Raw genomic sequence first — 288358 nt, forward strand, 5'->3', positions numbered from 1 at the left:
ATTCAAGTGTCTCTAGGACAGAAAGAGGGTGTCAAATTTCTCACTACAGCAGACCAAGAAGTGCTACATGTTTTATGTATGTACAACCCTGTAGAGTTTCTGGTTAGTTACCATTTAGAGAAACTAACCTCAAAACATCATGGCTGTCCATTGGCTCAAGGTTCCCAGTAAGACTCAAACCTTTTTTTAATTTGTGTGCAAGTTTATAACAAAAAATCAATGATGCTAACAATATTCATACTGAGAATGTTATTAAATTTACTTAACATTTTTCTTCTTTGTATTTTTTCAAGTATGACCTTCAGTGGGTGAAATTTTTTTTTTTAAGAAAAAAAAATGCTTGATTTTGCTCTCTGAAACTTCATTTCAACAAACCAAGTTGGGAAACAAGAGCCACAAAAATACTACTACTTTAAGAATGGAAGTTTTTATTGAAAAGATACGTAGAAGGAACTCATAATGAATCTTTTGAATCATGGCTTTACTTACCCTAATATCAGTTGCAGAACCACTTACGTGCACAGTTACACCCTCTTTCCTGTCTATACAGTCTGTGCCTCACTGAACAGGACTGAAGACTTCAGAACCACCATTCAGACTTTACCCCACTTTCTATCACAGAAGCAGCATCCCTCTGTTAGAGACAAACTGCACTCCTGGTTGATATGGTGTCTGTGCCCCTGATGGTGTGGGTGCTGTTCCTCCAGGACATTCTACACCCTCAGCGATCCCTCACCCAGAGCACATTTCCCTGCATTAACAATAAATAAACAGTGGTATGCTAGCAGTAACAGCGAAACATGAGCACTGTTTAAAAAAAAATTTGCTATTTACTACTTCAAAAAAAGTCAAAATTTTCTTCTTAAGAAACATTCAATCTGGGTGGATATATTTGTAAGTGGTTTCTGGCTCAGCCCTAAACTCTTCAGCATCTCCAGCGTTTATCTGGCCCTGCTGCTGCCCCAGATACGGAGAGCACACCTCGGGCTTCAGCCGCCGAGTGTGGTCCCATCCTGAGTGTGTGCTCCATGGACTCCTGCGTTCTTCCGGCCTCCCCTATTGCCCTCTTTTGGTTTGCACTGAATTACAGCAAGTTAAAGAAAAGATTTATGTGTATTAAACGCTAAATTATTCGTATTATACAAACATTGCTTGAGTAACACTTCACACTTGGACAGTTTGTAACATTTCTCATGCATTTTAAACAACCGTCTAAGGATCAGGTTTTAGCTTCTGCACATCCTTTTCTTCAAGGTGACAGGCACATGCGCACTTGCCGGCTTGCATTGGCCAGGAGAGTTTAAGCCCTTGTGCCTCGGCAGTCCAGCAGCGTAACTCCTTGCCCGCCAGGCCGGATGGACCAGAGCCATGCCACCGCCCCACTTGCTCCCAGCCTCAGCAAGGGAGCTTTGAGGCGGTTCTCCTGGAGCAGCTTCATTGCAGGTGAAAACTTCCTTTGTTGCCTCCACAGCCTCCACTCTAAGCTATGTTTAGGCATAAAAACTTGCTTGATTTCTCCCGAGTTTTCGTGTCTGATCACAGGACATACTGAGAACTCTCAGTGTATCTGTCACTTACCCAAATTAAAAAAAAAATGTTTTTGACTGTAGATACATTTTAAAACCACCTACAATGAGGAACAGGCAGTAAAGCCTGCTGGCAGAGAGTGCAGACTCTGGGATGGACAAGATTGGATCGGGGCGCACCCATCACAGCTAGCTGACTAAGGCTAGCGTCCAGCCCCTGTAAACCTCCATTTTCTTATCTAGAAAAGGGGATGGTTTTAGTACCCACCAAATGGTGCTGTGATGTAGATTAGATGAGATTTAGTGTAGTGTCTAAATGGTAGCTATTATTCCTACAATTCTTATTATTGAAATCATTTGGGTTATCTTCATAATGAGGATGAGGGCTATTATTAAGTGTGATCTGTTTTAAACTGGCTAAAAGTGAGCAACACTCTCATCTGATGTGGTGATATTTTAGCCTCCAGGGTCTCTGAAATATTTATAGTGACTAAGGGAGCTTGTATCCAGCATTTACAGAAGGTGGGAGCACAGCTCAGCGTCTCCCTGATGGACACTAGACACTGGGTGCCTTTTTTTTTAAGTTTGAAAAAGGCTATGTCCTGTCTTAGAATAAAAATATCTGAGTTTTTATTTTACAAGGTGAAATGTTTTTTTCCCTTAGCAAAAAAGTATAAGGGATAGTACAACTAAATACAGGACCTTAGCAGGTATGCTATTTTGAATTAGAACCAGAGATACTACATGTCCTTGGGGGAAAGGTCTTAGGCAACCAATTGAACAGTGTTCCTGTGGCAACAGAGACAAACACATAAGTAAACTTGCATCTAGAAAAGTTATCAAGGGTGTTGCATTTAGGTGATGCATTTTTCTGCTAGAATGGCACATAAGAACATGGCTCACAAGAGACTGATACAGTCTTGTGCATAAAACTTTTGAAATTGAAATTGACACCATATACCAGCAGGCAAAAGTATTAAAATACATATGGAGCCTTCTGGGATACACCATTTTATTGACCCCTTTTCTCCAGGAATGATCAGATGGAACGCACAGCTCCGGAAATTGCTTTCTCTTGAAGGCAAAGGCCTGACACTGTCCTTTCTGAGTTATTCCCTCCTTGTGCACAAAAGCGCTTCTCTCTCTGGAGTGTCAAATCTGAGGTTTGGGAATATCAAACATACCATATCACTTGATTATAAGATGGTAAAAAATGATGTGTTCTATTTTAAGAACATGCATTAGGACAAAAAGAGGAGGGCCTGACTATAAGTTCATCTTAGATTTCAGTATATAAGCTCTTCAGAAACATAACAAGAATTTATTTATTCAGAAATCCCAAGCAACAGAATTTTCTAGAAAATATATTTCTTTTCCCCTTGTTTTCTTACCTGTCACCAGAGTTCTGAGATGTAAGTACAATTAAGAAAAGAGGCATATTAAAATTGTATTCAAAGTTGGGAACTATTAGGACCTCCAAGGTCTGTCTCCTAGTATGAATTTCATTCAATATCTCTTTGGGAAATCTCAGATCCCATATGTATATATGTAATCACATAATCTAAATAGCACATCAATATATAAACTAGTAACTCAGGGATGGCCATTTATGAAAAGTGATGAAGACTATAAACCTAAAATGAGACACCAGGTTTTATTTAAAAAAGGGAAGGTCAATACATTCAACCTGAAAGGAAATGTCTTACACTTTAAAAAAAGGGAAAGAACCTATTATTGATCAAAAAAACATACTCCGCATGAATTACTGCCCCTATTACTTAACAGTGTTCCCAATAAAAAAGATATTTGAACAATGTATTTTTTTCTTAAGTAACAAGACATACAGGTACTTGTCAAATCAGAATGTAAAATAACAATTAATTCATACCACTAACCTAGGTCAGACTGATAACCTTTAATAAAACAATAACAAATCAAGACCGTGGGTTTAAAGAAGTGACATTTAACATTTGAGAAAACTTGACATTTTGCCATAGATAGTAAGATAAAAAATACTTTTAAATTAATTGCTTTTCTTTGCAACAGCATCAGGAAATTGTACTCAGTGGTGTTACCTCCATCTGGGCTTTGGTCCACCAGTCACATTTGTAAAATACCAGAGTTTTCCAGTTGCAATACTGATCAGTCCTCAACAATATTAGAGAAGGCCCAATTTTGCAAAAAAAAATATTTTTTTGTGAGTAGAGGTGGGAAGAATGGACATACAGGCACATAAGATTTTTCAAGAGTCAAATTCTGTGCCCTGTTTCATGAGCCCTGTCTCAGGCCTGACCTGGGCCATGTCCTTACCATGGGCCATGTCCACAAGATCAGCTCAGCATTTCCAAGACACTAGGGCCAAAGATACTCTAGAATTTTATCTTCTGGCTAAGATCATTTGTGGATTTTGATTCCTGAGAGAAAAAAGAAATGAATTCAATATGCCTTGCAAAATGTTGTTTTAAAGGGATGTACATTCATTTGGATCATGTTTTGTTATTAGGTCTTCCTGGGGCAAAATGAAACTATTGATCTCAGAGCAAAAATATCCTCTTGAAAACTTTACAGGAGCATTGAGATGTCAATGAAAATCACCGAAGAGTAACTGGCTGTCCTCTCTGTGCCAGATATCAGCTCTTCCTGACAAGACTTCTTTTTGCGACACACACACACACACACACACACACACACACACACACACACACACTCACACAAGCATATACTCACATGGACACACATACCAGAGTACACATTCACATGAGCACATACACGAGTGTACACACTCACATAAACACACACAAGCCTGAGCACACACACACACACACGAGAGCACACACTTTCCAATCTGTGGAGATAATTAGCCACGTGGCTCTGATTGTCTGCTCTGTGTGCTGTAGATCACATAAAAAGTCTGCCTTCCTGTATGGAAAGGAAAGTTTGATTTGTCATTACCCTTATGGTGCCCGTGAGTTATATAGGCCAGACAGGAATGCAGAATGAGAGAGAGGTATCATGACCTTTTCCAGCCATCCACCAAGTTCAGGGTGACAAAAGAGCCTGGAACCTGAAGTGTGGACTCATCACCATCAGTATTTATAGCATGTTTACCAAAAATTACTCTTCTCTAGGCTGTGGTTTCTAAAGATGAACTTGGAAGGTTCCATGAACAAATACAAAAATTAAAAAATATGTATTCACTAAAAAATTCCTAATTAGTGATGACTCTTTTGAGAAAACATTTTGTCAGAAAATTTTGAATTAATTTAGAATTGAAAACCCTTGTAATTTTTCAAAAAACCCAATTCTTAAAGTCAATTTATAAATCAATTTTCTTAGATACAAATATTAAGCAAAGTTTTGAAAATGTGTTTCTATTATACCAACATTGTCTCTCTCGCTCTCTCCACACACACACACACACACACACACACACACACACACACTTACAATGAGTCAGTTATTGTATTTAATGAGGTGAGAAACCGTTGACTTCAAATTCATCAGTTTTGGAGCAATTAGTATCATTAGTTCTTTCAAAAACAAAATGGTAAGTTTTCATTACCAGAAAATGATGTAGTTCTACCATAACTAAAGCATTTTATCAATGGTGAATATGAATTGAAATTTGTAATAAGTATTCACAGTAATTAGGAACTTTTTCCTCAGTGAGAATCAGTCATAAATGTGGAAGCTGAGCACAGTAATTTGAAAGGTCTGCATTTTCAAAATGAACTAGATGAAATATAAAAATAGAAAACAGTAATACATTGTTGAAATTCTTTTGTTCTTTTTCTTACAAAGAAGATTTTCTAGGTCTATTAAATTAAAACAAGATTGTTTTCCTTATATCAGTCTATTAAGTTACAAGAAGTTCTGAGAATTTGCTTTTTCACTGTATGAATATACATAAAAGTAGCATATTGACACACATATTAATATAAGGTACACATATAGTTAATATAACAAATGCTGATATTCACAGAAATACAGCCAAGCTTATATGATCAGAAAAATTCCTACTTATTTGAAATAACAGAAGGAACTTTTTAATCTCTTCTTACCAGCCTATTAAGAGCAAGATAGTACTCATTTTATTTGCAGCAGAGCTATTTGATGCCAATATGTATTTGGAATATATGCAACAATGATTGTTCAATTATCTAGAAAAATTAGGTTTAATGCACCTTTCTTGCTTTTCTGGAAATAACACTACCATCTCAACTTCCGAGTCCATAGTTTCAACCTCCCCTGAGCTGAGGGGTGACATGTCCCCAAGGCTCTGGTTAACCAGGAGCTTTGGAGTCTCTGAGGGGTCCAGGAAGGCTAAATGACTCCAGGCTTTCTTCCTGTGGCCTGTGAGAGCCTGTGGCCCACTGCTGAGGAGGATCTAGGGAGTCTAGGATGAGGGCCAGCACTGGCTGCCCCAGGGGTGCAGGACGTCTGGCTCCCAAGGAGACTGTACAGAGCAGCAAGGGAAGGCCAAGTGTATATGCATCCTTAAATATTTTAAAATAACAATAATCATATTAATGAAGTTATAAGATAATCTAATAGTTGCCACTCAGTAGTCTCTTCACCTTATCACAAGCCTGTCTGTGCTTTCTGTGCCTTATCCCATCTGGACACTGGGCCAGACTGGAATCTATCTGCTCTATAATATGAACGTTCATTTTCATCTGCAGTTTAGGGTCTACATGTTTTGTCAAGTTGATCTCATGTTAGGCATTCTTGTCACAATAAAATCACAATAAAACAAATCGAACCACAACAAGGGTACATGCTTCAGAACTGAAGAGGTTTCAAAATGTTGCTATGTGTACAATCATTAGGGCAGTAAACAAACAAAACATGCAGTAAAAAGAATCTTTTATCAGAGGAAAGAACAGTGTGAGTGGCAAGGGTCTCTGAAAAGGCTACCCTGGCAGGATGCCGGTTCATTTGTCCGATGCCATCACTTCCGGGCCACACAGTGAAGCTGATGTCAGGCCATGCAGAGTCACATTCTGTTTGTTTGTTCTACCCGCCTTGTTTACCCTCGGTGGCTCAGGAGCTCCAGTCCCGCGGGACTAGATCCTCATTTTGTCTCCAATTTTCATTTGCTCATTTGATCTCTAAAGTCTGACTTGATTACATTCGTTACGACTTGACAAAGAGCTAATGTTTTGTTTATAATACAGCAATAATTGCAAGGAATTTAACTTTTTGTGTTTCCACTTGGACCCTGGGAAGTCAGGCAGCCTGTGGTTGAGCCTTTTGTGTTGGAGCAACGTGGTGCCATGCACATGGAAGGCTTCATTTCATGAATTTTCTGAAACAATTTAAAGCATTAGACATGGACTTTTTTCTTATCTGAGGATATACAATACCAGGAATATTACTGTACATAACTGCCATTTTTAACTGGATTAATCTCTGTCATTAACCATGTACCTTCCAGTTCAGAAGGGAGTTCTTTCCCCCATCTTAAATCATTTCTTGTCCAGTGAGCTGCAGTGGTGCTGACCTTGGCAACAGCCAGTGCAGTGAGATGAATGCGGTGGTAAGCTGTTTCTCCTTTCTGCCTGTTTTCCCACATGCACACAGCCACAAAGTATACACACACACCACATACCATGCACACACACTTGGAAACTCAGCGTACCTGTAGCAATCCAGGGAAATTCAGGGCAGGTAGTCTTGGGGCCGCCTATAGGAAAATGAATATTTTGGCCATGACCTTTTGTGTTAGGACTACTGGGACTGCTAGGATGTGCACACAAGGAGAAAAAAATGCCTCTTTGCCAGGGCTCAGTTAGCAAATTAGCATTAAAATTATTAACAGCAGTCTTATAATATCCAGCAGAAATAGAAATAAAACTTTTCTCTCCTATAGTGCCTGTGAAACAGTGTATAATTGCATACGGCTCTGTGAATTATTCCTATCAGCTCTGATCATCTCTAAACCACAAGTTAAATAATTCAAGATTATATGCTTCTGTAACATGATATGTACAAATTAATATATTGCTAATTTAAAAATATTTGTGACACAGACATTGATGTAAATGAGCTATTTTTTACTGTTCTTTCTGCCGATTATACTGTCTGAAGACTCCGGCCAATGTCTGAAAGCTCTTTCAACTCAGAACTCCCTCAGATGTTCTTTTATGACATGGAAAAAAGGAGAAAGTAGAATAGCTTTGTGCTCTGTGGTAATGAAAGAAAGGCGGAAGCCATACCATATAGATTTTTGGAAAAGACTCAGAACCTTTTAAAGAGAAAATATGAAGATTATTAACAACATTGACCTTGAGAGATCCAGTGTAACCATTCTTGAGGCTGAAATGAAGCCTTTGTGGAGAAGACAATTGCTGGACCCCCCAAATAGCCTCATGGTGACACGGACAAGAGTGCAGCCGTGAAGCAGAGGTAAAAAGGGGTTTCCTTTTAAATTGTAGCGGCCACCTCAGACTCATGTTGTGAACTCTTAGTAGAATTCCCCCTTTTTTTGTCTTTTTTGTATGGTAGGGGGATTGTAGACACTGTATTTTTCTTGTTTGCACTATCGCTGTAGTAATCATATTAATTATCATCTAAACTGAGACATTTTTTAGAGTAACAGGTATATGATTATTAATCTGTACCAAAGGAATAAGCAGGACTGACTGGGAAACAAGGACGCGTGGTCACCCTAGAATAGACTTACGGTGGAGAAAAGATTTTATTGTCACAGAATATGTCCTTGTATGCTCCCCACAGAAGCTCAATGGTAGCTTCTAATTATTTGCAACACAATCTGAAAGGAAACCAGTTGAACTTCCAAAACGTGGCCAACATTGAGGCTTGCTACCAGGAGGAAAAAATGATTGCATTTTGCCCAAGGTTTAATCACGATGCTTTAAATGTGTGTTCAAGACACAATGATGAGATGGTCTAGTAAATATCAGAAGTGAAGCTTCTTTTATGAATGGCAAGTATGATATAAAATGTTGGTCTAAATATAGGTCTCTCAGGGGAGCATTCCTGGGATGTGGTTCTTGTTTTAAGTACATGCAAAACATCGTGGCAATTCCAATACAAATAAATGTATGGATCATCACACAGAAATTCCATTGTTTCTCCTTTGTGGAATGATGTTCATAATTAACATCTATTCTAGAGACGGAAGAAACCACAGCTAATAATACTGAGAAATTCTTTAGAAAAAGAAGTAACTTGTGCTGAAAATAGTGTTAGAATACATGTAAGCACAGAGGATTAGGCTAAATTTAGTTATTTCCCCAATTGCCCACCTTAAACACTGCTTTTATGTGAAAATGTTATATTTCATGAAAATATGAAAATTTTCAAAGTTAGCTTATTTGGTCATGGACAACTAGTAAATACATATGTTTACTTTCAGTTTTAATTGGATAAACTTGATTAAATGCTGAACCAGGTTTATGTAGTGGCGCAATCTACTTAGACAATGAGTCCAAAACTGATCACTGGTTTCATAGATGAATGAGAACACGGAAACCACAGCAAAGAGACCTGGCTTGGTGAACACGGTCCTGGGCAACTGCGGGTAACCGGTTACGGCTACCTGGACTTCGTTTTCTCGCCTATGAAAGGAAAGAACTGGGTCAGGTTGTCCCATAGGCCCTTACCACCTGCAGCAGCCTGTGCTTCTGTGTCAGTGATTCCAATCACCAAAACCATTTTGCTGTCATTTGGCCATTAATCTTTAGACGGATATCCTCTTGGCCGTGTAGATATTTATGCCTCAGAGAATGCCTTTCATTGAAATGTACCAAAGATGAACTGTATTTAAGTGAATCGTAGCAGGAAGTTTTTGGTTTGGGTTTTTGACCTGTAAGGAGTCTTTCCTTCTAACAATTCTAATCATCTTCACATGGGCGATCAGCTGCAGAGTGGCGTTCTCTACGTAGTGTGTTTCAGCTGCATTTTCGTTGCCCTCTTACCTGAGAAAATAATCAAAGTTGGTTCATAAGGTGTTGCTTTCTGGAGAGAGATAGAAAAAGCTGCTGATTAATTTTTCTTTTCAAGGGTATCTCTGCCAGCTCAAAGTAAAATTTCTTATGTTGGGCAGTCTTTAAAGAGAAACTGCTCTTGATTTTTTCATACCTGAACTACCCTATTTCAGATGTTCCAAAGAATGTTTACCTTCAAAAGGAGACGCAAAATAGATTGGAAAATTATTTTAGCATCATTTACTGAAGAGAGAATGGATAGTATTTACTAACATATCATCACAACGTCACATGTAAGAGAAGGAAGCTGGTAACATTGCCAGTTACTAGGGAACCACTTAAGGTGACAGAGTGGACAGAAGGCTCATTGTATCTTTTTGTCTTGCTTGAAATGACTTCCATGCTGGACACTTGCACCTGGCTGTATGCTTTCTAAGACCCTGGTTTTTCTCATGGGTACTTACAATGTACACAGAGAGTAGTTTACAATTGTGAACACATGTAGTCTTGATCTTGTCTTGACAAGCTTGGACATAATTCATGCTATTCGTTCCTGTAAGCAGATTATCCCCATAGTGATCACACCATGCTACTGTTACCCACAGCTTGTGGGAAATGAGCCAGGTGGGTGCTGAGGGGCCCAGGTGAGCGCTGGGGGGGTGAGGTGGGCACCCAACCAGTGCCCATGGGAGAGGCCGCCCAGCGCAGACTGTCGTGGGTACAAGTGAAGACACATACGCAGCTATTGAATCAGAAGCCACAGCCTCAGAACCTTACTAACTGCTGAATCTCCAGAACCTTGAATATGTTAAGTACAGAACGTAGTTATCAATAAAATCTCCATTGGAGCATAGAGAACAAGAAATTGTGCCAAGAGTAGATACGCTTCAGGTGTGAACGAATTTTATATCTACCTCTCCTTTTAAATAAGTGCTCTCTAGACTGAATTCTAACAGCTATAAACAGTAAACAATCTAAACATAATTAATTCAAACCATTTTCTGCTAAGCAACATTTATGCATCATTTTTCAGTTGTGGCTGTTTTTGCAATACTAATGGATAGGGCTTTGCTGTGGCATAGTATCTAGCACATCATAACCTAGGCCTTTCTTCCTGGGTCCTGGAGAACTATCGGATGTATGTGGTGACGCAGGGGCATCCGCAATTCCCATCAAACCATTGAATTCTATGCTGACTGTTCTCTCAACAGAAACTCATGGAATATTGCTCCTATGGATACCAAATAGGATATGGTTCTAAGAAAATCATAGCATATATTTTCAAAACATCTTGTCTTTAAGTTCAGAAAATGCCATGCGAAACCTTGAAAGTACTTACTGGTGATTAAAACAGAAACATGTTTTTAACCAACTGGGATTTAATCATTCAGTCAAGACTTGTCATGTTAAGAAATAAAGAACAGTCTAGGAGATATCTTAAAGTCTTAGATAGACTTTTTTGATTTCTAAGTAACATAAAAGTTATGTCCTCTGACATATAAGAGTACAGTTCTGTATGTAACACTGTTACAAACCAATGCTGACACCTACAGAGAAGGCATGCAAATATTCAAGTTCAATCGGTATCTTTATTTATTACTTGAAATTCTTGAAATTCCATCTATCTTGGTATGCAAAAAAACAAGGTAACTCAAGTTTGATTTGCTGCATTTAGAAAGGATACTTAATTTATAATAAAACGGTTAAAATTCCTTTCAGTAAGCTTCATGGTTACTTCATTATTATTTGAGTATCAAATCAAAATGATCTTATTATTTTGAAAGCCTCATTGCCGTTGACTCACTGGCTGATATCAGTGCATGACACGTGTGAGAGATGCTCCCCACGAATAACAAATATGCCTATTCTTCTTCCTCCCATAGTCACGCAGTGTTTCTGGTGAGAAGGAGATCTATCTTCCTCTTCCTGTGAGAGCTAGGATGGAGTGTTCCAAAACATGGGACTGGAGGCCAGTTAGATGCACACCCTGCTCATTTCGGGGCCTTTCTCCGCTGGCTTGTCATCTCCACATCGTGGAAGCACTGGTCTCCAAGGCAAAGCACCATGTGAACTTGTTCCAAAGAGTATCTGATGACCATTAGCCAAAACAAGACAAAAGTCACATATTTTGTTTAACAAATATTTGATGGCCTAGTTGTCATGGGGAAAAAGTCAGGCTCCTACAATGATGGACCATCAGAGCCCACTGATCATGACTTAAAGCTCAATATCTTACTGGCTTAGCGTGATGGAAAACATCCCATTTGTTTGCAAGAAAAAAAATATTCCCAAGAATAACTTTAATACTGAAAGTTCAGTATCTTCATGAAGAAAAAGACAAAACTTTACTGCAAGGCAATAAAGACAATTTAAATGAATATTAGAAACATATTCTTGAATTTAACAAAATAGATTAGCTTAGAGATGTCAATTATCTCCTAGTTGATTTGTAGATTTTATATAATTCTCATTGGAAGATTATCTGCTTAAACTTGTTAGAAGTTGTATAAGTTAGGGTTTTCCAGAAAAACAGAACCATATATATATTTAGGCCATATATAGAACCATATATGTATCTCCTGGCTCTCACCTGATATATTTAATCCACCAATTCAAATGTTCACCTCATCCAGAAACACCCCACAGACATGCCCAGAATAATGTTTAATCAAATATCTGGGCACCCCATAGCCCAGTCAATAAAATTAACCATCACAGAAACTCAAGGGCAAGGTTAGCTGAGAGCATTTTGAACAAGATTAATAAGGGAACAATGCTAGCAAAAAATTATATGCCCAATAAAATGTATATTCTGTAATATATACTATATGCCATATTAAGTGTATATAATATAAAACCAAAATAATCAGAACAGTATAGATCTGGCATTAGATAGATAGACACTTCACAAGAACAGAATCTCTAGTTTGTACATAGCTTCTGGAGTCACAGGCTATTGTGAAAGGAAGAATTAGTCCAAAAAATGATGCTAGGAAAAGTGATTTACTGGTTTATTAAATTAGGAAAAATACGGATAAATATATAGAAAGTAAATTGACTATATTATATGATCTTTAAATATGAAGCAAGACCATAAAAGTAGAAAGCTCTGTGGGTCACAAATAATATCACATAAATTAAAAAGAAAACAACAAACTTGGGGAAAATATTTACAGTTATTCTGAAAAAAAATACATAAGGAGAATCCAAAAAAAATCCTTCTGAAAACTAGTAAGGATTATAAAAGGTCATTCCCAGAAAAACAAATGTTTAGTATATATTAGAAAAAAATTGTAAGCATCACTAGTGTTTAATCAAATTCTGGTTAATGTGATAATACTTTTTCTGCACATTAAAACTGTCAAAGATTGTAGATTATGTTCATTATTGGGTAGTTATATGGTAAGAATGCACACTTACGTATACTGCTGATAGAATATCAACACAGTAAAACCTTCTGTAAAGAGAATGTATAATGTGGGTTTAAATAACAATCATGGTTTTTGACATTAATTTCATATATGTGCTTTTATTCTTATTGAATTATGCTGAGGAATATTCTAAGGAAATAATAGCAAAGCAACTGAAGATGTAAGTACAAGTAAGATGTTTGTGGAAGCACCACAAATTTGAGACTAAGTATAAAAGCCCAGCAATTGGGAAATGATGAAGAGGATTTTGCTTCTCCCGTAAGGTGGAGTATTATGTAGCGAATAAAAAAGTACTTTCAAAGAAACTTTGATGTGTAAAAGAGAAATTCACTGAGATGAGACATGTGGCTATAATGTAGGTACCTGTCTGGGTACGAGAACATCATCTGAACATTTTAACGCTGAGATGGGTAAGTGCCCAGAGAGAGACAGGCAATTGAACCTGTGAGCCTTGAGCACAGCGGAGATGTGAATTGGGGAGTAACACATCTTCCCATCTTTCTAACCCTGTTTCTAGCATCTCAGGTGATTCTCTTGGAACTCTTTGTGTGGGGGTTGACCCTTCTTGGTCCTTTGTTGTCCCTTTCCACTAGGGAAAAAAGTGAATCTAGTTTAACAAATTGTATGAATGATTCCATCATAATTCCTTTGTTTACTGGAGAACTGAAAGCTCAGTCAGTGGACTGACATTTTCCCTCGTGGCTGTGACATGAGTTGTGGTCCTCTGTGCCTCCTCCTTGGAGTAATTCCTGTGAGTTATACCAGATTAATCTTCCAAAATCATCACCTCTATTATGTTTCTCTTTATGCAAATCTTGAATAGTCTGTTCAGTGAACAATAGCACAGCCTGGCCCACTTTCCAGCTCCTTACCTCTTCTTCTTGGTAGGTAACTCACATTCCGGGCAATCTGTGTCATTAGCTTTAGCAAACATTCACTGTGTTGTTAGAATGCCAGTCGTGGATTATTTGTTCCCATGGGCTGTAACCTCTTCCCCCTCCTATAACCCCAAGTCCTATCCTAGAGGGTGTCTTCTTCTAATCCCCACACTGAACTTCCCATGGTTCTTATTTTTGCCCTTTAGATTACATTTATCCCATACCAGCCTATAGTTTGCTCATTCATTAATTTTAAGTTATTTTTAGCAAATTAGAGACTTTTAAACATTCCTATCTTTAACAGATCTGTCAGGCCCCAAACAAAACAAAATGCAAAAGCAATGCCAAAACAGAAAAGAAAGCGAATGTAGGACAGTTTGACTGCTATAAATAAAAATGTTAACACATACAATCAAGGTTCTTATGTTACACCAGAGAAAACGGGCTCATTCCCCATGTCTATAGGGTGCTGCAAAGCTGGTTATATTTTGGCAACATGCAAAAATCTTAATATATTCCAAATAGCAAAAAATGCACAAGACCACCTTCTTTGATCACAGTACAAAAAATAAGATGAAGTAAAAATTAATCATAAACTGGTAAGAAAAGGAAACTTAAAAACTCAAATATTTTGAAATTAAGAAAATTAAGTCTTCTAAGTGATTTTTGGGTGAAATACAGTAAAATTAGAGTAAGACTACAAACTATTAAAAATCATTACAATGAGAAAAATAAAGTTTAAACCTTATGAGATACTACCTGAGCTTTTTTACTAAGAACTACTTCACATAGAAGATTCAGTGCTTTAGTTTGCTCAGTATCCATTTCACCTTCCAGGGCTGAACGAGAACTAGAAAGCAAAAGCTTTTACATGATTTACCTGCAACTACGTTTTTGGGTGTGAAATGGGTTCTTCTGAAAAATGCACTCTCAGAGTTCTAGAACAGCACTCTTCAGTAGAAATTTGGTGTGAGCTTCATACGCAATTTTAAATCTTTTAGTAGCTACATTACTAAAGTAAAAACAGTGAAATAAATTTTTAATAATGCATTTTATTTTACTCTTTGCAAAATATAATCATTACAACATGTAACTGATATTTAAAAACTGGGATATTTTGCATTCTTGTTTTCTTGTTAGTCTTGGAAATCTGTTATGTACTTCAAACTTAGAGGATGTCTCCATTTGGACTCACCACTTCACATGCTCAGTAGCCGCGTGCAGTTCATGTCACCATGTTGGGTAGCAGTTTTAGAAGATGACAAGGGGAGGAGCATTTTCCTGCTACTGAGGCAGTTTCTCCTGGCTGACACCGTGACGCAGAATTTGGGTTTTCTGTTGCATCAGGAATAGGTGTGGTGGTGGTAATGACTTCTGAATTTCTGGACTGAAACTAAGGGGGTGTGTTCTTGAAGTTGACATTTTCAGCAATGCTCCAGATTCTTCCCTTTGCGACTGTACCACACACGGCGCCTCCCTTGGCTGGCCAGTTTTGTGGTCTGTTCCAGAGTCATTTGTGGTGGATAAGCTTGGAGCCTGCTTCTCCAGGCCTTCCAATAGCTCTTGAGGCAAACAGCCCCACCAAACATCTTCCTGCTTGAAACAGAATGGTTTCTGCTCCTACAACTGAACTCCAAATGGTATACTGCATGGTCATAAATCTTTTCATGCTTAAGAAAATAAATACATGTACTGAGGATTAAAAAAAATTTTTTAAAGAAAGTCAATAAAATGAGCATAAAATGAGAGAGGGATTAATAATGAGAAAATAAATTAACTAAAAAAGAAGGTATTTTTGGCTAGTCTAATAAGTGAATGAAAACTAAATTGGAAATACATAAAATTGGAAGTGAAGAGAGCATAGGTCACACAATGAGAACTAAAAATGATAATACAACACTGTTTATATCAATGTTTATAAATTTGAAAGTCTTGATCAAATGAAATGGAGACAATAACTTTCGATGAAAACTGAAATGATCAGATTTGATTCAAAGTACAGTAAAAACCTGAATATCAGGAAAGAATCAAGCATCTCAGAAGACAGATTATCATCTTTCTACAAAGGGGCTTCTACCGCTGTCACTGTTCTCTAATCCTTGTACAAGGACTGCCAGATGGAAAAATGTGATGAAATTAAAAAGCTGAGCTGAGACTAGAGTCTTTAAGTTGTTTAGGTTGCATGCTACTTGTCTCCAAAGTTTAGAGCATTCAGCACTAGGAAATATTCATAAAAGTTAGCATTGAAAAACCATAATTTTCAGTGATGGAAAATATGATGTAAGCACCCCAAAAGGCCTGAGCATACAGCTTTTCTTATGGCAAACTGGGTATGAAACAGGAAAACAGCTCATGCTAAAGAAGCAAAATCTTCCTCCAACTCCCTGGCATTGCCAAGTTGAGGAAACCCTTCGGTTCAGCTGACCAACCAAGAAGACGAAAAGAAATTCAGAAAGAGAGGTGAGCTTTCATGTTTACTCACTATGCTTTAGTTGCTAAAGAAGTCATGCAGAGCCTACTCTATCCAGCACTGTGTTCATGACACAATGAATAAAACAGAAGTAGAAAATACTGCATGACTTTCAAAAGCAATGTTTGGTAATCATTTCCATAGTCATCATTTTATAGTGATGTTCCCATTGCGAATTTCCGTGGCAGCCAAATAATCAGCTTGCAGGTGACTATTTGCACATTATAAAAGCATACTCTGCTTCAGGTGAGAAATCATGTCTTTTCCTTTTTATTACCTAGATTGCATAACAGAAGTCTCACTGACTTGAGTTGGAAATAAAATAACATTGAATTTGCTTTCCAGCACTGCTTTACTTCGTGGGTTGGGCATGTCAGAGAGAAGTTATACAACACTGACGCCACCTACAAATCCTACCATATACTCTGAGTAGCATTAAAACCGTTACTAATTCTCTGAGTCACTGGAGAGCTAAGTGACGAAGCCTTTTGACAGTGAGAGATGACGGCCAGGTGAACAGCAGGAGAGGGATCTGCATGCTGTCGGTCCCCCTCCTCCACCGTTATGTGAAAGAAAATGCTTTTCTCCACATGCCTTATATGTAGCTAAGCAATGGTGCTCCAGTGGCCTGCTGCACGCACCCGAGCCCTTCCTAAAGTGCTAACGCTCACGTACAGTGTAGAGGACTTGCGCAGTAGAGACCAGTGTCTTGTTCAGATACCGGATGTGAAACTTACAAAGATTGAGACTAAATCTAAAGAAAATGACTACAGTTCAGGTTCTCACTGGTTGCTGCTTGCCACTCAGGCGGACCTCCAGGTGCTGGCAGGTTCATGGGAAGTGAGGAAGTTATCCGAGATCATCTCAATTGCTGTGACTCTGATGATTGTCCTAACAAAGTGTCATGCAATGATTCAAACAGCTGATTTAAAATCTCACGTATAATATCTGACTTATATGTCACCTCATTGCATACGTTTGTTCAGTTGAATTATATCAGATGATTAATTGAAATTACGTTTTCAAAATTACTAATTACAAAGTTTGAAACTAGCCCAGGATCACCGGATATGATGGAGGAGAAAAATATTCTGTAAACCCCTATTTTCTCTTATAATATTCTTTAATTTAAAGCCAATTTATAAGAATTTTAGAAAGCTGGAAACATATGCATAGTTTTAGGACTATTTAGGCCAAATTCCCCACCAAGAAAGAAAGAGAGAAAAGATAATCAGAGCAAACAAGTCACAACTGGCCAAACTTATTAATTAATTTTGTGCTTTATATATTGACTACATTAAAAATATATTTTGCCCTTATATGGGTAGTTATTAAATGGAATCTTTAGCCCATAGTGAGAATCATCCTCTCACTCAAATCTCAGAAGAATTCTATTATAGTGGTAACTATATACTTATACAGATCTAATTTAGAATTATATAATCATAGTTCACCATTGTAGATATTACATTATATTTGTATGTATGAATATAAGATATTGCCATCTATAAATACTTATAGGCATTTTTCTTAAAAAAATGACTCTGGATAAGAAGTTTTAAGAAATCATTGAGAAAAAGTGTGAGATTCAATTCAATTAAATATATTTATTAGTCAAGGGCATATATGCTTCAGTCCAGGTAAGGTATATATACATACTTTATAAAATAAAGAAATATAAAACAAGCAAGCATTTACTTAATCCAAGAATATTACCTTTATTTAGAAAGAATTTTTGATTGAACTTACCTTTCTTGGAACATTCTTAAGTATTATAACACTAAGGAATTATGGAGTGTCACAGTTTTTCTAAGTGAGGAGGAATTAGAGAATTTTATGATTTCCATAGCAACTAAAGTTCTGAAACATTGAAAAACTGTATGTAATGTTTAAATGTAAAATCCATAAAATGTGTATTACTCATACCAAATGTCCTGAACTAAATAATCATTAATATGTTCACTGCTATTAGCAATAGAAAGATTAAAATACACTATTTTAAATATATTTTAATGTTTATATAAAATATATATGTAAAATACATACACAAATTTATATATTGACATTTATATAAATTTAAATGTTTAAAAAAATATATTAAGTGAAACTTAGGAAGAAAGATTATCACCCAAGGTAAGATTTAAAGAAAGAACTATTTCCATCTTTGTGTAAAAGATTAAGTAAAGGGCAAAATAGGGCTGAGAAAAAATGAGGGGATTTAGAAAGCAGAAGGGCACCTGCTTCTTCCTCTTTAAAACCTCCCTGACATTCTCTATTAAGGTCCAACACCCCCAAAAAATTCTTCCCTCATTTTGTAAAGTGAAGGTGATCATTTTTCACAGAACCCCTGTAATTTTTTGTTTGCTTCTCCTGTAAGGTATTTATCACATTCTATCAGGTAACACCTGTTGTCCATGCAATTACATGGTATGTTCAGAGTGGTGACCTGGGTCATTCACCTTTTTGTGCCTGTATTATGCTGTTAGTAAATATATATAACTATATGTTGACCTAAAACTACTAGGCATCAATATAAAAGCCATAGTTTTTAGAATTGAACTTTTCAGAACAAGTAACAGGCCAGGTGCTATGCTATGTACTTTGAGTTAAGGCCATGATGCCCCCCTTCATTCCTTCTGTACTTGCTTATGCATTTATGCTGCACATTAAATGCACTTATTTAATATCAACTTCAGGGAATGATACTGTGCTTTATATGATTAATTAAAATATGGTACAATTGTGGCATTCTAAAACTTGAGCATATGGTTTGCAAAAGATATTTGCTGGAAAACACATGTCAAATAGCTATCTGCCCTTGATTATTTGTAATAGGTAGAGGAAGCATATTATTTTCTTTCCTCTTACGATGGTTGGTTTATATTGTCATTGGACTTTGCACCATTTTCCTTACATTTACATGCACCTTAATTTTTTTAGTGTTCTGTTGAAGGCATCCTAATGATCACAATGAAATATTTAGGAAATTAGAGGAAAAATTTCTAAAGTGTGATTTTTTAATACCTTCATCCTCTTAACCCTGAATTAAAGCTGTGATCTATAAAAAGAAAAGCTATATCTATGAGCTGGCCAAGGTTCTTTTCTGTTTTTCCCTGCAGTCCCTATAGGGCAGGAAAACTTAGTTCAGCTGAGGACCTTTGATCCTCACTAGCAGTCACAGGATGTCCAACCGCAGCCAGCCAACAAGGACACGGTTGCCAAAGGTGGTCTGCAGAAAGTGTACTCTCTGCACAGGTCGGTGACGGCGCCAACTGGAGCATTCCACTCTAAAATGGGGCCAGCCAGTGCCTGACTCGGACTCTGGCCTGTGTCTGTCTTTGACATGAAGAGCATCAAAGTTATGTGGCCTTTAGAGACCCAGAGAAAAATAGGACCTGAAGGATAGGCACAACATCCTCCAGAGCAAATGCTTCAGTCCAGGTAAGGTTGTCCAATATCTAGTATGCAAGTGTCTAGTATCTAGTATCTAAGTACCTAGTATCTAACACCAATGTCTAGTACCTAGGATCTAGTATTTAGTGTCTAAGTATCTAGTAGCTAGTATCTAATTATCTAGCATATAAGTACTTAGTATTTAGCATCTAAGTACCTAGTATCTAGTATCTAATGTCTAAGTATCTAGTACCTTGTACCTAGTATCTATATATACCTAGTGTCCTACACTTTCTTTTTCCAAGTGTTGGGCATTTAATAGTATCACAATCAATGTTACAAATCCAACTCTTATGGAATCAGTGCTTCTTTAAAAGTTTTAATCACACTGGTAGAAAAGGAAGATATACTGTTCTGCCCTTACTGGACTAACTCTAGTAAGTTCCATGTGCAGATATTGCTCTGGCAATCTCAGCTTTTTAAGTCTCATCATATTCAGTTCCTTCAGTATTCAGCCTCTGGTTTGTCTATCATATAAAATAAAATATTAATAAAACAGAATAATGCTTAAAATACACAGATCTCTCACAGTTGTGGCACAAAAGTACCATTATAAATCCTCAGGAGAACTTACACATGGAGAAGTCATTCTGAAAAATTATCTTGAAATGAGTGACATGGTTAAAGGATTAATCTTATGGAAAAGAATGACAACTGAACTAAAACAGATTTCGTATTCGATAGAAATTCAAAAGTCACAGGAAATCTTAACAGATCAAAAAAATAGTCATCATTTCAGCCTATAGTATACAGTGTATAGCCTATAGACATGTGAAAGAAGAAAATTTTTTGGTGATAAATTCTATTGAGCTAAACAAAAATTAATCAGTGCTTAATTCCCTTTGATGTTTATTACTTTGGAAAATCATTAAAAACAACTCAGGTATGAGGTCAAAGTGAATATCTGTCTAGTTAGAAACAAGTTAATTTTGGGGGAGGTAAGAACACAAGTTAGTCACTAGTCTACTCTGATATTATGTTTTCTCTATAGTTAAAATCATTAACTGGCATGTATTCTATTTTACAAAGAGCTTGTTTCATGGTAATTTTATTTCTCTTTTGAGAACATGTCTTGTGAACCGAGACATTTATATACTGGGTTATTAGAATAAAAATACCTAATAAAAGGTCCCACTACATATTGAATTAATTGCTCAAATTGCTTTCCTGCTTTACTAGTAATTAAGAGCAAACAGCTTTAGGTTCTCTGCATGTGGGCTGGTGATTTCAAAAGAGCAAGCCATAAACTTTGCACTGGTTTTAAAGCCAAACACATGGCAATTTGCATTTTTCATAGCAATGTTATTATGGGACAAGAAAACAGAGGGCCAACTCATTTTTATAGGTTATCTAGAAATGTTTGAATCTTTTGTTATTCCTTTTTGAAATTATCAAAGTGTTTTGTTTTTAAAGGGATCTTACTTAGAAATTGGTCTAGCAATAGCATTTAATAAGTTTTTATGTTGATGTTGGAACCCAGGTGAATGAGCAGACTTTGAAAAAATCTTTCTGCAGAATAGCGAGAGACAGAGAGACAGAGAGACAGAGACAAAGGTGGCAACCCTCTCCATCTCTGTTACAACCAGAATGCTTAATAGTGAGGAGTATGATGTGAGAAGACACGGCAACTCACAGATGGTGGTGTTTTTCAAGGAGTGGTAATAAGTTGGTAAGCACTGGTTTAAGCTATCAAATACATGCTAACGGAGGTAAAAAATGGAGGAAATTATCCAGAAATGTCAACACTTTCCTGCTAGCAAAAAATTAAAGCACCACACCCATTTGACTTGAAATAACTAGATAATGGAGGATGACGGGAGTTTCCCAAACCTAGCCTGCGTGCTCGGCATCGGGTAACCCAGCTCTCCTGCGTTGGCAGAGCCGAGTGCATTTCCAGTGCCCAGCTGACCTGCACGGCAACCAGAGGTCACTGCTCTGACAGGTGACGGCTCTGGCCCCACGGTCTCTGTTCTGGTCGTGAGATTTTTTTTCCCTTTTTCCTTTTGGTTTCAGACAGAGGGAGGTTCTGAATGAAAGCTTTCCCAGCAAGCAAGGAAGACGAAAACCATGAAGGAAACTGTCCCTTCTGAGCAGTAGCCACTCCAGCACCTCAGGTTTTCAGAGCTGGTGCTGCCTGCCTCTGAGAAACCATGTCTACCTATTTTTGGGACCATTAGTTAATGTTGGAGTGCTTTGGAGATGAAATGCAAGAAATATATAAATAAACATACCTCGGATGCGTCCTATTGATTGGATGTTGTTTTGATAGTGCAAAACTGTTGCTTTAGTGGTTGGAAAAGTGCCCAAAGTGAGTTATCATGCCCAAAAATGAAGGTCAAGGTCATTAGTCATTGCCACCTGAAAGCCCGGGCTACTTACATGATAAATTTGGCCCAGCCCCAGAACATAATGGACAGTTTAGAAATACCCACAGAAAAGTGGGTGTTCACGTGCAGCTGCATATTAGGAATAGAGCTAAATAAGTCATGAAATAGGGTGGTGATTTTACAGTGCGGGGCAACAATGGAAGCCACACAGGTTTTAAATATATACCAGCCAATACCCAACAACTTACTCTAGAGGTTGGTAGATGTCAGGTTTCCCAATTTAACTCGTGTCTGTACATTGAGTTTTTATCCATTAATCACTGGAATATGCTGGCTTTGTAAATCCAGGCCACCAGAAATTTACTTTGGGAAGGTGAATTAAAGTTAGCTCTGGGGTATCACTGCTCTTTGGACATTAAGTGATTCCCATGGAGGGGATAGAAAGGAGAGACCAAACCCTGAAGAAAATGAGTCCTCCTATGACTATCTAAGTTCCCCTTTTTCTGTCTCTTTACAGATTTTCTTTTTACCTAAAGGCAAGTCTTGTTTTCCCCAGGCACTTTGTAAATACTTATTACATGTTTCCTTTTAGAGCCCCTGGTTTGACGGTGGGCACTTTCATGGATATCTAACGTGGTGGGTGGGAGGAGAGGCCAAGCCGTCCCAGCCACGGAGCCCCCATCAAATGCCAGGGAGGCCCCATGCTGAGAGTTATGCACCTGATGAATGAAGCCAGTGCTTTGTCTTAAAGGTAAGGAAAATGGAGTTAAGGAAGATTAAGTGTCCAAAGACATCTAAAAAGTAATGCAAAGATTCAGACATTTTCTGATCCCAAATAATGTTAATATGGAATGTATAGATTTTTAAAATTAATTTTCTCTCTTCTTCTAAAGTTAAATGTTTCCAGTGATGGAATATTAGAATATTATTTAGGCTGCTGAAATAGACTCATCTATTTTTGTCACTTAAAAAATATTTGGTACTTGTATGCACAAAATATGTATTTTGTGGGATTCATGTGTGGAAAAGATATGCATGGAGAAGCCATGGCTGGAGTGAGAACAATGACTTGGATGCAAAAGCAGAGCAGAGACATCTCTGTTGGAACACACCCCTAGCAGTTGGGAAGGGACATGCAAGTGAGGCTTTACAGAGGAAGAGGGGGTATCAGCTGGGTCTGGAGGCTCCCTGTCTAATGCTGTCAGCAGTCAGCAGGATGGCAGGCCCCCAAAGAGCAGCTGCTGCAGGAGCCAGTGGAGGGCCAGAGGTTATGAGGGGACAGCAGTAAGTCCAAGAGTGAGACACACACTCTAAGTCTTCACAACTTGCATAAGGTCAGAAAAATGTTGACTGGTGACTGGCCAATGGGCCACATGGAGTCTGGGCATTTCTTTCTCATGGCCCATATCATCATTTGGTTTTTTAATTTATTGCACTGGAAGTAGAAAGTGTGTTTAATGGATGGCTTCAGTGTCTATTTTTAAATTTCCTGAGTAAAGTAGAGTGAAATGAAGTCTGTAGTTCATTTGGTAGGGAAATTGCACAGGAAAAATTGCTTAAAATAATGAAAATGTGAGCACAACATCTACTAGTTAAATTAAAAGGACAGGTAATGGCCAGATGAGAGGCATTCTAGACTGCAGCCACCAAAGTATATGACAAAGGAACTTAAAACAACACCAGCAATGTCACCTAAATTTTTATTTCTATTTGACAGGTTTTGTATTAGTGGAATTTTTCAAATAAAACTGCCCTAGCTTTCTTTAACCTGTAACCAGGTTTGTGTGTGGGCATAAGCCGAAATACTTGTCTGACACTGCAAAGCTCACAATGTCCAGGTTTTCCCCATAGATCACTAGGAGAATGCCAATTAATAACCACAACCACCTTTGCTAATGTGCTTACACCTACCAAGAAGAACATTACATGCATCATCTTAATCCTTAGTTCAACCTTTTTAGGAGTTTCATTCTTCTTGCAAAAATTAGGAGAGTGAAGCTACGGTGTAACCTGTGCATGGCAAGTCAGCTTTCCAATCCCAGAGTCGGACTTAAAACTGAGTTTTCGGCCGGTGTAGCCTATGTCCTTAACCACTTTGTCTGCTGCCTCTCTGCACGTAGCGTGAGACATTGTACCATGTAGATCAAGGTGAAGGGGGAGAAGGCTTTTCTCAAATAGTGTATTTAGAGGGGCTGGAAACAGTCTGGCTTTCTAGAACTCACTGAAGATGACAACAGCAAATAGATGCCAAAAGTGCATCATGTGCTAGGGCCTGTAAAGCAAGCAAGTCTTATGTATTAACTAACTTAGTATTTCCAACAGCTCCATAAAATATTACTGCCCCAAGATTATCCCTGTTTTATGGGTGAAGAAAGTGGGGACCTGAAACATGAGGTTGAGGAAGTGGGGTCAGCTCCAGGGTGCAGAAACAGCCCTCTGCATGGGGCTGCATGGGAATGGGTAAGTTGCTGGTAGGAGCAGGGACAGAGGGGGCACAGGTGTGGTGCCAGGTAACAGGTTGCTATCCACAGGCAACCCGGGGATGGGGACCTAAGACTGCATGAGGCCAGTGTTCAGTAAATGTCAGGTAACATTCATGGGCATCCTTTATTACTGACAAGTTCATAAACCAACTAACTTGTTAATGGAAGCATCATTATAAAAGGTATATATGCAATTGCAAGTTTATTAATTTTTTTTAATACACATATTGTAACTACTAAAATTTTTTTTAAAATTAATCACTATGTTACCTAGAATGATCTCAGGTGGCATCCTGGGCTAGAATATGATGCTCTGGGACACTGGACTGCCATTAGGAGTTGCTGTGTAGGATTGCTCAAGGCTGAGAGAGGGGAGGAGAAAAGCAGATAAAATAGAGTATGTGCATGCTGTAGGGGACACAGGAGAATGGGTGGGAGGGAAGTAAAGGGTCTGGAGTAGCTAAAGTCTTGAAAACAAAGGGTGTCTGTTTCTCGATGGCGAGGCCATGCTGCAGACAGGGCTGTGCAGCAAGCTGGCCAGTACCAAGGGGCAAGTGTAGCCTCAGTCAGCAGCTCCTGCTCAGTCCAGAACGCACAGCAGAAAGAAGGCTCTTTTCTTTGTTTCCATGGCCTGGGAAGGTGTGTACCTTTTTCTTAACAACAATAACAAACAAAAAATAAAACCAGCTTCTGGAACATTTTTGTAGTAAAGCAAATATTCCCTTCTGTTCACTTTTTCATTCTGTCTCAGACACTGTATTTGTTACTTGAAATACATCAATACGGACAGATTTTCATTGGAAGTAGTGTCACTCTAATTATCCAGAGTTGGGAACATCCTGCAGCGGTGATACATGAATTGGTGTGCTCTAGAAAATTATAGAATGCAAGAAAATATGGAAGTCAAAGGCCATTAGGTCCAGAGAAGCATCTTCTCATTGAAAGGTGTTTAAGATGAATGTAGCTTAATTCAAAACAACAGTATTAACACAAAGCAGGGTCTTTTTAAAACCTTGAAGTAATAGGTTGAACCACATGAAATTGCCAATAGTTGCTACAGATAAGACAATCTCATAGAAGTCAGTTTATATACACCCTCTTTTGTTAACAAGTTTACAGTGTTTAGCTCAGAGAGCTGGGACACATTTAATCCACACTGGTCTGAATTACTATCTGTTTTTAAAACAAGGGATATGTGGATATATATTTATGTATCATTTGTTTTCATAACAAAAAACAATCACTGCTAGCTTTTCATGAATTAACTAAATAAGAAAGCAGACATTTCTGACTGACTTGACTACAAGGCAAGTGTAATTCCTGATAGCAAAAAAAGACATACCCCCTGGTGCAGGGCAGGCTGTGCACCTCAGCTCTCCCGGCTGGCTGGCTTTATTCTCTGGGATGCTGGCGCCCATGTGGTACTGTTGCAGGTGGCCATAGTGGCTGGGCAGTGGCCAGCTGGAGGTCAAGGTTACTTCAGCAAATGTCTTTCTAAAGGAATCAATACCCTCTTTTTATTTTCCTGAGGAGATTGGGTTCACATACTGCCTATGTGGTATGAGACTCCCTTCTCACATGCATAGTTTTGTTTATGTTTTCTTTCAAATTCCAGCAAATTTATGTTTTTTCATGGACAGGGCAAAATCTATTTTTAGTTTGCAATCATAGTAACTATAGAAATAAAATTCAAAGGTAGGTATTTTATTATTATAAAAAGATCTAATAAATATCTTAAGATAATATTAAAAATAAGTCAGGGGTATTGGCCTGGGATATTGTGGTATAAATAAGCATTCTCTGCACATATTTTAGCTATAAAGAAACATTTTTGCATTTTGATTTGAGGTTCTACTGCATCAATCATTCTAACTCTGGATTACAAATTGATAAAATTGTAGAACTAAACAGTGATAAATTCTGTAAGGAAAGCATGGTAGGCATCATTACATAATGAGCAGATACACACACACACACACACACACACACACACACACACACACACACACACACACACTCTGTATGGTACCCCTTTTTTTAGGACAAATGAATGAAACACTCCTGCAAAGTGATGCTCAGGCATATTCCAGGTACAAACTCTTATAAATTTACATATGATAAACAGTCTAAGGAGATGTTTGCAGCCATTTAGATTAGCAAGGAACATTTTGAAAGTCTGGTTGCAGGGAGTGGGGACACTGTCAGTTGCTCAGGAACAAGTATCCTCTAAAGGAAAGTCACATTTTCTGGCTTTCAGTTGGGCTCAGCAGAATATATTATTGTTTAGCCTTGCACTAGAGCAACACCATTATTAATTATGCAAACAATTTTTTTTGGATGGCTAAAAGAATTTGAGAATGACTCAGCAAGAGATTTCAAAACCAAATACCCTTACCTGCTTATTGAACAACTCTCTTCAAATCTGCTTTCTGTTCTGTGACCTGGGGTTAAAAGTTTGAGGTCTACAGATGGGAGGCTCCATCACTGCAGTGGCCTCTGAAAAAGCCCCCGTTTGCCAGAAACATGTCATCAGTCAGTTCTACCTTGTCCTCCAATCCTCTTACTCTTAGTTTAAATTGGAAATAGCTGATACTTGTTCAAGATTAGCCTCTAATTTTTCTTTACCACGGACAAAATCTAGTCAAACTCTTTAACTCTAAACTGGGCCTTCCTGTCAAGTGTGTTGTGTGTGGTTACCTTCCTATTTCTCTCCAGATGACACTGCAGGTTGATGGTAACTTGGAAAAGCGTGTGTGTGGCCAGTGGGGGAAGGTGTATTTAAATGTTAATTTAAGATGTAAAGGCAGCAGATGATTTTTTACAAGTCCCTGCATCAGTGACAGTTCAAGATTTAGTTGGTAAAGGAAAGAAGGCCCCCAGTCACCAGTCCCTTGGAAATTTGGGGAGGAGAAGTCCTCACACCTATTTTGGAAACCACTTGCAGATGTGGGGAAACCTCTGAATTGCTCACAACAGGGGTTTTGCAGAGATTTCCTCTGTTTTTGTTTTTTTTTTTTCTTCCCAATTCTCCACAACCTGTGTTTGTCTTGCGTCTGTGAGGCTGACATGTGGTGGCCTCGCTGCCGCTGCCAGGTTTTACACGCTCTCCTCCAGAGCACAGCGGCAGGACCCCAAGGAGACTACCCAAGGCTCCTATTGCCCAAGTTCGCCCCCAGCGCCCCCATCTCCTCCTGTGCCACCGGAGCCGCAGAGAGTCCTGCGTTTCCTGCGGCTGAAATCTAGTTTGAGTTTGGAATTCTTAAAAATTGCCATTCTGAGGATATTAGTGTTGAGCAAAACTTTGCTGGTTGAGGACTTTTAAAGTAGCCTATTTCCTTGCTTAAGGTTGCAGGGACTCACTTTCCCTCCTCTTGCCGGCTACACCAAGAAGAGACGCACTAGCTGTGTATCTGCGGGCGGGGAGTAGGGATCTGCAGCTTATGTTTTAGGGGGAGGTAGGAGTCTGTTACTTATTTGGAGGTGGGGTGTAGGGATCTGCAGCTTATTTGTGGAGTGGAGGGTCTACAGTTTATTTAGGGGGTAGGACGTAGAGGTCTGCCTCTTATTTGGGTAGGGAAGGAGTCTGCTCCTTATTTGGGTGGTGGGGGTGCGCGTTTATTTAAGGGGTAAGGGTAGGGGTCTGCCCCTTAATTGGGGGGTAAGGAGTAGGGATCTGCCCCGTATTTGTGGAGGGGGTAAGAGTCTGCCCCTTATTTGGAGAGTCGGTAGGGGGTCTACGGCTCAGCCACGGTCCCGCGCCCCGCCCGGGTCTGGCACTCCGGCCCGACACGTGCGCCGCCGGTGAATCGCGGCTAGCGGACGCTGAGACAGCGTCGGTCACTTTCGTCCCTGGTGGGATCAGCGGGGCTGCCGCCGCTCGGTGTATGTTTGTGTAAGGCTATCAAAGGAGTCGGAGGGGGGCTGCGCCCGGATCTCGACCCTGATTGTATGAATAAGTAAGCAGGATGCGAGTGATTGGGTCAGATGCTGGAAGATTTTTTTTTTTTTCAAGTTAGGAAGAGGGTAAAAGACAGGCTGGGGAAGGCGCTCGGCGCATCCTGCGGCCCCGCCGGTGCTCTCCTCGCGGGCGGCGCTTGGGGCCCGCCGCTTCTGGGCTCGCGGACATGCCCGCCCCCCGCGCCCTCCCCCGGGGCCCGCTCTCGGCGCCGCGGTGCTGATGCACAGGCCGGACCCTCTTCCCGGAGCGGCGGGCGGCTGGCGCTGCACCGCAGGGTCCCGGTAGCGAGGGCGCGGGGGCCGCTGAGCCGGGGGCCAGGCTTCGGGACCGAGCTCCGGGCGCCGCCGAGCCGCGGGAGCCGGGCCGCCGGAGGACGGCCTGGCCGGGAGCGCCCGCCCCGCTCCGGGACCGAGCGCGCCCGCCGCCGCCTGGCGGGCCCGGCTCCTTACCTGCCCGCGCCGCGCCCTGCCGACGACCCCGCTCCGGTGACAGGCAGCTCCCGCCCTTCAGCCCCGGCGGCGCGCGTATGTCGGCGGGCACCTGAGCGCGGTCCGCCTCGGAGTGGAGTGCGGAGCCCCGCACGCCGGCGGAGCCCTCGGGGGGCGGAGGATGGGGCTGGGGGCGCTGTCCCCGGGGATGCTCCTGTGGCTGCTGGCCTCGGGGGCTGTGCTCTCCGGGGAGCTCTGGCTGTGCGCCGGCCGCGACTGCGACTACCCTTCGGAGGGCAGCCCGGAGGACAGCGCTGAGACCATCGACTACAAGGACCCGTGCAAGGCCGGTGAGTGCGGCCACGGGCGGGCGGCGGGGCTCCGGGTGGCGAGCCCACCTGTTCCCTCCCCTCCGCCTCCCTCAGGCGGCGCCGGTACTGCCTGAGCTCGGACCGGCTCGGCGTAGCGGTGTGGCCGGCCCAGGCGGCCCCGTCCCCGCGTCGGGAGCCCTCCACGGTCCGGTCGGCCCCGCAAAGCGGACCCTCCGGGGCGGCTGTCCTGACGCCACGCGCGGCGGCCGCCCTGCCTCGGGGGCACAGCGCCGCCTCCTCCAGGGCCCGAGTCCCCGAAGCTGGACGGAGCGGCCCCGCGGGCGCGCTCGCTCCCGGGGCCTGTGACCTGAAGGCGAGGCTGTGGCCACGCGGGAGCGCTCACCGAGGTGCGCGCCGACGCGTCCCCCTTCTAACAGCCCTGGCCGGCTCCGGGGGCCGCCCGCTCGCGCTCGCGTCCCCTTGCGCGCTCCCGCGCCGCCAGGGCGCCGGAGCCCTCCCCTCTGCTCCTGCTCGGCGTATCCTCCGCGGCCCGCGCTTCTTGCCAGCAGCCTTGGGTCCGGGCACGTGCGCCACCACGTGACAGCGCCGCCGCCTTAGTTCGAAGCCCCGGGGCTCTTGGTCCCAGCCTCCACAGAGTGGAGGTCGAGGTGGCCCGCAGTCCGTGGACCAAATCGGTAAGGAGGGTTAAAGGGAGGAGGGCCGACGTAGATGGGTCATCCCCCCGGACTGGCCTCTCCAGACCCTCAGCTGGGGCAGCCTGTCGGTCCCTCGGGGGCCCACCGGCCGTCGGAGGGGAGCGTGGGCTGTGGCGCTCCGACGGGCCGCCGTCGAGGGCATCATGGCCATTCCGTGCGCGCGCGTGCTCACTGGGAGAACACGGGCCGCCCTGGTGCTCGAGGCATAGCGCCTGGTCCCTGTCCACATCCCCGTGGGTCCTTGGTCCTCTCCCCTCCCCCTGCCCGCGTCTCAGTCTCTGGGCCCCGTGAGCACTTGGGCCTTCCCTTGCCGCATTCCCCTGTGGAGGGCAGGACATGGTCTGCTCTGGTGATCCACGGCTGCGGGGTCCTGGCTGCACGCTCGCGGTGCGACCCGTGTTCGGGGTGGTTTGTTTTCCCCAAGCAAGGAGAGGAATGGAGTAGTATTTCTGAGATTTCCGAGGAGGAGCATTCCCAGCCCACCGTGAGGAAGGGCTCACGCGCTGCTGGACTGGACCAGGGTGCGTGTGTTTGCGTCCCAGAGTAGGGCCAGTAGGCCCAATGCAGGATCCCCTCAGATTTGAGTGAGAGTTTAGGATCCTCAGTCATTATCCTCAAATGAATGTAGGAATATAGCATGAGGAGGGTCAGAAACTAGGTAATGCATTCTCAGAATAAGTGTTATTTCAGGCTTATCTTATGTTAGAAATTGTCAGAAGTTTCTGTGAACTTGTCTTTTTCTATTTAAGAATGTTTTCAATTTTAAAATCTAAGTGGTTGTACCATGTATACTGAAACACACCTCAAACATAAATGCTTGTTTTCCTCAGCAAATAAACATGTAGGTCAAGAACAACAAAAAAACCTGTTAAGAGTAGTTACTTTTGTTTTTCTTTTAATAGTAATTTATGTTTTAACACAGCTGTTGAAGATAAACAAAAAAAACTTTGTATTATTACTCGAATTGTATCTCTTTCCTATCTTTGAGTACAAGGGCTCACCTGTGTGTGTGTGTGTGTGTGTGTGTGTGTGTGTGTGTGTGTGTGTGTAGTTAGGGTGAAATGAGGTGACCAAGTGGGAGGCTGAGAAGTATGCCCCAAGTCACCTTTTAGATGATTAAGCCCTGCACTTTTGGGAATATGAAAGGCTTTACTTTACCATCTTGGCTGAAGATTGGCAAAATCTTTTGTTTTGCCTCCCTTCTGGCACCATATAAGACAAACACAAATTGTAATAACAGGAAAAAAATTAAATAGGACATTGAAATTCCAAACAAGAGTCGAAAAAGGTCATCTAAAATAAGAATGACGAGGACAGATACGTGAATGGTAGCCATGCAAAAGCAAGTGAGGGTGCCATGCAGGCCAGGGGCTGCCTTTGATGTGCCCGCCTTCCCAAAGAGTACCCTTTCTGACCTTCCCTTACGGTGGCCCTCATGTTCCTCAAAGTGTTTGGTGGCTTGATGTCATAATGAACAACACGGCTTTATGGTTTCAGAGCACGTTGGAGTTCATGCCTTCGGCCCAACACAGGTGGAAAGACAGCTGTTCTGTGAGGTCCAGCACTTCAGATTCCTGAGAATTTGAATCCAGGCCTCCTGTCTGCAAAATGTGCACTCCATTTTTAGCTGGCCTTTCCCAGGCCTTCCTTGAAATGCAAACAATAGCAATTTACCCCTGTTTACCTGGGGTCTAGACAAATGGAAATATAGTTGTTTTATGTCTGACGCAAGTGAAATGGCTATGAACCTAGTTTCTCCTTTTCCAACCCGATTAGAATAAAGGGTCTTTGAGGACTGACATCATAGCTGATTTTTAATGTTTACCTTAGGGGCAGATTACTATTGTCAGGTAGCTAGTAAGTTCTTCTCATTACAGTAGACCATTAATATGACCTTCATGCCTCATCTATAAACTTCTAACCAAGATCAAATGTTAACTGAGGAGAAATATTCTTCATTATAACCTGTTGAAACTGTGCCATCCTTAATATATTTGTGAAGCAGAATATAATTATATATTGATTTCACATGAGAATGCTGATTGCAAGTTCACGAAACTATAAGACAGAAAAGAAGTCTCCTGTTAATTCAATTGAACTTTGGTTTAGAAAGACATTTTTCATATGAGTGAAAGTAGGCAGTAAGTCAGGGCAGTATAACTTCAGGTATAGTTATACAGTTAAATCCACTAGGACAGAGTAGCGGTCGTTAATCACTCCATATAAACAGACACAAAGATGCAGATAATTCAAAGGAATGTCTGCCTGTCTTCAGCACAGCACCCTGTGTCTGCAATCAGATTTCTCTTAGTCTGTGTAGTGCAGAGGGTTCTGGAGTCCTGGGGAGGCTGATACTGCAGAAGGCCGTCCAGGGCAGCCAGGGGCCCAGTTTCACCACTGCTTTGCACCAGCACCTCATCTGCACATTACTATCCGTGAAGGGCCTGGGCAGAGTCAGGGCAAATCAGCCTCAGATTTGTCTAAAGACTGTCCGGAAAAGCAGACCTGATAAGCCTGCGCTATCCCCTCCCCACCTCCATTTGTATTTAAGGGGATGTCGGGAAAGCTCAGGCAATTGAAAATACAACATCCAGTAAGGGAGATGGAAGCAATCAGTGTTTGAGTGATGGATAGAGGCTGGTAAGATGCATGAGGCATCCTTATCCTCTTAGCGTGAGTACCAAGACAAAGACTTTCTGCACGGACTCTTCTGAGTATGTGACTTCTTTTGTTGGGAAAAATCCAAGAAGGATTAGAGGTGGGTAATTTAGAAGGTTAAATTTGCCTTTAGATTAGCATATGCACTCCTGTTTACACGGAAACAGGCTTGTGACCTCATCCTAAAGGGCTCTTCACTCTATAGCCTGTGTCCCAGTGTCCTGGGATGTGAGTTCTGGGGATAATTTTCCTCGGTTTGTAATCTCTCAGGCCTCAGTGTTGTACTTCTGGCTTCATTGGCACCTCCTGGTTTGGCATTTTAGAATTTGATGTTCAAGCCCCTGTTTATTTTTTTCCATCAGAATATTAAATATCCAAACATATTTTTTTGGTTGGTGCCTCTCTAGATCGCCAAACTCTCACATAAAAATGCAATTCATAGAGCTGCTCCTCTTAAACAGTCTCTTCTGTTTTAGTTCTCAGCCCTTAGATCTTGATACATTTTTCTCCTTCTGCTTCTGGTGTGAGCTCCAAAGTGGCCAAAATACAGTTTTTGCAAAAGGGATGGATAAGGCATGGTATTCTGTATACTTGAATTCTGTTCTTCATTTGCCTGTAGTAATTCTTTAGCACTTGTCCAGAGGGCCACATGCATTTTCAGCCCACAAATGGCAAGTTAGGATTATTGGGTATGAGTAAGATATCTTTTCCTTAAATATATCCCTTGAGACTAAGCCAGCTTTAACTCTCCTTTTTGTTTGTCTGTTTACGCATAGTCTCCTGAGACCTTCCTAGTTTTGTCTGTAAGGGGAATACTGCAAATTCAAAATCTAACTGGAATACCTTCTCCCAGGTAGTCCATGTAGAATTAATGGACTCCTTGTGGTTTCTGGTGACCTCTCCCTGCTCTGTGAGTCCTCCCGTAGCCCACGATGAAGCAGTTAAACGTGTGTAAGAACCTAGCAAAGCTTTTTAAGAAAGTTACTGATCATTTCGGAGCTTCCCCTCTTGCCCTCACGATGGCTCACTTTTCTACAAAAGTCTGATATATGCTCGGTATAGTTTCTTCTTCCAGAAACCGTATTGTCTTGCCCCGCTGTGTATGTATGAATCCTTTTTTTGTACATCTTAGCAGCTTTCCCTGATTTAAAATGTAGACTCTGTTGCTTGTATTCACTGCCACATTCTTTGGACACTGAGAACACTAGTCACATTAGTAATCCCTTGGGCTTCTTGAACAATGAGTGTACTGGACAGCAGTTAGCCTTTGAAGTTTCCTAGAACTCAGGTGGATAGTAGCAAGGGCTAGTGATGTACCACTATTAATATCTTTTCTTTTTAGAATGTTATTTCTGATAATACCTTAGGACCTATCTGCTTAAAATATTTACAACTAGGACACTCTCTGAACTTTTCTAAGAATGCTTGGAAAAGATAGAGGCTAATAATCCCTTTCAAACAAGGCCTTGCATATCCTGCTGGGACCATCTGGTGTCTGGGGAGGTGGGGAGGGATGTGCTGCTGCCCTGAGCTGTGGAAGAGCCTCCTGCAGCATTCTAAGCCCACGGGTAGGCTCAGGCTAGGCCAGGGCTCAGGTGTCTGGCAAGATTCCAGCGATGCATGATTTCCTTTTACTGGGGGAATTTTGAGGCCTTTTACAGTATTTTCAGATTCCAAGATCTGTAATTAATAGTGGCCTTATCCTTGCTAAATTAAGGAGAGGAGACTCTTGTCCCCAGCCCTGGATACAGTAGAATGATTTAGCAATATGACTTTAGTGGTTTATTTCCTTCAGTTACCTATTGAATAATGATGCTTGGGGTGGAGCACTTAAAAAACTATTTATAGCCTCAAAGCTATGGAATAAATCACATAGAATGCATTCTTTCAGAAAGTGGAGGGAGTCCCTTGCTTATTGACTTAGTTCTTGCTCTTGTGATCCCTGCAAGTGGGACATTGGCTATTAGGGTTTGAGATGTGGGCTGGCTAAGGGAATGTTGTGTTTGTCAGCTCCTTACAAATGTGTGCTAATCCTGTCACACTATCCTGCAGAGCTTGCTATATATTTGTATTAAGAAGTATTGAAAAATTATGTGTTAATTGAAATCCAGAAAGTGAACCAAGGATGTGTTTGTCTTACTCAGCTCTTCTGCAACTTACATCTACAGTTTAAGCTAAAAGTTCTGCTACTGACTATATTAAAAAAAAATTCCTTGAATGCTAATAGTTCTAAAAAGTTGAAACTGTACATTAAAGTAGGTCAGACGGGCTTCCAAATATATTATTTTTTCCAAGTAAATTATTATTTTCTGTATGAGTATGCTCCTCAAAGCATTCACTTCAATGTTTAGAAAAGACATTTCAAGAGTGGCTAACACACTGCACCATTTCACAAATCAGGGGGGTCATTAGGGAGGTGGAGACACAAAGCACATATGTGCCAACAGCATTTGATGTCTTCGGTGGTGTTGACGTTCCCTTGATGGCATTTGGTTTGTGTGATGGGGGCAGGGAGCAGTGCCTTCACTCCTCACATTTGTCATCTTGAGGCTCTCAGTACATGGGTCGTGCACCATGGGTACCTGAGGACCCTGCCTCTCCTGGGAGCCGGCAGCTGCATCTCCTGAGCTCTCCTCTGTGACCACCAGTGGCCATGTGCAGCAGACTGGCTACCCCAAAATGATGGCTCTACATCCCTCAGCCCTGATCTTTCTGATCACAAGCGCCTAGCGGTGGAGGGCTTATGAATTTTGTGTTTTGCACTTATATTATCATGTTACGTGCACCTCATGCATGGAAGCTAACCCTCTAAAATAGCCCAGGGAAGAGCATCAGGCAGAAGTAGAAAAACAGCCAAACAGAGAACTTTCTAGAGGAGGAATTTGTGGACCCCATATGCCTTCTATTTCTAGGAGTTACCTTCATGACTCACGTCAAAATAATATAACGCGTATGTTTACATTAGTCATTTTAAATGGTCTCCTGTCTTTACCATGCCTCCAGGTAACATTATTATTGCCCCTTTTGGCTCAGAGCAAACTGAGACTCAGGAAAGTTCAGGGCTGAGCTGAAAGCTCGGCGGCAAGTGGGGAGAACCTCTCCAGCCACCGCAGTGGCCATTAGACTGGCAACTGAATGATGGTGTTTGTGCCCCAGGCATCCATCTGTTGTGATTTTCCTGAGTGAGAATACATCTGGCCTTCCACATTCCTGCATTTTATAAGCCACACACTGTATTGTCAGAGTAAGGATTGTAAGATGAACCCTGCTCCCTTTCCAGAGAGGATTTTCTAAGAGTGGAGAGCTGCAAATGAAATGTCCCAATTATGTGTAGGACAAGTGCAAATGCATATGAGTAATTGTGATATTTAGAAGAATATTGAGTGATAACAGTATAGGTGAGCACTGGGCATGTTGCCCCAATTATATAAATTGGAACAGTAGGTGACCGTATTCATCAGGCAGGGTTTGAACTGGATTTGGGTAGAAGTCAGCTGTGGTGTCCCATTCTTGACACAGGCTCTGACGTTTTGTGTGGTACTTGTTAAATCGTTTTCACACTTTGCATTTGCTCTCTGAGTATTCATTGAGTTCTGATGGTGAGCCCATACAGAGTGTGAAGAATATCCTTTCAAATGCAGGTGAGTCAGGAAAGTGGCTTACTGTGTAGGTTATGTATGTAGATGATGAGTGAATGCCTTTGAGAAAACAAATACACTGTGAGGAGGTACTTCAGTGACTTCATCTTTTCAATCCTAGCTTGTCTGAAAGCCCTAAGGTCAAAAATTTGGGCTCTGAAGGATGATAGAGTCAAATAAACTTCTTGGAACTCCTGTCTGCTTTCCTAAGAATGCAGAGTGTGGCACATTCCAAATATGTAGTATAGGTAATATTTACTATATTACAGTTCCTTTGAAGAAAACATATTACTTTTAGCAAATTGCCATGTTTTCTGGATGGAGGAAGAGTTCTTGCTTGTACTTTTTCTCTAACAAATGGGTTAAGAACAAAATCTGGTAAAACAGGCTTCCTTTTTCTGACTCATTCTTTTCTAAACCTCAGAACAAGGAGAAGTTTTTCTTTTTCTTATAATTTTTAGTCCCAGGAGAAGAAACAGTATATCCGGGCCTGGGTGGAGTGTAGCCTGCAGGCAGACACCAGGGAAGGAATCATTGCGATTGACTTGCCATCTGGAATGGGTGACGGAAGCAGTGACCTACATCAGGGCTGATATTGCCTGATGTTTCTGTGGGGAAGAGACTTGTGAGCGGTCTGCTGGGTGAGTTGGTGACCAGAGTTAAATACACAAATGAGACACTGATTATGTCAGGCAGTAAGTATAGGACACACTTACAGGTCCCAGGATTAAAATGTCCCAGGAAGAATGGTGGGCTGGTATTTCATCCACAGAACAGTATGCATCATAAACAAGTGTCCCAGAATACACCTTATTTCCATATTGGGTGGTACACAGCTTAGTGTTTTAAGATAACTCGCCATATGTCACCCCTCGACAGAATCAGAATTTGAATCCAGAACACTGGATTCCATGTGCTGCCATTAACTTTCTTTCTTCTTATTCTTCTATTTTCCCCTGGCCCTCCTCCTTTTCTTTCTCCTCCTTTTTCTTCTTTTTTGTTTGGGTACATTTTTGAAGATTGGGATTGGATTTAAAAATTATTTTTTAAGATTTCAGAGTGGCAAAATAGTGCATCTATTAAAAACTTGGGCTTTGGACTGAGCTGGACAAGGGTTCTAACACTGAACACCCCATGGAGTAACTGTGCAGCTGTTGGCAAATTACTTCACCCCTTTCTGCTTCAATTCTCTGATCTGTAGAATGGAGACAATGTTCTGATCCTCATAGTGTTACTATAAAAATTAAATGGATATAAAGTAAAAAAATCACTGTCTCGAACATAGCTAACTGTATAATTTTGATTCATAGTAGTACAGAGAATATTTTTAAAAATGCAACTACTTATTTATGGGAAGATGATCTTTGTAAAAACATTTGTGCAATAAATGTATTTTTTCCTGCCATATATAAATATGTATTCATCTCTCAAGTCCTCTAAACCTTGCAGTTGAGAGGTTAAACCCCCAAATAGACCTTTTCTGGGGAAAGATATCAGAGATAACCAGCATAAACATTTTCTGTGTATTGTTCAGTTGGCTATTTGCTCAAATGCTTAATTCAGTAAAAATATATTGACAATTTTCAATTCATACTTAATGTGTGAATAGAATATTGGCTATATAGTCTTTCAGTAATTTCTGGTTCAGATTTTATTTGCCATCTGGATTAACTTGAAGAGTTTACATACTCACAATCCCATGTTTACACAGACTAAGTTTAAGCACATGTCTCTAAGCTACAAATATCCATAAATTCATCAAACCTTTGTTGAACACTTAGTGTGAGTGAAATATGGAGTTATCCTTGCGGGTACAACAGTCTGACATAAGATCCAATGCCTGACCTGATCTAGTCTTACCTTTACTACTTTTAGGAAGATGATAGTTTATGTACGAATAGTTGTTTATATACCAGTCACATACTTGCACGCTAAAGTTATTTTAACAGCATTTGAAAATGGGTAATACTATAAATGATGATACTCAGAATATGTGTTCTTGTACATTTCTCCTGGAATTTTCTTTACTCCTGATACATGAAGAAACCGTGTGGAGGGCATCCTTTGCAGGCTGTGGTATTTGGCAGTAGTCTGTAGGGGATGTAACCAATAACTAGTTATGCAGTTATATCGAAGTAGTCCATATTGGCAAGCATGATTTCCATTTATTTTTTTCCCAAATAGCTTGATTAAAACTTTTCAACTTCTTTTGCCCTATTTTCCCACATGATCTACTAGTGTACATTTTTGACCTGCATACGATATCCTTACCCTGAAATTCATTTAAAGGTACGTGGTTGATTTCTTTGTTTACAGGTCAGAAGCAAAAATAACGGATACAATAAATGAACTGAGTGTTTAGTCTTTTTACTTGTGGTTTTGGGAAGCAAGTATAAGTAAGTATAAGCAAGTAACTCTCCGTGGGTAGGGGTATGGCGATCAGAAACCAAATGGGCCTGGGGGTCAAGACACGGAATTTCCTATGCTGGCTATGCTGCTGTGTTTGTGCGTATCTGGGGGGACATCCCTCCGTTCTCCCGGACTTGGCCCTCGAGGCTGTGAGGCTGCTGAAGCTGTTCAACCCCACAGCTTGCTGAATGCTGGTGTCACTGTGTGGGCAGCAAGGTCTCCTCTGAAGAGGTGCCAGGAAATGACTGTGTGGCCCACTGTGGAGGCAGGAGCTCACACCGCTCCCATGGGTGTCCAGGAACACTAATAGTTCAGAACAAGTTTAAACTAAATTCTTGGTTTGAGTTTATTGGGCTACTGTGGTAATATGTATTCAGAAGGCATACCTACTTTGGGGATGGTTTTTGCTTGTGAGATTTCAGAGAATAATTGCTTTTCTTCCTTCTACTTAATTTCAACCTTCCAGGAAATCAGTTTTTGTGCAGTTACCTGGGGTGGCATGAGTTTAATTTTCATTATTCATTATACTTAGGAGGCCCAGACTTGGGTGTCTGAGACTTTTGGGGGTTATCTTATTATACCTCAAGCTTCAGTGGGCCTTGAGACCTACTTGAACAAAATCCAGTCATGTCACCCAAGCTTGGCAAATGCCCTCCACTGAGATGGCTTTAGTCTTCTGCTTATCTCTCTGGATTCCCTCCTTCATTCAGCCATGAAAAGGATTTTGCTCATCCTGTAATACACTGAGGGAGATTTCTTTTTATATTATATCTAGCATTTTTATTTATGCAGTTCCTAGGCTGCCATGCTGGCAGAAACAGCTGTCTTTAAAAAGGACTTTAAATCTGAAACATCATCAGGGCATTTCCTTTTAGAACATACAAATTATTTTATATAAGTGGCTTTACTAAATTCATTTATCATTGTATATTAGCAATAACCACAAGGCTTTCCATGAGAATAATTTGTGAACATGGGAATTTCATAATGATCAAGTCACCGTTTGTTTTAGTTGGGCTTTGAGGGTATTTATTTACTCAGCCCTTGGGAGTGCACAAGAACTCCAGAGGTTTTGTGTATTTTGCTGATGATTCCATTGTGAATGTGAACATCTTTATGCCCTTCACATTAATTTTCACAGGGGAGAACACCAACATGTACCTCAAGTGGCTACTGATTTGCAAGGGAAGAACTCTCTGGAGTGAAGGAGTGGCCAGGGGCACAGATTTGGTTACTATTTAAACCCTATAGGGTTATGCTTTTCTTAAACTTCCTTGTGAGGTATATAGGGAATGTCCTTCTGCATCCTTTGGTATTTAATGCATCTGTTATATTGATTTTGAAAAGAGACCCACTATCATTCAGTTCCTTCGACTTTTAAAAAAAATTAACAAGGTTTATCTTCTTCTATTTAAAATGAACCTCAACTCTTAATAGTACGACTTTAACCTAATTAACATTTATACTCACTGGAAATGTCCTGCGTTACCTTTTAGTTAAAGAGCCTCGAAGGGAATCCTATTCTTTAATTTGTAGGCAGTAGCTTTGCAGGTGCTCTCAGAGATTATAACCCCAAACAGCTCGTATTAGAGGCACTGTCATGTTGTTTGACCAGTTATCATGCTCAGCCCTCCAGGGAGCAGATTAGCAAAGGGGTGGAGTTGGTGGTGATGACTTTTGTCTGAATGGAGGCCAATTAGGCTACCTGGTGCCCTATAGCTGGTCATCACTGACTCATAGGGTTTCCTGAAAACAGGCCATTCATGGTTTCTTTGAATTCAGCATTGCCCTCTTATGCCTCTTTTGAAACATGGGTACGTTTTGCTGGGTAAAATTAAGTCATTAACATGAAAAACATTAACATGAAGATCGGGTCAGTTTCAATAATGTACTAGGAGCGCAGAAAACGAGAAGATGGGGAAAGCTCTGAGGCGACCCCAGCCCACCTCACCACTTGGCTTTTGGGCAGCTCCTGGCCCGGTGACTCTGACTCTCAGTCTCCATGACCGTCAGGCCCTTAAGCTTTTGCTTCTCTTCCGTTGGTACCTCTGCATTATGTTCACTCTGTGCCCAGCTTTGAACTGCGTGGTGGTTGTAGAGATATTTTTTTTCTCTAAAGAAATTCTTCTTACCTTACTTGAGATGCAGTGGAATAAAATCTTAATCAAGTAAAGTTATGTGAACCTCTGCTCCTGGCCAGAATTCAGTAACTGGTGTGTCGTGTTCTTTCCCTACATGTGTATACAAAAATAATAGTACTTACACAGCAGTAATAGTAGTGTAACTCTATTTGAGTTCCCAGACCTGATTCCAATGTGTGTAAGTATGTGGGAGGGGGTCTTCCCACATATAACACCAAGCAATTCTCGAATACCAACAGGGTGTCAGGGAACTCAGTTCTGATGCTCTCTGCCTGGAGATGGCACCAGATTCCCCAGGTTAAGGGCTCCATCCTACAAGACTGCCCTCCCTCCTCCACTCCCTGTGCCAGTCACAAGCCCCAGGCAGTTCCCTGTGCTTCTGATCTACCGGCTACAGATTGGAGGTGCCCATGACCTTCCCTTAGGTTCGATTAATTTGCTAGAGTGGCTGACAGAACTTAGGAAAGCACTTAAGTTTTACTAGTTTAATAAAGGATGTGATAAAGGTACAAGTTAACAGCCAGATGAAGAGAGACACAGGACAAGGTCCCAAATAAAGGAGCTTCTATCCTCGTGGAGCTTGGGGCCTGGCTCTGTGGCCCGCGGAGGCATTCTGGTTCCCCAGGCATAGAAGTTCTCTCCAACAGAGAATCAGGACCCAAGAGAACAGGGGGCAATAAGCTCTTCTAAGGGGTTTTTGTGAGGGCTTCATTGCCCCTGCCCTTGGGTTGGGATCCAAAAGTCTCTCATTAATGTAACAGAACACCCATTTCACCTTTAAGACTGCAGTGTTTCAGGAACTGTGGATGCATGACCAAATATATATTTCTCAAGACTCATTATATCACAAGGGACCAGATTTATCATTGTGCCTGAAGCAGTTAAACACTGGACAAAATATAAGGAACAATACTTCCCAAGACAATGGGAATCTGGCAGCAAAGGACAGTGGTATGTGGGAGACAGGAAATCAAGGAGGTGAGCCCCATGACTGCCCAGCTTACTATGTACAGAGCAGGGCTGGGGGATGCAGGCAAAGACCAGGGGTCTCCCTGTGCTGAGGAGCTGGAGCTGGAGTCCAGAGTCTAAGGTGGCTAGAATTTGTAGGGCAAAGTACCCGTTGGGAGAGGACTGCAGAGCGCTCTGGAGACCTACAGGGAGCCTCAGGTTGTATCCAGCAGCATTCAGCCTGAATAACCAGTTGGGTACTGACCAGTGCAGCATGTAAGAAGGCCATCCAGTGCTCAGGAAAGGGCTACCCAAAGGAGAAGAGGGGAAATCTTTGGAGCTTGCATGGAACTGGTAATAGCGTTCTGTTCTCACCTGGGGGAGTGGAAAAACCTCCTAATGTGCTGGAATCAGGTGGAATCTGAGAAGAGTTTTCCCAAGTATCAGGAGAACCTTAGCTCAGGTCCTACCCAACAAAGCTTGGAAGAAAGACCAGAAAGGATTGAAACAATGTAACTGTTTCTCAGAACAAAAGAGGCAAAAAATCTGGAAGCAATGGAAATGCCTGCCATTAGGTTGACTGAACTATGTCAAGGCCTTGGTAGAGGATTAGATGAAGATTTTGAAAGAAATAATAAGGCACATATCTGGTGATCTAGAGAGATAGTTACAGTATAATAAATTTTAAAAAAGCTTGTTTCCCAAAAGTTATAATTTATCTATCTACTCTTTACAGATGAAAGATTGAGAGAAACAAAAGATGTGGAAGGACACATGTCAGTCTGCTAGTACTTTTTATCCAGCAAGTGGTATTGGAAACAGTGTGGAGACTATAGAATTTTCTTCTTTCATATAATTGAATTGTTTTACTTGTAGAATAAGCATAAATTTGTTTATATTTTTTCAAGCCTTAAGATATTTAAGAAAAAAACATGAAGACTATATGGAGATATTAAATATTTTTATGATGCAAACTGACAGCATAGAAATTTTACCTACCTACTTGATTATAGCTGTAAACATGGGGTGTGCATATGTGTAAAGACTACTGGAACTTAAGAGCTTCTAAGAAGATATATGCATATCCCCCTCTTTATAAAAGGGTGCTAGATGTATGCATACCTACCTCTTTATATCTCAGTATTTGTGGGACATATGAGAGTTATTATATGTAAAGTATGTAAAACGTAGATGGGTATGGACGGAGTGTATATAGGAAGGTGTCAAATGAAAAGTGTTAGTATGTCAGGCTTCTGAATCATGTTGTTTCTCCACTTCCTCCAAACTTTACGTAATGTTGTATTTTCTTTATAACAAAAAGTAATTCAAAAAGCAATGGGGCTTGGAAAGAACCAGAAATATATGATTCACAATGAGGGGAAAAATCAATCAAATAAAAGTGTCTCACAAGTAATACAGATGATGGAACTAGTAGACAAAGACATTAAAATTACTATTATAATGGTATTTCATATTTCACAGAAGCTGGAAGAAGAATCTAAGATGTTTTGTAGAGACATGAAGGGTATAAAAAAACCCAAATCCAGTTTCTAGAGATGAAATATCAGATGTCTGAGATTAAAAATACACTGGACGGTGTTACCAACAGATTATACATTACAGAAAAAAAGATTAGTAAACTCGAACTTAGTAGAAGAAATTATGGGACACAAAGAGGAAAAAATGCTTTAAAAGTTTGAACAGGACATCATGAGGTGGCTTAATATGTGAGGAATCCAAGTTCCTAAAAGGAGAAATGAGGGCAGGGAAAGCTCTTTGAAGCAGCTGAAAACTTTGAAATCTGATGAAAATAATAAATCTGTAGTTGTAGTAATCTTCACAAGCCCCAAGTAAAAGAAGCATGACAACTGCCTGTGTCATATCATAATTGTATCTCTTAAATCTGGTGACAAAGAGAAGGTATTAAGGAAGCCAGAGGAAGGCACATATCATAGGGGCATGTGGTGGAGGACTTGCATGTGAAGAGAAGGTCAGGTAACAGGAGGCAAGGCAAACTGGTATTGCAGACGGAGGGGCAGTGTCAAAAACAGTGCCAGCTCAGAATCCCTTACCCAGCAAAACTATCTTTCAGAAATGAAGGCGAAACACTTTTTCAGACATACAAAGCCGGAAAGAATTCAACACTATCCAACTGTTCTATGAGAAATGGTAAAAAACAGTCCTTCGTGGAGGGCAAATGACAGCAGCAAAATCCTGAGTCACCCAAAGGGATGAAAAGCATGGGAAGGCGTATGGATGTACAGAGATCTTTTTTCATTGTTTAAAACTTTCCTTCTGCCCTGTTTCATTCATGAAGGATTTGGTGTACTACGTTCTTCCTGTTTGTCATTTCTTCCCAGGCTCCCATTAGAGCTGAACTCCTGGGCCATATTTACCTTGTCAGCCCCCTTCTCTGTTGTCTTTCCGTTTACAGTCCTGCCTGCTTATACTCTGACCAGAACTGAAATGTCATAGTAGTATGACATTAGGAGTATGTCATAGCAACGCTTATACACACAGCCACTTGTATAGGGGAGAAATTGGTTGAGTTAGCACAAATACAACTTTGAAAGGGCCATAACTAGGAATGATAAATATTGTGAATGGTTAGGGTTAGGGATTGAAGCAGAGATGTTCTGAGTGTGTTAGAACCAGTGTTAGGGTTCCTGACCTATTTTCTCAAAGCATCCTGTGCAGCTTTGCTGACTCATCCCCCAGCCGCTCACTGGTGAGAGACCCCTTGTGTTCTAGACATGACTCTGCTTGTCTTTTTAGAAAAGTAATGCCACATCTCATTTCCAGGATAGGAGCAGTTTTCTAAACTAGGAGTTTAAGAGTCAGCAAAACTGCTAACTTGTTTTTGTAAATTAAACTTTTATTTTAAAAAAAGCTTTACGGAAACACAGCTATGCCCACTCCTTTGCATATTGTCTACGGCTGGTTTTATGCTACTACAGTGACTGCTAGGGTTAGTGTGGCGCTCTTGTAAGCCTACATTAATCCCTTTCTGGCCCTTTAAGAAATGTTTGCTGACCTTTATAGTTATTTAAGATTAATAATAGCAAACACAGCACTTACCAAGTGCCAGATTGTTTTAATATATTAAGTACAAATATTATTATACTCATAAAAACCATATGAAGTAGATAGTGTTACAGTACCTATTTAGCTGAGGAAACTGAGGCACAGAGCAATTTGTCCCAAGTCACAAAGCTATAAATGGTAGGGCCAGAATCTGAACAAAAGTGGCTTGACTCCAAAGCCTGGGCTCTGAGCAGCTGTCTCACAGTGCTCCAACTGTAGAAATAAAGGAAATACAGAATTAAAAAAAACCAGCACATAGAATAAAGGCTAAATTTACGGTGGACACCTAACCGATTGAGGTGAAAGGCAGAGAATTATTTAAATTACAAGAAGGAAGAGAAGATATATTTAATTAGTTTTAGATTAATTATTGCAGTTTCTTCAGGCTCATCCGTGAAAGAATAATTGTGTGCCTAGCCAATTTCTTTTAAAATTTGGTTTTACTCACCCTTAGTAAATTACCTATTTGAATTAGACCAATATCTCAGTATAGTAATTTTACAGAGAGTAGTCTAAGTCCCCTTTTGTCAGCTTCTCCAATTTCCTATTTCGTCTTTTTAATTTTTTTAGTTTTGTTTCAGTGTCATATCCATGGAACTGTGCCACTGAGAAATCAAAATCATTTCCAAATCTTGGTCTCATAACTGAGTTTTCCTTAAACCTGTTTTTTATTTTCTGCATTATTGTAGTAGGGAAATCAGTAAGCATTTTGGTAAGTGTTTGCAACTAAAACTTGTGAAACAAAACAGGCTCAAGAGATTCTGACAGCTTGCTTATTTTTCTTGAAACTATTTGAGTTTGGATTTTTGACACAATGGTCTCACAAAAGTTTAAAAATTATAAACATACAATTTGGTAACTGTTTCTGCTTATGGAGATTATACTTGTGACCAGAGTTCAGCATGAACTAATATTTAGGAGTATGTCATAGTAACGCTTTTACTCAAGGACCATCATGCACAGCTTTTGCAGGTTTTGGACTCAAGCCTTGGTGTCCTTTCCCTTTTAGGGCTGTGATAGATGGTTCCTTCGCTCTGGGAAGTGTGCGTTTTGTTCATCCTGAGATGTTAAGGCCAACTGTGCTCATGACGTCCAAAAGGCCACACCAGCTTTACAGCTCTAAAAATATGTGTTTTCTCTCACTAGACACCTGTGGGATATGTGAGGTGTTTAGATTATCTTATAAACAGTGTCTTGCTCTGTAAAGAGATTATGGTCTGGTCAAGAGTGATGGAGTAAATAAACAGGTGATCCCAATAAAAAACAGCCAGGTGAGTTTCACATAAGACACTTGATAAACTTGTGACAAGTAGAACAGCTTTAGTATTGAAATACCTTTTCAGGACAATAAGCTGACATGAAATCAGTCTATACTGAATGGTGCCCTGGTCCTTGAAAAGGAAGAGAGACTGGTAACAGTTTTTCTTGGAAATGTCTTACAGAAAGGTGTGCGTGAGGTTTTAAGTAGATAGGAAGAAATTAGATCATAAATACACGGTATTTCTATAACAGTTGATTTTTTCAGGTGCTTTCATATGTCTCTTCTGGTTTTCCAACAAGCTAATAGAACAAGCTGGGTTGTGATTCCCGCTTAAAAGTGGTTTGTGCCAAGAGGCCGAGAGGCTCTGGGGAGCACAGCTGTGAGCAGGTGCGGTGCTGTCTGGGCCCCGCCGCTTGGTCTGCATTGCACGGCCCCTCAGGGCTGCGTAACATCAGCCACAACCAGTCTGCATGGAGCTTGGGAAATGGAGGCTGGAAAAGAGCCTGGGGGGCTGGCAGGGGCTAGGTTCCTGAGATGGGCAGGAGTTGGCAACAAGGCAGGGAATACCAGTGGCACACTGGGTGGTCCAGCCAGATGCCAGCGGCACAGAGCAGACCCGGGAAGCGTTTGAAGACATCTGACTGCATGTGCTGATGAACAGCATGTGTGGCTTTGAGACGAAGAGTGCGGAGAGTGGCTCCAAAGTATAACACCTGACTAAGTGGAAGACTAAAATCATGGGGGACAGGGAGGGCTGAGCAGGTGGCAGCTGAGCTTGGGACCTGTGGGGCTGAGAGGCAATGAGGTGCTGAGCACACAAGGATCCCTAGGCTGGGGACATGGGTCTAGAGTCACCAGTCCTAGATGGCGTTCGTGTGGATGGGTGACCTCACTGGGGGACAATCGCAGCTGAGGGGCAGGGAGCCCTGGGGTCTCCACTGCCAGGCCTGGAGCTGACAGGAGGCAGGGAGGAGCTGCTGGAGCAGGGGTTTTGGAGGAGCCCACATGGGGCCGGAGGCTGTGAGTGCGATAGGAACACGGCTCAGAAGCAGGGTGCAGAGCCTTTTTCTAGACTGTGCTCTGGGCTTAATGGTATGTCAGGTATTGGGTAGTTCCCATTGAAGTCCATCATAAAGCAATGTAGTGATTAATCATTTATACTTATTGGATGAAACAATGTTTATTTAGTTGTCCTAGCGACAGCCTGGGACATAAGTCACAGGGAGTCACCATCCTCATTGCTACTCTGATCTCTGACATGAGGAAACTGGGACCAAGGGAGTGAGATGCCCGTGCTTCTACAGTTCATGCTGGCACAACATTGTTCTTCTTAATGTCAAGTTAATTTCCAGCTCCTCTCTCCTGCTGTGGGTCATCTTGCTAAATTCCTAGTTTTCTAAGTAATTTCAATTAGAGATCAGAGCAAAGGGAAACAGCAGAGGAACCTGGGAAGTGCAAGCAGGGACATGCTTTGCAAGGATGTGCCTGCCAGGTGCTGGTGCAGGGAGGGGCTGCACTGGGAGCCCGGATGTGGGGGCAGCTTAACTTTCTGAAAGCCTTGAAGCCCATTTCTCAGGGCTGAGAGCTTGACTTTCTTCTAGAAAAGGATTTCTAAGTACCGAAAGAGGCCTGGGGAACACAAATATCAAGAGTGACTTCTGGGAGCACCTGGCTGTGGCGGGGAGCACAGAGGAGGACTTTATCCTTCCTTTTCAGGATTGTTTGATTTGGTTATGATGAGCATATGTCACTTCCTTTGGTTTCATAAAAAACTAAAAAGGAGAAAAAACTGTAAGACCAATTCAGGTATGCAATTTCTAGACGTCAGAGGAAACACGTAGATCTCCAGCACTGCTTTTCTCCTGGAACATTATGAGGTGGACCAGAGTCCCCAAAAGCAATTCCAACTCTTGTGCCTTGTGACCCTGCAAACAGCCACCGATCTCAAGATGGGACCTTCTCCTCACTGCTCTATAAAAGGGAGGCTTTGAACTAATGTATTAAGAAAATCAGGCAGTGGCAATGCCCTGGTAACTGTAATGCTGAGCTTGTAATGCAGGCCAGTACCAGCATTACAAATAACTCATATCTCGCACAACCATAGCAGTCACCTGAAACGGTACTGTTATTGTGGCCCGTCATCTGATTTTGCACACAAGGACACTGGGGCTTGGCAGGGTTCATGCACAGGCCCCCGATCACACAGCTGCAAGGAATGAAACCAAGCCTGCAAGTGTAACACCAAACATGTCCCTCTCAGGCTTTATGGGGGCATTTGCTTTCCTTGGTTTGGGGAAATGTGATGTAGTTGAGTTTTCCAAGTGGTAAAGCCAGAGTTTGGTTTGTTAGAGGCCACATCTGTGGACGCCCTTCCTTTGCAGTCAAGGTTCTGGTTCACCAAGTCACCCACTCATGTCTCTCTCTCTCTGCACTATACCCTTGTATTCTATTTTAATATTTCTGAAGCACAAATGCCTTAAAATTTATGGGTCTGCTTAATGGGATGGGATTTCTTTTTTCTACAGAAAAATTAAGGTTGTTCTTAAAGATAATGGTGTCTCTGAGTCCAGAAGATAGGGCAGTGGACTGTGTTGGCAGCACTGGGTCCTTCTTTGAAGCCCAGAGCTCTCTGCCCAGTCACAGGCTGCCTTCCTGACCTGCAAGCACTGTCTAGTTCGAATCTCTGACAAGAGCCTTCCAGGTCTGACCAGCTCTTTTGCTGCCTCTTAATTCTCATTCCAAAACTTGATTTGCCTTGTCTACGATTCTGATTTCCTACTTAGTTTCTGTGATCCTCGTGAATAGATCTCAAACCCTCGTGAATAGTCAGAGTATTAGAATCCCCTGGAGAGATTTTTGGAATTACAGAGTCTGAAGTGCAGAAGTGCCAATCAGTTGCTGGAACTGGGACCTGGGAATGTGAGTTGAAAAGGGGTGCTTTCGTGCACAGCCGGACTGGGAAGTCTTGCCCATGTGGTCTCCTTACCTGAGCAGGTGCCAGGTAGACTTGCTCTTGCTCCAATGGTCTGGTTCAGTGGAAGCTAGAGAATGAGCCAGCATCTGTCATGGCATCTTGATTAGAAATTTGGTACTGAGAACTATTACAGAAGATGTCCTAATCTCCAGAAAAATGTGTCTGTTTATACTTAGAGCCATGTGAGCATATCACAGTAAATTATATTTAAAATTATATTCCCCACAGAGGTGCTCATTTTGCCACATAATGAAAAAAACAAACGTTTGGGTTGAGTTCTTTTTCCTTTTTCCTTCTTAACCAAATATAAAACATTTCCTGCATTGCCGTTTACAAGCAAATGTTAAAAAAAATCATTATACCACGTGAACTATGAAGTAATTACATGTTTATTTCTAACAGGTTTTGAAATAAGAGATTTCAGCTAATTTCCCATTGAATACTTATCTTAATTTGAATAGCAAGTCTAGATCATAGATGTTATCTCCTTAGTGCACTTATGTTTCTTATGATTAAAATATTCAGTAAAAATACAGTTATTTGTGTTAATGTGCTAAGTGAATATTTAATAAATGTCCACTAAATGCTATGAATCTTATTGGGTGCTAGAGGCACACCAAGTTCAAGCCCTTGCACTGTTGTCTGTTGTCTACTCTGTTTGTGAAAGGAGACTTTTCAGAGCCAAATGTTATTTTTCTCTCTGTGACAGCACATGCAGATTACTTCTTGAATTATGGCTTAATTACAAAGAACTGCTTAGAGCAAATCAAATGACACATAATTTATTCACTTGAGAAATTCAGGGCAAAGCCAATCCTGCTTAGTGTGAAAATCTAGTTGAAAATCTGTTAATACCATGCCCTAAACAGAATCCCATGTTATTGAATCTTCCCTCCTGTATCTTACCCTTAATTTACAAAATAAATCACAGCTGTCTCATAGTAGCCATTTAAGCTGAGGTGTATGTGAAACACTTAAGCTTTAGTTCATAATTATTTACAGTGAACACTGCAGGCCAGCCCCCAGGAAGTCCCTAATCCTCCCCTGCCTCACCTTCTGTAGCTATGTACAGCACCACCAAGAAGTGATATTTCATCTCTTTCCAGAAATGCTTATTTGTATTTACAAACTTCATTCCATAGTATTTTGGGTTCGGCCTTCATTTTTCACCATGTAGAAATTGTAAGGGCTTCTTTTTCCTTTGCTTCCCTGGAGAACAAAAGGCACTACTAAAAATGTTATGTTTATGCAGATTTGGAGAAGTCTTGAGCTTATGCATTTTATTTTCCCAGATTTTCTCTTCCAAATAAACATTTATAATTTCCTGATACCACAAAATGCAATTTGTACTAGTATTCAAACTCACGTAGTACGCTGACTTTGAGAAAGTTGTCTGAGGGTCTGGTGCTCAAGCCAGCTCGGTGTTCCCTGTGAAAGCGAAGGCCTGTTCTCAGTAGCTGGGAGCCCACTGGCATAGCTGTGGGGGGAGTGACAGGGTCCTTGGGAAGGACTTGTTGGGCTGTTTTTCCTGTACCCGGGTCCCTTGGGGTTGCTGTGCTGTAAGCTGGTGGATGGTGCTCACACAGAATCACTTCACACTGGGGACCCCAAGTTTGGGGAACTCTTTTTTAATGGACTGCAAGCAAACCTGGCCATGCTTTGCCCTGGAGGCAGATGTTACACTGCTCAGTGGGCAAGTCCACCCTGTCTCCTAGGCTGTCCTCTGTACAGAAGTCCTGGGAAAGATGCCCTAGAGCAAGGGTTGGCAGCACTCTGCTCACAGCATGTGCTCATGAGGGGTCCTGGAGAACTGTTACCCAAAAGGACTGAGCAATGAAGGTGCTCATGGTTTAAACTCTTCCTACCAGACTTTTTTTTTTTACCTATTCCACTCATTCTGGTTTACTTGAGTTTACCTTTTTGTATCTTCTTTATCATAGGCAATATTGGTGATTAATAGTCCAGCTAAAGCATAAATAAATAACAAGGCATCTAGGGGTGAGGAGGAGCTGTTCAGCCTGGATCAGGCCCTCTTTATGCAAATGTTGCATATGGCAAGTCAGAAGGTCGCTGTGAGGTTATAGGAAGCATATTAAATAACAATAGCCCAGACTGGAATTTCTTTTAACAGAGATGGTCTGAGGGAGAAAAAAAAAAGTAAAAAGAAGTGTCAGATAAATAAGGACCTATTGCTCAGCCAGGATGGTAACTACAGAGAACAGGATGAAGTCTCCGGCTGCAGCTGGAGTGGGACCTGGTGGGTAGGGATGAGATTTAGATGACTGGGAGGCTTGGTGAACTGAGGTGATGTCTTTCTTTGCCAGGTTCTTAACTGCCTGTGGGAAGATGGCTCTTTCAAAGTGAATTTTGTACTAACTGCTCATGTGGCTGAGGTTATTACTGCTGAGCTTATCTGGTCACCCCTCCCAAAACATTACCCACAGCAGACTGGGGTGTGAATGCCTGGATGGCCAGCCCACAGTGAACTGGAGGGGAGCAAGGCATTTGTTTACTCAGAAGATGCACGTTCTGTTAAAGTCAAAACGGGAGGGAGACTGATCCTAGCAGGAACTGTAATCTCTGTGTAGAGAGAACTCCGCCTACCACTGCACATACTCCCCAAATCAGTATTGTATTTGGGCGCAGGCCAGAGTGTGTGAAGGTGCATTTCAGTTTATGACCAGAGCTTGGCCCCGGTGTGGAAAGATATTAATGCCTTTCAAAATCACCTTAAAAAGATGAGTATCTGATATGCAAGTACAGAATTGCCTTAAGCACAATAAACAGGCAATTAAACCAATTATAATTTACCAGTGAAACTTTCAGACTTTGAGAAGTTGGCCTTGTTTCGCGTTTGGTGAATGTCAGAGTGGTTTAACTGCTTTCATATGGGGCAGAGACTCTGGGCACATGGAGTGGAAGGGACCTCAGGGGCATCTGTGGGGCGGGGTCTCCTCCCCTTGGAGGAGCCCCGAGGCAGGGCAGAGGGACCCTCCAACTCCAGCACGATGAACCCCATTCTAATAGAGCCACTCTACTCTTACCATGTCTTGGCTTCTGTTATTTAGCAAACAGACTAAAAAACTAACCAATATAATATTTTATGTCTTGATAGAGTTTGGGTGCATGTGTTTATTAAAACTAAGTGAATACACATTTGGGATTTGTTTGTTCTTTTATGCTTTTATTTTACGTTAAAACTGAACAGTTACTGAACTCAGGTACAGCATGCTGAAGTATGCAGAGGGTGGCTGCTGATGTCCTCATGTCTGTAATTGACCTGGAAATGCACCCAAAGTCAGGCGGACTGCAGGAGGGATACGGGGTGCCTGCACAGAGAGGGAGGGGCAGTGACGTATGGATGCAGGGCATGCGGGGCTTAGCCTGCGATTCTTTCAGCTTTGCTGCATTATGAAAACTTTCTTAATAAATTATTTGGGGAAAAACTCCCCAGTGTAGTTCAAACCTCTCGTTTTTGTAAATGATGACAGTGGGGTTTGGGGAGAATAGGATTAAGTCATCAGCAGAGCAGGAACTAGAACTAAAAAATCCTCAAAGAACTGGTTCTGCTGCTTGTCTTTATATTCAAATTTGAACATCTGCCCCAAGAAGTCTTTACTAAGTGTGAGAAAAATTGTATTATCGAAGATAAAAACCGGCATTCTACAGGATTATTGATTTCCCACTTTCTGGAGGGTATCTCTTTTCCCTCTATTTTTTTGGTTTATATTTTATGCTGGTAGAATTGAGGCAATTCTTGTGCTTCTTGTACTTTGTACACTAGAATTGATTGTGAACTTACATACTCTATGGTATTTCTGGGCCAAGGTTACATTCTTTGTTCAGTCACAGGTACTAAATAAATAAGGTATTTCTTGATCAGAATATTCCTTTGAAAGTACAGAAGTGAAGATAACTTCTTTAGAAAAGCAGTCCATGAATTTTATATAAATTCTTCTGGTGTCTTTTATGGGAAAAATAATTGTCTTTGCTTCTGGCGCTTGAGTGGTGCAGGTCATATTGCAGGACTCCTTAGAAATGACTCATCCCTTACTTTTACACGCTTCTAGAACATCCAGAGGGGAAGTGTCTCAGACTGCCCTAGGTTTAAATTCTGCCTGTGATGTTTTGAAGTGTGAGAACTTGGGGGAATTACTCAAATTCTCTGAGCCTTTTTCCTTGGTTATAAAATGGGGATAATCATAATACCCGACAGATCATGGTAGTTAACAAAATCAGTTATTACAACTGTCAGTGGTAATCTTAGAACTTGCCAGTGAATGACATATTTATAACGTTTCATACTTATATTTTGTTTCATTTATTTTACTTTTTATTTATAGCTGACACCCACTTTCACCAGGGCTTTGCTTCTGAATATTTATAGGCTCTACATCTTCCTTTGTCCAATCAATAAAGCATGTACACTGGGCTTCTTACAGTTTGCACAAAAGCATGAGTCATCTATGAAGCACATTTTAGTTAAGCCTGGGTTTATTTATTTCTTAACTCTGTTGTCCTTTAAAAGACTCTTCTGCTTTCTCAGATTTTAGTGTTGATGACTGCTTTTCAGTTTCCTCCCTAGAATTACAAAATCTTAGAGTTGGAGGTTTGTGCAATTCAAAATAAATGTAGAATTGTGAAAGAGTGGGAAATTACAATTTCAGTTGTTAGAGTAACTTAAATAATGCAGTATAGAGCTATTAAGTGGATAAAGAGTTGTAAAATGTTAGCTGGGAAGTTACTGGATGAATATATTTTATTTATCCAGTATACATATACAGACAAGATAGCAGTATGTCATTTGAAGGAAAAAAATGCAAAGGTTATATTTACTAGAGTTCAGTAGTTACATAATGCTCTGTTTGTCATTTGAAATCCTTTCTTTTAATAATGTGACATTTCATAGTTTCCACAGGTGATGAAATGGGCTTGTGGTCAGAATGGTTAAATTTGGCGGAATCATAACATTTTGCAAATTAGGAGATGTCTGGAATTCTAAATTTGTGGTTCTTAATCTTTATTTTGGGGAGTTTTTAAAAAATATTAAAATTTAGTCATACTCCAGATGCATCGAATTAGAGTTTCTATGAGCAGGGCCTGAATAGTCTTAGTTTTCAAAGGCTACGTTGGTAACCCTACCATGAGGTCAATGTCAGAATCACCATCTGGGTTTTTGTTTTGTGCAACATTGAGGAAAGAAACAGAGAACTGCTCCGGATCTTGGTGGAGCCACAGGGCTATTTACCTTCAGAACTGGAGCAGAACCGTGGTCTCCTCTGAGCCAGTGGTTTTTCCACTCCCACACTGCTTTCCTTTGTTGACTCCAGCCTGTGTCTTAATGAGTTTGTGTGGTTCTCAAAACCCTTGGGGTTGACCTGATATGTCAGGCCTTACTTTGGAGGATGAGCCTCAGGGATGTCATGATTATGTCCTCAGACACTGGGGTGTGAGTGGAGATGTTGGCACAGCACAGCAGTGCCCGTGAGCTGGACCAGTCCAACTGCTTCCTCAGTAGACTTCTCTGTGGCCAGCAGAAAGTACATTGGCACTTTTGGTTAGTTCCTGTAAGTTTTATGCACTGTTCATTAATTAAATTATAGTCTACTATATTCAGTAATATAAGAATATGTGTATTAGACTAATTTTCATTATTGGACGTATATTAAGTTCATTTTAAAGATAGTAGTAGAGACACATAAATATTCTATAATTCGAGCCCATTTAAAATAATTGTACCTATTTTATGATACTAATTCTTATGATCTGCTCTTATTTATAGGCAGTATAATTCATCTATCTATAATTAATTGGCTTTCTGTGTGTTCTAGAAATTTTTAAAATATGGAGTTATAATATAACCATGTCATAGAAGCTAATTTTTAAATGAATGGAACTATGGAAAAAATGTGTATTTAATCCTTTTGTGGACTCTGGATAAATACCATGTGTCCTAGGTTTTCATCACCATATTTTTGCTGTGGTGAGATAATGCTTTAGTCTCAAATGGCTCATGACCACATGTGGCTGCAGTGTGGAGCCTCTTGAAGGCCTTGTCTCGGTGCCCACCCGGGACTTCACTGAGCTCCTCTGCTTCCAGGGTGACCACAGCTTGAAGCAGTGTGGGGCAGTGCTGGCTGCCCACACCCTCCAAGTCCATGAAGAAGCACCTGGACATCTCATTATGGGAGGTCAGTGTCAGTGACTTCCTACTTTGGGGTGATTTAGGACTGTGTGACATTGGCCACAGAAATGGTTATCACAGTGTGTTTTATGTCATCTTCATACCCCAAAATATTGCCACTGACCTAAACTAAAACCTTAGGTGGTCCTCACATGATAAATTCTCATGCATCTCTGGCAAAAGCAGGGTACAAAGGTATGATTTGGTCCCTTTGTTGTTTGTTTGTTTCTCTAGGATTACCCATCAATTCTTTCAATTTTGTGAAAATACTACTTTGAAGAAATTGGAGTTTGAAAACTTGTGTCGATTATAGCTTAGAGAAAACTTAGAAAGTCTAATTGAAGTTTTTGTTGGACTTAGAGCTGAGCCTAAATGGACTCATAAATATGTAAGTGGGCAAAGCTGCGAAGTTTGTATCTTTGAGAATAGTTTTAATTTTGCCATATTTTGAGCATTGTTGCTGTACATACAGGTTTATTTCTTTTCAATGATGTTCCTTCATGGATTCCCAAAGGTAACAACTCAGTAAATTGTAGGAGAAAATACTTGCTTTCTGTACAAATGGATACTAGAAATAGTAGAAATCATATTTAGTTATGATAAATTCTAGGAGATTGGGAGTGAATTTTTCCTGTAGGGCAAAATAATAAAGTTATAATATGACACTTGAGTTAAAATGGAATGTTCATTATGAACAAAGATAAGAAGACAAAATGAGAGAATAGAAAATATTATAATACCATGAACTTTTTTATTTTCAAGGCATGAGGATATAAATATTTTTTCAAGTAGACTTTCTGCTTGTAATTTATAAGGTAATAGTATTTGAAGATTCATGAAATAATTTCTCTTGTACAGTTGAACTCTTATCTAAAATTATAATATTTTACTATATAGAAGGGAAAACAAAGATCCACAGTAAGTAAAAATTCAAATTAGTTTCTGTTTTTCTATGTAACGGCTTGGATTTCACTCTGACAACAAGTTTGACTGTAACATACAAGTTCATGTGTTACGTATGGCTGCGTTTCCTCATTGAATGCAGTGATTCCCTGAGCACCAGGTCCCATCCTGGGCCTGCCTACCTCCTGGGCTGCTGTGGGGACCAAATGAGATTACATAGGTACCAGGACCATGTTACAAAGACAGGAAAATATGCTATTATTTTGGGTTCAAGATTTCGAACAACACATTTGAAACAATCTGGGTATTGCTTCCAGCAACTTAAGAGAAGGGTATCTTCTTAATATAACTTTTTTTTTAAACAAGAGCAAGAAACAAAGAAATTAATAGGTAGTGGGTTGAAACACATGGAGTAACAACACCAGATATTTACAGATGGCATTGGTGGCTGAGGCTGGCCCTTTTGACTATGTTTAAATCCCACAACAGATGAAATTAGGATAAATGTGATGGCCATTTGCTCTTATCCTCTGGCCAAAGTTCTTATGGAGATAGGCAGACCACAAGAGAGGTCGCCACCGGGTTGGAAATGGGAGGCCTCTCTTTCTGAGGAAGCAAGAGAGAGCTGCGTCTTGGGTGTCTGCGTCCAATCTGCACAATCTAGTGGTGGAGTCACCTGGGTCTCAGGGACCCCTGCTGCTGTTCTGGGCATTGTGACTGGCATTACTGCCATGCATTGTCTTTATATTCAAGTGGACAGCTGCCGCCCTGTGCCAAAGGCAGGAGTTGGGAGGCTGACCCTGGGAGCCCCAGGCAGCCAGCTCTACTGACCACCTCTGCCATTTCATTAACTTTGCAATAACAGAGCTTCGTGCTTTGTACAAGTGAACAATTGCAGTCTGGACTCTACTTAGGTCACGGCAAGGTTTTATTGCGACAGAGGAATGGATATACTATTTATGTTATTCCTTTTTCTTTTCTTTTTCATCAATCCCAACTTCTTTATCAAAAATAAAATGTGATGGCTGTGGCCATTGACTCTTCATATTTGATACTAGAGTTTTGAAATGTGAATCTGATGTTAAGCTACTTATTTAGAAACTATAGCAGAAGTCATATACTGGAGCTAATTTTAAGAATTAGAACATAAATGCAAGTGTATAAAAATCTCAGCTAGAAATGTTCGATACGGTGAAGGAATGCGTGGTTTTGGGTAGTTCTATCAAGTGAAGGATACTCACTCTTACTAATTTGTATTTTTTTAGACAGTGTTTTGTAGGATTACTGAATTTGTGGTTCTTATGTTTGGCACTGAGGAAAGACTATTAACCAAATTTAAAGTAAAACTAAAAAATTGTTAAGATGATGTCTAGAACATGTTAAGCGTGTTTGATCCCCTTCAGAACTGGAAGTTTTAACTAGCTTTTCTTTTTTCCTGCTCTGGCTGTGTTAGCAGCCAGAGACCAAGTGACTATTGCTTTTAATAAAATGGATTAATAAAAATGAAAGAGGATTAAGCATTTTGAGTTCTGACTTCTATGCTTAATATGCAAGTATTGGCTTGAGGCCAGGATACTGTGTGTACAGATGTATTGTCCTTTGCTTGGAGCAGCGCCGCAGGTAGCCTCTGTGAGAGACTGCTCATGGGTGGTCATTTTCAAGCAGGAGCAGTTTTGCCCCCGAGGGAGCATTTGGCAAAGTCTGGAAATACTTCTGCTATTGCAATTGGGGAGGTGGGTGCTACTGCCTCTAGTGAGTAGAGGTTGGGGACCTGCTCACCACCCCCCGTGCACAGATTCCCCCACAGCAGGAAATTATTCAGTCCCAGACCAGGCCCAGAAGACCATGGAGCATCTTCTTTTCTCGCCGTTTTCCTTTGCCTCCTCTCTCTCTCCATTCATCTTACTTAAATGTGTGTGTGTCTAGCCGGTGTGGACAAGGCCAGGCAGTTCTATATTTTGTGCTAAATGCAGTCCTGTCAAAGTAACTGCCCAAGAGCGACAGGACCTCAGGAGATGGTCCTGAAGGAGTGGCAATGAAGAGTCAAGTAGAATCTCATGGAGAAAAGGGAGCCCAGCTGGTCACAGCAGGAGTGAGGGTTTGCCGGTGGGGAGGATGGGCATTCCAGGCGTGAGGCGTGGAGTTATAAGCCTTGGGATGCTCTGTAATGTTCAAAGTTTCCGTATGGCTGGGACATCACCAAATAAAAATGTTTTTCTTGTATTGTCTTACAATAGCAAAAACTTCCAGAAGAATCTTAAGGCAATGAAACGTGGACATTACCAGGCGGCCCTTGCCCTGGCGTGCTAGCCTTGATTCAGTTCCAAAGGACGCCTCAGCACAGCCAGCCTCTGCACAGACTCTGGCTGCAGGCTGCCTCTCCTGATGCACTTGTCCTAACGTGTGCCCGATGTGTGGTCACATGGCGAATGCTGTGGCTTGTGTTGCAGAAAAGTCAGCCATGGCAAATCCTGCTAACAAAAAAGATGTCTGATATTTTACCTCCATCAAGTGCCCTTGAAGTAATTTTGATTTTTAATAACCCTCTTGGGATGATGGATTTAGGTAATTAATTGCTGATTTAATTCCCAATGCAGGCCAACCAAGGGTAGTGCCACGCCAGTCAGCCCTTCTAAACAAGCAGAGAAGTTGACGGCAGGATGGTGCCAAGCCGCTGGCACAGAGACAGGCTGCACGGAGCTCTGGGTGAGGGCAATATGAGCAGGCGGCATTGCAGAGCAGGCAGTTCTTGGCATGGCTAAGCCAGCCTCACCCTCACCCTCCCTTGCAGCTCTACAGTCAGAGCCTCTCCTTGCAGGGAAAGCAAGAGGCACAGGGGAAATCCACCTTTCTATCCTCTGTAAGGAAGTAGTCAGATTTCGCCTTTCCCTCAGCAATCTGACCTTCTCAGGAGAAGGAAGTTGTGTTGCTGTGGAAATATCCAGATATTAAAAGCAGTTTTGAAGCAGATAATCACAGTGACTTATGGAGAGCACAGGAAATCTGTCTTCTGTTCCTAGCCAAGCAGCCTAGTCTCAGTGACACTTTATATTTCTTGATGTCTGAACTTCTCCTTCTGCGAATAAATCTAGTAATACCTGCTGATTGTTGCTTGAGACTTATGAAGTAATGTCTGTAGAGTTTTGAGAAGTAAAAGGGTAGATAACACAAATAAGTATTTTTCCACCCTTCCTAGACGTTTGTTCTCTGATTATATGATTAAATCCTAAGCAGTCTGACGTTTGGCAACATCTTTTCTCCCCCACCAGAAAGTAAAATTCATGATTCAATGGTCATTACGAATTTGTCACAACCTCACTTAACCTAATAAATATCCCAGAAAAGAGCTGGCTTGGCTGAAGTTGAATCAGTACAGCTCTGCTAATTTGGCCACTAAATCGAGACATCACTTTTAAATCTGGATTGAGCTCAGGGTGAATGTTCAGAAATCAGGGCCTGGATGCATTCTCCCCGAAATCACTGTTGTTCAGCATGGTAAGGGGAGGAGGACCATATAAAAAGGGAGAGTAGAGCTCAAGGCCCACATGTCCCCCTGGGCGCAGACCGGCTCTGGCAGTAGAAGAGGGAGTATAATGAAGAATTAATGGATTAGTAATAGTAGGCATGATATGACAATTTAAAATATTTTGAGTTCTTAACTATTCATTGTGCAATAGGTGATGTTCTTGTATCATCCATTAGATCTAGTTTTATTTTCTTGTGCATAATCATTTGCTGCACACTTTTGAACTGGAGTGGATAAAGTTTTAGAGAAACAGCCACACTGATTTACATGTAGTCTGTGGCTGATTGTGCATCACAGTGGCAGAGTCAAGAAGCTGCGTCAGGGAATTTATGACCCACACAGACTCACATAAAATATTTGCTGTCTTAAAGTTTGTTGGCCCTTGCTTCAGATACATACCTTTTGTAAACATAAACTAATTTCTGCAATTTAGATAAATTCTCTCAGGGTCATTCACCTAGAAAAATGAAATTCTTTTCTTTGGTAACCCCAAATACTTTCTTCTCATCATATTTGCTTTACAACACCTGAGAAATTCTTTAAAAATGCAAATACTGAAATAACATGTAGAAGGAAATCTGTTTCTTATGATGTATAAGCATTCCAGAAAAAACATACACAGATAGTAGAGTAGTGACTGTAAAGTGATTTTGAGTAATATGTCACTATTTATTAGGGAAATGCAGGAGTAACAATGACAATAGCATTATTCATGCAATGGTATGAATACTTTACCTTGTAACAATAGTTTATAAAGTGCTTATTTTGTGTTAGACACTGTTCTGAGTACTTTTAATTTCTTTTTTTTGGCAACACTTTGAAGTAGTTTGATTTTATCCTTACTCTGTAGGTGACATTTTTGAGTTGTGGATACAGTCAAAGAATTTAATTGTAAGAAAAACAACTAGTAAACTAGAATCCATAATGTATTTCCTGGGCTTATTGATACAAAGTTATGTTTCCTCAGACTGTAAAGCCAAGTGGCTGTGTTCCATGACTATAGTATAAGAATGCCACAATGGTTGTAATAACTTAGGTTATCTTGAATCGTAAGTTGGTAGTGTTCATTTAATTTTCTGTACAGTTGGACTTTATTAGGTTTACTGTCCTCTCCTCTGGTGTGAGTACACCAGTGTGCATACTGGGGACAACGGCGGGTGGTGGCTGGCTGGGGTGTGCATGGGGGATGGCCCAAACAGGCTCTCCGTGGTAAGCATAGGCTCTTCACAGGTGGGGACACGCTCTGTGCAGGTGGCTGTGGAGGAAGCATGGCCTCAGTGGTTGGGCAGGGACTGTGCTCCCTTGAGAGGAAATGGCAGGAAGAGCAGGTGGGGCCTTCCCTTTGTGTGGCCGGCCCTGGATGGGTGGCATGGTGTTGCAGTCCAGTTCCCCAACCAGTGGCTCCTCTGGAGATTTTGGGTACGTGCAAAGGACCAGTGAATGAGTGTGCGCATGCAGAGGGCCACTGGAAGGGTGCCTAGGCCACCACAGGGGGAGCAGGGGAGGTAGGCATGACCATGGGCAGAGTGTGGCCATGACTGGAGGGCGTGGCCACACTGGATGGGCAGGGTGCTGGGCTGGAGTAGGGCCCTGGGTGGGGCCATGGCAGGACAAGCTGGGAGGGCTACACTGGCTCCTTTACCCTTGGGTCTAGGAGGTGAAGGGGCTTTAGACAGGTGAACTTCCTTGATACATCTATAAAATTACACTGTGTGTGTCCCCAAATCCAAAGAACCAAAGCTAAAACAAAACCACAGAAATCGTCTTTTTCTGTTTCATTTTCCAGCCTTTCACTGTGTGCTGGGGTGGAGGGGAGAGGTTGGTGCTGGTGGTTGGGGTGGAAGTGCTGGGGGAAATGGGGTGGAAATAGTGGTCAGGGGTTTGGGGGGAGGGAGTTTGGGGGAGGTTGATGCTGGTGGGGAGCGGACTGGGGTGGTGGGGGTGGGGGTTTGGGGATGGGGTTGGGGTTGCTGTATAGGCTACTTAAGGCACCCTGTAAATGTATCTCAGTCCCTCTTGGCAGCATTGTCTGATTGGTGTGCTACCCATCTGATCAGTTTCCCATATACTCTTCAAGATATTGTTGGGTGCATGAGCTGCATGGGGTGGACAGAGGCATTGCTCTGGACATCAGGGTCTTGGGGAGGAGGTCTCGGGCCTGAGATTGACTGCAAGTCTCGTCTTGTGCCCACTGCTTTCTTGGCCAGGGTTCGCTGTGAAAATTGAGGCTACCGAACCTAGGTCGCTGCTAAGGCAAACGCCATGGACCGTCACCATTGTGGAAAATCCTGAGGCCACAGTCCCTCTCTCCTGGCAGAGTCCTCCAGCTTCTAATTCCAGTAACACTTGGGCTTTGTTGCCATTGCTCCCTTGGGAGTCCCATCATCGTGCATCATGAGGACCTTTGCGTCCCTCCTACAGCACAGTGGGCATCCCAGTAGGGCTGACTTTGCTCTGCCGGTTGCCCGTGCTGCCTAGGCTTTGGGAGCACCCCCACTTGCTTCCCATCCACTGCACCCTGGGCCCTCCCTGCTCCTGCCCCCCGCTGCCCCTCTACCATGCCCTCTCCTTCCCCTTCCCTGCAACTTCAGCTTCGCTTTAGGGCAGAGGGCCTCTGGGAAGGGGGCCTTTGGACCAGCCACTTTGGGAAGGAGCAGAACAGGGTGCCCAGGCTCAGACCAGGCCCAGTGCGTGTCAGGACTGCCGAGAGCTGGAGGAGCTGGGAGGGAAGGCCAGAGACTGAGGAGCAGGCTCTCTGCTGGACGTTGGTCTCCTGCCCCTCTGGTCACACCTGCAGACCCCAGGATCGCTGCTTGTGCTGGTTGCCTCCACTAGTGCTGCCAGAATCCTGGCTGTTTCAGAGCATTTGTCAGAATGGCCACAGGGTCTTGGCAAAAGATAACCAGTGTTTCTCACTGGTTCAAAACATGTGGAAGCTGGTAATGGGAAATGGAATAAAAATGTTATGATTAATTAACTTTGGCCAAAATTTCTGGTTTCTTGTGGAACAGTTGGTATTCTGGGGCTTGTTGATTTGTTAAAGGGATATTAGAATTATAGGAGGGACTTGTGTGATCAGAATAGTAGATGCTATTTCTTAAGTGCCTGAGCTGTTTCTGGCACTTTATATAAAACATTTCCAACTATAAAAACAACAGTATCGGTAGTCGTTTGCATTTTTCAGATGAGGAAACTGAAAATCAGAAAGGCTAAGCCACAAAGCTGGGAAGAAATGGGACTGGGATTAAAATTTAGGCCCATCTGAACTCAGGCCTTTTCAAGTTACTGAGTTTGGGCAGATGGGTCATGGTAGAGGTACCTCAGTGACAAAGTCTGGTGACAAATAAATCATGTTTAATTCTTGGTTAACTTAGCACTCACTGAGGAATTTAGGCTGAAGGAGTCAGTCTCTCTGCTCCAGCAATGTGCAAATTTAATGTAGTGCTAACTTGATGCCCATGATCTAAGGTCAACCTTTTAGACATTAGTGTTATGAAATAAAACTTAGATGTAGGGAACCAGACAAAGCAAACACATCTCTTAGGGAATGATAGGGTGCATACCCTGTAGCCACCACCCAAGTCAAGAAGGACAATTCCTCTGCCCTGGTTGCGGTGGGCCCGGGTTCCCCAGAGTAACCACTATCCTGATTTTATAACAACTTCTGTTTCTGTGGTTTTATCAGCCAAGAGTGCTTTCCTAGACACTATAGTTTAGTCTGGCCCATTTAAAATGTGATATATCTTTTGCTCTATAGGTTCCCCTTCAACCTATCTTTTCCTTATGATCCTACCCAAGGAAGAACTGTGCCCTTTAACTGGTAGTTTACCTTAGTCTAGATTTTGCTGATTCGGAACTCATGAAGCATTCAGACTGTTGTCTACTTCTGTGTTCCTGCGCTTGGCAGCTGGCTCCAGACCTGTAATCAGACTCCAGTTAGATCCCCCTGGGCTGATGTGTTCTTTTATCAGGATGCACATCCTGTCTAATTTTAACTTTTTTGAATATTTGCAGCTGTTGAAACCTAATGCTTAAAATGATGATTAATTCCTTGAAAGTGGCAAAATGATGATATTCTATCATTCTTTTTCATTTAAATACATACATTTATTAAAAAATACTTCCCCTCTTCTTCTTTTTGTTTCCCAGTGGTATAGTTCCAATAGGAAAGGAAGAATAAATTTTGATTCTTTCACCTTATTTATATAACCTTAAGGGAAACTATTTCATTCTTTGTTATCCTCTAAAAGTAACCAATTAATATTTTAAAAAAGCTAATTTAAACATATTTGATGTGTTTTAGTTCAGTGCAATTAAATGCAATTAGGAATCTTACTCTATTTAATAGTCTTTTTGGTTGTGATTTTTGCATAGTTTTCTTAGTGGTTGCTCTGGATATTACCATATGTATGTGTGACTCGTCAGAGTTTGCTGGTATCACCATTTTGCTACTAATGAGGTGTGGAGGCTTCCCCTTCCATTTAGGCCAAGTTACTTTCCCACATCTGAATATCTTTGTCTTAAATGCTGTATAGTATCACTTACGTGTGGAAGCTAAAAAAGCCAAACTCATGGAAACAGAGAAGAGAGGTGGTTATGAGGGGCTGGGGGTGGGGGAAATGGGGAAACTTCGGTCATAGCGTACAAACGTCTGGTTTTAAGATGAATAAGTTGCAGGGTCTAATGTACACCATGGTGACTATAGGTAATAATATGGTAGTATATACTTGAACGTTGTTAAGAGTGTAGATCATGAATGTTCTGTCAGCAAAAAGGTATGGTAGTTACGTGACATGTGGGAGGTGTTAGCAGACACTGTGGGGGTGGTCAGTTTGCCGTATGTAAGTGTACTGGCATGTGGTACACCTTAAAGTTTGACAATATTAATGGCAATGATATTTCAGTAAAGCTGCGAAATAAGCATCATTATCTTGAGTATCAGATGATATCATCATTTTTGTTTCAGTCATCAGTAGGAGGAGAGTTTTTGGTAAACACTGGATTTCTCCTTCTGCTCCTTCCTTCTGCATGCTCCAAGATCCTTCATCTACCATTTATCATTGTTTCCGGGCCTATTTGCTGGAAAAAGTAAGAAATAGTATACTGTTTTTAAGGTCAAATACCTGATGAGGTTATTCAGATACAGCCAATTCAAATTTGGATCTCTGGGTTTTTATTGAATCTCTTTATTTCCCTTTGGTTCCATGACACAGAGGATGTGATAAGAACATTCCTTAATTATTCTATCCCACATGTTACACACAACATTCTCAGCATAACAATGCTAGGACTGGTGTTACCAATCCTGATTACTGTCAAAAATAGAACTAAATATCTTTGCATATGATATCTCTACTAAGCTCTATTTTTTGTCAGCTTACAGACATTTTTTTTCCCCTTCTAACCTTCATTTCTCTTTGCTCTGCAAGTAATAGCTTACTTAGCACCCCACACATTCTCCTGGGATGTCTGCCTAGCTGTGTTGGGTCTACATTGTTCTCTAGTGTATTTCTCAGAAGGGCCACTAGCAACTACGTTCTCTGTGTCCTTTCATGTTGACAGTTTGTACCCTTTATACTGAAAGTCAGCTTTGTTGAGTAAAGAGCATTGGCTCACATTATTGTTTTTTGAGTATCTTATTTATACTCTCCATTTATTTCTGAAGTGAAACACTGCTCTCAAAGAAAATTATTTTTCTCCTCTTATTTATCATATACTCTTTTTATCTGGATGCCTACAGGACTTTTTTTTCTTTCAAGTCTTATTTTCCTAGACTATGTACTGGTTTTGGTAGTTATGGGTTGATGCTTTCAGATATGCTACGTGCTTTCTTCATATATAATTTTGAAGACCTTTATTTTAGAAATTTTTTTGAATTATACATTTTTATTATTTGTTTTGTTTCCTTCAGGGACTGGATATAAAATCACAAAGTGGACATTTTGAAAGTATTAGCTCACTGTTTTTTTTAATATCTAATATTATGTAAAAATTCAGAAGCCACTCTGTTCCTGTTTTATTGTGTTTCTCCCTTTTCTGACATTTTTATAGAGTATTCTGAAATTTCTCAAGCATTTGTCTTAGTTAAGTCTTCATTCATTGGACTAGGCACTAGGTGAGACATTTGCATAGAGAGAACTTGGTTACTTGGTTCTTCAGCTTGGAGAGATTTTCTTCTATTATTTCTTTAATTTTTTTCTATTTTTGTCTATTCTCTCATTTTACAATTCTTATTAATTGACTTCTCCTCCTATATTAATTTTGTAATTATTTTTCCTTTGTTTTCTTTGTCCCCATCTGCTGTAGATAGAATGTTTATGAACCCACAAAATTCCTAAATGCAATATTAATTCCCAGTGTGATGATATTAGGAGGTGGGGCCTTTGGAAGTTGATTAGGTCATGATATTACTGCTTGAACCCTTTGTGTTTCCCCAATTCTATCTTCTTGAAGGAAAGAATTCAGTCAAGAGATCAGACAGCAAGAAAAAAAAAGCAATGAGGAATTTATTTGGTTAAAGTGAAAAGTATATTCTCAAGACAGGAGAGCAGGCTGTCTGGAAACCAGAAGCAGCCCTCTATTAAGGTTAAGTTGGCTTTTATTTTTCCTTAAGGTGGTGGGAAGTCCTGCCCTGAGTCCTGTGTCCTTTGATTGACAGATTGATTATCAGCTGTAAGTTATATAACCTTTTTTTCAGTGCACTGATGCCTCACCCATAAGTACCCAAGTGAAGCCCATGGTGGGTGTGTGCAAAACTGCAATGCTAATTAGATTTAGATATTATTTTAATGAGGTGGGGTTACTTCTGGACAAGGTCTTCAGGGAAGCACCTTTGATCCTGGGCCTCTTGATCATCTAGGTGTCCTTGATGGTCTGGGCCTCCTGATAAGCAAGGTGTCCTTGACTATGGAACTGGGAACTAAGGAGGGCTTAGGGGCTGTCCAGAAAGGAGTCCTGGCCAGGGCTGGCACCTTTCTTATGCTTATGTCTAACTAACTGCCTACTCTAACAATGAGGGTGGAGCCTCATAAATGGGATCAATGTTCTCATAAAAGGGACCCCATAGAGCTCCCTGCCCCTTCTGCCAGATAAGGACACAACAAGAAGATGCCATCTATGGGCCAGGAAATGGCTCTCTAGACCCTGAGTCTGCCTGCACCTGTGAGGATAAATGTCTGTTCTTCATAAGCTCCCCAGGCCATTGATGTTCTATTATAGCAACCTGAAAGGACTAAGACTCCATCTCTATGTCTTTTAAAAAATATATATAATTTACATGTGCCAAGTCACCCTTTTTAAGTTTATAGTTTGATGCATTGGCAAGTGTATAGTCATTGAACTGCCATCACATCACAAAAATTCCCTTGTGTCCCTGTGGTCAGTCCCCTTTCCTGGCCCTCATTTTCTGGCAACCAAGATGGTTTTCTGTTCCTAAGAGTTTCCCCTTAAAGTCTCTTGTCTTGTTGTTCTACTTTCATGTAGGTTTCCTCAACTTATGATTGTTTTTCTACTTACTCTTCTAATCAGTACTTTAGGCTACATTTAAAAATCATCTTAACATCTTGTTCTTGTTTCATGGCTTCAATGTCATTTTATCTGTATGAGGATATTAATTATGGTTTCCTGGAAGTAGTTTTCTTCTGTTATTTCCTCAGAGTTCTCTTTGTTTTGCTATTTTTGTTGGCAAGTTAGATACATTTCCCAGTGTCAAATGGTTTTTAGCTGTATAATCAGGTTAAGTGTGAAGCACTGCAAAGCTGGTTGGTAGCTCTTTGAGCCTGGTGGGCCTTGCAGGTGTTTGGACTGCATGGTAGAGTGACTGTAGGAGCAGCTGGTTATTCTGGTAACTCCAAACTCTCTGTAAATGTATTTCTTGGTGTGGTTTGCTATTGCCAAAGCTGCCAGTGTCCTTCCCGATTAAATAAGCTGCTAGACATAAATTTGGGGCAGGAAAGGGGGCTGAGGACCTCAGTGATGGCTGTGCGAATGTGACTTTGCCCTTTGTCTCTCCTCATCTTGGGTCTATTCTGTGCTTAGTGTCTGTAAATCTGGCATGTGATTAGTTTATTTTCTCCAGATCTATAACTTTCTTCTGGGCAGCTTGACCCCCCTGGAAGGGGTAGGTATACAGACCCAAGTTCTTAAAGTAGATTGTCGAGTGTCCTTCCTGCTTCCCATCTCAGCCGCATCTCAGCCTTCCCTTACACCTGGAGCCTCAAGCTCTGACCTTCTAGGGTTCTGTGGGGGCATGGATGCTTATTTCCTCCTCACTGTTTCCATAAGGTTTATCTTCTGTTCTACTAAGATACTTAGCATTTGGGCTAAGCATAATTCTTAGTTTCATTCATGAAGGCGTCTGGGCTTTGCTCTCTTCCGCTGTTTGTTGCTTAGGGGAACTTTCCTGAGAGTAGGAGAGTATGGACGTGTCTACACACCCATCTGGTAATGAGAGGTTTTAACTATCCCTATGGACTTCTTGCACATGAACCGCAGTGTTTTGCAGCATTTGACACTATGATGTACTACTCTTGCTCTATCTTTCTTACTCTTTTGCCTGTTCTTATGGCACCACTTTTATCCATCCAACCTCTTAAACATGGATATAATTCAGGGTTTTATAGTCACCACACTTCATCCTTCATCAGGGACCACTCAGACTGCCACATCTAGCTCTGCCCCAACTGCCCTCTGTATGTCCATCTCCTTACTGTCATTTCCATTTATGTGTTATCTCCATTTTAATAAAAGCTAAATAATAAAATCCAAAGTATCTTCCTTACAAACCAGCTCCTCCTCTTTGCTTTTCTATTCCAGGACACTTCAATTTCTTTATGCAATCAGGCCATACATTTTAGAGTTACCTTTAACTACAGCCTACATATTTAATTGGAAACTAAATCAATCTGTTTAGTTCTTTCTTTTAAAATATATGTGATTGCATTCAATGTTTTCTTTCCATGGCTGCTACTTGAATCTAATCTGAACTATTTTTTTTATTCAAGTAAGAGATATACATCATACATTTGTATAACTAAAGAATCTGCTGAGTGCACATACCATTGAACTGATGTAAGGAAGTTGAAATTCCTAAAAACTCTACAGAATAGTTCTTTCTTTCTCCACACATATACACACGCACATGCACACATACAGCATATGTGTATGTATATATATATGTATCTACATGTATACTATAGATACTTGTATCACACACGCATGCTAGGAATAAAAATAACTAAAGAGGTTTGTTGGTAACTTTATGATGGATAAATTTGTTGTATGGAAAGGAAAAATGTATTTCTTAATTTGTTCAAGAAAATAAGATTTCTCATTAATATGTGCATGTGCAAAGTAGAAATCATTCCTAGCAAAATATGAGATTTTTTTGTCATCCTAGATATTTCTGTCTGTTGTTGTTAGGAAAGACATGGGATGGATGTGTGACCTTTTACTTATCTCATACCATCTATTTTATTAAAGAGCAGAATGTACATGACCAACCTTTGTTATCTAATTCCCAACTGACTACAGCATTGGACAGAGCCTGACTGGCTTGTATTTTGTAAACATTCACCATTTTGGGGTTATTTCTTCCTGGTGCTCTATACTTGCCACTCAGCTGGAAATGTTACACATTTGATCAGTTCTGCCTCTTAGAATTACTTATTTTATTATTCTATATGCAGACTAACTCAGAATTTAATGTGATTTTGTTATATCAGAGATTTAATGATCACTTTATAGCATTTATAGTAAGACATGTTTTCGGCATCTTTAGAGCTTTGTAACTGGGTCAAGGTTATATAAAAAACTTAAAATCTCAGTGTTTTAAGTTGAAAGACGTGATTTATTGTTCTGTGACTTTTGTTTTACTGTCTTTACTTCTGAATGTAAGTATTTACTCAATAGGACTTTGACACTATGATAATGTGGAGAAGGATTCTATTTACTAGTTTATAAAAAAAAGGCCCCTGAGAATGGCCATCCCTCTGGGGTCCTAGAGCTTGTTCTAATGATGAAGCAAGAATTAAATTTTAGGAGAAAAGCAGATGTAAACTGAGACAGATTGTTTGAAAGCATAGAGACCATATGGCACAAATGAATGAGCTGAAACTGCCGGGGGCGTGGTTAGAGTCTGTGAGGGGCCCCGGGGCGGGTCATGTCTGAAACAGTCAACCATTCCTTGCTGCTTCCTTGTAACCTTAACGAATCACTGGGATTTTACAGCCTAGGGCCAAAAGAAATGTATTTATGTTTGAAGTACATTGATTCGAAAAGAACTTAAAATTAGGTTAAAAATAGGAAATAATTGTCCGAAGTAGTCCCACATATAGGAAGTACATGCCATAACCAATAGCTAACATTTATTGGCCTGTCTTCCTTCCTTCCTTCTTTGCTTCCACTTTTTTTAAAATCATAAAACACAATTATTTATTCAAGCTGTCTTTCCTGGTATTTTGCTCTTTCCTTGTCACCTTGACTTTTTTTGTTTTAATTTTGGGATTAAAACAAAGAGGACACTGAGTATTTGGAGAAGCTCTTATTATTGGTGACTTCTGAAGTAAAAAATGAGGGAGAACATTTGTTGTTTGAATTGGGTTGTTGCATATGCATTTTGGAAGCCAGTAGGCTTCAGGCAGCAGTAGAATCGAGGACTTGAGAGCTCCCCTGATCTGAGCTTAGGTCTAAGGACACTCACTAGCTCTGTGATCTGGGCCTAGCCACTCTTTTCCTGTTAGCTAACAATAGGAAGTATTTGAATATGTACTGTATCCAGTCATTTAGCTAAGTATTGGTTATTAGTCTATTTATTCCTCACACAAACTGGAGGCTTTATTAACCCATTTTGCAGATGAGGAAATGAGAGCACAGAGGAAGAAGGTACATAGCTTTCCTAATACAACATAAGTCACCGTCTCTTCATCGGGGACATCTGCTGATATCTTTTCCAGCCCCGTTTTTGGCCCTTGTTCTCCACTGGCCCTATGCCCCCACCACCTCTAGCATTTGCATGGCAGACCCAGCCTGGCCATTCCATCTTTGGGTCTTTGTGATGCATTTCCCTCTGAGGCCCTGACACCTCCCCATTTCTACTCCTGGCTGTCTCTTCCTCCTCCTCCAAACACTGGTGCCACTTCCAGCAAAAAGCCTTCCTTCTCTGTCCCTTGTGGCTGAGTTTTCAAAATCATGCTGGGCTCCCAGGGATTCTTTATGTTTCATCTTTTCACTTCTCACTGTTGCTATCACTTTAGTTTTCTCTTTGTGATCAGGCTGAGGCAGAAAAGGCTTCCTGTCTTTCCATTATCAGAATCTAGCTAAGGACCTTTCTGTATAGAGTAGCAATTGAGAGAATAAATATAATTTTAAAAGCCTAAGCTGTACAATTTGAACAACTTAGTTTTAGCTTTTGCTTTTTCAGTTATATAAATAGGTTCAATGCTATTTCCATCCTCATAGGAAACCTGTAGGAATTGAGATAACATGTTAAGAGCGTAAAACCCATGAGTAGCTTATTCAATAAGTGAGAGCTATTTTTTGTGATTATCATTAGTGTCTCAGACTGTTCACATGCACAGACTTTCTCGGAATACCAGGCTATGTATTACTAGTCCTGCATCATCTTGAGCACCATTAACTTTTATGTCAGAAAGATACTTTCTCTGCTAGAGTATGAAATTAAATGAATTTAATGGTTGGAAGGAGCAGAAAAATTCCTTCAGTTATTGAAGGTGAATAGGACATTCAAGCTCCCTTTATTTTTCTTTAAACTTGCAATATTTATCTGAGTACTTTCAGCCAAACTAATTGCACTGCAAGATTAACGCCATTATTCATTTACTATATTTGGCATATAAGGCAGGAATGCTGGCTCATGCAAATCGAATAATAGCTTAAATGGGTTTTTCTTCTTTCCAATCTAATTATTTAACAATTTCAAAACAATACACTCTAAGCTTTCATACAAAGAAGAAAATGTTAATATTCTTAGAAATCTCCTTGGTTAAAAATACTTTATCAGCTGCATACACTGTAATGTCAGTTTTATTTATGCTTTGCAAATCTTAGCTTTTGAAGTTCCAGATTTTAAAAGATCATAAGCTTTTCTCTCGTGGTGGTATTTAAATTTTTTTGTTGTTTCTTTTGGATATTCTCAGTATGGATTTTCACAAATAGATTAAATACATGTAATAGAGTAAGCTTTCTTTAAAAGAAAACTGCTTATCTCTCTAAAATTGAACCTTTAAAATTCTTATGCCAGGAAGTATTAAGTACACCATGAATCTGAGTTCTAGCTGTGGTTATTTAGAAATTGTTTCCTAGAGTTTTCCTAAGCCACATGTACTCTTTGGAAAATGTGAGGCAAAGTACCGATTACCGAACTCATCACTTAAACCCGTAAGGCAAAGGCATGAAAAGAAAATGAGTGCAGATATAAAAGTAAAGTTGCTAAAGTGGCTTGGAGTTATTTTTTATTTCTGACATTTTGCTGTATATTTTACTGGAATTGAACATTCCTGTTATTTCTTATTACTGCTGCATATGTACAATGTATGTTGGTCTCTGCCCATTGTAGTATCATTGAGTTAAGCCGTTCCACTTTCCTTTGGGGATTGACCTCTCTATGTTGTGTGTGTATTTTTAGTAGTTTCAAATAAATTCTTGTTTTAGGCTTTATGGATTCACCTATTTGAGAATAAGCTATCTTCTGGCATAATTTCATCATAAAAGGACAAAATGCCCCTTTGGAGGACACTGAGTATTTGGAGATGCTCTTATTATTGGTGACTTCAATGGTGGATTTCAGGCTCTGCCTTCTGGAGAGGTGTTTTAAAATTCACTACATTAAAGTTATTTTTGAACATCAAATTGTGCCATTCTATTACTTAACTCCAAAAGCTGCCCAATGTACTCATAAACCCAAATTTCTCCTCTGGTCTCTCAGGGCCCTGCCAAAGGTGGCCTTTTTCTGTCCTCCAACTTTATTGCGGGCCCTTCTTTCTGACTCGGAGGGCTTCCCACTCTCATGGCTGAACTTCAACCCTTCTCTTTCTGCACTCAGGGCCTTTGCGTGTGCTTTTCTCTTCACTTTGAATGCTCTTGGCTCATTTTCTTGGTTGACTCATTCTCATCATCCAGGCCTTAGTTTAAACATTGACTTCTCAGAGAAGCCTTCTTCATCAACCCCAGATTATTCCTTCCCCCATGTTTCTCTAATATTATTATTTATATACTTGACTACATATGTTATATTTTGTTTCCTTTTTTATTGTTTTTCTTTTCTACCATAAATGGTAGACCTTGAAGACCTGGGATTTTTCTGTATTGTTTGAGAGGAGCCCCTGCTTTTAATAACATGATAAACACATAACCAACACTCACCGGTATACAAAGGATAAAGAATGAATGATTAGGAATGTATTTCCCCACACAGTTTGGCTCATGCAGTGTTCCTGAGGCAGATGCTTGATGTCTTCCTGAGGCTAAGGGAAGACCAGTGTGACTGGTGCCCAGATAAGGACAAGGAGATGAGGTCACAGAGTTTAGCAGGGGCTGGAAGGCCATTAACAAAGCTGGATTTATTTCATAGCTAAGGAGAAATCCTTGAAAGTTTTTTAAGAGGGGATGAAAAAGTCTGAATTTAAAGGAGTTCAGATTCACTGCGCTTAGAGACTGGATTAGCAAAGAGTAAAACTGAAAAGACCCCTTAAGAGGCTAATGTGGTGTCCAGGGGAGAAGATGGTGATCTGGACTCCAGAGCTGGAAGGACAGTGGGACGAAGAAGGGAGAACTCGAGGGAATCTGATGTCAGCAGTTTCTGAGATGTGTAATGCGTTCCAAGTTTGGGGTGGGGATCAAAGGACGTTCACACGCTGTGCTGAAGATGCCTGAGACCCAAATAAAGATGCCAGCTGGGCATCTCAGTGATAGGTGAGTTTTGATGTCACAAAAGAGTTTTTAACCAAGTAAATGAATTTGGCGATCTTTGATATGTAACTATTATTCAGGTTCACAGAACTGGACCTAATTAACCGTGGGAGGTACTACTGAGAAGAAAGCAAGTCCCAGGAAGGAGCTTGAGAAACTTAACATTTAAGGAGCAGAATTTTGCAGAGTCAGCAAATAGACTGAGCAGGAAGAGCAATAAATAACACGGGAGGCGTGCCAGAGCTGTGGGTGCAGAGGGAATAGTAAGTGGCCCGCCTGCCTGATTCTATCAAGAGATTGGAATGAACAACCTGAAATATTACTGATGTTGGCGAGAGAAGTTTCATTGTTTCTGGGGGTAAACACCTGGTGGGGGCTGGAGGCCTAAAAGCAGCTGCATAGACTTTCAAACATCGCTCTGAATGGTAAACAAAGGATGGCAGGATAGCACTTGGGACCCTTGGGGTCAAGAGAGCACCTACAAATACATGGTAGGTATTGGAGCAAGTCTGTATGTAGACAGGAGTCTGGTAGAAGGCAATGGCTGGTGACTCAGCAGAGGGCAGATAAAATGTGGTAGAGCCTTCAATGGCATATATATGACAACATCATAAAAGGGAGCGGTTGAAGAATTGGATAGTTGGAAAGTTAATTAATTTATTCAGTTTTGCTTGAAGTAGTAAAAGTATTAAGTTGATGGTATAAGGTGTGAACTGTATGTTGTAAGCATCAGAGAGAATGACAACTGAAAAGATTTTATGAAGACCATATAAAAGATTATAGTTAAAAAGCCAGGAGAAAATTAAAATGAAATTCTAGAAAAGTATCCAAACATTTCAAAAGTGGGCAGGAAAGAAAAATCAGAGGAACACAGATGTGGTGGGCAGATTCTAAGGATGTGGCCCAAGATCCCTGGCAGGCTATTCAATCAAATTAGAGCCCAAGTGCTCCTATGAGGGGCCTTTGCAGGTTGGATGCAGATTGCTGAACAGTTGACCTTAAAATCAGGGAATTATCCTAGATTGCTCAGGTGAGCCCTCTGTAGGCACATCAGCTCTTGAAGGCAGAAGGCAAGAGTCAGAGATGCAGCCAGAGGAGAAGTTGGAGTGACGGGAACCATGAGAAGGACTCAGCCTGCTGCCTCTGGGGGTACATTGCAGGCCAGCTGACCCCTCCTCTCAGCCTTTGGAGACCCTACACAAGGGACCAGCTGAGCTGCACTGTGCCTGGATTTCCAACCTGTAGCAACTGTGCTGTAAATGGTGTTGTATTTAGCAACAAAACTTGCTGTAATTTGTTATGGCAGCTGTAAAATCAATATAGATTTTGGTCCATGGAAGTAGAGTGCTTCTGTAACAAATACTTAAAAATATAGTAATGGCTTTGGAATCAGGCTGTTGGTATGTGTTTGAGGAACATGGTAGAAATGCCTAGATTACCTCGAACACAGAACTAGTAGAGTGAATATGTGAAGGATGCTTCTGCCCAAGGCATGAGGTGGGGGGACTCAGAAGAAAATGGGGAGCCTGGTATTGGAATCTGGAGAAACCAGGTCATTGCTCTGTCATGGCTGAGCGCTTAGTAAAATTGTCCTATAACAGAGCTTGTAAGTGATGGACTTGCATATTCATTGGAGATTTCCAAGCAAAATGTGGAGGGTTTTGCCTGGTACCTTAGTCTCCTCAGACTGCCATAGCAAAATGCTACAATTGGATGTCTTTAAGACCAGAAATTGATTTCCCCAGTTTTGGAAGCTGGGAAGTGCAAGGTCAAGGTGCCGCAAGGCAGATTTCCTTCTGAGGGCTGTTCTCTAGGCTTGTAGGCAGCTGCCAGCTGTCCGTGTGCTCACAGACCTCCTCTGTGCTTGTGCAGAGGGAGTGAGCTCTGTGGTGTCCTTCCTCATGAAAACACCAGTGTATTGGATGAGGGCCCTACCCTGCGATCTCACTGAACCCTCATTTCTTCCTTACTCCAAATACAGCCACACTGGGGCCAGAGCTTCTTTTGTTGCTTTTAGTAAAATGTGAGAAGAGAAAGATGCACTGAGAGGAAAACCATTAATAAGGCACAAGGACTTAATGGTTTTGGAAGTTCTCAGTGTAGATGGCAAAATAATTTAAAATTAAGAGATTTACTGTCAGCAAAAGGTGCTCTGGAGAAAAGGCTAGGGATGTGACTCTACAACTCTTTCTGAGACCTCAGGAGAGTCAGAAGATGAACAAAGTACTCAGTTATATAAAAGTTTCTTTGAGTTGATTATGGATGTAGTGTACAGATCCCCTCATTCAAACCAAAGGGATTCCAGGAATCTGAAGGGTGTTGCCCTCCAGCCAGCTCAGCACAAGCCAAAGCTGGAGGAGACCATCTAGGAAAGGTTTGTAGAGAGCCTCCTTGTGTAATGGAGTGTATGAAGTCCAAAGCTTCTTGAGGTTTTTATGGCGGTAGAGATGCGGCTGGCTTGGACAGAAAGGGACAGAAGACATGAAATGAAATAAGGCTGCTTGACCTCCAGAATTCTGCTGGCAAATAAAAAGCTACTCAGCTGCAAATACCTTTCAGAGAAAACAGAAGGATGGCCGTAATGAGCTGATGAGTGGGACTAAGATCCTAGAGGTCAGACCTAGAATCAAAGGGGGTTTTGCCTTAGCCTTGAGAACCAGTGTGTCTTTCCTGTCTGGCACTGGGAACTGCTCTGGACCTGGGCTCTTGTCCACCTCCCATTTCCCCTGTTGGAACCAGTGTGTTTGTAGCTGATATCCATGCCTGTCTCACAGTGTATTTTGGGGGCAGGTAATGTATGTGTTTGATTTCACAGGTCCACAGATAGAGAGAAATTGTTCCCAGGAATTCTGGTGAGTGGATTACCCATCCACACTTGATTTAGATGAGACATTTATTTTAGACTTTTGGGCAGATGAGATTTAGGTGAGATTTTTATGCTTTGAGTTGATGCCCTAATAGGGTAAAACCTTTGGGGGTACTGTCAAGAGTGTGAATGTACTTTGCATTTGGAAAGGACCAGAGCATCTCAAAGTTCTCTCCGGTCATTCAGCCAAGCCCATTCAGCTCTTGCTGTGAAAGGACATGGCAGATGTCATTAAGGTGTCACCAGCTGACCTCAAAATAGGGAGATTTTCCTGCTTCCGATTGGCTCACTGTAACCACGCAAGCTCTTAAAACCTGAAGAGGAAGGTAAAAGAGATTCAGCAAAAGGATATGTCAGAGAGATATCAAGTGTGAGAAGGACTCAGACCTGTGGGCACAGGAGGGCAAGGTGATGAGAGCAGACAACACTGAGGAGAGAGATGGTCCCACTGAATGACAGCGAAGACATGGAGACCCCGTCTGTGTAGCTGCAAGGAGTTGAGTTCTTCCGGAAGTCAGAGAGGGAAGAAGCCAGTTCTTCCCCAGAGACCAGCTCAATTCCAGTCTGGTAAAGTGCTAAGCAGAGGAGCTTGTTGAGCCAAACTGTACCTGGACTCTTGGCTGTGGAAACTGATGGTCATAATGAGTGTTTTCATGTAACTCCACAGGAAAAATCCTGGGGCAAAATACCTCTCAAACTGAAATTAGTCGAAGGGAGAAATAAAGTTAAGAAACCCATTTATTTCTTACAAGCAGTCGCCCCACCTCTCTCTTGACCCCGCTGCAGCAGAAGAGAGCTCCACCCAACCTCCCCAGCCCAGATAAGCCCTTGCAGCCCTTGCCCTTGTAATTACCTATTGATATGTAGATGAACCACTTCTCTCCACCCCTTGAAATACCTATTGATATGCAGATGCACTAAAGCCAGGTGAGAGATTCTAGAAATATTATAACTTTACCCAAATACTGTAAACCTCCATTTATGTGAATTTGCTACAGCAGTGATACAACACAAGGAACAAGTAGAAAAATAATACAAGATGGCAGACACAAATCTAACCAAGTTCATAGTTACATTAAATGTAAATGGACCAACTACAGCATTCAAAACTGAGATTGTTAGATTAGCTATAAGAACAAGGCCCAGCTTTATGCTGCCTACCAGGAAACTCACATGAAGCATCATGACATTAGAAGGTTAAAAATAAAAGGATGGCACCAGATATACCACACACACATATATACTTGAATAAAAACAAAAACAAGGGTGGCTATATTAATATCAGACAAGGAAATCTTCAAAACAAGGATAATTGCCAGAGACAAAGAGGAGCTCACTAAGGTGTGTTTGTCCAAGTCTCTTACAATAAAGCTTCAAAACAGGTGAGCCAACAGCCAAAAGAACTGAGGGAGTGAGGAATCCACAATTGTATTTGGAGATCAATATATTTTCTGTCTCACCGAAGATGTAAAAAATAGATAGGAGATGAGAAGATACACAGAGAACTTGAGCACCATATTCAGTCACCTTAATCTGAGTGATATTTACAGAACATTCTACTCAACAGCAACAGAACACACACGCTTTTCAAGTAGATGTAGAAAATGCACCAAGATAGACCATGTTGTAGGTCATCTTATTAAATTAAAAAAATGGAAATTATTCAAGTTACGTATTTTGGTTAAAATGGAATGAAGGTAGAAATTGAAAACAGAAGGCTGGATGGAAAATCTCCAAATATTGAGAAATATTAAATAATATATGTGATATATTAATAAATAACCCAGGATCAAAAAAGAAATATCAAAGGAAATTAAGGAATGTTTTGAACTGAAAGAATGTGATTCTACAGTGTATCAAAATACGATGTTGTTAAAGCAGTTTTTAGGGGGTACTTTATAGCACTAAGTGCTTACATTAGAAAAGAAAAAATACTCAAATCAATATATATCTTGAGTTTCTGCCTTCAGAATCTAGAAAAGTTTTTAAACCATAATGTAAAGCAAGCAAAAGGAAGGAAATCACTAAGATCAGGGCAGAAATCTCTTAAAATGAGAGAGAAAAATCAATGAAGCCAAAGCTGATTCCTTGGGAAAAAAAAATCAATTAAAATTATAAACTTCTAGCCAGATTGACCAAGCAAAAGGAGGGAATACACAAATTATGAACATCAAGAATGAAAGATGAGATATAATTACTGATCACAGAATTATTAAAGTGGAAAGCTATCAAAAGCCATCTGTGCACATAAATTTGACAGCTTAGATGATGAAGAGGGCTGATTTGTTGAAAGACGCAGACAACCTAACTCATCCAAGAGGAATAGTATCCAAACCTTGTATCTATTAAGGAGATCAAATTCCAGGTAAAAGCCTTCCAAGAGAGAGAACCACAGGTGCAGGAGGACTAGAACGTAGGTTCAGATGTTGGAGCCAGCAGATTAATGGATAAGTCGGGACTGGGAAGCTGTGGTGTGTGCAGTATCCAAACAGGGATCCCAGGCTTGAGCCTGCTGGCAGGGAGGGGGCCACCTGATCACAGCTGGCCTGCAGTTACTGCCAGGCCTCAGTGGCTCATTCAAACAGCTTCAAGTGATCTTTGAAGGAGAGAAGTTGTCTCAAGAAGAAATGCCCTCTCAGGAAGGAAGGCAAATCACATGCATTACCCCAGTGGTGCAGTGGGCACGTGGAGACGGAGAATTACAGCCAAACTGCTTATGGCTTCAGGTTTGGGTGAGACTGGCTGCAAAGACAGTGTGCCGTAGCACTGGGGTCACCAGTGCTCCTTACTCAGCCTCTGTGTTCTGTGATGGGGTGAAGTACCTGTAGGTGACAAATCCAAGCACCTCGCCAGCTACTGCAGAGATTAACCTTTGTCCTGGTCAGTGGGCTGTCCACCAGTAAGCCTGGTTGCAGCAGCTCGTGCATTTGCATCCTTCCAGAGCCGTGTTGATCTGAAAGAGCACAGGGCCACAGCACCTCCAGTCTCCTTGGCACTGTGCTTGGTGCAGCTTCGTGCTGATTTTTATATTTTGTTATAAATCTGAACAACTGTTCTGTTGTAGTTTATGTCCAGGTAGCTCCAAAAAGGTGGAAATAAACGGTGGTTGATTTTTACAGTTACAAATAGTTCCCATAATAAAATAATACTCATCTGATTCAAAATGAAGAATTCCTGTTCGCCCAGTTATTCTTGTAGACTCTACAATTTTGACCAAGTCAAGGAAAATGTGAAATGATATTCTAAACATGAAAAACGCCAAAAGATGATGCTGAATTTTTGTAACGCTTCATGGTAATTATGTCCATATTGTTGAGTTATAAAAGTTATGAAATGGATCAGGTGTAATTTAAAAAATTTTTTGTGCAACCTCAAGAAAGCATTTAAATGATATTATTCTGGATTTGAAGACAACTCATTTGGAAGTGAATTCTACATCGTACATTAACTTGAGTATTTTTAACAGTGATTCAAATAATGCGAAAGGGAAATGGGGAATCCCTGGGCAAGGGGTTAAAGCCTGAGTTTTGGTTATTGCTCAGTGTTTGTGACCTGGGACCCTCACTTAATAACTACCCTTGCATCTTGCTTATTACAAGTGAATAAGGAAATGAAGGCTTATAGTCCTGGATACCAAGTCTTTTCATGATGCTGATATATTAATAGAGGATGGCAGAATAGAATTGACTCTCTGCAAAAATACCTATGTTAACTTCCCATAATTCCTATTAATGGGAAGAAGAAAAATCACCATGTTCAAAAGGCAAGCTGATACAGGGCTTTAAAGGGAAAAATATCCTTTTTTTTGTCTCCCAAATTATATTAGACAGTGTCCCCTGCCTAAAAGCAAGAATAAGTTTTAAAAGAAAAAGAAAACTTGAGATACTGTGTAGATTTTATTGTTGACATATTCATTTTATGTCCAACTTCACTTATTTCCTGTACTTAGTTATAATGCTGGTAGAATAAATCTCTCTCTTTTTTTAAAATTATCTTTCAAACAGACTTAACATGTCTAAAAGCATAAAGTCAAAATGAAGGTCCAAACAAGATGTCGTAGTGGTTTGTGTGCTCAAGGCTGGTCCCGTGAGCATTAGGTCAGCATCATGCTCGCCAGGGTGTCACTGAGAGGATGGGTGGCTTCTACCTTTTGAAGCCAAACTGGCTTCTGGTGACTGAGCATCAAGTGTGGGCAGCAGGTGCTAGCAAACGTATGGTATCTGTCTTTTGTCATCTGTCACTCAGTTTCTCTCTGGACCTGCGGTTTTCAGGGCCCCTGAGGGACTGCCAGGAGGACAGCCTGAGCTCCTCCCCCTCCCTGCCTGCTTCTTCCTCCATCTGGAGGCGGTGGCCGGGCCAGCACTGCGCAGGAATCCTTCCAGCCACCCCCTCCCCGAGGGCTGTCCCCAGGAGCGTCTATTTATACGTCACCCGGCTGCTGCTCCCAGCTGGTCTTGCTGCGGCTTCCCCTTTGCAGAGATGTTGACTGCAGTGGCATTTATTTGTCACAAAAAGCACCTTGGAGAGAGGTCAACAATGGATTGAATTCCAGTTGGGTAGTAAAGGACACAGTGTCTTTTATATGCTTCTGTTCAAATCACTGCAGATCATAATTTCCCTAAAGTGTCTTTTGGAACTTTATCAGGGAGGCTTGTTCTGAGTTGGAAGGTGAAGCTGGCCTTTTGTGATGGAAATGAACTGCGCTGGGGAATCCCAGTGACGTTCCAGACCTTGGAAGGAGCCTGGGGCAGAAGCTCTGGCAATGAAGAATTAATGCTGTTTCCTTGAAGTGACCTTGTTGTCAAGCAAGAGTACTCACCTATTTTATCTGTTTCAAACTTTGCTCTGTCTGCTAGAATTCTTAATTTGGATGCTATCTTTCACTTTATCTTGAAACTCAAAATTTATTTTGATTATGCCTTATTTTGGATCTTTATTACTCAAACTACTCAAATACTTACTAGCTTCTCTCCCTTATTCACTAACTGGGTTTGTATAAGGGTGTGGCAAAGGGCCACGCATTGCTGTCCAACATAATGGGGAGGTGAGGGGATGGTGTAGTAGGACTCCGGGACCTTCTTGAGCAGGACTGGCTATAGCCACGTGCCTGACCTACTCTGAACACACATATATTTGAGAGGGGTGAAAGGGCAAATACTGGAGGGAGCAGGTGGGTTCGCCAAAAGGGAGATCTTCAAGGATTTAGAAAATGTTGGCAGACGCGCAAACGGTAAGTGAAACAAGTTTGAACACAACTTAACGCTGGGTGGTGGGCGGGTGTGTGGGGCAACCAGCAAAGCCCTGGAGGGCTGCGATAACAAGAGGAAGAACGGACTCTGAGATGGTAGGTTTTCATATTTGCTGTTACAGAGACTGCTGACTGAGCACATTTTGGGATCCGTTTTTTTTCTCATGAGGGCCTTACTATTCTGTTTGTCATATGTGGTATTTTCTTTCCTTGTCCAGGCTGTGAGCGAGTTATATATCCTGACTCAGGGTGGGCTCTATTTTGATTCTGCTGTTTTAAGGTTTTTACAGTGAGGATTGAGGAATAACAAATAAACAAGAAAAAATAACCCAGGTGGAGGGCTGGCATTCTTGTAAGACTGGAGGGATCGCATTGTCCTTAATCTGTCCTGGACTGTGGGGAGGAAAGGTGTAATCTCAGTAGGTGAGCGTGCCCACCTGCACCTGGTGGGAGAGCGAGCCTCTAGGACGCCGACTGGTGGTCCAGAGTCACCGGGCTGCCATCAGCACCAGGATGAGAGGAATGGCAACCCAGCGGAGCGCTGCCAAGACCACTGCTTCCTGAAGCCACAGGTGCTCTATCATCTGCTAGGGGTGTGTCATCATCCACACCTGATGAGAAGTTCTTGCAGCCACGTAGTGTGCCAGGACCTCGTGCAGATTTAAGACCAAGCAGGGAGACAGCTTAGCATACACAAGGAGAGGAAGTAGGTGCAGAGTTCAGACAGCAGTTGTAGTTGAAAACCTGGGCTTTGTATCAGACATCTCGGTTTGACTTGGCTCTGGAATGTGCCGGCTGCATTTCTCTAAGGCTCACTTTCTTCATCCATTTCTGGACTCCTGGATATGGTGTGTTGGGCATTACTGGCATTGTTGTGACTTCACGCTAGTAACACCCAGGGAGATGGTTAGAGGATGCTGACAGTGAAGTGCTATAGGAGCTACTGAGGTGTGCAGGCACAGGGTGCCAGGATGTCTGTGTGTGTGTGTGTGTTTGAGTATGTGTGTATATGAGTGTTGTGTCTGTATGTGTGTCTCAGTGTGTATCTGTGAGTGTCTGTGACTGTGTCTGTGTGTGTTTCTCTATGGGTTTGTGTCTCTGTGTCTGAGTCTGTGGGTAGCTGTGTACATCTGAGTGTATGTATATGAATGTCTGTATTTGTCTGTGTGTGTTTGTGACTGTGTATCTCTGTGTGTGTCTATGTCTGTCTGAGGGTGTGTATGTGTATTTGTGCATGTCATTTGGGCACTACGCCCCAGGCCCCCCATAAGTTGTCATACAGATCGGCCATGGTTCTGCCTGGGTCACTGATGAGTTGTGGCCCTGACAGCCACTCAGTCTCTCGCCTTCAGTCCCTACCACAGGGCCATGCTGTAGGTAGCAGAGGGTCCCCACAACCTCCACCATGTGCAAATAAATCCATCCATCTCAATTTCTTAGCATAATTTTGGGCATTTATAGATTTCATTTTTAATACCTGAAACTATGTTGATTGATGTTATTTGAGTGTTTATGCTCAGATCATTTAGATTTATAAAATTGTACTTTTACACTGTACATGACTTTGTTTCTGTGTCAAATTAAAATAATCCAAACCTAAGTATAGTTGACCCTAAACAATGAGGGGCTCTGGACACCTGCCCCCATGCAATAAAAAATCCTCACATAACTTTTGACTCCCCAGAAATGTAACTGCTAATAGTCTGTTTTGATTTGATGTTAGTAAATGATAAGATAACCTAGTATTTTTTGCATTCATACAAACCTAACTTTTTGGTAAGTTTTTCAATATTTATAAGCTATGAGGTTCATCTGAAAGTTTTTTCAAATTGTCTCAAATCTCTAAAACATTTTCCACTGTGTTTATTGAAAAAAATTCACATTGTAAGTAGATACACACAACTCAAGCCTGAATAGATGTATCAGTATACAGACTCACAATGACTTAATACATTTCTTGTAGAAATGACTGATGCGATTCTATTTACCTTTAAGAAACCCTGCATATTAAAGTCCCTTTACAAAAGACTATCAATAGCCACCTTCTCTGAGGTCAGATTTAGAGATTTTCAACCTTGGAGCATAGCTTTGAATCTTGAAGTAATGAAGGTTCCAACATGTGACACAAATCTGTCACAAAGCCCTGTGTTAATTGGGTACTTTATTTTTCAGAATTTCTTCCAGTACCTTACTGATTCTTAGCATATGGTTTCTAATCAGCATACGTACCAGCTTTACTGACCCACATCATATTGAATCTGAGAACTAGAAGACGACTGTGCAAAGTCTTTTGATGTAAGCACTCCCATGACTGGAGAAGGGACCCTGTGTAACTGGTGGCTTTAGTGTTCATGTAGAGTGTGCTCCTGTGGTCCCACCACCCAGTCCTGTGTTTGTAGTGCCCACCGTGCAGCATGGGGAAGAAATGCCAGCTGTCTGCTTGTCAGGAAGATAGGTGTGTGTGCGCCTTTTATTTTATTACGATATTATTATGCCCTCCAAGAATTTGATGTGGAATGTTCACTTGATTAGAATCCTAAGAGGCATTTGAGATTCAGGGGCAGCAAGGATGTGGATTTGACCTTAGGAAATCCTGGCTGGAGAGCAGAGGGAGCAAGAGGGCGTGGCTCAAATGCAGAGAGGGTTAGAACAAAGCCTGTGGTCCTGATACTTTGGGCAGGCCCACTGGACTGGAGAAAAGGAGGAGCCAGACCCTGTCGGGGGGATTCTCAACTTTAGGACTAATAAGCATCATAAGTTCATATCCAGAACCTAGTTAAAATGCATCCTCAGAATGTACCCCAGTGTCAAGGCCAGATGTCAGCACGCTTTTGAACTCCTTACTTATTTTAACGTGTATGGTCCGAAGCTCATACTTTGAGAAATAGTACCAGGAAAGATGGGACCATTTGTTGAAGGTTTTGTGCAGAAGAGCAATGCTAAAAGTATTCCAGAAAGATTAATCTGGTGGAGTGGCATGCTAGAGGCCAATATGAAAGCCACTAATTAGCTCAGCTACCAGATGCTGAGAGCCTGGTCAGGCATGCCCACAAAGAAGTTAGAAAAGCCAGAAACTTCACTAGGGGTAGTGGGGGCAGCAGAATGTGATGGCACCTGGGAACTGTGGGTGGAGAAGCGGGAGAGCACAAGGGCGAAGCTGACGTACTGTGAGATCACTGGGAGGGAAACGATATTCATAGCAAAATATAGAGTCCTTCCTCTGATTGAAATTAGTTTAGTTTCTACAAAAGGTTTATTTGTGAGTTAACAGAACTCAACGATAAATGCCTGGGTTTGAATTTCAGCCCTTCCTAAAACAAAGCTGTCCTCGCTCTGAACTTCAGCGTCCTTACCTGTGGAAGGGGCACACCAGCCTCCTACAGCTGCTATGAGGATCATGTGCACGCCTAGCCCCGTCTGCTCCCCTTCTCCAGCTCTAACTCAGAGAAAAGCCATCTGTGATCGCTTTACTTGTCTTCAGTCTCAGAATCCTGTTTTGCAGAGCAGGAATTTTAATTTAGTTGTATATGTCATCTTTTATTTTGCAAAATGGAATTCCTAAATGAGAAGCATGTATCTAAATTTCTGGGGTGGTTTTGACTGTTCTGAGAATTATTACCCTAGCAGTCTCTAGCATACCTGGAGGGCCATGTGCTCCTCATAGTACACAGCCTGTGTCTTGGCCAGAGCACTTCCAAGTGCACTTTCTCTGTGCCCCATTCCAATGCTGAAATCTTACCTCTAGGTCCAAATTCATGTTCTGTGCACCAGGACATTGACCAGGCACATGGTGAAAAACATGAGTTCTACTGCTTGTTAGGAAAGAGGTTGGCAATTCCAGGTTCGGGCCCTGCTCTTTGGGGCTATGTGTTAGAGGACATTATTTCCCAAAATAGCTGTCTTGATCACTACAATGAATGTGGAGGTATGGACTCCCTCCTGGAGAGAATCTGAGCCAATTTAGTCATATTGATGACTTAAAAGGGGGATGCTGATGAGTGCCTTGCAGTATTTCTTAAGAAGAAAGATTCAGTGTCTTCTACCAAAATGTCATTTTTTCAAGCCACAAGTTCGATTGTTATAGAAACTCATCTCTTGAATTAGAAGTCATAGCCTCTCTCTTCATGACTGCAGCAATTACAGTGTCCCATGTAGGGACTGTGACACCGTAGGTCAAAGAAATGTGGATTGTGGGTTTGGAAACCATTTTCATTGCTGCCTAGGTGATGAAGAGGAAGAATATAAATGTGTGTGTGTGTCAAGCCTTGGAGAACCTGGAAGTGTTCTGAGTTTCGTGAAATTAAATTTCACATTGAGATGTTTTATATTTAGCAAAACTCAAAACATATTTTGAGAATTGCTTTCTCCCTTAAGTTTATACCTCTGGGTATTTTAAGCAATATTTTTATTTCTGATTCATTTCCAATATTTTATGAGAGATTTCTGATAGCCATGAGACCTTTGTCTATGACCCTGGAATTTTTGTCTTGCCAATATTAAATTGTATTCTCATCCAGGAAACCTGAGTTCAGCTTAAAATTTTCATCTGTGCCTTGATGGCTGGCCAGAGATCTTCAGTCATTCCTAGTATGTTGTGTTTAATTATATTGAAATGCTTCGTCTGTCTTATCATTGTATATGTAGGTGTACCTTTATTATTATGATCCAGTGGACATTTATTTAGAAAGAGTTCAGGACCCTAAGCCATTAAGCATCAAGGTTGTCTATGACTTTAACTGGTGGAGTTATAGTTCTTGACATCTCAAGTATTTATACCTACACACATTGCTTAGAAATGCTGCAAATAGGTTGAGTATTTTCAAATAGGCTCCAAATTCAGCAATTCCAGCTCTAAGCTAAACTCTGAGAAAAACATATGGAAAATATCCTCCAATGGATGCAAGTTATGATAGCGGAGAGTGCCATAAATTGTGTTTTTTCTTCATTATTTTAGAGATGACCTAACAGAAATTAGTTGGGTGTCTCTTCCTTTCAAGGATGTGTGGCATTCTTGATGTCATGAAAATCAACCGAAGAGCTCAAGTTCAGAATTATGAATCACTATGCTTAGACTTTTTCATATTGAAATGTTGAAAACATTAACTGATCCTGTGAAGAATCTTGTTCTGCGTATTTTATTATCACTGGGGCACATTCTTATCATATAAAGTTTATGAGACATTGTTATTCCTAGCTGAAGTTTTAGTCTGTGTAATGCTGTATGTAAAATTTTACAGGAATCTACAGTTCCCACACAGATTCTCATCCTGCGTAGCTCCAAGGGAATTCATTACCATTAAATACACAAGCTAAGAAGCATTCTGAGTTTATTTTATAACATTTGTGACATGTAAACATTGAACTTTTAATGAGTGTCCTAAGGCCATAGAAGACCACTTTTTAGAATAAAACAATACAATTAGAAAAATTTAAGTCTGTGCTTTTGCCTATTAATATTTATAATTAATCAGATCATTTTTATATTTATTCACCACTTTTGTACTTAGAGATGCTCTGTAATAGACTGAAATATTTAAAAAATACTGTAAATATTGCTATTTTCTTAAGGAACCTTCTTTTATTTGATTTCTAAAGGTACAAAAGAAAGAACACAAACATATCTTTCCCAATCCTTTGGAAAAGATCCAGTGGGAATCCACTACAGTGGATTCTACAGGGACAGAAATCTGACTATACTGTTCTTAAGCATGTGAGTTCTTTGTGACCTTTAACATTTATCAGAGAATATTACTCCCCATGCTGAGTCTTTATTCTTTTCTGGTAACTGAAAGCTGTAGGAAGAGGTTGGATTTAAGTCTTTTATCTCTGTAGGAGGAACAAGAATGCTTGCATAAAATAGACATTATTCTTTTGACCATGTGTGACTGGACTCTAAGAATATTTACCTTTACTGTTTTACCTATTCCAATTTCCTCGTCTAGAGTGTGCATCTTAACATGTAGTTAGCACTTTATTTAAGGGAGTATAATTGTTTTGTTTTAAAGAATAAATAGTAAATATATAACCGATTTGGTTCACTGTTGATCCACTATCAAGTGAACAGGGGTTGGAATTCCTGAGTCCTGCCACCCCAAGACCACCCCTGTGAGCCGGTAGTACTGGATTCTCCTTGGCCAGTCTAGGTAGCTTATCTAGTGGTGTCCCCGAGGGCTGTGGGATTCTTGCCTTTTCTTCCGGTGGAAAAGCTCTTTCTTCATGAACCAGATCTCAATGCTGAGTCCAGAGCTGTGGAGATGTGGACTTGGAAGGGGATGGTAATAGGGCCACTTTTATTCTCTCTGTGTTTTTCTATGTAATGCTAGTCCACACTTCAGCCTTAAATAATTTTCACTTTAGATGTTTGTTATCCAGTTTTAAGGTGCTGCCTTTTCCTCTCATACTCTGTTTCCAACAGTCCTCAAGATGTCTGTCTATGGTTACCCCAGAAAGAGAAAGCCTCACTAGAAAGGCTCAGGAATCTCTGCCATATAATCTTTCATGGTGCTGTGGGATGCTTTCCATTGGAACCCTGACATCTTCTTCAGTACGGGGTTCCATGTCTGAGTACGGCTCATGTCCGGAATCTCTGTAGGATATTCTGGGGAGGTGGGAGGACCACTCTTGATCTTCTAATCATTCATCTCCATGTTTCAATCGCACAAACTGAATAATACCTGGTTGGCTGCACATCTGTTTTGCCCCCTGGGTGCTGTGTTGTTAGCGATCTCCTAATCCCCTGAGGGTCAGGGTTCCTACATGTGGTTACAGCCTTGACAAGCATTATGTTAATTGTGTCCACATGGCTGACAGCAAGTATGCATTATCCCGTGACCTCTATTTTTTCAGGATTCTGTCATACCGTTGCTGTCTGTGAGCCCAGCTCTGTAAAGCTGTCAGTCTCGGCTTTCCCAGGATTATGGCTGTTATGTTGGGTTTTCTTTCCCCAGAGTGCTCCTTACTGCCTCGGGAGGGGCGCGTCTTCAGGCCCTTGTGTGCTGTGCGGTCATCTGGTGGGGTGTCTGACCAAGCACAGTCTGTGCATTCAAGCATTCTTACGTCTCTGAGCCTTTTCATGCCTCTGACATGGCAATCCTGGCATTTTGGTCTTTCTTAAGATAGTGCAGTGCTTCATGATAACAGCGTGTTGGCACCACCTCCCAGTGCCCTTTGAAGGGTGTTAGAACCTGTATCCTCAGATAGGGCTTCCGAGTGCATAAGTCACTGCATGTCTACTCTTTGTTTTGAGTCCTTGAGTACTTTCTGGGCTCTTCCAAGTTAAAGGTGGTGAGGCTCTGCAGATCCTTTTGGATGCAGCCCCTTGCCTCCCAGTTGAGGCCCAGCTCATTCTGGTCAGGTTATTTTGTGATTTAACCCTAATGATTGATTAGTGTCCAGGAAGAGAGGGCTAAGGCAGATCTGGAGGCATGCACATTATCCTACAGGGTAGGGCCACTACATCATCTGTAAATGAGGAGGCACTGGTCATGATAGCACGGAGTGGGACCCTCCCTCAGACTCTGAAGTTTCAGAGAAATGTGGAAAATCTGAAATCTTCATCACATCAACCCACATTTCCTTCCCATGTGTCAGGGTACCAGTATTTCCCAAGGAGAACCTAACTTACCTGCTGAGACTGGGGTGACAGCCCTTCCTTAGAGCTCTCGCACTCTGAGGATTTGGTCCCTCCTTTAGCTTACTCTGCTGTCCGGCTGTGCGAGACTAGAGCTGATGCTAGGCTGACCCGCGGAGATGCTCCAAGCTGGCTGAGGGCACTGCACCCTTATGCATCCTCCTCAACTGGCCATTGAATGTTGGCACATACAGGTAGCTGGCAAGGCTGTGGCTGAGGCAGCTTTCAGCCCAAGAGCTGCCAGGTGAACCTGTTTAGTAATAAATACTCCAAATAAGAGATGGGGTCTGGACAGCCCTTCAAAACATCCTCTAAAAATCACCATAGGAAAGACTAGAAGGGGCACCCCTCTTTCATCCACTCCACACTTACACGGACAGTGGAGACAGGAAACATCTTGGCTACATTGTGGAGAAAAAGTCTACCTTTAAACAGTACCATGCCCAGACATGTTTGCAAAGAGTTTATGCCAACTGCTGAAGCAACGAACAATCCCATGCTTATACACATTGTCTGGGTGGCTGGAAAAGAAATAATGTTGGCCAACTCATTTACAGCACTAGTATAACTTTGATTCTAGAGCTAGACAGTGAATATAAGAACAAAAATGTTATGGGTAATCTCTTTTATAAATCCAAACACTAAAATCCAAAATAGGAACACCAGGGGCTTCTCTGACTTGATAAAGCATATGACAAAACCTCTTAGTTAAAAGCATGGTCAGTGGTAAGATACTGAAAGACTTTAAAAAGCATAAGACAGGTATTCTGTTACCACTGTTTATTGGCAATATTAAGGCTTTAGGAATTGTGTAAATCAAAGGAAAAGAAAATTACACACACACACACACACATGCACACATACATGCAGTGGAACTGGAAAGGATGAACATACCTGTCACTTGTAGGTGGTTGTGTTGTCTTCAGAGGAAATGCGAATGTCCAGCATACCTGATGAATATGAGATGAAGACATAAGGCTTCTTACCTTACACACAAAGAAAACTAGAAAATATAATTTAGATTAACTTTGATGTAGTGATTTTAAATAACATAATTGTTAAATTGTTGAAATATGAAATTTAATAATTTTAAATTTTAAATAATTTAATTTTTTTATAACAAAAAAATCTGAAAGTTTCCCTAGAAATAAATTCAATAAGGCATATATAAGGTCTTTGCAAAGAAAAAGTTATATCTACTTGAAAAGGTCTGAATAAAACTGAAATAAGTTGAAATAGGATCAAAGGTATGAAAATTAAATATCTTTAAACTGACAACTTTTCTTATATGAATTTATAGACAGCAATCTAATCAAGATCTCAACAGGGCTTTTCTTGTGGCTTGATTATTTGCTTCTAAAATGTATGTAGAAAATCATATTGCTAAGAAAAACAGAAAATTTTGAAAACTTCTGAATAATTCTGTTAGATGTAAAGATTAATCATAAAGAGATTCTCATCAATACAGTAGGGTACCAGTGAAGAAGGGGCTTGGTATGTGACATACATACAAGAGGTGGTATTTTTAAAAAGGATGGCTGTTCTTTGCATGAGGCTGAAAGAGTTAGCTATCTATGCAGAGATGAGCAATTTAGTCTTTGCCTATCAAAAAAGAAAAAAATAGTTCAGTTTGGACTAATACATATGAAGAGTAAATTTTAGAATTTTAAGGAAATACAGCATTAAAAAAACTATTTTTATGACCTCAGAAGATGTGTTGCTTAAATATGACTCTAAAGTACAAAATATAAAGGGAAAGTTATAAAATTGATCATGTTAAAATTAATTCTATTTATTTAAATACAGTACATTTAATAAACTATACTATTACTAAGAACTAGAAACTACTGCAATGAGAGAAAATTAATATCTAGATTATATAAGAAGCACATAGGACAAGACTTTCAGTGAAAAACCAGCCCAAAAAATGGGAAGGGACCATTCACAAAAGAGGAAGAGTTCCAAGTATGTGTGTAAAAATTCTTAATTTCATTAGTTGCAATGCAATATGTTTTTTATAACCTATTCCTCTTTATAAGTATGTTTGCACAATAAATGAGTTGATTTTTCCTGACATCCCCCCAAAGTGCTGTTGTTTCATTAGTGCTATTATGAACTAATGGGCTTAAACATATTTGGTATGTTTCAAGACAATCATTTATTATCCTTATTGGTGCTCAGACTGTCCCCTTTCTGGCCAGTGGAGCTTACTCAATGTATCTGAGTCCTTTAACATAACAGTGTAATTTTGGTAGCTTCATGCTTTCTGGTATTAGAATGTATTCCAGGGTCATCTTATTCCTTACTCAGACTCGGAATCAGTCATTTTCTTCGAAAAATGTTGATTTCTGTGCTGGGAAGTTTTCCTGTGTGCTGGTGGTGTTTATTTCCACTGCATTGACCATTCATTTTTCTTAGGCTTTCTCACTGGTCAGAGCTAAGAAATGTATGTATATATTATTTTTATCACATGAAAGATGATGAGCCTATTTTATTATTTATTGAACTTCTACTTTGTGCCTGATACTGTATTAAGCACTGAGAATTCAAAAATAAATAAAGCAAAACCCCTTTCTTCAGGGGTTAATATTAATAATTACAGCATGGAGACTGTGGTTAACAATCCTGTATTGTACATTCAAGAGCTGCTAAAAGAATAGATTTAATTTAAAAGTTCTCACCACACACACACAATAATTTATAACTATATGAGATGATGGATGTGTTAACTAGCATATACAAAACCACTGCCATACACTTTAAACTTACGTAATGTTTTATGTCAATTATATCTCAATAAAGCTGCAAGAGGTAAGCTTTTAGCAGCCATTCAAATCAGTTCTGTTACAGTAGGCCTAGAACCTAAGGGTCACTTTGAATCATTACAAGGAATATTAAAAATAGATATCACTGCCAGAATTATCACATCACCCTAGCAACTGCTCACACTGTATCTGGTTTTACCAGTTCTCTATCTTCAGCTCTGACTACACTGAGTATCTGAGTGACAGTCTGTCATGGCATTTGTTTTCACACTTGAATTTTTTTCTCTGAAACTGTGGCCGTGACAGTCATTCATTAGCTATTTCACAGGAGACCACTAATAAAATTCAAGAAAAAGTGGATTTTAGACATTAGTTTTTAAACACATTATTCTTTTCAGGGGCTTCTTCATAACTTTTCTTTTTCTTTTCTAGACATGAGTTTGTTCTATAAGCCTCCAGTTACTTTATTAAGCTGGATTAATATACAGTTTTTTTTACAACTGGATTATTTTACTCAATATTGAATGTATAATTTTTGTTCATGACTGGCATTTAGTGGATTTTTTTAACTTACAAGTTATTCTGTTTTTAAAATTAACTCCAGTAATACTACAGAGAGATTGGGGGATTCAATGACCAAACTTTCAATTTATATCTGTTAGCTAAAATTTGTTATGCTAGTTCAAAATATTTAATTAAAAAATGACATAATCAAGGACAATAATTTCCTGGTACTTATAAAGATTTTATATATCTAATCTGCATGCATTTCTTTGTGTGTTTAACATCCACTTTCTACTACTTTATTCAAACAAGGCTTGAAACATTACTGGCAGACTGCTCAAAATTACAGTAATATTGCAACGAGACAATAAACAGAGTCCTAGATGGTTTTGTTCCTTCTGGTATGCAAGTTACGATGGACTCCATTTCCTTTAGTAAATGCTTCCTTTGTAGGTCACTTCCATTTTCCAATAAAGCGTATTATCTTTATATGCCAGGCTGGTAACACTTTTGTTTCTGCAAATCAGAAAAGAAAGGAACCCCCTATTCCTTATTTCCCATGAGACCTTATGTGGTTGAGATGGGTCACCAGCATGACCCCAAATGGAAGTTTTTAGACAGACATGCTTCCGACTCAGAATCTTGTAACACTAACAGATGACCTAAGCCAGCACCAATAAACTGCTGTGCCAAGCAGAGGGTACACATCATGGTTGCATAGGCAATAGGGATGGTAACTTCCTTAAAAGTGCACTTTGTTGGCATATTAGTGGTATGAAATCAATATTCTAGAATTTTCTAGACTCAAGTGGGATGATGTTGATAGAGTACTTCATTCATATTAGGCCCCCACATTTAATGTGAGTATAACTTACTGACACTTTATGAAACTTTCAAAAGTTTAAAATGTTAAATATAATATTGAGTAAGGTAGTTCAGGTCTTTCCATTTTTTGCTTGCTTTGGTGTGGTAAAGTTCCTTAATTATCCTCCAAATTATTTCAGGTCATGGAGGCTATGAAGGGAAGAAATCGCTATGTGTAGTCAAGTTTTTAGTCTGTTGATGGGTTTTAAAATCATGTAAAGTTTATTTCACTGGGCACGTGTTGTTTTGCAGGCTATTAGCCAAAGTAAAAGGACTCCAGACTTTGACTTGTCCCCGAGGCAATCTTACAAAAATGAATAACACCCAGGGAGGCTGAAATGAAATGTTTTCTCCCCCTATCATAGCAGTAGACCAAATACACATGGGAGAAAGTGGGAAAAATTTCTTATGTTTGTATGAAGAGATGATCAACCAGTGAAGAAAACATAATACAGAAAACAGCAAATTTGTGTGAAATCTTACATCCAAGAAGACATCAAATTTACTCCAAAAGCTAGTGTCAATATTTAGAAAATCAACAAACTTAATTAAAAGAGAAATATTAGGGTTGACTCCTATACTGGCCACAAATGTAAACAATTACAGGCCTAAGGGAAGAAAAAATCATGTTTGCTCTATTGTTACAAGATGTATGATGTGGGAAATATAAATAAACCAAATCTTGGTAGTGGTTGATTACATATTCATTATTTAGGCAGGATAAGAATGGCACTTTTAAAAACTTACAAACTACAATAATTCATTTTCTTAAAGCTTTTGACAGAAAATATTAGGCCATACAAAAAGTTTCAATATTTATTTTTACATTTCTTGATCAAAGTACTTTTCTGTCAGTGTTTGCTCTTTAGAGACAAAGAGTACAGCATGAATATTTGTGGTATGGGTGATATTTTAAAAATGTCCTGAGAAATCCTATCCATGGGCGTTGTGGGCTATAAATGCATATTGATATGGTATTTCAATGGGCCTTTTGTTATGAGAAAATTTTGTTTTCTGGCTTAAAAAGAAAGCTATGTTTATTTGAAAATATAGCATTTAATCATATTCATAAACAAAATTCCATTAAGACAGAAAAAAAATCAGAAAAAGATGACCTACTGCTCATGTTCTGTGTTCATAATCTCTTAATCAATTTAGGTCCATCTTGAAACTCCTTAATATCATGAAAAGTGACTATTCTCAAATATCTCTGTGTTCTGGAGATGTAGTCCTTGCTCTAGAGTGGTGCATGTGTGTGTGCATATGTTTGTTTTACATTTCAGATTGAACATTTGATTTTGTGCCAGGATAATATTTTATTTCCCAATTCAGAAAATAATTGACAATAACTGTACCTAGCTCTGCAGCAGTGTTGGGCCCTAGGAAGGGCTTCCAAATGTAGACTCTGTTGGACATTTCTCTTGTAGTTTGTTTTTTCATAATCAGCAATCCAAATGGTATCTAGCTTCTATGTTACTTCACACCTCCTCCCCATCAAAAACCATCTTTGGGAGATAAAGATGTCTTGTTTAAGTGGCCAGGTAAAAGCCATGTTACCCACAGGTACCTTTCACTCCAGTTTATGAGGGGGGATAAGCAAACTCTTTTATCTAACTTCATCATATGAACACTTTTTTAGGTGTAGATTAGATGACTTTGTTCCATTCAGGTGATGGCATATTGTGGAAATGAATATGTAGATCTTGGAAAAATATCCTATTTTTAAATAAAGCATAACATCAGATGCTTTCTTATAAATAACCACTAAAATGATTGGACTACACATACTTTTTCCTCAATTATTAGAAATTTAAGAAAAAAATGTACTATGTGAAAAAATTCTTATGCTTATATTTTCTTGAAGTGTTCTGTGAGTCTCTATATGAAAGTAACCTAAGTGTCCATCAATAGATGAATGAATAAAGAAGAGTGGTACATATATACACAATGGAATATTATTTAACCATAGAAAGAAAAGAACTCCTGCCATTTGCAGCAACATGTATGGATCTAGTGGGTATTATGCTCAGTGAAATAAGCCAGGCAGAGAAAGACGAATACCATATGACTTCACTTATTTGCGGAGTATAAAAACAAAGCAGAACAGAAGGAACAAAACAGCATTATGCTCATAGATCCTGAGAAGTGACTAGTGGTTACCAAGGGGGAGGGGAGTGGGTGAAGGGACTGTCAAACCACTGTGATGTACATTTGATGTAAAAAAAAAATGTTTATCTTTGTTTATTTTTATATTGTTTCAGGAGCTTTGAAAAGTTTAGATCATTGTTTCCCAAATTTGAAACTTATATGAACTTTCATGTGTGTCATTCTGGGGGAAAAATGTATTCTGTACACATGAAAGGGCATCAGAAAATTACCTTCTCTCTGCAGACAATTAATATTGTCTCCAAAATGTATACATTTAAAACTTTGCAAAATCTTCCTTTTCCTTGGGAGTTTGCTTAGTGGTCATCAATCATGTAAAAGCAGGTGACTTCTGGGCTTTCTCTGTTCCCTTCTGGAGAGACACCCAACCTTTATCGCAGCCCTGGCAGCCACAGAAGCCATGTCAAGCCTTCACATGAAGTCATTCTCCTGTCCTAAATCCAGTATCAATAAAAGCAGAAAGCTTAAGTGTATGGAAAAAGTAATATGCATGTGCTGTGGCTCTTACTGAATCTTTGAGCTATCTCTTCAAATCCCATCAATCTCAAGAGAGCCAATCTGTTAGTTTCGCATTTCGTGAACATATCAGTGTGGTATTTAGAGAAAAGGGACACACTTCCCATAACTACACTTAACAGTATTCATTACTGGAAGAAAAAGATGGGAGCTGCTTTTTAATTGTTTTTTCATTAAGTATATAGCAGTAATACACTCCAGGTTGAAAGGATTCAAAATATGTAGTCTTTGGCATGGGCGAATAGCCAGTATTTTTGGTCTTAAGGCAAATTTGCATATGTAGTATACCTAGCCTCATTTTTGTTATGCAGCTCATAACCAAATTAATGGGGTTTTCTCATTTGCACTTTTTTGTGCCTCAAAATGTATATATTAAGGTCCTACTTTATGTTTGGCCTCCAGGCGTGGAGGTTTAAGGTGAGCATATGCTTCCTGTAGTCAGTGTTTCAGCATGAGCTGGGGGAATCAGTTGGTGGAAGCATCCTGGGCATACGAGGCCTGGCTGCATGCACAGAGGCTCAGTGGACAGAGCAGCTGGGCTGCCCAGTGGGGTGGCCAGCAGGGTTCCTGAGGGGCTCTCTGCAGGCAGTGCCTGGGGAGCTCTGCCATCTGGTCTACTGCAGCCTTTCCAGGAGCCACCCCTGACCCTCCATCACATATCTTAGCATCAATCCAAGGAACTAGATTAATTTTCTTAAGGGTATTTAATTTACAAGTGTTTACCCTGAGTGGACTGAGAGGCTTTACTTTTGGCAAAAGTAGTGGTTCTTTACTTTGTGTGACCCTGTTGAGTCCTAGTGTGAATCTCTGAACCTGTCCCCTGCAAACACGGTGACATGCCCATAACTTATGTGGTCCTGAACAGTGCTGTCAGGAAGCCAGACATAGGGCCCCTGGAAGCTGGCACAGGGCCCCAGCCTGAGTGCTGACAGGCTAAGGGTCATCGGGGAATGGGAGGTGGCAGGAAGGGCATCATGTAGTCAGGGCAGGGAGTCACTGGGTTGCTTATTCTCACCATGCATTCCTTATAAGATGTGTTTACTCTGCCTACTACAGTAAAAGCACCCTGCCTTTCTTGGTCTCCAGTTAAAAATATTTTTTTGGTAGTACATTGAATGCAAATAGTATTCAGGAGAAAAAAACCTCTGGTTTGCCATGTAGTTTAAAAATTGCTCTTCTTGACATTTTATTTTGGCCTATTGGTTAGTTCCAACCCCATCTTTGACCATAGGAATCCAAGCGGAATTCCAAACAGTTAGTAAATACTCTAACTGTACTTAGACACTGTGTAATGTTGTCATCTGTGGCCAGTTTCCATATTGCTCTCAGGTCTTATAAGCATCACTATATCAAATGGGGCTAATGAGTCATCATTCATACTTTTAAAACTGTTTCTAATTTTTGTTGTTTGATGCAAAATAAATGGAAATTACCATAAAGAAAAGCAAAAACCTCCAAAGTGGACTGGAGAATGACTCAGGGCCTAAAGAACAAATATATGTTAGATTATAGTGCAGATTCTAACCCATAATAATAGAAATTGTCACGGTCCATCTTACTATACCAATGCATCAGTAAACTATTTTAGCATGCAGAAATACGATACTTAGATTTAAGTAGGGGATGAATTAGGAAAACCTTCAAATGTGTGCAATATAAAGAAGGAAGTCCAGCATCTTAAACTATGTGGTAGGTAGAAAATTCTACTTTTTTTGTTGGAAATACCAAGATTTAAAGGTGCATGTGGCCCACAGCACACCAAGCCTGCAGGTAAATAAGTTGGCTGAGTCTCTCACTCTTGCCTGTTCTCAAAAAAATGTGTGGTTTTCTCCTGAAACAATTCATGGCATATGCAGAACCTCCAAGCTATTAGTTCAGAAAAAAATAACAATAAAGTAAAAAACAGTCTTATGAACTCAGAGCCCTTTGGTCTCCTCTCAGGACTCATCCTGCCTGGTGCCTTTTGTTTCCCCAGAATTACTGTTTTGCTTCTGTGAGGTGCCATATCCTTGAACTGCTGGTCTGTCTTCCATACAGGAATCCTATCGTGTTTTACAGTCACTATGATATAAAGCGCTAAAGCCCATCTCAGTTTTATTCCACTCACACCACTCTCATTACATGGATGTGGGGCTGACACGCTGTTTTGTCTGGCCGAGTGCCTCAGTTTTCAAGCCAATCAGTGGACTCAGAGAGCGGTGGAGGATTTTTCTTGCAGAGTAATAACGCTAATCGGGGCGATGGCCCTGATGATTACCTGCAGTAATGGGGCTTGTTAAAATGCAGGATCTGAGGCCTCTCTCCCGACTCAATAAATCAGCACCTTTTGCCCAGATCTGCTGCGGCTCCTATGCACATTAGTGTTACCCCAGCCAGGCTCAGCTTTCCCCCAACACTGAGAAGGGAAGAGCCAGGCAGAGGTCCCTGCAGGCCAGCACCCACAACTGTCTGTGTAGGAAATAACAGTGATGGAAGATTTAAATAGCTAGCAAACTCCCATTTACTTTAAAGTAGCATGCAATCTTGGAAAAAAAATGCAAAATGTATTTTTATGAGAATGAACAGCCTTTTATGTAATTGCAAACTCATGCACTTTGGCGGGCTGTCTGTTACTTGGGATGTCAAGTTGCAGGGCAGTGCAATACCAGCAGTTGGGGCTGCGTGTGTGCAGAGCTGGTGGGAGTCTGGGTTCAGTCTCTCTTAGCCAGACTACACCCTATCCTAAAGATTTTCCTGACTTTGTCCCTGTGCTAGTGAAGGATGGTAAAGCCTCTCACTTCTGCAGACTGCCGTCCATGACCGCAGGGCAGACGGGGGAGGCCGGTGAGAGACCTGTAATTTGGGTGAAGATTTTTCCATATGTTGAACTGATAACCTGCCTTGAACTAACTTCTGTTTCCTTCCTTTCTAGATTTATACACATATCTAACCCCTTCTTTACTACGTGTTAGTTTTGTATGAGGGAACTAAAGTGGATAAATAATTTTACATGATAAAACTTTGGTCAATGCCTAAAGCATTGCATAACTTTCAGGGTTGTTGAAGTTTAAATTTCACAAATTAACTACTGCCATTACCTAGTTTTTTATAGCCAAGATTCGTAAATATTAAGGCTTAGATCCAGTAAAAGACAGTGATCTGAAAAGCCCAGAATCTGTCACTTTCTAACTGTTTCATGAATTTTCCTTCTCTCCCTTTTGGTTTTACAGAAGAAGAATCTGAAGAATATTCTAAAAAAGGAAATTTGTAAACCTGTATCAAGAGACAAATACCCTAGTATTTCCCAGGCATCTGTCAGTGTTTTACTACCTCATGATTAATTTTTTCTCTCAAGTTTGCTGTGTTCCCTTAAGTTCTTATGTTTTGACATCTGCTAGTACAAAGGGGTTGATTAATCTAGTTTTGGACTCAAATGAAGGAGGCCATTTTTTTTGTTATGTTATGTACATTCTGACCTTGAAGAGAGAATCACATACTGGTTTTAAATAAATTCTCCTATTCTTTCCACAATGTTGTGTAGAAATTTGCTTTCTTAAGTAGCATAAAAGACTGAGTATAAAAAGTAGAGTGAGAGTGTTTCTAGGATTTAGGGTAACAATTCTGAAGCTGCTGCAGCTCTGGACAATGTCTTGTTTGTCATGAAAGGTCAGGGGCCCAGCACCCATAGCCTAGGTAAACGACTAAATTCAGCTTTTGGTGGTCGTTCATACGTGTATGGCAATGCAGAGGCATGCCATCTTTAGAGAAACCACACTGCAAGCAGGTAAGAATGTGGTGAATGAGTTGCTCTACCAGCACGATGCTCTCACGTCTCACTGGCCTCTGTTTTATAAGCTCATCCCGGTGCGGGATTACTTGTTTCCACTCCTCCTCCTGCCTGTCAGTGAGGACCTGCCTCTGCTCGCAGGCCTCCATTCTTACCACATTTTCACTTACTCACAAATTAGCCATGATTCCTGTTCCTTGGAATCTCTAATAAATCAGGGACCTTTCCATTCAAAGAAACGGCTTTTCCCCCAGGCCTTACACATCCGTGTAAACACTGTGGGTCAAACCCCTTACAGGCGGCCTGAGACTGTAACAGGGCCAAAAGATTCAGGAACCTTTACTTCCTGAAATATCTATACTCTACGGGTCACATTTCTGTATTTTTAGCAATATTTTTCTAGTTAGCTTTGTTTACAGTGATTTTGCTCTTACATATTTCACATTTTAATCGGATTTTTCTTTTTTAGCTGTGTTTTGGGGTGATATTGCCTTAGATGATGAAGACTTAAATATCTTTCAAATTGATAGGACAATTGACCTTACACAGAACCCCTTTGGAAACCTTGGACATACCACAGGTATGGTTGATTATTTGATTCAATTTGCATTCATTTTGGAGAAAATATACTCTTCATATGCTGTAAATACTCTTTGAATCATTTTTCTGTGTCCCACTGATGAACTCTTATTTCCTGGACACAAATGAGTCTACTTAGATTTTGTTCATAGCTTTCATTTTATTAATTAATTAATTTAACACACATGTTGCAGCGTTTATCATGTACTAGGCCTAGTTTAAGTGCTTTGCGGATATAAATTCTTGGAAATATAACAACTCCAGCTGACCAGTGTTGTGATTTACGAGTGAGAAGATTGAGGCTTGTAAGTCATATAGTTTGCCTGTTGTCACCGAGCCAGCAAGTAGCTGAGTCGGGAACAAGATTCAATTCTGAGAAAGGCCACAAACTTCATATTCTTAACATTATATCCAGATGCCTTCCATTTCAATATTGAGTTGCAAAATGTAAATTATTCTTAATTATAAGCAAATATTTAGAAAATTTCATATCTGTTTATCTACCTGTCTGTGATTTTTATAAAAACCCAGAAGACAATTTCAATTTTAGTGGTTTGAACATGTTTGAATTATACCTATATGAGACTTATAATATTTACAAGGTTATTTGGGATCTCATTTAAAAATGTTTTTAACTACCATTTAAAAAATCTTTACAATATCATGATATGATTTTTCTGTATTTTATTTTGGAGAAAAATTGCAATTAAAAGGTTAAAAATTATTTTTGTGCTTAAAGCTAAGAAATGTATTTGATATCATGCTTTTGATTTCATTGATCTCTTCACATCCAATACCATTTTTATTTTCTTCTGTTCTATGGAAAATAAAATATGTAATTCCTTTGTGATTTCTAACAGATGAATATGTTACAGGCTAAAAGACTTTTTATTGTGAGTTAATATCTCTGACCAATTTCTTTCTTTCACAACTTTTTATTACTGCAAATTTGAAATCTGTGGAAAAGGTGATAAGATAGAGTTAAGAAACACCAATGCAGAGGTATTCTTACCTCTTAGACCCAACAGTTGTTGACAGTGTTTATTGGTGTGCATGCAAAACCATATTTTGAAATTAATTCCAGACAGCATGGCATTTCAACATTAAGTAGGTTAGCACGTACTTTTTAAAGAAAAGGACATTATCCTATATCAGCAAAATACTGTTATATCTATGAAGTTTATATAAAATAATAAAGCCTAAGGAATTTATTTAAAATAATAACTCACATTACTTAGAAAGGTATGCTTTGGCCTTTGTTATAGGTAGTGACAGTTTTTTCTAAAGCATACACCAAATGTAGGAGGAAAACTGCTTTTCTGTGTAGTCACAGAAAAGACATCCCTACAGGATATGTTTACTGACAGACTTGCCCATTGCTGTTCACAATTAATACTGCCATGGGGACAGTGTATTCTCATGGCAACAGTAGGACAGCTCAACAAAATCCTAGATTTGCCCTGTTACATTTCAGTTTTTATAAAATTTTTTGTTAGTTTCAAATTTTATTCAGGTCATTTATTTAACCCATTGTCTCCCCATTGTACTGGGGGCATTCATTTTCTATGAGGAAAAGAAAATTAATACTATTTATTTTTATAATTTCATTTATAGTTAAGATCTGAAGTAGTTATAGTGGGAAGAAAAATATAATTTTAGATAAATAATAGCATAAAACAGATTATACTGCCAATCATAAATACATTTATTGTAAATATATATATAAAAGGTACACATGCTTGAAAGTAACCTTAACTGCTTAATTGAATTTCAAACAATGTAAAACCTTTATTTTATTTTTTTACTTACTGTCTTTTCCCTTTCTTGTTACTTTGTGCTGAATTTTCTTATTTCAAACTGTATAGTGTTTCTCACAAATATTTATTTATTTTGTATATTTTTATTTCATGTTTAGAATATGTGAGAAAATAACCACTTCTTTTATGAATTCCCTTTTTCTATTTTAATGAATTACCTACACAGAATTTTATTTCAATTGCTATAGGACATTTAAAGTTGATAAAACTGAAAACATTGCCTTTGATAATATTGAAACATTGTTTTTTCAATTCTATAATTACCCTTATTCTTATAATTACCTCAAATTAACTAAGACATTTCTTTTTTCTCATATTAGAATCCTTCTAAATCTATTTGTGTATGTTCTAGGCCTATCTAATATGAAGTACCATTGTTACGTAATAGTCATTTCAAATACATAGATGCCATCCTTTAAAAATGTTTCTTACAACTGCTTAGGAATGAATACATTTAGATATTACTTCATCTTTGTGATATGTTCAATGAAAAAATTTCAAAAATTTTTCTCAAGGGTGCACAGTAAAAATGTGAACATGTAACACAAATAGCTGAGCAGATTGCTAGTCATGGACAAGCACCCTATCTCATTTGCCTTATAAGGACTTAATTGATTTCTTCCTTTAAGAGGCTTATATGGTAATTTTTATTATTGTTTTTGTTTTTTATTAGCTTCAGTCTAAGTAATTAAGTTTTGGTATTAATTTGAAAGGGAAAAAAAGGTGTTTGGAAAAAAATAGTGTGGAGTCTGAGAACAGTTTGTTGTCTATGGATTTTTGGTTGTCTTAGCCCACAGTGTGAATTGATCTGGTGTCACGGGTGATTATATTGGTTGTTTGCTCAATGAGATCTCTTTGTTATTTGTCTATTAAAAAATTCAAGGAGAAGAGAAAATAAGAGATAGAATTGGGAGAGCATTTTATTAAAGCCCTGAAATCCAAGGACTTGGATTCTGTCGCGTGTCTGCTTTCTGACTTAAGATGGGAATCCACCTTTACTACTCTTTGTTGGCAATACTGTAAAAAAGCATATTTCCTTATCCTGACCCTCTACTCTATCTCTTGAGATTTAAAATCTTTACATCTTTGTTTATAAATTTTGCAAATTGTATAGTGAGACATTTCCCTGCTAAACATCCTTTTGGCTGCTCATCTTGTGACTTTTTTCTTAATATGTATTGTTGGCTTTTAGTTTTTTAAAATTAGTTATGGCTGCTAATTGTCAAATTTTCTTTGTATATTAAAAAATATGATATGCTTTTAAAAATACTTCAAAATTGATCAAAGCTTTGGAGAAAACCTTGCACTAGAAATTTGGTCTTCTAATGTTTTTGTTTGCATTTGCTGATTTGGTGTCTTAAGGTATTTACTTTGCATTGGTGAAATAGCTGGAATACAATTGTCAGGGCAGAACAACTTGCTGTCATCCTATGTAATGTCCAGTATAACATATCCCGCATATGCCATGCCACAGCGAAGAAAAAGATTCAGATGACCCATGGATGACTCAACTGCCACGATGTCCAAATAAAGTCATTTAGGTTGCTCTCTGGATCTGTCCGAAACTCTTTTTTTTAGTTACCAAAATTTGTTATTGTAGAATTTTTACCCTCTTCTAAGACTTATGGGAATTCATGATTCTAACACTCTAATACTGCATTAAAAAAAGATGTCTAAAGAGAAATTAATGTAGCCTATTACTATTGTTTGTTTATAAGAACTTAGAAGTACAGTAAATTTTAACTTAATTATTTTCTTTTTTTCTTAAGGTGGATTTGGAGACCATGGTATGTCAAAGAAACGAGGAGCTCTCTACCAACTTATAGAAAGGATAAGAAGAATTGGCTCTGGTATATCAATGTTTAAAGTTGCAGACGCTTGACTTGATGTACAGTAAATATTATACTAATAGCAGTTCAGTTTTCCATTATGATGCAAAATATGTAAGATATATAGTGACAAAGAGGCCTTTATTCATTTTAACTTTGTTAATTGATATTTGATGTAAGTTTTTAGAAATTAATGTGGGACAATTGAAATATTTAACTTATTTTTAGCTTCTCCTTATTAAAAAAGTAATACAATTTAATTTTATTGATATTTATTGCCAGTAAATTAGGTATTACATTAAGGTGTCTTGATTCAGCATGGAGCTACATCTATTTTAATCAAATAAAAAAATGTTTGTTTTGAAATAAAATACACAAAGTAAATTGACAGACTGATTTGTTAGATTAAAAATAGTAGGAAATGTTTTTGACCCTTCCAAAAATAGACATAGAGAAACGGCCTTCTCGTTACATAATTAATTATGATTTATAGTATTTAATTTATTAACTGCTATCTTTAGATTTTAGAGTTGTTTTATTAAAATGATATTAAAATGATACATGTTAGCAACATGGGAATTGAGAAGCATGCATTCAATGCTTGTTGTGTCTGTAGCATAAACAACAGTAATAAGATATTTATAACAACAGTGAGTGATGAATAAGAAAGAATGATAATGCAAATTTAGGAAAAACAAAAACAGTGAAAATACTATGAAAAGCACCAAAAAAATTCATGATTACAGACTTGAAAGTGCTCCAGATAGGCTTCGTTGTATGCTGACCTGTTCACATGTGTACTGATCTCTAAATCATGCTGTAAAACTTCGGAACCCAGAAGAAATCCCATCTTTCAGGAAGGCATGTCTGTCTTAACATCATTTCATTTATTATATGTTGTGATATTCATGATTTTAGCCCATGCTATAGAACATCAATCCTGATTTAAAGGATTAAGGATCTAGCAGGGGGAAGAAATTTTGACTGTCATGGGGAATTTTTAAACAAAGCCCATTTTATCTTCTGGTGGTGAATTGGTAGTGATGTTGTAAATTATAATGCATAAAACCATTTTTCTGTGGCCTACAAGTCTGCCTGTCTTCTTTCTATCCACCACAGGTTGTTGTATGGAAGTTCACTAAAATTTGCTCATAGAGCATCAGGAAACAGTATTTTGACATGAAATACTTAAATATTTTAATGTTCTTTTCAAGTATGTAATATAAATGAAGTTTTTCTTGAATCATTTTTGACTTTAGGCATATTGACACAAATATGTAAGACGGTTTAACTTTTGTCCTATAAGAGGAAGGATTCCTTGATCACGGACTTGTGTTTCACAGGATGTTTTAAATGTCGTTACAGGCTTGCGACAAAACAACACAGTTAAGGGCAAAGTACCTCTACAATTCTCAGGGCAAAGTGAGAAAAACCGAGTTCCTAGAGCTGCTACATCAAGAACTGAAAGAATATGGCCTGGAGGCGTCATCCCTTATGTTATTGGAGGCAACTTCACTGGTAAGAGATACCCAGAGTGTCTGTTTTGATAAGGACAGAAAAATTATTGTACAGACTAATATAAATTTGTATATTTTTAAAGAATATTAATATGTAAAACATATTATTAAATCAACCTTGAGAAATAACCTGTTCCCCTTTAGATCGAACAGTTCTGAATGCCTTTGAAATTGAAAAGCATCTTTAGTCTTGAGATCTAAGAGCCCAAAGTACTACTCTGGGTTTTAAACTGAGTTCCAAATGTGCCCATCAAATCTGGAAACTGGCTTCTCTTCCACCGAGGAAGAATGTGAGTCCCGTGTATGGAGCCCTGCATGGGTAGTGAGCTTGAACCTTCTGGCGACAGAGCTAGCATCCTTTTCTTTTTTTTTTTTTAAATTTTTTATTAAGGTATGATTGATATACACTCTATTGAAGGTTTCACATGAAAAAACAATGTGGTTACTACATTTACCCATATTATCAAGTCCCCACCCATACCCCAATGCAGTCACTGTCCATCAGTGCAGCAACTTAGCATCCTTTTCTAATGGAGGCGTGAGGTTAGCCCCATATTCACTGGCTGACGACAGTGGTGGCATCTGAACTGCCCAGCTCCTGTCCTCCAGAGGAGCTGGCAGCAGGCAGTCCCCCTGGGGCAGCATGCATTTTACTAATGTGCTGTCCTTCCTCAGGCAGCCAGCGAGCCATGTTCAAGCAGGCCATGAGGCACTGGGAAAAGCACACGTGCGTGACCTTCATCGAAAGGAGCGACGAGGAGAGTTACATCGTCTTCACGTACAGGCCTTGTGGGTAAGTAGGACCAGACATGACTTCAGCCAGTTTGAAGGGAACAAATGCATAGGTAGGACTCACTTCTTCATGTTTGCTTAGGATTTTGCTTATGAGGAAGTGCGAATTTTACACAAGTAAATGGCATATTTTAAATAAATGTGTTCTTTGATCACAGACCCTAAGTGTATCCCTGTCTCTTCAGTTAATTTTCCTTGTGTCCCACCTGTAACAGGGGTATGGGTCACATCCCACTCATCTGAGTAAGGGCTCTAATGTCCTTGCCTGGTGGATCTCTTGTACTCCCTCTAACATCTGTGCAGTGGGCTCTCTCACTATTCCCCTTGTCTGTGGATTCCATGCCTGTCCACGTCAGTGCTGGCCCATTCATGTCTTTGTCGTGCCACACGCAGTCTACTCCACACATGGTCTGTGCCACATGCAGTCTGCTGCACACATGGTCTGCTCCACACGTGGTCTACTCCAGTGGCTCTCATCTCCTCACCCAATCACCACCACTAGAATTATCTTCAAAACATACCAGTCAGAGCAAGATGCCACACTCCCTGATACTCTTCAGTGTTTCCTCCTATGGTGCTGTGTTCTAGATTCGCTGCCTATAGGACACCCAGCACACTGCCCTACCAGTAGATGATCAAGAGAGTACCCAACCTTTGCACATATGCTGAGGCACATTGTGTCTAATCCTACAGTAGGAGAATGTAAAAATTTGAAGGGGTAACGAAGAGCATGTCTTCAGTGATTTTGGAGATTGGACAGTGAAGTCATGCCTTCCTCAGAGATCCTTTTCTGTAGCTGCCCTATGGAAATCATACTCTTAAGATCTGTTGGTACATATGTGTGTGGCAGTTGGAGCAGTAGTGTTGCATTTTGGCACTCATTTTCCTGCTCATATCTACCTTGTATGATGTCCTAGTGACAGGAAGGGTGATACTCTACAGGAATGGGTCATTGGCCTGTTAATCATTCTAATCATTTTGTGGCTTCTCCATCTTATTTGGAATGACAATTATTAGCTATTATTGCATGAAACGGTTATTTTGTTATTATTATTATTATTTTGCTGTACTAATGCTGTATTTACATGTCATAAAAATTAATTTAGATTATTAAAGAGTCTGGCAATTGGTGTTGCATGAAATGCTGAGGGCCCCTAGAATAATATGTCAAGTCAAACCTTGCCACTCCTATGGAACTTGAGTTCTGCGTCCTTTTTCTCATAAGAGCTGTTGCACGTCATGTACTATGTTTAACTATATCAACAGTAAATCTCCATTGACTAGGAAGGTCTGTAAGGTGGCGCTGTTGATGGTATTGGTGACTTTTATCCCTCACCTTGGTTTAGCTCAACCACTAACTAGGCAGCTTTTAGTTCTTGCAGTTAAACAAAAGCTAAGATAATCTCCTCTGTATTTGTAGGGGGAGTCATTAGATATGGAACCACCTGTATCATTTAGAACCTTTTATTTCTCGCCTTGTTCTGCTATCATCAGCTTTTATTCAGTAAATATTTATTGAGTGCCTAATTCTGCATCAGGCCTTTGGTAGGTGGTAAAATAGTATTTTAAAAACCAAAAGTTTTGACATTTAGAGTTTTTGCCAGTTTTGTCAGAACTTTCTGTTCTAACATATACTTGTATTTATGCATGTTTGTATGTGTACATACGTTCATGCATGTTTCTAGGCGTATGAAATCTTTGATCTACCTTCAGCACAACATTTGCTTTAACCTCTCATCCTGTATTGACAAAAGGTTTGAATGGAACTATAAATATTTTCCAAGGAATACCTATTCTTGTCAGTGGTATTTATTTATTTTACAAGATGATTAATTATTATCAACAAAATGTAAGATCATTTTATTAACAGAAGTTGTTTGACTTCTTTGTAAGGCTGAGATATATGTAACTGAAGCCATCGCCTTTGTTACATTGCTGAATGTCCTCTATTTTACATTTTGTCTCTCACCCTACTAGATCATTTCTAGAACAATCTCACTTTTTTCCTATCTGCTAATTTTCAGTTTACTTTCAGAAAACAACCAACCGAACAAATAAACTTAGGGTGGTTGAGCTATTTTCTAGATTTCGTGTTTTAAATTGTATTTAACTTTGGTCGTTTGATTATTCAGATTTTGACATCCTATACTTTTTGAATCCTCATTTTGTGCCACCCTCTGCACTAACTTTTGGGACTACAAAAGCAAATATAAGATGTTTTCTTTCCATAAGAAGGTGATAGCTAGGCGGAAGAGGTGCGTGGGCCAGGATTCTTGTTTGCAGACAAGAGAGACTGATTAATGTAAGCAGAAAAAAACTTGTTGGAAGTCTATTAGATAATTTATGGCATCAGGCTAATGGAAAAGTGGGCAGCCAGGCTGATGGGAGCTGTTAGGAAGGCTGGCCATAAGCATCTCATTTCTGTTTTGGATGCCCCACCAGCCACGGGTGTGTTGTCTCTCTCCTGCACCCATGACATCTTTTCTTCCAGCAATAGGTATTTATTTACTTAATTTTTTAATGAACCCCTTCCAGTTTCAATGTGATATATGACATGTAACACTACATGACTTTAAGGTATACATCCTCATGCTCTGATATCTACATCTACTGTGAAATGATCACCACAGTAAGTCTAGTTAATATCCATCACCTCACATGGTTGCAAAATTTTAATTTTATTGAGATGAGAATTTTTAGATCTGCTATCTTTGAAACTTTCAAATAAACAAAATGGTATTATTAACTGTGGTCACCAGGCTGCATGTGACTCCCAACCCCAGGACTTACTCATCTTATAACTGGAAGTTTGTCCTTTTGACCACCTGCACCAATTTTGCCCACTTGCCACTCCCAGGTCTGGCAACCCCCAATCTGTATCTGTTGAGCTCTACTATGTGCCAGACTATATTTTAGGGAATAGAGATACAACAATGAACAAAAGTGAATCATCTGTCCCCAAAGAGCCTACATTCTAGGGTGGGGAGGCAGAGAAAAAACACAAAGATAAGTGAAATATAAAATATACTAGCAGGCCATTAGTTGTAGGACAAAGAGGAAAGCAGTGCAGATGGGATAGAAGAGCGTTTTCACAGGCTTGAAACAGGTGAGGCAGCTGTCTGGGAGGGCAAGAGTTCCTGTCAGAGGAACAGGAGTAGAAAGAGTCTCGAGCTAGAGAATTTGCATGCTCAGGGCACAGCAAGGGGACTGAGTGATCCCGGGGGCGTGAATGACAGGGTCTGTTGCAGGAGCTGAGGCTGTATGGTAAGTTGTGTGTGTGTGAAGATCACATAGGATCCGACAGGTTTGGAAGTACTTTAGTTTTCCACTGAGTAAACAAGAAAGCTTGTATGAGTCAGCGGAGGCAATGTGTCCATGGTAAAGGTGACACCTGCCCGTCTATCGCCTTTGCCTCCTTCAGAGCACCTGGCAGCGCTGCTTTCTCATTCTGTAGGGAATCTTTTACGTCCTTCACTGGACCTCATGTTCTCACACTGCCCCTTCTTGTGCTTTTTGGAGGGGTCTGTCCTTTCCCTTCATGGCCTTTACATCTTCCACCATACCACATAGTGATGCCATTTCAGTCACCATCAAATTTTTTACCTCTTCAACGGCACCTTGCAGCTGGTGTTCCTGTTCTGTCTCCTTGCCTATCAATGCCATTTCATTCTTCAACAGCAGTTCACAGCTCATGTTCTTGTGCTGCCATTTCTTATGTCTCTTTCAGGAGCATATTCTTCTCATCTGTAGACTTTTAAAAATACTGTGAGAAGCAGCCAACCCACAGTTCCGCCTGCCTCACGGACACTCTGTTTCTCAAAGGCCTTACTTACTATACCAAGGGCCACCCCTACTGCCTCAGGTGTCACCTCCACCTGCCTCCAGTTCTGCGGTGGGGCCCAGCCCTCTAGGAGGGAAGCTACCTCAGAGCACATACCCACTGGGGAACAATCGACAGTCTCCCCATTCATAGGGGCAGCCTGCTGAAGCACCCCTCCCATAAGGGCAGCCTGTTCTTTTCCTTGGTCAACAGTGAATCCTGTCGACGTCACCAATTGTCTTGCCAGTGGGTTTCAGTCCTGGGGAAGTTCACTATGGATTCAGTGAGACTTGTTCTTGGGGGGAAAGTGTTTATTACTCAGCTTTGTTCTCCCGGCGACATGTTGAGCACTAGAATTACGTCTGCCTTCAACAGTCTGCAGGTCTGTAATCCTCCTTCATCTCTGTCTCTGCCCAAAGCACTGGGCAGAGCTCTTTATATAGTGACCCAGTCAATAATAGCTTACTGCCTCTGGGTGTGGAAGCAGTAGCCCAGCAGCAGGCCAGTTACATCATCAAGTAGTTCAGGTTCAGGTGAGGGTCCTGGCCATAGGAACCTTCACTTTATCCACAAATACTATTTAAAAAAAACAACAACTTGGAGGCAAAAATGGAATTCCCTGATTTTTTCCTATCAGTTACCTCTCTTTTCTATGACTTATTTGTTAAGCCTAAGTAACTTACAATAGATTCGTAAATGAAAAGTCAAATTAATTCATCTTAACTGGCATGGTTTAGGTTAGAATGCATTTTAAGCTTACAAAAATAATTGGGATGACAAATATTTGTATTTGTGAGCAATCAAAAGGACTATTAATGTACTCTGAAAATTGAAATTAGTGGAAATCCTTTTAGTTATTTGGGCAATTAATTTTTGGTCATTTCCTCTTAATTTAACAAGTGAGGAAAGGTGTTGGCATCTGGTGCATCATGATTCCTCACTATTCAAGACCAATTATTTACAATCCTCTTGCTGTCTGGAGGTGTGGTCCTGTAGAGAAGCTATTTTACTGTAAGTCCTAATTATTGATACTGTAGGTATAATTTTATTTATATTTGTAACTAATTATCACATTATTATACTGTTTAAAACATCATAAAATGAGTATGCCCATGTGCCCACCTTGCACATGCGTATGCACTCTCATACACAAACATGCACTTGTGCACACATGCATGCAAAATGAGTCAATGGAACTTCTGTACTTTAGGTAGAAAAACATCACTGGATATATAGAAATAACAATAGATTGAGGAAAATTTACAGAAAGATGTGGATGTTTCACATTCCACTAGTGCAAGAGATACTTTCAGAAGGTGAAATAGCAGCACACACTTCAGTTTTAGCCAGACCACTTGACATATTCATAATATAATTCTATCAGGAGATTTTTTTTCTTCCCTCATTAGCCATTTGCCTTAGATAATTCACCTTCTGAAACTAATTTTTCTCAACTGACTTCTTCTTTTAAAGGTTTTCTTTAAAAAAAATTCTCCCGTGAGTAGGAAGAGTAATTCCTTCTCTGATTAATCAGCATCCTCTATAAATAAATTTAATTGTGTTTTTCTTAATAAGAAAAAAATACTTTGTTTTTATATTTAATACTGAAATAATGGATTATTGCCAAATAGCCATATTGACAAAGTAGTTACCTAAATAATTTAGATATTATGAGAATAAAAAGTATATTAGAAATATTAGTTAGTTGATAAGTCTTGAGTTTATATGTATAATAGCAAATTGATCAGCATAAGTATTTTATTTTCTGGTATCTTCTGGACATGTCTAAAAATGATTTAAGGTCTATCTTCTAATACATAAGTTAGTATTACAAAATCACTTCTAGTAATTATTTGGAGACTTTGTGGTATATAAATTTACCAGGACACTGGAAGTTATCCATGTTTATTAACAAAAGGCTATTCTTCCTCCAAATATGTTAGACTTTATAATTCATAACAATTCTTTACAAAAGTTTCCCCATACTGTAATTTATCCACACCATCTCCTTTTTCTACTTCATTCTAGATGCTGTTCCTATGTAGGTCGGCGGGGAAATGGACCTCAGGCAATCTCTATTGGCAAGAATTGTGATAAATTTGGAATTGTTGTTCATGAATTAGGTCACGTGATAGGCTTTTGGCATGAACACACACGACCAGACCGAGATAACCACGTGACCATCATAAGGGAAAACATCCAACCAGGTGAGAGGCTTCAGATGTGCTGGGTCTAAGGTTGACTGTATAACTTTTACTCATATTTATACTATTTATTATTTAACTTCTTAAAAAGTGTGAACTGATTTTATTTTTTGATATGGTAGAATGAGTATTTTCCTTGTTTAAAAAAATTATCCACAATAGTGTTCTCGTTTTTGCTTTTCCTTCAGACCAAATGATCTCACATGCTTTTTTAGGCTTGCTTTTCTTCTTAAGATTTAGCTGTTTTATTTCTAAGCTTCTGTACTGTCCAAGTTGGATGTAGGCTGTTGAATCATAAGTTAATATTATTAAATGGTTCTCTTTTAAAAGCACTTTCTATACTTAGCTCTATAATTTATGAGGTAGGAATTTAGAAAGGGTCCAGAGTTTGCCATGAAACGTCCTGCTACCACAGGAATCTATATTATACCAGCAACAATTTCCGGAGAAAACTCCAGGGAAATGAGTCATTTCCAAGATAGTCTAAATAGTTTATTTGAAATGTCCTCTTAAACTTGACTGCCCTAAAGACAAATTCTTAAGAGTATTTTCTGTATTTGGATTATAATATTTAATTAAAATTTAATATTCTCTGGAAGTTGATGTATGATGATAGCCTCATTTTAAGGATCTCATTTGTTTTAACTTTCACAAATTCATAAAGATCAGTTCATTTCAATTGCCAAAAGAAAATTCCATTGTTTGCAACTGTCCTGTAAGGTAGCATGTGTTCCAAGCATAAGCAAAGCAAAAATGTGTCTTTATTTCCTTATTCATGGCCAGTTTTAATTTACAAACATTGAATTCCTTAGAATTTCCTGTAATTAACAGCATTAATCTATTTATTTGCTCATCACCGATTTCCATGTTTGTGATTTATAGAGGTATTATTGGATTTGGAATTGCCGTCCTGAACAATACAAAGCAGGGTGTGGGGCATGTGCATGCATACAAATGATTGTACATGGGTGAGAAAAGTCGCTATACTCTTGTGTTGAGAATAGCACGGAGTCCCAGGAAGGTGTGACAAAATGTGCCCTCTTGAGTCAAGGGGGATGTCATCAAGAACCTGAAATTTAGAAATTTTAAGTTCACAGAAGAGTGATAGAACTTCTAAGTTGGAAGACATAATGCCAAAGATACAATTAGAGAAAACTGAATCATTTTTATTTGCCCATTTTGGCTACATGGTAAATTACAAGTAGGATATTAGGGAGATTAGATCATAGGGGAACTTCTCTATGATGCTAGGGGACTTAGAATAGTATCCTTTAGCTATTGGAGAATAATTGAAGGATTGAAAGTAGAGCAGGTTCAGATTAAAAAAATAAAACAATTCTTCCATGGGATCATTGACTGATAATGGGGAAGTGTGGGTGGGAAAGATGAGGCACAAGTCATGGAAATCTATTCGAACTTTAAATAAGTAGTTTATGAGACAAATAAGTCCTCAGTTAAGGTAACTCAGCATGGCAGCACAGAATCCTGAACTAGCCTTCCACAGACACACCAATCTCTAGCTATATATGGAATACTTTCCTCTGAAAAAGTCCCAACAGCTAGATGAACAGTGTCTCTACAACAAAGAATTGCATTGAGATGGCATACCACACTGTCTTTTGATGAACCTTCATCAGTTCAATCTTTTCCTTAGGGGTCATTGATGACACGGCTGCCAGCTCCTATGCCATTACTGTGGACCACTCAAACACCTGTTTGGGTGGATCAATGGCCCCTCAATAAAGAAAAACTGGTAGCCTTACACACATTAGTTCAAGAACAGCTTCAACTAGATAGATTGGAATTTTCCACAAGCCCGTGGAATTCCCCTGTATTTGTTATAAAAAAGAAGTCAGGAAACTGGAGACTCTTAGATGACTTAAGACAAATTAATGCAGTCCTTAAACCTATGGGACCTTTACCACAAGGTCTCCCTTTTCTGGCTATGATTCCAAAGGACTGGAACATGGCTATCATTGATCTTAAAGATTGTTTTTTTACAATTCTTTTAGCCATAACAGACAGGGAAAAGTGTGCTTTCACTGTCCCTTCCTTAAACATGCAAGCCCCTTTCAGAAAGATTTCAATGGAAAGTACTTCCTCAAGGAATGTTAAAGAGCTCTACAATTTGTCAAAATTATGTGCATAGGGGACTCAATACACAATAATAAATCAACACCAAGCTTAACTCTCAACAGTCTCCAATCTTCTGGAGCATGACGTTCCCACATGGTGGACAATGGGGAACAAGTTCTTACTTACATAGTGAACAATGCAAGAGCAGTCATATCACAGAAACTGTTTTGGTCTTGATCATGCATCATGAATTATAAATAATCAAGTCAGATATGATTATTCATTCTATTTCTATACTTGATTTATATGTCAATCCCACAAGAATATATAGCAAATGTTAACAAACTAAAGAGAGAAATTGATGCCAATACAATCACATTGGGGGTCTTTAACACCCCACTTATACCAATGCACAGATCATTCAAACAGAAAATCAATAAGGAAACATTGGCCATAAATGACACATTAGACTAGATAGACTTAACAGATATATAGCATTTCATCCAAAAGTTGTTGAATGCACATTCTTTTCAAATGCATATAGAACACTCACCAGGACAGATCACATGTTAGTCCACAAAATAAGTCTTAATAAATTCAAGAATATTGAAATCATATTAAGAATCTTTCCTGAACACAACTGTGAAACTAGAAATCAATTACAAGAATAGAACTGGAAAAAACATAAATGTGGAGACTAAACAACATGCTACTGAATAACCAATGACTTATAGAAGGAATCAAAGGACAAATAAAAAACACTTAGAGACAAATGAAAGCTGAAACACAACATACCAAAATCTATGGAATACAGCAAAAAGCAGTTTGTAAGAAGGAACTTCATAGCCATATCTAGAAACAAGAAACATCTCAAATAAACGATATAACTTCACATCTAAAGTAACTAGAAAAAACAAAACAAAACTCAAGGTTAATAAATGGAAGGAAACAAAGATCAGAGTAGAAATAAATGAAATAGAGGCTGAATAGTCAATAGAAAAATAAATGAAACAAAGAGCTGGTTCTTTGAAAAGATTAGCAAAAATTGACAAACTTTAAGCTAGACTTAAAAAGAAAAAAAGCAAGAAGGTGAAAATAAAATCAAATGAAAGAGAAGTTACAGTTGATACTACAGAAATCCAAAGGATCATAAGAAACTACTAGGAACACTTATATGCTAACAAATCAGAGAGTCTAGAGAAAATGGATAAATTTCCGGAAACATACAATTTTCCAAGGCTAAATCATGAAGAAATAGAAATCTGAATAAACTAAGTACTAGTAAAGAGATTGTTTATTTGGGAGATTTTTGATTACTGATTCAAATAGTCCAGAAACAGATGGCTTCCCTGTTGAATTCTACTAAATACTCAAAGATTTAACACATCCTTCTCTAATTCTTCCAAAAAATTGAAGAGGAGGGAATGTTTCAAAATTCATTTATAAGGCCAGCATTAACCTGAGAGCCAAACCATCAAGGACACCACACAAAAAGATAAACTTACAAGTCAATATTACTGATGAACACAGATACAAAAACACTCAACACAATATTAACGAATGGAATTCAAGAGTACATTAAAAAGATTATATACCATGATCAAATGGGATTCATTCTGGGGATGCAAGGATGGTTCAACATCCACAAATCAATCCTTGTGGTGCACTACAATCAAATAAAATATAAAAATCATATTGTCATCTCAAGTAGATGCAGAAAAGCACTTGACAAAATTCAAAGTCCATTTAAGATAAGATCTCTCAAAAAGTGGATATAAGGGGAATGTACATCAACATAATAAAGGCCATATATGACAAACCCACAGCTAATGCCATTCCCAATGGTGAAAAGGTGAAATGAAAGCTTTTCTTGTAAGATTAGGAACAAATCAAGTATTTGTCACTTTTTTTCAACATAGTATTGGAAGTCCTAGTCACAGCAATTAGGCATAAAGAAAAAGAAAAGAATACAAATCAAAAAGTAAATTGTCACTATTTGCAGATGACATGCTACCATATGTAGAAAACCATGAGGACTGCACCAAAAAAGTTTTAGAGCTAATTAATTAATTCAATAAAATTTCAGGATGCAAAATTAATGTACAAAAATATGTTGCCTTTCTATACACTAATAACAAATTACAGAAAGAGAAATTGAGAAAAATAATCCCATTTACAATTGCATTATAAAGAATACCTAGGAATAAATTTAACTAAGAAGATGAAAGACCTGAACTGTGAAAACTGTAAGACATTGATAAAAGAAATTGAAAGAAGACACAAATAAATGGGAAAATGTTCTGTGTTTGTGGATTGGAAAAATTAATATTATAATGTCTGTATCATCCAAAGCAATCTACATTGTCAATGCAATCTTATCAAAATTCTAATGACATTTTTCACAGAGCCAAAAGAAATAATTGTAAAATTTATATGGAACCACAAAAGACCACAAATAGCTAAAGAAATTTGTGAAAGAGCAAAGCCAGAGATACAATGTTTTCTGATTTCAAACAATAGTAAAAAAGTATCATCATCAAAACACTACTGAATTGGCATAAAAACAGGCATATAGATCAGTGGACTAGAATAGAGAGAGCCCAGAAAGAAACCTACACATATATGGCCAATTAATTTATGATTAAAGAGGCAAGAATATACAATGGGTAGAAAACAGTCTCTTCAATAAATGGCGCTAGGAAAGTTGGATAGCTACATGCAAGAAAATGAAACTAAATCATTATCTTGCATCATTAATGAAAAAGGAACTCAAACTGGATTAAAGACCTAATTGTAAGATCTAAAAACCATAAAACTCCTAGAAGAAAACACAGGTGGTGAGCTCCTGGTCACTGGTCCTAACAATTGGTTATTTTGGATCTTATTCCAAAGGCAAGGGCAATAAAAACAAAAATGAACAAATAGGATGACATCAACCTGAGAAGCTGGGTAGTGAAGGAAACATCAACAAAATGAAAAAGCAACTTACTGAATGGTAGAAGATATTTGCAAATGATTTATCTGATAGGGGGTTAATATCCAAAAGACATAAAGAATCATACAACTCAATAAAATAAAACAATCCAATTAAAAATTGGGCAAAGGAACCAAATAGAAATACAGGTGGGGAACAGGCACATGAAAAGATGCTCCACATTGCTAATCATCCAGGAAATGTAAATCAAAACCACAAGATATCACCTTACTCCTGTCAGAAGCTTTATCAACAGGACAAGAAATGACCTGTTTTGGGGAGGATGTTGAGGAAAGAGAGCTCTCATACATTATTGGTGGGAATGTTAAGCTGGTGCAGTCACTATGGAAAATAGTATGAAGTTCCTCCAAAAATTAAAAATAGAACTACCAAATGATCAAGCAAACACAAGTTCAAAAAGATACATGCACTTTCATGTTTATTGCAGCATTATTTGCAGTAGCTAAGATACGGAAGCAGCCTCAGTGTCCATCAATAGGTCAATGGATAGAGAAGATGTGATACATATGCACAATGGAATATTATTCAGACATTTAAAAAAAAGACATTTTGCCTTTTGCAACAACATGAATGGACCTAGAGGGCATTATGCTAAGTGAAATAAATCAGAGCAAGGCAAATACAGAGAAAGTATGATTTTTACTTAGGAGTGCAATCTAGAAATAAATAAAACAAAACAAAACAAACACAGATTCACAGAGACAGAGAACAGAGTGGTGGTTGCCAGAGGAGAGGAGGCTTGGGGGCACTTCTAGTTGGTGAAGGGGATCAAGAGGTACAAATTTCCACTTATAAAAAGAATGCCTTTAAATATATTGTACAGCAAGGGGAATATAATCAGCATTATTATATTAACTCTGTATGGTGACAGACAGTAACTGGACTTACTGTGGTGTCCAGTTACCAAGGTACACAAATGTTTAATCACTATGCTACACACCTGAAATGACTATACTGCTGTATGTCAATTGTGCATCACTGAAAAGAATGGTGAAATAATCTGCAGTGTTGAGTGTCAGAGAAAAATAAATAAAATATATACTGCCAATACAGAAGACTAATGCTTGAGAATATGTTCATCTTTTACTTTATATTATTAGGAATGAAAGAAAGAGGGGGTAATATTTCTGAAAATTATCTCAATTACCAGTTCATTGAGAACAAGTTGGCTATGACCACAGCTGTTTCCTTTATTATGTGGAGAAAACGTTTTAAAGGAAGTAATTTTCAAGCATGATTCTTGCTCTGGTTCAACATAAATAAGTGTGCAAAACAAGCAGAAAGTGTATAAATATTACATAAATGTACAATACTTGACATTGTACTAAACAAATTATGGCTATTCATACTTCGGTGACTCAACACTCAGGCCAATAGAAGAAATAATTTATTGAGTGAGATATCCTGAATATTTGGAACTCCTGTAGCAGAGCAATTCTAGAATGAAAGAGTTTGTGCTGGAGATTAATTTTCAACAGAGTTATGACTTACCCTAGCCTGGAAGCTCAAGACCAAGTGTTATTCAAGGGCAATGCCTAAGAAGTGCAGACTTTAGCCTTATATTTGTATGCAAAATTAGTGTGATGGGAGCCAGATTGGTATGAGGATTGGATTATTTTAATCCACTTTAGAATAAACCTTCAAAAGGGAGGCTTCTCATTTGTTTATTGTTTCGTTGAGTTTCTCTGGGCCTCTGCATTTCTTCTCTCCCTCTTCTGTGTGTTTCATTTTCTTTATTTGGATCATGTATGGCCATGTTCTGTTTAACCAGCACAAAACACTGTATTATACACATGCTAAGTGCTCAGTTATAAGCATCAAAATGTATGACTGAAGTTGCTTCATGTTCCAGTTTCAGGAATTTTTATGAAACATTGTGTTTTAATTACAGAATATGTTCCCATATCATGCCTGAGGTTGAGCTCTGCAGCAGGTTTTAGATTAATATTTATAAAGTCAACTCCATAGCTTATGAAAACCTTGTCTTAGAATTGGACATGTTAAAATATACTTATTCTTCTGTATGAAGAATGGAGTGTAATGGTTGCTTCTGTAAGATGTTGTAAAGAATGCAGGGTATTTCCTGAGAATGGTTATAGTACAGATAGGCACACCAGAAATTTGTGGAGCATTTATTTCACATGGGCAGACCAACTCATAAAAACTACTTATTGTGTAAATTCAGTGAAAGATAGACTAAAACACTTTAGAGAGGGATTTGGGTTCCATAGCCTCAGGCTGGTTCTGTGTCCTTTATGCTCAAGTCTACACCAGATTTCCTTATGACATGTAGGAGAGATTATACTCAGCAGCATCATTTGATTTCTTTATTGCCTTTTGGAAAACTTTTTATTAATGTGACATTTTTATCTTTAGTAGTAATATGGCAGTTGTAGTAAAACCCTACTTAGATGAGTGTTGTGATAGTTCCATTTTGAGCTCCAACCTTGAATTTGGAATTCTAATAACTCACCTTTGATTTTAGGTCTTTCAAAAGTTTTTAAGTTATATAAAATGAGATACGCAAACAGCCAATTTAGGCTGCTTCAATTGTGAAAACTGAATCACTGAGACCTAAACTCTATGTGAGAAAATTCTCCACTTCTGGAGCCATTGATATAGATCTAAATATTTAATGCTTTGTTATTTTCAAATTTCAAGAAATAATATTACAATGCAGATGTTAACAGCCACTTAAGAAACTTCCTAAAATGATTTCTGGAAGTTAAAATAACAATTGTGAAAAGTAAATAAATAAATAAATAAATAAATAAATAGAAATAAGGTCCTGAAGCATATTCTTGATCAAAAATGTCCTCTAGGTAGAGGTTGGGGTAGGATTCATCAAAGAGAATCTTGCCTCAGTTCTGAATGAAATTTGCTGTTATTGTTTTACCTTTGGTGACACACATGGCTGAAGCCTGCAGAGTTGGGTGTACATGCACATATTTTTATATTTTTCTCAATGTTTCATAGAAAGAATCTCAGAGGAAGATAATTTTTGTGGGTCTTGGCAGATGTAGTTGTAAGAGGAAGGTGGAAAACTTACTAGGTGAAATTGTAACTATCTTTCTTGCAGTACTGAGATTTTACATTAAGATTTTAGAGAAACAAATATGATGAATCCACATTTTTGCCAAAATGAACTTACTGATGAAACTCAGAAGTACTCTTAAATGTGAATTAAGCAAACACAGTGGCACTAGATGCATGGCTTTGCATATACCTGGGTGTTGTTGGGATGCAAATGGTGCTGGGATGCAAGTGCAGTCAGTGTGAAGGTCAGTGAAGAGCAGGTGCTGGTCTTGGAGTGGCTCTTCTCTTCTCTTCCCGGTGCATTAAAAGCTTCTCAAGTGTCTGTGTCGCTCTTAGGTCAAGAGTACAACTTTCTGAAGATGGAACCCGGGGAAGTGAACTCCCTTGGAGAGGGCTATGACTTTGACAGCATCATGCACTACGCCAGGAACACCTTCTCAAGGTTGGAGTCTCAGGTTATACCTCTTGACTTTTAATTCCTTTGCTCTGTAAGGCTCTCCACAAAGCTATGTGATTAGAACTATGGTCACTGTCAAATCCTGCTGCCCTTAAGTACAGATATACTTGACTGGCATTTAGTGCCAGCACCAGGCATTTGAGACTTTAAGAGAAGATTTTCACATTTCCTATCAGATATGTAAGTTCCAAGAATTGAATGGTATGAATTATTTGAACTATATTATATTCCTAAATCATGAAAAGAAGTTCAGTTAAAATGATTATCAAACCAATTAGCTTGTTAAATTGACAAAATAATATTTAATGAAAATTGGGCATTCACTAGTCAAATAGGGCTTCAGTTGTTAGGTTGGAGTGTTATATTCTATGTGTGACTTGTGTTTCAACTCTGTGTTTTCTATTTCTCAAACACTAGTCATACTCAAAAATAGCTTTATTAATTTAATTCTCAAAAGACATGTTAGGAAGATATTTAATTTCATATAATTTAAAATTTCACCATTAATTAACTTGAAAATTATTTCATTAATGATTGAATGCTTTTTAAAGAATGTAATGAATTTAGGTTTTAATTACTTCACTCCAAAGAGATATCACCAAGCAACTAGGCCCCAGGTAAGGAATTTGGAACTGTTAAGCCATTGAAGTCATCTGCTTTTCCTTTTTTTTTTATGCCCAATTTTACCCGCATATGTCTACTCCAACTGATTGTTTTTGCCCACTTATATCTATTTCACACTATTTCACAATTCATCAATATTTGTTTCTAAGACAAGGTCAGGAAGAAAACAATAAATTCAAATTATTTTCCATTTAAAAAAAATTATTGGTGGGAAGTAAGGAAGGATGTGTAAATGAAGTCTTAATGCTTGGATATATTTTTTAATCATGCTATTTTGAAAAGACCAAACTTTAATATTGAGTGTTTTTTAAATAAATTATTTTCTTCTGAAACATGTACATATGTTTTACATGTATTGTTCAAATATAATAACTGTCCAAATACTTATTGTTTCTGGAGTTGACTTGTACCAATAGAAACACAACCGTAATATTGGCCTGAAATTAAAGAGTTATAAAACTTCATTTTCAGGTCCATGCTGAGAGTTGAGTTTTCCTTAGAAACATGTGACAAATGGTGATTCGGGTCCCAGGTCAGCCAAGGCACTTCATGAATGCTGTTGAGTTATAGTACTTAGAACTAAATTGAGTTTTGATTCTTTGAAACACAGGAGGTATTGGAAAGTGGAGAAATAATTTATTCTTTCTGTCTTTAATGGATTATGAATCTATGCCAAAGCTTAGATACGTATTTCCCCTTATTCTGTACGTCTTTTGCATTTTTAAATTGCTTCTTTTCCGTAAACAATTCTACCCTTGCTTTCTAGTCCACATGCCTCCCCCCACTACACACACACTCCTTGGTGTTGCATGCCAACCATTCTTGACATAATACTTGGTCTTAATGTTTCAAAATTTTTCTATTCAGCTCTCCTAATAATCTTATATTCCTCTAGTAAAAGCTACCATATCTACCTGTTAGAAGAATTGATTTAATTCACATTATTTTATTGTTCTACTAACTTGTGCATGTATTTAAAAAAATGAATTTCAAAAGATGAAATATTTGACACAGTTCTCAGATACCACCTCCAAAGTATTTGATATTTTGTGTGTGGTAAAAAACACACAACATAAAATTCACCCTGTTAACCATTTTTAAGTGTACAGCTCAGTGGTGTTAAGTACATTCATATTGTTGTCAAACATCTCCAGAACTTTTTCATCCTGGAGAACTTAAAAACAACAGCTTTCCATCTTCCCCTTCCCTCTGTCCTTGGGAACCACCATTTCTCTTTGTTTCCATAAAATTGGCTACTTTCGATTCCTCATCAGGTGGAATCATGAGCATTTGTCCTCTTGTGACTGGCTTATTTCACTGGTCACAACATTCTCAAGGTCCATTGATGTTGCAGCAGAGAACAGGATTTCTTTCCGTATTAAGGCTGAATATGATTCCCTCGAATGTATTTATCACATTGTTTATCCCACCCATTGATGGACATTTGAGTTGCTTCCACTTCTTGGCTTTTGTGAATAGTATTGCTGTGAACATGGGTCTGGGAATACCTCCTCTGGACCCCACCTTCAGTTTTTAAAGGATGTATACCCAGAGGTGGGAGTGCTGGACCATAGGACAGTGCAATTTTTAAGTTTTTTGAGACCCTGTATAATGTGCTCTATAGTAGCTGCACCAGTTTATAGTCCCACCAGTCTTGCCCATGGTTCCAGTCACACTATAGCCTCACCAACATGTGTTACTTATGGATCTTTTTGTAATAATCACCATCCTAATGGGTGTGACATATTGTCTCATTTTGGTTTTGATTTGCATCTCTCTGATGATTAATGACATTGAGCATATTTTCATGTGCTTTCTGGCCATTTGTATATTATCTTTGGAGAAATGTCTATTCAAGTCTTTTGCCCATTTTTAAATCAGATGATTTGATTTTTTGTTGTTGAGTGGTAGGATTTCCATATATATTCTGGCTCTTTATCAGATATAGGATTTGCAGATGTTTTTTCTCCTTTTCACTCTATAGATTGTTTCCTTTGCTGTACTGAAGCATTTTAGTTTTGAATAATTCCCATTTGCCTTTGCTGCCTGTGCTTTGGTGTCACATCCAAGTCCAACATTGTGAAGGTTTGCCTCTGCGTTTTAAAGTTTCACGTCTTATGTTTAGGCCTTAAAATATTCTGAGTTGGTTTTGTATATGGCTTAGATAATGGTACAATACCATTCTTTTGCATATGAATATCCAGTTCTCCCAACGGTATTTATTGAAAAGGTTGTCTTTTCCCTATTGAATGGTCTTGACAGCCTATATGCACTAGGGTTTATTTCTGGGGTCGTTATTCTATCCCATGGGACCATTGGTCTGTCTTTATGCCAATATCACACTGATTTGATTACTTCAGTTTTGTGTTATGTTTTGAATCAGGAAGTGTGAGTCCTCCAATTTTGTTCTTCATTTCTTTTTTTTTTTTTGGTTATTTGAGGTCCTATCAGAATCCATATGAATTTTAAGACTGTTTTTTTTTATCTTTGCAATAATTTTTATTGGATTTTGGTAAGGGTTGTGTTGAATCTGCAGATCATTTTGAGTAATGGGGACATCTTAACAAATTAAGTTGTCCAGTCCGTAAACATGGGAGGTTTTGCCAAAGTACCATGTTCTTTTTGATGCTATATTAAATGGAATTACTTTCTTAGTTTCTTTTTTGAATTGTTCATTATTATTATATAGAAATGCAACTGATTTTTATGTGTTGATTTTGAATCCTGCAGCTTTGTTGTATTCATTTATTAGTTCTAACAGTTGTTTTTGTTTTTTTGTGGTTTTTTTTGGTGGACTCTAGGATTTTCTGCATTTAAGATCATGTGATTTGAAAACAAAGATGATTTTTCCAATTTGGATATCTCTTACTTCTTTTTCTTGTCTGATTGCTCTGGCTACGACTTCTAATACCACGCTGAGTAGAGGTGGTGAGAGTGGACATCCTTGCCTTGCTCCTGATCTTAGAGGAAAACCTTTCAGTTTTTTGCCATTGAGTATAACATCGGCTATAGGCTTTTCTATATGGTGTTTAGTATGTTTAAGGTAGTTTCCTTCTATTCCTAGTTGATGGGGTGTCTTTATCATGGAAGGTGCTGATTTTTGTCAAATGCTTTTTCTGCATCAATTAGATGAACTTGTGGTTTTTGTCTTTCATTCTGTTATTGTATTATAGTTTCATAGATATTATAAGTTTTATAGTTTCTTCTGTTCTGAACCCACAGGGTCTATAAAAGTTTTAGTTGTTTTTATGACTGCAGCCCATCAGCAGATTTAGGTACTTGTGGGAGAAAAAGGGCTGGGCATATGGAGTTTTTATACACATGAGTAATTTGTAATGTTTGTGCTTGCCAACTGGGCCTTACCATTTTTCGTTAATAAAAGAATTGCAGCATTTTATGACATATTTGTAAAAGTATGGTTAATTCATTCTTCTAATGTAGGTAAAACAAATGAAGATTAGTAAGTGAAGCCATCCATGATCTGTTTCTGGCCAACTGATGGAAGGTGTTCAGGATGAGCCTGCAGTGCTCAATGGCCTGGATGTGGAGGGGAGAGAATAGGTAACTTCCTGACCACGAAGAAGGAACAGAAGGATGTGTGACTGACCTCCTTCTGAATGGAAGGGAGTTCCCCTCAGTAGACAGAAGGAATCAGAATTCACCATTCTACTGTCTGCTTTGAATATGTCCACTTGACCTGTTTAAATTGAATCTCTTGGAAACTGAAAAAAAAAAGGAAATTTTTCAAAGACTACAAATCTGTTTTTAGAAACAGAAAATAGTGAATATTTCATTAGTGCCGAAGTCCTGCAGAAACTGTCACACTTCACTAACTTGGACTTACCTACTAATGTGTCTGTTAATTCAGGCCTAGTTGAAGAAGGGCTTTCCCCCGCTGCCCACGGCTCTGCTCCCCGTGCAGGGGCGCTGGCCTCGTGGGGGCTGCACCCTGTAGTAGGCTTGAGTTCTCCATTTTCCTGGTCAGTTGCCATGAATCATTAGCACCCCTCTCCCTCCCTGCAGCTCAGGTAGGGCACACGTGGAGTCCTGCAGATTCTTAGGTTTGGTTTTAGAGCTCCCTTCTCTATTTGGGTTATCGAGGTTTTATTAAAAGTTCATCACCATTATCTGGAAGCCAGGGAGTTAGTCACAAATAACTCACAGATCATGTCTCTCCTCTGTTTACCATCCTCCAGATATAACAGCTTTCCTTGGGTTGAAAGTTCCGTTCTCAGACACCCAAGCATCTCAAGGGGCCTCCCATCTTTGGGCTGCTGTATTTCTTGTTCTTTTTCTCTGGAATTCTCTCCCCCAGTTTCCCACATGCCCTGACGGTCACTTCCTGCAGGTTTGGCTAAATGGGCAATTTCCAAGTGAGTTTTTCCGTGATCACTATTTAAAAGCTACCCCATCACTGCACAGTCAGTACCCGTCTTTTCTTCTTTCTTTTTCTGCAAAGTGCCTGCCATTACCTCAGTTACCAATGTTTTGTTTAATGTCTTTCTCCTGCATTAGAATGTGAGAATCATAAGGGGAGGCAGTGTTTTCTCTTATGTACTGCTATAAATCTAGACCTATAACAATGCTTAGTAAATATTTCCTAAAGAAAAGAAAGAGTAGAGCTGAAAACATTCTTTTAACCTGCAGTTTAAGTGTGATTTTTTCGTTTATAAATTTTGGAAAGGAATGTCCCACCGTTCATCCCAACTGAAGAGAATTTTTTTACAATTGTGTTTCTTAATTTAAAAATATTTTCATGAAAAGCTTTCCTTTTTTTGAACAATCCTCTTATGAACACTCTAGCCTCTCACAACTTGGAAGAGTCTCCCACTTAACTTTTAAGCTGAGTACTTCCTTCAGAGCCAGACATGTTGTATTCATCACAAAATCAAAACTGTATCTTTAATGCACTATATTCAGAATTTTTAGTCATGAATATTAAGAAAAATGGTGAGTTTCTAACTTCAGGTGCTGAACAGTTCAACACCTGTAGCTTAGTATTGTTAGGGCCTTTGCTTAGTCTTTTGCTCATTAATTTTGCCATGAAAATTTTATTATTCTCTCTGTGTATATAACAAAACTGTTTCACTTTAAACCATCCTATCTAAAATTTGATATTTGTTTTTTCTTGTTCTTTTATCATATGCTGCAATACTCTGATTTCTGAGAAAACTTAGGTTAAATTAGTATAGTTGAACTCAAAAAATAATTTATATATATTTAGTTTGACTTTTAGTTTTCATGACCTCAAAAATATTTATTATAGGTTGTCCTTAAAATATAAATAATTATGAGGAAGTGTTGTTATACAACCTGGTGGTCTAAGGGATACCTAGATATGCTTGAGAGACCAGGATAAAAGCCACTGGTGTCCTTGGTGGGGGACTATGTTGAATTCTAGATTTTGAAAATCATATGATATGCATTTGTAAGGAAAAAGCAAATGTCATTTTTGGCCTTATCCTAGGCATACATGTTTAGCACCCAGTTTTTTTTTCTACTTTCACCCAAGTGTTTTGGAAGTCTGGCATACCATTTAAAGCTCAATGCTGATGTATTTCCCCTCTGATTGATTTGAGTTTGAAAAAAGTAACCTTGTACTTTAAGGGCTGTATGTGTCTTAATTTGCTGACTGGGTGTGGCTCACTTCTGATTTTTTTCAGGGGGATGTTTCTGGATACTATACTCCCCTCCCGTGATGACAATGGCATACGTCCAGCAATTGGGCAGCGGACTCACTTAAGCAAAGGAGATATTGCACAGGCAAGAAAGCTGTATAGATGTCCAGGTATTGCACCATGCAGACACGGAATGCCTGATTGCACTCTTCCAGATGAATAAGCCACAATTTGCTCCACTGTTTACTTGTTTCTTTCTATGCTGGCTAGTGACATATTTGGTTCAAAGTCAGTATCATAAAGTGAAACAGGAGAGAACTCTGGGATAGCCACTGGTGTCATTGAAAGCAAACTGCTGGAAATTCAAGTTCCTGCACAGGGATAGTTTGTTTTATTTCTTTTAATTTAATGAGTTAAAGCAAAACTCACGGTGGTTTGGTAGCTGTTACTACATAGTTGCATGATTTCAGTCATGTGCTAAGTTTCCTTGCCAATGTCAAAAGAATACCCTCCCTTATTTTGACTTCAGAATTCAGTCCCGAATGATCTTTTCCTGCAAGTAGCACCATTAGTAGTATATAAATTAAATTTTTATTATTTGGAGTTTAAAACCTTGTTGCAAAAAAAAAAAAAATCTACACATGTTCCCAGTGAGCTGCTGTATGTTTCCCTGCTGGATAAAAGTTGTGAAAAAGAGATTAATGGAAGGTCTCAATAAGAATGTTCCAGAGGCTTTCCTGTTCCTTATGACTTTACTGGCCCAGGAGGATAAAAGAGTCTGCTTCCAAATTAGAACCTACCGTATACTCAGAGTCCTTTGAAATGCCCTGTAACAAAGGAACATGTTTAACATTGCTTATTTAACACAACTTTTCCCAAATTTTTTGTTCAACATAAAATACATATGTGTTTGTGGTATTTATTTTCTTAAACCCAAATTTTCACAGGGAAGATGAATTCATGAGCAAATGACAGCACTATGACAGAAGACATGGGTGATCCTTGGCTAATTTCCATCAGTATTGGATGTATTATGCTTTTAAACTTTCAAAGTAGAAATTTTGGGAAAGATTGTTTGATTAATTGCAACTAATTAAGCAGACATTCACATATTAAGCCATTTTGATTGTCTAAATATGTATGTATACCCACTATGCTTAAAAAGCCCATTCGATATGCCTTTAAAGTGAATTGTAGGGAGTCAGTCAATAGCCATCAAAAAGTAATCAAATGTATGACACTAATTTAATTTTCAGTCTGTCATTCTAGATATTTAAGCAATTAACAGCAAAGCAATAACTATAGTTTTCACTTGAGATTTTAATTTTGTAAATACATAAATGGGCTATTTTCTTGAAATGGAGTAAGAGTTAACATGGATGTTGCTTTTCCACAAAGTGAAGCCACATTCCGGAAGCTGCATCATCAGTTGGAAACGCCTCAGGTTTCTTTCCAAAGCAGAGTAGCAAGTAGTGCTTTCCGCTTATGAATAGCATGAAGTAAGGCAGAGCTAAAAGACTGTAACAGTGTGTATTTTAAAATACCGAGCTGTATTGGCTTTAGTCCCACAGTCTTCTAGAACAACGTTTTGCTACCTTGAACTTCTTAATGCCCAAACAACTCCCATATTTCTGTTTTTCTGTCTTTCTCCCTATTTCTCTCTCCTTCTCAGCCACTGTGCATGTGTGTGCGTGCATGCATGTACGTCTGTCTGTCTTGATCTCTCTGAAGCCGTCAGCTTTAAGCTCTGCGTCAGGTTACGTACTTAATGTTCATTTTGTTGTGATGGGGCACTACGGATCTTGGCATAAATATACTAACCACAGCTCAACTAAAGTTAAGCTGCACTGATGCAAGAGGTGCGCCAGTAGCTCCAAGCCCATCAGTGCGTGATGTTACAGATTCCTAACTGGACACAGAAGTCCAAATGAGCTAGCCTGTCTGAGAGCCTAGGAAGAGAGTAAGAGTTTATAAAGTGAGATCTGGTTGTGTCTTGGCTTTGATACAGATGGGGGGGTTGGTGGTAGCCAAATGGCCTACCCCTTTTAAGTTTGTCTCATGGGTTTCTTTTGTTAGAAATTGCTGGTGAGTAGAGCCAATCATGTATCTGTCTACTTTTTTACTCCAAGTTTGTATTCTGATCAGTTCATGCTTAGAGCTCTATCAGATCTGCCTTCTCTAAAGCTATTCCTTAGAGTTTAATCCTGAAAGGAGTACTGACGTGGCTCACACTTAGATATGCCAAGCTGTGGCTTTTATGGTCTCTGATCAGTGGGTCCTTGAGTCTGAAAGGGCAAGAAAATAGGCAGATTGCAAATACTGTTGTTTCTCCTTTATTATTGAAGGAAAGATGCTTTTGTCTATCAGAAGATGAAGATCATTAAACATATATATTTTTAATCCATTAAAACAGTATAAGCTGTGATTTTTGTGGAACTATCTAGCTGATAGATAACTTATAAGACATTATATATTTATGTATTTCAATATGCCAAAAATATATATTACATTTTTATGTGAAACTTCAACTACACAATATACAGTTGGTACATGCTCATTACAAAAAAGACGCATACAGAAATAAAGATATTTCCAAGTGATGGAATGAGGGTAACTTTTAGTTTAGAATTGTTCCCCTTGCCATTCTTGCTCTTTTAGAAGCAGGAAAAGCTGCTGGTACATCGTCATGTAAAGAAGGCAGGTAGCCCTGGTCCTGTGCTGACAGGAGGCCCTGTCACAGTGGCCAGACCACACAGGCCCAGAAAAGACAGGGTGAGAAAGGAAGGGAGGGCTCTTCACCCTGGGATGGCATGGGTTCCTGGTTCTCTACCCAAAGGCCAGTCCTGGTCCTTCCAGCTGCTTCCAAGCCCTTCCTGGGACAGGACACTTGCTAAGGCTGCTCTCCCTGCCTGTCACTGTAAGCCAGCAGCCCACACACTGAGCACAGGATGGAGCATGCGCAGTTGGGGAGGGGTTGTTCCATAATTAGCAGTGTGCTTGTGAGTAGACCCTCTGGGTGTATGATACCCTCTGGATGTAGAAGACCCTTTGAGTGTATGAGACCCCCTAGGTATATGACACCCTCTGGGTGTATAGAACCCCTGGGTGTACAAGACCCTCTGGGTGTACAAGACCCCCTGGTACACATACACTCTCTGGGTGTATGAGACCCTCTGGATGTACAGACTCCCTTAGTATACAGACTCCCCTGAGTATACAAGACCCTCTAGGTATATAGATCCCCTGGGTGTACAGACCATCTCCCCATGGGTGTATGAGACCCTCTGGGTGTATGAGACCCTCTGGATGTACAAGACCCTCTGGGTATATGAGAGCCCTCTGTGTGTACGAGACCCTCTGTGTGTACGAGACCCCCTAGGTATATGACACCCTCTGGGTGTAAAGACCCCCTGGGTATACAAGACCCTCTGGGTGTATGAGACCCCCTAGGTACACAAGACCTGGGTATATGAGAGCCCTCTGTGTGTACGAGACCCTCTGGGTGTACAGATCCTCTGGGTGTACAGACCCCCTGGGTATAGAAGACCCCTGGGTGTATGAGAGGCTCTCAGTGTATGAGCTGCAGTGTATCTGCCTCTCTTTGTAAATTATTGCTCCCTTGTCCTTTTTTCGGTGACCTTCTTTTTCCTGAGATTCTCACTTTTAAATGCTTTCCCCTCTGCTTTGATCTAATCCCAAGATTTCCCTTGCTTCCCCCTTATTGCCACACTGCTCAACTGAATATGTCTCCTGGTGGGGTCCCTGGTTATTGCTGACATTTTCTCTTGATTTAGTTTTTCTGTAGTCTCATGAACTTTTTGCTTAAAAGTACTTGGTACTTACAGTGACAATCAACCCTAATATTCTCTCAGTAAATCTTTCTTAATTAAAAATGCTATGTAATATAATAAAATTAGGGAAAGATGAAAATATGGGAAAAAATGAGACATACAATCTATGTTCAGAAATTTAAAAGTGCTCTTAGTCATGGTGCACATGCAGGACATATGCACACATCCTGTCCGTGGCTGCACATCTGTGGGTGTTGGAGGGTGGGAAGCATTTCAGTGTGCATGGAGTCCAAACACTAGAGTGATACATTTCTTTAAATACTTGTTTCATTACATTTATCTTTCAAATTGATGTAGGATTCTTTTTAGTTACTTAAGTATTAATCTCTTGATTCCTAATACAATTCTCTGAGATTACGGATAGAATAACCTTTCTCTATATGCTTCCATATATACAATTCTTGGCTGAAATATATGCCAACATGCAAAAAAACTAATTTAGCCGTCTTTTTCCACCTTTCTCCTGGGCCCACTTACTCCCTCCCCATAAACATCCACACATAGATGGGGCTGCACACAGGACACCCGGGCCTGACCTCTCCCACTTCCCACAGCAGTACAGCCTGGCAGCCTCCGTGGTGTGTCCTGATCCAGGGGTCCTGCTCTTTTGTCCGGATGCCAGAATGCCTCCTAATTAGCCTCTTGCCTCCATTCTTAAATCCCTTTAGTTCTCTGGCCACACTGCAATTCAAGTGATTTTTTTTTAATTGGACTATAGTGGTTGTACTATATTATATTCACTTCAGGTGTACAACATAGCGATGCAACAATTTTATACCAAATGTTGGTCAGGATCAGTGTCGTGTTCAGACAGCTTTTTTTTTTTTTTTTTTTTTTTTGAGAGGGCATCTCTCATATTTATTGATCAAATGGTTGTTAACAACAATAAAATTCAGTATAGGGGGGTCAACGCTCAATGTACAATCATTAATCCATCTCAAGCCTAATTCTCGTCAGTCTCCAATCTTCTGAAGCATAACGAACAAGTTCTTACATGGTGAACGAATTCTTACATAGTGAATAAATTCTTACATGGTGAACAGTACAAGGGCAGTCATCACAGAAACTTTCGGTTTTGATCATGCAATATGACCTATAAACAATCAGGTCAAATATGAATATTCGTTTGATTTTTGTACTTGATTTATATGTTGATCCCACATTTCTCCTATTATTATTATTATTTTTATTTTTAATAAAATGCTGAAGTGGTAGGTAGATGCAAGATAAAGGTAGAAAACATAGTTTAGTGCTGTAAGAAGGCAAATGTAGATGATCAGATGATCAGGTGTGTGCCTATGGACTAAGTATTAATCCAGACTAGACAAGGGCATCAAGACATCCACGGATGCAGAAGATTTCTCTCAAAGCAGGGGGGGTGAGGTTCTGAGCCTCACCTCTGTTGATCCCCAAATTCTCACCTGATGGCCCCCCTGCGACTGTGCCTGTCTTAGGTTGTTCCTCCCTTGAGGAATCTTACCCGTCTCTGGCTAACCAGTCATCTTCCGGGGCCATACAGGGAAATGTAAAGTTGGTAAGTGAGAGAGAAGCCATATTGTTTGCAAAGGTTAGCTTTTTACTTCTTTGCAGATTTATGCCCTGTGGCTTCTATGCCCAGCACTTGTCTCGGGGTATCTTTACCACCTGGAGGAATTATGATACTCGGTAAATTCGATATGAGGCACGAATTCTATTTAAGGGTTGTAATTAGGAAGGAAGAAGAAAAGCTATAGATGTAGCATATGAAGGAAACTTGGGAGGATTGATTATTTCTTTGACATATCTTCTTGTATAGTACCTTAAGTATGTATAGGTTTTAAACTACTAACTAATTTGTACACACATATTAACATAATAGGAATACGGTGACATAAACAAAGCAAATCTATAATTACCATCCATCTCCAGTGAAGCCAAGAAAACCATTTAGGCACCCTAGGCATTTGTGAAAATTTATCTATGATATGATGGATATTGTCCAACTGTACTTGAACCATCAGACAAATTAAAGCAGCCCATTTCTGGGATCTGTTCACATCCCATATGTTCTTTTAACCATAGATAGTCTATAGTCATGAGATTTTGGAGTGCTACAACTTGCACCCCTCCCAACTCCTGGTTGAGTTCCAACAGTACAGATCCGGTCAAATTCGTTGTCTCACTGTATGCACATGCCAGCCTAGACATCTCCCTCCTCATTCTTATGGCAAGTCCAGGAGACGGTGGGCTGGATGCAGCCACAACCGCAGCATCGTCCGGATCCCTGTGGAGGCTTTTTGATGATCATCCCCCGGCACAAGTCCTCCAGAGAGTGCTGATGCCGGAAGCTCCTCCTCATATCGTATCTTAGTTCATTTTCTGGGTATCCAAGCTAGGCCTTGATCTCCTGCATAGAAACAAACAGACCCTTTGCCCACACTTTGACATGCCCTCTATACCACTGTGCAGAACTCATTGGAGGTCAGCACACAGTAACTGCTTTTTTTTTTTTTTTTTTTTTAATTAAGAGGAATATTATCAGAAAAGAGTACCTCCATAGCTGATCATCTGACACCCTTTAAGTGATCAACATTAAGGATATTTAAAGCATGCGTTGATCTTTGATTTACCAATAGTTTTATCCTGTTAAGGAGTAATCCCCCTTTTCCTTCTTTCTTTCTTTCTTTTTTTTTTTTTTTTTAAATTTTTAATCTACACTTACATGAAGAATACTATGTTTACTATGCTCTCCCCTATATCAGGTCCCCCCTAACAACCACATTACGGTTACTGTCCATCAGCTTAGCAAAATGTTGTAGAGTCACTACTTGTCCTCTCTGTGTTGTGCAGCCCACCCTCCCCTTGCTCCCTCCCCCCTATGCATGCTAATCTTAATACCCCCCTTCTTCTTCCCCCCCCTTATCCCTCCCTGCCCACCCATCCTCCCCAGTTCCTTTCCCTTTGGTACCTGTTACTCCATTTTTGGGTTCTGTAATTCCACTGCTGTTTTGTTCCTTCAGTTTTTCCTTTGTTCCTATACTCCTCAGATGAGTGACATCATTTGGTATTTCTCTTTCTCCGCTTGGCTTATTTCACTGAGCATAATACTCTCCAGCTCCATCCACGTTGCTGCAAATGGTTGGATTTTTCCACTTCTTATGGCTGAGTAGTATTCCATTGTGTATATGTACCACATCTTCTTTATCCATTCATCTACCGATGGACATTTAGGTTGCTTCCAATTCTTGGCTATTGTAAATAGTGCTGCGATAAACATAGGAGTGCATCTGTCTTTCTCAAACTTGATTGCTACGTTCTTAGGGTAAATTCCTAGGAGTGGAATTCCTGGGTCAAATGGTAGGTCTGTTTTGAGCATTTTGATGCACCTCCATACTGCTTTCCACAATGGTTGAACTAATTTACATTCCCACCAGCAGTGTAGGAGGGTTCCCCTTTCTCCACAGCCTCGCCAACATTTGTTGTTGTTTGTCTTTTGGATGGCAGCTATCCTTACTGGTGTGAGGTGATACCTCATTGTAGTTTTAATTTGCATTTCTCTGATAATTAGCGATGTGGAGCATCTTTTCATGTGTCTCTTGGCCATCTGTATTTCTTTTTTAGAGAACTGTCTGTTCAGTTCCTCTGCCCATTTTTTAATTGGGTTATTTGTTTTTTGTTTGTTGAGGCGTGTGAGCTCTTTATATATTCTGGACATCAAGCCTTTATCGGATCTGTCATTTTCAAATATATTCTCCCATACTGTAGGGTTCCTTTTTGTTCTATTGATGGTGTCTTTCGCTGTACAGAAGCTTTTCAGCTTAATGAAGTCCCACTTGCTCATTTTTGCTGTTGTTTTCCTTGCCCGGGGAGATATGTTCAAGAAGAGATCACTCATGTTTATGTCTAAGAGGTTTTTGCCTATGTTTTTTTCCAAGAGTTTAATGGTTTCATGCCTTACATTCAGGTCTTTGATCCATTTTGAGTTTACCTTTGTATATGGGGTTAGACAATGGTCCAGTTTCATTCTCCTACATGTAGCTGTCCAGTTTTGCCAGCACCATCTGTTGAAGAGACTGTCATTTTGCCATTGTATGTCCATGGCTCCTTTATCAAATATTAATTGACCATATATGTTTGGGTTAATTTCTGGGGTCTCTAATCTGTTCCACTGGTCTGTGGCTCTGTTCTTGTGCCAGTACCAAATTGTCTTGATTACTATGGCTTTGTAGTAGAGCTTGAAGTTGGGGAGTGAGATCCCCCCTACTTTATTCTTCTTTTTCAGGATTGCTTTGGCTATTCGGGGTCTTTGGTGTTTCCATATGAATTTTTGAATTATTTGTTCCAATTCATTGAAGAATGTTGCTGGTAATTTGAGAGGGATTGCATCAAATCTGTATATTGCTTTGGGCAGGATGGCCATTTTGACGATATTAATTCTTCCTAGCCATGAGCATGGGATGAGTTTCCATTTATTAGTGTCCCCTTTAATTTCTCTTAAGAGTGACTTGTAGTTTTCAGAGTATAAGTCTTTCACTTCCTTGGTTAGGTTTATTCCTAGGTATTTTATTCTTTTTGATGCAATGGTGAATGGAATTGTTTTCCTGATTTCTCTTTCTATTGATTCGTTGTTAGTGTATAGGAAAGCTACAGATTTCTGTGTGTTAATTTTGTATCCTGCAACTTTGCTGTATTCCGATATCAGTTCTAGTAGTTTTGGAGTGGAGTCTTTAGGGTTTTTTATGTACAGTATCATATCATCTGCAAATAGTGACAGTTTAACTTCTTCTTTACCAATCTGGATTCCTTGTATTTCTTTGTTTTGTCTGATTGCCGTGGCTAGGACCTCCAGTACTATGTTAAATAACAGTGGGGAGAGTGGGCATCCCTGTCTGGTTCCCGATCTCAGTGGAAATGCTTTCAGCTTCTCGCTGTTCAGTATAATGCTGGCTGTGGGTTTATCATATATGGCCTTTATTATGTTGAGGTACTTGCCCTCTATTCCCATTTTGCTGAGAGTTTTTATCATGAATGGATGTTGAATTTTGTCGAATGCTTTTTCAGCATCTATGGAGATGATCATGTGGTTTTTGTCTTTCTTTTTGTTGATGTGGTGGATGATGTTGATGGATTTTCGAATGTTGTACCATCCTTGCATCCCTGGGATGAACCCCACTTGGTCATGGTGTATGATCCTTTTGATATACTGTTGAATTCTGTTTGCTAATATTTTATTGAGTATTTTTGCATCTACATTCATCAGGGATATTGGTCTGTAATTTTCTTTTTTGGTGGGGTCTTTGCCTGGTTTTGGTATTAGGGTGATGTTGGCCTCATAGAATGAGTTTGGGAGTATTCCCTCTTCTTCTATTTTGTGGAACACTTTAAGGAGAATGGGTATTATGTCTTCTCTGTGTGTCTGATAAAATTCCGAGGTAAATCCGTCCGGCCCCGGGGTTTTGTTCTTGGGTAGTTTTTTGATTACTGTTTCAATTTCTTTGCTTGTAATTGGTTTGTTTAACTTTTGTGTTTCTTCCTTGGTCAGTCTTGGGAGGTTGTATTTTTCTAGGAAGTTGTCCATTTCTTCTAGGTTTTCCAGCTTGTTGGCATATAGGTTTTCATAGTAGTCTTTAATAATTCTTTGTATTTCTGTGGAGTCTGTCGTGATTTTTCCATTCTCATTTCTGATTATGTTGATTTGTGTTGACTCTCTTTTTCTCTTAATAAGTTGGGCTAGAGGCTTATCTATTTTGTTTATTTTCTCAAAGAACCAGCTCTTGGTTTCGTTGATTTTTGCTATTGTTTTATTCTTCTCAATTTTGTTTATTTCTTCTCTGATCTTTATTATGTCCCTCCTTCTGCTGACTTTAGGCCTCATTTGTTCTTCTTTTTCCAGTTTTAATAATTGTGATGTTAGACTATTCATTTGGGATTGTTCTTCCTTCTTCAAGTGTGCCTGGATTGCTATATACTTTCCTCTTAAGACTGCTTTCGCTGCATCCCACAGAAGTTGGGGCTTAGTGTTGTTGTTGTCATTTGTTTCTATATATTCCTTGATCTCTATTTTGATTTGTTCATTGATCCATTGATTATTTAGTAGCATGTTGTTAAGCCTCCATGTGTTTGTGAGCCTTTTTGTTTTCTTTGTAGAATTTATTTCTACTTTCATACCTTTGTGGTCTGAAAAATTGGTTGGTAGAATTTCAATATTTTGGAATTTACTGAGGCTCTTTTTGTGAGCTAGTATGTGGTCTATTCTGGAGAATGTTCCATGTGCACTTGAGAAGAATGTATATCCTGTTGCTTTTGGATGTAGAGTTCTATAGATGTCTATTAGGTCCATCTGTTCTAGTGTGTTGTTCAGTGCCTGTGTGTCTTTACTTATTTTCTGCCCGGTGGATCTATCCTTTCGGGTGAGTGGTGTGTTGAAGTCTCCTACAATGAATGCATTGCAGTCTATTTCCCTCTTTAGTTCTGTTAGTATTTGCTTCACATATGCTGGTGCTCCTGTATTGGGTGCATATATATTTAGAATGGTTATATCCTCTTGTTGGACTGAGCCCTTTATCATTATGTAGTGGCCTTCTTTATCTCTTGTTACTTTCTTTGTTTTGAAGTCTATTTTGTCTGATATTAGTACTGCAACCCCTGCTTTCTTCTCACTGTTGTTTGCCTGAAATATGTTTTTCCATCCCTTGACTTTTAGTCTATGCTTATCTTTGGGTTTAAGGTGAGTTTCTTGTAAGCAGCATATAGATGGGTCTTGCTTTTTTATCCATTCTATTACTCTATGTCTTTTGATTGGTGCATTAAGTCCATTTACATTTAGGGTGACTATTGAAAGATATGTACTTATTGCCATTGCAGGCTTTAGATTCGTGGTTACCAAAGGTTCAAGGTTAGCTTCTTTAGTATCTTACTGCCTAACTTAGCTCGCTTATTGAGCTGTTATATACACTGTCTGGAGATTCTTTTCTTCTCTCCCTTCTTATTCCTCCTCCTCCATTCTTCATATGTTGTGTGTTTTGTTCTGTGCTCTTTTTAGGGGTGCTCCCATCTAGAGCAGTCCCTGTAGGATGCCCTGTAGAGGTGGTTTGTGGGAAGCAAATTCCCTCAGCTTTTGCTTGTCTGGGAATTGTTTGATCCCACCATCATATTTAAATGATAGTCGTGCTGGATACAGTATCCTTGGTTCAAGGCCCTTCTGTTTCATTGCATTAAGTATATCATGCCATTCTCTTCTGGCCTGTAGGGTTTCTGTTGAGAAGTCTGATGTTAGCCTGATTGGTTTTCCTTTATAGGTGACCTTTTTCTCTCTAGCTGCCTTTAAAACGCTTTCCTTGTCCTTGATCCTTGCCATTTTAATTATTATGTGTCTTGGTGTTGTCCTCCTTGGATCCTTTCTGTTGGGGGTTCTGTGTAATTCCATGGTCTGTTCGATTATTTCCTCCCCCAGTTTGGGGAAGTTTTCAGCAATTATTTCTTCAAAGACACTTTCTATCCCTTTTCCTCTTTCTTCCTCTTCTGGTATCCCTATAATACGAATGTTTTTCCTTTTGTATTGGTCACATATTTCTCTTAGTGTTGTTTCATTCCTGGAGATCCTTTTATCTCTCTCTATGTCAGCTTCTATACGTTCCTGTTCTCTGGCTTCTATTCCTTCAATGGCCTCTTGCATCTTTTCCATTCTGCTTATAAATCCTTCCAGGGATTGTTTCACTTCTGTGATCTCTTTCCTGACATCTGTGATCTCCTTCCGGACTTCATCCCACTGCTCTTGCATTTTTCTCTGCATCTCATCCCACTGCTCTTGCATTTTTCTCTGCATCTCATCCCATTGCTCTTGCATTTTTTTCTGCATCTCTGTCAGCATGTTCATGATTTTTATTTTGAATTCTTTTTCAGGAGGACTAGTTAGGTCTGTCTCCTTCTCAGGTGTTGTCTCTGTGATCTTTGTCTGCCTGTAGTTTTGCCTTTTCATGGTGATAGAGATAGTTTGCAGAGCTGGTACAAGTGACCGCTGGAAGAGCTTCCCTTCTTGTTGGTTTGTAGCCTTTTCCTGGGAGAATAGCGACCTCTAGTGCTTGTGCTGGGCAGCTGTGCGCAGACAGGGCTTCTGCTTCCTGCCCAGTTGCTTTGGGGTTTATCTCCGCTGTTGCTGTGGGCTTGGCCTGGCTGGGGCTGTTCCTCCAAAATGGTGGAGCCCCGTTGGAGGGGGAGCAGCCAGGAGGCTATTTATCTCCGTAAGGGGGCCTCTGTGCTCCCTGCTGCCCAGGGGGTTAGAGTGCCCAGAGATCCCCAGATTCCCTGCCTCTGGTCTAAGTGACCTGTCCTGCCCCTTTAAGACTTCCAAAAAGCACTCTCCAAACCAAAACAACAACAGCAACAATGAGAGAGGGAACAGAAAGAAAGAAAAAAAAAAAAAGGAAAAAACAAGCGATTTTTTTTTTTTTTTTTTTTTGTCCTCAGTTGCCGGTCCCAGGCACCCGCTCACTGGTCCTGCTGCCCTGTCTCCCTAGCACCAGGGTCCCTGTCCTTTCAAGGCTTCCAAAAAGCACCCACCCACCGGTCCCGCAGGGAAGGAACGCTCAATATTCTTTGTCCTCAGGCACTGGTCCCAGGCACCCGCTCACCAGTCCCGCCGCCCTGCCTCCCTAGCACCGGGGTCCCTGTCCCTTCAAGGCTTCCAAAAAGCACTCGCCAAAAAGAGAGAAAAAAAGGGGAAAAACGCGCGATTTCTTCCGTCTTCAGGTGCCGGTCTCAGGCACCCACCCACCCGTCCCACAGGGAAAAACGCGGGATATTCTTTGTCCTCAGGCGCCGGTCCCAGGCACCCGCTCACCAGTCCCGCCACCCTGCCTCCCTAGCACTGGGGTCCCCATCCCTTCAAGGCTTCCAAAAAGCGCTCGCCAAAAAGAGAAAAAAAAAAAAAAAAAGGGGAAAAACGCGCGACCTCCTCCGTCCTCAGGCACCGGTCTCAGGCACCCGCCCGCCGGTCCCGCAGGGAGAAACGCGGGATATTCTTTGTCCTCCGGCGCCGTTCCCAGGCACCTGCTCACCGGTCCCGCCACCCTGCCTCCCCAGCAACGGGGGCCCGTCCCTCTAAGGCTTCCAAAAAGCGCTCGCCAAAAAAAAAAAAAAAAAAAAACCGCTCCGGTTTCTCTACACCCGCCGGGAGCTGGGGGGAGGGGCGCTCGGGTCCCGCCGGGCCGGGGCTTGTATCTTACCCCCTTCGCAAGGCGCTGGTTCCTTGCAGGTGTGGATGTGGTCTGGATGTTGTCCTGTGTCCTGTGGTCTCTATTTTAGGAAGATTTTTCTTTGTTATATTTTCATAGCTCTATGTGTTTTTGGGAGGAGATTTCCACTGCTCTACTCACACCGCCATCCTGGCTCCGCCTCCCAGACAGCTTTTTAAGATGCAAATCTTAATCTGTTTACTTGCAGGATAAAGGCTAATTGCCTTTTCAATGACTCCTCCAGGATTTTCCCATCTCTCCCCTTGGCCTCTGTCTAGGTTTTCCCCGCCGCCTAGCTTCTCATCACTACCTCCAGCGGCTCGGCCCCAGCTGGAGACCAGCAGGCACACTCCCAGCCTCCTGGTTTCATCCTAGCTCACGTAAGGGCCCAGTTCCTCTCAGCCCCAGCCTCTCAAGAACCCCGTGGTGGTGAGAGCCTTATTTCATCCTGGTCTTTGTGTCTTACTCCTGTAGTCACTGGAGTAATAGATTCTTGGGTTTGGTGTGGGTTTTTTTCCTCACGTCCTCTGCATCTGATGTGAATGAGGTGCCCAGGGAACACTGGCTGTGTGAACGGTTGGATCCACTTGAGCATGTGGAAGTTGCACCGGGCGCTAAGGGCCACAGAGAGGGAAGGACTGCCTGTCTACCTGGGGTCACATGGACAGATCAGTGGTGAGGAAGCAGGTCCATCAGTAACCAAGGGGGAGCAGTTCCGAGAGGGGTGTTCACCTGGCTGTACACGGGATGAAGAGGGCTTATCTGAGTTGGTGACTGCTTCCTCTGATAGGATGCTTCAGACCTACCCACACGGTTACTATTAAAATTCTTTTAGGTACATTTCTACAATTATCTCATCATTATCTCCCAGATGGTTTAGAATTCCCTTATCATAAACCACTTAAACTTACATTTTATTTAAAGTTTAAGGAAGCCATGGATATAAACATAAGTTAATCAGGTAGTCCTAGTTTTATTTCTACTCCTATTCTAAAATTTGCCAAGATTCTTTGGGAAGAGATTTATTTAATACAAATACTTGTGCCTATCTACGTATGTTTTCCTTAATGTTAGCAGAATTATAAAGGTGACTCTATACAATATGGAGAAAGGAAAGTTGTCAGCCACTGGTGTGTGGTGGAAGTTACAGGCATTTGATAAAGAAATATCTGTAGGTAAAAATTCAGGCAGCTGTAAATTTAACCATGTCATTAAAAGGACAAGAGTTTGTAATAACTGCTCAACAAAACCCAAATAGTATTTATATAATTTAAATACAATTTTCCATTCTGCAAGAATAAAGATATGTCCATTTGTTTGTTGGTTTGTCTTCAGACTCCACATACAAGTGAAATCATGGTATTTGTCTTACTCTGTGTGACTTATTTCACTTAGCATAATATTCTCATGGCCCATCTGTGTTGTCACTGAATAAATATAATACTGTATATCAACCAAACTTCCATTTAAAAAAATTAACTAAAAAGAATATAGATATATGGGAATTATCTGATTTAGAAGTTAGATGGATCATATGATAAAGTATTTAGAACCTTTATTTCTGTATTATTACTCTTTTTTATTTTGTTAAAAAATACATGTAAGAGCTACCCTATTAACAAACATTTGCCTGCACAGTACAGTTTGTTTACTATATGCATGCTGTATAGAGGATCTCTAGAACTTTCATCTTGCATGACTGAAATGCTACACCTACTGAACATTCACTCTTCATTCACCCCTCCCTGGGCTCCTGATGACCGCCATTCTCTTTTCAATTTCTATAGGTCTGCTTTAGAAACCTCATGTGGGTGGAATCATGGAGGCTCTGTCCTTCTGTGATAGCCTTATGTCACAGAGCATCAGGTCTTCAGGATTCATCTGTGTCGTAGCATATGACAGATTTCCTTTTGTTTTAAGGCTGAATAATATTCCACTGTATGTATAAACCACATCTTTGGGTTTGTTTCTCTCTCTCTGTTGTTGTGAATCATGCTACAGTGAACATGGGAGTGCAGATACCTTTACAAAATTCTGTTTTCAATTATTTTGAATAAAAACCCAGAAGCAGGATTGCTAGATCACTTGGGAACTGTATTTATAGTTTTCTTAGGAACCTCCGTACTGTTTTCCTTAGTGGCTGCATGATTTTACATTCCTACCAACAGTGCAGAAGGGTTCCAATTTCTCCACATCCACGCCAACACTTGTTGTTTTCTTTTTTGTCTGTTTGTTGTTTTTGCTGAGGGCCATTCTAACCAGTGCAAGGTGCTATTTCATTGTGGCTTTGATTGGCATTTCCCTGATGATTAGTGATGTTGAACATGTTTTCATATGCCTATTGGCCATTTATATGTCTTCTTTGGAGAAATGTCTGTTCAAAGTCCTCTGCTCATTTTTTAAATTGGGTTATTTGATTTTTGCTACTGTACTGTAAGAGTCCCTTATATATTTTGGGTATTAATCCCTGATGAGATACATGATTTGCATTGTCCTATTCTGAGGGTTGCCATTCACTCTGTTTCCTTTGGTGAACAGAAGTTTTAATCTGATATAGTTCCACTTGCCTACTTTTGTTTTTGTTGCCTGTGCTTTTTGTATCCTATCCAAGAAATTATTATGAAGACTACTGTTGTTACAAAGCTTTTCACCTATGTTTTCTCCTGGGATTTTTTATAGTTTTGGGTCTTCCATTTAAGCATTTAAATTATTTTAAGTTGTTTTTTGTATCTGACATAAGATAAGGGTCCAGTTTCATTCTTTTGTGTATGTATGTCTTGTTTCCTGAACACTATTTGTTAAGGAGACTGTCCTTTGCCAGTTGAGTGGTACTGACAACCCGTTGAAGATCATTTAACAGTATAGGCATGGATTTATTTGGGGCTCTCTATTATCTTCCATTGTTCTATGTGTCTGTCTCATGCCAATACCATACTGTTTTGTTTGTGTAACTTTGTAATATGTTTCTAAGTCAGGCCTCCAGCTTTGTTCTTTCTTGAGGGTTTTGTCTACTTGAGGTTTTTAGTTCTACATAAATTTTAGGATATTTTCTGCAAGAAATGCCATTGAGATTTTGATAGGGATTGTGTTCAATCTATAAATTGCTATGGATAACTTGCCTATTTTAACAAGTAAAATCCTCCAATTCATGAATGCTGAGCTCTTTCCATTGATTTGTATTTTTTTTTATTTCTTTCAGCTTCTTTAATGTTTTGTAGTTTTCAGTGTACAGATACTTTGCCTCACTGGTTAAATTTATTCCCAAGTATTTTATTCTTTTGGTACTATTATGAATGGGATTGTGTTCTTAATTTCCTTCTGAAATTGTTGTTGGTATATAGAAATGCACCTGATTTTTGTGTGTTGATTTTCTATGCTGCAACTTTACTGAATTTATTAATTCTAATAATTGTGTGTGTTTGTGTGAATGTGAATCTTATGGTTTTATGGTAAGATTATGTGATCTGCCTACAGAGATAGAAATTTAACTTCTGAATTGTGATTATTTTATAATAATATTGGTTAGGAAAGTGATAATAATAATTTGCCTCTGTATATTTCTTTATGCCTTTTTTTCTCCTAAACATGAGTGAGTTTTGTAGTTTAAAGTCATATTCAAACATTTCACACCACAGTCTTCCTACCTGTGGAAAAAGTTATCTAAGGGTTAAAAAGAGGACTGAAGTCATAGCATTTGACCTCTGCCAAGCAACTTTATTAACCTAGGTTAATCAAACAGTTTACAGAAGAGAAAGCTGAGGCTTTTGAGACTTAGTTGTGTGACATCATTAGTAAGTGGCAGTGCCATGACCAAACGTGTTTTTTCATGCTGAGTGCTGAGTAAATGGACAGACTATGCATTTAAATTTAGAAGGGCCACTTTTCTTTGCTCACTTTCCTTAATTTTTTTTAACAATAAACTCTGCTTCTCATATCTGAGCATAACTTAACATATGGCTGGGAAAAGTGATGAAGCACATTTTGTGGTAGGGGTCAGGTAGCCTGGGAAAACCATATTTATTGAGGAAAATGCAGAAACAATTACACCTGGACTATAGGTGTTTGCACTTCTTGCATTATGAGCTGGCATTATATAATAGATTAACTTAATATGTGAATTATATGCTGTATTTTGTTTTCTTTCCCATTTTAGAGGGTTTATTTTGTTTAATCTCTTTATCAGAACAGTATTTTTTGTGTACCTCTCTGAGTGAAATGTACTTGTTTTAATTCCACTTAAGGAAATTCGCTACCAGCATTCCATGTGGCTTAGTGTAGTGTTCAGTTGTTACTGAATTTATTTTTAAACTGCTTTGAATTTTTTTTCATTGAAACACCCTGAACTCCCAAATGATTATTTAGCATCTAAACTGATCCTACTTTGAACCACATTGCTTGCATTAATAAAACCCTAATAAATTTCATTTTTCTAAGGGTTCTTGTAAAGTTACATTTATCAAGTGCCATTAGATGATTCAAGGAATGTGCCGAATTATGTATTTTTTACCTTGAGCATTTTCTTTTTTTCTGAAGTTGCTGTATCTGCCTATTTATCAGCATAAACATTGCTTACTCCTACTTGAAATTTATCTTGTGCAAACTTAATATCTGTGTTTATAAGTAAGTGTTTATATCAAACTGTTTTTACCGCTGTATTTTGTTTTCAAAGTCATCATCATCTTTCTTTCTTCATTTAACTCAGGATGTGCATAAACATAAATAAATAAGTTGACTATTTATTGAGGATCTGATGAAATGGGCTCCTACCCACTGGTGGCTGTGGCTAGTCACATGGTAATGTCTCAGTTTGATCTCAGCCTCCTTCACAGGGGAGGAGCTGTTCTTTCAAACTGTTGAGTGAAGTTTATAAAGACACATGGTTGCAACAAAGGAATTATTCTTCAGTTAAGGTTACTTAAAGTAGCCTTGGTCCATGAGGCGCCTACGTGTCTTACAAAAGCAGCTGGAAAACCCATTACAGGATGGGTTTGATGCTCTTCTGGGCTGAACCCATGAGCTAATTACCCTGTCTTTGTTAAAGGGCCCTGGAGATATCAATCATACAGGTCCTGGGGCTGTGCAGATGATAATTTCCTGTTTCCAACACCTGACAATTACTTCTAAGAAATTAGACAGTCTTAGTAAGAGGAAAATATAATTGTTTTTCTAGCAGTTTCTACTTGTGATCAACAGAAATGAGAGAGCAAATAGATGCCCACATCTTACTGGAACATTTGAAATTTCCATGATACTTTTAATCTTTCAAATTTTTTAGCTTATTTTGAGAAAAATTTCATTATGCGTGACATTGGGGTACCACCTTTACTGATATATTTGACTTATTATTTTAGATTTCTTGTTTTCAACTTTGATATGATATTCAATACTAAGCTGAGCCTCAGTTTACACTGAGCTTATTAAGGTGAAGTAGCCGCAGAGCCCCTCAACCAGATAACCACTGGCCTGAATCTGAAGTTGGGTGACTGACCAGCTCTGAGAGTAAATGAGAAAGGTCTCCAAGAGGAAGGGCTTTACAAATGCCAAGTAATAATTATGCTGTGATCTTGTTTGATGGTTAGCCCTAGTGATGCCATTAAGTATGTTGAAATCCTAGTAAGAGAGACATTAGAAGAAATTCACTCAAAAGGGAAACTTGTTTTTAATACAATATATGCACTTATCTAACACCAAAAGACTCAAGGCTTTATTTATGATATCCACATCTGTCATAAAAATGAAAGAATCATCTTATATTTTCAGGAAATGTGGATAAGTTATCTTTTAAAAAAATGAAATACATGTATCTTTTTCCCTTTCAGCATGTGGAGAGACCCTACAGGAATCCAACGGCAACCTTTCCTCCCCAGGATTCCCAAACGGCTACCCTTCCTACACACACTGCATTTGGAGAGTGTCTGTGACCCCAGGGGAGAAGGTAGGTTATACCACCTTCTTTTAGTCTCATATAAGTACAAAGGTTCATATTCTTTCAAACATAATTTGCTGTAATTTTTGTTCTTATTTATCTCTTCAAATAAAATGTAAAAAAACTCAGAAAGTGAATAATGGACATTATGCAAACCCTGGGAATTTTTTTGAAAGCTGGAATTCCAAAAGAAATGGCAAATGCTCCAGAAGGGTTGAAATAATGCAGAGTATGTTCTTAGACACAATGAAATTAAGTGAAGGATCAGTGTCAGAATAATTAGAAATATTCTACACATTTTAAAATTAAGAAATATACATCATATATCCAGCTCATCCAGGAAGACATGAAGATTAGAAATGAAGAAATGAAAATCAGGAATTATTTTCAAATGTAACATAACTGGATACCAAACCTGTAGGATGCAGCTAAAGCAGTACTTAGAGGGAAATTCACAGACTTCAATGCTCACATTAGGAAATAAGAAATAACCAAAACTAATGAGGTAGACATCCCCATAAAGAGGCCAGGAGAAGAACATGAAGAAGGAGGTAGTAAATAAAAGTTAAAAGCAGTAAAATGAAGAAAACATGATACAAAGTGTTAATAAAGTTAGTACTTCAAAACATCTTAGAAAAATAGGAGAACAGGTGAAAAGAGATCAAGAAAGAAAATGAATAACAGAGGAAGCACAATTATTTGATATTTAAAATAAAAATGTAGCTATAGATAGACAATATCCATCATATCATTGATAAGTTTTCACAAATGCCTAGGGTACCTAACTGGTTTTCTTGGTTTCACTGGATATGGCTGGTAATTGTAGGTCTGCTTTTGTTATGAAGCTGTATTCCTATTATGTTAATGTATGTATGCAATTCAATTAGTAGTTTAAAACCTATACATGCTTATGTTACTCTACAAGAAGATATGTCAAAGAAATAATCAATCTTCCCATGTTTTCTTCCATCTGCTACTTCTATAGCTTTTCTTCTTCCTTCCTAATTACAACCCTTTCGTAGAATTCATGCCTCATATCGAAAATCACCAAGTATCATAATTCTTCCAAGTGGTAAAGATACCTCAAGACCAATGCTGGGCATAGAAGCCACAGGGCATAAATCTGCAAAGAAGTAAAAAGCTAACCTTTTCAAAGAATATTGCTTCTCTCTCACTTACCAACTTTACATTTCCCTGTATGGCCCCGGAAGATGACTGGTTAGCCAGAGACGGGTAAGATTCCTCAAGGGAGGAACAACCTAAGACAGGCACAGTCACAGGGGGGCCATCAGGTGAGAAATTGGGGATCAACAGAGGTGAGGCTTAGAACCTCACCACCCCTGTTTTGAGAGAAATCTTCTGCATCTGTGGGTGTTTTGTTGCCCTTGTCTAGCTTGGATTAATACTTAGTCTATAGGCACAGACCTGATCATCTACATTTGCCCTCTTACAGCACTAAAATATGTTTTCTACCTTTATCTTGCATCTACCTACCACTTCAGCATTTTATTTAAAAAATAATAATAATAATAAGGGAGAAATGTGGGATTCACATATAAATCAAGTATAAAAATCAAACAAATAATCATATCTGACTTGATTATTTATAGTTCATGATGCGTGATCAAAACTGAAAGTTTCTGTGATGACTGCCCTTGCACTGTTCACCATGTAAGAACTTATTCACTATGTAAGAACTAGTTCACCATGTAAGAACTTGTTCGTTATGCTTCAGAATATTGGCAACTGTTGAGAATTAGGCTTGGGGTTGATTAATGATTGTGTATTGAGTCCCCTATACAGAATTTTATTGTTGTTAACAACCATTTGATCAATAAATATGAGAGATGCCCTCTCAAAAAAATATATATATAGATATAGATGCTTTAGACATCAAAATGAGAATACAAGAATATTTTGACCATTATGTCAATGACTTAAAAAATGTCAAAGAAATGGGTATCTCTTAAGTTCTCATTCAAGATGAAACAAAAAGCTTGAATATTCTTATTCAACTAGAGAAGATGAATTACTATTTAATTGACTTATTAGACTTTTTCAGCAATGAAAATCTCAATTTAATGGCTTAATCAATGAATTCTATCCAACATGCAAATAAGGAATAAGTAATCTTATATAAACTCTTCCAGGGAATGAAAAAGAAAATACATTCTCCTATTTAGTATGGCCAGCAAAACCTTGATAGCATTCTTGACAAAACAGTAGGAAAAAACAAAATTAAAACCCACACTCACACTTGAATATGGACTAAAAAACCCAAAAATTATAAAGCCAATATATATGCATGTCTGTGTGTATATCATATTATTTATATATGTATGTGTGTGTATGTATTATGTATTTTGTACATATATATGTGTGTATATATATATATGTAACACTAGATGAGTATGTCAATTAAATCAAGAAAGAATCTATTAGTGATTTAACAAACCCTGAGCAAACTAGGAATAGAAGGTTATTTCTTGATCTTAGAGAGCCCACAAAAATTATTGCAAATACCATTGTTATTGGGGAAATTCTGAAGATGTGCCTTTTGAGATAGCTAAATCAGTGTGTCTACAACACCATTTCTTCTCAAACATTTTGGTAGAAGTCTTAGCACATGAAGACAAGAAAATGGAATTAAACATATAAGAATAGAAAATGAAGACACAAATTTCCCTTCATCATATTTATTTTATTTGATTGATTATAGATTTTAAAGTTTTAAGAAATGAAATGATTGAATCTATTAAGTTCTGGGTTTTGTCTTGAATGCTGACCATAAAAGTCTTCTGAGACCAAGATTGGTAGATATCAATCTTTATTTTTTACCAGTTATTAAATGATTTTTGTCATTGGCCTACCATGAATTCATCTTTAAAGAAGCTTTGGTTTCCTCACAATTGAATGTTGTTATGAGAATCATGTGTGTGGAGCTGTCTAGGGCATTGACAATAATCACCATGAAAACCCAATGGAACACTTGTGTAGCATGAGTAGTTTTTACACATAGAAAGTTACAGCTGATTTGAAATACATTAATGCATACATAATTCTTCATATAGTTAAATTAAGAATTATAAACTTACATTGTAATGTAGGTATAGGTGTTGATCAATTTCTGCTTAAAATTTTTAGTAAGCCCATGACCATCTATTATGAAAGTCATTCCTAAAAAGGTGCTGAAGAGCAAAATGTAAATGATAACAAAGCTTGAGTGCAAGTTTTAAACTATCTATGATTTTGAAAACATTATAGAAAATGAAAGTTTTGGAATAAGATCAATAAAATTAAATCAGCATATAAGAGAATTGATTTCCATTTCTTTGATAATTAGTGATGCTGAGCATCTGTTCATGTGCTTGTCGGCTATTTGCATGTCATCTTCGGAGAAACGTCTATTCAAGTTTTTGCCTGTTTTCTAGTCGGATTGTTTTCTTTCTTTCTTGTGGAGTTGCCCAGGTTCTTAGTATTTCTGGCCATTTTCTACTATGAGATGTACGCCTTCAAATAGTTTCTTCTTTTCTGTAGTGCCTTTCCACTCTGTTGACTTTTTCCTTTGCTTCACAAAAGCCTTTAAGTTTGGTACAGTCCCACTTCTCTACTTTTACTTTTGTTGCCTGTGCTTTTGGTTCCACACCCAAGAAATCATTGTCAGATCCAGTGTCATGAAGCTTTTCCTTTGTTTTCTTCTAGGGAATTTATAATTTGGGGTCATATCTTTAGGTCTTTAATCCATTGTTGAGTTAATTTTTGTATATGTCATAAGTTAGGGTCTTAACTTAATTTTCTTATACATGGATATCCATTTTTCCAAATATCATTAATTGAAGATTTATCAAACATTTTTATTTAATATTTCTTTTCACATCTCAGACTTCCATCAAGGCTCATTTTGTCCAACCTATAGTTTATACCTTTGATTATTTTTCTTTAATTAGCACTTTTTGGTGGTATTTTCTTCTGTTTGAAAATGTCGATTTCTTTTACTTGAATTCATGATAGTATAGCTTCCCTGGATATAACTGGCTATATATCCAACTTCGTTAAAAATCATAACTTGCAGAAATACTTCCATTGAAATATTTCTTAAAGTGTAATCCTTGAAATTAAAGTTATCAAAAGTGATTTAATAAGTTAATACCATATAAAATAAGTTGACAAAAATTATAAAATGATCCTGCTTGCAGATCATTTTTCAAGGCAATTTTTTCAAACTGTGAAAACTCAAATATTTCCCATGTAATAAAAGGTATTTGAATTTCATTGTAAAACAATGTAACCGCTTAATTTTCTTTACAAAACTAGTAAACTGATGGGCATTTCTCAGGCAGCACACATGCAAAATTTATAAAATACTTTACATATGACTGTAAACATCGGGATGTTATATAATCAAATTCAAATCAATCTGTATAATTTATAGAATTGCAAGAGTTTTGGGTCAGGACTCTGAGAGTAGTAGAATATGTTGATTTGTCAAGTAATAATCTCAAAATGGCAAAAAAAAACTGTCTAAAAAGTTCCATAAATGCTGGTAACACTAGAATTCAATGTGAGTATTGAATAATTTTTTTATGAATTAGGATAGAAGGAATTTTTTTTCAATTTAATAAATAGAAGAAACTAATGTTTATTGGGTGCCTACTATGCCAGAAACTAGGCTAAATTCCTTCAAGTTACCCCCCCACCATTGAGTTAGGTGTTGTGTGTTGTAATTATCTCCATTTTACATACGGAGAAATTGAACTTAAGCAAAGCTTGAGTGACCTGCCTAACATTCAGGCTTGCACTTGGCAAAGCTAATCATTCATTTTTTCTTTAGTTGCAGAGAATATATCCTCTCCTCTCAAAGATTCAGAAGAATCAACTGAAAAATAGGACTCGAGGTGATCAAATAAAGACAAATATATTAAAATGTAACAAATTTTAGAAAACTGAAGGCTATGGCTGTGAGACTAAAATGTGGTGTCATACCATATAGCAGGGCATAAAGATACACAGCAGATCACAAGATGTAATATATTGTTGTCAGTTTTTCCCAAATTAATGTATATTTTTATATAGTTCTAAATTAACTTCCAAAAGATTTTTCTTTCATGCCTAGAGCAAACTATTTTAGAATTTTTATTTATTAAATAAAAGGGTTGGAATAAACAAGGTAAATTTGAAAACAGTTAACAAAGTGGAATAGAGAAACATTATGTTTCTCTGTAAAGAGCAGAGAAACATTATGAAGCTTCAGTAATTAAAATTCTGTGGTGATCTCAAAGGAGGCTTCTGAATCAATGGAACAAACTAAAAAGACCTGAATTATGCCTGAGGGCATAGAAAACTTTTGTCATATACTCATTTATAGAAATGTTTTTTCAAATACATCGAGGAAAGGTTTTTTTCAATGAATAATAATTAAATCATGTTTAGGTACCTGTGCAAAAATCAAACTTACTTCATACTATATATTTTTCTGAAGAAAAACCAAGTGATTTTTTTTCTGGAAAAGAAGTCTTGGGTATATAAATTGAAAATAAATGTAAAATAATTATTAGAATATTTACATAAAATAAATATCATAAAAATCAAAACCACAAATAAAAATCAAAGAGCATATTAAAACACAAATGGATGAAAGAACATTGGTATTATGCATATATAAAGAGCATTATGAATTAAAAGCAAAGATTAACACTAGAAAATGACTAAGGAAGCAGAATATTGAAGTCTTAGTGCAAATAGATAATCTTACATGAAATTGTTTATTCTCACTCAAGAAATGCTATTTGAACCAATGATGATGTCTTGTATTCCACCTATCAAGTTGGCAGGGATGGAATATTACATCAAACAACAGTGAGGGACACAGTTCCTGGAAGCAAAAACTGAAAAAATCCTTCTGACAGCTTTGGTAATCTGAATTGCATTTTATAACATGTGCCTGCACTTTAACCCAGAAATTAATCCTAGAGCAATTACTGAGTGTGTGCGAAGGTAGTTATTTATAATAATGAAAAGGTGGAAAAAATTCAATTTAGAAACCCCCAAAAATTTATCTGAGAAAATATTTTCAAGATACTGGGAAATTTAATAAGCTGGTTAAAAATTTATAGCCAAGAAAATATCTGATTTTTAAATTACTTATGTTAGAAAATTATGGAAGAATATATCCCAAAACACACCTATTTCTCCCTGGTGGATTTATAAACAGGCTTTATTTCTTCTTCTTCCTTTCATTTTCTTCAAGAAGCATTTTTTTATGCAGGAAAAACAAATTATTTTTTAAGGAAAGATTGCTGTTGCACAGCAATGCAAATGTACTTAATGCCATAGAACTGGACACTTAAAATGGTTACAGCGGTAAATTTCATGTGGTGTATATTTAACACAATGAAAAGAAGTAAGACTGCCAATTTCCACATCTGACTTTTAGAATTGAGTCTCCCAAGGTAAAACAGACCCCTGTCTCATCGAAGATGGCTCTTGATATTGTACAGCAACGCTGGTGATAGTCCAGACATGCAGCTGGGAAGGAAGCTGTGTGGAGCTGATAGGCTCTTCCAGCCCTTAGAATTGATTGACCTTTTAAGAAGGGCAGATTGCATGTGTCTTGCATAGAGTCAATGTTTTCTTTTCCTGTATAACCCATTTAAAAGCTATCCCTTGTTATCATTTTGCAAAAATTTCTTTTTAATCACTCATGTATGATTTACACATGTGGGCCAATTCATAACATATTGTTTAGGTTGCCAAAGAGTCTGCTTAAATTTAGCAGTTATTATATAGCTAAACCTTTGATTCCATTACAATAAATGTATCTCCTGGTGTGTGAAAGAAATCTTTGTTATTAAGAATCTCACAGGCCTACAGCAAGGGCAAGGCCCAGCAATATAATAGCCAAGCCAAAAAATCACCCAGCAAAGCAAGATGCAGCTTGCCGTGGGTCTGTGGGCGTAAGGGAGCTCAGATCTTGTCGAGAGATCCAGGCTCGATGGAGAGGGTAGTGATGAAGGCCTGGGAGATGCAGTTTCAAAAACAGGGAAGGGGAAGTGGAGTGCCAGGTGAGGCACCTCCGCCTTGAATCCAGGAATGCTGAAATGGGGGCCCATTGTGAGGGCAGGGCAGCAGGGAGCCAGGGGGGAGAAGGAAGAACCTGAGACAGTGAAGGGTGAGGCAGCAAAGGTGGGCCGAGGCTTAGTCGCTTACATTGAGGGGCTCCAAGCTACTGATGCACATGGGAGACTGGCTCTCCTGGGATTAAAGTGGCAGGGGAGGGAAAGCTGGGGTGGAGGAGAGTGAGACTGGGAGCCAGCATGTCCTGCTAAGCCATCCAGGCAGCTGTCCTGGCAACGCGGGGTGTGCCGACGGTGGGAACCGCAGAGGAGACACTTTCAGGCGTGATGGACATTCACCTCTACAGGCTGGGGGCTGACTGGGTACAGGTGGAGGGAGGGTTAAGGAAAGGGAGTACAGGAGTGTTCCTGGGGGTAGTTGGCGATGGCAAATCAAAATTTTAAAATCAAGATATTATCATATAACTTTACTCAGAAAACGTATTTTCATAGCATACTCCATCTCCTGTTTATCACCTGTCATAACTAATCCCTGATGGAATTAGGGATCTACCTGAGGCACATGACTTGTCTGTTGTAAAGTGGGGGCTCAAACCAAGGTGCCAGGTTCTCCTGTCTGCCCTTTAGATTGTATAGTAAAACCCCTTACTTTTTTAAAAATGTAGTTGACATAATATTATAATTTGAGGATTATTGAAAAAGAAAGAAAAAAGTGATCAACCCTTTGTCCTTGGATATTGTCAGGTGTACAACATAAGGAGTTCCTTACCTTCGCTGGTTTTCCTGTGCTACTTTAAAAATAAGTGGATGTTTTTATGTTTCCCAGCAGTGTTGGATTAAGTAAACTGGATTAAAACTTTTATTTATTTTATAGCTGTTTTTAGGTATTGCGAGGGATGCCTGAATGCACAGGATGGGAATCTTAACAATGCTTTCAGATTACTTAAGTGTTTTTCTACACATTATCCAGTTGAATCCTGATTTAAATCTGCTGAGATCAGCCTGATTTGATGACCTCCTTTAAAGTAAGAAGCTCAGAAAGTTTAAGTAAACCAGCGAGCTGAGAAGCTAGAACTCGAACTCTGACTTTTGGACTCAATCACAAACAGCTTCTAGTTATAGGAAAAGTTGTACGTTTTCCCCTTTAGAGCTGCACAGAAATTTAATTATCAATTATTCCAGGAGTTGGCAAATTTCTCTGGAAAGGATATAACATTAATATTTTTGGCTTTGCAGGCCATACGGTTTGTTTCAAATACTCAATTCTACCATTGTATCACAAAAGCAGCCACAGACAATATGTGAAGGAAGGGTTCCAACAAAATTTTCTTTACAAAAACTGGCTGAGGGCTGGATTTGGCCCATAGGTACTGCTTACTGATCTCTGATCTTCTTGCCACCGGTCTTATTTCTGAGAAGAAAACTGCAGTCTCCCTAGAGAGTTTATTAGGGTTGCCCAAGCTTCTGGCTAGAGCTTGGACATCTATTTTATTTGATGGTTTTTAATTCTGATATCCCTTTTTAAAGAGCCATTTAATAATATCAGTCTAATTGACAAGATTTGTATCTTCACCATCCTCAGCACTATAAGGTATAAATGTCACCCTAACACCTTAATTCGTTTTGCTGTGGTGCTGGGTGGAACTGGTTAGGTGGCCAGTCGTGTTAGTTGTTCTGACAGATTCAGCGATTACATCTTTTCCTGGGACTTGCAGACATCCAGCCCCTTGACTGCTGATCCGCTTTTCTTCAAGGTTCTTTACTTCGTAGCATTGTGGAGCAATGTTCTAATATGGCAGCTCACAGCAATTGCATCAGTTTAGCTTTGCAGAATAGCAGCTGGGGCTTTGCACACCTCACAGGTCCTGTATTTGTGTCTGGTATGTCCTTCAACCCCATGTTCCAAGGGAGCTGTGATCGTTTTTAAATTAATACATGGTAAACTGATCATTACCGTAAGAGACAAAACATTTACATAATACTATGCTAGGTAGTTTTTATTTCATGTCACTCTGACAAAAGAGACATCATATTTACATAAAATAGCATAATATAAAACAAACCAAATATTTTCCAAGTGTTTTTGATTTATAATTCAACTACGGATCCTGCTAACAACCTTAGCCAAAGGCCAGCAGTTTACTGTTACATCTGAGCGCTAAGATTTGATTTTAGAAAACCTATCTTTATTACATTTTCTGCTTCTAAAGGACTCTGTGTTTTATATTAAAGTAGGCCAGTTTTGTTCCTCCATGGTGCTTGGCATTTAAAATAAAAGATTAAAAACAAGATAGGGAACTTTTCTGTTTAGAGTTATCCCCTTACAACTGTGTGTGTGTGTGAACTTTAAATATTAACTATTTCTTAGCAATCCAAACACATTGTTTCAATTTTAACTAAGCTTCGATAATATACGTACATCCAATTTAGTTGATTTTTTCCCCCTCATAAGAGAGGAAGTTGAGACTATTTGCATTCCATTATAAAACTCCCCTTCACATCCCAAAAGGAAGCTTCAAAATGATCCCTGGGGTCTACTGTTTGTGTCTGTGTTCTAGTTTTGCCATTTCTACTCTAATAAATGAGGGTTTTTTTGTATGATCATTCAGAGTTGAAATCCTGGCAGTTGCTTTAGGGGGAATATAAATGCAGAGTGTATCTTAATATCAGGCAGAGGTAGAACTCCCCACTCGTACTTTACAAAGTAAATACAAAGTTAAGGGGGAAGAAACAAATTATTTCCTAATTAGGGCCTAAGAATAACATAATTTTGCATTGGTGCTCAGAGAAGGGGGAGAAAATATTATGGGAATTTTAGAAAAATAGTTTAGAAACTATACATTTTGATAAACATGTTCTGAGGATTATTGAAAAAGAAAGAAAAAAGTGATCACCCCTTTGTCCTTGGATATTTTGGAAATTTTTGTATTTTCTAGAATATTTGGAATGATAAAATTAGGTGAAGGAAAAGAAAAAGAACTATAAATAAGGTAGACAAAAATAAACAAATACTTTTATTAAAACCAAATTATGCCACACTTACTGTTACATTTAAAAAAAGTCACTATTTTGATAACCTTGGTAGATTTCATTTCTTTGTAATTAAGAAAGTACATATTTAAAGAATCTGAAAAATGTTGAATTTTATGGTGAAATACCATTATAAAGTACAGTTTACTTTCATTAGAGTTAGATAAATTCTTATTTTATATCTCTAAAATAATTATTTATATGGGCAATTATAGCCAACTTTGGTGTACAATTTCATCAGTGATCATTGTGGTGGTGCTGAGACATAAGATGACATGAGAAATATTTATTGTTGTATCTTCATTCCCAGAAGAAAGTGTGCTAGTTTAGGAAAGATTTGCCATAATTAGTACATACCTTTCTGTTTAACTTAGTGCTCAAGAAAGGGAAGAAATTTTGCAACACAAAAATGCTAGTACTTTTCTGGAGTATGGATTCAGGATTGATTATATTTTTTCTTTTTCTTTTTAAAAAGAAATAAGTCCTTCATAGTTCTTTTACACTTAGATTTCCATATGGTTATGAAAGGATTCTTAAAATATTGCTACAAATTATAGTTTTATATTAGAAGCATTTAAAATATATTATATATATTTACATATATGTAATATATAATATAATATAATATAATATAATATAATATAATATAATATAATATAATATAATATAATATAATATTACATAAATATAATATAAATATAAACAAATTCATAACTTTTTGCTTTTGGCCAAAACCCCTTTCAGTTTCTAGAGTAAAGAAGAGGATAACTGTAAAGGTTAAGCACCTTAGATGTTTTAAACAGAATAGAATTCAAATGATTTTTGGAATATAAAAAGTACTTTCCAAATGAATTTTACTTCAGATAGGTGCATTTCTCAGTTTATTTCATTTTCGGTGTAGTCAACTAAAACAAAAAGTAATTATTTGAAAAGTTATGTCTTATAAAACAGTAAATATATTGCCTTTCCTAGAGTTGCTCTTAACAAAAAGCAGTATCATTTCAAAACAAAATACAGAATAAAGGGTCACATGCCAGGTCTTCTAACTTGAAAGGTCTTTGACTATATATTCTTAGATGTAGGCAAGCACAGTGACATCTGCCTTCGATTATAGTTACATGGACAAGTTCAAATTCTAGAGCTGTATTTACAACATTTCAACATACACAATGATATTATGTTCTTGGAATATAGCACATGGTGGTTATTTTTAACATAATTATAGATGTCTGGTTGTCTTTGAAATAAATTATTTAAAAAAAGACATTCATGGCAAAATCATAATTTTTCATGGTTTAAGTCATGTCTATCTCAGAAAATTCAAAATAAACTGTTTGACTAAAGATTTCTGTTTGTTTCACAGTTGTTTAAATTAACTTTACAGGAACTTTGATATAATTGCTGATCAATTTAGTTTGTGTAACTATTGCTGTTAGGCTTCCATATTGTTAAACATTAATGAGAATGAGAAAATGGGTGTTTGTTAAGAAAATGTACGAGGGGATACTCACGTAGAAAAAGCCAGCATCAGCTATGACCTCTCCTCACAGCACACCAGTATGTGCCATCAATATCACTGTGGTCATTTTTGTTTCATTTGGCAGATTGTTTTAAATTTCACCACGATGGACCTGTACAAAAGCAGCTTGTGCTGGTACGACTACATCGAAGTGAGGGACGGTCACTGGAGGAAGTCGCCCCTCCTGGGTAAGGTCGCTCTGCTCCGGGGGCTGCCCAGACAGCCATCCTGTCGCAGGCAGGCCATGCCTGCAGGAGACATTGACAGCTAGAGCGTCGTGGCCAACAGTTTAATTTCTTTCTTTTTTTTTTTATGTGTTTTTACTGAAGTATCATTGATACACAATGTTACATAGGTTTCAAGGGTACAACACAGTGATTCGACAGCTATATACATTATTAAATCCTCACCCCAACTACTCTAGTTACTATCTATCAACATAGAAAGACATTTAACTTCTATTGTACTTTTTTCAACCCCAGCAAGCTACTCACAGAGAGATAAAAGGACTGGTTGACTAGCGAGTGAGGTCGTGTTTGGATCAGAATGTCGCTGTTCAGAATGCCTCTCCCATGTGTTATGCTTGTAGTGAATCATAATGTTTCTGAGCCTAATTTAAAAATCACAGATTTAGTGAGGAAAGGAGGCAGAGCGTGTGCATGTCTGTGAGGGCAGTAGAATGGGGCTGGGCCCATGTTTGGGGGCGGGCAGCTACGCCCAGCACACAGCTCTGCCTAGAGGCGCCTCTCTTGGGCTTCTCGAGAGCCTGTGGGCTGCAAAGAGGCACTTGTGGGTTGTGTCATAGACTGTAGCTTGGCTTTGGCGCCCCTGAAATCTGCTGCCCACATTTAACCATGGGCCACACTTGGCTGGCATGAGGATCCTCACTGTTCTGTTTTACTTAAAGGTGACGGTGGCTGTAAGCATGCAGGCATCTGCTCTGCACTGACTACTTTTGAGATTGTACCTTGTCCTTTATTTTTAGAAGTAGTTTTGCTCAGTTGTGTTTATGTGCCAGACAGATCCTCTCTCTTAGCATCTGTAGCCTGCGTATGGATGCTGTTGTATTACAAGGGACAGCAGCTGGAGTGAGCCCAAGGGACTGTAGAAATGTTTAGCAGTAAGGAAAAATAAAGATTGGAGCTCATTTGATCAGTCAGATTGAGGGAAACATTGTTTTGAACACAGAGCCTCTTTGCAGAGATGTAACACATGCCCTCACGTGTGGGCTCCGGGGAACACACCCGTCAGGTGCCTGCTGAGGGCCAGCTACACCAGCACACCCCGGCGTGGGCACTCCCCCAGGGCTGTGGGACAGGTCTGCCACCGCTCCGCCCTCCACAGTGCCCCGTGAAGTCCTTCCCCACTCTTTCCTCCGAGACCTGCTCCTTGAAGTGCAGCTGCCACGCTGGCAGCACCCAAATCACCAGGACGGTTTTAGAAATTGGAGACCAAGGGCCCCCCCCCCCACCACATCTCAATTAAAGGCTGCGTTTAACAGATTCCTGTGATTCACAGCTTAAGAAATGCACATCACAGCTTAAGAAATGAGTCTCTTCCCACGCCCTTAATTCAATCTACCTCTTAGGGAGACATTTCCTCATCTGTCCCGTTAGTGAGAATTTGTCCTAGGTTCACTACTGTCGCTCACATACTAAAACTGTTTCTGACATCACTGCTGGGACACGCAGAATGGGTGACAATTTGCCATCATGTGTGGAGCGGTTCTGTGTGCGTTGCATGTTTAATCATTTCATCACCACGTGAAAGCTTAGAGCACCGTGGCAGGCATGCACTAAACGACAAGCACTTGGGGAAGGTGAAGGGAAGAAAGAAGTGACAGGCATTACTGTTTGCCATCCTGCCTGGTCCACCCGGATGGTGGCTTCACTGGTGGCGCATGGTGTGTGCAGTAGTGGAAGATCCTCCAAGCGGCCGTGGCATCCCTAAGGGTCTGCGTGGGGGCAGGACGCAGGCTGTGTTTGAGCCCAGGCAGAGCTCCTCCCCTGCTACTGGCCAGGCTGACAACAGGACCCTGCTCAGGATCAGTGGGCTTTCTCCTGCTCTGGAGGGGAGGATTTCCCACAGAGGGGTATCACGTGGCCTTTCACAAATGTCTTTTGAGCTGACTGTTTCTTAATTCCATGGATGATGACAGCATCACCAGCTAGCTAATCTGAGAGCAATGTGCTCCAATATTTTACAAATGGGTGTGAAGAGACTGATCTATTAATCCACCTTTACTAAGTAAGTAAAAGGCATGGCTATGACTCTAGTTACTGTGGCTAGAGAGAGGAGCCAAATCAGGTTATATATATAATTGTAGCGAGTGTGGAAGCAATCTGAATGTAGGATAATATTTAGGAGTCTCTCTTTATTCTTTTCCTTTAGGTAGATTCTGTGGGGACAAATTGCCTGAAGCTCTTACCTCCACAGACAGCAGAATGTGGATTGAGTTTCGTAGCAGCAGCAACTGGGTGGGAAAAGGCTTTGCAGCTGTCTATGAAGGCAAGTCACTGAGTTTTAGACATTATATCCTCTTAGATTCTTAACAGAAACATCTTTCTTTCCTCTCAGGTTCATTAGAATGTTATTGTAATCATATTTAATTATAAAGATTTTTAAACCTGTGCTGTATGGTTTTAAAGACGATTTTCAAAAAATCCTCTATAAATGGAAAGGCAAGAACAACCTGCTTTATGGTACCAGTGACCATGCAGTTAATATATAAATGTGCTTGGGAATGTGTAGGGAAATAACAGCAAATGCACAAGAATTCTTGACTTCAATTGTCTTTCCATAATATTAAAACATTATGAAGAAATGACTGTTTTCCTTTGTACTGATTTATTCTTGCTTGGAGCTTGCACTGCTGAAATGCTCTGTTCTAGGAAATCACATAGAACGTAATTGTGTACATTTCTGAAGCATGCTTTGTCGAAATGAGCCAGTCAGCATTCAAGAAAAAATTTGCGAGATGCTTTGACCTGGATGTCCCTAAAGCAATAAACTGGCCTTGTGCTCCCTGGCTTTAAAGCAGTTTCCTTCTTACCAGGTCATGGGTAGAGGAGAGCCTTGTTGCTCCTGCCTCTGCTAGCAGAGGAGTTGAGGTGATTTAGAAGACAGATTTCTGCTTCCCTTAAACTCTTAAGGAAGTGGAAGCATTTTGTTTTAAAGGTTAACTGAATGGCAGTGAAGAGGATTACTTGGATGGGGCCACGGATGTTGCATACGGGATGGTGACCTACTGCTGGAGGGCCAGGGAGCCCAGTGGGCTTCTCTCCTTGTCAGCTAGCATCCCTGAGGTCAAAGGACCAAGAGAAGCAGTTCCGGGAACCATAGAACAAAATTACATACAATAAATTTATGAAATCTCAAAAGGTTTAAAATATTTTTAAAAAATGCTCTTTTCATGTAAAGATGTGAATTAACCATGACAAAAAATTATATATTCCTGAGCTAACTTTAATCCAGGGTGTATAGTTAAGTGACAAGGTTTTGCCATCAAAATATTCGCAACAGTGCAACGAGCCAACTTCGGTTTTTGGAGCCGGCCTTTATGTGCTCATCTACAGGCACTGATCTAAAATGCTCCCTAAGAAGTAAATGGCTTGTCTCTGTTTATTTGTGTGTTTTTGCTCTCCCCAGCAATCTGTGGAGGTGAGATACGTAAAAATGAAGGACAGATCCAGTCTCCCAATTATCCCGATGACTACAGGCCAATGAAAGAGTGTGTGTGGCAGATAACAGTGTCTGAGGACTACCACGTGGGTTTGACCTTTCAGGCCTTTGAGGTAACGTCTTTTGGGCAAACTTCAAGGAGCATGTCCTTCACAAATGGCAATGGCATTTAAGGAGATCCTTATTAAATAAGCAAAGAACAGAACCAAATCAGCTTTACAGTCAGCGAAGAAGCAGAATTGCCCATAAAATGTAATGTGAGAGTCAAAGAGATTTTTCTCTTCTTTTTCTCTTATTGCAGACGTTTTTGAGCAGGTTAAAGTGCGTTTATGTTGTCTGTGCCATTTGAATCGGAACATTTGAGCTACTGACAGCAGCTCCTCTTGACAAATGCACAGGGTTGTTTGTTTTACGAGACTGCTTGAAGGGCCCATTAAATAACAGAACTTTTATTTCTCTTCTAAACTGAGAGTTAAAAGGTAGACTGTCTGTTTCTGTTAGGGGGAAAGGTAGACTGTTTCTGTTGGGGGTAAATCCATTTTTCATCTCTACCATTATGCCAAAAATTTTTTATGTCAGAAATAGAGATGTACATGTTCTTAGGAGCTTTCGACTATGTGGTGAGACCAGGACAGAATAAACCAAAGGCCGGTCGGCAGTCTGAGCAAAGTCACGTCTAAACCACCACGCTGGCTGATGAGTCATTTCCAGGGGGCAGGAGGAGCTGTTAGGGATTTGAGAGGAGATGGGAGTGTGTCAGGAACCCTGAGTCTAAGTCCAAGAACCAGTCTTGAGATTGAAAGTCCAAGGTGGAGGGATGATGAGATGGTGGTGGTAGGTCCACAGGGCTTACAGACCCAGATGTTGTGATGGGAAGGTGTTCTCTCTTCCCAACAAGAAGCTGATTCGCTGTCCCAGTCAGAAGGCAGTAGGGAGCCTCATTTACTGCCAGGCTATCCTTACCACTCAGTGCAGTGACCATGGTGGGGTCTGTCCCCACAAAAGTAAGGGGAACCCAGGCCTCACCCACCAGCCCAGATAACCTCATGCTCCCACCTGTAAGCTGAGTAGTATAATTTTTTGGTACTTAGGTCTCCCCCTTTGTACATACCATTTAGCTTCCCAGACATGTTTCCTTGTGTCATGAAAAAAATTATCTTTTCAGCTGTGATCACGTGTGGTATTTTATGCTCCTGACCATTTTACATTTTTTGGAAACCTTGACTCTGAGACTGATTCACACTTGAATTTTGTTATTTCAATGGAACAAGAAGATTGTAAACATTATTCAAAGGGGCCACTTTGTTGTTAACAGAAACTAAAATTAGATAGGATTCACCCACTCTTTGGATCAAAACAATTGGTTCATTGCAAAATTATTTATTAGTTGTATTTTGTGATGTTGCAAAAATGAAGAGATAAACTGCCTTTCAATAATTAATCAAATATTATGAAATTCTCCCATCACAGAAGTGATGTCAGAGAATTATCTAAAACCAAATTCCATGCATCTAAGAAACAGAGATATAATTCCTGAGATGTGGAAATGGCTGGCTAGTTGGTTTGCAGTGTTTCTGTTTGTTTTTGAAATATCAAAATAGTAAGATTGAAAGGACAAAAATACGAGAGTGTAAGGACACATGGGAAAGATTTTCATCTTTAGCACTTGGAACCATGCCTGGCACAGAGCCATCACTGGATAAATGCTGTTGGTTGAGTAAACGGATGATTCTGACTAAGCTTTGGGATGGAGGAGACATTGGGTCATAGTTTGGCTGCATTTATTGATTATCTTTATTTCCTGCCCTTTCTCATTTTGCTTTCTTTCCTAATGTTTCTTCCTCCTGCATTTATATTCTGGACATTTTTGGATGCCTGATAGGCACCCATGTTTGAACGACTAAAACCAAACCTTTGATTGTCATCTTAACTAACTAACCCCCCTGCTTCTATCTTCCCTGTTTCAGTATTTACTGTTACACGATTCACTGTTGGGTATTCAGTGTGTCACTAGTTGCTCGGGGAATATCCCTAATTCCACTTTTCTCTGCAACCCTGAGGTGAATCTGTCAGCATATTCCATTCGCTTTGTCTTCAGAATCTGACCGTTTTATGCCTTCCTTCTGGCCGCTGCCCCCTTCTCACTCCTGCTCCTCTTGGAACTCTGTGAGTGTCCGTCCCCGCTCCTCGCCCGCACACCTTGACATCTGCACAGCAGCCGGAGTGGGCCTTTGCCAGCGTCAGTTAGACTGAAGCATGACTCCACTTAACTTATCCCGGGGGCTCCCTCACTTCTAAAATAAAACCCAGACGCAATGGTCACTGACCCAGGCAGTCCACCACAGTCCTGAGCTCACTCTCACCCTCTCTACAGCGGCCCCTCTGATCTTTCCCTTCCCAAAAATGTGGGATTTACATCCCCCATCACAGCACGTGCCACTGACTCCCCTCTTCCTCCAGATCTTGGCTTTCATTCCTTGTGTTTCATTGAAACCCTGCTTGATTGTCACCCCCTCACAGACTCCTTGCCTAGTAACTGTTTAAAATGTTTTCCTCCCTATCATTGTCTATAAACCTTGTTCTGTTTTATTTTAACCCATTGCACTTACAGCTACGGGAAATTATGCCATGGATCTGTTTGTTTATGTAGTTACTGTCTGTCTCTCTCACTAAGATGCAGTCATGACAGGGTAAGGCTCTTGCCTGTCTTCTGGCCCCTGTGTCTCCAACACCACTGAATGCATGTTAAAATTTGATGATGCGAGGGAAGGATGGATAGATTGTATGTGTGCAAGTGCATGATGACTGGTGAGTGGAAGCCAATGTGTCCTTTGTTTATCAACTTTTCCAGGCAAACAGAAGCAAGGCTACGTAGGTAAGGAGTTGGAGAGCCTGGAATGCAGTATATCTGAATTTCGACTAGAGATCTTGGACTGTAAGAAATTGAGAAGTGACAAGAAATTTAAAGCACCCTAAAACAACATCTAAATCTGCATCACGGAGCTAAACTCGTGCCATTAACCTAGTTCACACAAATGAGCACGAAACCAGCACCCAAACCCACGGACAGTCCATCTTCCTTGTTTGCAGATTCTGCATTTCCAAATATTCCTCCCCACTAACATTTAACTGGAGACCCCAAATCAGTACTCACCATGCTCTCTGGTTCGTTCACAGACAGGCTCAGGGCTGTGAAGTGTTCGAGTCATCTGTCATCACCTCTCAGCTGTGATGTGCCCGATAGAGCGCGCGCGTGTGTTGGATGATATCATACAGGGGTGCATTTCAGCGCAGTGAGCTGTGAGTTCTGTTAATGAACTGACAACATATATTAACGAGTCTTTGACAGAAACACACACAAAATAAGATTATGTATGGATTGGTCTACAGGAATTCTGTGACCAGAAAATTGCAGAAAGCTAATCCTGTACTTCCCCAGGAACAGTGAAATGGTATTCACTAATTCAGTGTTTTCAGCAGCTTCAGGGAATTTAATACCCCTAATACTGAGAGTGAGTGTATGTCTTTTTAAATTCATTCTGGTGGCCACTAGGTGACTTGTTTCATTTAGTCAGTTATCTGTTTATATCTATTTTTTCACAATATATTTTCAATATACAGCTTATGCATTTAAGTTAAAAAAGGAAGTCCTCACTGATTCTCAGTGTATGTGGTTTTGTCTGAAAACAGTTTTTATTCACTGATGACAGCCTTTATCTTTTTTCAAAAACTGCTTCTACTTTTGTAACTTTTTTATTCTCTGTGTTGCTCTGTGCCCTTTCAATAAAAGGGGCTCTTAAGATCAACTGTCCATTATTCTGTTGAGACCTACCATATAAAGAATTTACTAGGTGTCCATTATTCATATCTTTCTATGAATTTGTCATGATTTACTTCTCCTAATGCTACTTAGATTTAAATGTAAATACTGAAAGAAAATCTGCACAAGTGCCTTTGTTAATGAATTTCAGGGGTCTTTGATGTTGGAGCAGAAAGGACATGATTTGAAAGGCAATTGGGGCCTGATGCTTCCCTAATCACACTCTTTGGGGAGCCTTTTCTTCCCTAGTAGTGACTGGGCATTGCTTCTTAAGGCCAGGACTGAGGTGAGTTTGCACAGGAAAGCAGCTTGCGTCCAAGGCCAGTTTGGGGCGCCTGTCTTCTGTTCTGCAGCAGTGCTTTTGGTTAGGAAGCCTCTGTGCCACTATTCCACATAAGCCCTTTCAGTATGCAGGAATACGGAGGAGGGCAGGTGGGAGACTGGAAGTGCTTATAGGAATAACCAAAGAAATGTCAATAAAGCAGAAAAAAAGTAAAGTAAACCCAGAGCTCATTAAGTTGGTGTTGACATCCCCACACACGGGAATTTAAGCGGGTTTGGTCCGAGGTACTTGCCAACAGTCTGCACTCTCTGAAGGTGGAGCTTCCCTTCTGTAAAGTATGGTCTCCCCCGTCCTCACCACAAGCTGCAACGTTCTGGACTGTGTTCAAGGTGCTTATCTGCACACTTTGAGGATTGCCTGACTAAAAACAATCTTCCCCTCCTTTGAATATTTTATGGGTGTGAACTGAGTAGACTAGACTTTGTGAATTAGCTAGGAAGCCAAGATAAGGAGGAGATTGTAATTAGTTTGCATTGTTATGCTTGCCGTGTACTATTTTTGAATGTTTGGCTAAGACTGGATGTTCTATATTCATTCTTATATTCTTATATACTCATATTCATGACTGCAAAAGCATTTAAGTAGCTCTTCAGAATTAGGCTATAATTCTACTCTGAATGATTAGTGTGTGTTTGTTTAAACTTACACAAACCCACACAATTCATAGTGGGCAGCATGTGAGTGACACCATTAAGGCCTGTGCACCCCTGTGCCCTGGTCCTGGGAGCGCACACATCTGCACCCTCTATGGCGTCCCGCCCTTTCCCGTCATCACTGCCTTTACTTGTACATTGTGCTGCTTGATCAATGCCTGCTGGTCAGAAACGTGTCTGTTACTCACCACTGTTTAAAACTGCCAGTGTGTATTATCTGGCCATAGTAGGCTTTTAATAAACGTTCGTTAAATTTATGAGTGAGTTAAAAATAATTGTCATGAAGGAAAAATAAGTCAAGTGGCAGCATTTAAAAACCTGAATCGCATGAAAATAGACCCAACCCAGAGTCATGATCTTGATTTTTCATGCGGTTGAGCATTTTTGTTTTTTACTCCTCCATTTTTGAACTGTAATTATCTATACATTAATATTAATTAAATATTAAATAGTAACTAAAATATCCTTAAATAATAAAATGTCAAATGTGATATAGTAAATTTAAAAAGAATATGTTATTAAGCCATTGTGCTTTTTATTCAAAAAAGCTTTTTAGTAGTATTATTTCTCAGATGTCACTAGATTTTTTCCATTATTAAAATTATTTATTTTTAGCAATAAAATGCTATTCTACATTGTTTTTATTAGTCATGTTTTTCTTTGACTTCTTCCCCAAAGCAAAAAATACTGACTTAAGCCTTGTCCCAAGTATAGATGATTTTTACTTATGTTATCTAAAAATGTTTAATCATTTGTGTAGTTTATTGCATTAATTATATTTTGAAATTACATTCAAACACAGGAGAGGCAAAATTATTCATAGTAAAACAGATATAAAACTCACCATCTGAACCACTTGTTAAATGCACAGTTCAGTGTGTCCAATGCATTCACATCGCTGTCAGCCATTACCAGCACCTTCTCCAGAGCTCTCTGCGTCCTGCAAACCTGAAACTATACCCAGTAAGCGCTAACTCCTTATTCAGCCCTCTCCAACCCCTGCAATGGCTCTTCTGCTTTCTGACCCTATGAAGTGGACTCTAGATTCCTCCTGTAAGTAGGGTAGGGCAGGATGTGCCCTTTTGTGACTGGCTTGTCCACTTAGTTGACTCGTGGTTCATCCACACTGTGGCCCATACTGGTAGCTCCCCTTCCTGTTGAGGCTGAATAAATACTCCATATGTTTGTTAGTCCTCCACTGCTGGACGTCTGGTTTTCTCCTACCTTGACTATTGTGAACGTTGTGGCAGGAACATAGACTAAGTGCACAAATTCTTCTTCTAGGCCCTACTCTTAGTTTTGGGGGTATGTTCCTGGAAGTGGGATTGCTGAATGACACAGTGATTCTGTTCCCAGCCCTTCAGAAAAAATGAGAGTGTTTCATTGAAACTATTACCAGAAATTCTGGGTGTTCAGAGCTTTTGACAAATAGCAAGGTACCTCAGTGGTGCTTTCAACATTACATTCATTTGGAAGTCTGGCTGTTGGATGAAGACAGTGCGTGCATGGGGCCCCTCCAGACTGGCTCCCCTTCAGGGCCAGCTCACCTGCATGCACCCGCAGCAAAGCTCTGCACCGTTGCCAGCTTCAGAATGGGAGGCTGACCAATTTGGTTACACTGAATTGATTTTAGTTTTTGCTAAATAAACTCACCAGCTTTCCTGGGCTTCCTTCTAACCTGCCAGGAAAGGCACGAGCCCCACGTAGTAAGGAGATCTGACAGTGATCCCTGCTGGCCAGTCTTTGTACTTGTCCTCTGCCTTGGCTGTATTTGTTCCTACTCCTAATTTCATTTAAGTATCAGTTTCCTAAAAAACCTCAGAGCTTACTATCACTTTCATCGTATTCTCTATGTACCGATTAGGTCTGACTACATTGTGATGAACTTGCCACATGTGTTTATGTTTGTGCTCTGGTTACCTTAAAGGTTGTGAAAAATCAGCATCATCATTATCAAAACATATTTGTTGCGTGTGTAGCTGCGCATTGCCGCTCAGGCAGGCCCCAGGTCTATGAACTGTGTCCATGCTTAACTCAAGAAGAACCTGCTCCTTGTCCTTCCCTCCCTTTCTTCCTTCTTTCCTTCTTTTTTTTTTTTTTTATAAATCGCTGACTTTGGTGTTCTTTTTCTCATGAAGCTTACAGTTCCTGACATAGTATCAATGAACTTACCTACTTTATAGCTTCAACCATATTTATTATTATCTATGCTATGTATTAATTGATAAAGTAATTGACATAGCTGTAGAAAATGTTACACAAATGACATAAATTTTGATGTGTGCTTGCCATACTTACTATATAAGAACTACGTGGTGCAAAAATAGGTACTGGTACAATTAATCCTAAAATCAGTCATTTTTATGCATTTTACTGGTGCAATATTTATGCTTTGTGTATCATTTAAAATATTTAACCCTCTTATTTTTTACTAAGTCACCAGTGATTATACTATATATTAAAATTTAAAGAAATCTTTTATGTATCTTAAAAAAAGTGAGTGTTATATAGTTGGAAATATCCATTATACTATTTCTTTTCAATCACTGAACAAACACACGTGTTTTTGTTTCTTTTCAGTAGTGTCTTGTTTTCGTCCTTGTTAGTATTGTCATTTTTGAAAGCAGTAATCTTCTCTAAATGGTAAATAAAATGCTTTAATTCATCTTTTTCTCCCACTCTAGCACTGGTTCTCACAGGAAGCAATGTTATTTTGCTTTTTCATCGCGTGTCCTCACTTCCTTTCCTCTTCTGAGCCAGCTCTCTCCTCCCTCTTTCTCCCAACACGACCCCTGAGTCAGGAGGGGTCCCTCTGGGGTGCAGGCAGGGAGCTTGCTGAGACCTTTGGTCACTTCCTGCAGCTGTGTCCCTTGTTCAGTGTTCCTGGTTCATTGTCAAGCTCCATACCTTGAGAGTTCAGCTCTTACGTTATGTGTCCCCTTGGCTGAGGAATGGCCTTCGGTCACCTGGAAATGGCCTCATGTTCATGGAGAAGGCTGATTCTGAAGGGCACGTCTTAGAGACTTGAGAAGGGCCATGCCTGTAGCTGGCCAATGGCCTTCCATCCTGGGCACTGCCTGTTCCCTGTCATCTCTGGTAGCAGCCCCTTACCATCTCTCTGTTTGAACAGCCAGTCTTAAAAATGTGCTCTAAAACTGAGATATTCTTTATAGTATTTCCCCATCCTTTCTCATAATTCCACGTGAAGAGAATAGATCTTTGGGGAAACAAGCTGGATTTATGAATCAAACTCTCAAGCACCTGCTGATGGAGTAATCCCAAATACCAGCCTTCACCCCATCCTCACCGTGTTTCACTTTATATTTTCCCATAGAATTTTCTTTATAATATGTATGATTTGGTTATCTGTCCTGCTCATTGTTCCTTGGCTGTCTGCCCACCAGCAATAAGCCCCAGGTGGTGAGGTTCTGTCATCTCACTGAGAGATGCCGGTGGACAGGGAGGGGAGCCCTCATGGAATAGGTCCTGGATTTGTGGGAGCAAACAGGCGAACCCGGGCCCATGGCTGGGGAAAGGGAAGCCACAGATGTGGTACTTGGAGCACCCAAATCTGTGCTTCGAAATCTAGTTTTTCTGTTTGTCCATATGCTGCCCAATTCATAGACTATCACTGGCAATGTATCAATGAACTGGAAAATGGATCCTTCAGCCGCCACACCAGGAGGTTCCTGCATTCAGGTGTGGTTCCAAGGAATGAACATATTCCTCACATTCATTTTGTAGGAGAAGTCCATTAATTGGTGAACTGTGTGTTGAGCACTAGTCGACAGATGTAATACTTTCCATGGGTCGTCAGTTACAGGCCGTGTACTTCCTTGCTCTGAATATGTAAAGAGCCACTGAGTCTCTTAAGACTTTAGAGCCAGTGCCCATTTTCTATGAAAAAAATTAAAAGCAAGATTTTATTTAGAAATTGTCTTGTAATTTTTAATCTAAAACAATTTGTAAATTTGGTTTGTTGTTTTTAGAAGTTCAGGGCTAAAGCATAGGTCCATGAACATCCATTCTTCATAAGGATTTTTAGGTCAGTGGTCATAGCTGACATTCGCACTTAGTTGTTAGAGGAAAGAGATTGAGTTCCTCCAGGTTTATGGGTTGAGAGGACTGTTTTGACATTAAAGGGACCATCTCAACAAGCCACATTACTCTGGGGAAGGGGCAGCCAGTGTGGCCCCCGCCCGGGCTGTAGTCGTTCCACATCGGCTGTGCTATCTCAGGGTGAAGACTCATAGCCTGGAAAGAAATGTGATCCCATGTTATCAGGTTGCTCTTCAGAAAAGAGATTTATCATCTAAAGAGTGCACTATTTGCCAATAGAATCTGAATCCAGCTTCTCTAAGAATAAAATAATGGTTTTGTTGATGAACTATGAGCAGTTTTTATAACTGTGTTTCAGAACAAATTACACATTGCTAATAGCATATCTGGCCCAGATTTTCCATGATAACTTCAAGTCTAGATTTTTTTTAAAGCTTTATTTTCCCAAAGAATTACGAGCTGTCCTTTTAACTTTCTCTTAAAAGGCAATTAACTTCTGTCAGTCTTGATTCACGTGGATGCACTGTTGCATAGATTTTCCTCATCTTTCTCTCTGTCTACCAGAATTATACACCTTTATTCACGGGCTCTGTAGATACTACTGTGTACACTAAGGAGCGGTGCCCTCATTTGTATATACAATTTGTAGTATGACCTTGTCAGTACGATGGCACTAAAAATGCACAGCACTTTCTCTATAGAGATTATTTTATCTGTGAATGAGATATATTCCCACACATTTCCTCTGCTGCAGATTGAAAGGCATGACAACTGTGCGTACGACTTCCTTGAGGTTCGAGACGGAAGCAGTGAGCACAGCCCTTTAGTGGGGCGTTTCTGCGGCTATGATAAGCCTGAAGATGTCACATCAACCTCCAATACCTTGTGGATGAAGTTTGTTTCTGATGGAACTGTGAACAAGGCAGGATTCGCTGCCAACTTCTTTAAAGGTAACTTGAAGTAATTTTAAGTGTGAGGTTTTTCCTCTGTCAGGGATAAATGTGGATGAAGCTGTGAGTCAGGGGAGAACTAGAGTTAAATTATATTAAAGGTTGATATATGCACTGCTCATAAGGACATTTTGATGGGCTTTGATGGAAAAGGTTATTGGCCAAATACTAGAATTTAGAACTTTGTTGTGCAAGGTAGGAACTCCATCTGCCATTTTTTTTTAATGAAATAGTCAAAATAGCAAAATCCAGAAAGGGATACACGAAAAAATATAACTGGCAAAGGATGCATAACCAGGAGGGGCTTCCTGACATGTAGTTCAATTTATTTCTAGGTGGCAGTATTTCTGAACCATCCCTTAGACAGTAGCATTCCACCTCACCAGAAATAATTTATGGCCTCCTTAGCAGAGTATTCTGACACCTAACATGATAAAGTAAGCATCTAGTAATTATGTTAAGTGAGTCATTGTGGAATACAATTCTTTTATGGGAAGGAGAACAAAATTTTCTCTAAGTTGTACTTGTCAACACTGTGATTGGTGGCTAGATGTGTTCACTGTTGAAGGAACAAGTATAAAGGCTCTTCCCTGAGAATTACTGAGGTGTTCACCATGCAGCCCAATACAGAGATCCTTGCACTTTGACTATGAATTCGAAGTATTTATTAAGATGCACATTTGCTTAAAGTCTCCTGTGTGTGTTATATTTTACAGTAAAAGAAACCTATTAACATTCTGTCATGCAATGTTTGTATATTTGGTTATCACAAATGTTTAGTGTGTTTCTGATGCATAATTTCTCTAGTGAATATTGTTTGCTATTTTCCTAACTCACAATAGGTCATTCCTGAAGATTGGGATTATGGAGTACCTCACCATATATGTTTTTTTAAAAATAGTATATATTTTTATATGTTTGCTTTATATGATTTATTATATATAATTTATGTTTATACAATTTATGTTCATATTTATTTTTATATCTGTACATTTTTCAAGTTTCCATATACAAATAAAATAGCATAGTTCATTTAAAATAGCAAAATGTGTTTACAAAAGTATAAAATTACTGTAATTTTTGGCTCAACATGTCTGTATAAAAACACTGAATGCTTCAAATTTGAAGAGGTCCAGTAAGTTTCTGAGTTTCCTTTCTTTTTAGTTTATATTCACCATCATCTATTTCTTAATAATGAAGTTTCTTTAAAAGCATTTTTCAGATATTTAGTGAACTATACTGTGAAATCAACTATGAAGCTATGTTTTTTCCGTAAGTTTTTGTGTTTGTTCTGGAAAATCTCTGGGTTTTAATTACCCCTTTGACTTCAGATTCAGTAAAAACACACGTGTCTGCAGTAAGGTGACCTTCAGCTGTAGATTTCGAGTTGCTCTCTTGATTCTTCCCCAGTTCTTAGATCCTCGCGGTGCCTTGAATTTCTGTGTCCCCATCACAGCTGCTCATTGTCCTCGCGCTTGTCCTTCCGGTTTCATTCAGAGCAACTGAGCATCGTGTTATCAGATACGGTGCACCTTAGTGCGCGAGAACAAATCCTCCATGTGCTGACTGCTGCCATCTTTCTAGAGGAAGACGAGTGTGCCAAACCCGACCGTGGGGGCTGTGAGCAGCGGTGTCTGAACACACTGGGCAGCTACACATGCGCGTGCGAGCCGGGCTATGAGCTGGGCCCCGACAGGAGGAGCTGCGAAGGTAGCCGGTCTGTGCAAGGGCCTCCCCGGCCCCCTCTGCCCTTAACCTGGTCCTGGCCTCTCCCTCTCCTGCTCCCTCCCTTCTTCCTCTGCAGTAACCTCAACAAGTAGGGCTCATTGCAGTCTTACTGAAAGCCAAAGCCTGCCTAGGCTCTAGTTCCAGGAGCCATCGTGTCCGCCCTGGGCTCCTGGCCACCTCGTTCACAACTACAACTACCTTTTATATCTCCACATTCTCCTTTATATACTTATATATATATATATATATATATATATATATATATACACTTTATATATAGATATGTTAGATATAGATTTATTATATTAGATATGTTAGACTAATATATATTAGATATATAGATATGGAGAGCATAGATTTATGTACTATAATATACAATAGCTATATTTTAATCTCTGGCCATACCTAAACTTCTGTCCATCACTTGTTTTGATCTTTGTCATAATTCATGGGCATGTGTCCCTTATAGAGGGCAGAGCTCTGAATCTGAATCTCTTTTTTATCTCCCTCATCAGGCACAGCAGACATAAAGCAGGAGCTAAATGTGCTTTATTAATAAAAGATAAATAAACAAAGACATCTTGTCACATTTTCTGTATTTCCTCTGCACATTCTAAGATGAAATTTCCTGTGCGATGTTTGTTATCATGCCCTGTGGCCTCTTCCTTCAGGATTTACAGCTGATCCTTTTCCATTTCCCGGCTCCACCCAGTTACCCAAATCATAGACAAAATAAGTGGGTTGATCTTCCTTCTGTCAGACCTTTCCTCCTTCATTGCACTCTGAAAATTTCTGCCAAAATCATCTTCATAGAACTTTTATCAGTTTAACATTATTTATATTTTTATACTTATTAAGTTTACTTTTGTGTTTCCCACAAAAATATAAACTCCCTAAAAATGAGTGCCTTGTTCCCTACTGTATCTGTAACAGAGGACGTAATAGTGGCACAATTATTTGCATAATGATTGAATACCACACCTGTGCTGATCTATTAAAAAAACAGACTGCCCCGTTTCTTCTTAAAAACTTCAACTTCTCTGTTATGTAAAAGTCTCCATACTATTAATCTATTAAGTTGCTCTGTATGGTAGAGTAAAATGAACTAATTTTTGAGGAAAATGCAGTATCTTTGAAACAGAGGACATGATTTATGTGACAATAATAAAGTAACATGACTATTATTTATGTGTGGCTCCTAAAAATTTGTATTTTACTTAATAATAATTTACCAAAATGTGGTAAACATGGAAGCATAGGTTTTTTAAAAAGATGTGTATATATATATATATATATGTATATATTGGCAAATATAATGGATATATGTACATAAATATGTATACACAAAGGCGATCAAAGTAAAAAGACTGGTTACTTTAGGTAACTCTTGACTCCTTACAAATGAGTTTGAACTGTGTACAATACATGTTCTTTTCACCTAACTTGCTTTTGAATACTCTGCTTTTGCTAATTTCACTTTCAGTAAGGAAGAGAGGAAATGCAAATAGTACCTCTTATACATAGATCATCCAAAAAAGGAAAGAAAACCAGTTGTTAATTAGAGTTTGGGGAATAGTAAATATGCTCTATTTCGTATAGTTTTCTTGCTCCTTAGCTCAGGTAACTTTGTAAGAGTTGCTTGTCTTGAAAAAGAGTTGAGGAAATTGTCTATTTTGGTCATAACTGCATCAGCCTGTCTTGTGCTTTACATATATCTTATTTATTCTCACAACAACCTACGGTGTCGGTATTGTGCCCATTTAAAAGATCAGAAAACTGACAGTTTTGTTTGTATTGCTTGCCCACTTGTAAACTACAGCCATAGTTTGGTTGGCTCCAGGCACATAAAAATAATACTTTGCCATTGGGATTCAGAGATGAAAATATTTGAACAGCCCACAGCTTTCTAGATTTTAAATGCCAAGGTGTTTTGTTATGGGTGGCAAGGGGCTAAGAAGGGGATACCTTATGAGGAGACCTTGCCATTTTCTTCCTGCAGCGGCTTGTGGCGGACTTCTCAGCAAGCTCAATGGCACCATCACCAGCCCAGGCTGGCCCAGGGAGTACCCTCCGAACAAAAACTGCGTGTGGCAGGTGGTCGCGCCAACCCAGTACAGGATTTCTGTGCAGTTTGAGTTCTTCGAGCTGGAGGGCAATGAAGTAAGTGAACAATAAGTGTAATTTTTTCTATGATGTTTTGGGAACCCCTGAAGACAAACTGGTAACGGAAAGGAAGGAGAGAAGGAGGAGTGGAGACTTCATGCTCTGCTGCCCATTTCTGCAACTGCCAGTACTTCCATTTGGCACTGGATGGTATTTTAGGCAGTGCCTGGGAGATTGAAACTACTCAGAAGGAGTTTCTACCTACTATGTTAATATACAGCATTTTCTTGATATATTAAAGAGCTATGAAAAAATCAGGGTTGGACTCATGTCACATAGACTTTTCTAGGAAAAATAAACCTAAATCCACTGCTTGAGTCATAACAGAAATACCTGTGCAGACATTTTTTTTTTGTGGTAATCAGAATATTTTCATTAATAAGTAGTTTTTCATGATGAATGTGCTAATGATTCGGAAATAAAGATGAATTTTTTAACCTCAATAAAATACGCACTTAGTTGACACTATCTTTCCTTTACAAAACATAGTTTATTGTAGTGAAGATCCAATTTTTGAGAGGTCCTACGTGCTAGTGCACACACACTAAATTCAGATGCAATGCCAAGCCCAGAAATGTGTCCTTCATACAACTGTTCAACATTGGTTTAATTACAGACAAGTGTTAACAAATACTTGATTTGGCTGAGTTTTCTTCTTTGTTTCATTTCCTTTTTCTTTTCTCCCATATCTTCTCTCTCTACTTTTCTTTTTCCATATTTATTTTAAAATATAATCAAAAGTTTTAAGCATAAAATTAACTCAGAACAATTGTTGTTTTTGATGTGTATCTGTTGCATACTTACAAAGAAGTGAGGGAACAGAAATGTAATGATCTGCTACTATGCTCCTGGTCAATAATCATTGGTAACATTTGTGGGTTTTACACTGTAACTTCTTTTTTGCATATGTATCTTTGCTTCTTTATTTCCCCCTCCCACTTTTCCTTCTTTCTCTTCAATTACTTTTTTTCTCTTAATTCTGCCTGGTAGTAGTTGTCAAGGCATTACTGTGCATTTTTTAGTCTCTTACTAATGACTTAGAGGTATAAAGAAGGTGCTGACTATTAGGTTTCCTTAAAGGAAATTAAAGTCTGAAATGTGATGAGCTTATGTATTTAAGAGAATTGTAGAATTTTAGAGTTACCAGATCTTCTGAGACCTTCTTTATATCATGTAAATTTTATGATAGCAAAGACTGCAATTTACATATCTAACCTATGTTATCCACATGTAACATTGTTTTCCTTTAAAAATTGTCTGAAATTTGGGAAAATGCTAGAATTGAGAAAATAATTCTTATAGTGTTTTTACAAAAGTTTCATGTGAGCAACACTTTTTGAAAGTGGGACTCTCCCCATCCTTCTGTGATTTGATGAGAACTTTGGGTTGAATGACTTCTCTCTCAGTTTTCCCTAAAGCTTTTAGCTGTGGCAAATATGACATTTTGATTCATATTTCTAAGAAGGTAGCAGTTTATATTCAGGAGGAAGTCTGGTAGATGTTTTAAAATAATGAAGCCTTGTGTTCTGAAGGCATTTTTTCATGGTAGCAGTTCTGATTCTTGGAAGGACCCTTTACGAACTCTGTAACGTGTTTCAAAATTCTTAAACTTAAAATGGTGTCACTGCGTGGAAGGCTGCTACAAAATTCTGTTTATTTTCATAGTTTAATGCATTAGCTATTTAAACGAAAAGCACGAGCAGAAACTTGAGCAGAAACTTGACATACCAGCATAGTGAGTTGAGTTAAAGCTTCATTTTTTTTTATTGTATTTGTCCAAATGGAAACTCAATGTCAAACAACTGAAGCTTTGGTTGTATTCTCCTATGCTATGTCAGACCCTCTCTAAACAAAAGTGGTAGATGTAACAAGGTAAACAGAAAACTTTTTTTTTTCCTAGCAACATTTTGCTTTTTTATCACCTAATGAATGTCACAAGACTGAGTAATTTGAGTTGACATATTGCAAAGTACACATCATGCCCCAGGGTTTAATCATATGCATTGTTAAATCTTACTAATTACACACTTATGTAATAAGGTCATTCACACAAGATGTGTTCTTTAGAATGTGGGCTGTAGAAACTTTTGGAAAGTGTATTGTGGAAACATCTGTTAATGGCTATAAAATTCCTTAAGTATACCTGGCATTCACTTAACGTATTCTGTTTTGGTGGTGGTAGTGGGTTATGAGTAAATCAGAATCAGATTGCTGCCTGGTAGTGTAAAGCCCTGCCTGCCTGAGGCTGAGACCTGTTCCTGTTTGTTCACAGCCCCCAGTCCCTCTTTGTTTGCCGTCCTGCAGTAATGCTACAAATTTCACAGCACCTAACGATTCAAAGAAAGTAAGAAAGACCATTTTGAAAAGTTTGAAGGGCAAGCAGTCCTTTTTATCATGTACCTGTGTCTGCCTCGCTTTGAAAGGCTTTCACGGTGCTGGTCTGATTAGAATAGTGTTTGGGGAGGTAGCGCTGGACGGAGCCCACTTTCTGCTATTGACCAGCCCATGCTGTTGACCACCACACTGCACATGGAGTTAGTATAATTTTGGACACATACAAAATTTTCTGAACCTTGGTTTCTCATCTTTGCAATAGAAAGGATCACTTCTATTGCTAATGGTTGTTTCACAGACTAAATGTGCTGATTCGTGTCATCGTTGTCAGCATTAGGTAAGACAGTACATGAAAATGCCTTACATGGTTCCCAGTGAAAATATAAACTTAATTAAAACACCAAAAACGCAGCAGCTGCTGCTCTTCTTGTGACCATCAGCTTCATCAATACAGCAAATATTCATCTCATTCTCCTTAACTGTGTTTTTTGGAAAAGATGTATGCTATAAATACATATGAACAAGCATGCATTTGTACACACGTGTCTTGGAGGTGTTCAGAACAAAATCCTTCACCAGTCTGTCTTTCGTGCCTTCTGCCTCATATCTGGACCCTTGCCTTGAGATTTTTCTTTACCGGCTAGTTCCAGTTTGACTGCCACAGGAATGGAGGGAAAAGCATGGTAAGTTTTTGCAAATTAAATGTCAATCATCTGATACCTTCAAGTCTGGTGACTACAGTGTTTTTTCTAGGTTTGCAAATATGATTATGTGGAAATCTGGAGCGGCCTCTCTTCTGAGTCTAAACTGCACGGCAGATTTTGTGGAGCCGAAGTGCCCGAAGTGGTCACCTCCCAGTTCAACAATATGAGAATTGAATTCAAGTCTGACAACACTGTGTCCAAGAAGGGCTTCAAAGCCCTCTTCTTCTCAGGTAGCCGTGTCCACATGCTGCATGTGCGCTGCGGGTTCTCGGGGTGCATGGGCTGACATTGTGTGTGATGTATCCGGCATAGTTTTCTGTGGCTGTCACATAAAGGTACATCAAATGGATAAACATTTATCCTAGGTTTAATAATCCTTTCCTTAAAAATGAGAATTTTAATAATTAGGGGCCTTGATGAAAGGTAGCTTTTGAACACTTATATCCGAATACACTCTCATCAAATACTAAAAAGGCTAGTATAAATACAGGAATACAAGAATGTCTTCATACCATGACTTTGCTTTTTATAAGTGGGTGGAGATAATGATACCAGACTTCCAAAAGGCAGCAGACTTTTTCAAAATAATTTATCTTTATTTTTGGAACATGTGGTCTCATTTTAGCAACATTTTTTTATTCTTACCATTTAGCAACATTTTTTTCTTACTCTTATTAAGTTTTCATTCCTTTTATTAAGCTGATACTAAAAATCATGCTTTGTCTCATCATTATAGAAATGATTTCAGTAAGAGATCTAGAAATAGGAAATTATAGATATACTAAAAATAAAATATTATCAGATTATATTTAGCAGTTGACATTTCTACATTTGGAATTTAATGCTCACTTTGGTCAACTCAGTAAAAGTCTCCCTCTTAAGGAGCTGAAACTTGATATAAGGCCCCCAGATTTTAAGTACATAGTCAAAAAAATCAAATTCCTTTAGTTTCCCAATTTCAGATTGTACTTTATAAAAACATTGTTCCAAAGCTTCAAGAATAGATAAAATTGCATGAAGCCTTAGTGGGCTGTCTATTCTGTCTCTCACACTGGCAAGCAATTTAAAGCAACTGAATTCCAATTATGTTTTAATACTTGGCATTTGGATGGAGTTAATTCGGAGTCCGTTCATTCCATCTCCCGTGTGTTTAGGACTAATGAGGTTTGGAATGCTCAGGGTTTGTGGGGGTTCAGAGTGATTGGTGTGAATGGCTCATGCTCCATCAAGGCCCCATTACACAGCACCTGCGCAGCACAAAGACCTCACCCCCTTCTTAATCGTCTCCCTCAGATTAATTGCCTTTTAAAAATTCTTCTCAGGCATTCATTTAAAATTCATGCTATTCAAGGTGGAATTTGACTATCCTATTTCAATGAAAGGAAGACTTCCTTAGACTTCTCTATTCTTTAGATATGCACTTTACAAATTTTTAGGTGAAACAATGTTTAGAGACAAAGCTTCTTAGGACCACCTGAATCCTTATTTTTAAGATTTAAATTATGAAGTGAACACATTTCATCATAATATTAGTAATATTCAGGATCCTTTGTACTTTACCTTAGTCATACATTTTATTTAATACTATTTTTTAAAAGCTACATGCTATATATACTGGTGAAAAATCATGACTAAATTTAAAGTTACCCAGAATAGTTAAAATTCTCTCTTTGACAATTTTTGGTCAGGCGAGGCTTTCTAAACTGTAAAGACAGGTTATATGTGTCTTCAGGGCAATGCTGTTGAAATAGGAGGCATATCCCATTAATTTTTAGAGTGCAGACATGAGGATACACACAGGGGCTGCTCTGCAGCACCGGGACTTCAGTCTTTCTTTCTGGCTCACACAGCTGTGCTTTTGGTAATTATCTGAGAACTTGGTGTACTTGAGCCCAGAATAGCTGGCTCGCTGTAAATCATATTCCCTGACGCCGACCATTTTAGGAAATTGCCTCCATTCTTAGTATTTATCAGTGCTACATTTAAAAATTATAGATGAATGAGGTGACACGACTTGACTTTGTGGGCGTCTCCCCAGACTGCCTGATGGAGTGTAGATCATTAAGTAAAGGGAACAGTGAAGTTCAATCGGAATGAAGCCCCAAACTTTCATAGTACAGCTGCCATTTTGGGAACTTACACACAAGATATCTTTCTTAGTCAGGAGAGACTGTAATATCCTCATCATTATATTTACCTGAAGCAGCCAAAGGGTTATGGAAACTGCACACCTGCATTTAAACCTGTGTCTCAGAAACACAGAGCAGATCATTTCCTTTGCAATGACACATAAGGTGTGTTTGTGACCTGGAAGACAACAGGTGTTTTTCCACTTCTTTATTAGATTATTATTTTATATTATTAGATATAAAACCTAATTAATGTGTTATTATTATATCTAATAATACTTATATCTACTTAGATATTATTATTCTATTATTAGGTAGAAAATCATCACTCAGTACAGACTTTTGGGCATTGAGCATTGAAAACCATCAGCAGTTTGTCAGATTCATAGTTAAAATGCTGTGGTTCTGGGTGAGTCATTAGATCTAGCTCACATTTAATTTTCTGGAAGTTCTTGTTAGAGGGGAAGGTGCTTGCTCAGGAAGAAGGAAGAAGCTAAGATAAAAACATTGTATTTGTAACTAAGAAGTGGTGTGGTCCTAGCAAGAGATGCCAAAGATAAAGGCCTAGGTCACTTACTGTCTTAATGACTATCATACAAAAGATAATGTGTCTTAATACTTAGGGTCTGTTCCCACTTAAAATGTTATTTTAATGAGTTCTAATAATGCCTTAAGTGTAGTGATACAAAATCATAGGTTAAAAGTCAAACAGTTTATTATGTTTATTAGAAAAGTAAGCCTGTAAACCATGGGGATATTGTATTTCACAAATAAAACTTAAGGATTTTTTTTTAATATTAAAATTCACTCTTGGGGGATTTGATAAAACACACCCCTGGGTTTTCTCTGACAAACTATTTAGAAAGAAACCTAGCACCGGAATGAAGTCCTTAGGATGACTGTTCTGCTTGCCTCAGAAATCTGATTCTTGGGGCTATTCCAGAAGGAAATATTCCAGATTCCAGAAGGAGGCTCCCGGTCTGCTCTGACAGTGGCAGCAATGGGAGAACTAGGGGTACCGGGAGACAGGTGGTGAGCGCCCTAGAGCAGATAAGCTCTGCGGCCAGTTCCGCAGCAGGACGACTGCTACTGATTCCCCGGGGTAAGAAGTCCTATGTGATAGCACAGTAATGGGGAGCTAGGTGTAAACCCATCTGTGCGTGTGGTGTGCACGCGGGCGGGAACCTGAGAGTGGTTACGAAAAGATGCCCGAAATGTCTGTGCTGAAGTGGGAAGGTGATGCATTATAGCCCTTTCTCCAGTTTCTCTCAGTTTTCCATAAATATACAAAAGTAACTGTAGAAGAAAAGCACCTATTTCTGACTATCTGTTACCCCAGATATTTCTAGATTTGCAAGCAAAAGACATTGAGAGTGAATAAAATTTTAAATTCATCTATGTATTAATTAACTAAAAAATATTAATACAGGTTAGTAATATTAATAAGATTGTCTTGAATTGAGATACATTTTAATCATGTTATTTTTGTAGATAATTTATAACATCTTGTTATAGACAATTGAATAAATATATTGCTGTATTGTATATGCTAATCAAGAAAAATTTATGGAGACTTAAGTCTTGTTTCTGTTTGTAACCAGTGTTGTAAAATTTTCAGAAGTGTTTATGTATTTATGAAAACATAAAAAGGAATACAACAAGTTCAGCTACTTTCTTTCCATAGTCTTTTTCTAAGAACAATTATAAAGGAATTCAATAAAAAGAAGAAATAATATTATTTGGAACACATTGTTTGGAAAGGAAAGCTATTTAAAAATAAATTCTAGCTTTCTTTCAGCAGAGATGCATCAAGAAAAATAAGAAAGAGATATATTTAGATTTTTAATGTATACAGTGAAATAAAATTTATAGCATTATTTCCAAAATGTAACTATTCAATAAAATAATCATATAGTGGTTTTAACTATTTTTACACGCAGCTTCTGCTTTTAAATAGCACTGTATAGCCTTAGAAATAGAATTAGAAGAATATCTATACAAAAGAATAATTAATATTGGTTTCTTTCACTTCCATGTTCATGAAAAAAAGCCATCACATGTAAATTCTGATTTCAAATCTTAAAAGTGAAAAATGCTATATAGCTCGAAAATTTAGAAGTTACTGAATTATTATTATTCAGCAGAAAGTAGACAAGCTCCTTTGCAAATATCAAAATGTGATCTACTGTACTGATTCTAGGTTATATTCAAAAAGTAATATAGTGAAATAATATCAGAGCAAATAAGGAAAATAGGACTATCAGAGTAAGGCTATTTGAACATGATATGGACTTACGTGTGTATTCAGTTTTCTAGCTAATTCATTTATTATTCATTCATTATTAATTCATTTATTATTAATATATTTCTAGCTAGTATAGTGTCATAGTCATTTTTTAGAAGATATCTGGTCTAATAATATAGTACTGCTATTTTCTTGGACTGAGTGAGGTTTGTTTTTAGATTTAAAATAATTACTTTATATGAGAGTACAAACAATCTTAATTTTATATGATATTGTATTTGAATATAAATATACACAACTGCATAGGTATACATGATATAATTGACTTATGTTAAGTGTTTAAGCAAAGTTAACTATATTCTACACAAAACAAAGTTATTTTTATTTAAATGAGTTAAACAGTAGTATTAGTAGTACTGTATGCATGTAAAAACAGCAACACTTGGGAAATTTGATGTGCTTTTAAAGATTTTAATTGCAGCATTCACTATTTGGGAATAATGTAACAAATGGCAGCAGGCAATGAGAATTGAGTGTAGGTGCTCCGCCTTCTTTAGGCAGCCCTGCATTAGGGAAAGGATGTCAATCATGACTTCTGCAACAGCGGGAACCGAGAACTAGGAGAATCAGCCTCATTAGTAGTCTTTCCCTCCCAGACAACTTTAACTGGGAAGTGACCTATTACCTATGGCTTTCCTGCCTTGCTCTTTGGCAGAAACAGAATAAAACCCAGGTTTGCTGACTCCCACTTTATTTCTGTGTGTAACAAATACAAGAGTCAGATGATCTGTGTGTGATTTTTTTCTACCTCTAAATTTGAGTGGTTTCAACTGCATGCTCCTCATCTCTTCCACCTTTCACTGTGCACAGATATCTTATTAAGTTGTCCCTCCTCATATCACTTGTCTCATGGAATGGTAGCAGATATTCTTAGAAGAAACTCAACCACATGTTATTCTCACAAAGCTTGGAATATTAGTGTGCATATTTTCAAGTGGCAATGCAATGAAAACCTCCCTGTGATTTTGAGTCTGGCTCCAAGTTTTTATTATTAAAGATATTTAAACATTTGCATGCTTTGAAAAGAGCAAATTGTCTCCACTGCAGCTCTCTGTAGAGTTTATGAGTGCTCTTTGAAGGCGATTATTTATTTGATAGCTTTGTGTTGAAATCCGTGTGTGCCGTGTGTGTGCACATGTGCATGGCTCTGTTTATTTTATATTTGAGCATTTATTAGGAGTATATCAGCTCATATGTGTTTCCATTCTGGTGCATGGACCATTTACTTCTTTTTCCTACAGACAAGGAAGCTTTCTGCAAAGAGAAAATTTTTATTTTTGAATCTTGCAAGACCCTGAGACAGGTTGCCACTTCAGTTCCATCCAGTATGTATTATTCAGAGGCTGATGGCTTCTGATCATCTCAGAGATGCTCTGCAGGCCTCTAATAGGAAATGCCACATCCTCTTCCCTAATAACAGACCCTTCCTTCAGCCCACATGAGGGAATGGAAAGCAGATATAGTCCATTCCAAAGGAGGCTATTTCCATCTGCAGAAAATAAATGTTTTAATTTCTGCTCAACCAAACATTTGTGTCTGTCATTAACAAAAAATGTTTTTAAAACTTTGTGCCTACCATATGAAAATGCTAGAAAATTTCAAATTATTGAACTATTGATAGAATTCATAATTATTCCATTTATTATGCAAATCATTCTGATAAATATTTGAAACTCTGCATCTTCCCCCTTTTCTCCTTTGGATTTTGACTGTTGGAAATAAATGTAGTTTGTGTCCTGAGAGGAGAAAGGGAGGGAGAGTAAGTGAAAACATAACCAGAGCTTTTTTCCTTGAGGATCTTTCATACATAAAATGTCCAGATTATATTTGTGGAATTTGTCTTTTATGATGTTGCTATTTCTCATCAATACAGATAATCCTGAATCACATTCCCTTTAAGTAGAATAGTTTTCTTCCACTGTAAAAACAAGTATTTTAAAAATAACCACACAGTATTCTCTATTCCCTAGACAACTTAAAATATTGATTTAAATAAATGGCTTTCTTTCTTTGCATGATGTAAATTGTGTGGATAATTTTAAGTATTCCAGTGTTCACTGAAATTTTCTCTTTTCATATGACTGCTTGACTCGGGGCACAGTTTTATATGCTAATTTGCTGGGCATGATTCCTCTGCTGCTTTGAGTTGCTATTTTGATTACTCCAGTTTTGAATTTTAGCTAACTTTAGATTAACCGACACATGCATTTTAGCAGTGTATTTGATAGCTGTTAATTTTCATATGATAAGGTTTACATTAAGTGACATCAGAGGTAGGGATAAAGGCAGGAAACACTAATAGACTGGGAGGCTGAAAAAAATAAATACTTAGACAATACTGATTATATGAAATCCTTCTCTAAAAATTATTTTTGAACTATCCATATTTTTCAGAAATATGAATAATTGGTTATAAAAAACTACTATTAAACAGGATCAGTTTCCCTTTCAACTTCATTTCTCTTTACTTACCATTACTGCAGGTCAGATTGTGTTCTATCAAATCTAAAGAAAATAATTCTCCTCGGAAGTATAACCCAGTTCTTTGAGATTTGCACTAGAATATAGTCTAAGTGTTAGAAATATTTTATATGTTAGAATTGTTTTCATTATAAATGACTGGACTTCAACTCAGTAATAGTAACTTGTGCTCACTTGCATTTTAGTGTTTTTGTATCTCCCGCGTATGGTGATCCAAACAGGTCCAATGAAAGTGTGACTCAGAAGGTGTGAGATTTCCACCAACTCTTAAAAGTCTGGTTGACCTACAGTATAACTAAAGTTCACGCTAATGGGTTTTTAAGTACACCACACAATCATTATATAAACATTCTCGTATGAAATATGGTCTATTTCAGAGTAATATTTTAATTGGCTCTTCCCACTTAACAAAGATGAAGTGTGTTTCTTACCTCCACTCATGAGGAAATGATTTTCTGTAGCATCTTAAGGAAAGAACCTCAGAAAAGTTGTTCTAAAATAATGAATTTAAATCATTTACTGCCTGCTTGTCTGAATTAGAAATGGAGGCAGCTGACACCACAGTGGCAGGGGCATGCCCTCCTGTCTGTCCATCCTGCATAGGTCATTCATAACTCATAAACTGTAATTTTCACTGTCCATACAGCTAAGGGAATAGGGCTACTACATTATTATTAAGTTCTCTAAGATGAACTTTATGAGGCTAATTCACCATTACTTCTGATTTCTTATATTTGATGCTCTGGTAGACAATTTTCTTTATTCTTCTGTTACTTATGTTTTTGCTTAGTCTCCAGAATATTAACAGTGAAATGAAGTATTAAGGATAGGTAGAGAACTCATAAATCACAGATATTTTGAATCTGCCATGTTCTTTAGAGCTTTAGGACTGCCTGTATGTACTTGCAATATTCTGATACGGCCAATGCATGACTATATCCTGGAAGCACATGTGCACGGTCATGTAACCAATCTCCAAAAATGGAAAAACAGAGACAGTCTTAAAAGTTACTATCAGATTCTTTGATTAAAATGTCTTTCCTACATATTGATTAGATAAAAAAGCAAAAGTAGCTTTAGCTATTTGCGTGCCACCACGAGCTCACAAATTCTCACTAGAAAAATCCATGGACAGTGTAAATTTTGAATTCAGCCTAATGTCTGATATGACTGCCATTCTCTGTGCTGTGAGAGGGATGAAATTCTGAGCAATGTCCTCACGTGTGTGTGTCAGCAGCAGTCTGCCAGTTTTAACTTTAGTGGACACAAGCCAGCCAGGAATGACTGCCGAATGACGTAGTGTGGTGGCTGATGCCTCCACACTCCGCTGGGCTGACTGCCTGCTAATCTAGTTTGGCTTTTATTCCCTGTAGTAAATCTGTGGGCTATTTCTTATGGCTCGTATTTCCTGTTCCAAACTTTACTTCTAGCACATGCAAAGCCTTTAGGGAACTGCTTACTAATAAGCTGGTCTTCCAGAGTAGATTTGTCTAAAATCTTATAAACTAAGGCTCTTCTTTAGGATAGTCTAATGATGGCTTTTCTCTCTTGGTGTGTTATGAAATGTCCACATTCATTAACGCTAATGGTAACTGCAAAGTTAACAAAAAAATCAACTACAGTAGTTATACTGAGTGATTTTTTAGAAATGTGACTGCCCACAAGTCTTGGGACCTTGTTTAGCCTCTGTCTGTCACCATGATTAACACACTGCAGACTTTCCCTCAAGTTTAATGCCACCTCTGGCATTTATTTACACTACTCACAATTTTAAGTTTATTTTTTACAAATTGGCAATAAATGTTTATGGTTGGTTGGAAAAAGATCCATTCATTTCCTTCCTCCTATTCAAAACTTCTCCCCCAGCATAGGGGTGAAGGGGGAGTAACTGCAAGTGGTCACCCAGGTCAAAAGGCCTAAGAAACTCAATTCATGGCACAGGCTCAATGCTAAACAAGGAGGGGGTGGTATGAACTCACTAAAATTGTCTGATTTTTTTTTTGTTTTGTTGGAAAGAGGGAATTTGGTGACTTAGTTCACCCCTTACCAGTGTTAACCACGATTAAATGACTCCCCTTTCATACCTTTTGTTTTAAAGAGATTTGCTAAACTATGGGGTTATCTCCTTGCTAGACAAAGACGAATGCTCCAAGGACAATGGCGGGTGTCAGCACGAGTGTGTCAACACAATGGGAAGCTACGTGTGCCAGTGCCGGAATGGGTTTGTTCTGCATGAAAATAAACATGGCTGCAAGGAAGGTAGGAGAGGGGTGATCTCCTGTGGACCACGTCTGCAATTCCATGCAGTTTGGGTAAAGCTCTGCCCCCGGGTATAGAGTCATATCAATGAGGGATGTCATTGTTCCCTACCGGAATGTCAAAGAATGAAGATGCAGCATTCAGAGGGTGCAGGCACACTGTCGGAAACCTCATACTACTCCAGGCTCTGCCCCGCACCCGTGGGTGGCTTTGGAAGAGCTGTGTAACAAACACGGACGTTGCTGTGCTGCCAGCTGGTGCCGAAAACACCGTGTATCCACAGGTCTCTGCAGAACAGACCTTATAATGGTCTCCCATCTTTACACTTGGCCTCTGCTAAATGTTTTGCACTTGGTTTCATTTTCCTTCCCAGAAGACCTCATTGTATGTGCTATACAAGTCATGCCACTTTAAATGCCAGGAGAATCAAACTTAAATGCCTACCAGAGAAAAGACATTTGAAAAGGGTAGATGCTGTGTTTTAAGTCATTTTTAAAGTTTTCAGTCGTGGTTTTGGCCAAAAGGAAGAAAAAGCATACTAGTAACATAATAGTTGCCTACCAATATTCCAAGATTTTATAAAACAATGATCTTCACCTTGTTTGCCAATGTGAGCTAGACTCCCATCCCGGGAAGTGATCATTCAGGTCTTATTTCTTCCTTCAAGGGTCTGATCCTGAATTTTCTACTTAACTTGGATGGATGCCTATTTTGAAAGAATTACTGAGACACATTGAGACACATATTGTAACTTTAGTCATTAGCATATGTAGATTGGTAGGCATGAGACCAGACTCCGGTGAGGGAGCAGCTCTGTATGCCCACTGGCACAGCACAGCATTCCTGAATTGACTCTGGTCCCATTCAGTTCCATTCAAATATGGTCACATGCCATGGCTGATTTTTCTTTTCTCTTTTTTCACTGAGCTAATGACAGTGCCCAGAATCATACACAGACAGTATTTTTTTGCTCTTTTTTACTCTTGTGTGCGAGCATACACCCATGAAAATTCTGACATTTGTAACCTGGTGAAATATTTACTTAAATCAATAGGCAGGGAGACAGGCCCAGTTCTTTTGCAGATGCAGAAGGTAATCAGAAAAAGAGACAGCTTTTGCAGAGTATGCATGTAGTCCATGGCTTACAGGCAGCAAATAGATTTAGATATCCAAGTCCCTGTTCATTACAGTAAATATGTTCAAGACAAGATTTCATAGGAAACTTCCCTTTAGAAAGAATGATATCCAGGTACCCCCAAATAAAGTTTATTTTTATTGCCAGTAAAGGGGTTGGATTTTCTGTCACCTCTGCCATAGAATGGCCACCTTACAGCCTCTTGCCTTTGTCCCTTAGGAGACTTCCTATTTCAGATGGCAGGGACAGGGAAAGCAAAATTCAGGAAACCCATCAAGACAGGATCCAGACTTTAAGGCTGTTGTCTGCTACATGTCCTATAATGTTTGAAATTTCTCCCCTTCTTGTAGCCCTCTCATAAATTCAAGCCTCCTGATGGACCCCAGTAGTTAAGATGCAGTCTAGCAGGTCTAGCAGTAAGGAATGCAGCAAAGCACATTAACTTCGCACTTCAAGCTTACTGTGCAGCACTGCGGTGTGATAGGTAAAGGATTTTGCCGAAGAGGCTTATTGCAAGTTCTCAGAGAATCAGTCATATTTAGGAGGGATATAACATACACACAAGCAGTTCCAGTCTAACCTGGATGTACAGGGCGGTGCTTCATGAATTACAGAGAACAACCCCCCAGAAGATGTTCAGTATTTCTGAAGTTTCTCATTACCAGGATGGGATGTCTCCTCTAAGGTGTGCTTATTTAAATTGTGAAGAACCTGAAAGAATGTAGTGTTCACTGATCATGTCGTCTTTGAAATCAGTTTAGGAGTTTGCTCCATGGCTAGGAACTGTTCATTTATTTTTCCTGCTAGTGCTTTCATTTACTTTGATGAAATTAGCATTGATTTGATTTAGCAGCTAAAGTTGTGGTTTAGGTATGCAAAATGTATACTTGAACCAAGGGAGAGAGAAAATGTTAACACAGGGTTTTCTGAAAGTGTCTTAAGGATGTTGATTTGCTGTAAAGGATGTTTCTGTCCTTAGAGAACAGTGAATTGAAAATGGTGTAGTCCATCGATTTCTGTTTGTGGCATTGCATTAAACAGTTTGCACATACATACCAAGTGTTGATGCTCTTGATTGTCAATATAGATTGCTCTAGTAAAATCTGAGCTTATAGATTTGGCAATTTAAAATAGTTCATTTTATTTTTGGCATTTATCTCATTCACCATAAACACAGTAAATTTCATGCGAGCAAGAAAACAAACTGCCTGATTATGCTCAGCAACATACTTGCTGTAGCAGATGAACGTGATAACAGTGACTAAAGTGATGATTAGTGTTTAGGAAAATCTTTCAGCAGCATAGTGGCTAAGGAGGCTGTGTCTTTGCTGGCCCATCCTGGGCTAGATCTCTGCACTGATTGTGTTATTGTTATTGGCACAGCCGAGTGTGAACAGAAGATCCACAGCCCAAGCGGCTTTATCACCAGCCCCAACTGGCCGGACAAGTACCCAAGCAGGAAGGAATGCACGTGGGAGCTCAGCGCCACTCCCGGCCATCGGGTCAAATTAGTAAGTGACTGTCATTCTTTCTGTGAGGTGGTTGCCTGTGGCTTTGTGTCTAGCACCACTGAATTAAATCGAGTGAGCAGGCAGCTGGGAAAAATTTTCTTCCTTATGTTTTCCTGCTTTCACTGCACAAATCCCTGATTTCCTGCATGGAGGTGCTAACAATGGCAGCATGTGGTTCTGCACCATGCTCTGAACCTGGACGCCTTCAAAGCCATTATTAGTTACTACCAATCAGCAGCCTCTCCTTCCTAACATGTGGGCAGATGGGAAAATAAGTGAAGGAAGAGAAGGGTAGCAAGGAAGCAATAAAACAAGTGTTCACTTAAACACAGCGTAGTGTCTGCTGGCTGTGTGTGTCAGCTGTGTGCACTTCCTACACAACGCCTGTGTCATTTTGTCTTGTGGTTGTGGGGCATTATTTTTGGGTGACATAGTTGCCTTCTTTAGACAGTTACTGACACCCTTAGGCTTTACCCACATTCACGTATGAGTGTAATGTTTGTCCTCTGTCCTGCATTCTTTGAGTCTTGCATTCTGTCCTGGCTATCTGACAACATATATTAATATTACCTAATAATTATTATACTATTAATATTATCTGGTAATATGTATTAAATTTCATTACAGGCTACAGAGTGCTTAAAGAGTATAATCTCATGAAAGAAAATACAAGAATAGAGAAATTCTAATAATTTCCAGTGGTATGCTACTGTCAAAAGCAGGAGAGAATGCCAGCAGGAAGGCTCAGGACAGTCTGGTAGGCACCAATACAGAGGATACGCTGCCCATTTCTGGTAGTCTACTGCACTAGTCCAGCTATAAGCTTAATTCTAGAGTTCTCTTTGAACCATTTATTTTTATTTTTTAGTGTGTATATACTATAGGCTTTTGATTTGTGGCTACCATAAAGTGCATATATAACAACCTATCTCTACAGCAATCTATTTTATATTGGTAGTCACTTAAGTTTGAAAATATTCCAAAAGCACTAACTTTTTACTCCACTACACCATATATTTTTATGTCATATTTTACATCTTTTTATTTTGTGTATGCCTTAACTAAAATTGTAGATAGAGTTGATTTTACTACTTTTGTCTTTTGACCTTCATAGTAGCTTTATAAGTGGTTGACTCACTATCTTTACTATATGTTTGTTTTTATCAGAGAGATTTTTTTTCTTCCAACTATTTTGTTGTTTCTAGTTTTGGCCTTTTCTTTTCAACTTAAGTAGGTGCCTTTAATATTCCTTGTAAAGCTAGTTTAGTACTTATGACCTCCTTTAGCCTCTGCTTGTCTGGGAAACTATCTCCCTTTCTATTTTGAGTGGCAGCCTTGACAGGTAGGGTATTTTTTTTTTAAATTAATTAATTTATTTTGTTGTCATTAATCTACAGTTACATGAAGAATATTATGTTTACTAGGGTCCCCCCTTCACCAAATCCCCCCCCACAAACCCCATTACAGTCACTGTCCATCAGTGTAGTAAGATGCTGTAGAATCACTACTTGTCTTCTCTGTGTTGCACAGCCCTCCCCGTGCCCCCCACATTATACATGCCAATCGTAATGTCCCCTTTCTTTTTCCCCATCCTTATCCCTCCCTTCCCTCCCTTTCTCCCCAGTCCCTTTCCCTTTGGTAACTGTTAGTCCATTCTTGGGTTCTGTGATTCTGCTGCTGTTTTGTTCCTTCAGTCTTTCTTTGTTCCTATAGTCTTTGGGTTTGAGGTGAGTCTCTTGTAAGCAGCATAGAGATGGGTCTTGCTTTTTTTTTTTTTTTTAATCTGTTTTTGAACCATTTCTTTTAGTGCATTTTGGGAGTTTTTCTTGGCCAATGAAGAGCTCTTATTCATCTGAAGCATTATAATAATAAAATTAGAGACAGTCATCAAGGCAGTCATAGTGCACAGAGTTCCTTACAATAACCGCATTTGTAAAATATCAGGAAATAACTTCCCAGAGATATCAGTTCACTTCAAGCAGTCTTTGGGAGGATGCCGGATGTGAGATGACAGCCCTGCAGGGATCTGATTCTTTTCCAATCCCACCCCAGGTGCTGATTGAGAGGGTCCCTCTTCGAACCTTGTCACCCCAGACAGAAAGGCAGCGTTTTTTTCAGTGGTGCAGCTAGCCAAGGGAACTGGGGAGAGAGGTTTCCTGAAGACATTTTTTGTGTAGATCCGAATTTTGTGTGGTATCATACTCCTTTTGCCTGAAGAGCTACTTTTTATATTTTGTGTTGGGTATGTCTGTGTGCCCCATTTTTAAAGATATTTCCTTTAGGCACAGAATTGTAGGATGGCCATTCTATTTTCCTGCCTGCTCTGTAAACACCTGGCTCCATTATTTTCTGGCTTTTTCGGTTTTTAGTAAGTCTGTTGTAAATCTTATTTTTATTCCTTTAGAGGCATGATTCTTTTTCCTATGGCTGCCTTAGACATTTTCTTTTTATCAGCAGCTTGAATATAATTTATGTAGCATGCGTGTATGTGTGTGTTTGGTAATTTTTTAGGATTTATCCTCAGAATTCTGTGAATTTCTTGCATCTGTTTCGTGGTGTCTGTCATGAATTTTTAAAAATTCTTGACCATTATTTCCTCACAAAATCTTCTGCACTATTGTCTCTCTTTTCCTGGGATCCAAATTACAGTTATGCTGGGTTCTTTCACATTATCCCATACCTCTTGGATGCCATGTTATTTTTTGTCACTCTTTTTAAGTTAATTGAGTGATTTCTGAAGTGCTATCTTCAAATGCAGTGTCTGCCTCTGAGGCTGTCCAGAGTGACTGATGAGCCTGGCAACACATTCTTCACCTCCTATCATATTTTTATTTCCAGCAATTCTGATGACTTAGACAGTGTCCAGAGTGTATTAGTCTGTGTGGATGCTGTAACAAAATACTGACCAAGCAGCTAGTTACACAAAACTTAATTTTCTCACAGTTCTCGAGGCTAGAAGTCCAAGATCAAGGTGCTGCCAGTTTGGTGTCTGGTGAGACCCCTTTTCCTGGCTTGTGGATGGTTGGTTCCCTTCTTGCGTCTCACCTGGCCTGTCCTCTGTGCTGTAGGGAGAAAGTGCCTCAGCGTCTCCTCATCTCCCTAGCAGGACGCTCCCTCATGGCCTCCCTGAAGGCCTCACCCCCAGTACATGAACACTGTGGATTAAGTCACCAGTGTATGAGTTTTGGGGACACCACTCAGGCCATGGGGCCATCTCTGCTGAAATTCCTGTACATCTTTCATATTGCATTTATTTTCACTAGAATATTTGACAGTTTACTCATAATTACTTTAAATTTCATTCAGTATTTTGAACCTGGGGGCATGTCTGTGTCTGCTCTATTATTTTCTCTCCTCACAGGGCATTTTTCTCCTTGTCTGTTTGTGTGTCGTGTACTTGTTGACTAAATGCTAGACACTGTGGATGCAGCTAGAGGGACACACCTCTTCTGTTGGGCCCTCAGTGTGTGTGGAAAGGTGCTGTCTGGAGAACCCAGTCAGTATCAGCTGAGTTGGGGTGCTCCCATTCCTGTGATTCCCTGCAACACTCCTTGGGCTTTGAATTCCTTTTCCTGAGATTGGAGGCTGGGAGGTCAGAGGTATTTTCTCAATGTCGCAACTTTGTCTGCAACTTCCCTGTTCATTTCCACCAGGGGCTGCTCCCTTGTGCACACTTTAATTTCCCCCAGGGGAGGCTGCAGTGTGCCCATAATTTGGAGCTCACTGACCTAGTGGGGGGGATGATGTAGCCCAGCCTTCACCCTGTGCAGGCCCTGTGTGGGGGGGGCTTAGATGTGGCCTTTCTTGGTATTCCTGCCTCTCCTTCTGGCATCCACACCCCATCAGCTACTGCTGGCTGGCCCTCCACAGAGGGTTGCTTTCCCCTTCCCAGGGCAGCAGACATCTGTTACCAGTATAGGATGCTGTGTAGGGGACCTGCCCAGAGGTAGAAGTGTCTCTTGTTTTGTTTTGACCTCTCCTTGGCCCCAGTGTGTCTGCACCTTTGCCCTGAGGTGACAAGACCCTCTGCTTTTCCCTCTGACCTTTTCTGATCCATTATAATTTCTTCCCCAGTTGTGGCGCACCCAGTGTCCTTCCCCTTGTGGTCTGCCACCAGTGAGCCCACACTTGTATCTCGTCTCCTAGGTCCCCAAGATGCAGTGGGCTTTCTTTCTACTTGGTTTACCAGTGACTTCAGCTCTTGGATATGTTTAGCAAAATTGTGATTTTTTTGGTTTACTAGGACTTTCTTGTTGTTGGGGTAGAAGCAGGGTTGGTTCTGGCTTCCTACATACCCACAGGGAAATAGAACACCTCACAACCCCAATTTAAAAACTACATATTCCACATGAGGGTCATGTCTGTTCAGCAGTGATCATACTTACTTGTTAGACTCTAAGAAGGAAAACAAAAGCTTTAATGCAAATATTGATCTTTGTGTAAAGTATTTGACTTTGTGTTCTTTATAGTAGTTATAGTCTGAGCCAGGTTTTCTCAAATATTTGCCTGATTCAGAATTACCTGGAAGGCTTGTTTAAACACACAATACTGCCTCCCCAAAGCTTCTGAGTCAGAACATAATACTGATTCCCCCTTTGTGATCCCATCAATCATGTTCACGTAAAACCTGACTCAATACCCCACAAAGAGTCATGAGAAATCGTGTTCTGGCACTGGTTATACCAAGTTCCAGTGACATTTTATTTTTAAATTCTTACCATTTCATGTTGCTTATTTTACTGTGGTTATCGCCCTTTTTGTACTTAACTAACGTCGTCTGCTTAACACTGAAGTCACGTCACCATCCATGTGTGTCTACCACTGGACCTTTGCCAACACTATATAATTCTAGTTCAAGCCATTCACAGCCTGCCCGTGTCCTCTGACACTGATTATACAGGACATTTAATCAAGAAGTTATATTGTTTAACATGAATGCATTTTTCCTGGTTTCTTTAGGATCCTTTATTTGCATGGAAGAACTTGAACCTAAACCGAATTTGGACAATGGACTCCATGGACACTTGGGAATTACTAAATCTTTTAACCCCTTAGGCCAAGATACTTAGTTACCAGCTCGTCTCTGTGGGCCAGGGGAAGAAGAAAAGCAAATCAAACATTTTCTGTCCTTCTGTGCACCTAGGACTTTCTTTACAACATGATTGTCACCCCTCTTTCCTTAGTGGCATGGGCAAATAAGGAGACATTTCCAAATATTTCACCTATTCATAGAGAAGCAAAGGAAAGGACATTGTCCTTGAAGACAGTTTCATGAGATATGAAACCTATGTTGTTTGTGAATTTTGAGAGGTTTACTATTGTTCTGACCCAAATGTTCCTTGAACTTGCTACAAAGTGCTGCTGACTGGCATGCATGCAGCATTGTGTAGGTGTAAGAAAACCTTCTTCCACTGTCTGAGATAACCTTTATTTTAGGGAATTTGGCCTATTTGTAGGTTATTTAGATAACCTCATAATCACGGAGTAAGCAGAATTACAAGAGATTCTGTGCTGTTTGACAGACAGCTGCACTCCTGTGAGGGGTTACTTGTCATGTTAGTCACGTGGGGTTATCCGCATCTCATGTGCTTGCATGAAATATAAATACTGAACTCTCAGTAGCAGTACAGAGATGTGAGGCTTGTCCTTACAATGAAGCTAGTCCCCTGTATGCACTGTCCCACTGCCTATTGCCCTGTGATAAGCTAGCTCAAAACCCCGTGGCTTGACACAAGTGGCATCTTATATCAGTAAGGTTATAACTCCAGCAATGTTTGCTAGCAGTTCTTATGCTGTCCATGGCATTAACTGAAGTTGGTAAGCGATTTTCGTCTGGGGCATGGTCTGGTTTGGAGGGTGATGGCTTTAATTGCGTGTCTGTCACCTTGGTGGAGAGGCCGAGAGGCTTCTTAGCTGACAAGCAGTACATTCACATGTGACCTTTCCAGCCTGGTGGTCTCAGGGGAGCTGTGCTCTTAACATGGTAGTTCCAGGTGCCCAAGGGGAATGTTTCAGGAGGAGCAGGGGGATGTCACAGGGGCCCCCGATACTACCTCTGCACATTCGATTGGTAAAGAAATAACGAAGGACAGCCAGAATCCAAGGGGAAGAGAATTAGACTTTATCTCTCAGCAGGAGAGTGACAAAGAATATGTAGCTGTCATTAATTCCACACGTGCTTTCAAACAGGAGGACTGCACGTGTTTTCTCATTGCAAGGATAACACTGGGAAGTTAGACCATACTCTCCGGTCAGGTTTGCTGTGGGTCAAGTCCAGAATGTGCAGCCAAAATGCCGTTAGGTTGTAGTATATCACCTGATATTCAAGCAGGAAATGTGTAAAGGTGATTTTTTAAAATGTCATAGTGAATACTGCCCAGTAATGCAAAACAGCAATTTGAATACGGTAATGACGTAAATTATGTCTATACTGAATAATAAACAGTCACTAACATTTGTCCCTAAATCATGAATTTACTATCCTAAAGTTGAACATAAGAATTAAGTGGAGTTGTGTTTTTGAGTGAGTATGTTTTTTGTATTCTTTCATGTCCCTTTTCTGAATTTATAAAACACTGAAACACTATCTTCATACGAAATATCATAAGCCAGAAAGCTGAGAGCCAGAGATCCTGGGAGTAAAACTTCTTAAAATCTTAGACACACTCTCATATGTAAGTCTACAAGTAGAAATATGAATGTTCTCAAGTTTTCGATTTCTTAAAAGCGCCCTCCTTCCAAATAGTAAAATGTGGCTCAGCTGGTCACATCTCAGCGTTCACAAAACTGTGCTTGGACTCAACAGCGCTAAGAGCCAATGTGTATATAGTGCCGAGGTTTCCAAGTGGCTCCATGGATATTATCTCTAACCGGAATCACAAAGTGCTGACAGGCGAGGAGGCAGCCCCAGGCAGTTGGTGACTTGATAACGGGTTCTCCCTCTCATTGTGTCTTATTTTCCATGATGCTTTCCTGCACTAGGGAGGAAAGAGATGCTCATTGCCATGTGTGCACACAAATTTAACTGGAGAGCAACAAGACAAAGTTACAATAAGTAAAGTAAGACCAATGTGCATCAGAGAAATATGGATGGATGAGGAATGTATATTTTGAACTCAAAGAGCTTTGGGTCTACACCTAGCATTTCTATTTACTAAAAGTCTCATCCGACTAACCATATTATCTTGGGAAAGATACTTAACCCCTTAAAGCCTTGATTTCTTCATCTGGAAATTAAGAGCTAATACTTCCTTGTGAATTTGGCATGGTGCTTTATTAATGCCAATAAACATTGATATGTGATATCAAAAGAGTCTTAATAAGTGTGATAAGACTAATAATAAAATTATATACCATTTTAGTGAATAATTCAACCCCAATCAAGATTTTGTGTTGCCTTATGAATTTGAAATTCAATCATAACCATTAAAAATGTAGCTAATGATTACTTGTCAAAAAACATTTTCTCTGAAGAGCCAGATAGAAAATATTATAGATGTCATAGACGTTGTGTCACGTCACAGCTATTTAATTCTGCCATCTCAGGGAGAGAGCACCCACAGATGATGCATAAATGAACAGATGCGGCTGCATTCTGATAAAAGTTTAGTTACAAAGTCTGGCTGCAGGTCAGACCTGCCCTTTGGGATTCTGGGCTAGTTTGTTGACCTGGGCTAGGAAGGCTGGGACTAGTTTGAAATCGTGGTGTCCTAAGCATTTGTCATCATTTTCCCTGAATCACAGAGGATGTAACCATCCAGTCCTGCTGTCTGTAGCAGGCCAGGCTCCCCACCCCAAGGAAAGCCATGTCCCACTCCTCAGAACTGTGTGCAATCCCAAGAACTGTGTGTGTCCCCAGATGTGGCAAAGGAACTGTGTTAAGTGAAAATGGGGAGATTGTCCTGGGTCATCTGTGGGCTTGGCGTAGTCACAGGTCATCCACAGAGGAGCAGATCTGGGTAGAGAAGACAGGCAGCACCACTGGTTGGAAGACAGAGGAAGAGGGCCCAAGTCAGGGAAGGTGGCAGACTGCCGAAGCTGGGCAGGGGCAAGGCCCTGGTCCTTAGCCGGGACCCCGGAGCAGCACCCTGTCCCCATGTGGACTGCTGACCCCATGGCTCTGGGACAGCGGGAAGCAGTTTGCTGCAGCAGCTATAGGAAGAGGATGCATGTATTCTGTTTCTGTGTATGTGTGTTTAATCATGACATGCTGATGCGTGATAATAGCTCTGAGGTAGAAAGAAACCTCGAATGAAAGATAATAAGAGAAAAAAAGTGTTCTTACCAGAATAAGGACAAGGGTTTATTATTCCTGGCTTCATCCTGTCTTGTTTCTGACTCTACTGGTCTTAAATATATGGTACTTTTTCATGTTTGGAATTTCTCTTTGTTCAAAACAAAACAAAGTCCCCAATCACAGGAGCAGACAGCAGTAAGTTAATGTGCTTATATAATTTTATTTGATTTACCATATCCCAGAGTTATGCTAAGAGTTGAAGCTACAGTTGCAATTTGGAGACAGAAGACAAAAATACCTGCAAGTGTTACGTGATTCTCTGCAAAACCACAGGAAGCAGGTCTGATCACGGTTGTCGAGGACTCCTGGAGAAGAAAGGGTCTTTTGAGCAGAAGCTTGGGGCTTGTGTTCTACTCTGCCATTTTTTCCCATGGCTTCTAATCCTTCCAATATCTTGTGGGAAACTGAATAACATTTCTTCCCGAAGACAGGAAAAGGCATAAAGTGGGGGGTCTGGGAGCCCTAAGTCTCCCCTCACAGATGCAAGACCATGGCACTCTCTTTTATTCTCTCAGTTTACACGGTCACCCTGGCTAAATTTTATTTCCGCATTAAGCGCTCTCATTTTACTTTCTTGTCCTTGGTGAATATGTGTTGTAACTCCGCATGGCCTCATCTGTGAGCGGCTCCTGTATTTTCAATAATGTGCCTGTGCAGATGTGCACGTGGGGACAGCCTGCAGAAGCCTGGCTGGGGGCCAGCCAGGTAGATTAGGCTTGCTTGGTGTCCCAGAAATACACAGCTGCTCTTTCCAAAGACTAAAACAGGAGTTCAATTTTATTTATTTTGCAGAAGACTCCTTAATCTCTTAGTTCGCCTTGTGGGAAATGCATGAGGATTTCTGACTAGAGCTCATGGTTATTTGCTCTTTTTGGTCTTTCTAAAGTCTGGATTAGTCACCTTAAAATCATAGAAACATAAGCATGGTATCTGTAACTTTTAAATGTTTGAACAAAACATATCCATAAAGGCTTAGTGGAAAGGCTTACAAAAAATAATTAAAAGTCTCAAAAAGGGGACAGTATTTCAGCAAAAGCAGGTAGTTGAAAGTCCCTTATAGCCCTGTACCTATGCCTTGGAAGCAGCCCTGCCCCCATCACACAGCTGAAGGTCATTTTGGGGTCCTAAGTATCTGGGCATGGGATGGGGACATCTCTGTAGCAGGTTCCTGGTGTCTGGAAATGTTCATCTCTGCCTCATTTGCATGTAGAGATTCAGGCTCAGCCTGTGTCTGAGAATACAGCAATAAGTTACGTAATTCTGTTTCTGAGAACTGTAACAAACTTTTTTAAGGGTTTTCCAGTTTCCCGTGGGCCCCTGTAATGCCTGTCGATGGCCCAGGGATGTTTTCATAGTGGTGAAATCATGGTACTTGAGGTCTGTCTCTGTGGGTGTCTCTGTGATGCTGGGGCCAGTTTAGGAGCCTCAGCATGCGAGCTAGTCACACTTCGCTTGTGTGTTGTGCAGCGTTCGGGTTAGGCTAGAAAGGACCTACCAATCTTTGCAGTTGACCTGAAAGTTGGCAGTGCCAAGAGGGAAATTCATTAACACCCTAATGAATGAGAGTAGTTCATGTCCTTGAGAAATTATCAGCTGCAAAGAAATTGTCAGCTGCAAAACCTTTGCCTAATTTGACTTTTCTAGGGTCAGTCTGGTTCCATTTGTAGTTTGATAAAAAGCTGGAGCCAGCTGGCTCCTGACCAGGTGCCAGCGTGCCCCAGGCCACCAGCTCAGTGCCACCTGTGCGCTGTGGCTCTTCCGTAAAGCAAATATTATGATTGACTCCAGACACCCACATCTCCTCAGAGAATGAAGACTCTTAGTTATCTCGTTTACTTAGTTTTCAGTGTACTGAACACGTGTGGTCTATCAATTCTGATCCAGTTTCAACTTTTACTTAAAGGGTCTGCTTTAGAACACCGTCACCCCATTCTTACATTTCCTTATCTACACCTAAAACCTTTGCTCTTCATACCAACAGATGGAGGATGGCTTTAACTCACACTCAGAAGAGACAGGTATTTGATACGCAGACAGATATTATTTTCCTGAAACAATGTTTTTGTCCTCTTGAAATAACATGGATCTTATTATTCAGAAATGTGGCTTCATGTTTAATAAGGAATCCTGGGTGTAGTGAAGCCCATTTTCTTGTACTGGTTTCTTAACAGATGCAGATGGATGTTAAGGCTGTGTGTGTGTCCACAACGGCATAGAGGCGGGCGGGCACATCCCACGGACTCCGGGAGCCCTGCGTGCCCCCACGCAGCTTCGCCATCCACTCGCTGGCCTTGACGTGCGGTGGGTGGGTGGGTAGATGAGCAGACCTGACTGGCCGACCAGCCAGCATCCATTCAGGGGCTCCTCTGTGCCGGGCTCTTCTCCTCCCTCTGCCGCTGGCTTGGGGAGACTGGAAAGTGCCAGTCCCCTTCAGAGGCCACCCCTTCCAGCGTCCTGCTCCAGGGCAAGTGAAGGCTGCCATCTCTCCATCACCATTCTGTTTTCTTGCACTGTTTCTGTTTCCACAGAGATTCTTGGTGCTATATTGGATCTTTTTGGCACTATCCAGTGTCTCTGGTTGAATGAACATTCCTTTTTACCCATGATGGTTACAACGATAATGTGCCTCTGATGCTGGCTGGTTATAACATGGGACTTTATCCCTTAAGCAGGTGCAGTGGAATGAGACAGGGATCAGCCCCCTTTCTCGTCTATGTTTCCTGAAGTAACGTCCATTCTTTTCTCTTACTCCCTAATTAATACCAGCTGTTTCCTTCATTCCTTCCCTACCCCTCCACAGTCAGAGGTGATGGCAAACAGTGGTATGGTTTGGAATAGGTAATCCTGCCCAGCACTGAGGGAGAACCATGCTTAGTCACTTTTTTCTTTACTAAAATGTGTGTCTTAATTAAGCTGAGAATTATGATCACTGAAGAAAACATGTATGTAAAACTTTATGTGCAAATATTTTATGCTGCAGGGACTGTAGCAAAATTAATGAATTTTCAAGTGTATTTACATTTCTTCAGGTTTATTTTCTTTATGTATTTTTATCTCTGCTCTATAGACTTAAGTAAGAGTGATCGTTTGTTTATTGATTGTATGATGGTTTTTCTGAGGAAAGGAAAAAGCATTGGCAATGGCATATAATAACCTAGAATTCCTGCAATTATTAAGTTTGGGCAGTATTATTTTCAGTCAATCTCAGTTAAATTTTCCTTGGTGATATCTAATATGTTACATATACTTAATGAATTTTTATTTTAAAAATTTGCTAAGACATACACATAAAAATTACTGCACAGGTAATTATTTTAAAGTATTTTAATATAATTTATTTTAATTATTTTTAAAGTTACTACATAGAATTATTTTTAAATGGCAATGCATACAAAACTTTGCAAAAATCCAAATATTAAAATAAGTGTACCATCTATCAGAAAGTAAACTAAGAATAATCTACCTAAAGTCATATTAGTATTCTCTAATAATATGGGTTGTAAGAGCTAAATAAAGAAATATATAGTGAAAACTCCCTTTGGTTTAGTTATTTTATTAAGATTTATTAAGTTTAACTTTTGTGGCAATATAATGATTGCTATGGGGTTTCTTTCTTAGTTTAAGTCTCCACAGATGGGATGATGTTCAATAGCTCATGGTCATCAAATGCAAAAGGAATCAATTTTTTAATGTAATTATTTAAAACTTTCTGATGTACTTAGAATAAATTCAGAATTAAATTCAAATGGAAATATCATTTTGTTGTTATAATCTGTCTAAATTCTGGAGAAGATTTAATTGCAATGGTGGAATTAGTTGCAAGAGTCAAATAATAGAATTGCACATGGAGTTATTGTTATTTTCCCAGATTTTACATTTTCTTGATTTCATCTCATTCAATAATGTGCTTTATAGATTCAATTGTTTGTATGGCCTGTACATGTTATTGATCTGCATTTCTGCTCCAAAGACAATAATTCACTTTGAGTGATATGTGGTGCTTTGTTTTTCTTTTTCTTTCTTTCTTTCTCTCTTTTTTAATAGGCCTTTAGTGAGTTTGAGATTGAGCAGCATCAAGAATGTGCTTATGATCACTTGGAAGTGTTTGATGGAGAAACGGAAAAATCGCCAATTCTTGGACGACTATGTGGCAACAAAATTCCAGAGCCCCTCGTGGCTACTGGAAATAAAATGTTTGTTCGTTTTGTTTCTGATGCATCTGTTCAAAGGAAAGGCTTTCAAGCCACACATTCCACAGGTCAGCAAACACGGCCATATGTCTCTTTTCTGACTAAGACCCAGGTATCTGTTCAGGTGAATGCAGTGGATCCTATGAAAGGATCATAAGTGAGTCTCCAAGCGCAGCACTGAAGCCCTGTGAGAAATATTTCAGAATACGTGAGAACAGGCAACATCCTACTGACACATTTTTGTAGTTGCTCAGAAAGAAATACGAGTTTGATCTGATTCGTGTTTCATGCATCATGATCGAGTAGAACTGTCACTATTTGCATAATGTATTCTTTAGCAGTTTGATTTGTATGCTATGTTTAATAACAGATAGAAATCTATAGCTTGGTATTAAAAAATTATGGTTTCCTTAACATCCCACCTGGTTAAGAGAGCTTTTGCATTAATATATTTTTGTAAATCAAATTTGGGATTTATCTCTGTGTTCTGCAGAATCTCTTTTCTTCCCCCTTTTGTTTGGTATGCAACACATCTTCCCTCATCTTAATCCTTAATTTGAGCTGTAATGAAAGCCTTCAAGCAATAAAATAAAATTTAGAAAAATATGGAAAATTTTAGGCAATAGTGTAGAATAACTTTTTTTTTTTACAAATAAGAGTCAGCTTAATAATATATCCTATAAATATCCAGGAATATCCTTTTTTCTTTTTTCAGTTAAAAAAACAAACCACAGTCATTTAGCTTATAGTGACACCTAGCGGCATTCGCAGTACATTAACTAAGAGGCAATCTTGGTGTAAAACAGTATAGTCATTTACAAATTTGTCCGTGAAACAATTTCAGTGTAGTCATTTTTGTCAGGGTTTCCTGCTTAGTTGTTCTTATTTTGTTGGAATTTTAATCATGCCGTTGTCCAATTTTATCTTATAATAACAGAATATACTCTGGAATATTCTGTTATGAAGGTTAGATTTATACTGAAACCTATTTGTGAGGAAGTGGCTATTGTCAGTCTATCTCGTTCATACGAGTAATAGTTCAACTCATCAATAATTGCTCAACTCAACAAATTAATTGCTTCTCATGATTAATATAAATATTTTGGTTTGAGAAAAATCTTTCATGGACTATAGAAATTTCTTACTAAAAAGGATTCTCCATATATTTAACATTTACTCTTTAAATATTTTTCTGATAACTTGTTATGCATTGTAAGAGTGGAAAAATTGGAATTCATTACTTCACCAATATTTTTCTGAGAGCTCAGAGTTCATGGCATTTTTATTTTAATATTCTGGCTGTCACTGGTTCCAGGGAGGCAGTGTGAAAATACTTTGTCAAAACTGTTGGAATAGCTGATGATTTAGTATTTTTAAATTATCTACCTATAAATCCCTTAGTGTAATAAAACTTACCTTAGAGTTTCTCTTTTTACCCTTTTTGAATGGAAAGATTAAGATTATATTATGTTCCAGTGTGTCAATACAATCTGGGTTTTTAGTCCATCTGTGCCATGTACCTAGCTCGAAACTTTGGAAAAGGTAATTTCTGTGGATCTCAGGTTTGTCATCTGTAAAATAATAGTCTCAAGATTTTCTGCAGCTGTAAAACTCCACAACTCCTTAATTTGCATATCCTCTGATCATGCACTATTGTTTGTATTATCATTAGGAAACCATTGACAGATCTATTATAGCAGAGATCATGTACTGACAGCCAGCAGTGAATTTGACATTTCCTTGGCATTTTAGGCACAACCATGTACTTAACATACACACTTTATACACGTTCCGTCCTTAAAAGATTCATGTATTGTAGGCATTATCATCTTCATTTTTCAAATTAACAATATAAAACATCTGGAGGATTAATTTGAAAAGATTCTAAAATTATGTCAAAGCCCAGATTTTATCCTAATTCTGACTGTCTCCAAAGGCCACATAACTTTCCACTGTATAGTACATTTTCTCTTAATGTAAAATTTTTGGATTAGGAAGGACACCAATACAAACTGGATCCCTATTATCTGAAGCAATAGGTAGAAATGGACTGCTTCCTTATAGAAGTCTTACACAAATCCTCTGGTCAAATATCTAACTGACTGGGCTCGTTTTATTTCCCTGTCAGTTCACACAAGTCCAAATACCTACATGAGCAACCTCGTCATATTTTGTTGGCAAAACACACCTTTGATATCGTTTAGTCCAGTCCTGTCATCTTAGAAGTGTGGATTCTGAGACAAAAATGGAAATGACAACAGAACAGCACAAAAACTAACAGTTGGGATTCGAGTCCTGGCTTCCCATCTCCTGTTAATTTGTTCCTGGCAGAATTGTTGGCATTATCTGTTCATGTGTTTTTAGTTGAAGTATAATTGACATTCAGTGTCCTATTAGTCTCAGGTGTACGTGATAGTGACTTGACATTTTTATACATTACAAGGTACTGTCCATGGTAAGTGTGGCTACCTTCTGTCACCATACCAAGTCATTACAATATTACTGACTGTATTCCCTCTGCTGTTTTTTGATCCCCATGAGTTACTTATTGCAGGAAGCCCTTTCAGCCCCCTCCTACCCTGGCAACCAACAGTTTGTTTCCATGCTTTGTTTTGTGTTGCTTTCTTCTGCATATTTTTACCCTCACTTAATCAGCTATGTTGGAATTTCTGGGTAGATTTATATAATACTGTCACTTTCTAGTGTCCATATGTGCTGAACTATTCTTACGTACTGCCCACTTTTTATTTTTCTTTCATCAAACATTTATTTGACACCTGCTTTGGATAGACACCATAAGGTATTAATAATTTATAGTAAAAACTAGGAATTTGTGGGAATTTGTAGGAAACTAGAAGGAATTCCTGCCTATTGACTGCATATAGTCTAATGTATAGCTTCTGATTTTTGGACACTTTCAGCTGACAAGACAAAATCCAGAACCACATCTGTCACATATTCATTATTTATTGCTTCCTGGAATACATGTAACCATTATTGCTGGACACTGAAGTATACATTTTAACTTACTTGAGTAAATTTTTATTTCCATATACAATTTAATTTTTTTGTACAAGAAAAGCTAGGGATTTTGCAACCAGGTGATTAGAAATATTTTCTAATACAGCTTTATATCTATTTTTTTCACAAGTAATCTGTTCAAATCCACGGGAAGTGGAATTTATTGGAGATCCCTCTTTTCCTCTGACTATAGTTTCAGATTCTAAGGCCAAATTTATCTTCATCAGATATTGAATGGTATTATACCAGCCTTAACTAAACTCATTGAAGGAAACAACTCTTTCAGTGAAAGAAAAAAAAATGATCCTGTGTATTCTCTCAGAGGAAATCTCTGTTATATAGAAAAAGAGAAGAAATGTGGGGGTAGAAGTAATATTTTAAAACATGGCATTTTTGGTATTGTCTAGAAGGACTTCTATAGCATATGGCATGATACTATCTGTCAATGACATTTAAAATATCAGTGCATTATTAAGCTTCTTAAAAAGGAAATTTGATGTAATTCAATTAAGTTGAGATGCCCACTAAAAGCATCTCTAGATCAAGGTGTAAGATCTCTCCAGAAATGTAATACTTTCCCAGGAAATAAGCAAACATGTCTTTCCAAATTAAAATGAAGGCCACCCTGGGTTTTTCTTCCCTTCTTGTTACCTTCTTTGCCCAGGTTCATTTTCCATTTCTCAGAATTCTGGAGAAGATGCTCTGGCAGCTTGTATTTTCAAATGAGTGATTTAAAAATAGTATTGCTGACATGCTGAACTATTGCTTTTCTATTGGTCCTGTCTTGGTAAATGAATAGGGACACATGCAGGAAATGTGTTTACTTAAAAATCTTTTATGTTAATGTTGAATTAACCCTGTTTAGATGATATATTGACCATATTTTGAAGAACTGCCACAAGGATTCTCAAAGACAGTCACAGGCACTTAGCCTCAGGCTGCCTGCTGTTTTCTGCTCATGGAATTTCTCTCAGGGCACAGCAAAATCACATCTCTTATGAATATAATATTAAAATGTTCATTCTTAAAAAAGTATTCTCAGTCCTAAAATCCCCCTCTTTTTCTTTCTTTCTTTTTGTGTTTGGGTCATTAATTCCAGGTTTATGAGCTTGAATAGCAACCCCTAGGAATGAAGTCATGTACTGAAACATGTGCAAACAGGGGAACTGTCTGAAACATTTTAAGTCACCGTTAAATGTAGTGCAAGTCATTTATTCTGAATATTGCTGTTTCCTAGAAGTTTCTGACAAAACCATGTAATGCTGCTCACTGTCATTTTCAGATTCCCAAAAGCCTTGTGAAGTCTCCTTTCCTATTTTGTTCAAATACTTCATTTCTTCCTTGACTTTGTTTCAAACTGTGGCTGGCAGAGAATTCTCTTCTGGCTCCTGGCCTTTGTTTTGCTCCTTTGATTCCATTAAATGGGCACACAGAAGCAAGAGCCTCCTCCCCATCTCACAGTCCACCACTTCAGGAATAAAGTCAATACACTTGTGGACAGTTTAAAAGTTAAAAACAAAACAATGTATCAAGCTTTGAAAATAGGTAGAATTATTAAAAATCTGCAAATGAAATGCTTATATATTTACATATTGAATCCTAAAATATTTTTTACAGTAAATTTTGCAGGCCTTCAAAAATATAATTCATCCTTTCCAATAATGGATTAATAGTGTTTTACAATGTTTTTCCATTTTTCTGGCTTTTCCTTTCGTACCTGAGTGGATATAGGTGGTGGTGCTTAGATGTTCTCACTGGAACATGATGGTGATGGTAGCTCACCTTACATGGCTTTTTGCATGTGCCAGGTAGACTTTGAGCATTTTACGCATCTTAATGCACCTACTCTTCCTCTGGACTGTGTGGTGTGAGTGCTGTCCACACTCCGCATTTCATAAACAAGGCATGGGACGCAGCCCTGCAGCCGAACAAGAGCAGAGCTCAGATCTGGACCCAGGCAAATTGGCTGTGGAGCTCTGTCCTGGGACAAGACTAAATTCTTCGCGTTCTTGGGATGAGAGAAGCAACCGGAGGGCAGGGAGGGCAGTCTGTATGCAGTCGCTGGCCTCCAGGGAGGGTGTCCCAGGCTGACTGGTCCTCCAGCCTTATTGGAGTGAGTCTAGCACATGTTTTTGCACATATTCACAGTGTAACAGTTGCTCTGGTATTGACAGATTGTGTAAGATTAAGGGGCATTAAGAGGTACAAGTATCCAGTTATCAAATCAGTAAGTCACAGCATAGGAAACATGATCAGCAGTACTGTAGGAACTCAGTACGGAGACAGCTGATAAGCATACTTACCGTGGTGAGCATTTCGTATAACTGCCGAATCACTCTGTGGACACCTGAAACCAGTATAATACTGTCAATCAACTATACTTCCATAAAAGTAAATAAATCAGGGGAGGTGCCCCACCCGTTATCTGGAAGACGGGCATCTGGATTCATCCCATAATGAGCCCTATGGGGGGGCCACTCTCATGACTCTCCTCATTGGGATTCAAAAACTTTTCTTATTTAAAGACACCGAACTGCATTGTGGATGAACCAAATATAAACCCCAAAATACAAGCAGGAATCAGAGCTGCCTAATCCAGCCTCAAGGACTTCCGCTCACAGACGACCGAGAGAGTGTGCCAACTGTGTTTTGGTACCCAGTGCTCGGCTCGTCCAAATCTTTCCACATTTTTGCTTTGGTACCCCCCCAACCCCAAGTCCTCCCAGCTTTCCTGGGAATTTTCCTGGTTTTAGCACTGAAATTTCTGCTTCCAGAACTCTCAGTGCTTCTCAAACAGAAAGAAACCCTACTTTCTCCTGTCCTCTGCCTTTCGTAAATATTTAGTTATGAAGTATTTGGGGCTCAGACTACAAAGCATTCTTAAGAAATTTTTTTGAAAGCTTTTACCTCTAAATTACACCAACCATAAATTTTTCATGCACATAATTATTTCCTTGGTCTATTTACCTCTAATGAAAATGGTAAAGCACATGTTTACTAATTTCTGAAAAAGAAACTGTAATAAGAGCAGTAAAGACTTTTTATTATTACAAACAGAAAATGTAACTAAATATGTTCTAGAACTGTGAAGGTAACTGTAATGAATGATGTGTGCATGTTTTTAATTAGATGCATATTTCTACCTAAGTAGTACTGTTCAGCATATTCTATGTGGAGAGTTCTATCTAACGCACACACACACACACACACAGAAATTTCATATATTTTGTTGATTTTTAATTATTATTCCCTCTGGATTCTGTGTTCTCAAATTACACAGATTACACTTGAATTTAAGACACTGACCATGAAAACAGTCATTTGAAACTAAAAGCATTTGTTGAGAGGTACGCTAGGGCAGGCACCTGCTTAAAGGATCTTCATGTGTTCGTGAAATCCTCACACCCCGTTAAGAGTGCTGCTGTTAGCCCCATTTGCACTTCACCTGCTTCGTGTCACCCCGCGGGTCAGAGCTGCGGCGCCCCCGAGCTGACCCGTCTCCCTTCCCCGCGCAGAGTGCGGCGGCCGGCTGCGAGCGGAGCCGGGGCCCAGGGACCTGTACTCGCACGCGCAGTTTGGGGACAACAACTACCCGGGGCAGGCGGACTGTGAGTGGCTGCTGGTGTCCGAGCGGGGCTCTCGCCTGGAGCTGACCTTCCAGACCTTCGAGGTGGAGGAGGAAGCTGACTGCGGCTACGACTATGTGGAGCTCTTCGAGGGCCTGGCCCCGGCGGCCGTGGGGCTGGGTCGGTTCTGCGGATCGGGGGTAAGTAGGCAGGATGCACAGATGTGCTGGGAAAGGCCTGTGACTCAGGATGACGGGGCAACATTTGCAGACCGGCAGTGTTTTTCCAAAAAAACGTATCTTGTGTCATGAATGCGTTGACAGATCGAGGCCCACCCTCCTTCCATCTTCAGTGCATTTATTCGCTCGATAATCTCCAAGACAGTCTGATTCAGCAGCTATAGTTTCTTGTTACTCTCCACACTCTAGCTTCTTTATTACTGTGTTTTATTATGTGCAATAAATATTTAAATATTTAATCTAAAAGCAATACACTGAAACACAGGACCTTGCAGAGCCCGTAGACTTCTTAGAGTGTATGAGGAGAAATAACAGGCACACCGTTCAAATGGGCATTCTCCTCTCCACAAGTGCACTAGGCCGGTGGCAGGGTCCCCACTGCTGTGTGAGCTTGTGCTGCCAGAATGTGGTCCCACTGAAACGCGTCACTTTGCAGGACAGCGTGCCAGACACAGGTCGTGGGTGTCACCGTGAGAAATTGGGAGAAGAAAGCTTAAGTTTCTCAGTGCTTCTCCGGGACTCATTGCATTGGTAGCCAACGACCTTTGAATATGTATTTTGTTTCCAAGACGTCAGTCCCATTTTTCTAATTATCTACCAGTATTTAATGGTTATAATAAAGCTGAACTTTAATAATATTGAACTTCTGTCCCAATAGTAACTGAAATGAGACAAAAGAGTTTCTTGTTCCTTAGATTATTACAACAAGAAGAAACTGATTTAGATCCCAGGAGTGCCTCTCTCAGTGCAGCTTCTGAAACAGATTTAATGGCTCCTTATCCTCTCTTAACTAGGTTGATTTATAAATCAGAGGAACTTGGCTTAAAATCTTAGAAAAAACCACCAAGTTCCAGAACTTGGAAATAGACTTACATTCCAAGTCCGGCTGCCTTGCTGCCTGGCCATGTGATCTTGGGCACCCCGTTAGCCGCCCTGAAACCCAAGCTCTCTCCTCTGTAAAACAAAGAAGTCACTTGTATCCACCTTTCAAGGGGGTTGGGAGGATTAAATTATACACCCCCCATCAAAAAATAAAATTCTCAAACTTGAATTACATTGAAGAAAAAGTGACTCATTCTTTTGTTCATCTGCTTATTTGTTTCTGTCTTCAGCCGCCAGAGGAGATCTACTCCCTTGGAGATGCAGTTTTAATTCGTTTTCACACGGATGATACAATCAGCAAGAAGGGATTTCATATAAGATACAAAAGCATTAGATATCCAGGTACAACACATACCAAAAAATAACACCAAGCCTCCATCGGAACGTAAAGAGATGTGTATAATGGAGAAGAGACGTATTTTTTTAAATGAAGATATTAGCATAAATATTTTATATAAGAAGTTTGAACAGACGAAAACTGTTAAGACCAGAGTTCTCTCTGTACTGAAAGAGAAGTTTCCTGATCGGCTTCACCAGGATATTTGGACCCCAAGCTCTTTGGCATAAATATAAATAAAATTGGTAGAAGAGCGTCACGTGCTTTAGGAAGACTGTCCAGGCTCCTGTTCACAGCTTGACATGGATGCCTCACAACTCAGACAGTTCAGGTCGGGGTCTGTGACCCTAAAGAGCATTCTTTGGACTTTTTTTTCAAGATCGGGGAGAAATAAAATGATCTTGCGAGTCATAAACTGGAAAGCCAGCTCCTTGTACCTTAGGATGATTGCTTTGGCTCTGTTTCTTAACCACGGTGTAAACCAGTTCTGTATAAGACGTTGTGAATGGGCGTGTTTTCCAGGTGGTTTGTACTTTCAGTGTGTGTGTGTCTGATGTTTGGAAACTGGAACACTTCAGCTTCATTATTTTCACTTGCAGGCCAGATTAACCTCCTTGAAACACGAGTGACCTTGATGCCACTACATTGAGTTAATTTTCACAAGTCTGGAAAGTCAGTGGTGTCTACTATGGCAACAGAATTCTCGACATGGTGCATTTAACTGCTGGAAAGTGCCCAGTTGACTGGGAAACTCAGTTCTTTCAGAAAAAGTGCTGCTTTTCACACCAAACCCAAGAGGCCTTGTGCTATCTTAGGAACCTTGAGAGAGAGCTCCCAGCAGTGTGAAAGGACTCTCCTCCCAACTGCCTGGACAGCTCCTGTCAAGCCACCCGTTCCGCAGTCGTCTTCCTCTTGTCGTTCTTCTATTGTAGTTGTTATTGCTGATGATGTCATGGTTCATGTTGTATTTAAAAACAATGCAATGAAATGAAGCAGAGGTAGGCCTTGGAAGCATTGAGAGATCTCTATTATTAGTGTAAAAAAATGCAGTGTTTGGAAAAATGGATCTGTTTCTGAAGGACTTTTCTATGGTGCTATTCCATACATCTTTTTTAAATGAAGTTTTTGACCTTTGAGCCAAACACCTGTAGACTCTGAATGTATCCCCTTGTCTGGCTGGTGGCATTTAAAGACTTGTTAAATATATCAAGAGTAGATCATGGCAAAGGGTAGCACTTGTCCTGTAGAACCACTATTTTTAACGCCTTAGAATTCCTGCACATGATCGAACAGACCCTCCAGGCACACTCTCTGAAATGTGGTGCATGGTTGTGCATGTTAATAACAACTCTGTGAGGAATATCTGTTTCTGCAACTGAGAACATTGGGGATAAATACGGTAACCTGCTTTTGTGGTAGAAAATGAATTTCCTGCTTTAAAGCCCTATGTTTTTTTAGTAATAATGTATGTACATGTGAGATCGTATGAGTGCGTGAAGCTGCAAGAGGCTGAAAAATGGTGGGTGGTTGAAAAGCTAATGTGCCAAGTTCTGCTAGAATTCTGTCTGAAGTAGCACCTTTCTTAGGAAGTTTTATCAGCAAATAATGGGAACTTCTCGTTATTATTGACCCCATTTAAAAGAAGTCTCTTTCCTTTACAGAAACTCTTTTGATATTTCCTGGTTTTCATGGCATTTATTTTATGAAGTGGCTTTGTTTCTGTTACCTGTCCATGAACATTCAACATTTAGGGAAATTAGGTATTCTTCCTCATTTTTACAAAATTAAACTATACACACAGATGTAGCTTTTTTTTTTCATTGCCTTCCTGAAAAATCTTTTATTGCATATGAATTATAATATGTAAATACTTGTTGTAGAACCAATCCTTGGATCTTACTGAATGTTACTTTGGAATTATATCAACTGATGCCTGCAGGATAATGAGATTTTTAGTGGAGCTGATTTATTCCAGTGACTTCTATACTTTTTCACTTATCTGCAATTAGACAGAATATATCAGGAATGGGAAAGAGAGGAAAAAAACCCATCACATGCTTAGTGTATATACTGTGCCTAGCCCACTGCTGGGCACACGGCACTAGCTCTTTTTGAACTCTGTGCTCCCCTGTAGAGCTGCGGTGATGTTCAGTTCTGTCGCTGAACTGAGAGAGAAGATCTGTAACATTCCAGGGTCTCCGTGTGAAGCTAGATGTTGAAACCCAGCTTGCCCTAGTGAACAACCTGTGCTTGTCCTACAAAATGTAATAGAATCAACTTGACATAAATAAATAGTAGATTTTTTTATGGTGAGACTTTTCAACATACAGTAAAATTTAGGTATAAATTACAGTGAAACTTTCAGGGTAAGCATTGATCCTTTCAGAAAGCAGGAGAATTCGAATATTGACTTTAGATATCTTTAAGAACCACAGTTATTACTAGAAATTATAAAAACAAAAAACTACTCTGGAATTGGGAGTTACTAACCATGGGCCTTTTGTTAAAATAAGCACATCAATTTACTCTGTGTGGCAGTCGAAATGCAGTGTTGCGCTTGCAAAATATTCTGACTGTTCCTGTTGGCATCTGAGGCTGCAGTGAGCTGTGTTCTACACAACTGGACATTAGAGCAAAGGGCTGTTTAGAGGCATTTAGGGTGTTGTAACTCTAGGTCTTCCACGCAAACATTAATTTTTATTGTTATGTAAGATATCAGTTCACTGCGTATTATTTTTATATTGAACTTTGCTTAAATGTGTTGTTAAATGCAAATACAGACAGCTTCATTGTTATTTTGTTAATAATTGTTAGTTACTGTTCTAGGCATTTTATTAAATTAATTTTGTAAATTATTTCCACCCCTACATCAGGATATTGGTTGTGTTCTCTACTCACCCAGTTCTAACTCCCACACAATCTTCACTGACTATACAAAGGTAAAAAGTGCTCCCATCTTAGGTGATTTTATTAAATTATTTTTAAAAGTCAATTTCGAATATTAATCTGGTTTATAGAAGCAATCATGACTTAGCTGCACAAAACATTTTTTAAATATATGAGCAACAACAGTTATATTTCCAATGCCCCTTGCCTGTATTGGCTAGACTTTTGTCATCTAGGCCTAATTTTAATATATGAAAATATCAGATTCAAATTCTGTCCAATTTTTTTTAACATGTTAGTCTCTTTGGTTTCTATTAATATTGTATTTTGGATAATAAACCTCAAATATGAAATTTTGTTCTCCCATATAGAGCATCTCTAAGAGCATCTAATGACTAATTATTATTTTTCATAAAGGTAAAAGTTATTTTTTTAGAAGTGAACTACAGTCATTTTTGACACTAAAAATAACATTTACTTAAAATATCAAAACATTTGGTAATTTTGTTTAGTGATAAGACTTGCTTTTTGGAAAACATTTAATACCACTTGTCAAAACTGGCATGGGAAGAGGAAAACAGAAAAAATAGTTACCTCCTGAAGATTTATAACTTTGATTGCAGAAACATCTTCTGTTGCACAAGAAAAAAAAATATGTAAAATAAGCTTATTCAAAAAGAAAAAAGCTGGTCTGTGAATGTATCGAATCATTTTATACGTCAGTGCACAGTCAATGGTTGCCAATGAATGGTTAGCGTTAGTCTTTAGTGTTACTGTTATAAAATGAAGTTTTGTCATTAGCTTAAGAAACTATTGATGGATGAGTGAATCGGACATATTGTAGGTATAAATATTAATCTCCAAATGTTCCTTTGACACCTTCTTTTTCCATTCTCCAGTCTTTACCCCACCCACCATTCCTCACCCCTGAATCCGGGCTTGCCCTGTACCCGCAGCTTGCACCTGCTGCCCAGCCCTGCACCATGCCATGGTCCTAACAAGATTGTGGGGCACTGAGCACATCTCACTCTATATAATCTCCCTCCCATCCAACATTTTAGATAAGAATCAGTAGAATAAATAATAGTCTCTAACTTTAGAAGACTTGTAGGTGGAAATGTATGTGCAGTAAAGCAGATGAAGAGGGGAGACTAGGAATGTGCAGCTTGTGCCGCAGAGACAAGGTCCTGGCAGCTGGGCATACTGCTCTTTCTGCCCAAGTGTAGGTGTTGAAAATAAGGAGAGAACTTGTGTTTTATGTGCTGTGTCTACATGAATACAAGCTAAGGGCTTCACCAGTCTCTTTGCCCTTCCTCTGCTCCATCTAGCTGTGTTGTCTGTACAGCTAGAAAAACTGGGTATACGTGCATTTCATTATGCCCAACTATCACATTCTTAGAGCATACTTGCATCTGAAATAAAAATAGCAAGCCATGGTTATCCAAATCGATTTACAATAGTAAAACATGCTCAGTGCTTCCATGATTTTGCAAATTACATTTTAAAAAAACAGATCCAGTGGTGCTGCTTCTATTAAATAATATTGTAGGATCATTATATTAATCATAATACTTAACTATACAACAAATCTAAAAACTGACAAATTTCATATCTGTCAAAAGCTCTATTAGGAATATTTTTAAAAGAGCACTACAGCAATTTAGTTAAAAACTATAATTTTCCATCAGAAAGTAAAAGTGCATCTGCATCTGTATTCCCACATGAGATTTTTTAAGACAGAATCAGTGATTCACACAAATGCTCACTGAGTGGTGATAGGGCTGAAATGAGGTAAGGGACTCATTGCAAGGGATGCTTTTAAAATTATTTAAATTGGGAGATTGCCCAGAAAGGACAGATAGAGTGTGTGGATTATAGATAAGTTTAAATAGGAAACACCTACCCTTAAAGAATATTTAGTAGACATTCTTAGAGGGCTATGATTAAACATTAAACTGCAGGAACATTTTCCACAGGGATCTAAATGATTTTATACCCCTGAATGCCTATGAGCTGTGCTTGAATTTACTGGGAAAAAAAGGTTCCTTGTAATAAGTTTTGCCATTTTTCAAAGCATATTACATATTACCATATTGCAACCATTAAGTTTACTCATTTATTCATTCCACTCATTTTTTTCTTTCAACAAATAGTTGATTCATGCCTACTAATGTGCCCAGCACTGTGCTGAGTACTAAGAATTTAATGATAGATTTTAAAAAATCATAATCTATGTTCTTGTAAGGTTAAATTCTAGTGGGAGAAATAAACATTAATTAAAAGCAATCACAAAAAGTCATAGGTGCAATATTAAACATGCATGTATATTTTACAACCATTCTGAGGGCATTACTCCAAATAGTATGGTTTATATTTTGAGACAAACATTACCATATGCATCCTTTCCTTATCTTTTCTTTTCTCTGTCTTCTTGCATTTGTGCTTTTTAAACTTTCAGTTGTCCTATAAAATTAACTTTTTTGCATAAATCACTTGTATGTTCAATTTATAAGTAAATAATTCTTAAGGTGAGCAACAGGGATGACATAGTATAAAAACTTCTGATACTTATTCAGGTAATTCTTTAATAAACTGAGCTAAACAATATAATTTACAAAAAGTACTACCTAATGCTATCACCAGTAGTGCTTGCTAAATTCTAATTCTTATCACGATACACATTTAAATACTTGAAATCCATAATCTCCTACCAATGCTGACCTAATGGGTGGAAAAGGCATACTTCACAACTGTTGTGTGACTTGTGCAGCGGGGAAATGCCTCACTGCCTTACTATTTGCTTCCACCACCAGTCAACAACTGTCTTAAATGTAGGTAAAGCCCTTAGCATACTCTGCCGTATGAGGGGCTCTCACACACAGAAATCCTCTAGACGCATATATATGAATTCAGGCAACCTATCACCCCCACAGAGAGTGCTTCATAGACTATGCCATGAAGTCACAATAACACATTATGAAATGTTCAGGGAAGAGTAGTACACAATAAAACAAAGTAGCAAATTAGACTCTAGAACACTGGATATTGGGTTATCACATGTAGACTAAAATGATTAAAGCAAGGAAAGAGGAAATATGTGGAAAATCATAGATACTATCAAAATACTGAGATTTTTAAGAGGAATAAATTGAATTTGTAGAAAAGGAACAGTACAGTAATTGAAATTTTAAATTTAGATTAGACATAGCTGATAATAATGTATGAACTGGGAGAGCTTAAGAATCATACAGAATACAGCAGAGACAAAAAGAAGAAAAATTACCTAAAAGGAGTATTTTTTTAGAAACACAGCATATAATGAAATACAGTCTTAAAGGTATTAAGAGTAAATATAAATAATCACTCTAAATTTTTATATCCTGCTAAACTACTCACTACAAATGGGAATTAAATTAAGTCAATTTCATATTAGTAAAAACTGGGAGTTTACCATTAATAGATATTCATTAAAGCATGTAAGAGATTTTCTTCTGGAAGAAAAATGAAAACAGGTGTGAGTAACATAAGAAAGAAAAGTGATCAAAGAGTTGGCAATTATGAGCCAATTTAAGAGACATTAAAATAGAAAAGTAATATTAATGATTTGGAGAGAAAGTAGAATCACATTTAAGACAGTAATGTGTGCAATTAAAGAGGGTTAATTGAATCTGAGATGTTCTTTGTAGTATTTGAAAAGAGGATTAACTTCATACTTTGTTAAATATACTTGATAAATATAAGGAGAACCTAAATAATAAAGGCAGGCTATATAAATTCTAACCAATAAAGAGGGAAAGCTAATTTTAAATCTTAAGGATAGCATACAAAGAGGGAAAATTCATAGGAAAAGTAATGGAAATGAAAAGCACAAAATGAGAAGATGGTAAAAGCAATAATATGTAATATTTAAATTTGAAACAACTGCCAAGAATTTTCCTAAATTTCTGACATATTATTTCATTTAACCCTCACAAAATCTTTGAACTATAAGTTATATTTTATTATCTCCTTTTTTAGGAATAAGGAAATGAATCAAATATACTGGTAATCACAATAAGTGTAAATACTATGAAATTTCCATTTTAAGGGAAGATAAAGTTAAATTAAAAATTGGATTAAAAATTCATTTGTAAGCTTTCAGAAAAAATGCTAGTAAATCATAGTACCAACAAAGTTGAAATGAGAAATCACTTCAGGTAAATTCTAAGCCAAAGTTAACTGAAGTTTCTATGGTAACATGAAATAAAATAAATCTTCAGGAATAAAAGATCATTTGAGATAAAATGAGTGATTCCACAATGATGAAAAGAAATAATACATTAAACAATTTAAAATGTAAATTTGGTTGAATGGGAGAACAGAGCTTCAAAATATATACAAATTGTTAAAATCGTTCAAAAAATGTAATCCACGATGATAGATATTGAAGTCTCAGTAAGACAGACATAAGATATAAAGCATTTGAAATCACATTCCTCATGGAGGAGTAGGACCCAGATTATATAAATGAATCCTGAATTTGGTAAGGCACAAACAACCCAAAAGATCAGGAATTGGCAAACTATTTCCTGCAAGCCAAATCCAGCTTGCTGCCTGCTTCTGGGCAGTCCATTAGCTACGACAGACATGTAAAAAAGACTGTTAGCATTCTGGCAAGAACTGTTAAAGAGTTGAGGACATTGCCTATTGACCCATAAATCTTAGAATACTATGTAATCCTTTACAGAAAAAGACAACCATGGAGTAGGGATAAAAAAAAAAGAAAAAGAGAGAAAAAAAGACAACCACATAATATACAAATATGCAAAGCACATGTAGAGGCTATTCACAGATGAAGAAATCAGAATGGTCAGTAAACAAATGAAAACATGTTTGATATTCCTATTTTTGGAAAGCTCAAATTTAAAATATGGGATACTACCTTATATCCATTGCATTTGTGAAAATTGAAGTCTCCAGCACTATCAAGTTTTTGCAAGGACGTATTAGCACAGGAACTCTTCCTCACTGCTAGAAAAAGTGCAAATCAGAACAAATGCTGTGGATAGCTACTTGAAGATGTTCCTATTCATCAACCAGGAGTTTCATTCTAAGATGGAGAAGAACTTTTGTACTCTTGCCTGCCTTTAGAGAAACACCCAAACCACAGGAGCTGGGCACCAGCAACGTGGTGCAGCCTGCAGGAATTTGCTGAAAGGAGCACACCAGGACCTGGAAAAGTGACCTTTCCTCTACGTCCTCCAGTGTTCTGTCCTGACAAAGCTCAGCACCGGGTATCAGAGAACAAATACACGAATGGGCCAACTGCATTTGCTACAGCAGGCAATGAAAAATGTATTTAAAATTGAGAGGCAAGTGGACAACTGGAACATATAAAGTGACAGCATAAGGATATAAACATTATGATATATAACATGTTTTGTGACCTTTAATTTTTAAAAAATAAATCCACAACCATGAAAACTACATTTAGTGGCATTTTAAAGGTGACCATTTATATACACCATAAATTATACAAAAGTAACCTTCCCACCTAGAAGCAACAATCTCCTCTTTCTCTCCTTTTTTACTTTTTCCCCTTTAGCTCCTCCTGAAGATCAACATAAATAAACCTGTCATTTAAAAACTGTTTTCAAAGGACTCTTTATAACATATCATAGCTGATGCATATCTATGTACACTTTTAATTCAGATTAATCATTTTTGAGTATACAATGAGGCTCATGTAGGCAAGTATTATTTCGATTATACAGTTGGATATCTTGACTTCCCAAGATCACATTAAACAATGAGAACATTTGGTGTCTGTGATAAAGAAAACATATCCAGAAAGAAGTTGATACATGTATTACATTTTAAATTAAAAAGTAATCATAATTTAGATTCCTGTTTTGATTTTATATTATATTTTTGAATACTAATATATTTAAAATTAAGCCTTCCTTAAAAACATAAAAGACACTGATTTGCCCATTAAGTAAATAATTTATACAGTTTGGCTAAGTTATATTGACTCCCATTAAGAATTATGATAGAATTACTTGTTGCAAATTAATACGCTCCACCAAAAGCAAACAGAATAGTAGGGTAACTTTTTCAGCTTTATTGAGGTATAATTGACAAATACAACTTCAAGATACTTAAAGCATATTACATGATGCTTGGCTATATGTATAAATTGGTGAAAGGATACACTCTACTAAGTTAATTACACATCCATCACCTCAGGTATTTACTGTTTTTACTTGGTGAGAACTTTTTTTTACCCTCTTAGTAAATTTCAGTTACATTGTTCATATACTATAGTCACCATGTTATACATCAGATCCACAGAACTCATTCATCTTATAACTGAAAATTATAACAGCAGAAATAAACTAAATAGAGATTGAGGAGACAAAAGAAAATATCAATGAAACTAAGAGCTATTTTTTAAAGATAAAATAGATAAAACTTTGTTTAACTTACCAAGGAGGAAAAAGAGAAGATGCAAATCAATAACATTCTAATTGAAAGAGGAGTCACCACAATGGATGCCACGCAAATACAAGGATCGTAAGAGACATCTATGAACTATACACTAACAAATTGGGCGACGTAGAAGAAACGGATAATTCCTCGAAATACACAACCTGCTGAATCAAGAACACTGAGACTTGAAGAACAGAAAAACTGAATGGACAATTTATTGTTAAGGAGATTGAATCACTAATCAAAAACCTCCCACCAGGTGCTGGGGAAGCCCTTGAAATTCTAGCCCTTGCCCAGCCAAGGTTGGTCTTGCTGGGCCCTGGGCTTGGGGCCCAATCTCTGCCCAAAGCTTGTGTAGGCTTGACAGTCCATCCACTGCCGAGGGGGCCATGCTCACTGATGGCTGATGCACATCAGCCTGTCCTCCCATTGCAAGAAGGCCCAGCCACATGAGGCCTTAGCCAAGCCATTCACCTGCACGTGCAGGGCTCGGCCTGGAGCCACAGCACCCTCAGAAATGGTGCTGGGGGCAATATGTGGGACTGTGGAGCAGTGGGGACTTTAAGGTAACAGTAACAAAATGGGGAGAAGATGGTGAGATTGTGGCACCAGCCTACATGGGTCAAACATCTCTCATGAGAATTTACCGCACTATAATTTTGATTCAGAAGTACTTGCTCCTAAAAATAAAACCTCCCATCTAGAAGAAATAGTGTACCAGAACCATATGGAAATTCCAATAGAGCAACTGCTGCTAGGACTTACTTTGTTGGAACGTGCTCACAAAAGAGCCCAGAATAGTAAAATAATAAGGGATGTTTCAGTTATGTTGTTAGCCTCTTAACAAAGGAAGTACCATGGAGAACAGGGATTTTTTTAAAATCTTCAATAGAACCTGGCGTAATGTCACAAAAACATCCCATAAGGCTCTTCTCTCTGAACAATTTGCTATGAAGTGCTTCCATTGGATGAGCAAGTTTTTACCCTGAACTCAGATGTTATTTGGTCTGTGCTGGCCCTATGCTGTTAGAGACTTTTTAAAGACAGGAATGAGCCTCGTATTAATTGATGTTCAACTATAGAAAAAATAATGGTGAAACATTTCTGCCTCAAATTTAAATATGGATTTTAAAATGTGGCAACAGCAGTGTGGAAGAAAATGTAACAGGTAAAAGTGGTTTATCAGGAAATGAAAAAACAAATGATATGTTACTCAGCTATTTTTAAAAGGTGAACCTAAATTAAAGCCACAAACAAAAAATGTTGAAGAATTTTTCACAGAGGAGCTAAGTGAAGTGTTTCTATATCGTGATTTTTCTTCCTCTTCCATTCAATGCTCTGGACTTGTACAAACCAGCCTTCTCAAAACCTGAACATTGGAAAGTGACAGTGGAACCTCCAGAAAGATGTATTGAACATTTGACAATTTTTTTATTGGAAATGGAAAGATTACAACATATGACCAAGAGGCTAAGACTTACAAACTACCTTTTGTATGCCAGCAATTACCAAATGACCCTTTTCCTCCAGAGATAACCAACATGAGACAGCCAAAACTTTCTGACTGCTTTAGTCTTCAGACAACTTGTGTAGATAAAGGCAGAGAAATAAGAAAAAAAAATTCATGTTCTTAAAAGCCTGCACAAAATGCTTCAAGATGTAATTGGAGCAATGCTGGAAAATAAAAATGGAATTCTAGAGTACCATTGCTAAAAACTTCATTCACCACAAAAAAATTGATTGCAACTTATGATGACTTTAAGAATCCCCAAACCCATTTTAAATCCATGTCAAGAACTCTTAACCAGGCCTACTACTGCCCAAACAACTCAACTGCTGGTTAAAATGTCTTGACAAGATGTCTGCCACCAAGGTCTCCAATAGCAGTTTCACCAATACTTCTGATTTTTCCTGAAAGTCAGAGGGAAGAAATTAAGGCACTAAGGACCACAAAGAAATTTTATCAAAAAGATGTACTACTGAACAGACCATTCTGTAACCAGAAGCTAAGCTAATGATCACTTTCATTTTACAGCTAAGGATAAGTACTCACCTAATGACAAAACATAATGCTTTTATACATTTTAATGTGAAGAAATTATTCTGAGGATCCTGGCTAAAATATTGTTCATTATTCTGATGTACAGATATTAAACATATACACAATTACGTGGTGTGATATGGAGAGGATCTTGTGAGAATTACTGGTAAGATGTCTATGTATATAAATCTAAGGTCTTCGATCCTGTAATGTTTGACAATTTTTGCATATTATATTTCAAAAACATGTTACAGTTAATAAACTGTTCTATTTAAAAGGTTGTTCTTTTGTTATAACCGTTTTCAAGAATAATTGCATCATCAATAAATGATATCATCAACTTAAATAAAGACAAATCCAGAACTAGATGGCTTCACTGGGAAATTTTACCAAACATTTAAGGAACTAATACTAACCTTTCTCAAACTCTTCCAAAAATAGAAGAGGAGGGAACATGTCCAAACTCATCTTATGAGGCTAACATTACCAAAGTCAGACAAGGACACTACAAAAAACTACAGGCCAATATCCCAGATGAACATAGGTGCAAAAATCCTCCACAAACTATTAGTAAGCCAAATTAAACAGTATATTAAAGAGTCATACACCATGATGAAGTGGGATTTGTTCCAGGGTGTAAAGCTGGTTCAACATCTGCAAATCAATCAATGTGACACGCCACATAAACAAAGGGTACTATGGTCATCTCAATAGACACAGAAAAGTCATTTGACAATATTCAACATCCTTTTATGATAAAAACTCTCAACGAGTGGGTATAGAGGAAACATACCTCAATGTAACACAGGGCATATATGACAAACGCACAGCTAACTTCATACGCAATCCTTTCTTCTAAGATCAGGAACAAGACAAGGATGCCCACTCTTGCCAATTTTATTCAACATAGCACTGAAATGGTATGCACAGCATTAGAAGGAACAGGAATAGTAGCCACAGCAATCAGGCAAGAAAAAGCAATAAAAGGCATCCATATTGGAAAGCAAGAAATAATATTGTTATTATTTGCAGAAGATATTATTATATACAGAAAACCCTGAAGCCTGAAGCAAAAAATGTTACAACTAATAAATTATTATTTCAGTAAAGTTCCAGGATGCAAAATCAGTATCCAAAAATAAGATGTATTTCTATATATCAACAATGAATTATCAGAAATAGAATGAAGAAAATTCCATTTACAATTGCATCAAAAGGAATAAAATAATTAGAAATAAATTTATCCAAGGAGATGAAAGACCTGTACTCTTAAAACTATAAGACGCTGATGAAAGAAACTGAAGAAGACATGAATAAATGGGAAGACATTCCATGCTCATGGATAGGAAGGATTAATATAAAGATGTCCTACCCAAATCAATCTACACATTCAATGTAATCGCAACAAAATTCCAATGGATTTTTCATAGAAATAGAGTGACATTTTAAAAAAGGAAAATATTATTTTTTAAAGTAATCTGAGACCTGCAATGGGAGCCATGACTTGAGGGGTCAAATGTTTAAAGAGGAAGGAATGTTTTAGAGATGAAACACCTGTTGTTCTGCTTTTCCAATTTAGGTTTTAGCTCATTCTTGTTCCAGGGTGGGAGGTTATGAATCTGTGTAGAAGTTGAATGTTAATTTTTGCCAAAATGTTCTTGAGGAAATGCTGAATCAATCATTCAATCAAAATCAAATTACAGAATGCTGACTGTAGAAAATTGGAAATTTTGTAAAAGCAATCATTTTGGAGAGAAGTATAAGAAATCCATACCCTAAAGGCACTATTGTGTGTGTCCGGGGAGAAAAGACAGTAGACAGTGTGGTCATTGAAACAGAATAAAAATAAATGATAGGAAAATCTGACAATTGACAATGGAAAAAGGGAATTAACAATAAATTCAGTTAATAGCTCTGTTTTAATAGGATCAGAAAATTGTATATCAGATGCTGAATTTAAATGGGAATCCAGAAGTGAAATGCATTTGAATCTCTCTTAGTTTTAGCTTTTTATAAAGATTGTCTTAACTGGAAGGAAATATATTATAAAATTGATAATTCTATAGAGTATTCTTTTTTCCAATATATTTTTCTGCCCTTTTTACTTAATTTTACTTAATAAAGAATGAGAAAAGTGTTCCAAAGTCAGAGATTATGAAACATTTCTTGTAGCATGTTATCTGTGAAGAATGAATATAAATTTCATTTTATGCTACAGGTTTCTTCAAGAAATTCTTTGGAGAGTGGCAAAATAAATCAATTTAGAATGATATGATGGTTTGAATACATAGATTTTGTTATGAGAGTATGTGCTTTTGAAAGCACTACAACAAAGGTTTTAAAATTATACTGAGTGCATTTTCTGTGGGACAGAAAACTACTCTTCATTATGGTGCATTTGTTCCCATACCGAATTTTTTTTTCCTATGCAAGGTTTTGTGATTTTTGAAAGCAGGAAGTAAATCATATTCATTATTGTTTATTTTCCTGCACCTACAAGAGCTCCACAATTAAAGGACTCCAATATTTATTAGGTGAATTGAATTGAAATGGGATTGATTTAAATTGAGTTGAAACTACCTGATGTTCTAAACATCCTCTAAACAGAGGATGAGTATTTGTCACATTAAGATCTGGGATATTTTCTTAGTATCACTGATATGAAATTAATAAATGGCATAACTAATGTAGGAGTGGACCTATCACTTATAATAATGAACATGGAAAATGTTATCCTTTAATCTTCATAAACATGTTTAGTTTAGTTACATTGCAGAACTGTGAAATCATTTTTATAAAATTTTCTTTTTTTATACTTACATATTTTTTCTTTTTAGATTATAAGAGAACAAATATGGGATAAGACCCTAAGTTCATTTTACAGCAATGGTAATAAATGTGATTTTCTGTGATAATCAGGAAAATATCTATTTCCATTTTTAATTAAACATTTTTCTTAACTGGCTTTAAGCTAAGTGAAAAGATTTTCATCCTTTAAAAAGAGCTTGCTTATCAATCTCTATTTAATTGTTGCAAATGCTGTCTTTAATAAAGATGAATGATGCTAAATTTCTTCTTTACCTCCATGTAACTTTTTTCCAGAACAAGATATTTTTTGATCCTTTATTATTCCTGGAAAAACAGATCAGGATCTTAGTGGAATCCTTACAAAATTGAAAAGGTAGGAAATTTGGCATGAACAAAACGCATTCCTACTCTAAATTTACCTTCAGCAAACCTGAAATGAATTTGTTGAATGAATTATCAATCTGGGGGCTCAATGAAGGGAAGAGACAAATAATTGAAATAGTATCTGTAGGTGAAAAGCCATGACAGAGGAAAAGATTCTAATGATAAGAAGGATGCAATTAATACAACTCTTGAGCACCAGCATTTTATTAAACTAACCAAATAAGCACTCTATTAGGTATTGCAGAGAAGTGACTGTGCACAAGCCAATCATATAAGCTCAGATATATAGGGAAGAAAACACAAGTGATGTGCCACTAGGTTTTACAAGTGAATGATCAAGCGCAGCCTGGGTTCACTGCAGGAGAAGCTGTGTGGTTTGGACATTTTAAGCAGAGAGAGAATTATTTCATGGAGTCCTGAGGGTGGAGGGGTGGGCTCCCAACTGGACTGCAAGCATGGTGTCTCCCAGAGCATCATAACCTGTCCTGGCCACAGGGGGCACACCTGTGCTGTCACCCAGAGGGCAGAAGGCAGAAACACCTGCTGAGCTTTTGAGTTTAAGAGACAGGTATTGCAGATGGGACTTCCACAGCCACTGGTGCTCCTAACCCCTTTCAACTGCATGCTAGACCCAGAACACGGCAGCAGAAAAGCCCCCCACACCCAGGGCCAAGCTGCTGAGCTGAAGACAGCAGCAGAAAGGTGCATTCTACCTCACCTTGCCTTCTAAAATTCACTCAGTTGCTTTTAATTAGCAACACTGAATTTCATTCAAAAGCCCAGTTTGCAAGGAACCCTAGCAACTAGAGTTCCCACTTTTACAGCCCTGGCAGTTGAATAGATGCTGAGCCAACATGTACCATATCTAACATAGAGGCCATTGGCACCTTTATTCATTACCTGTCGCTGTGGAACCACTGTTTTAAAATGAGGGGTTAAAACAACAAGCAGTTGTCCCAGTTGCTGTGGATCAGGAATCAGCTGAGACTGCAGCGTGTCTCTGCCGCAAGGACTCCCATGCTGCAATCAAGGTGCCCCCAGAGTCTGTGGGCCCATCTAAGAGCTCACCTGGCCCACTCATGTGTGGGAAGCCCACACAGCCCACCCACCAGCCTGGTTCATGTCATTTGTGATTTTCACTGGAGAGAACACAAACAACGGTCTGTTATTGCTCTCAATCTGCTCTGTTGGTCATGTTCTACATTAATCAAAAAGAGTTATAGTATAAATAGTATGTTTCCAAAATTATTTTCTCATCTATGACAAAGCTCTCCAATAATGAGTCCTTTAATATGAAGAAATGCTCATGCACATCACCATGAAATAATAAATTATCTATATTAAGTACAAGCATTTAGCTGTTGTTCTCTTGGCCTCCTTTCCTAACCTGTACAATAATTTTGCCCTTTAAAACTTAGAACAAGATAATTAGGGGAAATAAGAATTTCAATAAGTTTGAAAGCAGTGTGCATAAATTAAAGAAAATATTTCTAAACTATTTTCAGAAAATTAGTGAAATCTTGTTTCGATTTTTTAATTTGTGACCTTCACTATTGTACTATTGCCATAAATTTTTCAAAAAGCCTTTGAAACCAAACAAGCTGCTAAATTCAAAATGGTTTAATTTTCTCTCAGTAACTGGCACTTTAAAAAATCTTCATTGGCATTAATTGTATTACAACTGGAAGTTATCCGGTGAAGGCATCCTTTGTGGCATGCATGCAGGAAAAATAAAAAATAAAAATAAATGTGTGAAGGCATTGCTTGCAGCTGGTCTAATTGCAGATGTTTACCATGTGTGGATAAAATGAGAGTTCCTGTGGCCAGGATTCTCACCTGGCTCTGGTTGACTAGCTCCCTGCACACCTGTGGGCATTACATGGCTGTTAACTCTATATAAAGAGCTCCACCCAGTGCTCTGGGCACGACATGGTGGCAGGGCTGCAAGGCTGCAGGAGAGCAGAGCAGAGGCTGGAGTGGTGGCAGCACCGAGGACAGAGGCCCAGAGGACGGCTGTGCGGACAGAGGGGCCCAGAGGCAGAGACCGGCTTGCTGCATGCAGACCCACTCTGAGTGAATGGGATTTTAGTGACTGACCTGCCACCTGGAAATAAAGATGGGTATAACAACCCTTTCACCCCAAGAACCTTTCTTTGGTCACATTGACATAGCGAACTTGCCCGGGGCTGAAACCCACTGGCAAGACAGCGTGTATTAGAACTGGAAGACGTCTCAGTGGTAGCTTTTTGTTCCCTTTCCTATTTGCTTCTTAGAGTTCACAAAAGAGAAGGTTTTTAACAGTAAACACATTCTGTTGCTGCCTCGAACAGATCTAAAGCCAACAACTCAATCTTTCCTAGCTTTTTTCCTCCTTTTTAATAATGTTCCTTATGATATTTCTGAGCAAAACTGAACCAAGAGAAACATTGCATCTGTCATCTTGTTATAAGACCTTTCACTCCAGCTCTATTTAATATTACAAAGACTAAGAAAAGCCCTGAAAAATAAGTAGTGTAATTACGATAGCAAGAAAGCAACTTAACCTTGAAGAATATCAGGGCCAAGGCCAGAGCAGCTGAGGTTGGTAGCGGTGGAGAGGAAGCCAGGGGAGCTGTCTTCAGGTGTGCTTGTTTTCTTTTTGTTTCTAGTTGTTTCTGTATAATTCCTAGCATTTATGCAATCTCCTAAAGATACTCTCAAGATCATTCCTTGAGAAAGATTAACTAAGGAAAATAGATGTCTAAAGCTACTATTATTCAAATTTTAGTTTTCAAATAATTTGTGAATATTTAAAATAGTTGAATATCATTTATAAAATTTTCCTTGATAGATACCACAGTTTTTCCAATTACAATAATCTTTAAGAGTAAAATATTATGGATTAGCATTTAATTTAAAGATAGTCAAAATACATTAGCTTTATATAATCTGCAACTTGTGCATGTCTAGATTAAGAAATAAATTTTAATTTTAGGTGTTGGGTGACACTTTTTGTATGATTTTTTTAAAGCTATTATCCATTTCCATAGTTTGTTTTCCTCAGTTATGCCAATTTAAGAGAAAAGGGTTAGAAACATTCGCTTTTAAAGGATGTCACTAAAGCAACACTGTGTTTTGTAACTGTTCATCTTGGTGTATAAAGGGACTTGGAGAGGGAAACAGCAGGCAGACTGCACCCCAGAGTGAGGGCCGCCCCATTTCCTTGCCTCTCCCACGGCTGTGGTTGATTTCCTTTCCTTTCCCTTGGCCATGGTTAAATTTCCTTTCCTTCTCTATAATAAAATTAGCTCTCCCATGCCCAATTTAATTACTATTTTAGTTATTTCACTGTATCATTTATTTTGTGTCTTTGTAAGCAGCTTCATTTTTTTTTGAATGAAGTTTATGCAAGAATCTATATCTAGGAGGCAGAAAAATAATCTCAGTCATATCTTTTTTTATATAAATAGCTTTAATTTTTCAGAGCAGAGATATAATGCTGTGAAATTGTGGTTGGAAATTAAGATGTATATCAAGTTATTTAAATGAAACAACTGTATTAAAATCAGTTCATATATAATTAAATAAAACATGTATGAATGTGTGTATATCTATATACATTGTTTCTTTGTGTGCATGTGGGTATGTGTGTGTGCAGTAATAGAAAATATCTAGAAGTTGGGAACAGAAGGGGAGTTGAGACAGCATAACCAGTGAATATTGGTTTTGTGTGAACAGAGATAGGGAAGAGTAGAGTGTCTGAGAGCAGGAGATTTCAGTGAGATATGGGACTTGATATGTGAGTAAAGAGAATCTATTTTAAATTTTCCTGTATATTTTTAAAACTATAATTTCTCTATCTGCAACCTTTTAAGAAGTCATCCTGTCTAAGCCTCTGAAGTATGAATTTGTACTGTCTTGGGAAGCAATGTTTTCCTAAAACAAAACTTAAGATGGGAGAAGAAAATATGCATACTGTTTTGAAAAAAAATTGGTATCTGGGAAGAACACTAACTTACAATCAACTCAGGGTATATAATAAATGCTCAGTTTGGTATAAAAGTTCAAGAATAAAGGTAAAATCTGCCATGAAATATATTTGTATTAGCATGATGCAGGGTTTGGATACAAGGGGTACACTAAGAGGGTGCTTCCCCAGGAAAAACCCAGGAAAGAAAGTGGGAGAAGCCAAGCAGAGAAGGGGAAGAGGCCCAAGAGTGGGCCCGATTTTGGGGAAGTTATGGAATATGTTACATTGCAGGCTGGTTCTTAACCTGAGTCAAGGAAGCTGGTTGTTCATTCTGACCCACTGATTAGTCAGGAGGTGAGGGTCAGCCTAAGGTAGTGGGGTTGGGGAGGAAAACTCCCAGGCATTTCTGGGTCTGGATTTTCTGGCTTTACTAGTGGGCAAAGTGGGTCCATAGCTCAAGGCCAGTTCTTGGAAGACAGTTTCAGATCCTGCCTGTGGGAAACAAAAGGAACAGAAGCAAAAGGAAGTGCTAATGGGTGGGGAAAAGAGATCCAGGGGAATCTGGACAGAGCCCCGGCAGCGCCGACCCCCGTATTCTAGATCGTTATGTGTGTGATGAAACCCTGAGTTAGTATCTTTTACATGCTTATCGATAGAACAGTCGTTAATTAACAACGAAACATCTTTTAAACTCCCATTGTTTGCAATGTCTCTTACTAGTGAATGTAATGTATGGAAAAGAAAATTTACATTCCAATAGAAAAGATACGGATGTGCAAGAAACACTAAACAGGTGTTGTACAAATGAGTTAATAAAATACTGGTCAATACTGACTGGACTTCCAGTTGTTTTTCCTACATGTTATACAGAACAGCCAATGATCAAAAGAGGCCTAGAGTGTCTCTTTGCGGCCTCTGGTCTACTGCAGGAAGTTGAAAGTGACCAAGGCACCCACTTTACTGGACACACACTGTAAGAGTGGGTGCAAGAACTAGGGATAAAGTGGAAGTTTCATGTATCACATAACCTTATTGGGGCAGGCTTGATAGAGAGGTGCAATGGTTTGTTAAAATCTGGCTTGAAGTTAGATCCTAATAGTTTATGGGGATGGTCAGTCCACTTATGGACAGCACTATGGCATTTTAATGAGAAGTCCTGGAAGGAGGCATTGAGCCCCATAGACATGCTGGCACACATTGCTGCCTCCCCAATACAACTGCAAATACAAACCAAGGAAGTATTGTTGAAGCTGGGGTTTGGCCACCAGAATAATATTCTGCTGCCAGCACTGACCATGATAAACCCAGAGACTCCATTCAGTGGACATTTCAACACATGGAACAGTGTTGGCTGGCCCTCCTGGCACCTTGTGGACAAGGCCTGGAGTCTGGCCTCCTGTGTAGTCCTAGAGTAATGGCAGAGTGGCCCTCAGGGATCACAGTACTGTACCCTAAACAACCAGAAGGTAGGAGCATCTTACTGGGGAGTTTTATTTTATCTTTGTGGCCAGTGCATGCACCTCCAGTAGCACTATACATAGACCCTTCAGTAATCCCCACAAGAAAAGGGGTAAAGGTATGTTTTACTAGATCTAATGAGACCTCTTTCCTGTCTCAGTCCTATCACAGGACCATTCTCTTGCATGCATCCTACCTAATGGACAAGATTTTCCTGTGTTACTGTCATTAAAACATGTGCTTTAATCATCCTTAATGCTTATCTCCTCTAATGTCTTCATGGATTGGGCACACACCCTAGCAAAATCTGCCAACATGTCTGCTTGCTGTATGGGCACAGAGCTCTCTGCCAGTTCTGCTACTGGCCTCCCATGGAATGTGTGAGCTGTGAACTCATCTGAGAGGAACTCATTTGAACATGGTTGGAATGTCCACTTGGCAGTCATCAATCTCAGGCTTGAGGACACCTCTATTGCTATTGTGGAATATGGCTATAATGTTCCAGCTTTCTTGCACAGGGACTACTGCAGAAGATTAAGGGCTCATAAATTGTGAGGCTAGAATCCTGGAGGGGTGGAGTATAGGGAAAATGGAAGTTCCCATGTCGGGGATGCTCACCTGACCCTAATCTACTTGCCTACTCTGCTTGTGCAATGATGGAATAATTGTGTAGCTACATGCTTACCCACATGTTGGCAATGAGCCATTAATGTCTATGTTGCCATATAAAGATTTCCACTCACTGTTCTCTGTGGAGGTGGTTTGACGATTTTGGACTTGCCAGATGCGGACATAATTCTAACACTCCCCACCTGCCACCATGGGAATAAAGCTTGGTATAAGAACTTCTACCCACACTGTTCCATTGACATTATTTGGTCTTACTGAATTGAGAGTGAACTTGCCCAGAGCTGAAACCTTTCAGCAGTGCAGTCACACACCAGTGAGAGAGTAGCTGTAGTCTGGACCAGGACCACTAGGTTCCCAGCATGCTCTTATATCCAGCAATACAGAATCTGAGCCACAGAGACAAATGTTCTCTTGCCCTTCAATTCTACTAAAAAAAAAAATGGGTTATGATATTTTGATTGACGTTTTCTTGGGTCTTCAGTTAAGGCCTGTGAAAAGGGAAGTAATTCTTTTTCATTGGAGTTCCTTAATTCATTACTCTGACATGATGGATAACATAACATTGGAATCTTGGCTGCCTGAAACCTCTTCTACAGGAAATCAAGATAATCGGATCCACATCTTTTTCCTTGGAAAACATGACATGAGACTTAACAAAGGGAAAGAGTTTGGGAAACTTGAGGAGGAAAGATTTATTGTGTCCTCACACAGAGTCTGTGCTGTATCAGCCCCTTCAAGGAGGCCGCTGGCCAGCGGCAGCCCCGCTGTCTACTTATGGAACAATCCTGGTTTGCCTGCCCTGCAGCCGTCCTCTCCTGGCTGAGAGTGGAAGTGTCCATGTGTTCCTGACGCCAAGGCACAGGAGGCCTATGTGACACCCTGTTTTGAAAACTTAGGAGACCAACCCTCCTTACCTTCCGAAGGCTGACCGACAGACTCTCTGACAGCCTGCAGATGATTTAGTGGACTCTTTATTGTAAAGTGCCCTTTATTCTCTGAGGCATGTTACACATTAGGGTCTAATGGGCAAGTTCAAAATCAGAATCTTTGAGGTTGGGTTGAAACATTACCCAGAGTTACAAGGCCTAGTAATCCATCAAATTTCTTGGAAGAAAGATCTTATTTTCTCCCTGGAATAGAGGGTATTTTGAAAACATTTACAACTTATATGGTCTCCCTAATGTCATGTTTTCATCAGTTACTGGATAATGTTGACTTGGTTGGCCTGATGCCTCCTGTCTCTGATCCATCTCTTAGCAACTGTTCCAACACTGGTCATCGCTTTGCCCTCAGCTTGGGTGTCTGCTGACCTGTTCAGCAGCCCTTGACAGCTGGCTTTCCTTGCTGTTGTGACAACTCCTGTAGCTTCCTGGCATCGAGTTGGTCCTCCAGGTATCTCTTGTTCACCAGCGGTGTCTGCGTTACTAAGGCACCATCTAGTTTAGGGTCTCCATGCGACTCACAAGACATGGCAAACATTTGGCACTTACACAGCAGCATTTATACAAAAGCCTACATAGGACTAAAGGGACATTCTGATTCTGTATCCTTAGAACCTAGTCGACCCAGGATACACTGACTTCCACCTCAGAATGAGCCCTCAGTCTCACTGAGCTTGCCATGCACATCTACAGAGTCGCACTGGGGAGGTAGGCAGAGCTTGCAGGTGAGCCTAAGGTTATCTCCTAATTTTAGCTTAGGCTTTTCTGTTTTCGTTGCTCAGCATCCAGACCTGGATAAAGGTGTCAACCTTTGATCGGGGGTATTTATGAGTAGAGGCAGAAAGGAATTGAACCTTCTCTCACCTCATTTCTACTCTTGGTCCATTGTGATGACTGACACAGGAATTTTCCATAATGTTCCCAAGCTTAGAAAGAGGCAGGCTTGAGGTCTGCACCTGATTCCTCTTCTGTTTGTTGGTAGAAATGTTAGTTTTGTAGAGGGTAGGTAAAAAGTGCATATACAGAAGTGGGGTTTCTTTTCATATAAAAGCGAAACTGGCTTTTTACAAAAGTGTTAGCTTCAGATCTCCAGAGGAGACCCACCAGCTGCAAAGGTTTCCCCATTGTGGAAATAGGACACGTGGCTCAGTGCGCAGAGTGACCCTGGACGACCTGGAGCAGAATTGGATTCCACCATGATCAGAACTCTAGGCACCCTCTCCCTGTCTCCTCCCGGTGGACATACAACATATGCTCAGCCCTCAGACTATGGCCCGGCCAGGGAAGATGATCAGTTCTCCAATAATCTGGAAGTGCAGACACACAAAATTTAAAATTCTGGCTTAGTCTGTAAGAATACTTAGAGATTCTGAACAGAGCTTCTCAAGTGTGATCTGGCAAAATACCCTACTACTGAAATAGCAGTCTTCAGAACAAATGAAATCTTAATAGGAGAATTGGCCCAGCTGAACATTAAGTTCTGAAATAGAAGAAAATATTGAGATAATCACAGCAAAGGCAGAGGGAATATTTAAAAAGATTAAAGAAAAAGGAGACTGTAATAGGAAGACAGACGAGATCTTCTGACATAAATTAATTGCTCCGTCTGAAACAGATAAACCACATGCACAGGAAAATATGAAATGAGATGGCATTGGAAACCCCCCTGGGAAGAAGAAATGGTCAAGTCTGCAGATTGTAAGGCACTCACTGAATTCCACCTCAGTAAAAGCTGTGGAAAAGCACAAGCATAATCATTCAGGCATCCAATCTGCATAAAGCAAGAAATTTGTCAATGGAAAAGTCAATCTGGGGCTAGAAGATCTTTGCGGGAGCCATCAGTGCCAGGAGCATAGAGATGTGTCCGTGCAGGCCCCTGAGAGCAGGAACAGACCTACCTGCTGCTGTCTCTGAGCACCTGCAGTGGGCACGGCACATAGTACATGCTCAGTAAATAACTTACAAATGAATATCAGTTCCTGAGAAAAGGTGGGCGGTTATTGGAAATGGGAGGCAGCTTATCACTCAAGGACAGATGTACATTCTGTAACTGGAATCAACATAGGAAATGTTCCCTCAGTAAATATTTGTGAAACAAAAGTCCAGTCAAGCAATAGAAGAATCAAAATAAGCAGCTTGGGGATGAATATGTGATATTGTAGCATTTTCATTAAAAGGCATGCTCCTTCTAAAAGGAGAGCTGGCAGCAGGGCTGAGGGGAAGACGCACATCCCTGTGCTCTGCAAGGGCGCCAGCAGGCGTGGACCCCAGCGCGAGGGCTTGTAGAAGGAGGTGGGCAGTGTGGACGTGGGAGAGCATGGGAGGGAGGGAAACGGGACGATCTGACAGCAGAAGAGTGTCACTCATCATCACTGCTGCTGTCAGACTGTCTTTCCTGCACCCAGAATGTGTGCACCTGTGTGTGTGTAAAGTCAGACGTGTGATTCTTAAGGCCAGGGATGTTATCTCTTCACTGTTATTCACAACACCCCCAGTGATGGCCTAGCAGCTACTCTGGGGACAAAGCAGGTGCTCCACAAATATTTATTGAGTGAGTCACATTTTAGTTACTTCATTATACAGAAAAATGTTTCTTATTATAAAAGATGATCACTACAAAACTGGTGAAATGACGTCAGCTTTTGTCTTGGTCATTTCTACTTATTGTGTTCCTCTATTCAAGTAACTACCTCCCCCATTCACTGTGTCATTTCCCTATTCCTTCCATCTGTCAACTGTCAGTATTTATAAGTTGAAGCCTTTTTCTGCAAAGGTGCTTATACCAGGAGCAATTTTTCAGAACTGTATTTCTTTTTCAAATCATGTTATTTTGGAGGGTCGAGGTACTGATGGCTCAGCTTGGCTGTTGCATTTTAGCAAGACGAAGAGGCCACCCGTGTTTCTAAGTAACTTGTCCACGGTTGCATAGCTCTCAGCTTCAAGTTCTTCCCTTTAATAGCAAGCCATTTAAGCTTTTTGGCTCTATTGGCTTTCTTAAACATTAAGGAATCACAGCATATAAAATTTCAATCATTTCCAAATATTTTCATTCAAGATCATTCTACCTATTTACCTTCACTGTTAAAGCATACATGGGTTTCAGTCCTTTCAGCATCAGCTTCCCACTTTCTTCTCTCAGTTTTGGGTATGTGTCATAATGATACATATACCAAATAAAAAATCTGTGGCTCATTTGAAGTCCTCTGAACATTCTGCCAAACTGCAGTACCTCTTAAGAAGTGGTGTTTGCACAGTTTCCTGGAATCTGCCTCAATTCTGTGTCTGCATCTTCTTTACCGAAGACTTAAGATCCACAGTAGGTAAGAGAGGAGAGAAAAAGAAGGTTTGTGCTCTGCTTGCACAATTCTGCCTGTTACTCTCATTGTGGTAAAAATACTTCTTTAATATCAGATCATTTTCCAAAATGTCAGCTTCTCAGCCCACTCCATACGCACAGAGAAACAGTAGAGCAGGATGCTGACAAGGACAAACAGGACTTTGTAAATGTAGGACCCATGTGTTATTTTGATTTTGGAAGAGTCCAAGGAAATTTAGATCTAACTTTATTCTTGTTGGACCTGAAGTTTGTAAATCTCGCGTGTGAGGAAGGGAAGGCTAGCGCAACTTAAGCGTCGCTTTTGTGATAGCAGTTGTGACTTGCAGAATCTACTGAATAGATTTCAACGTGTTTCTTCTTTTTTTTATAAGAGAGTGAGCTCCTTAAATATTAAGCAACAAAACTCAATGTCACATTTACCAATTTTTATTCCACGTAGGAGAGAGTGACTTAATTTCCACCGGCTCTCACACTGGATGGAGCCATTGCCGACCACGGTTAAGTGTGTGTGGCCCCTCTACTCAGCTCTGCCTTTCCTATTAACACAAGTTTGAAACCTAGAACTCACCTTTTCCTCCCACGTTAAATGTGCCACTCAGCTACTTTTCCCCAGTTTCTGTTTGTAAAGCAACCACTAATGTGTAATTCTATAAGGACAGGTTAAGAGAGGGCCTCACCAGTAAAATAAAATAAGTTTCTTGACAAAAACAAAACAATGATGACTACAGTAAGGATTAATGTTAAAAGCACAACCTTCACTATCACATCCTGTCTCATTTGGTAAGATGTTGCAGAACTGTTTTAATTGGACAGAAATATATAAGGCAGCTAAGACAATTAAAAGTATATTATATAATATAGATGAATTCTCTGTCAGTCTCAGCTCCTGAATGACTTTATACACTTAAAAATTTATTTTCTTTAACATAGTGAAGAAAACACTGTGAATCTCGCTTAGATCTTGATGATTGGGCACACGTGTTATAAAGTGAGGCAATCTGCAGTTTAATTCAGCTCCATTACCTGGGGCTCAGATTTGTTACTTATAGAATTGGACTAATGGGTGCAACTCTTTTGTACAAAATTTAGGAAAAATTAAATGAGATAATTTGAATGAAATCTGAAAGAAAGTATTTGGGACATACATTTCAGTAAGTACTGAGTATTAACATTATTTATATGAATGACTAAAACATCTATTTGAGTTAATTTCTTAGTTATCCTATGGTTTAAATATAAGCTATATTTGCCACAATATAGACAGTAGAACAGAAAGCTTTCCTGTGCTACTGGTGCTGTCTGAAAATTGTCATGTAGTTGGGTTGTGTCACTGTACCTCTTTGTCCTTGTTTATTAAGAACGATTTGCAACTCTTAAAAACTTAAGTGGTATGTTTTACTGTCTTCCCCAGATATAGCTTGGCCACTAGTTTTTTTTACTATCAATATATTAAGACATTAAAAACCATTTGCTAGAATTATAGTGGAGCCTGGCATCAGCTTACCTGGAGACTTTTTACTTATGTGAGAGTCGTGAGTTCTAATATTATAACTCTATGCTTACCCTGTCCATTTGGATGTGTTCTTACAAGTCCCATCTCCCAAAATGATTCCTGTATAGTAAGGCACAGATTTTTTTAAAAATTGCTTCAAATACATAGTATGTCAACTAAATGGGGTATTATTGTGTAAATATGACACATTTTTTGGTTAACCTTATAGAAGCAATGATGATGTGTTAACAACAACAACAAAAAATTCAGATTTGTTGACATTTTGGTTAAAGTAGCTTTGTTTCAACTTCCATAGAAAAACACCAGATTCAAAATTTTAGTAGAAATATTCTGTCATTCAAACCAAAGCGCATATGTTTATTGGGACACGAATCTGCAAGGACCCCCTGCCGTCATGTAGATGGCTGAATGGAGTTAAGGACACAGAGATTCTGTTTCATGGAGTTCATGAAATGGAATGAAATAATATTACAGAAAAAAAAGATGAGAAAGCTAATGTTATACAGCTCGAGAGGAAGAAATAAGAGGTCGTATAGGATAGTGTCCAAACCTTGTACCTGGGAAATAAATGAGATGAAGTGGAGAGGAAGAAAGTCTGACAACTTTTCAGACTTGGGTGGTCATGCAAGTTTTGAAATCATTAAAAGCAGCTGAGCAGGTTCCTAAGGGGAAGTGAGGTTTTCTGAAAGGATAAAACACTATGACCCAAAGTCCTGAGGTGGGACAGCAGGCACAGCGGACGTTACTTAAGAGAAGACAGCAAAGTAAGGCACGAAGGGAAGTAGGGAGATCTTAATGTCTGAAAGCCTGTTTGGGAAGGCGGAGGCTGGCAGGGCCAGAACCACACATAGTTTAAATAAGTATTTGTTAAAATTAAAATTAGTATTGTTCAGGGTTTAAGTATTAAAAAAATATTTTGAGTTCATTGCTTCCCAAGCACAGTATGTTTTATATATATAAACATATATATATGTGTATATGTGTGTGTGTGTGTGTGTGTGTGTGTGTAGTTTGCTACTGTATTAACGTGTGTGACACTGAATACTTTAAAGTAAAATATTTAAAATATTATTATTTCCATCTGTTAGCTCATAAATCCATGTGAAAAGTTATTACAAATCCAATTTAGCATTATATTGCATATGTTTTAAAAATGAGGTTGGTATATATTTCTTCCCCAGGGGGTGCAGACCTGGTTTCAATCCAGACCAAGACCTGCTCTCTAATGTGAGGTCTGCCCACTGGCAGATTTCAACAGCAAGCCATTTATAGATGGTCTAATTTTTCAAGTACTAAATAACTTAGTTTATCCAATTTTTTTGGTGAAAGTTGTGTTCACAGGCCAAAAACCAGGAAAACTACCATTTATTGACAGAAGAGTTTCATAAAAATTGCTAGTATGGCAGAGATATAGAGTTTGGTAACACATGCACTTCATTTCATTTCTGGCACAGCTACTGGGGTTGGGAATCACAGCCTTTCTTTTTTTTTTTTTTTTCCCACTTATAATAGTTTCTAAGACTCAAGAAGGACCGTGGCGAGTAGCCATGCCTCAGTGTAATTTCTCCCAAACAAAATAAGCTCCCTACAAAAGATGCCAGGGAATAATACAAGAGTCTCTCAAATCAAATTCGTAGCATTTCTTTCTTTCTTTTTCCTGTTCTCCAGGAGGAGAAAACTTAGACAGTCTGTTTAGAGCTGATTCCATTCACTGTGGTTTTAGTCTGTGCTCATGGCACATATTCATTTCTTGCTTCAGAGAAAATAAGCCTTAAAATCCTCATAGTATGCTTGGCTACCTACAGCTCTTTAAAAAGTGCTTTGGAGGGCTTATTCAAACATTTTCAAGATCCTCCGTGGGCCCGCCATGGATCAGACCAGCTTCTTGCACAGCGCGGTTTCCTCCAATTATGTGGCTGGGCCCCATGGAGGGAATTCAGCATGGGCCACCTTACAACATTTATATTGCTGGGACTTGATTTATGTGCATACTTTTCCTAATTGAGTCATGTGCAGTCTAAAAGTTAAGGGACAGCTATGGACAACACTCTGTGGTTCACAGGATGTTTTAAACAAGTTTGATACTGGGCAATACAGGTAATAAAAGGCAAGAAGCTTGGCAGATGAAGAGGAAAGTGTCTTGCTAAGCATCCTGTCATTTTGGCTAAAGAAATATTGTTATTCACGAGAGAAGTAAGAGGCAGAAGGAGCACCAGCAGTTTCAAGCTGTGAGTTGGGTAAGGGAGAGATTTGGGAAGACCCGCCATTCAGAAACAGCCAATGTGTCTGCCTCGGCCCGTTTGTTTGTTAGTTTGTTTTTCTGTGGCTGAGCTAAACAAAACAAAAATGAAACAACAAGTAGATAAGCGTACCATCAAATCTGTTTTTGTTCACAGGGGGATTTTTGGTGAGGACTGGCAGTAACAAGCACAAGGAATGAACAGAACACCACCTTGTCTACACGAGACTCCATCTCCCGGTAACCTTCTGCTTGCAAGCTGTGTTGAGGGCAGTCTCTATCCTCCAAGAAGTAGAGCTCTGCGGATATGACCCCAGGGATCCCGGATTCCCTCACTAGTGGGCTCGAGTGGCTTACCCTCTAGGGAAGAGGGAGTCAACATCACTTTAGTTTGAAAATGCAATCTGTACTCTTCTCTCATCAAAGTAGATGCAAGTTCTAAATCAGTAAGAGGTTAGCGATTGGCTGATAGATTTTTTTCTGAGGAAATATGAAAAGTCACAAAAATTAATTTCTAAAAATTGGTAAGATACTGTACTTGAGGTGAACAACCATATTTGAAGGGCATTGTATATATATTTATAAAGGACTTAATAAGGATGTTTATTTAAATATTATTGGTTGGTGGGGCTTTGGAGGTATGAATTAAAATAAAGAGAGAAAAAGAATCACAAAATAGTCCAAGGAAACTCCGAGTGCTGTAACAACGGAACATTTGTTTATTCTAAAGTGCTCAGGGAATGGGCTGATAGGGGCTTTGAGATATTAATAGTGCCCGTAAAATCAGAAGCTGGTAGAGTGACCTTTCCCTGAAGCAACTCTTTTTATTTGGCATTGAGTTTCTTTGGACATTTTGTGAAATATATGAGCAAATAGGAGAAGAATGTGCAAACCATGTGGGAATGAGGAAGCTACTGGATGAAATGTTTGAGACAGCATTCATCTATGCCCATCTCTTCCTATTAGAAGAAATGAGATGTTCTCAATCTCTTTAAAGTTAAATGAGATCAGAAAGTGTTACATGATGTGTTAGAATTATTGGTTACCAGAGGCAATATTCAATTTCCCCCCTTGCCTCTTGGGTTTACCACCCCCTCCCATTTTGTTCTTTCCCTACCAGAACTCCTGAGGGCTTGAGGCCACCAGATTGGCACTGGGAAAAGTGTGGAGAGACAAATTGGATTTACGGCCACCCACTGGCTTTTTTGATATGCTAACAATCATTTGGTCATAGAAGGATTCTTTCAACCTATAAAAGCCTGAAGTTATAACATCTGTTATATACCAACTAGTTTTAAGGCCGGACATTTGTTGAAAAGGAGAATATAGAATTTCATTTGCTTGAGATTTTACTTAGTTAAGTCCCCTGTATTTGCCCAAATCCCAGTGAAGCACAAAGCAATACAAAACAAACATTTGCTGATACTATTATTTAATTTCAGAACTATGAGTCAGGGTGAGGGGTTTGGTGAGCTCCTTTGTTTCACGTTTCTTTGGACAACACAGGAACAAATAGAACTAATTCATTCTCTGTCATTAAATGTGCTTTTGTTTAAAGGCACACAATTGTCAAGTCACAGGAATTCTCTCCTCATCAGTTTTGAATTGATGCCATGTCTCATTAAAGTCAGATGTTTCCCTAAGAGGTGCTTTGCTGGCCTCGTCCTCCTAACTCCCCCGTTTGTTCTTGCATAGCCAGGTCTTCTCATCTTCATGTGCCTGGTCACCCATGCTGTAAACGTGGTTGTCTTTGGTTCTTCCTCCCTCCCCATTTTCCATGTTTCATCACATCACCATGTGCTATTCATTTGACTCCATAAACACTTTTGTCATCAGTATCTGGTTTCCCATCCTCAATAAAACAGCCTGAGTAGACTCGCATCTTTGCTTTGGATTATTTGGACAGATCCTTAAATGGTCTCCTGGTGTTGAGACCAGGCTTCTAGACTCCACACCCTCTGAACTACTGAAAGGGTCAATCCAGAACAAAAATCCGACTGCTCAATTCCATCCAACAATCTTCTGGCTGATCCCTGTTTCTGCAGGGTCATATCAGACTACTGGGTATCATGTGTATGACCCTCTATGAGGACCTTTATCTGCAGCTTTAGTTTTTCTGGAATACCTACATGTCTTTTGCCTGGGAGCCTCCCTTTTTGTTACATGATCATTGTGTTACAGCAGGCTGACAAGATCATCTCCTACTGTTCCAGACTGATCTAGAGGTGTAGCCCACCCCACTTTCTAAATACTGTTCTGGTAAGTGGCAATGTGTTACCAGAGAGGGTGTATTTTAAGTCAAACATCCACTTATACTCATTGGATTTTGAATGAAATTTCACTTCTCTCACCATCTTTTTGTTTCCTTTGTTTAAGGCTACACTGTCTACCTGGACAGAAACATGTATGCATATGATGACTGTTTCTAAATCGTAGTCCATCACACGTGTGTCTGGAAGTTGGAAGTGAACAGAAGACATTCAGTCCTGTTAATATGGTCATACTGAAAAACTAATAAACTTGTGGCTTCAACCATAAGAAAAAAGATTCATGACTCAAAGACTGTTCTTACTGCTCATCTACCCAGATACCTTACCCACTAGACCTATCTTTGAAGGCATATACAGGAAAGTCTCTTTTCTGTACATATTCCATTTTTGAACTTGCAGTATAGGTAATATACATTCATAGAATCATTTGACTCTGAAAACTTTTGGATATGGAGAGTTTAGATTTTATGTTATTTTTGCTAATTTCTCTGCTATACAGTTCTTCACTTCAACTTCACAGTTTGAGCATTTACTATGTGTTCATTGTTGATAGAAGTAGTAAATGATTTGCAATATCTCCCTTCGAGGAGCAATGGGGGAGAAAGACATATTTTTTGAAGATTCTCAAATCAGTATGACATAGAAATATCATTATATCTATATTAGTCAAGGAGTGATATGACAATATGATGTTGGAAAGAAAACCCTCATGATAACAGGTAATACTGGGAAGATTACTGTAGTTGGAAAAACAGACATAGTAGAATCTGATTTTGCTTGAATGCTAACTTTGTGATGTGACACTATATGATTATGAATACATGTATAATGACTATATATTCTAAATTGCATATTATGATTATGAAAATAAACATTATGAGTTTCATTGAGGTTTGCAGGGTTGATGAAAATTTATTGGACTGCTGTAAAGATGAAATACCAATTTTTAGTCTTTTGGGGTGTGAAGTAATGGACTTGTTAATTGTGTAAGTATTTATTAAGTAAGTACCAGTTGGGTTGGACTATGAAGGGTGAATAGACTTAGGGAGTGACCCATGGAGAGAAGAGCATTCATGGAGACAGATAAAATATGAGGTAAGTGTGCACATCACTTACTGTGGCTTTAGAAAAATGGCAAGTGTGCCTTTGGGGAATGTGTGTCTGTAGGAAAAGCAGCCCACTCAGGGTGGGTGCAGATTACACAGAGCCTGGAATCTGTGCTAGGGGATGTGATTTTGTAGACAATGGGGCATTTTAAAGGTGGTAGTAAGGCCCTCCTGGGTAGTGTGTATTTTAGCCAGACAGCAGCAGCCTAGAACCTGCTGAGAATGGAACACCATTGCAGGAGGCCTCATAAGGGATGGTAGCCTGATAGAGGTGCTGATCTGAGCACAGAAAGGAAAGTATTTCATTGAACATCATTTGGTGGCAGGAAACAGAAGCCCACCCCTGGTGCCTAACGAGCAAGTGAAAGAGGGTGCCTGTAAGGAAGGCAGATCGCCGGGACAGAGCCTGTCGGCCCGCAGGGTCACTCTGTGGCTCTGGGTGACCTGGGCAAGGCCACCTGGTTCAGTCTATACCTTCCTTCTGGGTCTCTTCTGACCAGCTTTGCCTGCTTGCCAATGCCCAGGGAAGATAGAACAGAAAGCTTACCACAAGCTCTGATTCTGTGTGGCCCGTGAGGTTGGTCTCTGAACTCAGAGGATTGTTCTTTATAGAGAATAAGCTGGTGGTTTCTCTCAGGGGGGACATCTCTTCAGGAAGGGAATTATAGAGTGAAAGCATGAATGGCCTCTCTTGTTTAGAAGAAATAGATTAGAAAGTAATTTAATGAGAAAAATTTGATGATCAGTTGGATATTAGATGAAGGGCAGGAAGGTGTCACAATCACCAGCCTTGGAAAAGATCACTGACTCCCTGAGAGAGGGACAGCACCTGTCGTGGTTACAATCACTATTCTGGCATAAGCAAGATCAGCATAGCAACATTTAATAATAATGGTTTAAGGAGAGGAGAGATTCACTCATTCAGTCACATGGAAGGTACTGTGTTTCTGAAAATGGTGGCATGGGACTTTGGGCCCATCCCCAGTGGGGGCAGTGGGTGCAGAATAGCTCTATACTGCCAGGCCTCTGCAAGTCGGAGGGTCTCAGTGGACCCCCACAGAGGCAGGGGCATGTCCTGGGATGGAGCATATGTCCAAATGGGAACTTTGTGGCTGAAATGGTGCTGAGTTCCATGTGAACAGGAGTCGGTCACCCTGAGTGACTACCAGCAAGGCTATGCAGAAGCCCCTGGTGTGTGAAGGTGAGGTTGGGGACACCTTCAGGCCAAGGGGGTTCCCAGGGAATCACTGCCTTATGGTTTGGGCACAACAGCAGAGTATGTTGAGACCCAGACTCTGTAGGTGGCTGGGCAGGGCAGCCCCAGGATCCCCTGTGCAGATCAGCATTGACCCTGACACACAGATGGGTCACCCCACTCAGCACAGGGCAGGAGGGCCACTGGAGCACCTAGTGGCCGATTCCCTCCCAAGCAGCAGAAGATCTGGGGTGCTTATCCCAACCACACAGTGTTACCTGTAAAGGAGGTGGTTATGGGTCATCTGGAGGCTGGATGTCACGGAACCAGACATGGAATGCAAGTACTGTGGGCCAGTTTGGGACATCCATTACAAATAAGAAATACTCTGTAGAGGATGTATGTGTATATGACATCATCATCAAAAGCAGGAAAGAAAGCACAGAGTGTAAGTAAAATTACACAACATTTTTTGAAGTGAGGGAAACAAGTTGTCAGCATTTATTTCAATAAAGGTTCTTTCAAAGAAGCTACATTTTAGTGAAAAATGTAGAAAATTTGTCTCTGTACAAAAGCGATTGGCCTTTCGATTATTACCTTTAATTAATTTATTTTTCACCTACTCTTAATGCTTCTACAGGGTAAGCCCTAGTGAATTTTTCAAAATGCTAACTTGAATAAATCATTGTTTGATTTGAAATTTTCATAAAAAAGGTAGACAAGTTATACCAAGTACAGATTTTCTCTATCTGAATTACCAGATTTATTATTTTCGATAGAGTGACATTTATTATAGACTCGCTGTACCCTGACCAACTCGAGGTTTTATTGGTTCCCCTCATTAGCTTGGGAAGGTTTCCCGGTTTCCTCCCCATCCTCCGAGGGGCTTTTCCTGTTCTGCAGGGTGGCTTTTACTCCCTGTCTACCTGCAACTGTTGGAATGGAATAGTTTACTGTTGACAGATTTGCTTTGACCAAGAGACCTTGTGTGGGAGAAGGAGCCAGGATTAGGTTAGGAAACAAAACCCTTGAATTCAAACTCTGGCTCTGCTTTGGGAACCTGTGCGTATTGTGAAAAGGACGCAATTCTCTCAGATCTCAGTTATTCTAGCTGTAAAAGTGAGATGGGACTAAAGGGCCTCTGTGTTCTTTCCTGACCCCAGGGCAGCTGAATTCCGGGATCGCGTCTGCTTTCACATGGAGCTCCTGTCGGGGCTCATCTCCATAGGGTGGTCTTCACGACTCTGGTGGCATTTTCCCACATTTCATATGGCCTTAGATCGTGTATTAAACTTCAATCATTAGCACATTTATTTTAGGTTAAAGGCCTTTTGTTGTTTTTGATGGAGAAATTGTAAGGTGCTGTCCCCGAACAGAGACCATGGGAGGGCATCACAGGCATTTCTGGAGGCCCAGAGAGAGGCCAGTGGCCCACATCTGGCCTTTCTCCCTCCCATACCACGGCCGAGGGCTCTGCTTGTCTGCTAGTCTCCCTAGACCTTCCGTTATCCCGTCTGGTGGGTGGGGATGAGATGGAAGCACAAATATACTGTGATCACAGCCCTTTCTATACACTCAGCCTCCTCTTGAGCTGTACTCATTCTAACAGATGTAATTCAGAAACATTTGTGTGCATTTTATTATTTTTAACTGGCCTTCTACTAACTCATTCAAATGTGAAGAATGTCTTTAGTCAGGACAGGCCTACTCTGGTATAATTCTTCTTACATCTAAGTACACCCCATTATATTTCATGTATTTATGTCACCCTGATGGTCCCTGAAGTAAATAGGATTTGTGACTTGGTGAAGCATAATGACAACAGGCAGGACCCCTTAGTGCACATTACCCACCGTTCAGCCGCTGTGACGGTGTGGCCGGGTGGGAATAGTTGGGACCAAATCTCAGAGGCCTTCCTCCTCTGCTCAGGACCGTGCATCCGTCCCCAAGGCATCAGGACCTCCAGTTCATGCTTCGGAGTCACTGATACACGGAAGGAAAAAGTGATCTGCAAACTGTCACTGTGCAATGTTACTGAAAAAAAGCCAACTTGAATTTGTGGGAAATTTTATGTTAAATTGGTTTCATATGCCCTTATCTCAGTAATTTTGGACTCAGTCTTTTATGTTTAAGTTTTGATTCCCATGTAAGGAGACTTTTGGCACCAAGGAATATGACGGACAGTGATTTAAATAGGGCAGAGACTGTAAATTCTGGTTAATGTCTTGAAAAAGATGGCTTAAAAATAGAAAGTGCTCACAAAACTAAATTACTAGGTTAATCATAAGGCTACTGGACTTTTAGTTTACTTAGAACTGCGTAACCCCGATTCTTTTGACACTTGGCTTAAAACCGTTGCTCACAGCCATGTTCCATGTTCCAAATTCAGCCTGGAATCCAGTTCACAGCTAATGTGATTTCAAGTCTGGAGAAATGTGTTTCACAGCAGAAACGGTGATAACGCAGCCATGGCTGCAGTATGCAGGAAGCATATTTATTCACTGCCCCATTGCCACCATCTGCTCAGGTCCCTCGCAGGTGACGTTTCACTGGCACTTGTCCTGCAGGAGGAATGGCTGTGTCGCACTGGCTGTGGCAGCTGTGGTAAGAAGTCGCCCTTTCAGGGCCTCCTCCTCTACTAGCCATTCTTGCTTTGAAAGGACAGAAATGCTCATTTAGAAGGGCACCAGGACTTCTTGTTTCACAGAAAGATTTTCCTGAAAGGAGAAGGCACTTTAAAGCATAGTTGGCAGTTTCCACTGCTGTGTTTAGGGGTCACTCAGGCCTGCGAAACTTCCCCCACTCTCCAGTGGCTTGACCTTGCATTTTGAGTCTGGTTTATTGACTTACAGGACACTGTTGCTAATTTCCTGCAGTGGGACAGGTTCCCCCTGGTGTGCAATTGCATGACTGGTGGATGCTTTGGGGTGTTAGCTTGACTGCTGACGGCCCGTCCTGCTCACTCAGAAGCTGTGTCCATGGTACCATTCTTGTCTTTGGACTTTCAGGCCTGGTTTTCTTAGTTAGGCCTCTTATTGTGCTATTTACACCTTAGAATGACAGTCCCCAGTTGTGGGCCTTGTGCCACAAATGCTGAGCTTTGGTTACAAAAAGAACGAAATGCCAGTGGGAAGCTTAGAGAACTAGCCCAGGAGCTATGCCAAGGTGCACGGTAGCGCTATCTTCCCTGTGTTTGAAGGCTGTGTCTGTTACCCTTGGAGCTTGAAAGAGGTAAATGTAAAGGACCTGAATGGGGTGGTGTGTCACTGACTTTAACCAATGATTTTCTTGGGGGGTAGGGGAGTCTTGCACCGAAAATGTCATTGCAATTAAGAGCAGGAGCCCAATACATTATATACATTTGTCATGTCTAGAAAGGTAAGTTATTGTGCAATGCACATTATGAGCTCCCATAAATTAATAATGCAAATTAAAAATCACTTTATTAAAAAAACAATGACACAGTAGGAAGAACATGATAGAAGGAGCACTAAAGCCATAATGAGCTGCCATTTTCCACATGTACTGGAGACAGGAAGGCAATGACTCCAGCGATTATCCACACAGTAGTGAGGTGACTTTTTCTTGGCACATAAAAGAATTATAGTTCTTTTTGGCCTTTGAGATTAGATGAGGCAAGTGCTGAGGGCCCAGTGCCCATAGGTGAAGGCAGATGCAATGCAATGTGTGGGGCTGTTGGAGAGGGACATTTAGGACCAGTCTCTCTTCTGTGCAGCAGCCTCCAAGGGTAGAGGTTCCAGATGGCTTAGTGACAAGGTTAGAAGAGAAAATTTGGGTGATAGACAAAATTTTCATTGTGATGAGTCACCATGATTTACAAATTATGTACTTTTCATTTTTGTAGCACCATAACACTGTTTTGAATGACACAGAAGTAAAATAGATGGTGACATACAATGGTGGTAGGTGTGTGGAGACGTGGACATCCACTGCTGATGGGGTGTGGGTCAGCATATTCTTTTTGGGTAGTCACTTAGCCATCACATCAAATATAAAATGTGCATGCTAGTTAATAAAAAATTTTACTTATATGATTCTATCCAATAAAAGTATTCTCACAAAGGTGAAAAAAAGATGTTCCTTGAAGAAATATTTTGAACTATTGAAAATGGGCCAAACATCTATAAAGAGGTAAAATGACTTACCAAAGAAATGATGCACAGCAGTCTGAGTCATAAAGAGTGCTTAATCTACTACCACAATAAAACACTCCGATACATTAGAGTGAGCAACATGCTGTAGAGTGATAGTAAGGTTCTTACAGTCTCCTACATTGTACCCAGCTATTTGTAGGCCAGAATGTAATTAAAACACAAACAAAAAAATCTGTGGTACATATATACAGAAATAAGTAGAAAAACACTTGAGCAATGTTATTGTACAGTTGTTCAACATGGATAGGATTGGATGGGGAGAAGTATCGAATGAATATTAGACATTTCTAAGTGTTCAGATTTGTTACAGCCATCATAGAGTACTGGTAATTTGTTATATAATATTTATTATGGCTACTGTAGAGTACTGGTAAGGTAAAAACCCATCCCTGGTAAACCATTTATGTATTTTTAGGATCTCTGAAGTGATTCACACCCTAGCTTTTAATCTTCATAGTAGAATGTGAATATAGACCTTGGTTTCATTGCTAACAGACGCAAGGTATTTGGTAGCTGGGACTAGTCTCACTTTCTGGAAATAAACAAAGCTAAATAATTCATTTGTAAAGCCAAAAACAAATAAAAGCAACGATTAAATGGAACATGTTTTCTAGCTCAAGATGTTATGGGCATGTGTGGTTGTATCTTGTCCTTTTTCAAACTCCAGTGAAATGACTCAAAGATTTAATGTGAAAAGTAATTTGGTATTAGTGGTAAAGTAAGCTTGGAGCCCTTGCATAATCCAGAAGTAACAAGTGACTCTGTGAGAGGAAGACTGTTCCCAACAAGGGTGAAGGGAGAATCGTCAGAGGAGCACCATGAATGCTCACAGGGGCTGGGGGTGAATGGAGCTGGGGCAGGGGACAGCGGTCGGTAAAGCAGAAGTCTTGGTCTGACCTAAGCCTCCCAAACACACGGATTTCACACTGAGCTTCCCTGTCCACTAGGTCTAAGGAAGGAAGCATGGACTGGCTCCAGACAGGGGGTTCTGACCCTCAGAGCAGGTCTCCGTGACTGTAAGGTTCCAGCCTGATCACATGATGGCAGGCTCAGAAACACCTGGACCCCTGCATGGCAAGCCTTGTTTCTAATGAAAATCATTGCAGTGGCCGCAGGTCCAATAAATCTTACTAAGGGATTGGTATATATACGATTAATGTTAGAGAAACTAAAATTATCTAGTGTGTAAAAGAAATGAGTATGAGATAGTTGTGTGATGCACTTAAGGTACATTATTTTACATTATTTGCTACTTTATACAGGTAATGTTTCCTGGTGATAAGGTTGGTCAGTCATCTAGTAATTAACATACTTCCACAGGCCTATTTAAAATGCTTTTGGAATTATCATCATTAGTGTCTGAAGAAATATATTTCTATAAATCCCTCTCAGTTTAGTACTAGGTCATTAGAAATTAATTGTTTTATTATTTAATTAAAAAGAAAAAGAACATACTCTTTATGTTTATGGGTAATATCACAAAATTTCCAGAATCCCTTGCCTGGTCTTAGTGCATCTCCCTACAAGTAGGTGCTTCCAAGGGGTGGAGAGAAGGAGTCCATCTCCATATCAATAGCTAATTACTAGGGGGAGAGAGCAAGGACTTATCTGGACCAGAGAGGTTGGGTGGGGTCTCTTCTTCTGCAGCTGGGTCATGAGAGACACCAGAGAGCAGAAGTCGACGACTCCTTGTAAGCAATAAACGAGTTTCTCCCACTTTATTTCTCCCTTTGTGTGATTTAGGTTTCAAAGGTATTTTGCCCCAGCATTTTCCCCCCAGAGTGACAATGTTCCTATCCCACTGGATTTTGGCCAAATTATATCTTCATAGATATTAATAGGTTCTCTAAGAAAAAAGTTCTACTGTCAATTGCTTTAAAATCAATTTGTTTTCTCTATAGATCAAATGAGAGTATTTAATACTTACAGACACAGAATCTGTAGGGCATGTGGTTTTCCCACACTATTCAGTCATGGAAAACACCTCTCCCCCAAATATCTTGTTATCATCTCTTGGCATTTAAAGTTTCGAAAACAGTTCAAGAAATTGCATTAGAATCTTGTTAAAAGTACCCAACTGTGTGAAAAATAGAATCTTTTAAAATATTGTTGTGTTTATTTTATATCATTTTCTCTTTTTTGAAAGTTACCTCTAATGTGAAATGTGGAGTTAGTGTTAAATCAATGAAATTAAACATAAAATTTTAAACTAAAGTTATTTAAAATTATTTTCAGTTTGCATCCATCATATCACAAGAACCTTTTTCCTTGTGATGAGAACTCTTAGAACCTGTTGCCTTAGCACCTTTCAAATATACAATATCTATTAGGAGTTATGATAGTGATGAATTGCACATCAGAGAAGAAAGAATGGATAAGATGATATTCAGGAAATATTGAGGGAACAATTGAGTACTCTAAACAATCCACAAAAAATGATTCTTGATGGATTCACAAAATTTAACAGGGAGGCCAAGATTTTCAAACTTCCACAAGAATTGGAGGAAAGATTTTTCACCTTGTAGAAAGGAATGATTTCTTAAACAGGACATGGACATTGCAATCTTTTTTTAAGTCTGATCAATTTTGTCCGTATTTGGATATACGCACATTTTCTAAAATGACCCACCTCTCTCAACTAGTTGGATGAAAATATTTAATAGAGGCAGTATGAAGGTTTCCAGAACAATGATATTGATCCAATTAGCTAAGCCTCCGGGGAGATAGTGGATAAAGCAAAGAACGTACATGGTATAAATAAAAAACGCTGAAGTTGCCAGGCAGGTTTAAGATCAGTTCAAACAGGGCAGTTAGACAACACACCTGTCATTATAGCCTAACGCAGTAGTTGCCTCTAAATTTTAGGGTCTGTATGAGCAGCACGGCCTCGTACCAGCTCATGCAAGAGAATCTGAGCAGGCACGGCTCTGGTCTCAATGGTTGGACGACTCTGTGTGTAATTTAAAAAGCAATTAGTATCACAATGAACTTTTCCCAGAAAACAGAAAAAGTTAGCAATGATGGCTGACCTTGGTGCGTTACTCAGGAGCAATCTGCCTCCCGCTATTTACAGCATGAATACACGCTCCTCCTTGCTTGGTTTGGCTCATGACTGTGTCTTGGGAATGAGCTATTATCGTGGATTTAATACACGGCCGCACTGTTCAGCGTGTGGGTGGGAAATAAAGCTGCAGACACAAGGTCTCTTGCCCTACCGGCAGCTTCCATGTGAGGCCAGCTCCCAGGACAAATGCACAAGTTCAAGGAAGATGAAGAGAGAAGGAAGAGCCTCTTTTCAAAATCAAACCTAATTTTTAAATGCTGCATGCCATCTTAATTGCGAACTCTTTCTTAGACTTTTTCAAGATTTTCTTGGCCTTGGGAGCATGGGTTTTATCCATGTGCTTCAAAGGAGTCTTCAATCATGCATCTCAGACATGAGTACAGACTCTTTAAAAAGAACTTTGCAATAGGGGAGGTGCCTTTCAGTGAAGGTGGATCAAGTTCTGCACCTTTCCTAGGATCCTGAATGAACACACATCTATTTCACATTTCTTCTGTGTCCCCCTCACAGGCAGACACCGCATATTCCCATGGACTTTGACTTACATTCTCGGAAGCTTAAGTACATGGAGTGATGTCGTTTTCCATGGCTCTCTAAAGAGTGATGGCATTTTGTTTTGCTGCAGCCTCTATGAAAATGGTTACGAATTTTTCTCCTCTATGCATTCTGGAACTGAATATTATATGTTTGACAACAAGTCAATGAAATCTCTGGGAAATTTTATATATATATTGAGTTCATGGGTGATGCATAAATTAATTGCTAACAATGGGGAAACATATGGAACACACTCCCGTTTTGGTACATATGACATTTTGGCACATACGGCATTTCAGTGAAAATGCTCATCTCTAGCTTGGCCTCTTAAAAATAGCTGTCTTGCTAAACATCAATCAGAAGAGGGTATGTAATATTTATGTGACTTTTGGAATATTTTATGATTCTTTCCCTCTTCCTCATAATATATCCTTTTAACTTAAAGTTCAGAAAATGAGACTTAGAAAGTTGGAAGAAAGAGGAAAATTAGCAGAGAAGAGGGTCTGGAAAGTGCTTTAACAGAGAGCCCTGATTGGCTGTGGCCAGTGATGCAGAGAAGGGGGGTCAAACGAGAACTAAGAGGTACCCATTGGGCCTGGGAAGATGGTTGATGGGATCCTGATAGCAGACTCAGTGGCTCATGGGCACAGAGGCCCTGGTACAGCTGCTGAGGGAGATGGGAGGGTCTGCATGAGCACAGGGGCTGGCCTTAGATGAGAGGAGGGTGAATGCATAATCCATCTTTAACAGTCAGGAAGTGAAGATAAGGAAATATAAAGACAGCCCCACTCATGGATGTGGTTGTGGGAAGATGAGGAACTCTACTGAGTGATTCTATTTCCCCAGGGAAGTAAGAAGCAGTCATCATGTGACGGAGAGAAAGGAGAGTGGGTGTTGAAAATGCCATTAAGGAGGATGGTAATGAGATAATCAGCCTGAGAAACGGAACAGTGAATTGACCAGGAAACTGTCATAGGGTCCCAGCTAGTGCCACAGGTCCTTAGGGATTCAAGTGGTGAGAAATCAGAGTGGCAAGGTCAACACACTGCTGACATGCAAGAGATTGTGGGTTTTTCTGGTGGATTAGGATAGCAAGCTGGCTGGGAAGGGGGAGCGGTCACAGTTAGAGGCCTGGGACTATGGAGACTGGGAATGGCCATACTGTCGAATGGCTCCTGAGTGGGTCTGGGATTGGTGTTTCACATAGATATAGAATCCCAGTGATGACATGAACGCTAGCGAAGAGAATACCAGCATGTAGCATGCAGTAAATGAGGGCGAGTGACAAGGAGATGGTGACCTTAAGGGAGAGGAAGAGGTGGGGTTGCCTAGTGGCTTGGGCTTCAGCGGGTGGAGCTTCTGAGGAAAACGAGTGAGAAATGTTCTGGAATATGGAGCAGACTTCCACGAGGGAGCATCTAAGCATAGTGATTATTAGTCTGAGTTTGGAATCAATTAACTTCTGACACTTAGAAGATGTGTTGACCTTGGGACCCCACTCTCCACGCTGGTAAATTGGGAATAATATTTTCTGTCTTATAGGGCTGCTTAAGGATTAAGTGAGCTAAACTTAGTGTAAATGCCTACCATGTAGTGATTGTTTGGTAAGTTTGGATATTACCCTGTTTTAGCCCCGGGGTGGTGGGTTATGGCAGGAAAAATATGCCCCAGGCGCAGCAACGCAGAGCACACTGCCGTCAGGGAACAGCTGGCTTCCCCAGGGCAGGGAGACGCTTGGCAGTGCCTTGATGTCAGCCTCTTTTGCTGACAGCCTGCCTGGGATTCATGGGTGCAAGGGCAGCTTCAGATGCGCAAGGAGACTGGCTTCGCCCGTGTGCGGACAGAATCCCTGGGGTGAAGGTGAAATGCGAGTCTTCCATCAGTGCCTGTGGTAAATGGCTTTCTAACATGTGTTGGGAATATTCCAGTATTATTTTCAAAAGTTCTAGTTCTGACCTTGTCGTGATCCCCTCTTGGCCTGACCTTTCTGGTCGGTAGACATTGTGTGCCGAAGCATCCTGAGCATTCGAATCGTATGACAGAATGGGGAAAGCAGCGACGGGACTGCCCACCTTTGCCAAAATACTGTGCTTGCTTTTTTTTTTTAATCCACCTGGAAAAAATTAAAAACATGAATCATTTAGGACTAAAAATAATCAAGGGCCTAATTTACCTAAACAAATCCAACCATATAAAACATAAAGCAAGAAGACTGTTGAATAAGCCTGAAGTACACAGTGATCTGGAGAATGTTATTTAAGCCTGAATCCAAATTTGGGTTTTTTTTCTGTTCACGTGTAAGTCTCTACCTTTTGTCAGTTTGTCTCAGCATTTGCACACTGTTCCTCACTCCCAGAAATCACGTGCATGCATGCCCCCTCCAGGAAGAGGGGTTATCATATGGAGCACAACACGCAGAGGCTCTCGAGAAAGTGGTGAAGCAGTCAGGTTGTATCGTGACTCTTGGGTGAACGCGCTAAGGCGGTTCCAACCGAGACAAGTGGGAATAATCACAAACGGGTGGAAGAGGCGGATTCGCAGACCGAGGGCTGTGATCAGGGCAGGTGACCATGCAGCTCAGTTTCCCAATCCCCCAAACTCTGAGGCTTTAGAGATTTACCCTGGGTATCTTGTTAACACATTTATGAACAACTTAGTAGTTTTCTAAATTACAAACCCTTTTTTAAGGTCTTGCTCTTAAAGGTCCATACACGGTGCATTTTGTGGGAAGGAAATGAACAGAGACAAGAGGACCTCAAAAAATTACATGATTTAAACATCAAAAAAATAAAATAAAGGAATGCATAGGATAACCATTACAGATGTTTTTGTGTGCAGATTAGAAACCTCACTGCATTTTTAGAGCTTTTCTAGGTCAGCACAAATGAAATTTCACATTAAGGATAGTTTTTCCCTTTAGGATATTTTGCCCTAAATTTATCAGCTGACTTAATAAGTTATACTTATTACATATATATATATATATTATAAGCATTTATTAAATATTTATGGATGTGTGTTTAACAGGGTATAGTATTATTTGTGCAAAAACAGGATTATTTTATTATGTTATCATCAATATATCATCAATATATTACTAATAAAAATCATAAAGCTTATCTTATTCATAAATTTTTGTTTTCTTCCTTTATATTTTCCTTTTAAATGTCAATCTTCTCCATTTTACTTCTTTGTCTCTTTTTCTTAGTATTTTTATTTTTGCCTTACAATGATAACTTCACCATGTGCAAATAAATATGCAAATGAGGAACACTGTCATCTTCAAAAGCTTAAAAACTAGGCTTTTAAATGACTTAATGAAAGTATTAAAAAGTTCCCCAAAGGAGCTTGCTTTTTCTAATGTAAACAACTGTGTACAAAATCATAGGAAAAGAATGTAGAAAAGTAAGGAGAATTTGCATGTATAATAATGACCACATTGATGCTAATTCAGGGCAGACACATACTTTAGTAGATTCAAAATTTAGAAATGGAAGAAAATATGAAATTATTTAGCAGGAGGTAAAATCTGAGCTCTCATACACTTACACAGAATTTGATATCTTGACCAACTGCCTAAGTACAAACGCTGTTAAACATCACTTAACCTCTGCATAAACACTGAGATGAAGTAAAATTAAACAGACAAATCTAAAAGGATTTGAAGTGAAAAAATGAATTAACACTGTTGAAAATCATCTGAGAGAAACTGGTAAGAGTGCAGTGGCATCAGAGGTTTAATTTTAGAGCTCCCTGAATGCCCATGTTAAAACATGCAGACTGACTACAGAGCAAAACCCAGACGCATCTGGAGAGTATTGTAATAAAGATAGGGGACAAGATACCCCCAAAGTACTAATGGAAGGGGAAAACCACTGACAACCACCAGATCTATATGTCTTTAGCATCTGCTCTGGAGAAAGGGAAGGGAAGCAATTGTGCAGCTGACAGATGATGACAGTTGGCAGAGAATCCCTAAATAGCGAATTGATAGTTACGCAACGCAAGTGGTCCAAGTTAGAAGAGCTGATGAAATAGTAGGAATTTTGCCCTTTGAGGAAATGCATATATGCAAGGGTTTATTAGACATACAGGGAAGGGACAACCTGGCTGCTGTGACCTGGAGGGGCTGGGACACAGGCATTGCTTTCAGAGTAGAGCAATTGAGGGGAGGATTGGACAAAACATAGAAAGGAAAAGGCTCAGATAAAATTAAGGGTAAGTTAAAGATTTAGGGGACCTCAGAACACAGTACTTCATACTTTTTAACACTACAAAAACACAACCGAGAATGGAGCTCTGTGAAGCTGGAGAAGTTATCTGAATCAAACTACCTGCTAAAGTTCAGAAAAAAAACTCACACAAAAACAACAGAAAAGATAAAAAAATCAAATATGATACTCAGTTTAAGTTGTATACTGGGAAAATATAGAGGAGAACTACTTTTGAATAGAATATAATTTTCAAAAGAATTGTCAAAAGACAATTCCTCAAAACAATTTGAAACAAAATGATAAGCTCAGAAAAGATAGAAGATATGAAAGAAAAACACAAATCAGAATTACAAATTCAGAAATGAACTAATAAAACTCAAGAATTAGAAATGAGTTATTTTTAAATTATGAACAAGTAGAAGAAACACAAGGGCAAGAAAATACTCAAAGAAGTAGAGGTTGAAAGGAGAATGTTTTAAATTCAGAATAAAGTGACACAAAAGAATCAAGAAAAAGAGTCAAGCGTTAAAAGTAGTGAAAGAACATCCAATATATGGACAGAGGGAACCTCTAAAGAAGGAACAAAAATAGAACAAACAAAACAAAACAAAAATTGCCAAAAACAAAAACCCGCAATGATCTGTAGGGGAAGAAAATTTGTCTTGTCCTGAAAAACAAAAACAAAGATTTGAAACAACATATTGAAAGAGTATATAGAAAGACTTAAGAAAGACTATAAGAAACACATAAAACGGTTAACTAACTAAACTTTATAGAAAAATCCAGAAAACCCTTTGACTGTCTAGGTAAAAAGAATATGTGATTTTTGAGGAAAATAAAATAAAATTACATCAGACTTTTCAACAAAACTTTATGACAGAAAAGTGGAGTAATATATTTAAGATTCTCAAGGAAAGAAAAATGGGAGCAAAAAAATTTATATTCAGCAATAAAGATAGGAAGGGTTATTAAAATGCAGTTAATTACAATGTGCCATAACTCAGAATATTTTGCCGCTGGGTCTTTTCTAAGGAATCTTCTCCAGAATGAGCTTCCCATAACCAAAATGGCCTGTCATCCAATGTGACAGCGGTCAGTACTCTGTTACCGGATGGTTACTGGCAGAATTAAGAAAATGATGAGGGCTGAATGGAGAGATTATAGTACACAAGAGCAATATATCTGATGATGAAGGTATAAAATAAACTGAGAGAGCATATTAACATAAACTGTCTTCATTAATCAGATAGTGTCAGCATTAGAATTGTTAATCTGAGACTGTTTTACATGTAATGTGTGCATATGGGGTAGTCACATTGTCATTCCCTTTCTTAATAAGGTTTCTTGGTGTGAAAAAAGAGATACATATACAGCACAGAATATGATAGTAGTAGATGCTATAGTGCTAGATGTGTATTAGAAATAGGAGTGAAATTTTAAGGACTCTCCTAACTGTCCACCAAAAGACCCCATAAGGAGCCAGTGAGAAGGCAATGAGTATCTTTAGTATGCAAACTGGCCTTTAAATGCTCTTTCCCATTAAATGAAACCCAGAATTCTTGGAGAAATGGCTAGTTCTGATTCAAGATCTGGTCAAGAAGTGAATAAGTGAAACTGGAACATCTTGCTGTACAAGATCATTCAGACACAAAAGTCATCTCAAACAGCATCTGGAATCCTTCAAGATAGAGATGTACTCACTGGCCAAAACTGAGGCAATTTAAGTTTCATTAGTGACAAAAATAAAAATGAATTGAAACTCATACAATATATCTAAGTCCACGAGTTTTTAATGTTTTAAAACATCAGTAAATGATCACCCTACTGGGAAGACAAGTAATCAAGTCATTATTTTGAAAATTGGTTATATTGTAAAAGGCAAGAATCAAGTGTTTATCCTTTTCCTGTATTAACTGTACTACTGATATGAAATATCTCTTTATAAAACTATTTCAGCTTGAGACAGGGAAGGACAGTCCCTGTCCAGTTACAGCAAGATAAGGGTCCTGGGAAGGACAAACAGAATAAGGACCTTGAAAATGTGAAAAACAGACTTGCAGCTCAAACAATGCAACAATGTACAAGTAAGTTCTCTCTGAACCTCCTGTGATAAAGAATTATTTTACTGACTATTAGGTCATGTAGCTCACTAGCTTGACCAAGCCATACTAGTTAAAGATAGAAATGACCTTTAGTATGATTGGCTAATATATAGCTGGCATTCTGATGGGAACCTATAGAAAACAAACAGCTTTTCTCCCTCATCCATGCAACAGACATAAAAACCCTAGACCTGAGCCCATAAATGGCAGCCTTGCCCTTCCCAGTATATGACTGGGAGATCTGTATCTTTACTTCTATCAATAAAAAGCCTCTTTCTTGCTTGCCAACCTTGAGCATTTGAAAAGTTCATTCTCCGACCCCATAAACAAAACCCCAGTATCAAGCTGACATATGTAAGTGAAATGATAAAATTAGTATATCACCATTGAGACCTCCAATAAATGAACAGTTCTAGACTTTGAGAAACAATGGCCGTTCACTTCAGTAAAGAGTGAAATTTGTATTCATCTGCTAATTTAGTCAAAGGAAGAGTCCCCACTTTCTTGCTCCATCTATTCCATTGAAATTCTTCCAATATGTATTTTTGTTTTGACTGATCTGAAAATAGAATATATTCCTGTTCTCAAAAGGATTTTTTAAAGATATGAGAGCCAAGCCAGCAAGACCATGATTACCACCTACCATGTGCTGAACATTTATCAGGGACAACATACCATATACCAAGAGTCTTTTCACTGACAGCGTATACTGGTGACAACACTGCATGGCTGGTGTCACCAACCCATTTTTCAAATTAAAAAGTGAGGTACAAATTAATTCATACGATCCAGTATTGAAACCCAGCATGGCTCCAAGTTCAGCAAATAGATGTGGATGTGGGACATGACTTACATAATATACCAGATGTGTGAACCACTCTGCTTTTCTCTCTGATAATTTTTTGATGTTAAAGTCAAAGAGACTGTCTTATGATTTTCTAAATGTTAATTTATGCTTAAACTCTCAGATTTTGAACAACTACATGTGATTAGTTTGTTAAAGCATATGCACTGGCCTTTTTCTGTTTCACTGACTTGAAATTTATAATGAGTGGTTGGAAATCAGGCTTACCTAAAATTGTTTTCAGGTAAGGAGTAAGATAACAAAGGCACTAACCACAGGTTCTTCTGGGACTACGTCCAACTCCCACCCCTAGGATTTGTTAGTTGTGAGATCCTCAGCCTTCAGTTGCTCTCAGGGAAATGGGAATGATGCTAATAAACCTACCTCCTAGGCTTGAGGGAACTGAAGTAAATAATGTGAGCAAAACTTTTGGAGAAGTACATAGCTCAGAGTGAAGAGTCAACAAATGTTAGTTATTATTCAAATGTGGAATTATTTGTGGATGTGTTATCTTTGTATTAGATTTTTCTTCCATTGGTTTAAGCAATCTACATGCAAGTAAAGGACCTGAGCATTTATTTGGGGGACACCATTTCACCTCTAATAACTAGGGCATGACATGTCCCCACATTCACAAGTTTATATTCTTGGATACGCTGCTACAAATACATGCCTACCATTCTGATTTGGCTTGAGGAACTATGCTATTGGATGGCCAGAAATCTACATCTTTATCCCGTACTCTGCTCAGAGTAAAAGCACTTCCGTGATAACATCTTTTAAAACTCGTATTATAAAAATGGACATCTGTCTGATTACAAATTGGAAATGACACAAAGAACTGTTCTTACCTCCAGATTGAAAACTACAACAGGCAGTTTTTATTACTATTCAAATATGAAATTTCACTTATAAAAGCTTTAATTTAAAATGCTTTTTAAAAAATGTGTTATCAGTGCATGTATTTTAGAGATGGAATTGTACGTTTTTCTTTGTATTTCTTATTAGGCATTTTTAGGTAGTTAATTTTGCCTGAGAAGGTGTTAGGCACGTTCGATATAAATAAAAACAGTTGGCCTGAGCTTTCCATTAATTTGTTGTTTAATCCTGTTGATTTTTAGCTAATCAGAGATAGAACACAAATTAAAAAACAGGAACTTTGAATTGTGCCAGGAGAATGCAGCCATGGTGCTGTTCGCAGTTGGCTTCACTGCAGGGAGGTGTGCACGGAGGTGGGAGGTGGCAACCCCAAACCCTGCATTCTCACTGGGGTGCTCACTGGGGTGCACAGGCGAGCCCGTGTCTCCCTCTTGCCTTTGGCTCCCTTTCTTTTCTCAGTATCACAGGCTTTGCTTGTGAAATCCCATGTAAATGTAAATTCCGTGTAGGCACTTAATGCTATGTTTCTCTTGAGTTCTATCTAAAGAATAAGCTCACCTGGGTCTAGACGTTTTGGGTATTTGTCTCTCCATAATTTCTCCCCTTTCATTGCAAATTTGCAGTGTTAAGAAGCTCCCCATCCTACGTCTCCACCTTAACTTCATTTAACGCACATTGGCCAAAGGAACATTGTCAATAGCAAATGCTACACTTGTACTTTACGTGTGTGCGTGCAGTTGTCCTCTCTTTGAAAACTTCCCAACATCTCGCTTCCAAAATGTGCTTCGTAGCCTACTAGGTGTTGCCTTGGAGGAGGATTCTGCGGTAGCTTGTCCCAGCTGTTCATGCCTTGTCCCTCATGCCTTGCACTATTCTGCGGAACAGTAAACTGGAGGACCTGTCCTTCCACTGAGACAATGAACACTCTCCTGGAGCCCTGTGTTGGTAGAGCAGCTGAATCTGCAGTGTCTTCGTCCTTTATCCTCTGGACTATGATTATTCCTTTCAGTCATATTTCCTTAAAAGTTTTCTGTCCCTGAAAACACACCATTATTACAACCGTTTGTATTTTATTAACTAAAGGAAGGTCTCTGAAATGACCATTGACATTTCCTGAGAACACTCTTTATGTCAAGCATTTATTTTTAAAAAATTGAAGCAAATGTATTTGATAATATTTCTAGAGACTTGCTATATTCCAAAGACCATTTTTCATGGATTACAAGAATTAATTATTTCTTCCCACCTATGAGGCAGGCACAAGCATTATTCTCTTACACAGATATTATGGCCTGAATGTTTTGTATCCCCTCAAAATTCATACATTAAAACACCACCCCCAGTGCGATGGATTTAGGATGTAAGTCCCTGGGAGGTGACTAGAATTAGATGGGGTCATGAAGATGGGACCTCAAGAAGGACATCAGTGCACCTGTCGGAGTCAGGAGAGAGCTGGTGTCCTCCCTCTGCTCCTGCCCCGGGAGGACACAAGAAGTCACCTCACCCGAGCCCAGCTATGCTGGCTCCTTATCTGGCTGGGACGTTCAGCTGCTAGAACTGGGAGAAATGAGTTTCTGTTGTTTATCTGACTCCCAAGCGATGCTACTTTGTTAGAGCGGCCCAAATGGACCAGGACAGCCAATGAGGAAATGGAAAGAGTGAGATTCATTGAGAATGTGTCAGTGAATGGCGAACAAGCTCCTACCCAAGCGGTCTGTCTCCAGACCCCGAGGTCTGGAGGGCTGTGCCCTACTGCTTCTCGGTGATCCACAATATACGATGGGGATTTGGGATCCTATACCAAGCATACTCTTCTACCCAGATGTGTATTTTCTTTCAGGCAGAGATGCTGCAGTTCTTTTGAGGCAGAGTCCTCTGCACCTCACCAAACAGGAGGAATGCCTTAACAGAACTTTGGTGAGTAATTGGTGAAGACCGCCTTACAAATGTTTAAACAGAACACAACAGGTGTTCTATTCAATGATTAAATTGTAACCAGGGAAGATACATCTGATCTCAATGAAGAAAAACATGATACAAGAAATGCTAGTGTTTGTCATAATCTAATAAGTAACATTATTAAGACAACATAAAACTTTGCCCAGTTCAGAGCAATTTGCTATTTGTCATTTGGTTTATTTCTGCCAAGTTAGAGTGGAAACTTCTCCTTCCATATATTCCAGGACCATACAATCTCATATGTGAATTTAGGTGTGTTTTGGAGGAGTAGGGCATAGTTCTGTTCTGGTACAGAAGTTTCCTACTGGGACGATTACTGACATCCCATTCCTCCCGCAGATATAGACCTCAATAAAATCAGAGTGAAACAAAATAACTTCAGAGACATTTTTCTCCTTGAATCATATCAGCCTTCTGTAGATGTCTCTAGAAATAGTCACAATGAGTGAAACGCGTCATGCGGCAGGTGCTCAGGCCAGCTGGTGGCGTCTCTCTGATGGCTGGTCAGGTAGTCTACGTGGGAACAGAGTCTGCCACGCAGGGCATGGGGCAGGAGGGCTTTCCTCAGCAGCACTGCCCCCAGCCAAGGGCTTCTTGGTCCTCCAGGAGCCGAGTCGTCTCTTGGCCCTGGTGGAGGGCACGTGCACTCACCCTGCCTTTGGGGGCCCCGGGGTTCAACGCAGTGGTCCCTGCAGGAAGCTTCCTTGGGCGCCTCCACTCCAGGATTCTCGACGGAGCTTCTGCCACCGTTTCCTTACCTTCTGTCGCTTGGTTTTAGTAATTAGCTGCCTTCCCTCGACAGAAGTGCAGTCCATAGACAGCTATTACGGAAACTCTGTTTTTTAGTGTCAGCAATAGACGGTCATTCCAAACTCTGGACTTGCCCACAAATACAGACTCCGCTGACGGCTCAGGGGTCTGAGGATTGGCGCTGGCCCCGAGACTTGCCCTGGCAGGGCGCCTCCACCTGCCCCAGCGCCCCGCAGGCCTTGGAAGCCGCGAGCACCAGCCCTTGTCTTATAGCTCGCGTCCGCTAGGTGTCAGCATTGCGCTTTTCTTCCAAACAAACGGCCCGAGGCAAGAAGTCCCCGCCCGTTCCGTCTTTCAGGCTTAGTTTCTAAGAACGTTTCAGTCACGGAATCTTTTACTGAGCTGGTACCTGCCACGTGCTTTCTATCGCTCTGAGAGGTTCTGTTGATTAAAGTTACTATGATTGCTCTCTTTCTCCTGTAAAAAGACTATTTCTACAGAAGAATTAAAGACAAAAAGAGAAAAAAGAAAAATGGTATTTGTTAATACCAGGCCTTGTTAACAATATACTGTGAAGTGCGTTTTTAACACTAATCAGTTGCAAATATAGCTACAAATGACAAGCATCCTTGAAAACTTGGTGAACAAAGAGCAGATTTAATACAAATAATAGTAATCAGGAAAGTATTGTGTGTCAAGTATTATATATACACTTATGCATATTACATATGTTGGTTATATTGTCTCATTTATACTATGGATCTTTAAAAAACCTTGGGGCCAGGCACTGGAGCCTGTACTCTCAGCTACCAAACTATTGCAAGGAGTTAACGTTTTATTTTAAGTCTTTTCGCACTTTTCCAGTGATGCCCTGCAGGGAAGGAGGTGATGTGGTAAGGGGTAAGACAAGACACAAAGTTTGGGGTGAGGAATACTGAGACCTTTCAGTTCTCTGTCTAACGCTGTGTGAACTTAGACAATGTCTTTGCCTCTCTGATCGTCAGTTTCTTCATCTATAAGAGAAGCATGAGAAATTGGTAATATTGAGGATGGTTATAGTTCCTGTGTTTTCTTCTGACCCTCACAGTGTTGTTGTTGCGCCCCCTACTGGAAGCTGAAGAGAGTTACTGTCATAACATGAAAGACACAGCTGGATTCACTCTTTTTTTTTTAACTTCACATTCCCTTTTTGTGCTATATTTCTCGCTGATTTCCTTTTCTAGATAAAAGGTAAGGTGAAACATAACAAAAATGAATCCATCTACACATATCATTAGTGAATGAGGACAACTAAAGTATTTTAAGAAAAATATCTGGTATCAAGAAATAATAAAAATAGATCATAAATGTATAAAATAGATATAAAATACAGTCTTTAATTAAATATAGATACTAAAACATAAAATATGTTTGGTTTAACAAAATGTGACAATTACTACTGGCCCAGTTTGCTTTAAATGATGTATAAAAATTAACTTGCAGAATTTCTCATTTTGTGGGTGAGGTCATCATAGTCCAGAGAGGCTTAGTAACCTCCTCTAGATCACACAGCTAATTGAGGCCAGATCCAGAATGTGAATTTAGGCAATCTAGCCTGAAAATTTGAGCTCCTTATATTGTAATGAGCTCCTTTCAGTGTAATTCGGGTTCACACCTGTTTGCACACTTGGGCTTCCTCTCTGTGTCTGTGCCATTTCTTTAAATTTCCCCTGTGCTTCCAGCTATGATGGCAGTCCCAAACCCCGTCCTTTGGTTGTCAAGCTGATAACACAAGGTTTCTGCTCTGAATCAAAGATCCTTAAAAGGAGGAACCTACTAGAACTTTCTCCGCAGTATTGACTCCCTCCCCAGGTGCTGACTGGCTTTACTCCCTCTATAGTTCCTTCAGAAAATGCTTTGGCATTTTGTCTGGAGCCCATGACTGTGGCCTGCAGGACAGGCAAGATGATCCCCATTGCTGGGGATGGAACTTTCACATCTGTTGGCTCTTGTTGGAGAATCTGAGGGCCTAAGTTTATTTGGCAGAAGATTTGCATGTGTTTTTCCTTGTAGAGGGATGTTACCAACCTGGAGTGACTTGGTCCTTATCCAGGCTTAGTATCAGTTTCCCCGCCGGGCTCCTGCCTGACTGCGTCAGAACAAACTTACTCTGGCTTACAGCTCAAAGGTCAAAGCTCATGCTCTGTCTCTCTGTGTGTCTTTCTGTCTCTCTCACTTCCTCCAAGCCTAGAAAGCAAAAAATATATATTTTTAGAGGATCTTATTGATTCTGTTGCATAATTAGTGTCCTTTAAGCTAGGCTGATACAGTGCTATAAATGTAAATTGCAGTCTCTAAATTTTAACACATTGCTTACAAATAATGTCACCAAGTGAAAAAGCTGACGTCTCTGCCTTCACAATACATCTGCCTCCTTTGCTGCTTAATCTTGGGTCAAAGAGCTTCTGCTTAGCCCTGCAGCCCTTCACGTGTGCCTGCTAATCATCAGAAGGCATCTTGCTTAGGACTTACGATTGGTCCAGCCCCTTACCCGAAACTCACCTTCCCCCGGAGGAGATAAAGAAGCATGTACAGGAATGATGACGGGATTGTCAAGGACTTAGAGGGGCATCATAGCCACACGCACATCGATAAAATGACTGGAGTCAACTGACAGGGATTTGCTGCCCTCCTCAGACCCTTGCTGACATCCGGATATCGGAGGTTGATTGTCACCCCTTGACCTCAACCCTGCCTGCTCCCCCTTCATTAATATAAAAGAAGTTTGAAATCAATCCTAATTTAAGATGGCTCTTCAGGACATGAGTCCACCATCTTCTCGGTCTCCTGGCTTCCTGAATAAAGTATCCTTCTTGGCCCCCACACGTTGCCTCTGGACTTATCGGCCCGTCATTGATGAGTGGCGTGGCAATAACAGACTACATGGAATAATTTGATCTCTTTCATCCTCTTCAATATACTTTCTCTTTAAGATAACTTAGTCTCTAGTTCTGTTCCTACTTTTGAAATTCTTAAAAATCTATAACTATATTTTCTAGTGTGGTCTTTTAAAAGCCACCAATACATATATACTCATGTACATTTTACAAGTGTCCATGACTCAATTTGCCACCAGGGAAGGCTCTGACCCATCTGTTTGGTTCATGCTTTTGTGGCTTTGTGCCTGTGTGTAGCCAGTGGTACAAAAAAGCAGCAGGAATGAGACCCACTTACGGTCTGGCATGTCAGTGTTCACCCCTCGCTACCCATGTATCAGGGGCTGTTGTTAATTCTAGGTCCAAGCATGTCTTTTATAACTTAGGCTAGGAGATAATACATTTTATGTGATGTGTAATAATTTCCCTCACCTTAAAAGAAGAAATTTTCAAAAATTGAGAATGAAAGGGGTTGACAAAGTACAAGAATAATCAAAATAATACTTACACATCTTCTAAATCTTCTATACTGATAACTATAGTACAGCAGCTTACAAATTGAGATTCATTTGTCAAAAGCACACAGAAAGTCACTCAAAAGCAAGAAAATATTATGGTACTCATTTGTAATTATATTATTCTTTAAACATCCTAGTAAATATTTGCAGAAGGGCAGGATTCAGCAATGAATTTCTAGTAAAATATTTATGTAGAGGAACAGATATACCCACAGATGTACTTCAAAGTTTAAACATCCATTGAAAAAAGGTTTGCAAAAATTTATGCAAAGTTGTCGATACTGTTCTGTGTCTACCTCTCTCTGTCTTTCCTTTCTTCCTTTTCTGAGCCATACAATCCTTGGCTTATATGTTACAATACTCACTTTCCACATATTCAGGAATAAGTAACTCACTCTAACTACAAGCAAAATGCTTGCATTATTTACTTTTACACTTTCAGCTAACAGAATACAAACACACACAGAAAATGAATTTATGGAGATTGGATGAGGGCTGGCTAGGTAGTGAGTGGCCCCCCTCCCTCCATTCTCCCTCCCCCTTCCCTTCCTCCCTATTTCCATTTGAGCACATATTATCCTTTTGCTTTGGGGAAACCCATTTACACTGCATCAGTTGTTCACCAAGTGCATTTGAAAATCTGCAGTGAATCATATTTCAGATTTTGTCTATAGCATTTTTGGGGGTAATTCATGTAAATCATCATGCCAGCCACCTACTAGTCCCCATAATAAAGTTCTGGCTGAGGTGGATTTCACTTCAGGGATTGGTACCTAGACTTTGCTGAGTTAATTGTGCATAGCACCTCACTAGCAGTGTCTCATTTGTGTCTTGTTCATCTCCCAGAGTTCCAAAGTATACCTAAGAGGGTATACACAAGCAAGGGAGGGCCTGTGCGGAGAGGCACGAGGTCTCTGGAGATGCAGCTCATGCTGTTTTTCTTCAGTCCTTACACAGTGAATCCATGTGTCAGCAAGACAGGCTAACATGAGACAATATGCACTACTTTTGGAGCCATCTGTTTCTTCTGAAACCGGTTCTCAACCTGAGTCTGAGATCAGGCCAAATGGAACATTCAGTTTTCTACTGGGGTCCTTTCATTCATTCATTCCTAGAATCTGTAAACCAGGGCAGGCCTCCCTTCCCACCACGTGTCACCCGCACAGAGCCCTGTGAATGTTGGCAGAGGTGTGACTCACTCTTGTGGGTTTAAGGTCTTGTTCGTGGGGTTCCTGGACATATAGCAACACATAGATGTTTCTATGCATTTACGTCCTCGTCCATAAGCATCAGGTCAATGAAGAGACTGTTCTGTCACAGAACATCTGGAGTACATTCTCCATGCTGTCATTTGTCATCCTGCCTTTGATCAGTGACAGCACCTGCTCATATACCAAGGTTAGGCTAACCTGGTACGGCATAAAAACTGACCTATTTTGTCAATAGGTGTTTTTAGAAGTATAATAAGCATACAATGTCTAATAATTTCAGGTATACAGCATAGTGATTTGATATTTTTGTGCATTACAAAATGACCCCTTAAATCCAGTTACCATCTGTCACCACACAAAGAAGTTATTATAGTATTATTGACTATATTCCTATGCTGCAGACCACGTTGCCATGACTTACTTATTTTAAAACTGGAGGTTTGTACTTTTTAATACCTCTCAATTATTTTACCCAGCCTCAACCCCTCCCTTGCTCTGGTAACTAACAATATGTTCCTAGTGTCTGATTCTAATTCTGTTCCTAGTTTGTTTTGTTTGTTTATTTGTTGTTTTTTTTTTAGATTCCACATGTAAGCGAAATCATATGGTATCTGCCTGACCTGACTTATTTCACTTAGCATGATACCCTCTAGGTCCATCCCTGTTGTCACAATGGCAAGATTTCATTCTTTTTTATGACTGAGTAATATTCCATAAACAAGAAGTTGCATGTATCTTCCATATCTTGGCTATGGAAATAGTAATACTAATTATTACTTATATTATTTTAATATTGATATTCTAAATAATAAAGCAATGATCATAGGGGTTCATGTCTTTTCAAATTTGCATTTTCCTTTTCTTTGGATAAATACCCAGAAGTGGAAATGCTGGATCATATGAAAATTCTATTTTTACTTTTTGAGGAACCTAGGACATTCTGCTTTCCACAGTGACTACACCAATTTATGTTCTCACCAACAGTGTAGAAGGGTTCTCTTTGCTCCACATACTCACCAATGTTTGTTATTTCTTGTCTTTTGGATTCTGACTGGTGTGAGGTGATATCTCATGGTGAGTTTGATTTCCCTGATGATTAACAATGTGGAGCAGCTTTTCATGTGCTTGTTGGCTACCTGCATGTATTTTTGGAAAAAATATTTATTTAGGTCCTCTGCCCATTTTCTAATTCTTTTTTTATATTAAATTGTAAAAGTTTTGTATGTATTTTGTATATTAACCCCTTGTTGGATGTACGATTTTTACATATATTTTATCCCATCCAGTAGGCTGCCTATTTGTTTTGTTGATGGTTCCATTCACTGTGCAAAAGTATTTTCTCTTGATATCCTATTTGTTTATTTTAGCTTTTGTTGCCCTTGCTTGAAGAGACTGGAGAAAAAAATGTATTGCTAAGACTGATGTCAAAAAGCTTACTGCCTATATTTTCTTCTAGGACTTTTATGATTTCAGACCTTACATTCAAGTCTTTAATCCATTTTAACTTTATTTTTGTACATAAGTGACCCAGTGGTGAAAGATAATGGCCTAGTTTCATTCTTTTGTATATAGCTGTTCAGTCTTCCCAACAGCGTTTGTTGAAGATACTGTCTTTTCCCCATTGTATATTCATGGGTCCTTCATCATATATTAATTGACTATATATGCATGAGTTTATATCTGGACTCTCCAGTCTGTTCCATTGATCTATGGGTCTGTTCCTGTGCCAGTACCATACTGTTTTGATTATTGTAATTTTGTAATAAAGCTTGAAGTCAGGGAGTGGGATACCTCCAGGTTTGTTCTACTTTCTCAGTTTTGTTTTGACTGTTTGGGGTCTTTTGTGGTTGTATACAAATTTTAGATTCCAGGTTCCAGTTCTGTGAAAAATGTTGTTGGTATTTTGACTGGTATTGCATTGAATCTGTAGATTGTTTTTTGGGTAGTATGGAAATGTTAACACTATTAATTATTTCTACTCATGAGCATGGTATATCTTTCCATTTGTGTTGTATTTAATTTCTTTCATCAGTGTCTTACAGTTTTCAGAGTACAAGCTTTCCCTTTCTTGGTTAAATTTATTCCTAAGTATTTTTTTCTTTTTGATGCAATTGTAATGTAATTTTTAAACTTCTCTTTCTGAAATTCAATATTACTATATAGACATGCAATAGACTTCTGTATATTTATTTTGTATCCTGTGACTTAAGTTAATTATTCTATTATTCTAATTGTTTTTTCGTGAAGTATTTAGTTTTTATATATATATATAGTGTCTTGTCATTAGCAAACAGTGACAATTTTTCTTCCTCCTTATCAATTTGAATGCCTTTTATCCCTTTATCTTAGGGGATGCCATGGCTAGGATCTACAGGACTATGTTGAATAAAAGTGGTGAGAGTGGGCATCCTTGTCTTGTTCCTGATCCATCAAATATGATATCAGCTGTTGGTATGTCATATGTAGCCTTTATTATGCTAAGGTACGGGATTCTTTATAAACCCACTTTGTTGAGAGTTTTTATTACAAATGGATATGTAATATTAGTCAGTAGTTTTTATAATACAAAATTTTATAAAATTATTTTATGGCTCCTGATGAATTACTACATCATATTTAAAAAGCCCAGATTGTACACACACATATAGCTTTCAAATCCTTTCAGCATAAACTGATTTACTTAACATGCTATTGAAAAAACTCTATGTAAACAAAATTAAGATCTGACAATAAGAACACATTTTAGAACTCACAGTAAACTAACAGAGCACAAACTAGGAAGAAAGATTGTAAGACCTTGCTACTGACATTGCAACTAGGATGTTAGATTAGTGGGCTATTGCAGAGATACAACTGGTGATGTTGCCTGAAAATACATTCCAGAAAAGTTCTAGCATTGTATTCAACGTACTTGATGAATTCGTTTGGAGGCTTCATGATGTAAAATCTTTGGGTTCAATTGAATGAAAGTGCGCATTTTGCAAATCTCTCCTTTTTGTTTGTTTCTGTGTATCTTTTTCAGACAGGAGAATGTAAGGAAGATTTATTACATTTTTGAATATCTGACACATAAATGTAACTACATAATGGAACAGCATGGGTATTTATATTTTCAATGGTAACTTGTCATGGTGCTTTGTCAAATTTTTTATGCAAAGTCCCCAACATCGTTTGAAGCAGTTCCTACATTCCTTTCATTTCCAGTTATCACAAATGCAATCCAGGTGGAAACTCCAGTGTCATATATTCCTTTGTCCTCAAGCAACAGCCTAACCCTTTGCTAGAAGGATTGGGATGGAGAGAGGCTGCTGCTTTTGGTACCCCTTCTCCTTTCTTCATTGAATTCTAGCTACTATTGAAATAATATCAATGAGCAATAAGCATCCTATATAATTGTCTAATATAGTGTTACATGCATATTATCTTGTAAAAAATAACGATTAATGCACAAATGTGATCGTATGTCCCCATTGCTGCTGCTTCACTGTGAACACCGTGTCAGTGCACATGTTTCCTGGGAGGCAGTCGTCGGGCTGACGTGGAGCCTCTGGCACCAGGTGGTGCTTAATTTCCTGGTGGGAGACCCAGGTCTGGCCTGCTTTCATCTACACTCCACTGTAGCTCCCTGTGACCCTGTACAAATTCAACCTCTTGAAATTTAATCCTTTCCCTGGGGAGTCAATCTCTCATGTGGAGCCTACTTTGAGATGTAATTTTACCTTTGAAATGAAAATATTCTTGCAAAAGAACTAGTGAGCATGCAGACCCTTCTATAGCTGTCCCGCTGTCTTCTCCCAAATTTCTATTTGTCTTTCCAAGTAGACTCAGAGAAGATCAACAAATAAGCTGTAAAGGAACCTGCAGTGCCCCTCAGGAGATGCTATTTCCTGCTCATGAGTCACTCTTAACCAATGTGAACTTTTCTGTGACTCTCCCTCAGCGTACTGTGAAAGCGCTTGGGCACAGGTCTCTTCTCCACAGGTATCCGGGAATCACTCTTAGTAAGAATCTCCAAGTGCTCTGGGTCCTCTCACCGTCCTGGTTTTCTATAACACCATCCCTGTGGGCTTGATGGATCACTAAATGAGAATAATGCAGCCAATTAAACCATCCATGATGTATTCTTGTCACACAACTTTTTGAAAATCATATCTTATTGAAGAGAGCCCTTTAGACATAGGTAGATCTTCTATCAGGTATCATTTTTATGCATTAAAGACCTGGAAAATGTAAGCAAAATAAATTGGCCCGTATACTCCCAGAACTGTCTCATAGAAGCAGACTCTTCTAATCACTTTGGATTGTAGTCATCAGTGTCCAGTTATCATGTTTTTCCACTGAACCTTGTGCTTTATGTCAAGAGCTGTGGGGATGAAGCATTATTGAACCGACTCCACAAATGACCAGCAGCCTGTGTCCTGAGCGCTGTGGGTCAGCTTTGCAGTTATCGAGGTCCAGGTGACTGCACCCCTGTGGGGCTGTGCTTCACTGTGCGCATGAATGCCTGCTTCTGTCTCCACGTGCCAGCATTGGGTCCCTGGGTTCGCTGTGCCCCCTGGTCCCATGTCACCAGCACGCACTCTGCAGTCTTGATGCTGACTCTTCTGTACACAGGGCCTCACATGAGCAGTGGTGGCAGCTGCATTTGCACCTCTGCCAGGCCTTTGGGTTGTATGCAATCCTGACTATCGGCTCACCTGATTTCAGAAATGTTCAAACATGAAACGCAGATAGACCTAGAGGGTATTAGGCTAAGTGAAATAAGCCAAGTGGAGAAAGAAATATGATAGGATTTCACTTATTTGTGGAATCTGAATACAAAACAAAACAAAGTGAACAAAGAGCAATAGACTCGGAGCCACTGAGAAGTGACTGCTGGTGACAGTGGGCGAGGGCTGGGCGGGCAGGTGGGGAGGGAGAGGGTCATAAAGGGGCACAAAAATTTTCAGTCATAGTATAAGTTTGTCACGGGGATACTAGTGCAGCATGGAGAACACAGCCAATGAATCTGTAACACGTTCCTATGTTGACAGACACTAACTGCACTAGTGGGGGTGAGGATTTAATAATGTGCATACGTTTTGAACCACTGTGTTGTATACTTGAAAGCAAACCAATATAATATTGTGTATCAACTACACTTTTATAAAAAAACACACTTTAAAACAATACAAAATAACTGTATTCTTAACAATCAATAAAGTAGAGTCTGTAGACTTGGGTGGGCTGCTGGGATCTGGAACGATGTTCGCTCAGCTGTTTGGCCGCCTAACCTGAAGGCCTGTGGGAATCTTCTGGTTCCAATTCCTGGAAACTTTTTTTAAAATGTGGATGTGTTAATTTTCTTACCTCTGGTTTGTTCCCCATATGTCTGTTCTAGGACAACAGGAAAATTTTGACTGCAGTCTATTACATGTAAAAAAGAAGGGAAATATTTAGATTTTAAAGGAATTTGTAAGATACTATCAAATAAGTTGTCACTGAGTTAACCCCCTCTACACTGGCAGTGCTACAGGAAAAAAAAAGCAGGAAAAACTCCCTGTATAGGAAGAGTGGCTCAAAAAGTTTACTGAAGTCGTCAGGTGGTAACAATTGGTTAAAAGAACAAAACACAGGCAGCTAATAAAAAAGAACAGCATCTTTCAAAATAGTTGTGTGCTTAGGTAGTAGCTTGCCTTACAAAGAGAGCAGACTCTTGGGTGTTTTGAAAATTAAATACATTTAAGACATGACACATTATTTTGTCAGAGGATAGGATGGTATTTTTTAAGTATTCACTTATATCACTCTTAGACTCAAGCACGAGAATGTGTGATCTTACGTCAAGGGAGGAGCATATGAGCCAAAACAGAAAAAAATAAAAAAGGAATTGATTCCTGGTGTTGGTTCATAAAAATCTAAATCTCACAGGGACACTGGGAGCCTTGAGATATGTAAAATGTTTAAACTGGGGCATCTGAGAGTGGTGGTTTGTTCTACTCCTACTGTGCTGTCATCTCTGACATGCCCTCCCAGAACAGTCTAGAAGAATCCTCTAGCTGGTGAAGATGAGGAAGAGAGGAAGGGAAGCAACCCCTCTCAGCACTGCCCTGCATCACTCACACGCAACTCATTATACTACGAGGAAAGGACAAAGCACGTGAGCCTGCAGCTATGCTGAAGAGCATTTAATAAAATTCACTCTAATGGAAATACCACTTGCAGGAGTTGGAGAGCTGGCTAGGTAATTTGAGCATCATAATACAACAGTGAAAATGTGGCATCCTTTGTCCAAAAGGCAGAAAACATGTGATAAAAATACTAAGCTATAAAGCTTTTTCTCTTCTGCAAGCTTTCTTTCTACTTATTATGCTTTTTTTAAAAAATGCTGTTTAATGTTCTCAGTGAGGAAAAATGAAACATGTATATTATTAGCAAACCCTTTTGCTAGTCATCCTTGTATTGTCCAATGCTGGCTTTAAATGCAATCATATGAGTATTTAACTAATATGTGGAATCACTGAATTATACCATTTATATATTGTAGCTCATACACACACCATGTTTAATCCTAAACAGAGGACTGGAAACACTGCACAAAGCATCTCAGTAACTTTTATTGCTCATCCTGATACACCTACGTTCAACTGACTCTGTCCGCCCTGAGCTCACTGATTAGCAAGGAAGGACTGAAGGGAAAGAAACTACGGGCTTCTCCAGCTTTCCCTTCTTTCTACATCATTTTCTGTCTAATATGGGAAAGTAACACAGGTGAGAAGGGATGTGACACGGGTCACTGCTGATTCTCTTTCCTTAGAACGTCACTGCCTTCTTGCTTTGGAAACAGATTATGGCCCAAAGGAAAGCGGCCTTGCGGGGCTGTCTGCAGGCCTCCCCACCCCATTACTCACTTCCTGTCTGGGACTTGCTGTGGGTCTCCCTAAACCCCGCACTGCAGGGCCCACTGTACTCGTGAGACAGCACAAGTCTACATGCAAACAGGGGGCAAAGGATAGGGGCGCACATGCCACACACCCCTGCTCTACTCAAGCACGTGCTGTGGATCCTGTGGTGTCAAAATATGTCAACTCAAAGATGAACTTACAAGGAGTTTCCAGACAGCAACAGCAGGGCAGCCTGGACTATGATCTGATCCAGAGCCTTATTTGAGATCCCGGGCAGTGGAAATCAACAGAGTAAAGATATTGGTTGCAACCAATATAATTTCAGACTTCTGTGGGAACTGTGCTGGGCATATGCCCTCTGGTTGCCCCAGCCATAGGATAGGGCTCAGGTAGCCACCCACTCTTGCCAAGCATATGTCTACAGACTGCAGGTGGGCAGCCGTGCCACTCTGATGGATGAATGAATGATTTATGTAGAGTAGATTTCTGTTCTTGTATTTCCCTCCTTTGAATCAGGACAGTGAACTTAGAAAGTATTAAGACAAAGAAGGAAGGGAAGGAGTTTAGAGCCCGGGTCCTGGGTCCAGATGGTCCAGGGTTTAAATTCCGGCTGCATTCCTCACCTGTTAGGTGTCATTGTGTCTGTTACTTTATTTCTCTGTGTCTCAATTTCCTCTTCTGAAAAGTGGAGGCAGTAATACCTCCCATCTCATTCGACTGCTGTATTAAATGAGCTCCCCAGGCAAAGTTCTTAATAGAATGGCTGATGCATGAACAGCACTCTAATGGATTAGCTACCATTTTTAATAGTTTAGTGCTAACTTTTGCTTACTACTAGTTTGGTTATGTTATAGAGGAATAGAAGTAAAATTGGATATGCAATTGTGTCTGAGATGACTGTCATTGGCTTCTCTCTGTGAAATAAGACATGTTTTGTGTATTTCAAAAAGTGAATAGTTCAGAAACTTAAGAATTCCTATAAGCAATTTATAGTTGATTCTCAAATTATGGTATGTTATTGTCAACAAATCCAGTGAAATCTATAATCCGTAAAAAAAGTGGAAGAAAATAACCTTTGTTCTTTAAAAATGTGAATTCGCTTAAAGAATTCTCTGCACTTTCAGCTCAAAATTAAACGATACCATTATTTGGAGAAATAGCCTTTATACGCATTGCAAGTTGAGAAAAGCACAGATAGAGGACCAATGGCAGCCATCCCCCAACCTCTGCTGGCCCGCAGGGATGGGTTAAACTTGCTGCTGTGCCCCCACTTACTTGTCGGCACATCTGCTGCTGCCAACATGTTATGTCAGTGCATGAAACGAAGTTCTTGGATGATGGACGGTCTTCTCAACGATTCCAGTTGCTGTGTGATTATTCTGAACAGCCATTCGCAGATTCAGTGGCCAGATGACAATTGGTGTATTGTGCTCACAGGATGGCTTTCTCAGGCTTACCCACCACTCAGCGTGGAACCCAAGTTGGGGAGAGGGCCCAGCTGGCCACAGTGCTTCATGCTCTGCCCAGGGGTGTGGGTGCACAACACAGCAATCATGTGCTTCTAGAAGAAAAGCAATTAATAGTAGGATACCTTGTGAGTCTGGGTAAATGTACTTAATGAGGAAAACATAATTACAGTGGTGGACAGCAGCGTCTCGGGGCTGTGCACCTGGGTGGCACAAGATGTGGGAAGTCATACAGACATTCGTGTGCAGGTGTGTGGCTATTGGGTCTTCTATCAGGTACAAAATAGAATTCTAAGAATATTCAGAGGTGTGAAAAACAAATACTTACGGGTTTAAAAGAAGCAAAATCCATCCACAGAATATTTTGATGTATTTAATGTAAATATTTTTCATAGCATTTGGCTGTGTCATTGGGAATGACTCCTGTTGGGCATGACTTCCCTGCTGTAGGCCTGTGAAAGAGGTGCTTTCACTGAAATGCACAAGGTGGGAAATTATATTCCTGGTGAGAAACTGGCAGTTATTACCCCTCCACACCCATGGGCCTGGAAATGGTATTCTTCTACTGTGGCAATTATGTTGAACAATAACTAGCTTCAGTGGATTAAATTCAATTTCTTTTCCTTTCCTACTGGCACTTAGCTGCAGGTTAGTAGCATCTGAAAAACACCTTATTCCAGGCATTTAGACTGTCTATTTCTTATCTCATGAGGGCACAAACAAGAGCTAAGGCCCAGAAGTTTGATTTTAATTTCCCTTTCTATTTGCAAGATTGTCACTTTGTGATTCATCCTTTCTATTTACTTTAAAACCATAATAATGATGATTTGTAAAACTTTGCTTAAATAATCTAAGAAAAGTTCATCCCAAACTTCCAGGCTTACTCTTTCTGCCCAGCTTGCATGGTTTGAAACAATACAGCAGGCTCTAATATCCATGAAATAAGAATTGTTTGAGCAGAGGAAACCCATTTCTAAGGACAGCGGGATTCCATTTGCCCGAGAGGCTTCCGTCGGAATTACAGCTGCTGCGTGGGGACACACATGTCCCTGAGGAACGGGACCCCCCCATCTGCAGAGAATCGCTTGGCTTGGCAGTTTGTGCTCCTTCCAAGGGAAACCCCAAATGGGACATAACCCAGTTTTCATAAGTCAGTGTGGCTCTGAAAGGCACTCACCGCACCCTCTAGGGGTGCAAAGGACTGGTAGGAATGACACTAGGCCCAGGAAGGTTCTGCATTATCCACCTTCTTCCTCCAGCCCGATGGTGTTTCCTGAGTAACTGCCACGCAGTTGGCAATCTCAGCCACATTTAAAGCAGGAAGAAGGTGATGGGAGGACAAGTAGTAAATATATCACAGCTTATGAGGAAGCAATTTCAAGGTAATGTTTCTGAGGGGGCTTGGGATATATAAAAGACTATGTACATAATGATATCACACATTTACAATGAAACATATGTTATATGTTATATATCATGACATCATATATATATATATATGTACACATGGAGAATGACTACATTAAAAAATAAGACCTCATTATAAAGAACATTTGCCTTTGAAGATATTTCCACAGTATTCATATTGAAGAAAATGTGATGCTGAAATTCTACATGTTTAAAAGGGTATGTGCTCCTACTGTTGGTGGAAACCAACTGAAATACATGTTGAGGGAGGACACAAGATGGTTCTGGGGTTTGTGGAAAGTTTAGAGAATACAGATATTTTCTAAAAGCTTTTTGAACGAAGTAGGACTTATGCCAGTATTTAAAGAGAGCTGGGGTGTGATGAGAAAATCAGAAAGCCACTGTATACAGACGCCAGAGTTTGAAAACCATGCTTGGGAAATATCATTCCCACAATAATAATGGGCAGAGTGCCTGTGAGGGTGTCTTCTCAATGCCTAGAAGCTCTGACTTATTTAAAAAGCTGTGAAGCAGATTTAACTGCAGGCCAGTGGAGTAGCTAACTTCCGTGTCAGTCAGACAAAGCCAACCACTTGAGCCAGAAGAGTAACTGCAGGCTAACAAAGAGGAGGGAAAGCAGACATTTCAGTTGGATTTTATTGGCAAAGCACAAGAACGTAGCAAGCCTGAGATCGTGAGCTTTTTAGAGAGACAATGGCCAATTTATCATGTAGCGACTTTCCTTTTTTATTTTTTTATTTTGTAATAATTCATGTGTAGAGCAGGCTCTGAAAATAAGGTCCTTGAGAACTGGAAATGCAAGCCTTGCATAAGAAATTGAATTAGCTCTTGGTATACAGGGCTTTTCTGGGAAGAGTACTTTAAGAAACATAAAATTGCCAACTTTTCTTATGTATTAAAATTAGCTATTTCTCCTAGAAAACAGCATAGGCAAAAATCTCCTGAATATAAACATGAGCAACTTTTTTCTGATTGCATCTCCTCAAGCAAGGGAAACAAAAGCAAAAATGAACACATGGGACTACATCAAACTACAGATCTTCTGTACAGCAAAGGACACCATCAACAGAACAAAAAGGCATCCTACAGTATGGGAGAATATATTTCTAAATGACATATCCAACAAGGGGTTAACATCCAAAATATATATAAAGAACTCACACGCCTCAACATCCATTAAATAACCTGATTATAAAATAGGTGGAGGATATGAAGAGACAATTCTTCAAAGAACAAATTCAGATGGCCAACAGACAAATGAAAAGATGCTCCACATCACTAATCATCAGGGAAATGCAAATTAAAACCACAATGAGATATCACCTCACACCGGTAAGGATGGCCAGCATCGAAAAGACTAAGAACAACAAATGCTGGTGAGGATGTGGAGAAAGGGGATCCCTCCTCCACTGCTGGTGGGAATGTAAGCTAGTTCAACCATTGTGGACAGCAATATGGAGGTTCCTCAAAAAACCAATTGACCTGGAAATCCTACTCCTTGGAATGACCCAAAGAATACAAGTTCTTAGATTCAAAAAGATAGGTACCCCTATGTTTATCACAGCATTTTTTACAATAGCCAAGATAAGGAAGCAACCTAAGTGTCCATCAGTAGATGAATGGATAAAGAAGATGTGGTACATATACACAACGGAATACTATCCAGGCATAAGGAAGAAACAAATCCTACCATTTGCAACAACATGGATGGAGCTGGAGGATATTATGTGCAGTGAAATAAGCCAGGCGAAGAAAGACAAGTACCAAATGATTTCCCTCATTTGTGGAGTATAACAATGCAGCAAAACTGAAAGAACAAAAGAGCAAAAGACTCACAGACTCCAAGAAGGGACTAGTGGTTACCAAAGGGGAGGGGTGAGGAAGTACAGGTGGGGAGAGAGGAAGAAGGGCACTGAGGGGTTTTATGATTGGCACACATGGTGTGTGGGGGGTCATGGGGAAGCCAGTGCAGTACAGAGAAGACAAATAGTGACTCTGTGGCATCTTACTATACTGTTGGTCAGTGACTGCAGTGAGGTATGGGGGGGACACAATAACATGGTGGAATATAGGAACCACATTTTTTTTTCATGTGAAACCCTCATAAGAGTGTATATCAATAATACCTTAATAAAAAAATAAAATAAAATAAAGACTGGAACAAAAAAATAAAATAAAATTAGCTATTTCCGTTTCTACAACTACATTCCTTTTGAATAATATTGTGTTTCAAACTTCCCACCTTAAATTACACATATACCCTAATTTTTCTGTTAAACTTTGTAGTTTTACATGTTCAAAATGGAGATTATTCTTAAAATTGAAATGTATCTCTATTTTTAAAATAAGTAAAAACACTTTTCAATTCAGAATATAGATATGTTGATATTCAAAATGAAAGTTTAAAATGGAAAAAAATACCACATTGGATTAATTGTATATAACATATAAAATATTGCATATAATCATATATATTCATAGTTTGGATTATTAACCACTAAGTATATATGTACCAAATAACAAACAGGCAGAACTATATCTTATTATTACAACATTCTATGAGAGGGTTCATATGAATTTTAGTCCTTATGAAACTAAAATCTTGACTTCAAACAAGGGATTAATTCATTGTTTCAAATAAAATATATTCAGAGGTCCTACTTGGGATTTAATGACTAGAACAGCAGGATTTGTAGAGAATCACTAATCCTGAAGTCTGTATTTAGAAGCATGTTTGTTTTGCTTTATGATTAATTTAAATATAATTCACATTCAGCAAACTACAGGCACTCTCCACCAGGGTACTAATATTTATGCCCAATGTCCCCTTTTTCACCTACCCCATCCTTCACAAGGATTGCTACACAGTTGTTTAAAAAGCACTAGCTGGATATAGTCACAACAAATATTTTTTTTGCTGGTCTAGGTTTCATATTTCCTTAAGAATATTTATCTTAGGGTTAAGTGTGATCTGTTGATCCTATTTAGTCTGCCCCATATTTTTCCTCACTTGCGAAAGATGCTTTATCACTCTTGGCAGAAAGTCCCATACTCTGTCATCTTATTGTTCAGGAGTCTTTTGTTTCCTCCAGTGAATCTCCACTCCGGGTCCGCCTCTTGGCCCTGCGTACCCAGGAAAGGCATCACGGTGCCTGTCTGCCTCTTACCCCATGGGCCTCTGCCATTTTTTTTTCTGATGCCTTGGGCCATAGAATCAAATGCAAAAATAAATTGGACATGAATTCTGTACAAATGTAGCTTACTACAGGGAAAAGAAAATAAAACGTCTTTAGCTACTAATAAAACAATGTGGGAATTAGTTGTATATAACTAATAAGGCAATATTGGAAGGCTGCAGTGTTGTATAAGTGTGCCATACAAGCCAGCATTTGCAGAATTTGCTTAAATGTAGGAGGGGGCTTTATGAGAGAGCTAGTGCTTAAACAGGGCTTTGAAAAATTTGAACATATGCCCTCATGAGAAAGGATGTGGCAAGTTACAAAATTAGAAAGGTATTTACAGACAACTAAGCCCAGTTACAGAGCAGGGCACCTGCTAGTGTCTGAAGCTGTGTGTCCTCCCAAAGTCCTATGTTAAATCCTAAAGGCCAATGTGACTATAGTAGGAAGTGGGCCTTTGGGAGGTGAATAGGTCATGAGGGAGGAGTCCTCATGAGTGGGAATAGTGCTGTTATAAAAGACCCCAGAGAGCTTGTGTCCCCTCTACAGTGTGAGGACACAGCCAGGGCTCTGCTGTCAGAAAGAGGGCCCTCACCAGCCACATGGGTGTTGGGTCCTAGACTTCCAGCCCCTAAGACTGTGGGAAATAGATCTGTTCTTTATAATCTACTCAGTCAGTGGTAATCTACCCAGCAGCCCAAATGCACCAAGACATTATGTAAAAAAGTTTTGGTGAGAAAATCCAGATGCTGTGGTGAGGCCAGATGATGGAAAATGCTGATTGATAAGAATCTGATAACTGTAGCTATTAAAATGAAGAGATGTGAAAGTATTTGAATAAGGGGGTAATATTCTAAAAACCTCAAGAAGATACATGTTGTAAAAATGTGCAGGTTGGATTAAATAAAAGGTATGGGAAGGAAACTAAATTAGGAGAATATTGCAAAAACACAGATTAATCACAATGAGCATCTGGTCTAGAGATGCTAAAATGTGTATGAGACTGAAAATTCCATGCTTGGGCTCAATAACTTTGACACTGACCATATTTAATATGTGAATTTTAAAATAAGTAAAGTAAAATAAAATACATAGGATGTTAAGCGCATGCTGTTAAAAATTTCACATATTTTTTGCATGTTCAAAAGATGTTGATGATATCTCTTTTTTTAGAGGCATCACTAGTCACTTTTTCTTTTAAGCAATTAACAATTAATTTGTGGAATATTTTATGTCCTAACAGTGTTCTAGTATTTGAGTAAATAAAGACCAAAACACACATTCTTCATCCAAAAGGATCTAATAGGGTAGAGGGTGAAGAGGCAAGCATGCTCATAACTATCTGCACAGAAGCGCATGATGACGGTGCATGCATGTACATGGGGGATGGTCATGACAACAGCGTGATGTGTGTAGTACACGGGGGATGGTCAAGACAATGCTGCAGTGCATGTACATGGGGGATGGTCACACAGAGGATCTTCTCACACCAGGGCTGGTTGCTGGCAGTACGTGGTCATTGCATCAAAATTTGTGCAGAATCAAAGGCTCTCCATCTCATCAAGAATACAGTGAGGCCATTCTAGGCAGAAATATGAGTCTATGCAAAGGCACTGCACAAAGGAAATCATCTCCTGTGTGAAGCACAACGTGTGGTACAGGAAGAGACACCACTGGACCCCATGGGCAGGTAGGCATGGAACCACTCTAATTGGTCCTGAGTCCATTAGAAGTTGTTACCTTGTTATTCCTGAGAGTGACTCATCAGCCATGTGGTTTAGAAAAGTCATGATTGAGACAATTTAGAGTGTAATTTGAGCCTGGGACCTGAGGTAGGGAGATAATTTCTGAGGCTGTTGTAATCAGAGCAAACTTTTCTGTGATCCTGAAAAAAAGAAAAGCTGAGGGAGCTGGTTAATCAGAGACTTATTTGAGATGGAGCGGCTGGAACTTGGGAATTGATCGGAAGGGGGTAGGCTGAAGAAGAGGGAGAAATCAGGGGTAAGTTTCACATTTCTCAGTTGACAACTTCCTGTCTGGATGCTTTATGAGAGCAAATACAGGAGAAAGACCAAGTATACAAAGATAAATTAGTAAATCAATTTGTATGTGGTGGTTTGAATGCTGATGCAGCAACCCAAAGGATAGTCACTGGGTAGTTGGATTAATGGGTCCAGAGCTCAGGGTAGAGCTTTGTTGATCAAAGTGAAGTCTTTGGGATAGCAGTATAATATAATTAATATAATATAACATAACATAACATAACAAAATAAAATATAATATAATAAATATAATAAATACAATAAATTAATAATATAATATAATATAATATATGATGATATGATATATGATATGATATGATGTAATGTAATGTAATATAATATAATATAATATAATATAATGCAATACAATACAATACAATATAATAACCTGAATATTACTAGAAATGCAGGATGTCAGGTCTCAACCCAGAACACAGATCTGGAAGCTTCTTTTAATCAACATCCCCATGTGATTTACATGCACATTAAAATTTGAGAAGCACTGACCTAGATATCACACACATGCACACAGACACCTGCACGTGCATATATGCTATTGGCATTTACATGATAGCAGGGACCGTGGGAAAATACTATTCATTCAGATGAAATGTGTAAATTGATCCCAGAAGAGCGGGAAAAATTAAAACTGTAGAAAATGCCAGTATTTAAGGGAGACTGGAAGAAGCGGAGTCACTAGAATAAAACTGAGGTACATTTTAAGATTACAAAAGACAAGAGGTGTCGTCCAAAGAAGCTAAAAAAGTAAAGGAATTCCAAGTAAAGGAATTGTCTATAGATCAAATATTGTAGAGTTCAATTAAGGTGACTCCTTCAAGTCATTTATTGGACTGAGTAGGCTATTGATGACATCTGCAAGTTCTTACTCAGTGAAGTGACCTGGTCGTGGACAGATTTTGGTGGATTAGTGAATGTGAGGAAGATGAGAACTAGAGGAAAGCATGTATGGACTGCTCTCTCGGAGGGAACAAAGGGAAAGAGCAGTATCTACAATGAGTACAAATTAGAAGGTAAGGTTTTTTTAATTGTTAATGTAAGGGAGACTTATGCTTATATGATGAAGAGTAAGAGCCGGTATAGTGGAATACATGAAGATGTGTGGGCAGCAGGAGAGAGCTGGTGAAGCAGAGCTCCTGCGGGCATCTGCTGCTAAGCAGGAAGAGGGGTCTAGGCTCACCACTGCTTGCACCTTAGAGTCACGGGGAGCCAGCCAATCGAATCAGAATTTCTGTCAGTGTGGTTTGGGCACTTACTGGGATTTTTAAAAACTTTCAAGTGATTCTAATCTGCAGCCAGATTTGACAACCACTAGGTGATCACTGACCCTAAAGATGGAGAAAAATGATATCTGTTATCATGCTATCATGATAGTTGGTCAAATGAAAATCCTGGAGATCAACAAAGTGACATACCACATATATACACCTAGATTTCTCTCACTCTCAAAAGGGAAGAAAGCACAAATACTCCTTTTTACTAAGAAGAAAGGATATGAAACATGATACCAGAGTTGCCCATGTATTTATATAATGGGAAAGGACAGGAAGTTTATGATATTTCAGCAGAAGGCCTGTAGTAGAAAATCAGATAATCTCGGGAAGGAATACCAGCATAAAGCCCTTGGTGATACAAGTGGAGTCTATAGTTAATGTGCATAATGGAATGAGAAGAATTGTCCAGGGGCTTCTAGATCATTTTAGGGGCTTTCAAGCTGGACTGCAGCTGAAGACAGTGATCACGTGATGGCGGGCGTCTGAGTGTGGGAGGAGAGAGCACAGTCACTGACTGTTCAGTGTTCAGGTGTTCTGGGCATTTGACAAGGAGAATAGGGGTAGGAAGTTGTTGAGCAAGGGTACTGCCGAAACGAAGCTGTAACTGTGAGACAAATCAGCATAGAATGGTGAATAAGTAGCAGTAGAAGAGTGAACTTTATTCATGCCACTGGCGATGGAGGCTAAGGCAGAGCCAGCAGAACAGCTGGCTGGCATGGTTGACTGTCATCCAGGAGTCTAATTGTTGAGTGAAGTAGTGTTAAATTCAACAGAGAACAAGTTTTGGAGACCTGTGAGGGCAGCTGCGGGACAGGCTCTCCTCTGCAGACTTTGATGGATGTCAGGTGGATTGGACCAAAGAGGAAGGCAGTCTCAATTGTCAAGGTCCATGATGAGTATAAAGAAGAGGGTGATACATGTTTATCAGAAGCAATGCTGGGGAGGACAGGAGTCTTCCAGAAGGTCATCAGAATAAACTGGAAGGTGGTCTGAATGGGAACCAGATGGTAGGATGTTAGACATGACCCTCTGCTGTGGATTTTAATGACAGCAGGAAGGCAATATGGGAGAAGGGCATATATTAAATCTCATTATCTGCATTGGACTTTATTTTCAAGCATTAGCCCCTCCAGTTTTATGCTCAGCTCCATTTAGACACTTCTCTAACCAGATGTAAGGTCTGCGGCTGGCATACTCCTGATGAACAAACAGCATTAGTCTAATTGGAAATATTGCCCCATACTTACATCCTTCCTGAATGATGGCATCTTGATCTTACGTTTTGTGTTCTTGGATTTCAGATCACACGTGGTTAAGTCCTTTACAGTGGTTTACCTCCATCATATGCTGACTCTTAGACTGGGCTGCATTTGCCAAGTATGCATTCCTAAACAATTCTGGGTCTTCCAGGTGACACCATCTGAGTGGTAACTCTTATGAGGTAGCTTGACTCTGTAGAAAGAGGAGGAGACCTGCTACTGAATCTGTAAATTAGACTCAGTTATTCTACAGGTATTTCTCATAGGCACTCAATGGCTTGAAACATACTTGGCCTTGTTGTAAAATTTGAACATTGCTGAAAATGAAGGCATATACATATATATTGCCTTAGTCATGACTAATTAAAGGATAAGTCTTTCTAACTATTCCTCAAGGGTATTATACCAACTATCTTAATAACATAGAAGTATTTATGGAATAACTGTCAGTCTAATCTACAAAGTATTCCTAGGATAAAAGCCCCATCCTGGTCAGTGATTGCTCAGGAGCCCCAGAGTGGTGGGAGTGACTGCAGTGACCACAGGGTAACCCACTGGAGAAAACAAGTATCAGGATGTCGCTGTAACCTTATGCACGATCTAAGTATGATAGCAAGTAGACGTGCATCTGTTTATTTTCACACTTGGTCTCTCCATGTTTTCTTTTCTGTGTGTCCAGGTCCATGTCTTATTTTCAGTGCATGGCAGGCTCAGTGAGGACAACAAGCATGATACAGCTTCGCCTTTCTTTCTATTCTCCCATTTCCCTCCTATAAATATTTATTTCCATTCAATGTGATCATTACACTGATAAACCTTTTCTTTCCTCTACCACTATTACACACTTTTACAACTTCTCAATGTGTTTTGCCTAAGACAAGTGAAAATATTTAATTGCAAGTCCCACAGCAGACCTACCAGGAGTCCTGGGTCTGGGTTTGGTCATTTGGTTTAGTCCTAGTTCAAATGCGGACACTAAACAAAGGCTGGTTCACATGGGTGGGGGTGGGTGAAAGGGCAGATTAAGCAACTCAGAAGATTGCTCCAGAGAGCAGAGTGTTTCCCAATCTGTGAATACAGCAGTGACTAAATGGGAAAACAAATATTTTGTTTATTCACAAAAATAAAGCAATGTTAAGTATGAATATTCCCCTTTGTCCAAGCTTGGTATTCATTTTTTTTAGAAGTTAAAAATTGAGGCTTAAGAGTAATATTCCAGGGGGAGCGGAGCCAAGATGGTGGCATGAGTAGGACAGTGGGAATCTCCTCCCAAAAACATATAAATTTTTGAAAATACAACAAATACAACTATCCCTAAAAGAGGGACCAGAAGACACAGGACAAAAGCCAGACTACATCCACACCTGTGAGAACCCAGAGCCTTGTGAAGGGGGTAAGATACAAGCTGCAGCCTGGCGGGACCTGAGCACCCCTCACCCCAGCTCCCGGCGGGAGGAAAGGAGTCAGAGCAGGGAGGGAGAGGGAGCCCAAGACTGCTAAACACCTAGCCCTAACCATCTGCACCAGAGTGCAGACACACAGTGCATGCATGGGATGCTGGAAACTAGGGAAGCAGGACAGTAAGACCTGTGAGCGGGTCCCAAAGCTGGCGCCCCTGTGACAAAGAAAAGCGAGTGCTTTTTGAAAGTCTTAAAGGGACAGGGACCCCACAGCTGGATGGAAGCATCCCTGGTCACAGTCCAGCAGCTGGAAATTCCAGGGAACTCCAGGTGCACTAACCCCCTGGGCAACAGCCCTGAGACCCCTCACGGAGGAAAACAGTCAAACAGCCGCCTGTCCATTACCCCTCTGGGGCCCTGCCTGCAGAGCAGTGGCCTGAGGCTGGCCACACTCACAGCAAGGGAGCTTCCTCCATACCAACCGGACAAAATATAGAGACCCAATCTCTACACAATTGCCCAGCACAAGCCACTAGAGGTGGCTATTCTCCCAGGAGAGGAAGGCCACAAACCAACAAGAAGGAATGCTCTTCCAGCTGTCACTCGTACCAGCTCTGCAAACTATCTCTATCACGATGAAAAGGCAAAACTACAGGCAGACAAAGATCACAGAGTCAACACCTGAGAAGGAGACAGACCTAACCAGTCTTCCTGAAAAAGAATTCAAAATAAAAATCATAAACATGCTGACAGAGATGCAGAGAAATATGCAAGAGCTAAGGGATGAAGTCCGGAGGGAGATCACAGATGCCAGGAAGGAGATTACAGAAGTTAAACAAACCCTGGAAGGATTTATAAGCAGAATGGATAAGATGCAAGAGGTCATTGAAGCAATAGAAACTAGAGAACAGGAATGTATAGAAGCTGACAGAGAGAGAGATAAAAGGATCTCCGGGAACGAAACAGTACCAAGAGAACTATGTGACCAATCCAAAAGGAACAATATCTGTATTATAGGGGTACCAGAAGAAGAAGAGAGAGGAAAAGGGATAGAAAGTGTCTTTGAAAAAATAATTGCTGAAAACTTCCCCAAACTGGGGGAGGAAATAATCGAACAGACCACGGAAATAAACAGAACCCCCAACAGAAAGGATCCAAGGAGGACAACACCAAGACACATAATAATTAAAATGGCAAGGATCAAAGACAAGGAAAGAGTTTTGAAGGAAGCTAGAAAGGAAAAAGGTCACCTATAAAGGAAAACCCATCAGGCTAACATCAGACTTCTCGACAGACACCCTACAGGCCAGAAGAGAATGGTATGATATATTTAATACAATGAAACAGAAGGGCCTTGAACCAAGGAAACTGTATCCAGCACGACTATCATTTAAATATGATGGTGGGATGAAACAATTCCCAGACAAGCAAAAGCTGAGGGAATTTGCTTCCCACAAACCACCTCTACAGGGCATCGTACAGGGACTGTTCTAGATGGAAGCACACCTAAAAAGAGCACAGAACAAAACACCCAACATATGAAGAATGGAGGAGGAGGAATAAGAAGGGAGAGAAGAAAAGAATCTCCAGACAGTGTATATGATAGCTCAATAAGCGAGCTAAGTTAGGCAGTAAGATACTAAAGAGGCTAACCCTGAACCTTTGGTAACCACGAATTTAAAGCCTGCAATGGCAATAAGTACATATCTCTCAATAGTCACCCTAAATGTAAATGGACTTAATGAACCAATCAAAAGACACAGAGTAATAGAATGGATAAAAAAGCAAGACCCATCTATATGCTGCTTACAAGAAACTCACCTCAAACCCAAAGATATGCACAGACTAAACGTCAAGGGATGGAAAAACATATTTCAGGCAAACAACAGTGAGAAGAAAGCAGGGGTTGCAGTACTAATATCAGACAAAATAGACTTCAAAACAAAGAATGTAACAAGAGATAAAGAAGGACACTACATAATGATAAAGGGCTCAGTCCAACAAGAGGATATAACCATTCTAAATATATATGCACCCAATACAGGAACACCAGCATATGTGAAACAAATACTAACAGAACTAAAGAGGGAAATAGACTGCAATGCATTCATTTTAGGAGACTTCAACACACCACTCACCCCAAAGGATAGATCCACCGGGCAGAAAATAAGTAAGGACACACAGGCACTGAACAACACACTAGAACAGATGGACCTAATAGAGACCTATAGAACTCTACATCCAAAAGCAACAGGATATACATTCTTCTCAAGTGCACATGGAACATTTTCCAGAATAGACCACATACTAGCTCACAAAAAGAGCCTCATCAAATTCCAAA

The 288358-nt window shown here is 39.3% G+C and overlaps 1 protein-coding gene and 1 pseudogene across 4 annotated transcripts; both read left to right on the forward strand.

Annotated features, from left to right (window-relative positions):
* Nucleotides 1-28171: 28171 nt before the first annotated feature.
* Nucleotides 28172-219156, forward strand: TLL1 (tolloid like 1). Of its 4 annotated transcripts, none has more exons than XM_073232629.1 (22): nt 28172-28476; nt 100380-100490; nt 104076-104156; nt 105501-105653; nt 106328-106445; nt 112293-112471; nt 120912-121017; nt 127320-127444; nt 146157-146272; nt 157971-158073; nt 160277-160393; nt 161534-161679; nt 171196-171391; nt 172976-173101; nt 175119-175279; nt 178370-178550; nt 183996-184079; nt 187369-187494; nt 190013-190140; nt 202481-202694; nt 209163-209413; nt 210565-219156. In XM_073232629.1, the coding sequence occupies exons 3-22, from the start codon at nt 104096-104098 to the stop codon at nt 210697-210699; spliced, it is 2826 nt and encodes a 941-aa protein (XP_073088730.1). In that variant the 5' UTR covers nt 28172-28476; nt 100380-100490; nt 104076-104095; the 3' UTR covers nt 210700-219156. The 4 variants fall into 4 exon arrangements, with proteins under 4 accessions (XP_073088730.1, XP_073088731.1, XP_073088728.1 ...); XM_073232627.1 differs by lacking the exon at nt 28172-28476 and adding an exon at nt 28521-29256; XM_073232628.1 differs by lacking the exons at nt 28172-28476; nt 183996-184079 and adding an exon at nt 28522-29256 and having other exon boundaries at nt 210565-219155.
* A 1452-nt stretch (nt 219157-220608) lies between these two features.
* Nucleotides 220609-222209, forward strand: LOC108405001 (protein FAM217A pseudogene; annotated as a pseudogene).
* Nucleotides 222210-288358: the final 66149 nt, after the last annotated feature.

This window comes from Manis javanica, chromosome 3, assembly GCF_040802235.1.
Source record: "Manis javanica isolate MJ-LG chromosome 3, MJ_LKY, whole genome shotgun sequence".
NCBI lineage: Eukaryota > Metazoa > Chordata > Mammalia > Pholidota > Manidae > Manis > Manis javanica.

Excerpts from the sequence above, each read along its gene's own strand:
- TLL1 (XM_073232627.1), top strand. The coding sequence starts at position 29,088 with ATGGGGCTGGGGGCGCTGTCCCCGGGGATGCTCCTGTGGCTGCTGGCC. Across the intron at positions 175,280-178,369 it reads TCGAGCTGGAGGGCAATGAA|GTTTGCAAATATGATTATGT; the intron begins GTAAGTGAACAA and ends TGTTTTTTCTAG. Across the intron at positions 190,141-202,480 it reads CCGGCCATCGGGTCAAATTA|GCCTTTAGTGAGTTTGAGAT; the intron begins GTAAGTGACTGT and ends CTTTTTTAATAG.